This window comes from Sorex araneus, chromosome X (assembly GCF_027595985.1).
Source record: "Sorex araneus isolate mSorAra2 chromosome X, mSorAra2.pri, whole genome shotgun sequence".
Taxonomy (NCBI): Eukaryota; Metazoa; Chordata; class Mammalia; order Eulipotyphla; family Soricidae; genus Sorex; species Sorex araneus.
This window is the reverse complement of record NC_073313.1, coordinates 205210548-205498905: the sequence shown is the minus strand read 5'-3', so window position 1 is coordinate 205498905 and position 288358 is coordinate 205210548. Positions and strand designations below refer to the sequence as shown.

At 40.8% G+C, this 288358-nt stretch overlaps 3 protein-coding genes across 5 annotated transcripts; 1 reads left to right on the top strand and 2 right to left on the bottom strand.

Moving 5' to 3' along the window:
- Positions 1–20906: 20906 nt before the first annotated feature.
- LOC101542718 (plasma membrane ascorbate-dependent reductase CYBRD1) lies at positions 20907–55204 on the bottom strand. The gene is made up of 4 exons (XM_055122393.1): positions 54972–55204; positions 39269–39477; positions 27006–27160; positions 20907–25704 (listed from the first exon to the last, which is right to left on the bottom strand). Exons 1-4 carry the CDS (start codon positions 55156–55158, stop codon positions 25404–25406), a joined length of 852 nt encoding a protein of 283 aa, XP_054978368.1. The 5' UTR covers positions 55159–55204; the 3' UTR covers positions 20907–25403.
- Positions 55205–98407: 43203 nt separating this feature from the next.
- Positions 98408–132959, bottom strand: DCAF17 (DDB1 and CUL4 associated factor 17). Of its 2 annotated transcripts, none has more exons than XM_004601355.3 (14): positions 132552–132959; positions 131990–132093; positions 127293–127383; positions 122825–122961; positions 121862–121940; positions 120025–120114; positions 116598–116702; positions 116208–116313; positions 111520–111662; positions 108758–108867; positions 102945–103035; positions 102172–102255; positions 100597–100752; positions 98408–99850 (listed from the first exon to the last, which is right to left on the bottom strand). In XM_004601355.3, the coding sequence occupies exons 1-14, from the start codon at positions 132675–132677 to the stop codon at positions 99689–99691; spliced, it is 1584 nt and encodes a 527-aa protein (XP_004601412.2). In that variant the 5' UTR covers positions 132678–132959; the 3' UTR covers positions 98408–99688. The 2 variants fall into 2 exon arrangements, with proteins under 2 accessions (XP_004601412.2, XP_054978367.1); XM_055122392.1 differs by having other exon boundaries at positions 132483–132586.
- A 144-nt stretch (positions 132960–133103) lies between these two features.
- Positions 133104–236578, top strand: METTL8 (methyltransferase 8, methylcytidine). Of its 2 annotated transcripts, XM_055122037.1 has the most exons (10): positions 133104–133316; positions 184791–184945; positions 199020–199111; positions 210820–211190; positions 213746–213795; positions 222081–222144; positions 228510–228649; positions 233862–233968; positions 234484–234549; positions 235562–236578. In XM_055122037.1, exons 2-10 carry the CDS (start codon positions 184797–184799, stop codon positions 235714–235716), a joined length of 1194 nt encoding a protein of 397 aa, XP_054978012.1. In that variant the 5' UTR covers positions 133104–133316; positions 184791–184796; the 3' UTR covers positions 235717–236578. The 2 variants fall into 2 exon arrangements, 1 of the variants encoding a protein (XP_054978012.1); XR_008627331.1 differs by lacking the exon at positions 233862–233968 and having other exon boundaries at positions 235562–235634.
- Positions 236579–288358: the final 51780 nt, after the last annotated feature.

The window sequence follows — 288358 nt, the reverse complement described above, 5'->3', positions numbered from 1 at the left end:
TGTATCTGTCCCTCTCATTCTGACTGTCTTCATTCAGCATGATACCCTCAAGATCCATCCATGTAGTAGCAAATTGCCTGATTCTCTTTTTTCCCCTATAGGCAAATAATGTTACATATACATAGTATATATATTACATGCACATAGTTTGTATTACAGTTATTGGTTCTTGGACTGTTAGGTTATTTACAGAATTTTACTAGTGTGAATAGTATGGTATTCTCTGAATAGATTTTGAGGTAGATGACAAGCAATGAAAGTTGAATTCTAAGTTTTTAAAGAAGTGCCCATGTTGTTTTCCAAAAATGTTGAACTTACAGACTTTCCCACCAGTAGTGGGTAAGAGTTCCTTTTATCCACATCAACACCAGGACTGGTTGTTTTTGTACATTGTGATGTGTGCCAGTCTCACGATGTGAGGTAACATCTCATTGTTATTTTGATTTTTATCTTAATGATAAGGGATGCAGAGCATTTTTCATATACTATTGGCTATCTGTATTTCTTCTTTGAGGAAGTTTCTGTTCATCTCTTCCCCTGTTTTTGATGGGGTTGATTGTTTTTTATTGTTCAGTTTTACAAGTGCTTCATCTATTTGGCTATTTTAACCCTTTGTCAGGTGAGTAGCTGGCAAGTATTTTCTCCCAGTCTGTGGACTTTCTTTCTATTCTGTCATTATTTCTTTTGCAGCATAGAAGTTTCTTAATTTGATGTAGTTACATGTTTTTAAATTCTTATTCCATTTGCTTGGTCTGTGGCATTGAATCACTGAAGATTCTGCTTCTTCTTTTCTTTTCTTTTTTTTTTTTTGTTTTTTGGGTTACACCAGGTGATACTCAGGGGTTACTCTTGGCTTTGCACTCAGGAATTCTCCTGGAGGTGCTCCAGGGACCATATGGAATGCTGGGAATCAAACCCAGGTGCAAGGCAAATGCCCTACCTGTTGTACTATTGCTCCAGCCTTGAAGATGCTTCTTGATTCAAAAATTAAGTACCTGGAAATCAACTGAAGAAAATATGTGAAAGACATATAAAGAAAACTAAAAATCACTACTAAAAAAATAAAAGAAGACACAAGAAAATAAAAACATAACCCATGTTCATAAATTGAAAAATCTAATATTGTCCAAATGACAACCCTCTCCAAAGCACTATAGAGATTCAATGCAGTTCCTATAAAAATATGCATGATATCTTCGAAAGACATAGGTCAAATGATGTTGAAAAATTTTTTTGTTTTTCTTCTTTGTTGTTGAAATTTTTTTTTAATTTATTTTATTGAATCACCATGTGGAAGGTTACAAAGTTCTCAGGCTTATGTCTCAGTTATACAATACTCTAACACCCTTCCCTTCACCAGTGCCCATATTCCACCTCCAAAAAACCCTAGTATACCTCCCGCCTCCCGCCCCCGCCTGCATAACTGATAAATTTCACTTTGTTTTCTCTTTACCTTGATTACATTCCATATTTCAACACAAAACTCACTATTGTTGGGGCCGGAGCGATAGCACAGCGGGTAGGGCGTTTGCCTTGCATGCGGCCGACCCAGGTTCGATCCCCGGCATCCCATATGGTCCCCCCAAGCACTGGCAGAAGTAATTCCTGAGTGCAAAGCCAGGAGTAACCCCTGAGCATCGCTGGGTGTGACCCAAAAAGCAAAACAAAAAAAAACAACTCACTATTGTTGGAGCTTCCCCCCAAAAAAGACAGCCCTACTGCCAAAGAAGCTTTTGATAATTAGTTTTCCATTGCTGAGAATGAAGAGATATTAAGTCCCGCTGTTCCAACTACATAACTTTTTTCTTTTTTCTTTTTCTTCTCCTTCCCTCGCCACCAAGTTTGTCCCTGCTTAGTAATCCTCATAATATGACTGACGCCATGCCACTCGACAAAGGAAGAAAAAAACCGAGGAAGAGGGATATTTCCCGTCCTCAGCTGGCGTGGGGCTATGGCTTAGTTAACAGTCTAGCAGCATGTCTGCAAACAGTTTCTGGGACCAAAAGTGGTCTAGTTGGTTTCCGGATTCTGGTAGATCAGCAGCTAAGTGGTCGCATAAAAGTGTGGCTACCCGGGTGGAATTTAGGTGTAGCGTGCACTGGTATCGGCCCCGGCCCGAGACTGCCCAAGTGTCCCGCTGTTCCAAGTACATATTTTATTTTTTCCTTTTTTTCCCGTTCCCGAGCCACCAAGTTTGTCCCTGCTTAATAGACATCATAATATGGCTGATGCCACACCGCATTTCTTCCCGAAAAAGGAAGAGATACGAGAAAGATATTTCCTCTCCTCGGCCGGCATGGGTTTATGGCTTAGTTCACAGTCTAGAGAAATGGCTGCTATTTTGCTTACCTTCAACGTTTCAACAAAAGACTCACTATTATTGTTTGGATTTTCCCCCCAAAGTCTGACCTGCTAAAAGGGAACCATTTCATATTGCTGACAACTAGGAGATAGTAGGTCACATGGCCGAGGCAGCGGTCTCGCGGTTTTGGATTTCTGTATAAAGTCCAGGGAAAATTCTGCCAGAAATTACATCACTGCAAGCTTTTGCTCCCCTTTTGTGGTGTTCATAAGATGGAAAAGCCTGGAGAGAGAAACCCTTCCCTGCTGTCGCCGCCTGGGGTAGAGGCTCAGTTCACCGTCTGGAGGCATTTCAGTGGGCTGCTGGTGTCCAAAGTAGTTCATTTGGCCTCCGTCATCCTGCTCGTGCAGTAGCAGTGGCGGAAAGTTGTTGTTAAAATTTATATGGAGTAACACCCTCTACCCCTAAATAAATGAAGCAATCCTAGGGGAAAAGGAGATGGAAGGTTTCTCTTTCCCCAATTCAATTTATACTAATTTATAACTATGAAGTTATAATAAAACAATGCAGCATTGGAATAAAGACAGACTCTAAGACAAATATAATTGAATTATAAGGTAAGAGACAGATCCTCGGGGGCTGGAGTGATAGCACAGAGGGTAGGATGTTTGCCTTGCACACGGCCAACCCGGGTTCGAATCCCAGCATCCCATATGGTCCCGTGAGCACCGCCAGGGGTGATTCCTGAGTGCATGAGCCAGGAGTGACCCCTGTGCATCGCCGGGTGTGACCCAAAAAGCAAAAAAAAAAAAAAAAAAACAAAAAAAACAAAAAACAGGACAGATCCTCAGATATATGGGCTACTAATCTGGGCTACTAATCTTTGACAAAGGAGCAAAGAGTATAAAGTAGAGCAAGCAAACCCTCAAACCCTCTTCAACAAATGGTGCCGGGGAAACCGCTGAATCACTTGCAAAAAGCACAAAGAACAAACAAACAAAAATACCCCCAAAACCTTAGACTCTATCTTACACCTAGCACAAGCCAATATAAAATGAATTAGAGACTTTGATCTCAGACCTAAATCTGAAAATTATATTGAGGAAAACATAGTTTTCAGGAATTTTCTAAACTTTCCCAGAGTTAAGAACCACTGTTCAGTACAGATGGAAAGATAGAGATCTTTTTTCCCTAAAACCCATTACTATCTTTTTCATGTCAAAATCCTTTGGTTTTATGATGTTTACAAAAGTACATTTTTAAAGTTCTCTCCCATTTATTTAACTGTTGTATTAACTGAACACCTTGATTATTTATTAAACTTCATGAAAGCCCAGAAAGTCAGTAGGAGGGGTATTTTTAGGCTCATTGTGGAGAAGAAACAGCCCAAATCCCACAGCTCCTAAGAGTAAGGGTTCAACTTGTTGTTCTCCAGACTCCAAATTCTGTACTCTTTGTCTCTACAGTGTTCAGTGAAAGCCTCTCTCAGCTTATGGCTTTTTCTCTATAGGTCTCAGGCATGCTTAGCGTATTTACATCTGAGAACTGCAAGAGAATCTTCATTTATCTCGAAAGCTATGCAGCCTCAGCTCAGAAATGTCTGAGTATACGCTCTAATTATCATGTAGGGGCCCTGTGGTCCTCAAGGATTCAGAGCTTCCAAATCTGGCAGTGTTAGAGGATTCTGACTGGAGACTGTCTCTGAAACTTCCCAGCTGCACCTGGGTTTCAGCAATAATGACTCACAAGAAGAGATGACCAGAACCAGCTGGAACTAACCTACTGTCAAATGATTCTGCCCTTGTAAAATGCTGATTGTTTGCAAAACTCTTCTCTGACCATGTATTGATGATTTTCAGCAAATCTTTCCAATGTAATTGCATATCTTATTACTAAGAGTTAATTACATTTAACGCACTTTTGGGAAATCACTGTATCACTATCATAGATTGTGATTGTTGTTCATAGATTTGCTCAAGCGGGCATCTGTAACGTCTCCATTGTGAGACTTGTTATTACTGGTTTTGGCATATCATATACAGTACGGGTAGCTTGCCAGGCTCTGCCGTGCAGGTGGGATACTCTCAATAGCTTGCCTGGCTCTCCGAAAGGGATGGAGGAATCGAACCCGGGTTGGCCGTGTGCAAGGCGAACGCCCTATCCGCTGCGCTATCGCTCCAAACCCTTTGGAAGTAGACTCTTTAAAAAATACAATATAGGAGCACCCCGGGCTTCCCTCCCCTCCGGACTGCCGGCCGAGTGGCCGGCACGCCGACCCCAAGCGCCGCCGCCGTCCTGTCTTCCCGCAAAGGTCTGTGGGAAAGGGGCGTGGCCTAACCACCAGGGGGCGTGGCCTAAGAAAAGTGGGCGTGGCCTCATTGCCGGCGGCCAAAGCTCACGCGGCGGAAAGTAGTTTTCTCAACATCCTATCCAAGACTAACATCCTAGCTATTCGCAAGCAGTAGGACAATAAAACACAAGACTTCACATAAGAACATCTCAGTAGGAGACCAGGTTCTACACCGGCAAGTAAAAAGCCAACCACTATTAACTGAGCCTATCCACAATCCTTTTTCGCAACAAAAGGAAACAGGGACACTCATCATCAAGAGCCCTCTTTCATATCACCACAAACAACATGAAGAAACAGCGAAAATCCCCATTGCAACCAGAGGACGATCAAAGGAGTCCGGAAACCTCAATGGGCGCCTCCTACAAACTTGACCTCTCTGAGAAAGAATTCAGACTTGAAATCCTCAACATGTTCAATCAACTCAATGCAAAGATGGACAACTTCAAGGAAGACCTGGCGGAAACAATACAACAGACAGCCGACAAAATACGGGAAGAAATGAGAGCAGAAATAAAAAACCTTCAAAAAGAAATGAAGGATTCCGTACATGAAATCAAAAACTCTCTGACTGCCCTCAACAATAGGATGACTGCAGCCAAAGACAGAATCAGTATGCTTGAAGATGAGCTGCAAGAGGCCTACAGGCAACATCAAACCATGGCAAGAGACCTCAAAATAGCTCTAGCCAGAATCAGAGTCCTAGGGGATGAATTCAAGAGGAACAACATTAGAATCATTGGACTACCAGAACCACAGGGAACCAACCCCAACGAAAAAGACACAGTCAAACAAATCATTGCGGAAAACTTCCCACAGCTGGACAATGCAGGCATCCAGATTCAAGGCGCCCAGAGAGTGCCAGCTAAAAGAGATCCTAACAGAAAAACCCCAAGACATATCATAGTTACAATGATGGACATCTTCCAGAGAGACACAATACTCCAAGCAGCAAGGTCCAAGAAGGAAATCGCATACAAAGGAGCACCCCTTAGGCTCACAGCAGATCTATCAGAGGAAACCCTCCAAGCTCGAAGGCAATGGTGGGATATAGTGAAAAAACTCAATGAAATCAACGCTTCACCAAGAATACTTTATCCGGCTAAACTCTCATTCAAACTAGAAGGAATCATACACTACTTTGGGGATAAACAACAGCTCAGGAACTTCATAGACTCAAAACCAAACCTAAAAGAAGCACTAAAGGGGCTATTGTAAGACAAGAACAACCTCTACAAGCACAACAAACCCTTGCACAAAGACGGCACAAAATCCCATAACAATAATCTCCCTTAATGTCAATGGTCTGAATTCACCAATTAAGAGACACAGACTGGCAAAATGGATTCAGAGACTCAACCCAACCTTCTGTTGCCTGCAAGAAACACATCTGAATAGCCAGAACAAACACAGACTCAAAGTCAAAGGATGGAAAACAATCCTGCAAGCAAACAACTCCCTCAAGAAAGCCGGAGTGGCTTTACTAGTATCGGACAACATAGACTTCAGGTTGAAAAAGATTAGAAGGGATAGTGAAGGCCACTTTTTATTAATCAAGGGATGTGTACATCAGGAAGAAATCACACTCCTAAATGTCTACGCACCCAATGAGGGACCAGCTAAATACCTACAACAGCTGCTAAGAGACCTCGAGAAGGACATCTCGAGCAACACAATAGTAGTTGGAGACTTCAACACTGCACTGTCTCCTCTGGACAGATCTAGAAGATTAAAACTCACCAATGAAATACTGGCTTTGAAGGAAGAAATAGAAGAGAGAGGGCTAATAGATCTATACAGGGCTTTATATCCCCAAAAAAAGGAATACACATTCTTTTCCAGTGCACATGGAACATTTTCCAGAATAGACCATGTGCTGGGCCACACAACATACCTCAACAGAATCAACAAGATAGACATTGTACCAGCTATCTTTTCAGACCATGATGCACTGAAGATAAAACTTAACTGTGGACAGATGCAGAAAACCAAATCAAACACCTGGAAATTAAATAGCTCGATATTGAACAATGAGTGGGTCAGGAAGGAAATCAAGGAAGAAATCAAAAGGTACCTAGAAACAAATGAGAATGAAGACACGAGCTACCAGAACCTGTGGGACGCAGCTAAAGCCGTTTTAAGGGGAAAATTTATAGCTCTGCAAGCATATCTCAGGAAGGAAGAAAGGGCCCACATAAATAACTTGACTTCACAGCTCAAGACCTTAGAAAAGGACCAACAAAAGGAGCCAAAACCAGGCAGAAGGAAAGAGATAATAAAACTTAGAGCAGAAATTAATGACATGGAAACCCAAAAGACAATCCGGAAGATCAATGAAACCAAGAGCTGGTTCTTCGAGAAAATAAACAAGATTGATAAACCACTAGCAAGACTCACAAAGAAAGAGAGAGAGAGAACCCTTATAAGCCGAATCAGAAATGAAAAGGGGGACATCACGACAGAAACCAATGAAATTCAAAAGATCATCAGAGACTACTTTGAAAATCTCTATGCCACGAAACAAGAGAATCTAGAAGAAATGGATAAATTCCTCGACTCCTATAATCTCCCAAGGCTGAACCAAGAAGACCTGGAGTACCTGAATAGTCCAATTAACATCAAGGAAATTGAAATGGTAATCAAAAGTCTCCCCAAAAACAAAAGCCCAGGTCCAGACGGATTCACTAGTGAGTTCTTCCAAACATTTAAAGAGGACCTTTTGCCAGTCCTTCTCAAGCTCTTCCAGGAAATTGAAGAAACAGAAACCCTCCCTAACAGTTTCTATGAGGCTCATATCTCCCTAATACCAAAAGCAAACAAAGACACCACAAAAAAAGAAAACTACAGGCCAATATCCCTGATGAACACAGATGCAAAAATTCTCAACAAAATATTAGCAAATAGAATTCAACAACTTATCAAAAAGATCATACACCACGACCAAGTGGGATTCATCCCGGGGATGCAAGGATGGTTTAACATCCGGAAATCAATCAACATAATCCACCATATCAACAAAAGAAAAGATAAAAATCATATAATCATATCAATAGATGCAGAGAAAGCATTTGACAAGATCCAGCATCCGTTTATGATGAAAACACTAGCCAAAATAGGTATAGAAGGGACCTTCCTCAATATAGTCAAAGCCATTTATCACAAGCCTATGGCAAGCATTGTCCTCAATGGGGAAAAACTAAGAGCCTTCCCTCTGAGAACAGGGACGAGACAAGGATGCCCACTCTCTCCACTTCTGTTCAATATAGTACTGGAAGTACTTGCAATAGCGATTAGGCAAGAAAAAGACATTAAGGGCATTCAGGTAGGAAAGGAAGAAATCAAGCTCTCACTATTCGCAGATGATATGATACTATACTTAGAGAACCCTAAAACCTCTACCAAGAAACTCCTAGAAACAATAGACTCGTACAGTAAAGTTGCAGGCTATAGAATCAATACCCAAAAGTCCATGGCTTTCCTATATGCAAATAATGAGAGAGAAGAAAGTGACCTGAGAAAAGCAATCCCATTCACAATTGCGCCTCAAAAAATCAAATACCTCGGAATCAGCTTAACAAAGGAGGTAAAGGACTTGTATAATGAAAACTATAAAACACTACTTCAGGAAATAAAAGAGGACACGAGGAAATGGAAAGACATCCCCTGCTCATGGATTGGAAGAATTAATATTGTCAAAATGGCAATTCTCCCCAAAGCATTGTACAAATTCAATGCGATCCCTATAGGGATACCCTTGACATTCTTCAAAGAAATGGAGCAAGCGCTCCTGAAATTCATATGGAACAATAAGCCCCCACGAATAGCTAAAGCAATCCTTGGGAAAAAGAAAATGGGAGGAATCAACCTCCCCAACTTCCAACTCTACTACAAAGCGGTAGTCATTAAAACAGCATGGTACTGGAACAAAGGCAGAGCGGCAGACCAATGGAACAGGGTTGAATACTCTGACATACACCCCCAAATATATGATCATCTAATCTTTGATAAGGGAGCAAGAAATGTGAAGTGGAGCAAGGAAAGCATGTTTAACAAATTGTGCTGGCAAAACTGGACGGCTACATGCAAAAAAATGGGCTTAGACCTCCATCTATCACCATGTACAAAAATCAGATCAAAATGGATTAAAGACCTCAACATCAGACCAGAATCCCTAAGGTACATTGAAGATAAGGTCGGCAAAACCCTCCACGACATTGAAGCCAAAGGTATCTTCAAAGCTGACACGCCACTGGCTAAGCTAGTGAAAACAAAGATAAATAAATGGGACTATCTCAAACTAAGAAGCTTCTGCAACTCAAAAGAAACAGTGACCAAAATACAAAGACAGTCTACAGAATGGGAAAGGATATTTATGCAGTACCCATCCGATAAAGGGTTGATAACAAGGATATACAATGCACTGGTTGAACTCCACAAGAAGAAAACTGCCAACCCGATCAAAAAATGGGCTGATGAAATGAACAGAAACTTTTCCAAAGAAGAAATCCGAATGGCTAAGAGGCACATGAGAAAATGTTCAACATCACTAATCATCAGGGAAATGCAGATCAAAACAACAATGAGATATCATCTCACATCACAGAGACTGGCCCACATCCCCAAAAACAAAAGCAACCGGTGTTGGCGTGGATGTGGGGAGAAAGGGACTCTCCTTCACTGCTGGTGGGAATGCCGACTGGTTCAGCCCTTTTGGAAAACAATATGGTCGATTCTCAAAAAGTTAGAAATTGAGCTCCCATTTGACCCAGCAATACCACTCCTGGGAATATATCCCGGAGAGGCAAAAAGGTATAGTAGAGATGACATCTGCATTTCCATGTTCATTGCCGCTCTGTTCACAATAGCCACAATATGGAAAAAACCAGAGTGCCCGAAAACAGATGATTGGCTAAAGAAACTCTGGTATATTTACACAATGGAATACTATGTAGCTGTCAGGAAACATGAAGTCATGAAATTTGCATACAAGTGGATCAACATGGAAAGTATCATGTTGAGTGAAATGAGTCAGAAAGAAAGAGGCAGACATAGAAAGATTGCACTCATATGTGGAATATAATGTAACTGAGAAGTACAAGTTGGCAACGATGCAACTTCTGGCAGATATCTCTCTGGACTTAGTTACTAAAATACTAAATTACAGAAACCCAAAACTGAGAGGCCGCTAAGTGTGGTCACTCGACCTCACACTTCTTCATCCTCAGCAATGGAAAACAAATTACCTTATGCTTCCTTTTCAGCAGGTCTGACTTTAGGGGAGAGACTCTCCAAACAATAATAGTGAGTTTTGTTGAAATATTGTATGCAATCAAAGTGAAAGTAAAGTGAAATTTATTAGTTACACAGGCGGGGGGGGCTCAGGGTGGGGGGGCTAGGGGCGTGGGGGTGTTTGGGGTGTGAGGGGGCGGGGTGGAGCTATACTGGGATTCTTGGTGGTGGAATATGAGCACTGGTGAAGGGATGGGTATTCGAGCATTGTATAACTGAGATTTAAACCTGAAAACTTTGTAACTTTGTAACTTTCCACAATAAAAAATTAAAAAAAAAATAAAAAATAAAAAATACAATATATTTTTGTATTTAAAAAGAAAACAAAACTATCAGGGGTATTTTTTTTTTTTAAAAAAAGGGGCCAGGGGCTGGAGAGATAGCACAGCGGGTAGGGCGTTTGCCTTGCACGCGGCCGAACCGGGTTCAAATCCCAGTATCCCATATGGTCCCCTGAGCACGGTCAGGGGTAATTCCTGAGTGCAGAGCTAGGAGTAACCCCTGTGCATCGCCAGGTGTGACCCAAAAAGCCAAAAAAAAAAAAAAGGGGGGGCCAAACAAGAGGAGGGGTAAAGACTGCACACGCTTAAATCAGATATCAAGTTATTGTTGTATTGGCTGTGACTAAAGCTGAAAGACTTTCCATCAATCGCAGTCCCGATGTCTTTCTAAATCCTCGTTCGTAAAGGAACAGTCGAATCCGACTGCGTAAATATTACCAAGCTGTTGGGTGGGGATGAGATAGTCCAGGGCGGCGGAATCCAGTGGCTCCCTTGGAGGCCAGCGGTTGGCAGCTGTGGAGTTGCTGCCACCTGGTGGATATTCTAGATATCGCAGCCAGCGAGAGGGCAAATGCTGGACAGTCCAGCTAGTCAGTCTCACTGGCTAATGCTCCAACCGAACTCTCTTATTACGTGGGCAGAACAAGGGCTGGTGCGGTTTATTATGGGTTGTGGTGTTTATTAATCCACAACACTATTGTTTTTGATAGACAACCTAAGATTACGGCTAATAAAGGACTCTGGGAATGTGGACTCCATAATTTTGTTGGCTTGAGAACAAAGAAGAAAGTCTGTAAATAGTACCTGGATTCTCCAGTAATTACTCCATCTTATAAATTACTGTTTTCTCTTATTACAGCCCACAGTCTGTCATTCTGGAAAGTATGATATATTAATTTTTAGCCTAGCAATATCCACAGGGAGTAATCAGAGTTGGCACTGTACAGGTGTTTTCCCGATGAAAAAGGTTACTACTGGAATTATTTATAAATGACACCAGAGTACTGAATATTAACAAAATGATTTTTCACCTGCTTATTAAGTGTCAGCACCTATATATGCACCAGATTATGTTGTTCGGGCTGACATTTGAAAGCTCGTGGATTATTCAAAAAAGAAGTCCACACGTCAGAAAGGTTATCAGCCTTCTTTCTGTCTTGCTTAATGTTATCTCTTCTTGTTCTGCCCCTCGGCGGATGCTGCTGGGTGATGACCCCAGGTCACCCATGTGCCTGACCATGGAGCCTGCACAATTGGTGATGGTGCTCCCTGGGGGTCCCGCTCCTTTTCGTGGTGTTGCTTGCGCACCTGCTCTTGGGGAAGGAGACGCCCCAACACCTGGCTGCGCTTCGACCAGAAATCCATTGTAGCACTGGGGACCATGGACAGCAGAGGCATTCCTGGGGATCAAACCCGGGGCTCATGCCTGCCAACCAGGTGCTTTGGCCACTGAGCCTCTCCCAGACACTTCTTGTCCTTTAATTTTTTAATTTTTAATTTTATTTTTTTGGGGCTAGAGAGAGTAGTAGAGCAGGTAGAATGCTTGCCTTGCATGTGGCTGACCCAGGTTCGAAACCCAGCATCCATAGGGTCCCTGGAGCAGTACCAGGAGTAATTCCTAAGTGCAGAGCCAAGAGTAACCCCCGGGCATCATTAGATGTAGCTCAAACCCTTCCCCCTTCTCCTGCCAAATTAAAAAAAAAAATTTTGACCTGAGAGATGGTATAAAGGCTAAGGTACTTCCTGGGCATGAGCCTGTGGCTATGACCCCAGTTTGAATCCTGCCTCGCAAGCCCCACCAAGAGTAGCACCTGAGCACCACTGGGTGTAGCACAACAGCAAAACAAAAATCCTTTAAATTTAGAAGCGAGGGATGTAGCTCAATGGTAGAGTACCTGCCTTGCATGTACAAGGCTCCTGGACTAGATCCCAGCACAGAAAAAAATATTAAATTTTTAAATGTGATGATTAAGTAGTTGAGTCCTACACACTGGAATAAAATGTGATATTGATCTTGCTGACCCTACCACACAGCTTACAAGACAGTGAAATTATCAAACAAGGAATTACCAAACTATATTATCAATACAGTGGATGCTCTTTATACCCACAGTTTGTTCTTTTCCATCCATTACCTCATGGGGCTCACTCCCCTAACTTTGGTTGCTGTTATTCTCTTTTGCTTCTCTAGGCGTTTATTAATACATCTATATTCCTAAACAACACTAAATAGCAACATTTACATTTTCAAATGTTTAAAAAATTCAAATTCAGTATTAGGATTGTGGGATTGTGAGATTCAGCCATCATATTAGTTTCCTAGGGCTGCCATTAACCAATGACCAAAAATGTCATTGGCTTAAAACAGCAGGAAAGTAATCTCTGACAGTCTTGGGGGCTCAGAAGCCAAGATGCACACACGCACCACTGGCCCAAAAACAGAATCATTTTTCTCTCTTTCTCGTGTCTTCTGGTGGCTTCTAGCATGCCTTGATTTATGACTTCAGAACTCTAGTGTCTGCTTTGGTTTTCACGTATCTGTCTGTTCTTTGGGTCTCCTTCTTATACTGATACTCGCCTTTGGGGTCTGTAGGGCCCACCGTATACAGCGAATAGGAAATAGGTGGGGGCGGTTTCACCAGTTTCCCTGGATCTCCAGGCCTGAAAGCTCCCTGCTGGTTATTCAAATAACATGGAGGGGCTATAGGCTGAAAGAAAGGCACACAGGGCAGAAGCAGGAAATCTGGTATCAATCCTCAGCTGATCCCAAACTCCCTGGAACAGGATGTGCATTGGCCAAGCGCCCTCCTCTGAGTCTTGGGCAGGATCGTACCAACTGGAAGGTCAGTGGGAAGGAACCAACACCCAAACCCTTCTAGAGTCTGGGCTGGAAATGTGTCATGAATATTAAACCTTGTTCACTGTTTTTCATGACTAAAGTAAATAATGTTACGGGAATTTGGAACATGGAAGGAAAAATTACTTTTGAATCCATAATCTAGTCCATCTATTTCTCATCTGCACATCTTCACAGTTGTAATCATCTGAATCGAGGTTTTATAAACCACAATAGACCATCCTTTTCCTTGTTACTATATAATCTTCATAAATGATTTTCCAGAGGTAAGTGTTTTCATTTCCACTTTATAGTGGCAGAAACTGAAACTCAGACGACTGACTTATTGAAGGTCTCACAAGGTGATGATAAAGCAGGAAACCAAAGCTAAATTAAAATTTATAATGAAAAGAGTAGCGTCACTGTGACAAGGTTTTATTAAGATATGAAGTTATCTCTAGTAGATATTTATATATCAACACGTTTATCTGTTGCCATGAAACAATCTCCAATCTAGATGCCATAAACAAGTTATCACATTAATTTTTTTCTATGCATTTGGACTGGAGCAATATCACAGCGGGTAGGGTGTTTGCCTTCCATGTGGCTGGGTTCGATTCCTCTGTCCCTCTCAGAGAGCCTGGCAAACTACCAAGAATATCCCACCCACACAGCAGAGCCTGGCAAGCTACCCGTGGGCATATTCGATACGCCAAAAACAGTAACGAGTCTCACAATGGAGACTTACTGGTGCCCGCTCGAGCAAATTGATGAGCAACGGGATGACAGTGATACAGTGATAGTGTTTTATATGTGTGTGTGTGTATCACTTTATCACTATCATCCCATTGTTCGTCAATTTACTCAAACAGGCACCAGTAACGTCTCTATTCCTCCCAGCCCTGAGATTTTAGCAGCCTCTCCTTACTCGTCTTTCCCAATAATTGGAGGTTCTTTCAGGGTCAGGAGAATGAGACCTGTTATTGTTACTGGTTTTGGCATATTGAATACGCCATGGGTAGCTTGCCAGGCTCTGACCGTGTGGGCAGGATACTCTGGGTAGCATGCCGGGCTCTCTGAGAGGAGTGTGTGTGTATATATATATATATATATATATATATATATATATATGCATATATATATATATTACTCTCTAAGATTTGTTGCCTATTGTCTCAACTCCATCAAATATGGTGTGGTAATTATGGAAAATGGGTAGGAAGTGTCTTTATAATGTGTAGCAGGCAGAGGATCTCTGCTTCTGGGTCCCGTTGAGTCCAGAGTCTAAGGTCACAAAGTTCTGCATTATCTGGGTTCATGGGACTTCATTCATGCGTGAGGCTTGGCTGGAGTGTCTGGAAAGTGACCTGTAGCATGGTGGTGGTTGGGTAGTGGAGGTCGGATGCTGGGGCTGCATCCTTGGGGCAGGAAGGGTTCTCACCCGTCCCCCTGTAGGACACCCCGAGTGAGAAGAGCCTGGGGTGGAGTTATATAGTTATATAACATTATATAACTATATATACATAGTTAGGGGGCCACTCCTGGTACAGTGCTCATCGGTTCTTCCTGGCAGTGTGCAGGTACCCAGGCAGGGCTGAGGACCTAATTTGGGTCTCTCATATACAAAGAATGTGTTCCAGGCCTCGGAGCTATTTCTCCAGCCTTATTACCAGTTTTTGCTGCCTACAACAAATCATGAATTGTACATTAAGGAATACAGACACTGGACTACTGTGCCTTGGGCTTTTCCTCCATCATGTATACTTTCTCCTATTGTTCTGACTCATGGCTTCTTCCCTTGCCCCCTTCCTCTGAGCTGTTCTGAACCAGGTGGACTCTATTCTGATCCATAGCTAACTCTCTCTCTCTCTCTCTCTCTCTCTCTCTCTCTCTCTCTCTCTCTCTCTCTCTCTGTAGATTAAGAAAATCTTCTATTTGTTTTTTGGGGGCACAGGGCTTACTCCTGACTCTGTGCTCAGGGATCACTCCCAGAGGGGTTCAAGGGTACTTAGGGATCCAACCTGGGTCTGCTGCGTGCAATGCAAGCACCCACCCACTATAATATTGCTTTGGTCCTTAGGTTAAGAAAATCTTATTCATGCAGCTAAGTAACTGCAATGGGTAACAAGTCTTCAGTGAAATTCATCGAGCCATCCCAGAACCTTTTAAGGAAAGAAATTTAGAATATGTAAAGAGGGGAAGGAAGGACTTCTGGTTTCAAGACTGTAATCACTAAGGATCCCTTGTTCCATAGCTAACTCTTTACCCATTTTATTTTTGTTTTTATTTTGTGGAGAGAGGAGAGTTGGGGCCACACCCAGCACTGCTCAGGGTTTATTCCTGGCTCAGTGCTCTGATATCACCCTGCCTGGGCTCAAGGGATCATGTACAGAGCTAGAGATTGAACCCAGGTCAGCTAGTGAATGTAAGTGCCCTCCCCGCTGTCCCATCTCTCTGGCCCCCACTCCTGGCAATTCTCATACAACCAGGCAGGCAGTTCCATGGGACACCTGAGGATGTGGTGCTGCTTAGGTCCTGAAGAGCCACACCAGGGAGGCCATCTGATGCCAGGGCTGGGCACAGGCCGTGCAGCTTGCCCTGGTACCATATTCCTGGCCCTGAAGGGTGTTTAAATGCAGATCACAGCACCCACTGTTCCTTCTCCATTCTTACCTGATAAGGAAGGTCAAGGCTCACCTTTAATTGTAAGGTACTTAACACAAGTATGTCTGCTACTGCGTTTAATTAGGGAAGCAGTAAACCTAAGTGGATAATGAGTGAGGTCTGCTGGCGAGAAGTTGTAAAGACACCCGAGGACAGTAGACCCAAGAACCAGGAAGACTGCTCCACAGTTGGAAGCCTGCCTTGTGGTGGTGGTAGGGGAGGAGGGGGGAGAAGGCAGCTGGAATAGAGAAGGGACCACTAAGAAAATGATGGTTGGAGGGATAGGTCGGGATGGGAGATGTGTGCTGAAAGTAGATAAGGGACCAAACATGATAACCTCTCAGTATCTGCATTGCAAATCATAATGCCCCAAAGTAGAGAGAGAGTATCACTTCACTTGTATCATTTGTCATCCCATTGATCTTTGAGTTGCTTGAGCAGGCACCAGTAACGTCTCCATTTGTCCCTGTCACATGCACTGTAGCCCAGTGATATCAGCTCTCTCTAGGAACAGGAAGAGCCTCAAATCGTTCATTCAGGGTTTTCATGAAGAAGTCTGACCATCTCATTGGATGGTACGGGGAGAGAGAGTATGGGGAATATTGTCTGCCATGGAGGCAGGGGGAGGGTGGGAAGGGGGGTAGACTGGGGAGATTGGTGGTGGGGAATGTGCACTGGTGGAGGGATGGGTGTTTGGTCATTGTATGATTGTAACCCAAACATGAAATCTTGTAACTATATCTCATGGTGATTCAATTAAAAAAAAAAAGACAGCTCCAATAAAGTTTTCTTTGATTTGCTTTTCCCAAAGCCAAGCAGCTATCCTGCAGCTCTTTTAATAAAGACAAAACAAAAAACTACCACCACCACAACAACACTTCTTTGGCTCAAGTAAGTTAGTAAAATGCTCTATCCATGGTTTTCAGTTGCCATTCCAAAGACTAATACTTAGCCACAGAAATTAATGAAAAAAAAAAGAAAAAAAAATGTTGACACCATTAACTGCAGCCAGGTCTTTAGGTTTAAAAAGCAGAAAACTCCTGTTCTGTGTGATAGTCTGTGTTTTTCAGAGTCCCACTGCATGTGAGCAATTAAAAGAAAAAGGCCTGGTTTCTGGGATAGAGGTATAGATTCTATTGGACAAAACGTCCCACAAATAACAGCTGAAAATAATGGGAGAAAAAAATGTTAAAGTTCTCTGAGAGCTGGAGAGACAAGAAAGATAGCTCAAAGGCCAGGAGAGCATGTTTTACCTTTTGACTGGGCTCTAACTTCAATATTTAAGGTTAATTCATTAATCACTGGAATGTGTTTTGTTTTATATTTAGTTTTGGATCACACCCAGCTGTGCTCAGGGCTTCTTCCTGGCTCTGTGCTCAGGGGCCAGGGATTGTACTGTGTGCCAGGTACTCAGGTTGGACACTTTGATTGTTATTATTATTTGTTTAAATTATTATTATTCTGCAATGCCAGGAATTGAATCCAGGGCTCCCATATGAAAGGCAAATGCTCGGTCCCTGAGCCACCTCCCCAGCTTTCTGGGTCTTTTAGCCTTCAACCCTTGCTTGAAACCTTTTTTGTTTGTTTGTTTGTTTGTTTGTTTGTTTTATTTTGTTTTAGGGCCACATCTGGTGGTACTCAGGGGTTACTCCTTGATCTGCACTCAGGAATCACTCCTGGCAGTGGTCAGGGGTGCTGAAGATTGAACCCAGACTGACTACGTGCAAGGCAAGCACCTTACCTGTGATCTCTCCAGCCCTAGTGCTTGCAATTTTAACTCCTGTACTTTGTCTTCAGTCCTCGAGCTTTATTTTTACCACTCAAAAAAACCCTAAGAATGTGCAACAAGCCTTCAGAACGTACTCTGGAAAACGTTTTCTATTTTGATTTCATCTGCAACCAGGAATGGGCTGAGTTTGGCCTGTAGGTCAAATGTGGCTTGTCATCTATGTTTGTACATAGGGCTTTTGTGGAAAGGGGTCACACTCATTCATAATTGTCTGAGGCCTCCCTTAATTGCAGTGGCAGTGCCAAATAGTTACAACAGAAACAGTTACAACAGAAACTTGGTGCATACAAAGCCTCTTTCAGCTCGTGCCAGTTTTCTGATATCTGGTCTAGACAATCCCTCATGGCCCCTGTCTCTAGACAACCATTTTATTTTTAATTTTTATTTTTTTAATTGAACCACCATGAGAGACACTTACAAAGCTTTCATGCCTGAGTTTCAGTCATACAATGATCGAACATCCATCCCTCCACCAGTGCACATTTCCACCACTAATGTCCTCAGTATCCCTCCTGTCACCCCCACCCCCACCCCACCCAACCCCTGTCTCTGTGGCAGGCACTTTCCTTCTTACTCTCTCTCTAGTTTGGGGCATTATGGTTTGCAATACAGATACTGAGAGGCCATCATGTTTGGTTCTTTGTCTACTCTCAGCACACATCTCTCATCCCAAGCAATCCCTCCTACCATAATTGACTTAGTGGTCCCTTCTCCATCCCAACATCCCTTCTCCCTCAGCACATGAGACAGGCTTCCAACCATGGAGCAATCCTTCTGGCCCTTGTCTAGACAATCATTCAACATCATTTTTTTTTTCACTGATGTCTAAAGTATTCTCAGATCGAGTTCCCAGAAGAGGAGAATCCAAATTCTTTGAAATCATCAATTTTCAATCTGAAATGAAATGAAGGAGAACATCTTCTTTTCATGCCAGGCCACTGGCAGTGTGCTGGCCAGTCACGGGAAGGTCGGACTTAGGGGACAAGTTTTTCTCCATCTAACCAGCTGTGGCTCAAGAAATGTAGGTAATGAGGCTGGAGCAATAGCACAGCGGGTAGGGCATTTGCCTTGCATGTGGCCGACCCGGGTTCGATTCCCAGCATCCCATATGGTCCCCTGAGCACCGCCAGGGGTAATTCCTGAGTGCAGAGCCAGGAGTAACCCCTGTGCATTGCCAGGTGTGACCCAAAAAGAAAAAGAAATGTAGATAATAAGGTAGTCAGTGGAATAGCTTCTTGAGAACGGAGAAGCATGGTGGGTACTAGTACAAATCTAGTATGATTGAAAATTCAATCTACTAAAAAATGTGAAATCATTTGGTATGGGTTTGAGTCACACACAGTATCAAAATATTTTCCAATTCAAATCAATGAGAAATGAAATATACTGTATCTCTGAAATGAATCATTCAAATCAAGAATGGGGAGAGTTCACATGCTCAAACAAACAGCATGTGCAAGGCCCTGAGTCTGATCGCTAAGCATCACTAGATTTGGCCCTGGTGACCTCCCGGCGCTACCAGCTGTGATTCTTGAGCACTGTCACACAGCACTCTGCCTGGAGTGTGCCCCTCCACCATGAGACACATAAATTACTGATAAAATATGATGTTTAGGCGAACAGATTGATAGTCCTGTGGGTAGGGCACTTGCTTTGCCCATGACTGATGCAAGTCCTATTCCTGGCATCCCATGTGGCCCCCTGAGTCTAACCAGAAGTGATCCCTGATTCAGGAGTAAGCCCTGAGCACTGGGCGTGGCTCCAAACAAACAAATACTATGTCTGTCATATGATACTTATGTGAATATATAAAACTCAAAGAGCCAGAGCGATAGTACAGTGTGCATGACTCTTGCCTTGCATGCAGCTGATCCAGGTTCAATCCTCGGCACCCCATAGGGTGCCCTGAGCCCTGCCAGGAGTGATCTCTGAGCAAGGGCAAGTAGTAAGCCCTGAGCATTGCTGGGTGTGGTCCAAAACCAAACAAACCAAAAACATTCACACACAGTATTATAGCTTTACTGCATAACAGGAGGTAATATGGTGCTATTATAGCTATACAACATAAAATATAATTAATATTTCCAAGAAAGAAGACATAAAAGCAATACTGTAGCACTGTCTGTAGCACTGTTGTCCCATTGTTCATCAATTTGCTTGAGCGGGCACCAGTAACGTCTCCATTGTGAGACTTGTTACTATTTTTGGCATATTGGGTACGCCACGGGGAGCTTGCCAGGCTCTGCCATGCGGGCGGGATACTCTCAGTAGCTTGCCGGGCTCTCCGAGAGGGAAGGAGGAATCAAACCTGGGTCGGCCAAGTGCAAGGCAAACGCCCTACCTGCTGTGCTAACAAAAAATTTGAGTAAGTGACCAAACTGTAACTGGTTAAGTAAGATTAGGGATAACTCAGAGCTGGGTGCAGGCCTGCAGGAAGAGGCCGGGGTCTGCTTTCTGGCACTGCACGTCTCCCCAAGTCCCACCACTGCCAAGATGGCGTTGGTGGCCCCAGCACTGGGCTGAATATATGAAGAACTAGCCTCAGGGTCTCCTAGCACTGCTCGGGAAGACCTAACCCCTTATGACTTGATGTTTATGATCCTTTTTCTTATTTGGGTAAAAATCAAACAGCTCAGGCAGATGAATTAGCTACTTTCTCAAGGATGCCACAGAATTTTACAGTAGTTTGTGTTTTCAATAGGTTCATCTGTGCTTTGTCCTTTTAAACTGTATCAGTACTGGACGTCCACATCTACGTACTCCTTCAACGCTACAGGCTACAATTCTAGTTCAGTCCCATAACAGTTCCCAAATGACCCTCTGATCCTTGTGGATAAAAGCTGTAATAACCAGAGTACACTGAGAAATCTGACAGCTTTTCAATAAAGGAGGAAAAACACTTAAGTAAAGTTCCTTATTGGTCCAGGGAGAGGACTCCAAGGGCTGAACGCAATCTTAGCTTTGCATGTAGGAAGACTGGGTTTATCCCCAGGACTGAATGATCTCCTGAGCACCAAACTGGGAGTAGCCCCCACACACTGAGCCAGGAATAGCCCCAATAGTGCCAGGTGTCAAAGAAGAAAGGAAAGGGGAAAAAACAGAAGGAAGGAAGGAAAGAAATAAAAGAAGAAAGGAAAGAAGGGAAGGAAGGAAGGAAGGAAGGAAGGAAGGAAGGAAGGAAGGAAGGAAGGAAGGAAGGAAGGAAGGAAGGAAGGAAGGAAGGAAGGAAGGAAGGAAGATGTAGCTCAGTAATGGAGCATTTGCCTTGCATGTGTGAGGCCTTTGATTCAATACCTGGTACCAAAAGTAAAACAAATAAGTTAAAAAAAGAAAAAATCAAGGGAAATAAATTTTTGACATTACACCTTCTAGCCTGGAAAAATTGATAACATACACCAGTTTCCAAAATAACTTTTATTACTATATAAAAACAAGTTAGGAAAAAATAGATGCATAATTTCTACAAAATTATAACATATTCAAGCTATTTAATCCCCTCCCCCATAATTGTGTTGAGATAAAAAGACAAATTTTAACATAGAAATCTGTATGTTTTCAGGTACCTTGTAGGGAAAAAATAACAGTCTTCTTTCTTCTATACTTTTCTATGTGTGATTCTAAGATAAAGCGGTAACGGATTCTATTTATCTTGGAAAGGGACATACAAGGAGTAAAATCCCATCACGGGGCAACAAAGTTGAGCATAAAGCTTTACTTCTTCCTTTGAACTTTTAGACCTGGCAGTTGGGGTCAATCAGTATCTCAATGGAATTTCCAACTCAGGTTGGCAAAGTGCCTAATTAAAAACAAGACATTCCCTTTATTTAATCCTTTAAGAAAGTAGAAACCAGTTGTTTTTTAAAAATGCAAATCCCTTTTTTGTTCTTTGACTGTTTAGGTCTGAGGTGTGGTTACCAACCAGCATGGTTTAAATGAGACCACAGGAAAGAATTCTAGAATTCAGGGTGACTCAACAGCATAGGAAGCTGTGCTCTCCTAATACTATTAATTAAAAAAGTACATTCATTTGAGTTTCTCAATAAACCCTCTGAAAGTAAAGGTCTTAGTGTTGATTTTGATGACTGTTAAAATAAAGCACACCCCAACCCCCACCCCCTCCCTGAAATTAGATTATGGGGTAAACTGTGCCAGCCTCTCTCTTTCTCTCTCTCTCTCTCTGAAGATGTTATAAGCTATAATTATAATTATTTGGGAGAGATTTCAATCACTTGCTTGGAATTGATACTCTAGGCTTTCTTTTCCCTTTTCTTTTTGTGGGATTTTAATAAGATATTTTGGGGAGAGACACTTAAGGTAGGAAATATCCGCTTTTGAAAGATAAAGGTACAATTATCATTAGAATAAAAAGTCCATTAAAAGAAAGGTTTTCTAGATATACTTTACAATGCTCATAATGGTTGGGAAGAAAAGAATTTCCTCTAATATCTGTAAGATTACCCTCACAATAGTCCAGGAAAGACAGAAAATAAAAGAGCTAAGGGCTGCTCAAACACTTTGCAATGGAATAGAATATTCTAGTGCCGAATCCATAATTAACTTTTCATTAATATCCTCTTTCTTGGCTTCCACAAAACAGAATGACAGCTTCGATTCTTGGGGTTGTCACTGACCTGTCCTCCCCCCAAAAAATCTTGTGAAATTTTTGTGCGCCTTTATGCATTGAAACACCCATTTATCAAAATATGTTTGTATAACAACACAATTACTCCTTCCACTTAGCACTAAAATTGTAGCATGAGATACTCATATTGAATTTAATTGTGCCTACTATGTGTCAGGCATTAGACCAAGCACTGGAGACTCTTTTGAAACTATTGTCCAATTTTGGAAATAGAATTAAACAAGAAGAATGCAGTGTTACAGCAAGGGACCCTTTAAACGGTTATTCAAGAAGCTTAAAGGAAATCAATTCATTGAGCACCAACAACGTTTAGTATATTTGGCATAAAAAGTAGGTTGTGTACACATTAACACTCTTAATTTAAAATTGCAGGGAACCTCCCCCATTCTCAACCCTCCCCCCAATCAATCCCCAAAGTGAAAAGTATCATTTCAGCACAGGCATTGCTCTATATTTTAATTTCTGTCAGTTCAGAGCCTAAACAGAGGTTCCCATGTACACAAATTGTCACTACTGAGTTGAAAATCAATACTGGGAATCACAAATTCTAGAAATACCCCCAAATTTCCTCCCCCTACTATTGTCTCAGGAACAACAGGTCTTCAGACAGTGCTTTCCTTCCTCCAAACCCCAGCTATTCAACCACCATGGTTCTAAGAGCAAATATAATAACGGTTAACCTTGAAAGCTGCAAATCTTTCTCAGTCACTAAGGCATCATTTCAGAGCAAAGGTGCATCAAGGCGGGTCACAGCTTTTTGGCAGTGGTACAGGATACCCATGACCTTTGTACAGGTATGGACGAGTCTTTGGTTATGAGGGAACCTTGGAACAGAGAGCCAGGAAATACACTTGAACAATGATACTACAATCTAGCTGCTGAGGTTTACCCACGGGGAGGGTGAAAGAAGGTGCGAATTAATATAAACTGGGAGAAAAACCCAGCTGAGTGCAGTGGTCAAATGATTGAGGGAGGAGCCAGCCTGTTAGGTATGAATCTTTGCCCCCCACCAAGGAGCCTTGGTCATAGGGGGCAAGTTACTGACTTTGTCAAACTTCCAAACTCTTATTTGAAAAATGGGGCAGATAACAGTATCCAATCATCAGGTTCCTGGGGCAATGAGCTAATATTTGTAAAGTGCTTAGAATAATATTGGGTACATAGTAAGTGCATGTAAGTACTTTTAAAAATAAGAACATTAACTTGGAGAAAAGTGTTCTTTGAGGTTCATAAAACAATGTATGTTGCTCCAGCATCCAGGCATATAACCTGTCTATATAACCCCAAATCCAAGGGTTTTTTTGACGCCCTGGGACTAAGAGAAGTTTTAGACACTACTTTCCAGTCCTACCAGAGACAATCTCTTTGATCACCAGAGGCCCAGTCTCAGCACCAAAATGCTCTAACAGAAATCCTGGTTTCTCTGGCCAATCTGAGCTCAAACAATCTAAGCTCAAAGCAGCTGGAGAGAAGAGAGCAGCAGTAGTGGAAAGGGAGCCAGACATGTCCTAATTCTCCCCCTGCCCGCCCCCCCCCCCCCGTATGTTAATCTTGATATCTGTGCCGCATAAGCCTTGCCCTGACAGTCTCATTTGACAATGTTAGATTTTGCTTTCCCTACATACCAAATCACTGAGCTCCTACGTTAACAGGAAAGGGTTGTACACCAAGAGGGCTAGAAGTCGCTAGCTTATCCAACTGACCAACCAGAGCACATGTTTTGATCATCTGTCACAAAGCAACTGGGTTACATGCTTTGATTCTCAACAAGCCAAAAGTGATGGAGGGGCCGGAGCAATAGTACAGCACGCAGGGCGTTTGCTTTGCACACGCTGACCCAGGTTCGATCCTGGTATCCCATATAGGTCCCCTGAGCACTGCTAGGAGTAATTCTTGAGTACAGGGACAGAAGTAGCCTCTGAGCATCGCCAGGTGTGATCCCCTACACACACACACTCACACACACACACACACACACACACACACACACACACACAGAAATGATGGAGCCACCAGTAATATCTGCTCCTTTTTCTGATTTGGGCCTCAATCAATACAAACTTTTTCAAGAGGTTCATGCTTGCTCTTCAATCTCATGTTATCCCTTAAATACATACCTTGATTTTTTTTGTTTCTATGCTTGTTTGCAATTTTCTACTCTGAAGAAGCCTTATTTATTCTCTCTCTCTCTCTCTCTCTCTCTCTCTCTCTCTCTCTCTCTCTCTCTCTCTCTCTCTCTCTCTCTCTCTAATTGGTTCTCAGGGATTACTCCTGGTTCTTTGCTCAGAGATCACTCCTGGAGGTCTCAGGGAAACCATATGGGGATTGAACCCAGGTCAGTTGTGCACAAGGCAAGGGTCCTTTATTCCCTCTTTTGAATACACTTCTCTTTTTCTCTACACATCTTTCTAAGCAAGTTTCATTCCATAAAAACTACCTTGCTTCACTATTCACTATTTAGTGTCCTCCTGAAATTCTTTTCTCTAGGGGAAGGATGACAGACCACAATGCTGAGCTTAGGACTGACATGGTCAAGGCATTTTCCAGAGTGCTGGTTGCCAAGGTGAGTGTAGCAGAAAGGTACATAGAAACATTCTGATCCCTGGCAACATGAATATGCTCTTGAGCCTGTTGTGATTTAGAATACCATTCATGATATGGGGTCATGCATACAATGTTCCAGCACTACATATGTTTTCTCCACCAGGGACCCCTTTTCTACACAACCACCTCAGGATCCCCACCTATCTCCCTGCCTGGGGAAGAAAAGACCAGTTCTTAGGTTCTGTTGCCTTGGCCCGTTTGTTATTCCCTTACTCAGCTTCTTTAAATGCCACACCTAAGAGATCATTTCTTCTTCTGTCCCTCTTCTGGTTGATTTCACTCAGCATGATCCCCTCCAGTTCTATCCTCGTGGCAACAAACTGCATGATTGTGTCATTTCTTATAGCCTAGTGGTACTCCACTGAGTTTATGTATCACAGTTTATCTGTTCTTGGACCCTTGGGTTGTTTCCAGATTTGGGCTACTGCTGCAATGATTATAGGAGAGTACATGTCTTTTTGGAGTAGAGTTTTTGGGGAATACTGTCCTTTTTACTTTTTTTTTTTTCATAAATCTTGAATGTTACCAAATCGAACTAAATAAAACATAACAAAATAAAACAAACATTGACCTCTCCCAGTAGGAGGAGTTAAGCTGTAGAGTTAGTTTTTCTAGGCACCTTCTAGGCTTACATCTCTACAACACGTTACATGGTGGATCTCTGGCCAGCCTCATCCAGGGTGAAGTTTCTTTTCCGAGCTGCAGCTTCACTGTTTAACTCAGAATCTGCCCTATCAGTATTGCTGAGGTTGACTGCCAAGGAGCTGTCTGCTCCCTCTGCGGCGCCTCCGTTCGAACGAAGAAGGACTGAATTTGGTTCCTTGGGACGTTTCCATTGAGGCCTGGTGACGATCCAGAAAATGAGGGCACCAAACACCAGAACCAGAAGGCCAAGAACATTTGTGAAAACGCCTTCAGGTGGAAATGAACTGTATGCAGGTTTTTTCCTATTTAAAAAAAAAGAGGAAGAAGAAAAGAAGAGCAGGTGTCTAATCACAAATAAGGCAATACAACAACCTACCAAGCACTCTTGAATTTCATGCTCAAGATGCACAGTGAGATGGCATCAGTGTAAATTCCCTTAGAGCTTGACATCAGGGAAAAAGTGAAGTTATCTTATAAGTCAAGCAGTAGTAAGACCATACGGTACGGTGTAAAGGATGAAAATAATATAGCACCTAGAACTCCTGGGCTCACTAAGAAATGGAAAAACAGGAGGATACAGGTTGTATCTTCTCTCCTGGGGAGATGATTCACAGAGACGGAGCACAAGCTTTGCATGTGGGCTCCCCTACCCCACACACGAGTGTGGTTCCTCTGAAAAAGGAGGGAAAAAATGTATATGTATACTGAAATAACAATGAATACAAAAGCATGCACATCAAAAAGGAATGCATGACTTCAACAACTGTTGAAGTTGGGGGCTGGCATACCCCCCTGTACTGCACAGGACATCCATCCCCAAGTGTCACTAAGTCAATCCCAGAGGCCCCTGAATACATACGGCTCTGGTGGCTCCGCTAGTCCATCACCACAGGCTCTGAGCAGCTATTCACCCTCTAGCCTACCATTCATCCCCATCGGCAGAGAATCACCCAGAGAATCACCCAGAGTCCCCCAGGCCCCCTGAGTACTGCTTGAGAGTAATGGTCCCCCCCAGCTCCCCCCCCCCGCAAAAAAGACCACTACAGGGGGCTGGAGAGATAGCACAGCGGGTAGGGCGTTTGCCTTGAACGCAGCCGACCCGGGTTTGATTCCCAGCATCCCATATGGTCCCCTGAGCACCACCAGGGGTAATTCCTGAGTGCAGAGCCAGGAGTGGCCCCTGTGCATTGCCAAGTGTGACCCAAAAAAGCCAAAAAAAAAAAAAGACCACTACAATTTGTTCATTTTTACCCTTCTTCCAACATTAGAAATGCTATAGTGGCCAGAATGATAGCGCAGTGGGTAGGGTTTGCCTTGCATGCAGCTGATCTGGGTTTTATCCCTGGCATCCCATATGGTCTCCCAGTACAGCCAGGAGTAACTCCTGAGTGCAGTGCCAGGAGTTTCCCCTAAGCATTGTCGGGTGTTACCCAAAAACCAAAAAACAAAATCCAAAAGTGCTACTTTACATGTATACTACATTCTTTAAATAGTTCCTTTAAAACCTATGTTGACATCAAAAGTCATTACATTTCTAGGTACTTTCCCCAATGAACAAGTATTTAACATTTTATGGTTTAAGTCTATTAGGTGTACAACTTACAGGGAAAAAATCAGTTTCTCAGTCACTCCCATAAGCACTGTGGCAATCACTGTTCCAAAGATGACAAGTCCTGAATAGACGTGGATGGGCATGAAAAATTCTCGGAGCGATGGCGGGGCCCAGGGAAGCAGAAAGATGAGAAAACCTAAGAGAAGCTAAGCATAAAAGAGTACCAAGGTCATCCTCTAATTTTAAGTCTTAATGAATTTTAAAAACTATCCTTTAAAAAAATTGTATGTGCAAAACAAGGAAAACTTCTGTATAGAATCCAGGACAATAAAACAAAAAGTAAGTTTTCGTACTCTACTTCCACTAGTCAAAGCTTATACCTACTATCACTTTCTAAATGATCCTTCTAGAAAATTTCTGTCAATGTCACTGACATCCTGTTGTTCACTGATTTGCTCGAGCGGGCACCAGTAATGTCTCCATCGTGAGACTTGTTGTTACTGTTTTTGGCATATTGGATACGCCACGGGTAGCTTTCCAGGCTCTGCCATGAGGGCAGCATACTCTCAATAGCTTACCGGGTTCTCCAAAATGGATGGAGGAATCACACCCGGGTCAGCCTCGTGCAAGGCAAATACCCTACCTGCTTTGCTATCGCTACAGCCCAGGTCTAGAAAATTTCTATCTATACCAATATAAGTATCCATGAGAATGTGTGTATAATATATACGTGGACTATAAGTTATATCTACACACAAATGTATTGCCATAGGTCTTACATGTGGTCTTACAATAAATATATTTGTTCTGCATCATGTTTTTCCCTTTATAGTGTATCTCGAAGATCCTTTCCTAACAGTACATTTGTCTGGTTTTTTTTTTTTCCTTCTCTAATGGCTTATATTTTAACAAAATGACATAATTTATGTATGGAGTTCTCTGTGGATGATCTTCCTCCTAGTCTTCTCTGATCCTTAACAAGGCTACCCTGAACATTCTGGTGCTTGCTTTGTTTTTACTAATTTCCTAAAGGTTGCCAAGCAGGAAGTGAGGTACTTGAAGTTACTAAAGCAGACTTTAAATGACAAACACTAATCACCACAGCATTCATTATTAGCTCAGCCCTAAGAGAGAAAGAAAAAAAACCCAACTAGGTGGCAAGAAGTTAACAATTCTGGTTTATGGAAAAGAAACAGTTTTTCCATTCTCCAGTTTCTTGATAAGCAAATACCCCCTGGGATGTTTCTTAGCAGAGAGGACAATTTGGTTGTAGATTTCCCTCTCCCTTCCCTCCCTTGTTGTGTGCCTGGGAGTCATCTTTCCTTGTGGGGCTGGAGCACAAAGGGCTGTAGCTCCAGAAACTGCACAGTTGTGGCCCCAGGGATTCCCTAAGGGCAGAACTGCTGGGAACCAGGGTTACTGAATTATTAAGTTTAAAAGGGGGTAGTTTACTGGTACCTATTTAGGCCCTACCAGCCCAGCAAAACAGCTGAAAGACAAATGGAGAATAAGAAGAAAAAGAACCCAACATTATTATCATCACTTTTTATCTTTCCTAACTGACCTCAAAGGACTAATGGGGTGGGGGAGGGTACAAGAATACAGGCAGAGGGGAATCAAGGCCCAAACTCCTTCAGAAAGAGCTGGTAGGGAATGGTAATAAATGGGAAGAAATAACAATTAACAATTAACATTGGTTTGCGTTTTTCATTGTCCACTTCATACTGCAAATGCCTAACTATATTAGGGACATTTAAAGAATCCTATTGGAGATACAGAATTTTCCTAATTCTCCTGGAGTTAGAATTTGTGATTCTATTAGTATCGAAGGGGAGCTTTCTAGTGTACAAGTTTTTTGTTGTTGTTGTTGTTTGTTTTTTGGGCCACATCTGGTGCTGCTCAGAGGTTACTTCTGGCTCTGCACTCAGGAATCACTTCTAGTAGTACTTGGGGGACCATATGGAATACCAGGGATTGAACCCTGGTCAGCTGTGTACAAGGCAAGCACCGTACCAGCTATACTATCTCTCCCACCCCAAGTTGGGATTTCTAGACAAAAATTTCTAGACAAAAATGTGGCTCAGATATATGACTGTCAAAGATTTTGTATAAACACATTCTTGTAAGTCACCATATTTTTAGTTACTTACCCATAGAAATTTTAATATACTGTGTTCCTACCTCTCCCCCTCCCCTGATTTTTGTTTAAAACTTCTTTGGATTCTTAGCATTTTGTCTCATTTTTTTTTTCTTTTTGGGTCACACCTGGCAATGCACAGCGGTTACTCCTGGCTCTGCACTCAGGAAATCACCCCTGGCAGTGCTCAGAGGACCATATGGGATGCTGGGAATCGAACCTGCGTCAGCCGCGTGCAAGGCAAACGCCCTACCCGCTGTACTATTGCTTCAGCCCCCATTTTGTCTCATTTCTTTTAGGATTTATATGCGTCTCCAGAAATCTTATGTTTCAATGTTTTAAACATGTGGGACATTAGAAGTTTGTTTACTGAATCCAGGACAATTTAGCTGTCTAAAATCTCATTTTGACCACTAAGAATGCTTTCAATGAAGAAAACTTACATTTAAAAAATAAATAAATAAATAAAAGGAAAGGGGGAAAGGGAGCTGGAATCATAATGGACTGAGCGTATGCTATGGGAGCTGAGGTCCAGGTTTGATTCTCAGCACCAGATGGTCCCCCAAAGAACCCCAGGAAGCAGCAAGGAGCCAGGAGCGGCCACTGCCCTGCTAAGAGTAAACCCTGAGCACAGCTGTGTGTGACCCAAAACAAATGGAAGGAAGAGAAAGGAAGAGAGAAAGAGAGAAAAGGAGAAAGGAAGAGAGGAAGGAAGGAGGGAAGGAGGGAGGAAGAAAAGAAAGAGAGAAAGAAAGAAAGAAAGAAAGAAAGAAAGAAAGAAAGAAAGAAAGAAAGAAAGAAAGAAAGAAAGAAAGAAAGAAAGAAAGAAAGAAGGAAGGAAGGAAGGAAGGAAGGAAGGAAGGAAGGAAGGAAGGAAGAAAGAAAGAAAGAAAGAAAGAAAGAAAGAAAGAAAGAAAGAAAGAAAGAAAGAAAGAAAGAAAGAAAGAAAGAAAGAAAGAAAGAAAGAAAGAAAGAAAGAAGGAAAGAAAGAAAGACGAGCTGGAGCGATAGCACAGTACGTAGGGCTGACCCGGGTTGATCCCCAGCATTCCATATGGTCCCCCGAGCACTGCCAGGAATAATTCCTGAGTGCAGAGCCAGGAGTAACCCCTGTGCATCACCAGGTGTCACCCAAAAAGCAAAAAAAGGGAAGGAAGGAAGGAAGGAAGGAAGGAAGGAAGGAAGGAAGGAAGGAAGGAAGGAAGGAAGGAAGGAAGGAAGGAAGGAAGGAAGGAAGGAAGGAAGGAAGGAAGGAAGAAGGGGAAGAAAGGAAGGATAAAAGGGAAGGGAAGGGAAGGGAAGGGAAGGGAAGGGAAGGGAAGGGAAGGGAAGGAAAGAAAAGGAGAGAAAGACATTTTTGCTGACTTAACCATCTAAGTCTTTCTTTCAGCCTTTCACTGAACCCAAGTGACCTGAAATTACGAAATCTCTTTTTTGCTTTAAGTCAGTGGTTCTTGAAGTGCTGTTCTTAGAAGACATGCATCAAAACACTTGAGTTGTTTATCTAACGAGATCCCTGGACTACATCAGATCCACAAAACCAGAAATCCTGAAAGTCAGACCCAGGAATCTGCATTTTTGCCTAATTCTAGTAACTTGAAGAATACTGATTTTTCTTTGTTTTTCTTTTTATTGAGGTGATATTGGTTTACATGACAATTTATGTTTTATGGGTATAATTTTAGCCCTCTTATAAGTGTATCTTACCATACACCACACACCACCAATGTCCTGTTTCCCTCCACCACAGTCCATTAGGCCCTCCTGCCTCTCTCACTCTGATAACCTCAGTTCCTTTACTGCAGTACAATTGTTTGGCTCATTCTCATTCCCTGTTTTGCTTCTCTATTTGCCACAGATGAGTGAAATCACCTGTAGTATTTGTCTTTCTGCTTCTGAATGGTTATGCTTAATCTGACCCCTTACATTCTGTCACAAATGGCAAGATGTCATCTGCTGTTCAGTACTTGGGCTGCCTCCAAATCCAGCTACTGTTAATATAGCTGCAGCCAACATTGGTGTGCACAGCTTCTCAAATTGGTATTTTTGTGTACTTCAAATAGACCTGCAGGAGTGCAACAACTGGATCATAAATAAAGCTAAATCTATCCTTAATACCTTGAGAACTCACCATACTGTTTTCCACTGAGGCCTGATGGATTGACTTCCCCACCAAAGGTGGAGGAGGCCCCATTTCCTCCACACCCTGCCATCGCTGGTTGTTCTTGGCCTTCTGGAGATACGCCCTTCTCTCAGGAGTCAGGTGACAGCTCAGAGTTACTTTGCTTTGCCTTTCTCTGATAATCAGTGATAACAAACACATCTTCATATGCCCTTTGGCTCTTTGCATGTCTTCTTTCAGGCAGTGCCTGTTTAGTTATTCTCCCCAGTTTGGGGCCATTTTGTTTGTTTTATTATTGTTGTTGATGACTTTTATGAGTGTTTTATATTTCTCTGATATTAGTCTGTCAAATGTATGGTATGTAAAACTTTCATCCCACTTGGTAGGGTGTCTTTTTGTTTATTCTGTTTTGAGGCTGTACTCTGCGGTGCTTATACCTGTTTCTGTGCTCAGGGACCACTTCTGGAGGTGCTTGGGGGACCCTATGTGGCGTTGGGAACTGAACCTGGGTCAATTGCACGCGAGGCAAGCATTCTACTGCTGCACTATACTCCGGCACCTGTTCTTTTTTTTTGTATTAATGGTAGTTCTTTTCACTGTGAAGAAACTTTTTGGTTTTATATAATCCCCATTTTTTTGTTTTTGCTTTAGTTTCCCTTGCTGTGGGAGTAGAATTCCTAAAGACATCACTGAAGTCAGTTACATGGAGTGATGTGCTTGGGTTTTAGTCAAATGTATTTATGGTTTGGGATCTGATCTCTGTGAGAAGCAGAAGATTCCTCAGTATGATCATAGAAAAGGGGGGAATGTGAGAAGCAGTCAGCTCATCTCTTCTCACCCTGATCGTCAAGATTGTAGGGGGCAGCTCTGGCCAGGAAGGATATATGATTTAACTGAGCTAATTGGTTGACAGTACCACTTGGTGGGAAGCAGCCCTGGCCATAAAGGAAATATGACTGAGTTAATGGACTAAAAGAACTACCTGGTGTTTATACAGACAGGGAGCTGGAGAGCCAGGAGCCGGTACACCTGTGTCTTGTACCCTGTGTCTAACTGATAAGATGCTTTCTTGGTGTATGGGAATGTTTTGCTTTCTTGATGTATAGGAATGCCTTGCTTTCTCGATGTATGAGAATTGGGAATGTCTTCCTAACTGGGAATGCTTGCTTTTTTTTTTTTTCTTTTTCGGTCACACCCAGCGATGCACAGGGGTTACTCCTGGCTCTGCACTCAGGAATCACCCCTGGCAGTGCTCAGGGGACCATATGGGGTGCTGGGAATTGAACCTGGGTCGGCCACGTGCAAGACAAACGCCCTACCCGCTGTGCTATTGCTCCAGCCCCTGGGAATGCTTTCTTGACATATTGTTCTTGTATGCTTTTGTTCATTTATGAAATGTTTGAAGTTATTTCTGCCTTTGGAATTGTTGATCTTTGAGCTTGCTCCTGAGGCCTGTGTGCCCAGGATGGCTATATAAACCCCTGACTGTAAGCGCTCGGGGCCGAGCTCTGACCTCCTGCTTCAGCAGGACAGCTCGGGCCCCAGCTAGCTGGAGTAATAAAGTCTCGGTGTGTGTTTCGCAATCCTGATGGACTCTGTCTCTCTGAATACTGAGGGGTGGTCTCGATCCTAACAATACCCAAGTCTCTAACATTTTGAGCTAACTTTTATGCATGCCATGCAATACAATCCAGTTTTATTCTTTGGCATGTTCCTATCAAGTTTTTCCAACATGATTAGTTGAGGGGACTTTCTCCATTTTATTGCTCTTGGCCCCTTTGGTTGGATATTAACTGTCTATCTACATGAGGCTTTAATTCCAGACTCTCAATTCTATTTCACTGATAGAACTTTTTATTTCAGTACTGTAAAATTTATGATTACTACCTGTATGGTGTAGTTAGACATCAGGAAACATGATGCCTCTGTTTTTTTTTATTTCTTGAGATTAGTTTGGATATTTGAAGTCTCTTATGGTTCTATACAAATTTCAGTAATGCTTGCTCTATTTCCTTGAAGAATGCCACTGGAATTGTTTGGTTTGGTTTGGGGGCCACACCTGGCAGTGCTCAGGGTTTATGCCTGGTTCTGTGCTCAGGGATCACTTTTGGCACTGCTCAGCACCAGGCTCAGGTGCAGGTAAGGCAAATACCTTATTCCCTATCCTATCTGTAGGGTGTTCGCCATTGGCATTTTGACAGAGATTGCACTAAATCTACAGAATGCTCTGAATAGGATGGTTGTATTATCAACCATGCTCATTTTTCCAAAACTTGATCACATGCTATTCTCACAGTTCCTTGTGTCTTCTATTTCTTTTAATAGAGACAGAGTTGTCAACATAAAGTCTTTCACCTCCTCTCTTCAATGGATTCCAAGGTTTTTTAAAAATACAAATGCAGATGGGATTGTTTTCTTGTTTTCTTTTCTTTTTGGTTTTCTGTTTATAGTTAGACATGCAACAGATCTGGGGGAAAAAAACTTTTAAATTTTACTTATTTTAAAAAATGTAACGTTTTCTCCCCCCCTCTTTTCCTTGTCATTGTGATATGTAAGGGGGTGGTAGGGGGTATCCACACATCTGGTCCTGATGCTTGCTGAGGGTTATGGAACATCAGGTCGTAGTGCCCACACACTCAGCTGCGATGCCAGCCAGAAGCAGCATGCCTTTAAGCTGCATGGCTCACGCTGTCCAACTGGGGGGCTTGCTCACACAGGTGCTTCCCAGGAATTTTACCTCCTGGCCACAGTGTTCACACATCTTGTTCCTTTTTCAGTTGTGGTGCTCCCTGGGGATTGTGTCCCTTTGTGAGGTATGAGCACACCTGACTGCAGTGTGAACCCAAAGCATCTGAGGCCCTGAGGTCAGAGACAGCAGAGCTTCCAAGATTGCAGTTGGTGCACGTGGGCAGACTGGGAATGGAACTTAGACCATATAAGTGTAAGACAGGGGTTCGAAGCCTCTGAGCTATCGTCTGGGGTAGTTCCCTGAAACATATTCTTTTTGTTTGCGGACCACACTCAGTGTTGTTTAGATTTCATTCCTGATTCTGTGCTCAGGTGTCACTCCTGGAAATGCTAAGGGAACAATGTGCTAGCCACATGCAAGGCAATAAAATTAACCCCTGTACATATCTATGTGGACACTGCAATCAAATTTGGTATACTAATTTTGTAGCCTACCTTTGCTGGATTGTTTTATTATTCCTAATAGTTTTCAAGTGGAGATTTTTTTAATTTTTTTTTGCTTTTTGGGTCACACCCGGCGATGCACAGAGGTTACTCCTGGCTCATGCACTCAGGAATTACTCTTGGCAGTGCTCAGGGGACCATGTGGGGTGCTGGGGAATCGAACCCAGGTTGACTGCGTGCAAGGCAAATGCCCCTACCCGCTGGGCTATCGCTCCAGCCTGTCAAGTGGAGATTTTAAGATTTCCTGTGTATTATATCACCTGCAGAATGATAGTTTTATTTCTTTTTTTCAATTTGGATCACAGTATTTCCCTTATTGCCTGATAAATCAATTATTTAAAAATTACCCTTGTCAATAATCTGAACTGTTAAAATTCTTTCCCTTTCTGAAATGAGAGAGTTCAATTCCTCCCCCCACCCTCACCCCTCACTCCCAAATTACGTGTTTTGTGGCACAGTGGTAGAGATTTAAAGACCTCAGTTTTTGATTTATTTAAATTATTTCAAACACCTGGGTAACATAGTCTGGAATATTTTACCAAAGAGAAGGCAGTGGAATCTTTCATTATCTTCCATTTACACTTACTGAATGCTAACTCTATGTTAACTAAGTGTTTCTAAGTTTGGGAGCCATCACCTCCAGAAAGCTGTTTTTCCGCACAATGCATTTCTTTTCTTTTTTTCCTTCTTTTTTTTCTTTTCTGTTTTTGGACTACACCCAGCTGTGATCAAGGCTTACTCCTGACTGAGCTCAGGGATTACTCCTAGAGAGGTTTGGGGGACCCTAGGGGGTACTGGGACTCAAACCCAGGTTGGCCTTATGCAAGGCAAGTGCCCTACCTGTTGTACTATCTCTCTAGCACCACACAATGGATTTCTTAGGAAAGCTAAAGAAAACCCAGCCATGGCTTGGTCATCTTTAGGATAACCTTAGGATAATCTTTAGGAGGTACTACTGACTACTGGTATAAATTATTCAGTTGAAGACACTATCATCAAATTCAAGATTATGATGCTCATAATTATGATGACCCTTCTGTGATTGATCAACTTGTTCCCCATGGTCCCCATCTTTCTGGTGCTCTTTTATTTTTGCCAGATGATCTTACTACCACCTAATGGGAAAATAAACAGAGGTAACTTCAAGGAAGAGCCTAAATACTCAGCCATAAAACCAACCAAACTAATCAATGCTTAGTCAAAGGCTGCAAGCTATTGGGTCTGGAGTGACAATACAGTAGGTAGGGCATTTGCCTTGCAAGGGGCTGACCTGGGTTTGATTTCCGGCATTCCATATGGCCCCAGGAGTGAGCCCTGAGTGCAGAGTAACCCCTGAAAAAAGTGTGGCTCAAAACAAAACAAAACAAAAGAATCCTGCATGTTATGAGTCTTGGTGCTCCCTAGGATCTGTAGTGCTCATACATGACTTGCCAAGGCTTGCACTTCCTGGCTGGCTAGGGTTCCCCCATATCTCCTTTCTAGTTGCAGAGTTTGCTGGGATTTGTACTCCTCTGCGGTGCTCACTCTCAATCCTGGCTGCAGTGTGGCCAGAATTGTGGACGGTGCCAGGGATCCCAGACAGCAGAGCTCCCAAATAGTGCTCACTGATGTGGCTGCACTGGTCATTTGAACTTGTGACCATATGCAAAACAGGTCTCTGCCCTAATCTTAAGAAAATTAATCACTGTATCACTGTCATCCTGTTGTTCGTTGATTTACTCGAGAGGGCACCAGTAATGTCTCTATTAACTCAGTTCTGAGATTTTAGCAGCCTCTCTTTACTCGTCTTTACTATTAGAAAATTAATAGTAAGAAAAAAAAAAGAAATATTAGGGTTGGAGAGATAGTACAGAGGGCTAAGTGCATGCACTGCATGTGGATTGCCCAGGTTCCATCCCCAGCATTCATCCCATTTGGTTCCTGGAGCCTGCCAGGAGTGATTCCTGACTACAGAGCGGAGAGTGAGCCCTGATCACAGCTATGGCCCGAAAAACAAACAAACAAACAAACAAACAAACAAACAAAACAAACTAGGAATTAGTAGGAAAAAAAAAAGAGAGAATATTTATTCTGTGGTCTATGAGTCTTCGTGAAAATCGTTCTCAGAGGAATAAGAAGTTTAAATGCCTTTTTTTTCAAAAGGAAATATTTATATATATATATGTTTATATTTATATTTAGTAATATATATTTAGTATATATAAATATTTAATTTATATATATAAATATTTAATAATATACATATATTACTAAATATTTCCTTAGGAAGGTAAAAGAGGGCGTGAGAAGAAAGCCCAATGGGCTGAGTTCATGCTTTGCAGGGTGGAGATGTAGGTTTGATCCCCACCTCAGCAAGGTCCTCTGAGCACTGCCAGGAGCTACACTTCCAGGTGTGCCATTCTGTACCAATGATTTGTTTCCTATAGACTTGCCTTCCCACATTTTGCATTCGAGTAATTAGTCCTTTTTCCTTTGTCAAAAAAGTAAAGTAGAGCTGCTGGGGAGATAATTCAAAGGGGTGGGTAGGTGCCCTGAATTCAGTCCCGAGCTCTGCGTGGCCACATAGCCACCCCACCCCCACCCCACCCCTCCCCCTCCCCCCAACCCCCACACCCACCCCACTTTGCCAGGTATAAGTGTGGTGAGTGCTAGTCAGTCCCCATAACCCAAGTCCCTCTTCAAAAGAAATAACTGAATAGAGCCCAGGAGGTAACTCAGAGTGCTGGAATGTGTGCTCTGCATTTGCAAGCCCCAAGTTCAATCCCTGACACCACATGTACTCCCAAGCACCACTGAGTGGAGGCCTGGTAGCACTCCAGACATCACCGGGGATTGCCAGGGAGGCCCTGGTGGCCCCCAAACATCACTGAACACAAGCACTCAAGAGTCAGACCCTTATAATCAGGCTGAGTAATGAAGGGAGCAATCCCCTTCATTGTTCCTTGAGCACTGCCAGGGAAACCACGCTAACCAAAACAATTATAGGCATACAGAATGCCTGGAAAATAGGAGGGTGTTTCAACTCCACTGAAATTGGAACCGGGCAATTCAATGTCTGGGCCAGGTGGTGCAATGCTGCTGGGGTCCAGTAGAGCTGGACTATACCTGGCAGTGGCTATACCTGGCTATACCTGGCTATACCTGGCAGTGCTCTGGGTGCTGTGTGGTACTAGAGATCAAACTTGGGGCCTTAAGCATGCAATCAATGCATGCACCCCAGGCCTGGAGCTATCCCCCTGGCCCCAAAGTATTAATTACACAAGAAAAGTATGATTTGGTACAGAGCGTAGGGCATTTGCCTTGCAAGAAGACGACCATGGTTCAATCCCAAGCATCCTATATACTCCCCCCAGACCACCAGGAGTAATCTCCGAGTGCAGAGCCAGAAGTGAGCCCTGAGGACTCTGGAAGCACTTCTTTGAAAGGGGGGATGTGACCAACCCCCTCTCCAAAAAAAAAAAGAAGAAAAAAAAGAAATGTATGGTTGTCCAGAAATTACCAGAAGGAAAAGAGATCAATAATCAACTGGAATTCGTCCACCTAGGGATCATCATTTAGCATACTGGGTTTGCATTCTGGGCTGCACACAGATGAGGAGGCGGGGCAAAGCCTAGAGAATACACCTCTAAAAGTGAACCCAGAGCTGTGTAGAGTTCTCTAGGGTTTCCAGAAAGCCAGGAGGGTTCCCCCAGAGCAATGGCACTAACTCAACAGCTCCTGCTCTCACCACGCTCTTCTCTGAGGGGATGGGGTATACCAGCTGGCTGTATCTTTACATGTGGAGAACCTGGAGAGAAAATCAATTGTGAGGACAAGAGAGAGATCAGATCTCAGATCAGCCATCCAACTTGAGGTGTGTTCCTTGTGACTGATAGAAAATGTCACAAGAAAGAAATCTAGAGCTCCCGCCTTCTGTAAGTTCATGAAACTTACAGTTCAAACAAGAGCAACGTAAGGGTTAGGAGATGGCAATTTTCTTACACATGTAGTTAAGAGTTCATATACCCCAAGAATCCAGAAATGCTATTTTGAAAAGACACACACACACACACACACACACACACACACACACACACACACATACACACACGGAGAGAGGGGAAGTGGGGGAGACAGAGCGGAGGGACAAGCTATAAGAAAAGATTCAGGGGCTGGAGTGATAGCACAGCGGGTAGGGCATTTGCCTTGCACACGGCAGACCCGGATTCGATTCCCAGCATCCCATATGGCCCCCTGAGCACAGCCAGGGGTAATTCCTGAGTGCAGAGCCAGGAGTGAACCCCTGAGCATTGCTGGGTGTGACCCAAAAAAGCAAAAAAAAAAAAAAAAGAAAGAAAGAAAAGATTCAATCCACTGCTATCTGAATGGGTCTGGAGAATATCATGCTGAGCGAAGTTAGGAGGAAAGGGACAGGTGCAGAATATCTCTCTTATATGTGGCTATAATAAAACACTGTAAGGACCAATGCAATAGGTCCTAAGAATCAGCTTGTAGGACTGAGTCTGCTGAGGGGAGGTGGCAGTGGTGGGTGGAGGTGGGAACAATGAGGACTCTGTGACGTTTATGACAGCATATTGTCACTGGTGGGGAGACAGCCTGAAACTCTGTTATTAACAGTATCGTAAATCAAGGTGCCTACATAAAATTGAAAGAAAAAAATGGCTCACATTCTTATTTCTAAAAACTGATTTCTGCTGTTGTTCTGTCCCTCTCAGGGGGAAATTCCTTAAAAGAAAATGAACAAAATAAGGACGAGTAGAAAGGGGAAGAGGGCTCCCAAGAAACTTGAAGCACAGAAAACATTGATAGTATCTAAACTGTTCCATGTTTCATCTCTGATTTGTCATATGCTGAGACACTGACCTGTAGAATGTAGTACACAACAACGGTCAGTCCAACCCAGCTGTGCAGACTGTACATATTGGGTATCTTCATGGCATTGTGGAAATCAAACGCGGCCACCAGTGAGATAATGGCAAGAATGGCTGCAATGGCATTTAAGCCTGCGTGGATGGATTTCATCAGGAGCTTGCTGCATTTCCAGGTCCATGGCAATCTATACACGATGATGGCTGCAGAGAGACAGAGGGGACAGGAGGAACATTTACTTTCTCAGCACAGACAACAGTTTGACACACTGAGTACTCCCTTCTATAAAACACCTCTCTCTCTCTCTCTCTCTCTCTCTCTCTCTCTCTCACACACACACACACACACACACACACACACACACACACACACCCTCTCTCTCTCTGTTTTTTTTTTCTTTTTGGGTCACACCTGGTGATGCTCAGGGGCTACTCCTGGCTTTGCACTCAGGAATCACCCCTAGTGGTGCTCAGGCGACCATATGGGATGCTGGGAATCGAACCTGGGTGAGCCGCGTGCAAGGCAAACGCCCTACCTGCTGTGCTATTGCTCCAGCCCTCTCTCTCTTTCTCTGTTTTGACTTTAGGGCCACACCTGGTAATACTCAGAGGAAACTTTTGGCTCTTCACTTAGGAATAACTCCTGGTGGTGCTCAAGGAATGTGGAGAATCGAACCCAGGTTGACTGCATGCAAGATAAATGCCCTTCCCACTATACTATTGCTCCGGCCCCAAACCCTTTGCCCTTACCCTCTGCTTTTTCCCCCTTCCTTGACTCCTGGTGGTTCCTTCTAGACATTTTTTGTCGTTGTTCCAGCCACACCTTGGTAGTGCTCAGTGCTTACTCCTGGCTCTGAGCTCAGGGATCATTCCGGCAGTGCTTGCACCATATGGGGTACCGGAGATCTACTGAAGTAGGCCATGTGCAAGTCAAGCACCCGACCAACTGTACTACCGCTCCAGCCCCATCTTGGACTCTTGTTGGGATTATCTTTATTTTCAATTTGTGAATGAAAATTGGTTGGCCCTCAGCTTCAGTCCTGGGGCTTTTCCCTCCTCTCTCTCCCTTCCCCTGAAATGCTATCTATATAACATTTATAGAGCATCTACATAGTGAACGGCTGGAGCAATAATACATTGGGCAGGGTGTTTGCCTTAAATGCGGCTAACCCAGGTTTGATTCCTCCATCCCTCTCAGAGAGCTTGGCAAGCTACTGAGAGTATCCCACATGCACAGCAGAGCCTGGCAAGCTGCCCATGGTGTATTCGATATGCCTAAAAAGAGTAACAAGTCTCACAATGGAGATGTTACTGGTGCCCACTCGAGCAAATTGATGAACAATGGGAGGACAGTGCTACATAGTGAGATTTCCAAAACTTGCAGCAGCAGACCAGAAATTTCTAAACTCCAGACCACATAATCCAATACATTCATGATATCTCCTTCTAGAGGCCTCCCAAGTATGTCAAACTTAACATGCCCTAAGCTAAATTGTCAATCTTATAATATGATTTCTTTGTATAAGTATCATAGTTTACTTAAAGTGGAAAAGAAAGATAAGTCAGGATAAAGAAACTATGATTCATCTACACAATGGAATACTATGCAACTGTTAGGAAAAATGAAGTCATGAAAATTGTTTATAAATGGATGGACATGGAAAGTATCATGCTGAGTGCAATGAGTCAGAAGGAGAGGGACAGACATAGAATGACTGCATTCACTTGTGGGATATTTAAAAAAAAAAAGCCAGGAAAAAACAGGGGCCAGGAGGACTGGTCAGTGGTTGGAAGCTTGCCAAAAATGGGTGGGGAGGGGGTGGAGGGCAGTTAAGATAGAGAAGGGAACAATATCACAAGAACAGGTGAAAATGATCACTCTGGACAAGAACTGAGTGTTGAAAGTAGGTAAAGGGGTATACATGATGGACTTTCAGTATCTGTATTGGAAACCATAATGCCCAAAAGGCAAGAGAGAGAGAAAGAGAGAGAGACAGAGACAGAGACAGAGAGTGAGGGTTGGGGGAAGATAAGTGCCTGGTGCGTGCCATAGAGGCTGGGGTGGAGGGAAACTGGGATCATTGGTGGTGGGAAACATACACTGGTGAAGGGACAGGTGTTGGAACAATGTATGATGGAAACCCAATCACAAACAACTTTGTAACTGTATATCTTATGGTGATTCAATAAATTTTAAAAAGGGAGGGAGATAAATCAGGAAACAAAAAAAACATGCAAAAATTTAAAAAAACAAAGCAGAGAACATCCAAGAATTTCACAAGAGTATATCCAAATGACCGGTAACCATAAGAAAGATACCAACATCACAGTCAACAGAGAAAGGCAATTTAAAACCAAAGGAGATCACCTCTATCATATATTTAAAAACCTAAACAGAAAAAACGTTTAGTATTGGAGGGAATGTAAACCAAACAGGACTGTAAGGTTCTACTGCTCGAAGTCTAAATGAGAACACTCTTTGGAAAACGAGTGCTATCAAGGTAAGTGAAATTTATGCATACCTTATAACCCAGCAATTCCTGGGACCGAAAGAAACATGTACACATGTTCACCAAAGACAGGCACTGAGGGATGCAGGGATGTGGCTCCAAGGAACAGTGCACCTGCCTAGCATGCATGGCAGTGTCAGCGCTGCAACTGGGTTGGCACATTTGTTGCACACGTGGCTGTGGTGCCAGGATTTGTGCACACTCTGATGCTGTGATTCCACTTGGTGATGTGGGTCAGTGCCACACCTGGCAGTGATGAAAGATTACTCCTGGCTCATTGCTGGGTTGTGGGGGTCACTCCCAGTGGTGCTCTGGGGTAGAAGGATCATGTGGTACCAGAGACTGAACCTAGGCCCCCAGCATGCAAAGTATGTGTTACAGATAATTGAGCACTCTCAACAGCTTGACGTGTTTACATTTTGAGTCTCATTTCTGTGAGGAAAGTACGATTATACTACTATTACACAGAGAAGGAGGTGAAGCACAGAGAATTAATTTGCTCTGTCTCAACTGCATACAAGAGAATATTATTGTTATCATCATCCCCATGACCACCCTCATCCCCATGTCATCCAGGAACCTCTACAGGGGGAAGATCTTTGATCAGTAAATTTGAACATCAACCTAAGAAAAGCTTGGGGTATTTTGCTTGAAAGGCAAATTATGAATAATAAACCACAATAGCTTTTTTTATCCCCAACATGGATCATATGATACCAGAATTTTTCCAAAATACAAATGGCAGAAGTCAAACTTTATGACCCTTACTGAGAAGACTAAAGAGATCTGGTAGGGCCTGGTATGGGGGTAACCAGGAAGGCGGTTTCACGATCTGAGTACACAAGTGGTTCCTGTTACAATAACACATCACTTTAAATTTAGGTACTGCATGATCGGCTCTACTATAAAAAAGGACCTTGTAAAATTCCTGCCAAGACGTCAAAGATATTTTTGTTCCCAGTGAAGAATATTGATGCTTCTCAGCAAGAACATTATACAGAAACAGTTCAAATCTTCCATTAAAATCTCTCTCCTGTGAGTAGTAAAACTTGATTTTTGATTCAATTACATTCTCTCAACTGTGCTTTTAGACTGGTTGCCAACTAACAATCCCTCTCTAGCAGGAGCATAAACGAAATATAATGTAGTCTTTCATTGATGATTTAAGATTATCGATAAGGCAGACTGCTCCTGTCACTCTAGAAGTAAATCCATAGGCACTTCTAAAGCAGGAAAAGTGCTATCTTCAGATTCAAATAGACCGAATAATTATTATTTTTATTGATATTCTTAATGCCTGGGTCTAATTTCTAGTTTTTCCATTTCTTCTTTTAATTTCTTGCTCAGGTTGGGGTGCCTGCTACATTTTTTTTACAATGTTGCTTCCTTATTCTTATTCTAATATCTAGTTTATAATTTTTTATGATTAAAAGAATCTTAAATCTACTTAAACTGGTTGTGAGTGGGGGTCTGTTAAGTAGTTTTCTCTAGGGCTGACAGAGTTCACAACCATTTTCAGTTGTTTTAAGGTAAAATAATATTTCTATGAGCTAGAAAATCCAAAAGCCAATAAGTTCCAACTACTAAATCCAGCTGTGGAACTCAAAGGGGAATCTCACATGCGTGAGGCACAGAGTTTTCAGCAGCCACCGTGACTATCCAGGGCCTCTGCTGGCGAGTTGAATGCACTTCAACACACTCTCAGCTAAATACCAGTTAATTGCAAAATGGTGCATTTGCATGGGTGTTTACATGATTTTTTTTAAAAAAAGATAAATAAGCAAAATGTGGTGAACGTTGAGAGAAAAGGGCAAGCCTAATAACTCAAACCACATTTCTGAAACAAGAAGTTATTCTCAACAGTTGTAAAAACTGCCTGGAGGAAGGAATTGAAATATTTCTTATTTCGTTTGCTTGGCACATACCTACACACCATTCCTGAGGTTTAGTAAAAGGGAAGAAAAAGTTTCATAAGCCCATGAGGAGGGTAAATGCTATCAAACACCTATTTGTGATTTAAACAAGAGTTTTCTGTTAGAGGTTCTGGTTGGCAAGACCATATCCTCCCCAAAAAGAAGGGAAACATGGACACATGTACATGATAAATTCATTTTACATCATCTTAAAAGAAAAACATTCTGGTAGAGAAGCATACTTTCGTGATTTTTTTTTAAAGAAAGAAATCACTCAATCAATGGCTAAATTTAATTATTCTTTGGACAAAGAAGAGGAAAATACTGTGACTTGATTTGAATTTAGTTTTTAGGAGAAAAATTCAGTTCCTACGTACATAATCAACTCAGAAACACACGGGAAAATGTATTCTCTAAGATGTAATCTTGGGTGTGACACCAGCTTTCCAAAATGATCTATCCATATGTTTATCTTACAGCAGGTAAGACATTTAGAATGTATCAAAGTGAAAATGGGCTAAGAGAGAGCTACAAGGGCTAGTGAACTTGATTTTCTTGAAAGAGGCTGGGGTTCAATCCCAACCACCACATGATCTTCTGATCACCTCTGGGAGTGACTCCTGAGCAATGAACTAGGAGCAGAAATTTGGTACTCTCAGGTGTAGACCTCCCAAACCAAACAAACAACAACAAAAAAGGCGTATGTAGGAGTAAAGAACATCTGGAAGAAGATAAATGTCCCTAAACACAGAAACTAGTTTAACTCTAATTATTTCAATTTAATGATCTGTGAGGTAGAATCTCATCTAGCTTATTTATCATTTAACACAAAGCAGGGTATGTAGTAAGAATTAAGTTTATGTTGAACAAACATATCCTAATTAAGCACAATAATTCATTAAGTATTCCCCAGAAAAATGGGAATGTCCTCTTTTAAAACACAAAAATTTAAAAAGTCAGACAATTTGTACTGCTGATCCAAGTCAGCTCATGTAAGATCAAACAGTCTTTTTCATGAACTAAAAAAAAATTCTGCTCTTAGATTTGCTTAACAGTTTTAGGTATGCTTTAAGTGAATCTTGAAAGAAATAAATTCACATTAAGTTACTGAATTTACTGTATATTGGGATTTTAAAACATACCCAAAATACATTCAACTCAAATGTGGTATAACTGTTACATTTTTCTTAACTCTTGAATATTGCATTACTTTGCTCTCCTTATAAAATGTTCAGAGCAGAATTATCAAGATTAGTAACTAATTTCTCTGTGTACCCAGGGCCTACCAGAATCTACCCAAAGAGCATGAAGCTTAACGGTTAAAACAGTTAAACCAAGAACCCTCTTTAAACAAACTTCTTGGAAAGATTCTGGCAGTGACTGTCAAGGAGAATCGGCACAGTGAAACCTATCTGTGTATACAAGTTGTCTCACTGCATGAATATAAAAAACTGGAAAATCTTTGGAGAATCAAAATGAAGGAAATAGGATAATTTGGAAGATTTGTTGGAGCATCTTGGCACTAAAAGCATCTCTATAAAATGACTGAAATCCTTATAAAGGTGGCCACTTGGTAACATTCAGTGTATGAAGAAAGATCCCTTTCATGGTTAAACGTTTTCAAATATCCAGAAATGCCATGTTAGAAACACCAGCTCTCCGTATTTCGCCTTTGAGCAAACCTACACGTTTGAAGCTGCACCAGATCTGCTCTCCACCACTTGTCTGACCCTGGAGGTCACTGATCTCTCATGTCAGGAGTCAAACTTAAGGTCCCAGCAAAGTGTTGAGAACTCTGGTTTTCTTAAAGAAAATTACAACCTGGCCTTAATGAAATCAAGGAGAAACAGCCTTGTAGACATAGCTGTATCTTACACATTCATTTCACACAGTATCTAGGATGTACTAAGTGCCCAATAAATGTCTGCTAATTAAATAAACAGAATACTATATGATGGAACCGAGTGACTGGATTGACTTTTAAAAGATGGCCAAAGTTTGTGTAGTCATTTCTTTGAGCAGTAGGGGGGCTTAGGAAGGATGGTCACTCCTGGCGGTGCTCAGGGCTTACACCTGTCTCTGTGCTCAGGGATCACTCCTGGAGATAGAACCTGAGTCAGTCGTATGGTGCAAGGCAAAGCCTTTACCCACTGTTTCTCCAGCCCTAAAGTACAGTCATTTCAAAGCCTTCAAAACTTTTAGAAAAGTTTCTATAGGAAGAAAAGGGAAGCCTAAAAAATGACTTTTTACTGGAGCGATAGCACAGCGGGTAGGGTGTTTGCCTTGCACGCAGTCGACCTGGGTTCGATTCCCAGCATCCCATATGGTCCCCTGAGCACCACCAGGAGTGATTCCTGAGTGCATGAGCCAGGAGTAACTCCTGTGCATCGCCAGGTGTGACCCAAAAAGAAAAAAAAAGACTTTTTAAAACTAAACATTCTTTTAATAAAGCCTGTTTATAAAGAGAGAAAACTATTGTTTTTCATAAGACCCCACTATGTCAAGACGAAAAACACCAGCAAGGGTCATTTGTCAATGAAAAATATAAACTTGATTTGGTGCACACATGTGTTTCCTTTGCGCAGCACAAAGTTTTGAGAGTTTTGTTTTAGTATTAGGGTTTGTTTACTTTTAATTTGAGCCCCCACCTTTAAAAAAAAAAAAGAAACCTGAACTCTTTGGAAAATGGGAAGCTCAGGCAAGTGTGGGCTGGCATCTCATACAACCACAATGCACTGGAACCATGTAGAGGTTTCCGAGCACAGCAGGAGAAGGCATTCTCTAAGTCTCTACAGTCTTCACCTGCACACAAGGCCCACACCTCCATCCTCCGCACTCGGAGCCCGGCTTCAGTTCCTCTCCTAGTGGAAAGCTAACACAAATGTCACTCATGCTATTGGATAACACTGCTTATAAGAAAAACGATTTCTGGTTGTGCAAACTCACTGCACTGGGAGGTACAATGAAAAATCTATAAGCTCTGACAAGAATGCCATGCTTTGAGTTTCCCTGAGGGCAGTGATAATTATTATTTCCTGTATTAGCTTCTTAGGATTACTATAAGAAATTTTCAAAGAATTTAAGCCTATTCTCCTCAGACTTCCAGAAAACTCAAAAGAGGAAGGAGGGCTTCCAAATACATTTGGAGGAGGACAGCATTACCACAGAGACCAAAACCAGACAGAGAACTACAAAAAAGAAGACCAATGCCTGATATCTAGCAAGCCACAGACCATGATCTGGTGAGCATAGATGCAAAGGTTCTCAACATAGTGCTGGATATTAAAATCCAGTAAAGCCAAATCAATAATACTTCAAAGAGTTACATACCATGAATAAGTGAAATTCATTCCAGGTTTCAACATACAGAAAACAATTACGATAGGAGGTATGGTGCAGCCAGCAGGTCAACCTGTACCTGTGGGGCAAGTGCATCAGCAGCCTGATGGTGCCTTCAGTTTCCTGATGTCCCAAAATTGCCGCTGTGCCTTTGCCCAGACTCAACAACTTGGCACCACATTTACCAAGAAATTAAATGGCCAAAAGTATGTGGGAGCCATGCCCACAAATCACCTCCAGCTCAGCTATACAAGCTCCTCTATTGGACTTATTTCAGAGACCATAGATTAATCTTGAAAGAGATCAAAAGCCACAATTAATCTCAAACCCACACATGGCTGAACAGACTGGAGTAAATCAGAGGGGAGTGTGTCAGCCGGCAGTCATTTGTGTCAACAATCCAAAATCACCACCATACCCCCAGCCTGACTCCACCATCTCAGGACAGACCTCATCAAGATATAATCTGTTGAAAAGTTGGGTATGCGGGTTTTGTGACTGAAATCTCCAGGCTTTCACGGAGTTGGGATGGGCTACCTCTACTCACTTCCCAATACTTCTGGAAGTACTGGCAGTCACCCCACGAATCAACTTCAGTGCCACCATATAAGCTCTACGACCAGCCTTGCTTCAGAGACCCATAAATAAATCTCTCGAAGGAAGCCCATAAATAAATCTCTCTGGAAGCCTTGGCAGTCACATCCACGCCCCACAGCTGCCACCCAGTTAAAAAGTTACTCTAGCCTTATTGTCGCAATAAAAATACTGAATGCTCTGAACAAACACCATGACCTCTTAGTACCTGTATTGCAAACCATAATGCACAAAAAGAAGAAGAGAGAGAGCAAGAAGGAAAGTGCCTCCCATAGAAGGAAGCTGGAGTGGAGGGTGGGATATTAGGTGATGGAGGGAGGGAAACAGGGAACATTGGTAGTAGGAAATGCACACTGATGGAGGGATGAGTGTTGGATCATTGTATGACTGAAACCCAATTATGAACAGGTGTATAATGGTCTATCTTATGGATATTCAATTTAAAAATTTTTTAAAAAGCAATTTTAAAAAGCAATGCCCAATCCAATCAGTTTAATCAATGATTGAATAAACAGGAGTACTTCTACATTTAAAAAATAGAAAAACAGTTATTATAATCATTCTATCAATAAAAGGAAAGGCAGAAAATTATATATTAACAGATGCTGAGAAAGCTTTTGACAAGATTTGCCAACCCATTTGTGACAAAAATAAAATAAAATGGGTATTATAGAGACTGACCTCTGTAGAGAACTAGCTTCATAAGCCCTGATCTCACTGGTACAGATCTTGGTGCCTGAGATGTGATCTGGGGAGAGCATAGTTTATGGAGTATTAGATAGCCCAGTTGTACGTGGTTACAAAGACAGCTCTGTAACCCATGGCTACAAAGATGCCCATTGAGGAATAGAGCCTGACACTGCCCTGTCAGCACACTCCGCTCCCTGTCCTATATGCTAAAGCACTCCCAGTGTGATCTTCCTGATCTCACATGTCTGAATATTTAGTTAAACCTAAGATGGTAGCCTGGTGTGTAATGTGCTCACCTGAGTGCTGTAGGTATAACCATTGATTTAAAGAACCAGCCAAACTGTAATTTAGTAAGTATTTATTGAATACTTTTTGAATGCCTATTTGTGTGTCGTGTAATGTTCTACATGCCATGGACAGAAGGGAAAAAACCAGATTGTGCTCCACCCCAAGGAGTTACCATTTTGGGAGAAGATAATGAATGAATAAATAACACAGTCAGTAATCACAATTAGTATACTATTATCTTTTGAAGTTGGAGTCTATGATTTTTCTAATGAATGATGAGTGAGAAGAAAGAAGAAGAATCAAATATGCTTGTATAGTTTGGTCACGGACGTCTAGGAGTATGGGGTTGGCATTTCCTGAGATGGGGGAGTGTGGAGAAGTGTGAGGAAGATGGAGACTTGAGATTTCAATGCAATCGTCAAGTAGAATTTGAGTAGACAGAGGCATATTTGGGTTTGGAGTTCAGGGAAGAGATCTGTACTGAATAATTATTACAAAGGGGGTCAGTGAATAGATGACATTTAAAGCCACAACACTGGGCTGGAGCGATAGCACAGCGGGTAGGGCGTTTGCCTTGCACGCGGCCGACCCGAGTTCGAATCCCAGCATCCCATATGGTCCCCTGAGCACCGCCAGGGGTAATTCCTGAGTGCAGAGCCAGGAGTAACCCCTGTGCATCGCCAGGTGTGACCCAAAAAGCAAAAAAAAAAAAAAAAAAGCCACAACACTGGATAATATAGCCAAGGAAATGAGTATGTCAAGAAGGATAAGAGGTCAGAAGGTGAATCCTCAGATACTCTAACACTAGTAATGACAGACATGGGGAAGAACTAAAAAAGCTCATTGAAAGGAGTAGCTGGTAAGAAGAAAATGAGTTCTGGAAGCCAAGGGAAGAAAGTGTCTCCTGAAGAGTGGGGGTGGGGAATGTCAACTGTCAATTATGTTTAGTGCCACTTTCTGGTCAGGCAAGATGCAGACTGAAGATTGACTGCAGAACTTACAATGTCCATGCCACTAGGTCCTATGAAGTTTTGTTTTGTGAGGTGTTTTTTTTCTCGGTCTGTTTGGTTGGCTTTCTTTGGGGTTACACCCAGCTGTACTCAGCGCTTACTCCTGGCTCTTACTCCTTACTCCTTGAGTACTCCTAGCAGTGCTCAAGGGAACCATGTGGTGCTGGAGATTGAAACCAAGATGGCTACATGCAAGGGAAGAGCCTGAATCCCTGTATTCTCTCTCTGGTCCGAGTTCCTATGGTCATAGTAATTTGGGTGCTGCAGCAGAGTAAAAATCTGGCTGGAGTGGGTTCAAAAGACACAAGGAGAACAGGAGGCTGCAATTATTGACAAAAAGTTCTATGGTAAGGCAAGAAGAGAACTGACACAGCAGTTGAAGGGTAGATATGGAATCAAGAGTGTGGTGTGGGTTTTATAGATGGTAGAAATGATAATATGTTAGATATAATACAATTGGGAAGTAATAAATGATGCAGAAGGCAAAAGGCAAACAATAAAAAATTATGTCCTCAGGAAGGGAAGAGAAAAGAAGATAAGCACCTAAACATTAATATTCTTATGTACCTTTGAGGCCTTTAGAATAAAGATGCATTTCCAATGTAACAAGGTGACCATTATTTCCTAAGGTTGGCTAAACTGGTACTTTCAAAACTGGCTAAACAGGAATCGCTGAGGGGAAGGGAGGGAGGATAATTTTCCTTTAGATGCTACTATTAACATCTCAAATAAGTGACTATAAAATTGCACTCTGTTACTAACAATTTAATGATGGTATAGAAATCATCATGTGTTCATTCAACGAATATTTATTGGTTTACCATATGCCAGTCCTAGGTGCCATTCTAGGTGCTTGGAGGAAAAACTTCCCAAAAAAGGTTTCTTAGTTATTACAAAGAAGTTTAAGTAAAGTATAATTAAAATATGTTTATGGGTGTCTACAAAAAAAATTTTTTTTGCAGTATAAGGAATCAAACCTAAGTCTTCACATATGCAAGGCAAGTGTGTTTCCACTGAGTCACATTATAGGCTCTTAATTTGTTTCTTTATGCTTGTAAAAACTCTCTTTTCCCTTTGATCAGTGTTATTATCAATGGTGACCTCAAGTCTAGTTCAGAGCAATTTTGTCCAATACCTTTGCAAGATTTTTATGCTAGAGTCATTTCACATATATTCAAGTGGTCTTACAATGTGGTTACTTTTAGATGTATTAATAGAATACTCCAAATGCCTTAAGAACTATTCTTAATTTCCTTTTGTTAATCTTCTAAGTGTCATTTAAATATTATTACATTCTCTCACAAAACCAACTTGAGATCATTGCATTATTCAATTCCTCTTTCTTCAGTTTATACAATAAAGGAGTTTTAATGTGGAAAAAGAAGGAGTATAGAATTGCAGAGGTTTTTTTTTTTTCTAAATTTATATACTTGAGGTTTCTACTATTTACTAAAGGCTGCATTCCACCCTTGATGAACCTTTTAAAATATCAACTGCCACTTTGAGAGCATTTATTTATTTCAGTCTTCTGTGGCCTTCTTTCCAAGGTTTGTTTCTCTGATTTCCTGGCAGTATACCTATTTCATGGGAAACATTCCTTTCAGAGAAACACAAAGCCTCTTTAGTTTTTGAAATCCTTCCTCATTCATGTTTGCTAGATTTCCTACTCATTTACAATTATTTCAGGTTTGGAGATCTTATAGTGTGCTAGACTTTCTTTTAGAACACATACTATTTCCCCCAAATATACTTGATTCGTATATATACTCATGTACACACCATATAAACTATCTGCATACATACATAGAAATATAAATAGATACAGATGTAACTTTTATGTTAGTCTTGCTTCCTGCAGAACTTCTTAAAGGTGTTTCAAATGACTCATCCTTGTTATCACATGATTTTCAATGTCATCTGCATTGTTGGTGTAAAGCATACAGGTTCAGAAGGATAGCTATACTGTCACCTTCCCTTTCTCATCTCTAAGTATTGGTATATTACAGAAAAGGCTAACTACATCACGTTCATTATTAGAGATCTGAAGTAGCAAAGTCTAAAACTTTCCTTCTTGAAGCAGTTACCCAGCATAAAGGCCTACTGTAATAGGACTAGTCAGTTACTGCCTCCTCTTTAAAGTCAGTGGTTATCCCAGGCCCCCCACCAGAGCTATCCTACTGCTGAGTGTGACGGGTTGCAGGTGGGCCAAGCTTTGTAAATACCAGGGAGCAGGACGCTTCTACCAATATGTATGAAAAAATTTATGTTCATGGCAATTAAATGCATAAGTAACTAACATGCTTTGCAAATCTGGAGTCCAAATGGTAAACAGGATGGCAATGTTGACAGGACAAACATTCCAAAATTTACACAAATATAGAAACTAAGCTTAAGGAAAACAAAGTCTGCATAAAAGCAGCAGATGAACATTTCTCCGATGCCATTTCACATTTCACACATTTTTGCCCTAAAGTGAGTTTAAACAGATTAAGAAAAATCTTAAGTTTAGATAACTAGAGATTTTTTTAGGAAAACTGGAATGGATTCTAACATGAATGAAGAGTTTTAAAGTGTGTTTTAGATGATGGTTTTCTCTGCTGTGAAAACAAATATTTTACAGAAAATAAGCATATTGCCTTAAAGACATAAAGATGAACCTTGAAAATTAGGCCTCAGAGGGGTGAGGTAGAGAAATGGCTCAATGGGCTAGAGCAAATGCTTGCCTGGAGAAGATCTCAATGAACCCTAAGCACCACTAGATGTGACCCAAATATTTAAAAGAAAAGAAAGTAAGTCATATGTGCCATCTTGCTAGCAGAGCAATTGCCCAGATCCACAACTAATCTTGAAAAGAACATGATGCCACCAAATCTTCCCAGGCAGACTCATCAGGGCTGAAAACTCTGGGGCCTTCCTAGAATACGAACAGGTGGATTCCTCTTTTTGCCCAAAGGCACAGGTGCCTGAACCCATACCTGACACCCTCCAACACATCAAAGACCCAGCTTCACAACTGAGTCTCATCAAACTACCAAGCTACCAAAGAGTTCCAGCTCCCGGACTGCATAACTTGCATACATGGCTGCATGACAACTTCCAAATTCCATAGTACTGTCAGTCCAGTAGGACCACAGAAAATCTGACTGGAAAGTTGCATAGAAGCCCGGCAACCTCAATGAGCTTCAACAGTAACACAGAAGGCTCAACGAGCACCAACAAGCCTAGTAAATGCTTACACAATGACTTCAGTAATACCATTTGAGATATAACAATTACCACAACTTGACTTTTATTGATCTAAGTTTTGATAATTCATTTGCCTTTGTGTTATGACAGACAATATGAAGTAAGTTTGTTCCTGCAACAGGACAGGCTGGGGTGGTGGATGAGAAATGGCATACTGGCGCACTAGTGGGATTGGTGTTGGAGCATTTCATGTGTGACACAACTGTATTATGGACAACTCGATAAATCAAGGTGTTCTAATTTTTGTTGTTTGTTGTTGGAAGAGTGGCAGGTAGTGTTTGTTCCAAGCAGATAGAAGGTGTAGACAGCTCTGGCCAGACCGGGCACCGCGCCTCCACCAGGAAGGAAGGACACTTTGGATAACAGCAATTTTGGAACTGCAATGTTTTCTTCAGTTCAGTGGCAATATTAACTGGGACTTACACAGGAACCTAACTCTGCTGGTACTACAAGCCAGGAAAGTCCCAAACTAAGCACCAGAAAGGGAGAAGCAGGTTCTCCTTTGGGTGGGAGAATGTTTATGCACCTGCAAAGGGATGTAGCATAAGCCTTAAAGGAAAGCAAAATATCTCTTCTTTAGGAATGAGAAGTGAGCTCTCTGTTCTGTTTGTAGAGAACTAAATTCGGCTGGAGGTTTGGGGGTGAGGAGATCTGAAAGGGAAAACTCCTTTGGTCTCCCCTCCCCCCTATAACTTTTGTTTATTTTCTGGCACATAACGCAGGGCATGATTTTCTCCTTTTAAAAAAAATACTTTTTAATTTTTGTTTTTATTTAATATTGTTTAAGGGACACATCGGACTGTGCTCAGGATTAAGTGAACCAGGTTGTGTAGGTGGTCCAAAGGGACAAACCTCCATTGAGAAAATAAGCCTTGGGGGTGAGGAAATCTAGTTAACTGGACCTTGCTGCGTATTACAATAGGTAACAACGTATTACAAAAATTATAAGTTGCAACTATGTCGTGAGAGGGGGATCATTGTGTTCATTTCACAGCAAGCATTAACATCAAACCATTGTCACCTGCAAGACACAGCCAGTATCTTTTCGTTGGGTTTAATTTTTTGGGTGGGGAGAAGGACGGGGTTACACTCTACTGTGCTCGGGGCTTACTCCTACCCCCTAACCTGCACTTGGGGATCATGCCTGGCGATGCTTCGGGAATTCTATGTGGTGAGGGAACCAGAATGTGGTACCTGGGTTGGAACCCAAGTGAGCCGCAAGCACCTTACCCGCTCGATACTCTCTCTCCAGCCCACACAGTGTATTTTTAAAATACAAGGCACAATTGTCATAGATTTAGGCAACCTCGGGCAGCCCCAGCCCGCTAGGTTGCCCGCCAGGAACTGGCTCACAGCTTCCTGCACCACCTCCCGACACGCAGGGCAAAAGCATCTCTGCGCCCCAGCTGTCTGGCAGGTCGAGTTGGGGGGCCTGCGCCCCAGAAGAAAGCCCGCGGGGACACTCGGGCCACTACTCTGACACTGGACAAACAAGTTGCACTCCGGACCGGCAAGCTACACTATTCTATTGAGCGCTGGCTGCTTCCCAGACTTGATTCGTGAGTTAAACAAAACTCTCCCGAGGGAGCGAAATCCGGCAGGATGCCGCCCGAGTCTTCCCTTGACTTGGACTTGAAAACGAGTGGGTATCCCCAAAAGAGACCACTCCTCGCTCCTGCACCCCCCGCCCCCGCCGCCCCGTGGCCTTCCGTTCCCGGTCTGCAGCCTCCAAGCCTCGCCAGCCAAAGGCCTCACCCCAATACAGACTCCGCGCTCCTGACTGTGCAGGGGAGCGACCCTCGTCCCCATCCACAGGGGGACCGCTTTTCGGGGCGACGCTAAAAGGCACTCGGGCTGCTCGCCTGCGCTCCCCCCGCCACCCACTTAGGACGCCTCGACTGCCACCAAGTCCCTCCCTGCAAAGAGTTAAGCCCAGTGGGGCCGCCCTCCACCCCGAGCCTTGCGGCCACTCGGGCGAGCCCCCCACTTTCCCGCTGCCCGCTCCCCGTCACCCGGCACTCCTTCCCCGGACGCGGCCCCGGCGCTCCTCCTCCCGCCCCCCACCCTTGGATGCCGCCCTGGGTGCTCGCGCCCGCCGTGCCCAGTACCGATGCCCTGGATGAAGACGAAGCCGGTGACCAGGAGCACCGGGTGCCAGTTGAACTCGAGCGCGGTGCCGTCCCAGCCGAGTCCCTCGCGGAAATGCAGGACCCAGACGAGGGTGAAGAGTACGGCCAGGAAGCCCACGAGCAGCGCCGACACCAGCAGCGCCAGGAAGCCGTAGTAACCGTCCATGGCCCTCTGCACCCTGGGGAACGCGCCGGGGCTGCGGGCAGCGACTTGTGGCAGCGGTCCCCGCCCGGAGGAGGGGCCTTTGGGGCCGCCGGCCGGGGCGGGGCGGGGGCGGGACGGGGCTGAGCCTGCCTGGGCGCCCCCTCCGCAGGACTCCGGGCCGCTGTGCCCGGGCCCGCCGCTTTCTGCCAACTTTCCCCCTTCGCTTCGCTTGTCTGCCAGGGCGCAGTGGGGGTGCATGCTCGAGTCACAAGAGAGAGGGTTCTTTGGTGGTGGTGGTGGGGGGTGGGGTGGGGATGATTTTGGTGAAGGAAGCCTTCTGAGCACCCCTTCGCCCCCTATCTTCTCTCCGCCAAACAGTTGGCTTGTTTGTTTGTTGGGGTCCACACCCGGCTGTGCTTCAGGGCTTACTCCTGGCTCTGCACGCAGGGATTACTCCTGGCGGTGCTCCGGGAACGGTAGGGGGTACTGGGGGTAGAACCCCGGGTGGGCCGCGTGCTAGGTAAACGCCCTACCCGCTGTGCTATTGCTCTGGTCCCATCTGAATTGACTCTCTTTGATGTCAAGGACGCACCAAGGAGGAACCCATGGGATAGTCTGGGCTTGGCCTTACTGAACTAGGAAACTATTTAGTTTTCCTTCAAAGAACCAGCATAGACACCTCCTGAACCTTGGACTTGCCTCATTAATTAAAATGACTCTTAGAAGTGCTCGCCTAGGGCCAGAGTTATAGTCCAGCAGATAAGGCTTTTAATTTGCACAGAGATACCTGGGTTCGGGCCTCAGCACCCAATCTGTTCCTCTGAGCACTGCCAGGAGTGATTCCTGAGCACAGAGAGAGCCAGGAGTATGCCCAAACACTGCCAGTTGTAGCCCCAAAACCTTAAAAAACAATGTCCACCTGCCTACCTCTACTTGGACCAAAGTCTCATCTTGATGCCATAACACTCTCTCCTGGCCTCTTTCCAGCATTATTTGTCACTCTTCTCCCACAAATTGGAGAAGTGTTGGTGTCTCTACTGCTGAGAAAGAAAGAATGGCTCTGGTAAATGCTAGAAAAGCTAGGTCACCCTATGTGTGCACATGAAGTAAGGGTGGTTTTCAATGGAAAAGTCTGATTTTAGGAGCACCACATCTTGCTTGGTAGAGAGACGAAATTCAGGCTAAGAGTAAGAGACTTCACTCTTATTAGTGTTTCCCTCTGTGAAGGGACGAAGTGCCCTGACAAGTCTGTAGACAAGAAGCACGGGTCCCAATATACAAGGCTTTCAATGCTTAGGCTCAGCCTGGTCTCTCTCATTAATCCTTTCCTAGAACCCCTGGCCCTGAAGTTCATGACTGCAGGCTACTCTCTCAGTTCCTCATCACCACCCTCTTCGCCTGCTTCTCTTCTTCTAAATCGGCCAGACTCCAGCTCCAACTAGAAGTCTTCCTGGCCTGACGCTTTCGTCCACCACCCCTCCACCAATAACTCTGCATCAAGATGTGCCAGGACCAGCCGCTCCTGTGACTGTCTCCATATGCCAGCGACCTCCTCTGTGAGTCTGAATTACCCTCGGATTCTTTGCGTTGAGTAGTTGCTCACTAAACGTTTGCTGGGAGATGAATATGAGGACTGTGTGTGGCAGTCAGAGTCTTGGCAGGAAACAGATGGCACATTCCAATTAGATTATTTAAGAGCGAACGGGACTGTTTACAACATTGTGGGCAGGGTATACCACAAGGTCTCAGGAAAGACACACACACACACACACACACACACATACAGAGAGAGAGAGGGAGGGAGGGAGGGAGGGAGAGACAGAGGCAGAGGCAGAGACAGAGATTCTGTCATAAGGGTAAGCTGACTGAGGCAATGGTCGTGGCTTGAAGCCTGCAGGGATTCCACAGAAGGAAAAACAGAGGCAGGATACATAGTCCAACATTCCTCTCCTCCCTTCCAGTCTCCTTCCCAGGGTCCTTAAGATCCAAAGCTACTTCTAAGCCAAAGGGCAGAGTACATTAAATAATCTGCCAGGGTAGAGCAGAGAGAGGGTGAAAACTGAGCCATAATAATAAAGAGACCCTCTCATTTTATCTTCTCATCTTATTTGCTGTTATGCCATTTCTTTTCCTTTGCGCTTTTTAGCTTGTAATTGTGCAATGAGGATGTCACGTGTCTGCATTCTTTCCCCTGAAAGTAGTCGTCTTTGTCCCTAGTTAACTTCTTCATCCCCTCCCCTTCACCCTACACCTTCATTCTTACATTGTTTTGCTTTGTGGCAGAGGCAGATAAGATTAATCTCCAGAATTCTAGACCACATTTAACATAATGTCTCAGGAGAATGAAAACATATCCCATGGTATGAATGGCATTGAATCACCTTAAAATTGCAAGTCATTTTGAAAAAATTTCAATATTTTGGAGGGGGGGTGTATCACACCCAGCAGTGCTCAGAGGCCACTCCCTGTGCATTGCCCAGGACCCACGCCCTGTGTTGCTCAGGGATTACATAGCACTAGGAACCAAACTAGGGCTTCTGCTCCCAGCCTGTTGAGTTTTGTTTTTATTTTTCTTTAATTTTATTGAATTACTGTGAGATAGTTACAAGCTTTCATGTTTAGCTTTTTGAGTCTTTTTTTAATTTTTGCTTTTATGTAATTTTTTTTAATTGAATCACCATGAGATACAGTATTACAAAGCTGTTCATGGTTGGGTTTCAGTCACACAATGTTCCAACACCCATCTCTCCACCAGTGTAATTTCCCAGCACCAATGTCCAATTCCCCTCCTACCCACCCCCAACTTCTCCCCATCCCAGCCTGCCTCTATGGCAGGTACCTCTCTTCTGTCTCTCTCTCTCTCTCTCTCTCTCTCTCTCTGTCATCTTGGGCATTATAGTTTGAAATACAATTTTGAGATTTCTTTATCTACTTTCAACACTCAGTTCTTATTCAGAGTGATCATTTCCAACAATTGTCATACTGGACCCTCTATCTTAACTACCTTCTGCCCCCCGCACACTTGTGGTAATTTCCAACCATTGGCCTGTCCTGGCTGCTGTTTTTCCTGGCCGTGAATATTAGTCTCATACTATTTTTTTATAGCCCACAAATGAATGCAATCATTCTATACCTGTCTCTCTCCTTCTGACTCATTTCACTCATCATGATATTCTCCATGTCCATCCATTTATAGGCAAATTTCACGATTTCAGAATTTCAACTTTTGATTAGTTGTTTAAGGATCTAATTTGTGTAAAAACTTGTCACTTGAAAGAGAAAAATTTACACTATTCTTGTGATTTAGTGTAAACTTTAAAAAATGTTATTCAATAATAGAAGTTTCCCTCAGGAGATAATGAATAATTTTTCACTGAAATACTTACCAATACTAGAAAATATTTGGGGATGGAATGATATTATAGTGGGCAAAGCACTTGCCTGGTCTGTGCCTGGTTTGTAGCTAACCCAGGTTCAATCCCTGGCACCACATATAGTTCCCTGAGTGCCACCAGGAGTGATCCCTGAGCACAGAGCAAGGGGGAAGCCCTGAGTACTGCTGACATTGGCTCCAAAACAAAAACAAAGGGAAAAATGTCTAGAAAAAACTGTCAACAGTGATTGCAAAGGGATCTCTCTCTCTCCTCTCTCTCTCTCTTTTTCTCTCTTTCTGTGTGTGTGTGTGTGTGTGTGTGTGTGTGTGTAGAAGGGCAATGCTTAAACAACAGAACTTTCCTTAAAGGCTGTGATTCTAAAAAAAAAAAGTTGCATATATTTAATTTTCCCGGACATGGATGTGAACTGCACAGTAAGCAGATAGGGCTTGAAGTAAAAGTTCTAGAAAATCCAATACTCACCCTACCATGGGCTCCCCCATAAAGCAATATTCTTTCTTTGGATGTAGCTTGGAGTCCAGTGTTGTGGTGTAAAGTATGAGATTTGAACATACTAGCTTATATGAACTATATGAAGAAAAGAAAAAAAATCAAAAGCAGGAAAACTGAGTTCATGTATCTTGTCCTCTCTTCTGCCAGACATGAGAGAGATGAGGGGATCAGAAAGCTGTCTCAGATGACTAAGATTAAGCAACTCACTGCTAACACTATGACTCATGATGTGTAAGACAAGTCCTGTCAGTGGTCAAGATTTAGGAAAAGAAGTGGTGGAGGATTATGTTTTTGGGTTTTTTTTTTGTTTTTCTTTGAAAGAACACAAACTGTATTATGCAACAGTCTTTCATCCCACCAGTCTTAGTTTGATCCTTGGCGCCACATATGATCCTGTGAGTAACTTGAGAGGTCACCCTTGAACACAGAACCGGGAATAGCCTCTGAGCACTGCTTGATATAGCCACAAACCTTAAAATTTAATAATAAGAATAATTTGAAGGAACACAAACTGTGTGAATGAGAAGTCTAGACTTTTTACCTGTGTAGACTTCAACGGACAAAAATCAAAAATGTCTGTGTTCTCCTCTGAAGGAAATACTGAACAAAAAATTGCTTGTCAATGAAGCACTTCTGCACTGCTAACTCAGGAGGCTCTGAGAGTGACCTGCCCCATGATGGCGACAGGAGCAAGGAAAGATTTTATTTGGATCTGGCCACAATCCAGAGAAACTCAAAGAGGCAGGAAGTTACCTCTTCCCAGGGGAAACCAACAATTTACCAAAAGGGGAAGCCAACACAAGGAGAGGGAAGAGGTCTGTGTGGAGAGAACTCGGGAACTTGGCTCTATAGCGATGAGGAACAGGGTGCTGTCTTGGATGGTAGAGGTCTGGTCAAAGAAGAGGGTTCAAGGAATTGGAAGGTGTAGAGGAAAGATAAATCGGCCAGCAGCAAGCTGTTGGTCTTGGGAGGGCAGTTTCCAAATCCACAAGGCCCCAAATGCAAAAACACAAAAATACAGAAAAGATCAAAACATAGTTAATACAGCTTAGAACTGTTGTTGACAGTGAAAGGGCATTTAAAAACACATTCAAGGGACTGAAGAGATAGTATAGTAGATAGGATACCTACCTTACACATCACGAACGTAAGTTGGATTCCCTGAATCCAATTTGGTCTCCCCAAGTATTTTCAGGAGTAGTTTCTGAGTACAGACCCAGGAGTAACCCCTAAGCATTACTGGGTATTACTTAAAAACAAAAACCACATTCAGGGGCCAAGAGATAGTAGGGTGGGTCGGGTGCTTGCCTTGTATGCAGCTGACTTCGGCTCAATCCCTAGCATCCTATATGGTCCCTTGAGCCCTCCAGGAGTTATCCCTGAGTTATCCCTGAGTAAAGCTAGGAACAAATCCTGAAAATTGCTGGATGGGGGCAACCCCCCCAATTAATAAATATAAACATATTCATGAATTGGATGATGGGTTAGAAAGCCTAAAATCAAGTCAAAGAGTTGACAGGAAAGGGGTGCTCTGGAACCCTTTTCTTAGCTTCCTTCCACATAAATCAAATTTTATAAGTGCAGTGGACTATTTGGATGAGATGTTATAGTACATAGAAAACTGAGCTGTACTATTATTAACAAGTAGGCAAAAGCATCATTTTACTTTTGGAAGACTTTTTATTAGATGCCTCCTTGTTTGGCCTTGTAATGACAGTAATAAGTGCTTTAATTATAGTCCTGTCACTAATCCTTTAAGGCCATACCCATTGATGCTAGAAGGGCATCTTCCCAGCCCCACTGAGGCATTTTTGAAAGGGTATTCACAGGTTGAATGTCTCAGAAAGGTATTTCCAGAATTTGACTCTAAGACCTTATGAGAGTATAAATGAATTATGCTGGACCAGAGCAATAGAACATTGGGTAGGGTGCTTGCCTGGTCCCCTGAGCCTTGCCAGAAGTAATCCCGGAGCACAGAATCAGGAGTAAGGTCTTAAGCATTGCCAGGGATGAACAAATCACTGTCCCTCCTCCCCACCCCCCCCCCGGCTCCAATGCCTGGCCTAAAAAAAAACCTTGGAAATAGACCAGAGAAGCTCTCTAATTTGGCCAAATACTACACAAAATACATTTTATATACAAACAGCCTTAACCAACTTCACTAGGTTTCTAGAAGCTTGATTATAATAACATTCTAGTTAAAGAGAAACACAGATAGCATAAGTCCAAATTTTACTCTTGATCCAAAATAATTTAGCTTGATTTCTGTCACATATGTTGCTTCTAAGATGGATCCTTGAGATTGTAGTCAGCAAGAGGCAGCCTGGAATAGGGAAACACACATCATTCTTGAACTTCAATCGCTGTGTAATAGAATTTGCAAAGCACCAAATCTGGGCTGCTGTTTGCTCATCTGTGACAGGACAACTGTGAAACAGATCAGATCTTAACCCAGTATCTATGGATGGAGCCAGGATGGGAATAGATTTGTTTCTTTATTTTTTGTATTAACTTCTTAGTAAAATATAGCATTTTCTTTCATTATGAACACAGTGGGAAAATTGCACTAGTATTTTCAGTAGCTATGATTCTGTTACCAATAGAAATTTTTGGTATTTCTGTCCTGCTGAGTTACTGAATATCTTGACCACTCCAAATAATGCTGTGATGGAACACTGCTAAGCTATGAGAAAAGAGTTTTTTCAGTTTGTTGAAACTTAGATGGAATTGAAGATTGTCAGAAGTGAAGTGAGTCAGGAAGAAAGTGAAAAATGCCAGATGATTTTGCTCATCTTTGGAGTGTAAAGAAACAAAATGAAGGATTAGATAATCCCCAGTGGAAACCAACCCTGAGATAAGGTCAACAGAACCATTATTTAGGGATGCTATGGTGGGGTGGGGTAGTGGTGTTGGAGGGGGCTCACAGTTTGGGAAGAGATCACATACTCTGGTGGGGCATAGCAAGGTGAAGCAGCACTGCACATATATAGGATAGATCGGCACCATTGTAAAACATAAGTCATTATTAAAATTGCAGTTATTCAAAGATCAAGTAGTCATGCTTAGGGTCACAGCTAAAATGTTGGATTTTTTATAAACATTTTATAAACATTTATAAACATCATGTTTGGGCTAGATTGATAGTGTTGTGGGAAAGGTGCTTGTCTTGCATATTGCCTGTAGGAGAACATTGGGTTTTTCCTTTTAGCCTTGCTGCAGGGAACTTAGTTTACCTTAAAGCAATGTCCTTTCTGTATGGACACAGGAAGATAGTTAATATTATGCTTTTGTAACTTGGGAGTTGATTGACTCCAAGAATATTTACTCCTGAGCATCTGCTTTCTCACTCAGTTGCCCTTAGTTCCTAACACCCCAAAAGCAGGGTCCCGACGAGGAACAGAATGGACCCAAGGCAAGCTGTGAACTACCCTGGCATCGAAATGGGCCAGGCCAAGGAGCCACAATACTCAACTATAAGTTGAGAGCATGGTCATAGACAAATGCTGTCATGATCCAAAAGTGATGACAAGACTAGGACTCTGCTGGGTTTAGGAAGACTAACCTGGCCTGAGGACTGTGGTCTGGAAAATATAATGAATGTCCTCAGGAAGAACAAAACTTTAAGTTTGATACATCTCTTACTGTGCTTATACAGAATGACATTGCTAGAAATATTAGAAGTAGATTTACTACAACTATCTAAGTGGATTACTAGCTGAGGAAAGAAGAAAGCAACACACCCTAGGTGGAATCCCACCCCCCCTTAAGCAGATCTCCTAGTCATCTGGAGTAATCTCCTTAGATGAGATTTTGTTAATCTCCTGGAGGAATGGTCTTACCCCTTTTTGTTGATTTGTTAATGTTCAACCCACCTTTGTGTCACCACCCTATGTGATAGGTCTACTGTGATAGGTTTGCTGTGAATCTAAGGGGTGCTCCTTTGTATGTGATTTCCTTCTTTGATCTTGCTGCTTGCAGTATTGTGTCTCTATCCATGGCATCCATCATTCTGACTATGATATGCCTTGGGGATTTTTTATTTGGGTCCCTTTTAGCTGGCACCCTTCGGACTCCTTAGATCTGGATGCCCTCATTCTCTAGCTCTGGGAATTTCTTAGCAATGATGTCCTTAATTGTGTTTTTTTCATTGGGATTGGTTCCCTGTGCTTCTGGTACTCCAAGGATTCTTATGTTGTTTCTCTTGAGGTCATCCCCTAGGACTCTAATTTGCTCTAGAGCCATTTTTTTCTTTTTTTTTTTTTCCTTTTTGGGTCACACCCAGCGATGCTCAGGGGTTACTCCTGGCTTGCACTCAGGAGCCACTCCTGGTGGTGCTTGGGGGACCATATGGGATGCCAGGGATCGAACCCAGATCGGCCGCGTGTAAAGCAAAGGCCCTACCTGCTGTGCTATCGCTCCGGCCCCATCTAGAGGCATTTTGAGGTCTTTTGCCATTATTTATTGTTGCCTATATGCTTTCTGCAGCTCATCTTCAAGCTCACTGATTCTGTCTTCGGCTGTAGCCATTCTACTATTGAGGGCTCCTACTGAGTTTTTTTATTTCATCTACTGATTCTTTTAATTGTGTCACTTCTGTTCGTAACTTTGAAATTTCTGCTCTCATTTCTTCCTGGATTATCTTGGTGGACCGTTCCAATGCTGCATCCATATCCTCCCTTAATTTATTGGATGTTCATTCCATAGTTGCTTTGAGTTCGTCAACCATCTTCACGATTTCCTCTCTAAATTCTGTATCTGAGAGGAGGTTGTATTTTTGGGAAGTCCCTGTTGAGGTTTCTGAGATCCTCTCTTCCACCTCTCCTGGTGGTGGGGATTTTCAGTTTCTTCATGTTGTTATGGGCTTTACTGTCAGGTGCTCTTCCTTAGCTTGTGAGAGGCATCAGTTGAAGACATGGGGCTATGGTCTCTTTACAAAGGACCTTTTGTGCGGCTTGATGTGTTCACTGACAGTTTTTGTGAAATTAGGATAGGCTAGGCTAGTTGACTATTAGCATATAGTGACTAAGATGACCAGGGTATTCTTCAGAAGAATAGGTTGTACCGATTGTGACTAAAGCTTGATGCATGGAATGGAGAAATAACCGAGGCCCAGCAGTTCCAGAAGGAGGCCACGCCCCCTTATGAGACCACGCCCCCTAAAGTGAGGACACTCCCCCAACCACCTGGAGAAGAGGCGGGGTCAGGGCTTTGTGAGGCTTTAACTGAGAGCAGCAAGGCCGGGCTGGGAGCTTCAGAGCCCCAGACCGCGGGAGGGGGGGGCGGGGCGATAGCAGAGCTCCTCCAGGCTGGGAAGACCACCCTTTGTGATTGCTATATAAACTAAGACTAAGAGAAGCAGAGAGGAAGAAGACACAGAAGTGGGGAGAAGACAGAAGAGAGAAGACACAGAAGCAAGACATAAGACACAGAAAAGAGAAGACACAGAAGCAGAGCACAAGAATAGAGAGAAGACACAGAAGCAAGGAGAAGACACAAGCAGGGAGAAGACGCAGAAGCAGAGCACAGAGTGAAAGAGAATCATCAGAGCCAGAAGCAGGGGAAAGAAAGCACATAGCGAGTGAGAATCAGAGTCAGAGTCAGAAGTGAGAGCAAGTGGGGTTCCAGAGAAGCAGAAGGGCTCAAGAGAGAGAGAGAGAGAGAGAGAGATCAGAAGAAGAGAGATCGGAAGAGACCAGAGGAGAGAAGACAGACAGAGGTTGGAAGAGACCAGAGGTGAGACTACAGCGACAGAGACAGAGATAAAGAGACAGGTAGAAGAGAGCACAGTGGCACACACAGAAGTGGAGCACAAAGAGGAGCCATCCTGATCTGGTCCATACACAGCGGCTTGAGAGCACCGAACATGAGCGGGGAGAGAGAAGAAGAGAGAGAGAGAGAGAGAGAGAGAGAGAGAGAGAGAGAGAGAGAGAGAGAGCCGCCCTGAGAGCTCGCAAACAACACAACACACATCACATCATCCCCCTTCCGCGCGAACCTTTGTATTTTTTACAATTGCCAACCTGGGTTCCATCCCCAGTACCCCACATGGTCCCCTGAATACTGCCAGCAGTGATGCCTAAGTGTAGAACCAGGAGTAAGCCCTGAGTACTGTTGTGTGTGGCAAAAAAAAAAATTATGTTAAGTGAAGTCATTGTCACTGTCATCCCGTTGCTCATCGATTTGTTTGAGCGGGCACCAGTAACATCTCTCATTGTGAGAATTATTGTTACTGTCTTTGGCATATCCAATACGCCACGGGTAGCTTGCCCGGCTCTGCTGTGCGGGCTAGATACTCTCGGTAGCTTGCCAGGCTCTCCGAGAGATTAAGTTAAGTGAAGTAAGCCAGAATAAAAAGGACAAACACAGGATGAACTCATTTATATGTGGTGTTTAGAATAATTGGGTGAGGGGATGCAATGTTTGAAAGGGAGGATGCCTAGATCATCCTTGGCCCCAGAGTACAGGGAGAAGAAAGAAAGAAATCAAAGAGGGAAAAAAGATCAAAGGGGGAAGGAAAGGAGTTGTAGAGCTAAATATCCAAACCACAGACTCAACAACACTGAAAACTAGAGATCCAAACTTCAACAACCAAACTTAAAAATGTGCCTGTCAAGGTGGCAGGCTGGGGCTGTAGGGGTGGATGGGAGGGAACCTGAGAATCCTGGTGGAGGGAAGAAGACACTGGTGATGGGATTGGTGCTGAAACAGAGTATATCTAAAACCAATTATGAATAACTTTATAAATCATGGGGCTTTAATAAAATTTTTTAAAATACTATTCTTCCTCCTGTCTCTGTGTCACTCTCTTCCGGGAGTTTGGTTTTATGTCTCTGGATGTTGGCCATTGATGGGATTACACAGTGCTGGGGGCAGTTTCTGAGTCTCTTGCCCCTGTGCTTGGATGTCTTCACCAGGGCCCCTTGGAGGGGGGTGGGTTGAGTTTCCTTCCTTGCCCCGAGCAGAGCCCCTGCAGTCGAAGACCTCCGGAACCCAGCCACAGCCATGCTCAAGGCTCCTCTCCACACGTTCAGATGAGCTTCATGCATGAAGGAACCGGTAGAGGAACCCAGGTGTGCGGGACCCAGGGCTAAGATCTCCAGGCCTTCTCGGATCGGGACTGGGCCTCTTCCGCCCAGATTCGCCATTTTCCAGTAGCTAGGCAGTCACACCCAGAAACTGCCCCTGGCGCCATGTAATCCATCAATGGCCAACATCCAGAGACTATAAAACCAAGATTCCAGAAGCATCTTATAGCCTAGTTCTCCTTCTCAGAGAATTTCCTGTCCACATGGGAGAGCCTGGCAAGCTCCCCGTGGCGTATTCATATGCCAAAACAAGTAACAATAATGGGTCTCATTCCCCTGACCCTGAAAGAGCCTCCAATGCAGCACTGTTGGGAAGGATGAGTAAAGAGAGGCTTCTAAAATCTCAGGGCTAGACATGGATATTGGGCTAGACAATGGAGACGGTACTGAGACTGCTTGAGAAAATTGATGATCAATGGGATGATGATGATGATGATGATGATGATGGTTCTTCCTCCTGTAGATACATACCTTTAACAAGTAAAGAAATCTTTATTTTTCTTTACAAAAAAAAAGAAGTTGTTACATATAACTCACCTTATCATTTATGGCTAGCATGTCTTCAGAAAAAGTAGTAATCACAAACAATACAAAATATCTTATTTCAGTTCTGCTTTTGTGCAGGAATTGGGGTTTGGGATAGTAACATCTGAAATATGATGGGAAGGTGTAGTGGTGGTGGAATTGGTGTTTGAATATTAAATGTAATCAAATATTGTGAAGTACTTTATAAAATTAAAAATTATGTAAAAAAGTAGTTGTCAGAGCCTGCATCTAGGTGTTATTAATACATCAATAATCAAGTACACAAACTAACTCTGTTTCAGTGTAATTGATTGCCTTTGTAATTCTAAGTTAACTGAAGTAACCCAGAAGAAGGACAAATGTCTTCTTTGTGTCTTTTGTTTGATTGGTTTTGGTTTGGGGGCGACATTCAGCAGTGCTTAGGGATACTTGTGGCCCTGTGCTCAGGGATTGCTTATGTGGGTCTTTAGGAGACAGCATGGGGTACTGGGAATTGAATGTGGGTCAGCTGCATGCAATATAAGCACCTCACCCATGGTACTCCAGTCTTCACTATATGCTTTTCAAAATGTATTTAAAACAGTGTTCATAGAAAAGGTCCATAGACTTTAATAGCCCATGTAAGGCACATAAATATTGAGAATCCTTGGTGTAAAGAAGTGTAATTAGTATTTAGCAGAGCCAACTCAGACAAGAGGTCAAACAGATCATGCTCATGAAGGGTACCTCATTACTTCCTTTTCTGGTTTCTTCTCCTCTGTTCTGGTTCCTTTTCTGTTATTATTGTCTTGTTTGGGGGCCACACCTGACAGTTTCAGGGCTTTCTCCTAGCTCTGAGCTTAGGGATCACTTCCGGAGGATCTCGAGAAACTATATAGCATGCCGGAAAGCAAACCCAAGTTCGCTGTAGGCAAGGAAAATTGCCTTACCTTCTGCATTATTTCTTTGGCTCCTACCTTGGCTCTTTCCTCCAGCACCTGCATGTACTACAAGAACACCCCAACCAACACTCAGTTCTACCCACCATCACCAAAGTATCCAGATAGAGATTTAACTTCCTTCACCTTCTATCTCTGTGGTGATTGCAGCCTCTCTCGTGCTAAGTATGGATAGTCAACATTCATGCTGATAGTGAATATTACTCATGTTTATAAAAAATGAGTACACCTTAGTTTAAGCAGAGGAATTCTTTCTCTTTCTTTATCTTTAAGATTCTCAAGCTGCTTTTTTTTTCTGATTGTGATCCTATTGTTACCAGAAAACAGAAAATTCCTTGCTAAGCATGTTTTTCCTCTCGACCTCCTTTTTCTGTGGTTACTTTTTAGTGCCCATACTAAACATATTAGTCAGCTCACCTTACATCATTCTTTTCCATAGCTCTTAAAATTTGCTTACCACAATAGTCTATTTTTCTTATTTTCCAGAAATTACACACACACACACACACACATCTATCCACTTGCCAAGGAAAGTTTTCTAGCCTTATTAGTCTCTTCATCTGATCTAGGGGCATATTCTACCCCTTGGAATGCCACTCTTTTCTCTCTTTAATTCCATCAGTCTTCATATTAGGCCTAGATTTGCAAAAACTATTTAATTATGTGGGTTTTTTTTCTTCAGCCTCCCTTAACAGTGCATTTTCCACATTACTCCAAGAAAAAAACAACTAAAAATACCAAACCAAGCACATTCAACTGATTAAATCTTTTTTTTTTTTTGCTTTTTGGGTCATACCCGGCTATGCACAGGAGTTACTTCTTTTTTTTTTTTTTTTTTTGCTTTTTGGGTCACACCCAGGGATGCTCAGGGGTTACTCCTGGCTTTGCACTCAGGAATTGCTCCTGGCAGTGCTCGGGGGACCATATGGGATGCCGGGGATCGAACCCGGGTCGGCCGCGTGCAAGGCAAACGCCCTACCCGCTGTGCTATCGCTCCGGGCCCAACACAGGAGTTACTTCTGGTTCATGCACTCAGGAATCATTCCTGGTGGTGCTCGGGACCATACGGGATGCTGGGAATCGAACCCGGGTCGGCTGCGTGCAAGGCAAACGCCCTACCCGCTGTGCTATCACTCCAGCCCCTGATTAAATCTTTAAGTGGTACCATCTTGAAAAAAAACATCCTCAGCATCAGGGCTGGAGAGGTCGTATAGTAGGTAGGGCACTTGCCTTTCATGAGGACTACCCAGGTTTGATCCCTGGCACCACATATGGTCCCAAGCCCTGCCAGGAGTGATTCCTGAGTGCAGAACCAGAAGTAAGACCTGAACATAGCCAGCTGTGGCCCAAAAACAAGAAGGAAGAAGGAAGGAAGGAAGGAAGGAAGGAAGGAAGGAAGGAAGGAAGGAAGGAAGGAAGGAAGGAAGGAAGGAAGGAAGGAAGGAAGAAGGAAGGAAGGAAGGAAGGAAGGAAGGAAGGAAGGAAGGAAGGAAGGAAGGAAGGAAGGAAGGAAGGAAGGAAGGAAGGAAGGAAGGAAGGAAGGAAGGAAGGAAGGAAGGAAGGAAGGAATCCTTGGCATGATATATTAGGTCTGAATGATTCAGCCCTTGGTTATCATTGAGCCTCATTTTTCTCTTCTCTCTGCTGCTAGCATCCTAAATTATATGCAGTACCCCCCCCCCAAGTGCCATGTTCTCTTATGTCTTGGCTTTTTCTTTGCATACACTATTTATTATTTTTTGCCTTACACTTGGCGATGCACGGGGTTTACTCCTGGCTTTGCACTCAGGAATTGCTCCTTGAGGTGCTCAGGAGACCATATGGAGTGCTGGGAATTGAACCCGGGTAGGCTGCATGCCAGGCAAATACCCTACGCATTGTACTATTGCTCCAGCTCCTGCATACACTATTGCCACAGAATATAATTCAGTGGCTAGGTGATCCTTAACCTGATTTGTTCTAGCCTGATTTGTTTTGGTGTTTACAATTACTTTTGGCTCTTGGGTCACACCCAACGATGCCCAGGGGTTGCTCCTGACTCTGCACTCAGGAATTACTTCTGGCAGTCCTTGGGGAACCATATGGGATGTTTGGGATTGAACCTGGGTCAGGCATTTGCAAGGCAAATGCCCTACCCACTATACTATCACTCCAATGCTAGTGGATACAATTTTAAAAAAATTAATTTGAGGTAGATGCTATCATTTCATCTTAAATATAATAAAATGTTGAAAGTTGCCTAAAAAAGAAAGAGAAATTTTTCTGTGTGATTACATCTGTATAACTAGTGTATACATCAAGATATTTCATTATTCTTAAGACTATTTTGGGGGGGATATACCCACCCAATTAGATGGATCTTTAAAATAATTTTATTATGTCATTATTTAAGTTACAGACTTTGAATATTCCAATACCAATCCCACCCACATTGCACCTTCCCTCCATTATCATTTCCAATTTTTCCAACCACCCCTTGAGTCTACTCCAATAGCAGACCCTCAATAATTTATTTTACATTTATTGTTGTAAATAATTTTCTTAAAGGATGACCAAAAAATGTTTCCTTAGAAGAAAGTTAGTGAAGGGGCTGGAGTGATAGCACAGCGGGTAGGGCATTTGCCTTGCACGTGGCTGACCCGGGTTCTAATCCCAGCATCCCATATGGTCCCCTGAGCACCGCCAGGAGTAATTCCTGAGTGCAGAGCCAGGATTAACCCCTGTGCATCGCCGGGTGTGACCCAAAAAGCAAAAAAAAAAAAAAAAGAAGAAGAAGAAAGTTAGTGAAGATTGTTGCATCTCACCATGGAGCCATTAAGCCCTTGTATAAGAGATTCCTAAGGTGTTGTTATAGGTTAAGCCTTCTGTGTTTTTATTTTGTTAATTGGGCCCCCAGCACTGGAGGGTTCATTCCTGAACTCTAAGGCAGGAGGAGCTCCTTACACTGTGGTGTGTTGGCTCCCCTGCAAAGATGGAAAAGACTGAAATGAATTTTTGGTTTATTTGTCAAATAACAGTCAATTCAATAGCAAGAAGAAATAAAAATAATGAGATGCTGTCTCATTTAAAATTTAAAAAAATTGAATCACTGTGAGATAGACCATCGTGAAGCTATTCATGATTTGGTTTCAGTTGTACAATGATCCAAATCTATCTTTCCACCAGTGTACATTTCCTACCACCAATGGCCCCTGTTTCCTTCCTACCATTCCCCAACCCCTGCAGCCTGTCTCTATGGCAGGCCCCCCCCCCCCTCCTCCCTCCCCTCCCCTCTCCCCTCTTGTGCAATACAGTTACTAAGAGGTCATTGTGTGCATTCAGGGAGTTCAGTGTGTTTATTGGGAAAGTATAGCTGAAGTAGCTTTTTTAACTGGGTGGACGCTTTGAGGTGTGGACAGCCAGGGCTTCCGGAAGTACAGGGAGGTGGAGGGAGGTAGCCCATCGACCCTGAGAAAGCCTGGAGATTTCAATCACAAAACCTGCAAACCAAATTTTCAGCAGATTAATATCTTGGTGAAGTTCATCTCGAGACAGGGGAATCCAGGTGGGGGCATGGCATCAATTTTGGATTGTGGGAGCAAGCAGCACTAAGGGCTTTGTTTGGGTGGGTACTGGGCAAATCCACCCCACCTCTGGTGTGCCCCGGATTATTCAACCCTGTGTGGGTTCAATATTTACTGTGGCTTTGGATCTCTTTCAAAATTTATTTGTGGATATCGAGCAAGGCCAGTGGAATTGCTTACATGGTTGTGCTAGAGTTGGTTCATGGAGGTGACTGCCGGTGTCTCATTTTTTTAAGGAAAAAAAAGAGAGACTGAGATGCATGATGAAACAGTGTTGAAAGAAAGAGGTCTTTTAATTTCAGACTAGATTAATTCCTTAATATATAACATGTTTACCCCCAAATCACACTGGACATGCACAAAAATTAATTTCTACCTGTTCACAGGTTTGATCCTGTTCTGTAGACACTGGTTAAAATGTAGGATGCTTAAGTTGATGAAGATTTCCAGGTCCAGCATCTTTTGAAGAAGGGAGAGATGGTTCTTTTTAAATGACACTATTCTAGGGCAGAGGTTTTATTCATATCAACCATCTCTGAGTTCTAGCTGTTGGTCAGATTTTTGTCAGGCACGTGCATTCTATGAATATTTATATTCACAGAGGTGAATATAAATAGTTAAAGTCACGTTTTAGTAACATAGTGATAATTTTCATTAAAAATTGTGTTGTCTATGTAACGGGAGCCTGGTTAGTAGAGAATAAGCTACTGGGACATTTGGAAGTCTGGATTGGAGAAGTAGCTAAAAAAATTGAGTGCATACTTTGCATGTGGAAAATCTGGGTTTAGTTCCTGGAACCACATGGTCTATAAATCACTGCCAGGAGTGACCACTAAGCACAGAGTCCAGGACCAGACACTCGACACCATCAGGGTGGCCTCAAAAAACAAAAACAAAAGAAGATATTTAGGAAACATTTCTTTCTGAAGAAGTGAATTTTACCTGTAATATTATTTTCATAAAAATGTTAGTAAAGAGACACAGAATATTTATCTTGAGTATAGGGGTCATGCCTGGTGGTGCTCAGGGGCTACTCCTGGCTCTGTGCTCAGGGGGGATCACCCTTGGTGGTATCTGGGCTGATCTAGAACCAGTGTCAAGTTTGTCTGATTTTATCCCAGTGTCTGTCTCTGGGATAAAGAAAAGTTCCATCTCTCTAGCCCTGGAATAAAATAGGTATATTTTTCAAAAACCACTTTTTTCTCCACTAGCATGAGGTAAAAGTAGCTCCTTGTAACTAGGCCCCAAAGGAATTAAGAACTGGACTGAAAATTAAAACTGGCAAATTGCTCAGGACTGTGACTGCTGAGAATGTGAATAGTATTTCCCTCATCTTTCTTTGCTGCAAAAGCCTCTCTGAATTTTATCTTCTCTTAATTATTTTTTGGGGGAGCGGGGTGGGGTTAGGGAGCTCCCAAGCATACTCAGAAGGCCTGGGGACATCCCCTGAGGTTCTCAGTCAATCAGGCCAAGTGGTCCAATGCTTGGTCCTAGGGATGTGCTGCTGCTCAGCCTGTGCCATCCCAGCAGTGCTCAGCGGGCCACAAAGTGCTGGGGATTGGTGGAGTGGGGGAGGTCAGGGATCATGCAGATAGATCTGACTATACTTGAGTTTACCGAGCACCCACCAGTCTGATCCTGTCCATTCCTCAAAAAGACTTCCCCATCCTTTTCCTTTATAAGCTGCTTCTTGTGACTATGGAAGAGTTCTCTAGTATATTATCCACTGTCCTTTGGCCTGTTAGCATCTGTTTTTTTTTTTTTTTGTTGTTGTTGTTTTGCTATTTTTGGGTCATACCTAGCAATGCCCAGGGGTTACCTCCTGGTTTTGCACTCAGGAATTACTCCTTGCAGTGCTCTGGGGACCATATGGGATGCTGGGAATCGAACCTGGGTCAGCTGTGTGCAAGGCAAACGCCCTACCCACTGTGCTATTGCTCCAGTCCCCCTGTTAGCATCTTTCTTATTTGAAACTTTTTCTCTACCCATCACCTTGTCTGATCAGCCCTGCCATCCAGCCTTTGGAATTGGATCTTCAAGATTACATCCTGAACGTGAAAGAAGAGGGGATCCATGTTCTAAGTCCTTGCTTCAAACTGGAACCCACAGACTAGAACCGGACAGAGATGCAGCATGAGCTGCGCTGTCCTGAGGCAGAACTAACTTCACTGGCCTCTCATTGCTCCCATACACCCAACTGCAGGTATGGGGATGGTTTAAAGAAGATCTAGCTCACTTCCCCAATGGGACTGTACATGTCTATGGGCCAAGAGTTGGGTAATTTTAAGGAGAAGATCTCGTAGGAACTGGACCTATTGGGCCTTGATACTCTTTCATAAAGGTACAACTAGAATTCTACAGGCAAGCCTTTTGTTCTCTAATGAAATGAAGCAGCTGATCGTGACAGTATGAATGAACTGCCATAGTACCTGATCCTCTGCCAGTCTCCAGACATAAGCATGTCCACTACTTTACTTCTACTATCCAAACCTTATTAAAAAGATTTTGTTTTTCCTCCATTTTGGGGCCACACCCAGCTGTGCTCAGGGCTTACTCTTGGCTCTGCACTCAGGGGTCTCTTCTGGCAGGCTCAGGAACTCATATAGGGTGTCAAGGATCAAACCCACATTGACTGAATGCCAGGCAAGTGTCTTACCAGCTATACTATCTCTCCAGCTTCCCCCAAGATTTTTTGTCTGGATGAAAGTATAGAGAGAAAGGCATGTCCTTTTGGTTTCTTAGAGAAGCTTTAATGCATAGACATGATGGATTACATTGTTATCCACTGGCCTCATTCTAACTGTTGTTTGTGGATATTGCTTTCGAATGCTCTGTCTTTTACAGGAAGCCATCGTTAGGTTAGGTTCCTCAATGTATGCTCCAGTAGGCATCAACAACTTTAAGAATTCGTGCACCCCAGACCATTGTGATTAACCAGGCTATGTCCAGGGTCCAGCCTGTTCTAAACCCAACTTCTAAAAATTCCTCCAAATTCCTCTCCCCATACCTTAAGTAAGAAATGGGCATTTTGTATAAGTCAGGATGATTGCTTAAGCATGAAGCAGTAAAACAAGATTCTAGTGAATTCCTAGCTCCTGGACTACTGCATCATAAAAATTGACTTTTGCCTATGTGCAGGTCAGAAAAGCAGCAGGTTGAAGACCCTAATTTGGCTCAGAATTTCTGCTGCACTTGGCATAGATGTTAACTACCAACTATGGTCTCTCTTTCCCAAGCTTCAACTTTGCTCTGGTGCAGATTTTACCCATATCTGTTTGTGTGGCAAGAGTATTTATTTGGGGTAATCAGGAATTCATGATATTTTTAATCTTTAAGGTACATAAGTTAACTCAAGTTAAACACATGGGAATATCTTTCATAGAAATGCTGAATGATCCAGAAATTGAGCCTTAATTCTCTGGTTTGGCATAGACAAATGACGAATACATTCACATACTCTAACCTTAAAGAGTTTTCCAAGATTAAACTTTGAATACTTTACATTGATTCTTGAGTGTAACAGTTTTAGGAGAAAAGATATTCACCATCTTTATTTATTTATTTATTTGTTTGTTTGTTTATTTTGGGGGTTTTAGGCCACACCCAGCAGTACTCAGAGCTTATTCCTGACTCTGTCATTAGTGGTTACTCCTGTGTTGGGAACCATAACGTGGTACCAGGGATTGAAATGGAATTGGCTGTATATTATGAAAGAGCCTCAAACAAACAAGACTATATTTGAGTATAAAACGATTAAAAAATAAACTTAAAGAGTTATGTTTCAGAACCACATTAGAATATATCAAATACCTGTAATAAACCTAAATAAAGGTGTGCAGACAGGGGATGCTGCTGAGTGATAGAGTACCTGCCTTGTGTTTGTGAAGCCCTGAGTTTGATCCCCAGCACTACAAAGTCAATCACTATACAATATATATCACCCAAATAGATTTTTAGAGACATTAAAAATTATATAAATAAATGGAAGACTATATTATATCACTATATTAGAAGTCTCAAAAATTATAAATCATTTCTTTTTAAATTTGTATAGTCAAAGCAATACCAATAAAAATTACATTAATTTTCTGGAGTTAACCTGTAGATTCTAACATAAATATTTAGGACTAGGGATGTAGCTCAGAGGTAGGGCACATATGTGAGCTCTTGGATTTGATCCTAGCACTATAGGGGAAAATAAGCAGCTAAACTAAAATGTAAAGTCAAGAATCATCATGATACTGTGAGAAAGAATAACTATGACAATATACTTGACTAGACATTAAGATATAATACAGATGTTTAGGAATTAAGACACTACGACAGGACTGGAGAGACAGTATAGGTGCTACAGACACCTTGCATCTGGACAACCCTGATTTGATCCCAAGAACTGCATGTTATTCTTCAAGCACTTTCAGGGATCAGTCCTGAGCACAGATCCAGAAGTAGCCACTGAGTACTGCCAGGTATGACCCCAAAACCTAATGGGGGGAGACTTTATGACATTGAATTGATTTCATTGATATTATGAAAATATCAACAAAGGGACCACTGAAATGGAATAGAGCCCATATCTAAACATCTGATTTATAATGAAGTAGCACTAAAAAAGGTGGCACTTAGAGTGCTGAATTGGAATATTTTTATGAATAGGGAAAAATAAGAGTTAGTTCTCATCTTGTACCATAAGCAAAAATCAGTTCCACATGAATTGTAGCTCTGAACATAAAAGGATCAAAAAAGAATTCAAAAATAGATCCAGAGAGGGGCCGGAGTGATAGCACAGCGGGTAGGGCGTTCGCCTTGCACTCCGCCGACCCGGGTTTGATCCCCGTTATCCCATATGGTCCCCCAAGCACTGCCAGGAGTAATTCCTGAGTGCAAAGCCAGGAGTAACCCCTGAGCATCGCTGGGTGTGACCCAAAAAGCAAAAAAAAAAAAATAGATCCAGAGAGGGGATGAGATTTACTTTTCAAAACTGAATATTTTAAATTTAATAGAACTATGAGGGATCTTGCTACAGAAGAGAACTATACCCTGGCTTATGAAATGTAGCCCCCAAACATGGGAAAGACACTGTCAGAAACCAATCGAAATAGATTTCCTTCCTTCCTTCCTTCTGTAAGGCCAAGGGGGTTCACTGAGTCATGCTCCCAGTCGTCCTACTCCCTGTCATATTCTGACAGAGTCCAGTCTCAAATGGGATGTTTTGAGCTATTTCTACATCTTGGATTCTTGCTGCCTCATCATGAGTTTAGACTATTCTGCCAAGAAAAAGAATTTGCAAAGTTTTTTGAAAACTCCTCCCCCTTTTGATAAATCTATTGATTTTTTGGAATCACCTATATAAATTAAAAAAATCTCAACAATGAGTTTATGTCCTATGTATTAAGAACATAATAACTGTAAGGCTTGGGATGTAGCTTAGCAGTAATGAACATGTTTTGTGTTTACAAAGTCTTTTGGGTTCTATCCCTGTACCAAAAAAGGAAAACCATAGTCCTATCTTCTATATAACATTACTTATTTTAATAATTAGTGGTGACTATATAATTATGAGATCACCTAAATATAGGATTTCTTATAATAACTTTAGATTAGGCTCATCAAGCTGCCAAATCATTCCAGGTATATAAATCTCTGGGTTTAGAATACTGAGGCTTACTTGGAATGGGGGTGAGGGATTTCCCTTGCTGCCACATAGGGCCAGCAGCCCCCTACTCCCTGCCCACATCCTCCAACATATAAATAACACAGCAACACAGCTCCTGGAGTGCATGGCCATATCTGGGGCCATGTGACACCACCGAATTTCACAGTACTGACAACCCAGTAGGAGCACAGCAAATTTGATGGGAAAGTTGTGTAAAAACCCACTAAACCCAGACCTTGACCTGACACCATGCACAAAAGTCAGATCAAAATGGATTAAAGACCTCAACATTAGACCACAAACCATAAGGTACATTGAAGACAAGGTCGGCGAAACCCTCCACGATATTGAAGATAAAGGTATCTTCAAAGGTGACACGGAACTAAGCAATCTAGTAAAAACAGAGATCAACAAATGGGACTACATTAAACTAAAAAGCTTCTGCACCGCAAGAGATACAGTGACCAGAATACAAAGACTATCCACAGAATGGGAAAGGATATTTACACAATACCCATCAGATAAGGGGTTGATATCAATGGTATATAAAGCACTGGTTGAGCTCTACAAGAAGAAAACATCCAACCCCATCAAAAAATGGGGCGAAGAAATGAACAGAAACTTTACCAAGGAAGAAATACGAATGGCCAAAAGGCACATGAAAAAGTGCTCTACATCACTAATCATCAGAGAGATGCAGATCAAAACAACCATGAGATACCACCTCACACCACAGAGACTAGCACACATCCAAAAGAACAAAAGCAACCGCTGTTGGAGAGGATGTGGGGAGAAAGGGACCCTTCTTCACTGCTGGTGGGAATGCCGACTGGTTCAGCCCTTCTGGAAAACAATTTGGACGACTCTCAAAAAATTAGATATTGAATTCCCATTTGACCCAGCAATACCACTGCTGGGAATATATCCCAGAGAGGCAAAAAAGTACAATCGAAACAACATCTGCACATGTATGTTCATCGCAGCACTGTTTACAATAGCCAGAATCTGGAAAAAACCCGAATGCCCCAGAACGGATGACTGGTTGAGGAAACTTTGGTACATCTATACAATGGAATACTATGCAGCTGTTAGAAAAAAGGAGGTCAAGAATTTTGTAGTTAAGTGGATGGGCATGAAAAGTTTCATGCTGAGTGAAATGAGTCAGAAAGAGAGAGACAGACATAGAAAGATTGCACTCATCTATGGTATATAGAATAACAGAGTGGGAGACTAACACCCAAGAACTGTAGAAATAAGTACCAGGAGGTTGACTCCATGGCTTCGAGGCTGGCCTCACGTTCCGGGGAAAGGTCAACTCAGAGAAGCGATCACCAACTACATTGTAGTCGAAGGCCATGTGGGGGAAGGGAGTTGCGGGCTGAATGAGGGCTAGAGACTGAGCACAGCGGCCACTCAACACCTTTATTGCAAACCACAACAGCTAATTAGAGAGAGAAAACAGAAGGGAATGCCTTGCCACAGTGGCAGGGTGGGGTGGGGGGGAGATGGGATTGGGGAGGGTGGGAGGGACACTGGGTTTACGGGTGGTGGAGAATGGGCACTGGTGAAGGGATGGGTTCCCGAACTTTGTATGAGGGAAGTATAAGCACAAAAGTGTATAAATCTGTAACTGTACCCTCACGGTGATTCTCTAATTAAAAATAAATAAATTAAAAAAAAAAACCACTAAACCCAACACATGAAAACAGTAACACAGAAGAATCAACCAGAACTATCCAGCTCAGTGAAACCTTAAACAATGACTTTAGTAACATCATTGTGAGATATAATAATTATCACAAATGAAATTTTACTAGTCTATTTTCTGTTAACCCCACTTAACATTTTGTTGGAACAAGCAATATAAAATAAATTATTTTGTGCCTACTAAGGGGATAGGCTTTGGGGATGGCTGAGAAACTGAGTACACTGGAGGAGGGAAGGTCACACTGGTGATGGGATTGGTGCTGGAATGTTGAATGCCTGAAACAACTGTCTTATGAATAACTTTATAAATGGTGCTCAAATAAAGAATGTTAGCTTAAAATTGGCAGTCATTAAAATACCTTGTTTGAGTAATACAGTGAGAGTATTCACTAACATGGGCATTTTATTACTAGCTATAACTCTTTGCCTCACAATACATTTCTTCTAGCACGTATCAATAGTTATTAAGAGGCAAACTGTTTTATTCCCATGTCATTAAGAGAATAGTTGGCAATGTTGTTCTTTGTAGATAGAGCACCAAATGAGTTCAATGAGCAACTCGAGATAGCCACAGCCATTAGCTATGTCTAAATATTCGTTTTAGTGCCTGTAAGCAGGCCCATCCCCATGTTGACTCAAGGGAAATCTTCAACACTTCAGTGTATTCTATCATAACCCAGATATTTGAAATATTTATGATAGCACCTTATTGAAACTGTATGATATGGAAAAATTAATGATTTGCTTAGAGATTTGTGTAAATTTATAATAGTCACTATTTCGTTGTTGCATCTTGGCAATAATGCCTTTTTACTATAGCACTGTAGCACTGTCGTCCCATTGTTACTAGTGCTTCATCGGGCACTAGTAACATCTCCATTGTGAGACTTGTTACTGTTTTTGGCATATCGAATACGCCCCAGGGAGCTTGCCAGGCTTTGTTGTGCGGGCGGGAAACTCTCGGTAGCTTGCGGGACTCTTTAAGAGGGGCAGAGGAATCAAACTCCGGTCGGCCTTGTGCAAGGCAAACGCCCTCCCTACTGTGCTATCGATCCATAACTGCCAGTTAAAAGGTGAAGGCGAGGCATGCTTCGCCTTTTAACTAGCAGTTATTAATTACACAAAAGCACAGAATATATATTCACTTGCTGTAAAAACATGGAAACTATATCCACATGAAGACTGGGGAAACTTAAGAACAGTAGAATAGATAAGCTCTGAGGTAGGTTTGAACTAGTATGTTAAGGTTCTTTTACCTTCCTCTCAGGAGTGGATGAGCTCTTACAGCTTCAGCTCCAAGTGAGTCTAGTGTTTGTGGGTTTTTTTTTCTCTCACCAACTCCTATAGGAAATAGGTTCTCCGTACCCTCAGGCTTATTTCTCCAAGATGACAGGAGGGCAGTCTCTAGCCTCACAATGGTGAATATAGTTTGAACAAAACTGTTTTCCTGATAATAGGTATAAGGAATAAGAAAGTAAACAGTAAGAAGTGTTAACATTAAATCCCATATTCCAGGATTACACATTGATAATCAGCTTAAATATAGGAAGGAGCTAACCAAAACCTAGAAAAAAATACAGGAGTAAAATTTTATGACCATAGGTCAGGAATTTATTTTTATAAGACATGACTTTAAGAGCACAAGCAACAACAGAAAAAATGAACTTCATAAAAATTAAAGACTGTTGTGCTTCAAAGGAAAACATCAAAATAACAAAAAGGGGGGTAGGGAGAGAGTTCAAAGGGCTTGATTTCAATCCCTATTACCTTGTCCCTTGCCCTCATGCCCCAGCGCCATGGGGTGGATGGAAAATAAATGACAATATATAAATGTCTTTACATTTTAGTTTTAACTAGAAAAACCAAACTGAGAAGAGGCTTGGTTAGTGCCTGTTGTCCAGGCACAATGATGTCATATTTCCTGGCACTCTCAAAAGTGTCTTGTATTTGGACAATACATTATGAGATGACCCTAACCAAAGTGACAGAGGCACCCAAAACTTCCTAGCATAAATGGAAACAGAAACGACTGGACTAGGAGTTCCAGGTAATCCTGGGAATGAGGCATTTAGGATGTGACATTAGTTAGATGTGGTAGTGAGCCCAAGACTGCTTCAAGTTCATGTTAGGTTGCTGGCCAGCAGAAAATATTTAAGGAAATATTGTGTAATGACTGAGGTTCTAGAAAAGGGATTGGTGGTGGTGGGGTGGGGGGGCGGCTGGAGCGATAGCACAGTGGGTAGGGCGTTTTCCTTGCATGAAGCCGACCCGGGTTTGATTCCCAGCTCCCAGCATCCCATATGGTCCCCTGAGCACCGCCAGGAGTAATTCCTTAGTGCATGAGCCAGGATAACCCCTGTAAAATGCTGGGTGTGACCCAAAAAGCCAAAAAAAAAAAAAAGGGATGAGGCAGAGAGACAGACAGAACAGTGGGTAAGGCACTTGCCTTGCACACACCTCAAGGTGTATCTTAACTCTCCATCCTCCTGTCCCCACCACACCCCCCAAAGAACTGGGAAGGGCTGGGAAAAATATTCTTTTTTTTTGCTTTTTGGGTCACACCTGGTGATGCACAGGGGTTATTCCTGGCTCATGTACTCAGGAATTACTCCTGGCGGTGCTCAGGGAACCATATGGGATGCTGGGAATTGAACCCGGGTCAGCCGCATGGAAAGCAAACACCCTCCCCGCTGTGCTATCACTCCAGCCCCTGGGAAAAATATTCTTTCTCACTGACTTTGACCTGTGAAGAGAAAGATAAAGACAAGGAAATGGAATGTCAGGGTGGCTTTTTAAAACAATCCATCCTACCCCTGAGTGATAGTGCAGCAGGTAGGATCAGCATGTGGCTGACCTGGGTTGCTCCCCCAAGCACTGCAAGGGGTAACCAGGGTATTGCTGAGTGTGGCCCAACCCTCCTCACCCCCCCCAAAAAAAGCCCCAAACAAAACCAAACCAAAACAAACCTAAGCTACCTGTGTTTACATTTGTTAATGTTTACAGTTGTTTTAAAAACAATTCCTAAAACAAGCTTAACACATTGATGCTGGTGTGTACCACTGCTGGCTTACGCTGGTTGTGGCGTGATGTTGCAGCACTGGTGTCAGTGTTTTAAGCAGTCTGTTACTCTTACAAGTAAATTTTGAAAAGCTGTATCACAGGAATTGAGATTTTTTTCAAAGAAAAAAAGAAAGTATTTAAAATAGGACTCAAGGGCTGGGGATGTGGCTGCATGGTACAACATTTGTCTTGAATGTGTGAGACTCTGGGTTTAATTCCTGGCACTGCCCCCCAAATAGATTCAATATAAAATAGAAGGAATCAGACATGACTGTCTACTTGAGCAGATGCAAATTGTAAAAATATTAATTTTAGCCATGACTTTTATTGTTAAAATACCTAGTAGATAATTGTATTGGTAATAATTTTAAGAATCAATGAATGGACACATATTACCTGAAGTGGTAGAATCCTCAGATAAAATATTTTCACTGGTGATATCTTTATTATGACATTAGTTGACTAAAATTTTTGTCACCTCTGTGGTGGACCAATGTCTCAAAGCATATTGAACAAAACTGGGTTCATGACTGATATTAACTGATTTTTTTCTTTAGGTATAATTTTATTGAGTATATAAATTATCTGAATTGATAAAATGAGGAGACATTAGCAACAGCTTACATCTCCCTCAAGGTTTAAGTTATACCTTGTTAAATTCTTGTTTATATGAGAAAAGGGGGAAATAAAATATGTAGTAATTATAAACATAAATCATTTAAATGCAATAAACTTGAAACTATACACTATACATACACTGTACGTACACTATAGTACAAATGTGATGAAAAGTGGAACTACAGAAATTACCTGATTTTAAATATGGTTAGAGATTTGGAGGTCTCAGATGTGTTTATCCCAAGAATTCAGGTTGGGTTTAACATTTAAAAACCAATCAAAAAACTGCTTTTGATCATTCCAAATGATGCAACTATAAAAGGCATTTGACAGATTCCAATATTAATATTCAATAAAAAAACTAGAAAAACTGGGGAAAATTCCTCAAATTGATGAAGAGCTTAAATGAAAATAATAATATATCTACCAGTGAAAGACTGAATGCTATTTTTTTAGATATCCACATGCAAATTTTTGATCCAAACTTGTTTCATGTATCACTTGTATCACTTGTCGTCCCGTTGATCTTTGATTTGCTCGAGCAGGCACCAGTAATGATGCCATTTGTCCCTGATGCGTGCTAGTGCAGCCCAATGATATCTGCTTGCTCCAGGAACAGGAAGAGCCTCAAATTGTTCATTCAGTGACTTGATGAAGAAATCTGACCATCTAGTTGGTGGGTGGCCACGAGGTCTTCTGACGTCCCATGGAATCCAGTCAATAACAGCTCTAGTCCAGCAGTCGTCTCCGGCCCATCTGGTTGTTGATGTCTTGGCAAACATCAACAACCAGATGGGCAGCGTCCCTGATTCTTGATCATTGATGGAGGTTGGAACTCTGAATTTCTTCTCTCACTTGAGTGAGACGTGATACTCCTAGCATAGCTCTTTCGATTCCTCTTTGGGATACCCGAATAGCGTTCTCATCCTATTTTCGTAGAGCCCAGGTCTCTGAGGTGTATGTTAGTGCAGGAAGAATGGTGGAATCAAAAAATGTGCCTGAGTCGGAGGTTCTTCGTCCTCTTAACCACTTTTTTTTTTTTTTTTTTTTTTTTGCTTTTTGAGTCAGACCCAGCAATGCACAAGGGTCACTCCTGGCTCATGCACTCAGGAATCACCCCTGGCGGTGCTCAGGGGACCATATGGGATGCTGGGATTCGAACCTGGGTCGGCCGAGTGCAAGGCAAACGCCCTACCTGCTGTGCTATCACTCCAGCCCCCATTAACCACTTTTTTGACGCTCTTGAATGCATTCCACGCTGCTCTCTTCCTCTTGCGCAGTTCTGGCACCAACTCATTCCTCATGTTGATTTCTCGACCCAGGTACACATAGCTGCTGCATTTGGAGATGTTTGTTCCATTTAGAGCAAATGAAGCTTCAGGGACTAGTTCATTTTTCATGAGCATCGTCTTGTTGAGATTCAGCTGCAATCTGACCTTTCCACACTCATGGTCGAAGTCGATCAGCATTTGTGCCGCTTGGCTAATATTTGGTGTTATGAGAACGATGTCATCAGCAAAGCAGAGGTGGTATAATTGCCAACGGTCTATCTTAACTCCCATTTCTTCCCATTCCAGTCGTTGCATGATGTTCTCGAGGGTGGAACTGAAGAGTTTCAGTGAAATGGTATCACCCTGCTGCACCACTCTCTTTACATCAATGATCACTTCCTTGTAGAATGGTGAGATCCTGGTGGTGAATCCACAATACAGCTCGTGGAGGATTTTGATATACTGAGTTTGAACACCCTGTTTTGCTAGGGTTTCGATGACCACTTCAGTCTCAACAGAATCGAAGGCCTTCTTTAAGTTGATGAATGTTAGACAGAGTGACATCCTGAACTCTTGCGAAACTTCAATGAGTTTGGTCACTGTGTGGATATGGTCTATCATGCTGAATACCCTTTGGAACCCGGCTTGCTCGCATGGTTGTCCTTCGTCTAGTGTTCTGTCTATTCTATTCAGGATGACATGAGTGAACAACTTGTAGACAGACAGCAGGCAGATTGGGCGATAGTTCCATGACTGTGCGAAGAATGCTGAGAGTGAGAAAGCCACAAACAGACGCCTGTCTTCGGAAACTCTCGAGCTCATTCATCAATGTGGTTTGGCGCGAGTCTCAGGCAACCACAAGCTAACATCCGAGCTCGAAAAGCTGTGCAGAGATTTGATAAAGGAAGACCTCAAAGAGAGAAGAGCAGCAGTGTTGGCCAATGCGGCAGAAGCCGGGCAAAGTATTCGCAACACTCGCCTGTCCTTCGCCAACTACAAGACCAAGATGACTGCCCTCCGACGTCCTGATGGATCTTTCACATCTTCCAGAAAGGCAATGGAGAGGATTATTCACGACTTCTACTCGGATCTCTTTGACAGCCACGTCCACCTGCCCACATACCAAATTCCGCAGGATGGATATGTCGTTCTCAATGTCGTCCCTTCCGAAATCTGACACGCCATTTCATTGGTAAAGACGCGTACAGCACCTGGTCTGGACAAGGTGAGACCCGAACACCTGAAGAATCTGCTGCCAGTACTCATCAATACACTGGCTCGGCTCTTCACATGCTACCTGTCTGAATGCAAGGTTCCGTCTCAGTGGAAAACCAGTAGGACCCTTCTGTTGTACAAGAAGGGAGATGTCCACGACATCGAAAACTTGTTTCATGTACACAACTAAAAATTGGAATATATACATAAATATGGAGCCTAAATTACTCACCAAAAAGTTAAAGCCTTGCCATACCACGTGTTGGCTAAGATATGAAACAATTAAAGCCCTCACTTACTGATGGTGGGAATGTAAAATGGCACAACCATTGTATGTGTAAAGGCTTGGGAGCATCTCGAAAGTCAAACATTTACCTAACATATGATCAATCATTCCCTCCTTGGCATTTATCCTACTAAAATAAAGTACATGTCCATACAAGAAACCTGTACAATATGACTACATTAGATTTATAGTAGCCAAAAAATGGAAACAAAAGCAAAAGCCAAAAATGGAAACAAGTCAAATATAAGTCTATAAATAGAACTACAAGCAAACTGTGGTATATACATTTGATGGAGCATTATCACCAATAAAAAGGAATATATTACCAATACATATAATCAATAGATCTTAAAATATAGTCAGTGACAATAAGTGGGGTGAGATACCTACTATTCGATTCCATTTATATAAGATTCTAGAAAGTGGAAACCAAAATGATATTAACAAGTGGTTTTCCTAGAAATTGGAGAGACCCTGAAAATGGGAAGATTATGATGGAATAAGGAAATTTTTTACGCTAGAAACTGAAGCAGTAGCACAGCGGGTAGAGTGTTTTCCTTGTATGCAGCTGACCCAGTTCGATTCCTTTGTCCCTCTTGGAGAGCTCAGCAAGCTACCAAGAGTACCCTGCCCACACCGCAGAGCCTGGCAAGCTACCCATGCATATTCGATATGCCAAAAACAGTAACAAGTCTCACAATGTAGACTTTACTGGCGTCTGCTCGAGTAAATCGATGAACAATGGGAAGCCAGTGCTATAGCACTACAGTGCAGAGCTACAGAAAAATTTTAGGGTGATTGATGTTTATAATCTTGACTGTGGTGATGGTTCCATGGGTCTACACCTGTAAAATAATATCAAATTGCACACTTTAAATAGGTAGTTAATTTTATGACAATTGTACCTTATTCTATGTCAGGAAAATTGACACAAGGAAAATTAGCATTTAAAAATGTGCTTTTTTAATCATTGGTTTATAAGAAAACATAAGTTAAAGCTGCACTGGAGCAGGGGATATGTGGTAGCTTAAAACACCTGCCTTGCAAGTATGTGGTCATGAGTTCAAATTCTTGGTGTCCCAAATATGCAAGACATGGGCCTAGAAGCTCTGCTATTTGAGCCTAGCAGCTCTGCTGCCTGTGACGCCTAGTGCCATAAGTGATTTCAGGCTGTACCACAGCCCGGTGTCCACAGACACTGCAAAGGGAATGCTGACCCTGGTGGGCAGTGCATCTAACATGGCATGTGAGTTTAATGGCCAGGACATGTGACTCCTGGTGAGCACAAGTGTAAGCACTAACAGATGATCAATCATTCCATCCTTGGCATTTATCCTACTAAAATAAAGTACAAATAAAGTACAAAATGCCCCCAGGGGGCATTGTGTGCTGAAGAACTGTGAGTCCTGCAAGCACTGTGTGAGTCCTGTGAAGGACAGCAAGCCTCCGTAAGCACCACAGCCCAAGGGGCATCCCAACCCCAGGGAGAATCACTACTGAAAACATGTGCAAACACCAAAGGCAGGCAAGTGTGCAAACCCTTGTCATTGCAACAATATAATGAAGGGAAGGGGAAGTGGGAGGGAGATTTACAAAAAAACCCCACACACACACTGAAATCAATTATTGGAGAAAGGATAATGATAATTTAATATTATTTCACATTAAAGCAACAAGCTACCTAGAATATGAACTGTCATAAAGAAAAATATTGCTTTCTACTTGTATTATGTTCTAGTTCACCTCTTATCTGGGGACATCCATTCATCACCATATGACATGCACTCTTGGCAATCCAGTTTTCTTCTAAACAGAAAGACTGTCTTTAGCAATTTTCTGTGGGGAGTGTTGGGTAACACCAAGCTGTAGCTGGGGTTGCTCTCCCAGTACTAAAGGGGAACATATGGTGTTAGGGATTACACCTGGGCCCCTTGTAAGCAAAGCAAGTGTTCCAGCCCATTGACCTTTCTTTTTTTTTTTTGCTTTTTGGGTCACACCTGGCAATGCACAGGGGTTTTTCCTGGCTCTGCCCTCAGGAACCACTCCTGGCGGTGCTCAGGGGACCATATGGGATGCTGGGAATCAAACCCGGGTTGGCCTCGTGCAAGGCAGACACCCTACCTGCTGTGCTACCACTCCAGCCCCCAACTGACCTTTCTTTCCAGCTCCTGTTTTTAGCACTTTTTGGTGAGGTGGTGAGTACAGTGGTAGTAAATGGAGTAACAAGGCCAACCCTCCTTGGCACAAGCTACAACAATCTATTAACTAGAAATGATTCACACTTAACTGTAAAAGCTAAGGGAAAAAAATCACAATGGAGAAAACAGAGAGCATCTAGAGTCTCATACGCCATTACAGGCCTGTAAAATAGTACAATCCTTTTGGGAAAATGTCTGGCAGTTTTCACATGAAAGTAAACATACACCTACTCCACGCAAGGGGAATAAAAACAACAGACGTTCACACTCGGAAATTGTATAAGAATGTTAACAGCACCTTTATTTATAAGTTAAAAAAAATGCAGAAATAGGCCAGGTGCTTGATGAGCACTTGTTGATACAGGAAAATGGGAAAACTGGAACAAATTTATATGAAAGACTGCTGAGGGGGCTGGAGCTAACCCACTGGCAAACACCTGTTGTTTTTGTTGGTTTGTTTGTTTTTGCTTTTTGGGTCACACCCAGTGATGTTCAGGGGTGCCTCCTGGTTCTATATACAGGAATCACTCATGGTAGTGCTTGGGGGACCATATGGGATGCAGGAATCAAACCCAGGTCGGCTATGTGCAAGGAAAACGCCCTACTGCCCTACCCGCTGTACTGTCACTCCGGCCCCGCAAATAACTATTTTGAAAGCTTTAAGTCACAAGCTCATTTCTAGCACTACCCTCTATGGAACTAGCACAATCCCAGGAGCACCGCTACTTGGGATCCCCAGTGTCACAATAAAGTATGGTCTGGCAGACCATAACTGTGTGCAAGTACACCTGAAAGTGTGTAACTCCTGACAAGCACCACACTAACGTGCACAAGTGTAAAAAACTAAGTCACGCCGAGGGGCATGTGCACTCCGCGGGCTCTCCCTGCGGCTCTGTCTCACCGCCCACGTTCGGTGTCCTGGAACTGCTGTGTGGGCTGTCGGTCAAGGGCAGGCAACGGAAGGAAGAAGGCCAAACTGGTTGTCTTATCAGTTTATTTCGTTCTCTCTCTCTGCTTCTCTCCCAGCTCTGGATCTCTCTCAGGATCCGTGGATCTGGCCCCCAACCCACTCTTACAGCCTAGTTAAATCCCCCCAGCATGAGGGAGTTGAGGCGTACACATAGGTGTGGTCACAATCAATAGGGTAAGGTTCCTTTCCCTCAGGGGATGCTTCTCCTAGGACTTCTGTTTCAGCAGGAGGATCCACCCAAGGGCGGAGTCCCATGAGTGTGTTTCTCCTCTCCTCAGCCAGCAAACATATAAGAATTCATAATATTAATCATTTTGTATGGACACAATAAGAGATGCATTAAAGCTTATAGAATTGCTCTCTTGGGGCCATCTCAATCAGTGCTCAGGCCAGATAAGTCTTTCCTATCCCTAGCAGGGTCCTAGTCTCATCATTACTTTTGGATCATGACAGCATTTGTCCATGATCAAGCTCTTAACTTATAGTTAAGAATTAGGCACTTTGGCCGGGCCTATCTCAATGCCAGGGTAGCACATAACTCACCGCTTGCCCTGGATCCGTCCCTCCCTCGTTGGGACCCTGCTTTTGGTGTGCTAGGAACTGAGAGCAACTGAGGCTTAAGTGGAGAAAGCAGATGCCCAGGAATGAATAATATTCGAAGCCAATTAAGTCCCAAGTTACAAAAGCATAATATTTTCTTCTTGTGTCTATACTGCTTTAAAGTAAATTATTCAAAAGGCATAAGGGAAGGAGAAAGGCAATATTAACTTATAATATAAGTTCAGTATCCTAGGAAGGTCTGACCTTACAAATTAGCAGAGTCAAATTAAGGGAAAGCGGATTAACTGTTTTGGAGAAGAGAGCATAGAGAAGTTATTACAGCTAAACAAAGGGATGGGAGAGATTCGGGGAACACCTTGATGGGTGTGACTGGGGTAAGCCTAAACTCTGGGAAAAACCAGGATGAGCTCCTTGAGGCAAGGAGGGGGAAAGGACAAAGTAATGTCATCCTACACACAAGCACTAGACAAGTATGTGATCCTCAGTTATCAACAACAAAATGGGAGAGCAAAGGAAAGCAAATAAAAATAAATGCTGTTTAAAAATACTTGGCATTTGGGGGCTGGAGAGATAGTAAGAGCAGGTAGGGTGCTTACCCTGCATGCAGCCAACCCTGGTTCTAACCCGGCATCCCATAGGATCCCTCTGAGCACTGACAGGCATGCTTCCTGAGTGCAGAGCCAGGATTAAGCCCCGAGAACTGTCAGGTATGTCCCCCAAACAAAAAGACAAAAGTTCTCAGCATTAAAAAGAAATAAACCACAAATTAATGCAACATGAATTAATCTCAAAAACATGCTGAGTGAAGGAAGCACTATAATTTGTATGGACTTATTTATATAAAGTTTTAGAATAGGCAAATTTAATCTGTGAGGCAGAATGGTCAGACTAGATGTTAGAACTGAGATGGACTGAGAGTGATTAGGAAGGAACTTAAAGGGACTTTATAATTATAAAGCTCTGCATTTTGAAATGTGTTTGATTTATGCAGGTATATGCACTTGCAAAAACAGTACATTTATACGTAACATTTGTGCATTTAGGGACTAGAAAGAGAATTCAGTCGGTAAAGCATTTATTTGCCTTACACACAGCTGAACTGAGTTCAGTTTCTGGCACCACATACGGTCCCCTGGGCAATGCCTCTAGCAGTGAACTCTGAGCACCAGCCAAGTGTGGCCCTAAACCAAATAAACAAAACCTCCCTAAACAACAGCAACAACAAAAATTTGTGTATTTAATTGCAGGTAAAGGTACATATTATTAAAAACATTTTAATCGATTTCATTTGCATACGAAAGTAATATGGGGGACTGGAGCGATAGCACAGCAGGTAGGGCATTCGAATCCCAGCATCCCATATGGTCCCCTGAGCACTGCCAGGAGTAATTCCTGAGTGAAGAACCAGGAGTAACCCCTGTGCATCGCAGAGTGTGACCCAAAAAGAAAAACAAACAAACAAAAAAACCCAAACAAACAACAACAACAAAAAGGTAATATGGAAGTATAAACAGTAAAACATACAGTAAACGTAGAATCCCTGCGATCACTCTTTAGAAATTTATTGTACAGTTGTTTGCTATTTTCTTAATTATATAATAGAAAAGTTGTTAGTTGGTCTTATCCTTTTTTTTTATATATAGTTTTTGCTTTAAATAGATGATTCCTTCTATAAGTTTGGGAGAAAATAGTCTCACACCATACATCTGACAAGACTGTTCAAGATAAATAACTCACACAACTGAACCAAAAAACAAACAATTCTGTCCAAATATGGGGAGAAGAGCTGGACATTCTCCAGAGAAGATTTACAGATGGTCAATATGCTTATGAAATGAAATGATGGAAGATAAATGATGAGAATAATCACCCCTGATTATTAGGGAAAAGCATAGCAACCCAATGGGACATCTTTACACACCAGAAAAAATGGCCTATATGAGAAAGGCTGGACACACACAGTACCAGTGGCGATTTGGTGAACAGGGAGGCACACAAAATCATAAAGATATTTGCATACCTAAGTTTAGTGAAGTGCTATTGACAATAGCCAAGAACTGGAAACAATCCAAGTGCCTAAGGACAGATGAGTGGACAAAGAAGACTTGCTGTATGGAATAATTTCAATGGAGTAATTTCAGCTTCAGATGAAGTCTTGCCTTTTGCTATATGAATGCAGTTAAAGAGTGTCATGTTGAAACATTATGTCAGGAGAGAGACATACACTGGATGATCTCACTCCTATGTGATACACAGAGAAACAAAGGAAGGTAAGAGAAAGTGTCCACTGAAAACAATACCTTAGATTAACCAGAAAACTTTTCAAAAGTTGTGGGAAGTGAAAGGGAACGGTTTTCCTGGGGGGGGGGGGCATGGCATGGCAACATTGTACCCCTAAAGCATAAACACATTTACACTCTTATACACCATACTAATTCAACAAGCTAAAAAATATGCAAGCATGTGACAGACAGAAACTATACTAACACAGGGAAAAGACATTAGTCCCTAAATTTACCCTAGGTTTCTAACAGGCAGATGATTTAAATATGGAACACCACCATGATTAGGATAAAAGTTCCAAGCATTTTCTATTTAAAAGAAAAGCATTTGGGGACAGGGAAGTAACTTTATTTATTTTTGCTTTTTTTTTGGGGGGGGGGGTTGTCATACCTGGCGATGCACAGGGGTTTCTTCTGGCACATGCAACTCAGGAATTACTCCTGGCAGTGCCCAGGGGACGATATGGGATGCTGGGAATCAAACCCCGGTTGGCCTTGTGCAAGGCAAACGCCCTATCCACTGTGCTATCGCTCCAAACCGAGGGAAGTAATTTTAAAGGGTGGGGCACATGCCTATATGCTTGAAGCCCTTATATGTTTGGTCCCTAGCACCACACAGCACCCAGAACACTTGTGCATGAAACCCTGGTGAATTCTAGCCAGTATCACTGGAAATCCACTAGACTTCTAAGCATTGCTAGAGAAGTTCCCCCCACCAAACCCCAACTCAAAAAAAAATTTTTTTATTAGTGAATTACCGTGAGGTACAGTTACATACTTAACAAACTTTTGTGTCTGCGTTTCAGTCATACAATGATCGAGTACCCATCCCTCCACCAGTGCCCATTCTCCAACACCAATGTTCCCAGGATCCCTCCCACCGCCCCCACCCTACCCCGCCTCTGTGGCAGGGCATTCCCTTTTGTTCTCTCTCCTTTTGGGTGTTGTTATTTGCAATAGTGGTATTGAGTGGCCATCATGTTTGGTCTACAGTCTACTTTCGGTTAGCATCTCCCAACCTGAGCCGGTCCTCCAAACACCTTTACTTGGTGATTCCTTCTCTACCTGAGCTGCCTTTTCCCCCAGCATGTGAGGCCAGCTTCCAAGCTGTGGGGCAAACCTCCTGCACCTTATCTCTACTATTCTTGGGTGTTAGTCTCCTATTCTGTTGTTTTATATTCCACAGATGAGTGCAATCTTTCTATGTCTGTCCCTCTCTTTCTCACTCATTTCACTTAACACGATACCTTCCATGTTGATCCACTTATATGCAAATTTCATGACTTCATCTTTTCTAACAGCTGCAATAGTAGTCTATTGTGTAGATGTACCAAAGTTTCTTTAACCAGTCATCTGTTCTTGAGCACTCGGTTTTTTTCCAGATTTTGGCTGTTTCTTACGACCACCTGGCAGTGCTCAGGGCTTGATTCCTGGCTCTGACTCAAAGATTACTCCTGATGGGCTTGGGAACTTGGGATCAAATTCAGGTCAGCTACATGCCAGGCAAGTACCTTACCCTATCACTTTAGCCACAGAGGGGCTAATTTTTGAAAATTGATTTTTTAACCATTGAAAGAACCATTTCTATGTCAAGTCATTTATTTGTATGAATACGCCAATTGTAGCTCATCTAAACTCTAAAATTCAGATTTGATGGTGGTGGGGTGCAGTAACTTTGTATGTGAAAGTTTAACACTACTGTAGTCATATTATACAAACTGTAATTAATAAGTAAAAATAAACCAGAACAAGTTTCTGGGGCTGGGGAGATAGCTCCCAGAGTCAGGGTGTATGCTTTGCATATGGGAGGCCTACACTAGGTACCAGGGTCTTCTGAGCACCAAAATGGAAGCAGCTCTGAGGATGGCTGCATTGTGGCCCCCAACAAATAATAATGAAACAAAAAACCACTTTATTAAGCATTTTCTTATGCGCCCAATATTCTAATTGTCAGTATATTACATCTGAGATAAAATAATACTGTCCCTTGCCTTGTGAGAACTTTGAAGAAAATTAGGTGTTTCTATCAAACAAACATGAATGTATTTCCTACCTCTGTGTGCAACAACTGTGGGGCCTTAAGCAAATTAACTGGTCAGTCTTTCTTCATTTTTAAAGGTAATTCATTCCCCATATGATTATTTTCAATGTTGAGAGACAATTCATTTAATATACATCATAGTGAAGGACAAGAAGCACTAAATAAGTTATCATTTTGAATAGATATGTCTGAGACAAAAAACTTTCAATTGTTGAAAAATCTTATATCCTCACTGGGTATTTTAATAATAACTGTGGCAGTATTTGCCTTTAAAGAAATGTTTAGAAAGATCAAAAAAGCAATAATCTTGTGGCATTCACACTGTCAGAATACACAATCTTAGATCAAGAAGTAATACATAGAAATACAACTCTTTTTCTTCTTTTTGGGTCACACCTGGCGATGCACAGGGGTTACTCCTGGCTTTGTTCTCAGGAATTACTCCTGGTGGTGCTTGGGGGACCATATGGGATGCTGGGAATTGAACCCAGGCTTGCTGCATACAAGGCAAACAGCCTACCCGCTGTACTATTGCTCCAGCCCTGGCATACAACTTTTAAAATACATATATATATATATATAATCCAGTGCCTCACACATGCAAAAAGCATGTACTTCTATCACCAAGTCTCATCCCAAACTTCAAAGCAAACTTATTAGCTTAATATCTGGGACTCCTGAAAGGAGCTATTCTGCTTCCCCTAGCTTTGTGCGAAATCCTTAGGAATTAGGAATCCTGAGGATTGTCACTAGCACCTGTTAAGCAGATAGGTGAGAGTGGAGTAGGAGGGGAGGCTAAAGTAGGCAAGAGGGTCACTGTCACTGTCACTGCCATACCACAGCTCATCGATTTGCTTGAGCGGGCACCAGTAACATCTCCATTGTGAGACTTGTTACTGTTTTTGGCATATTATATACGCCATGGGTAGCTTGCCAGGCTCTGCCGTGTGGGCGGGATGCTCTCAGTAGTTTGCTGGGCTCTCCGAGAGGGATAGAGGAATCGAACTGGGTCGGCTGCATGCAAGGCAAATGCCCTACCCTCTGTGCTATCACTCTGGCAAGAGGGTATTAACCCCTTTCTTCCATTTTCAAGATCAGAGGTTTCCAAACTTATTGGCTGACTGCCCCCTTTCAGAAAAACAAATAATAACAATAACAAAAACCCAGGGCAACCCCTCCCCACACCCCCTCTCAACCCCACCAAAATTGACCTCCAGTGAGCAGGAAGCATTAGTCCAATATTGTAATGGTGTAACACTGATTGTTAGTACTGTGTCCCCTCCAGGGGAGGGTGGGTATCTCCCACTTAGGAGAAAACTTCTTAAAAAACGTAGATTAATAGGGGGCTGCTGAGTAAAAAAAAAAAAAATGTGTTTTTTTTTTTTTTTCTGAGAAAGGGGCAGTAGGCCAGTTAAGTTTGGGAAGTTTTATTCTGGAGAATGTCGGTGTAATGCCTACTAGCTGGCAGAATGAAGGGCTGCATGGCACTGTGAGAGGTTAGGAAGTCTACACTATTGGGGAAAGCAGCAGAATTGTCTCCTCCTAGTTATCTGCAAAGTTTGAACATATTGTTATCTTCAACATGTTTTTATTTCTGGGGAGGAGGGTGGTGGTGCTGGAGCTACAACCAGTTTTCTCCTGACTGGTTTGGGCAGTTTTTAATCCACCATCCAGTTAACTGTCATTCGCTCAATTCCCACATGATACACTGGCTGAAATGAAGTAGCAGCAGCTCATCCTTCTAGTTGGGGCACAGTCTTCCTATTTGTAACACTGCCCACACCTCCCTCCTGTCTTTTCACTCTAGCTCCATTTCCTGTCTGCTCCCATATGGCATCTGGATCCGGGTCTGATTTGATTTTGGTGGACCTGAGACAGTAGGAGTTTCTTTGTGTTCAATTCCTATTTGACTAATAGTATCCAACCTTATTGCCCTGTGGAAAAAGCCACCAGAAATCTGAGATCTAGATTTCTTGAGCAGATGAGTTTCTTTCAGTAATTTCTTTCTTTCTTTCATTTTTTCTAAGGGCAATGACTTCACCGAGAAGGGGAAACTCGATGAGCACCTTAAAAATATTACAGGGTTGAAGTTCAAAGACATTCTCTTTTGGAAACACTATTAGAAATGGAGAGAAAACCTGCTTTTACACAGCACTGTAAAACTGTGCTTCCTTTCTTTCGTCTAATATTTCAATTTATTTCTTCTTACCAGATTGTTTTCAAGAAGTAAATGCAATGAACAGTAAATTCTCTGTGTAGGTATGGATAGTGTCCAGTGGAAGTTTGGGGCAACCTAGCACATGAGAACTACTCAATTACTTTGTAACTATAATCATGCCTATGCATGTTCTGAAAATTTCAAATATTAAATAGTACTATTAGATATACGGGCTGGATCGATAGCACAGCGGTTGGGCATTCGCCTTTCACTCGGCTGGCTCCAGTTCGATTCCTCCGCCCCTCTCGGAGAGCCCGGCAAGCTACCGAGAGTATGGAGCCCTCGCAGCAGAGCCTGGGAGGCTACCCGTGTGTACTGGATATGCCAAAAACAGTAACAATAAGTCTCTCAATGAGAGACGTTACTTGTGCCCGCTCGAACAAATCGATGAGCAACGGGATGACAGTGATACAGTGATTAAATATACATAAAGTGAGAATAGATTTTCAACTAGAGCTAAGAGGATCAGAACTTAATATACAAAGATAATTTTTATCATCTTACTCCTAAGGTATTCACTTCTATTTCCCAAGATGGTTGTTATTCAGAAAGATTTATTTTTGGTTCATAGATACATATTTCTCCTTATTGTAAAATGCTAGCAACTTATTTCCCATTGTGCAAAATATAGTTTTAGGATTTTTTTATTTTAAATTTGTTGACTTATTAATTTCTTAACTCCTTGAATAATTAATATCTTTCTCACCTCCACCCTGATAATCAGTCTTGATGATGAACTTAAAATTTAGCTGCAAAGTTTAAGGGGAAAGCTGAGCAAAATTCTCATCATTCTCCTTTTGTTTTTGGACCTTACCTGGCAATGCTCAGGGCTTACTCCTGGCTGTGTGCTCAGAGATGCTTCCTGGCAGGGCTCAAGGGGCCATATGTGGTGTGGGGATTTAAACTGGGGTTGGCTAGCCGTGTGTAAAGCAAGTACCCTACTCTTGGTATTATCTCTTTTTTTTCCCCTGCTTTTTGGGTCACATCTGGTGATGCACAGGGCTTACTCCTGGCTCTGCACTCAGGAATTACTCCTGGCGGTGCTCAGGGGACCATATGGGATGCTGGGATTCAAACCCGGGTTGGCCGTGTGCAAGGCAAATGCCCTACCTCTGTGCTACTGCTCCAGTCTCTATATTATCTCTCTTATTCATGTAATTCTCAATGTGGATTCATGCTAAAAATGAGGGGAAATCCAAAGGATTTTAAGGCAAATCCTTCATGCTAAAATTACATATTTTAATATTCAATTTGAATCAGCAATGATTTTTACTGCGGTTTCGTGCCATTTATTTTTAAGAGTTATTCTTTTGAGGTGGACCAGAGAAATATACTAAATATGTGGATTGCAAATGTCTGAATATGTCAAATAGAATGCACAAAAGAACATTTGTGCACCATTAGTTAAGATGCCTGTTTGTTTGGTGTTTTCGGCCACATCCAGCTGTGTACAGAGCCCAGCCCTGTACTCAGGCTAGGCTCAAGGGATCATAACGGGGTGCTAAGAATTAAACTCAGGTCAGCTGCATGCAAGGCAAGCACGCACTTGCATCCACTATATATTCTCTAGTTATTTTTTTTTTTCTTTTTGGGTCACACCCAGCGATGCTCAGGGGTTACTCCTGGCTTTTGCACTCAGGAATTACTCCTGGCAGTGCTTGGGGGACCATATGGGATGCCGGGGATCGAACCCAGGTCAGCCGCATGCAAGGCAAACGCCCTACCCGCTGTGCTATCGCTCCGGCCCTCTAGTTAGTTCTTTTAACTTTTTGAAGATTGACTTCAAGCATCGTATTTTAGATTGGTTCTAACAAAGAAGAAAAATAATTACATATCGCAGCCATTAGCTGCTTCTAGCTAATCGGTCAGTTTCTAAACTACTAAGAACTCCTGAAACTTTTCAACTCTTCTACTGGGAGAACTGGTACAATACAGGATACATATCTGATTGCATAAGTAGAAAATGAATGCCGAGGAAGAACTGGAAGTCTTACCAAATATACAGAATAGTGGAATCTGAACATTCTTACTTACACACACACACACACACACACACACACACACACACACACACATCCATATATTTATGTAAAGCTATGAGAGAGAGAGAGAAGGCGAATGAGAGGGAGAGAGAGAGAGAGAGAGGGAGAGAGAGAGGGAGAGAGAGTGCTAAGCTGGGTATGTACTGTTAAAATTTTCACTTGAGGATGAACCAAGAGCCGCGGCACGAGAAGCAGAGCCTCCCGCCTACTGACTGTGATCCTGAGGTCTCCTAACCCATTTTGGCACCAGAGCAGACTCTTGCAGCCATGCATTTTGACTGCGAACTGAACTACAACCTCGTGCAGCCCGGGAAGGGATTTTTTTCCCTCTCCACCCCATTTTTCTGAGCGAAAATGGCGGCAGCGGCAGCAGCCACGCGGTGAGAGCCACCCTCTAAGACCCCTACACCAGGAGGTAGGACTTTCTTTAGTGACGTAGCCTGTAGGTGATCCTGGGAGGGGAGGTGTTCCCGGCGCGCCTTCCGCCCAGAGATGAACCAAGAGCCGCGGCACGAGAAGCAGAGCCTCCCGCCTACTGACTGTGATCCTGAGGTCTCCTAACCCATTTTGGCACCAGAGCAGACTCTTGCAGCCATCCATTTTGACTGTGAACTGAGCTAAAATATTAGAAACCCAAAACCGCGCGGCCGCTATCGCGGCCACGCGGACTCAAAGTCTTCACCTTTGCCAAGGAAGAGAAATTATTCGATGATGCTTATTCAGCAGGCCTGATTGTTGGGGAAGGTTTCCAATCAACAATAGTGAGTTCTGTATGGAAATATGAAATGTACTCAATATATAGAGAGAATAATGGGAATATCATCAGCTACTTAGATGGGGGGAGGGGTGGGAGGGGGTTGTATTGGGGTTCTTGGTGGCGGAACGGGTGCACTGTTGAAGGGATGGTGGTTTAATCAGTATTTGACTGTGACTTAAACCTGAAAGCCTTGTATTTTTTTTGTTTTCACGGTGGTTCAATAAAATATTTCTTTAAAAAAAAAAAAATTTTCACTTGAAATTTCCTAAAATCTCTTACATTTTTATATAGTAGAAACACAACTCGATGGAAACATCAAGCCAAGAGACTAAAACCATGGAAGAAAAGAAGATAGAAGAAAAACTGTGTGCAATAGAGGCTGGAGTCGGGGAGCTGGCAGGAGGGAACTGGGGACACTGGTGGTGGGAAATGTACACTGGTGAAGGATGGGTATTGGAACATTGTATGAACAAACCCAATCATGAATAGCTTTGTAACTGTGTATCACACAGCTATTCAATTTTTAAAAATGAGTTAATGGGTTTCTAACACTCAGTTAACATTTTTAGAATGTCTTTCTCCTTGAACTAGCCCACTAAATTCTCAATGACCTAGAAACACCATTGTGAGAGATAACAATCAATCATCATAAATTGACTTTTATTTATTTTTTGACAATTCCATTTGCCATTTTGTTTTGGCAAGCAATATAAAGTAAATTTGTCATGTGCTTGATAAGGGTGGAGGTTTGGGGGGTGGGAGGGAAACTAGGAACATGGGTGGAGGGAAGGTCACACTGGTGGTGGAATTAGTGTTGGAACACTGCATGCCTGGAACGACTGTACTGTGAATAATTTTGTAAATCATGATGTTGTAATAATAAAAACATGTTTTAAAAAATCACTGTATCATTGTCATCCCATTGCTCATCGATTTGCTTGAGCGGGCACCAGTAACGTCTCCACTGTGAGACTTGTTGTTACTATTTTTGGCATATCAAATACGCCACGGGGAGCTTGCCAGGCCCTGCAGTGAGAGCGAGATACTCTCGGTAGCTTGCCAGGCTCTCTCCGAGAGGGGTGGAGGACTCGAACCCGGGTCGGTCACTTGCAAGGCGAATGCCCTACCTGTTGTGCTATTGCTCCAGCCCATTTAAAAAAATAAAAAGAACAAAAGTCAATTACTAAACATATACACAAAAACAACACAGATATACAAATATAATTTTTCTTAAAAACCTTTCTAGCTTTCACATGAGAGATAACATTTCATATCCATAAACAAAAATTCAGTATTTTTTTTTCCTTTTTACCTTTCTTGGTCTTGGCAACCAACACTCCAGACCATATTTTAAGAACCAGGCTGAACACCTTCCCAGCAGTGTTCCTCTCTCCAGCAACTGGAATTAACTGGTTCTGACTTTTCTTCTCCCCAGCATTTCAGATTTGCACCACCACCTGGCTAAAAGTTCTGGAATCAAAGACTTCTTTTGTCACAACTTTCTTTAGCTAGAGTCTAAGAAAAGAAGTCACCGTCATCTGAAGCCAACACAATACCTCTACTGGAAAATATTGGAGAATTTAATATACAGAGGATTAAAAAAGACGACTCGACAAAATTGCCAGGGTGTTTGGCTAAAAGTCTTCTTAATTACATCTGAAAAATTTAAAATTAGTGAAATCTCATTTTTTTGTCACAGCTTCTGTTTGTGGTTTCTTCTTCTTCCCCAGGGTCACATACCATCTGGTAAACATAGCAGCTGAAGACTCTGCTGGGTTTCTGTTCTATGTGTAGTACCAAGTCTCTGTCAAAATAGACTTCATGGCTATATGTCTGTAATGAAAACACAGTCAAATGAAATCTCTTCTCAGATAATCCCTAGAATTTTAAATACCTATGATTGAGCATGCAAGCTCGCGCGCGCACACACACACACACACACACACACACACACACACACACACACACACACACACGTTACCGGAAAGCCTTTTTTGGGGATAGATATACAGACTACATCAAAAAAAGCATTTTGGAAAATACTGCGGGTGAAAAAAAACCCCGTAACTAAGGCATCTTAATAACCAGACTCTGTTGCCAGTACTGCTATCATTTCACTGGCTAAGCTGTGAAGTGGCTCAGACTTGCCACTGACAGAGCAAGGATGGGGTGAAATAATGTTTACTGTTCCTTTTAACTTTTATGTTCTACAATACTCAGAAAAATAGACAAAACTGTCTATGCAAAGTGCCAGGAATCCAGCATGCTTAGATATGGTATCTCTTCAAAATCTTGGAATTCATTATAGTGTAACTTTATTTTTAAAAACATTACCAAACATGAAACAGGAGAAAACAAGACTAGTAAGGAAATAGCATATCTCTGGGTAAAACTTAAAGCTTGGTCCTGAAGGATTGCTAGTGTGCATCCTCTTGACCCCACAGGAGCACGATTGTAGCAGGACTCATGCTGACCTGCCGCATGAAGGGGAGAACTCTTGTATTCGGTCTTTGTTATAGGCGAGCCCAGGCTGACATAAATGTCACCCAGGGAAAAATGCTTCCATGAATTCTACTCACCACATCCCATGACTCTACTAGTGGAATGCTTTTAAGTAAAGTTCCATATTCATTACAGTGGAAATCCAGATGAGCTTTCCCTTCAGTATCTATTTGAGTAACAGCTACCACAGAAAGCAAATCCAACTCATCTTCATAGTCCACAATTTTGAAAGTCTTGGTAGGTAGATGGATAAAAGCAGAGCAGGAGTGAGAACAAAATTCATTATTAGGATTATTTCTACACCTGTAATTTAATGATGCTATTAATCATAAAATTATGGAGAAAGAATGGATAGCAGCATAGTTACGACTCTATCTCTTATTCAATACATTTGTAAAATTTCAGTCCAAAGATTTTCAAGACCTAGTTTCCGACAGATTTTGAAAAGTGGAAATAAGTCTGTGTAGATCTCTACCCAAATAATAAATGCAATTCTCTACTATGAGAGCAAACCAGAGTTCTCCAAAATTCAACTGCTACCTTTGACATGATTTCCAAACAGAAATATACACACAAACCTCAATTCTTAAACCTGAAGACTACCCAACTATGCTTGGGAAGATTTTGAAAAACAAAAGTCAAGAACTGATATCCCATCTTACTACTTATGACTCTATTTACCTCCTTTAAGAGAAAGATAAAGTAAAAATGGCAGCTTCTCTGTGAGCATATATATTTTTTGGCACCCTTGGATGTTCAGGTCTTACTGCTGACTCTTCATTCAGGGATCACCTCTTGGTGGAGTTCAGAGGACCATATGTGGCTCGAGAGATAGACTCAGATCAGCCATGTGCAAAGCCATACCTACTGTAGTACTGCTCAAGCCCTTTATGAATAAAAATATGGATTCTATTCGCAGAACAGGACTAGAGTAAGAAGTGTTAGTTAAAAATAATAATGGTAAATATTCTTTCTTTTTTTTGGGGGGGCATCACACCCGGCAATGCTCAGGGATTACTCCTGACTCATGCATTCAGGAATTACTTCTGGCAGTGCTCGGGGGACCATATGGGATGTTGGGAATTGAACCCGGGTTGGTCGTGTGCAAGGCAAATGCCCTACCCACTGTGCTATCGCTACAGCCCCAATAGTGATAAATATTCTAAGAGGAAAAGAACCCTAGCTTCAAGGAACCCTGCTTGAACCCTGCTTCAAGGAGGAAAACTTTAATTCTAACATTCTTACAGAGGAAGTAGATCAGTGTTCAAATATTTCTTTCCCTGGCCCATGAACATTACTGTACACACCCATGTCTAGCAATAAAAAGGTAAAATTATAAAGTAATCAGGATATAACTTAAGAACTTTCTCTTAGGAGGGTTTCTGTCCTAAAAAATATATACACCATAAAACAGAACAATAACTTAATGGTGTCTTCACATTATTTTAATTCTATGACTCTTTCCATAAATAAAATCTCATAATTCTAATGTTTAAAGAGAGGCCCATCTGGGATGCATGGAATGAAATAGCAGCAATAGTCCTATTGACTAACCCTGTGTGAAGCTCCTCACTCAGTCTGGGAACCATAATTTTAAAATCATAGGGCCAGAACACACTAGTTTGGTTTGTTGTCTCTGCCTAAAGTAATACCTCTTGTTCTGGGTCATCATCAAGAAGGTTAAAATTCCTTTTTACCACCCGTCCAGAAGATGTAACAGTTACTAAGTTTTCATTCTGTTAGATAGGGAGAAATAAAAAGAGAATAAATTCTGTTATGAACAGTCAATGACAAAACTGTATTAACAAATTTGGTAAAAGAAATCAACTCTTCTCCAGTATCAATAACACTTTTCTCAACTGAGAAAATTCTAAGTCTCCAATTAATAAAAACTTTATTAATTTTTTTATTAGATAAAGTACCAAAATAGGAAAAAATAAGACAAAGGTTACTAGTTTGCTATTCCACTTGCTCTGCTGATTTTTGTCTTAATATTGTAAGACAAATGAAAAAGGAAATCTGCATTTGGCAACTTCCCTTTGCATGATTTCTTTATTTTCTTAATTTGTACACAAGAGGAAAAGGATCATCTGAGTTAAAATTTAATGTATAGTTTTTAAAGATTTATATGCATCTCAAATAACTAGTCTGTACAATTTATTAAAGCCAGAGATAGAAAATTTATCAATAAAAATGTAAAGGGAAATGCAGCAAGGAAATAAAAATTAGCAAAATTAAGCTCAATATATTTTAACTCTAAAATCTCTTACCTACATGGGACTAAGACCACCTAGCCAAGTAGAACAGATTTTTATAGGGCTGTATTGTGCCTTCCAGCAACACTAAAAGGCAAACACATTTGCCTATCACATTTTTGTAGAGAAAGACATTGACATAAAAAGATTTTAATGTATTCCTGACTTACTTTGTTATTCTCCCTGTTGGCCAAAATGACAAAATCTTCAGAGACTTGATGCTGGCCACTATTATTTTCCACTTCATTTAGCTTTAAAACTCTGAAAAGGGAAAAGAGATTCTAAAAACCCTTCAACACACCATCAAGGTGCCAAAGTTGAACTATTGAAATGAAACACAACAAATGAAAATTTTAAGTTTGCATCATATGTTATACAATTTTATATAGAACTTATAAAAACACTGAGTTAATTCTCTCTTCCTGATTATCCCATGCTATGAATGTCAGATCACTTAGTGTTCATAAATTCTCCACATTTGAGAGTATTGTTAAACAGAAAAAAACACAGGGAGCCTCAAAACAGGTGTTACTGACATAGGTCATGGAAGTTTCCACAATCCTAAACCACCTTCCAAACTTTATGAGTTAGTATTCGGAAGAGGCTCATTTCTGCCATCTTGAAACATGTTTCAATGTTCTGGTTTTAACATTGAGATAAGTAATTTAGTAACATTATAGTAGATATTTGCATTTTTTCCCCCTCTGAAAATGGGATTATCTATCAATAAACTTAACAGTTACTGATAAGACAGACTGGAAAGGCAACTAACCCTAAACTAAGAGTTTTCATAGTACAACTAATATTGAAAAACCACAATTACTTAACAGTTTTCTTCTTTTCTTAGGGTTATATTTTATGTTTTTTTCCCCCCAAGTGCAAATGGCCTTGGAGATCAAGCTTACTAAGCAAGAGAAAATAATTTGCTCACCACCCACACAAATCTGTTCACAACATTAATAAACTTCAAAAGCACAATGTTCTTAAAGTTTAGAGTCCAACGTGGACAAAAGGAACAGCAGGGAGAAGCAGTTTCTGTAGCCAGGAAAAACTGGCAGACTTTGCCAGAGACAAAGAAGTCAGATTACAATTTAAATTGCTTAGTTATCATAATTAGTGCCAATATTTAAAAGTGCCTATTTTTTAAAACTGGGTAAAAGGTCATACACCATTTGTGTAGCTTAAGGTGTCTTAAACTCAGACACCTATTCAAAGATAGCTGGAACAAGCATTAAAATGTAGGCTTACTAAAACTGAACCATAGATTTTAAGACTGCTTGTGAAAGTTCTTAATACATTTCACAAAATGCCTTCATTCTTACACTCAATCCAGAGAAGCAAACTAATTACCAGGAAGCATGAGGATGAAAGAAGGCAGACACCATCCCTTCTGTTTCAAACTGACACCTGCTCTGTGCTCAGTATCTGAGTATTCCTGACACTTTCTGCAAAACACTTTGCTTAATGCTCCTGATTCCCAAGCTAGTCGGTTAAGCAGATAATAAACACAAACAATTAAAATTTCTCAAAGTGCTATGAAAAGATGACATAGTGACAGGTACAGTGAAAACGTAATGAGGGAGGCTGATCTAATGAGGGGTACCAAGAAAGGACTCTGAAGAAGTGACAACTGAGTTGGGTATAAAATAAACAAAACTTAGGCAAACAATATGTGGAGAAAACAAACCCCAAATGGTTGGAAGGAGTCCTTGCCTTTCTAAGAATAAGAAGGCTTGACTGAAATAGCCTGCATAGGAGAAGGTTCTTTCAAATTATGCTAAATAAATTGGTCTTTTTTTTGGGGGGGGGGTGGTTGTGAATGAGGGGTGAGGGTTTTGGCCACATTCAGCAGTGCTCAAGGCTTAATCCTGGCTCTGTGCTCCGGGCTCACTCCTGGGGGCAACAGGAGAGTATATGGGGTACTGGGGATCAAAGGAGGGTCAGTCATGTGCAAAGTAAGCACCTTATTGGCTGCACTCTCTCTAGTCCTAAATAGGTCTTTAATTTAAAAGCATTAAGGAGGCATATGGCTGCCATGTGTCTCTTGAGCACTGCTGGGTGTGGTCCTCAAGCAACCAACCGATCAACCAAATAAACAAACAGGATAGCAAATTAAGGACAGACTAGAAGGAAATGCACCTATAGATTGCCTGATCTTGTCCTTAGTGGTGGAACTATGGTAGATTTTTATTTTTTAAAGTAAAGCACAATTTACTTGCTAAATTCTGTATTTGTTAAGGTTTCTAAAATCACCCTGGCTTCTGAAAAGAAAATATACTTACGGGGTACAAATGTGAATTCTTGGAATCCTCTAACTAGGTTTTTATGATTATTGTTCAGGTTAATAATGATAAGGGTCTGATCAGGATGGTCAGACCAAGGGTAGAAATAGGTATATTTCAAGAAACAGCAGCAAAATTAATTGGATCAGATATATGGGATGTATGGATGTATATGTGTGTGTGTATACGTGTATGTATATGTGTTTGTGATATATATGTGTATATATATGTGTGTATATATATGTGTGTATATATACACACATATATATACACACACAGAGAGAGAATATGTGAGTGTTTAAATGAAAGAAAAGCAAGAAGGCAAAAAGAGGGCAGATAGCACGAAGTGTTAAGGTGTTGGTGTTGCACAAGCTGACCCTGGGTTGACCCCCCTGCACAAGGTCTGTGCCAGCAGTGCCTAGAGGGACCTCCGAGCACAGAGCCAGGAGTAAACCCTGAGAACCACCAGGTGTGATCCAAACACCAAAAACAAAGACAGCAAGAATGTGTTAACGATTTGAGATTTCTGGCATGAGTTAAGATGGAGTATTTGTTCTAGGTTATATACATAGTGAAATTTTGGTGAATACCCGATCACTGAAGTCAAGGGGATAAGCAGAGCCAAGGAGAAAAGGAGTAAACATTGCAAAGAGAAGAGTCCCTACGGCCTGGGAATATCCAATAACTGGAGTAGAAGTGGAAGGGGAAGAACATGAGAGGAGACCAAGACAGATCAGAGCAGGAGAAAAATATTTCGGAGAACTATGGGAAGCCAAATGTACAGAGTTTCAAGGAAGGAGGGGAACGGACAGGATGGAGGTAAGAAGCTAGAAAGTGAAACATGGCCTACTTCACACAATGACCACTTCTCCTGTGCTACGGCATTCTTTCAGAACAAAGACAAGTTACTTCTTCATCTATTCTGAAGAATTAACTGAGACCTGATGAGGAAAAGCCAGTCTGTAATCTCCTTTCACTCACTTGTCGGACATCAAGGAAGTTACTCAAATATAAGTTTTACAAACAGACTTTGGACACCAGCAGCCCACTGAACAACTTGCAGTATGTGAACTGAGCGTTTCCGCCAGGCTGCCCCTGCGGGGGCCCGGCGTTCCTCTTTTTTTTTAATCTCTCTCTCTCTCTCTCAACCTATCCTGGGCACAGCACAGCCTCCACCCCACTTCTCTGAGCACAAAATGGAGACACAGACCCAAATGCACAGCGCGGCTTGCAGGAGATCGAGGGGCGGGGAAGTACCAGTCTCCGCCCACCGCGGACACTTAAGGACAGTGCAGCCACGTGGGCTTCCCATTCGCCGCTGCCGCCACTCCAGTATGACCGAGGAGGCCAAAAGAACTACTTTGGACACCAGCAGCCCATTGAACAACTTGCAGTATGTGAACTGAGCATTTCCACCAGGCTGCCCCTGCGGGGGCCCGGTATTTCTCTAGGTTTTCCCATCTTATGAGCACCATAAAAGGGTAAAAGATTGTAGCGATAGAATTTCAGGCAGAATTTTCCCTGGACTTTATACAGAAACCCAAAACCGCGCGGCCGCTGCTGTGGCCGCGCGACCTAATATCATCCAATCATCAGCAATATGAAATGATTCCTTTTCAACGGGTCGGACTTTGGTGGGAAACCCTAACAAGAATAGTAAGTTTTTTGTTGAAATATTGAAGGCAATCAAAGTGGTAGCCATCTCTCTAGATTGAACTAAGCCATATCCCCACGCCGGCTGAGAAGAAATATCCTTCTTTCTCGGGAAGAAACGCGGCGTGGCGTTAACCATAGTATGATGTCCATTAAGTTGACATGGACCTGGTGGCATGGGAATGGGATACAAGGGAATAAAGTATTATGTACTTGGAACAGCGGGACGCTGGTGGAATCTCGAGCCGGGGCTGATACCAGCGCACTACTTTTGGTTCCAGAAACTGCTTGCAGACTTTCTACCAGACTATCGACTAAGCCAGAGCCCCACGCCAGCCGATGACGGGAAATAACCATCTTTTTTGTTTTTTTTTTTCCCCTTTGTCAGGCAGCATGGTGACTACTAAACAGGCGTGAACTCGGTGGTGCGGGACGAGGGGGGGAAAAAATAGAAAAGTTATGTAACAAACAGCGGGACTTAATATCTCTATATTCTCAGCAATGGAGAACTATCAAATGCTTCCTTGACAGTAGGACTGTCTTTTTCTTTTTGGGGGGAAACCCCAGCAACAATAGCGAGTTATGTGTTGAAACATAGAATGTAACCAAGATAAAGCGTAAAACGAAGTGAAACTTATCACTTACAAGGGTGGGGACGGGGGGGGGGGGCGGGAGGGAGCGGGAAGTATACTGGGGTGGTTGGTGATGGAATAGGGGCACTGGTGAAGGGAAGGGTGTTTGAATATTGTATAACTGACATAATCCTGAGAACTATGTAACCCTCCACATGGTAATTCAATAAAATTAAAAAAAAATAAAATTAGCATATGAAAAGTTTGAAAAAAAATATAAGTTTTACAAACAGTAATAACTCTCTCTCTCTCTCCTCTTCTCTCTCTCTCTCTCTCTCTCTCTCTCTGTTGTGGTTTGCAATACAGGTATAAGTGGCCATCATGTTCAGTCTATAGTCTACTTTCAGCACACGTCTTCTATCCCGAGTGGGTCCTCCAAGCATCCTTTACTTGGTGGTCCCTTCTCTATCTGAGCTGCCTTTCCCCCAGCATTCGAGGCCGGCTTCTAAGCTGTTGAGTAATCCTCCTGGTCCTTATCTCTACTATTCTTGGGTGTTAGTCTCCCATTTTGTTACTTTATCTTCCACAAATGAGTGCAATCCTTCTATGTCTGTCCCTCTCTTTCTTTTTTTTTTTTTTCATTAAAAAATTTATCATTTATTTATTTTTAATTAGTGAATCACTGTGAGGGTACAGTTACAGATTTATACATTTTTGTGTTCATGTTTCCCTCATACAAAGTTCGAGAACTCATCCCTTCACCAGTGCCCATTCCCTACCACCAGTAAACCCAGCATCCCTCCCACCCTCCCCAGTCCTGTCTCCCCCCCCCCGACCCCACACTGCCACTATGGCAGGGTATTCCCTTTTGTTCTCTCTCTCTAATTAGGTGTTGTGGTTTGCAATAAAGGTGTTGCGTGGCCATTGTGTTCAGTCTCTAGTCTACATTTGGCATGCATCACCCTTCCCCTGCATGACCTCTGACCACATTTTACTTGGTGTTCCCTTCTCTAAGTTGCCCAGAATGAGAGACCAGCCTCCAAGCCATGGAGTCAACCTCCTGGTACTTATTTATACTATTCTTGTGTCCCTCTCTTCCTGACTCATTTCACTTAACATGATAGTCTCGATGTTGATCCACTTACATGCAAATTTCATGAAAAGTCAGATTTCTAGTCTCTGAGGAAGTATGCTACAACAAACTATTTCCACAATTGGCTCAATAGTTAGGTGGCAAAAATAAAGAAGCCAGTAAGTGCTATCAAAAACCATTTTAACTTTTTTGGGGGGACTGGGGCACACCCAGTGGTGCTCAGAGGTTACTTCTACCTTTACACATAGGAATCACTCCTGGCAGGCTCAGGGGATCATGTGGGATGTCAGGAATCGAACCTAGGTCAGCCATGTGCAAGGCAAGTACTCTGCCCACTGTATCATCACTCTAGCCCTAAAAGCTATTTTAATGAAAATACTCACTTGACCTGATTTGGGCCAACATGGATTATTCTACCAGATGCATCCGGATGGAAATAGATCCAGTCAGATTCCAGAGAGCAACAGTCCATTTCTTGAATCCCATTTTTTGCCTAAAGTTGGACAAAGTATCAAAAATAAGAATTGAGGAAAAAGCAATTTTTAAAATCAAACATCAGTGATCACTAATTCAAGGTTATAGAGAAGAAGTATTAACTAGTTGAACTGATGATTATAAGGATTGAATTAGGACATTCATACTTAAGAAAGCCAGAATAGGGGCCAGAGAGAGAGAGGCATGTCTTACATACAGCTTCCTGGAGTTCAACTCCCAGCATCTCATAAGGTCCCCTGAGCATGGCCAGGAGTGACCCCTAAGCCAAGAGTAAGTCTTCAGCACTGTCGGGTGTGACCCAAAACCCAATGAAATAAATTAATAAATAAAATGTAATCCTATGCACAGAATATTAAATTAAGCAACCAAATTAGGAAAGTAGAATTTCCTAATGAAAATCTTGCACTACACCTTAAAGAATGAGCAGAAGTTGGTTAGGAAGATGAGAGCAAGTGTTAAGTCCATCAAGTATGTATGTGTATAATGGTGAATAGCAACCACAATTAAATTGAGAAGTAAAGCAACCAAGCAACCACCATGAGACTGGAGAGAGAGACTGAGGTGTTGGTGCAAGTACTTTATAGGCTTCTGTTATCTACACTAATAATTTCTAACAGGAACGGTGGTATTACATTGTACATAAAGGTAATCAATGCAGTTAATCATGTTGGTGGCAACCATTGAAATTAATGTGTCCACAATGGCCTTCACTTCAGATGCTCCTTTACTATAAAAAAATGTACACTCTATCAATCTTGGCCATTCTAGGGCTGGGAAAATAGTATAGTCGTCAAGATGCTTGTTTGCTTATTCTGCATCCCAATTACTTCCTGGTTTGATCCCCAGCACCACATATGGTCTCCCCATATGTGATGACTCAGGTGTGATCCCTGTGTCAGGAATCAGCTCTGAGCATTACCAGGCATAGTGCCCAAACCAAAATGACAATAACAACAAGTTTAGACATTTCTTAGTATCTACTCTTCTTCTGACTGACAGCAGGGGAGGTGACAGGCATCTGCATTATTAAGGCGATGAAGTGCAACAGAGGCCTCCAGCAGCAGGAGTAAAAAAATGCCTGGAAGGGGTTAGAGGTAAGATTCAGTAGTACAGCACACACCACACATAGCTGAGGCCCTGGATTCAATCCTCAGCACAAAATTATTTAAAAACCAAAAAAATCCTGAATTTGACAATGACTTATTAATATACAGAAATACAGATCTGACAAAATGTAATAAAATTATTATAGGAGAATACTTGACAGGCAAGCTTGACAGATACTGAAGGAAGTTTTATACAAACACAGAAAGGAAAGAATAAGTATTGTAAATACTTAGAACATGAACAAATGTCCAGAATGTGAATTGTGTAAGATTTGTTTAATGGAGTAGAAAAGATAAATTGAAAAAAAATAAGTGCAGTAGAAGGCAGATTTTGCATAGTTCAACATACAGCATCTCCAAAACCAAAACAAAATATAACAAAGAAACAAAAATTGTGAATGATTTTGGGAGCTGAAGGACGCCCATATACTCTGGTAAAATGATCAAACCACAGACTTGTCATGGCAGGCCACCATCCCAAGAGAGCCACTGTAAAAGGTTATCACCAAATCAAACAGGAGGCACCACAGTGAGAAAGAGAAAATGGAGGGGACAAAGCTTCTATAAAACTGAAAGATGCTGTGTACAGTCTCTCCTGGTTGCTATGACATCAAGATAAACAGAGAAGTGGACCCAGGACTGTGCCGACTCAGTGATGAAAGGTAAGCTGTGTGTGTGTGTGTGGGGGGGGGGGTCCAAAGTGACAGCAAGACTCTGGAAGTGATGGGTGTGGAGTAAGTGGAGTCTGTCTCAGAAAACTTTCATTAGGTGTGTCAAGAGGGTCCAAAAATGGACAAAATCACCAAGACAGAAAAAAAGATGGAACCCCACTCCCATCTGCACTCTTCTGCAATTTTTCTCAAATACAGGGTTTAGTAACAGACTGCATCCCTTTCATTAATATGTTCCCTTTCTTCTGAAGGCAAAAGGAACTTGAGGAGAGGGAATAAACCTCAGCCATGGTTAACACATGATAGGCCCTCGATATTAGAATACTAAATCAATGTTTAAATAATTCAAAAAAATTAATTTGGGGGCACAGAAACTTCTATCGTCTTACCCTGCAACATTTCTTCCTAGTTTGCCATAAATAACCTAAGAACATCATTGAAAATCCAAAGTGTTTCACTGCTTACAGTGTGGCCATTAGAGCTCTCTCTGGTTCTGCTCTGGAAAGCAAAGAGCAACAGACCAAGGAGAAGTTGAATCAGTAACATGCTTCACAAGCAATTTCAGAGTTAGCCTTGACATTTTCACTGAGGACTCCCACCATGGAGCTTTAGAGATTCGCTAAACAGGATCCCTTCCCGGGATTCAAGTCAAACAAACCACCAAGATATCTGCAGTGCCCTAAGAATTTTAAAGATAAGGGATTTTTAAATTATGGATAATACACGCAAGTATATGCCATATTCTCTGTATTCTCCTTTACATTGTTCAACATTTTTACTACAGAAAAAAAATTCTTAGGAATGGGAATAAAGTAGAGAAAAAAAAGTAAGATACAAATTTAGTACTATAAAGTTTGATTACTCGTGATTTACCAAGGAATTATCTTTTAGGGCACAGATATGAAAAACTCCTTTCTGTTTCTTCTTATTAGGTGTGATGATATAGTGCCAAGGGTGGCCTCCGATCTGAAAAGCGTTCTCCAGGGAGGACACCTCAAAGAGCAGGGGTGGCAGGTCTGTAGAGATGGTTAAGAGATTTATTAGCATCTTTGTTTGACTAGTGCTAGAACACTCATTAACTGAATTCAACATTTTTCTTTGCATGCATCATCTGATGACTTTCCGTCAATAAAAAATTACTATATTCAAGAAAATAAAATACATTCAAAAAAGAGACTTATTACTAAGAAAAGGGAAAGCTGGTTGGAAACAAATGGTAGGCTATGTGTCAATTTTCTAGATACCTTTTTTAAAGGTACGCAGTTAAACAGAGTAGAAAAAGCGGGCTGAATGTGCAAATGATGGCAAATATTGACAAAATACACCTATTTAAAGCAGCTACCATTTATACAAAGCATCCGCAATGTGGAGGACTATGGGCTAGAAAATAGTCACACCACCTCTAGAATCCTATAGAGTAATAAGATCTAATCATTTCTTCAATTGTGAGGAAGAGCTCGTCCATATTTTAGGTCAGCAATCTTTACAGGAAGAGTCTTGCCTGTGATTTCCAGGGCAGAAGTGATAATAATCACATAAATGTATCCACTCAGGATAGGTCCTGCAACAATAGAGCTATTGAGGATAGCCACTTGTACTAGTTTTATCGTGAAAACAAGTCAATTTTAAGGTAGTTTAGGTATATCTGTAACTTGTGGCCCTTTGGAGATTGACACAATAAAAATATTTATTTGGGGTCAGGAGAAATAAGCCTAGGGTTCAAGGGTCTTGCATGCAGTTGATCTGGTTTTGATTGCTGGCACCTCGTATGGTCCCCTGAGCACTGCCAGGAATGATTCCAGAGTAATAAATAATAATAAATGATTTCAGGAGGTAAGTCTGGAGTACAGCTGGGTGTGGCCCTAGAATCCAAACCCCTCAAACTAACCCATCAACCAATCTATCTGTCTGGTTGTACTGGTACTTCTTAGTCTGCTTTGATACTAATTTCTGGTGGTGCATGACACTTACTCCCAGAGAGATGCCTCAGTAGGAGGCACTGCAGGTTTAGAAATGAGAATTCCTTTTGGGGAGCCCCTGGGGCATACTACATGACCTCTCTGGATAGTGACCAATATAGGACCCATTTGTTCGTGTACCACCTCCCCCTAAACTTGAGAGTCTAATTGGTGGGTTATAAGGTTACCACTTCTTGTACAGTGGCTTATTTTAGGGAGCTCAATCACTTGTGCATCACATACTATACTTAGAAGTGTGTGTTTTACTAGTCCTCCTCAGAAGGACAATTTACTTTTTGGAGCCATATACAGAAAAAAACTAATGAAAAGTGTGTTCAAAAACTGACAGCTTTGAGAAAGGATAGGTATAAACTTATCAGATTATACAAAATACATTTTTTAATTAAGAAAAAGGTAACGCTCTTTATTTTACAGGGGTCAGCCCAATGGAACTTTAGGTATATAGCTGCCAAAAGAACTACTGAGGGATGTTTGTGTGTGCTGAGGGGGCAGGTTATATAAGATGTTTGGGACTGAAACCAGGGCTTCTCTTGAGTTGCCTCTCCCTGGTTCCTACTAGTCTTAATAATAAAAGAAGTATAGTTTAAGGAGTAAACATATAAACCCTCCCATAGAAAAATAGGCAAAAATATCATAAGGAAAATTATGAAAGCAATACAAACAGCATATGTGATATGGTGGCTACAGACTGCTGGCAGATGAAAAAAATTATTACAGAGTTCGAATATGGAATTAATAATTTCAAGAAGATACATATAGCGAACATAAAATAGAAACTCAAAATAGAAAAATAACAATGCAAAATGGTGTATTCATTTTTAGTTGGTTTGAGGGCCACTTCAGGTGAATTATTTTCTTTTCAATTTTTTTTTTTTTTTTTTTTTGCTTTTTGGGTCACACACAGTGATGCTCAGGGGTTACACCTGGCACTGTGCTTAGGAATTACTCCTGGCAGTATTTGGGGGACCATGTGGGATGGTGGGGACTGAACCCAGGTTGGCCACATGCACAGCAAACGCCTTACCCACTGTACTATCGATCAAGCCCTGAATTATTTTTCTAATGGTTGCTGTTTCGCATTCCCATGTTTGAAACATTCTATTTGATAACTTTGTTAAAGACTAGAACTACGTTTTTAAATCCACAAAGCCTCTGCTTGCTTCCAGTTGCTTTAAATATGTGATTGGAGGGAGGCAGATCTTGCAGTGTTTTCCCGGGGAATAAGTGACAGCTGAGTAAACCTGGAATATGAAGATCATAGTTTCCCTGAGACCAACAAAGTCATACACAATGTGTGGTATAAAAATCATAATTATGTCTTAAATCTTTTCACATAAATGATAAAATGAAAAATTACCTAATGAATGTTTTTATGGAAAATTCCAGTTATTAAGGGTAAAAGAAATGACAGAAAATTTTGACACTTCTATTTGCAATGTACAATGACATTACTTAGTGAGGAAAAGTTCATTAATGGTTACAGAGATATTTTTATGCTATTATAAACACAGAAAATTAAAAACAACTTTAACGGTGCTCACTTCAGCAGCACATACACTAAAAAACAACTTAAATATCCAATGTAAACTGGTTAAAACATAATAGTTCACCTATAAAGCAGAATAAAAATCAAGTTTGTGTAATGTGTAAGGAACCCTGCATGCATATACATACAAATGGAATTATTATTTGGCAAACTGAAATACCCAAATATTGCCCACATAGAAAAAAAGCATTAGAAGGGCCGGAAGTAGTTCAGTGGTAGACTACTTTTCTTATATATGTATGAATCCTGGTTACATTTTCGTACTAGAAAATAAAATTATCAGAAGAATTAAAATAAAAACTAAATTTTTCTCTCACCTATATCCCTTAGATGGAACTATGATTTAACAGGATTTTTGAGTCTTTCTTCCAAGCAAACCTAAATACATGTGCTCAACTATACTTTTTAGGAATATCAAAACCTTACACAAATTAGGCTCAATAGAGTTTGGTACTTTTCATCATTCGTGTGTGTGTGTGTGTATATATGTGTGTGTATTATATAAATATAGTGTGTGTGTGTGTGTGTGTGTGTATATATATATATATACCTAGTTGATATATATCAACTAGACAGTGTCTTTCTTCTGAATAATTAAATTTGTGATAATCAATAAAATATATCAGTATTACTTACTTATCACTGTACAGATTGCCTGTCTGGTCCTTTTCTGGAAACGATATGTAATTAGATCATCACTTTGTACAAAGGTGAGTAAAAATTTGGGATAAATTAATAGAAGTGGAATTGCTCAAGCAGTATCTGAATTAAAAATTTTGAAATTAGAATTTATATTTTAATATAAATTAATAAAAATATGTGAAGTTAAAATTTTCAAAAGTTTTCTATGTTCACTTTTTTGTTTGTTTTGGGCTACACCTGGTGGGACTTGGCTGGGGGAGCTACTCTTGATTTGGTGTTTATGGTCAGTCCTGGCAATGCTTGGGGGAAACATATAGTACTAGGGATTGAACCCCAGGCTCCTACTTGCACCGCGTGCGCTTCAGTAAGTGAGCTATCTCCCAGGTTCAGATGATTTTTTTTGTGTGTGTGTGAGGTATAATGGCACACAGTTTTAATACAACCACCAATCTTCACAAAATAATTTAATACTTTGTGCCTGGGCTAGCAGCATCTTGCACTGTGACATTCCTATACATACATAAGCATTGTAACCAGATGATTTCTTAAAGTAACTAAAATATATTTATGTTTCTGAATGTTGGTAGAGAGTTAAATAATGACAATAGGAAAGTCTCATTTTATTCTACCTGTTTGAGAAAAAGCTTTGAAGTTTCAACAGGAAATAGTTTATTGTTTGAAAAGCAAAGGACATGTCTGCAACATGATTAGGAATTAATCTTAGTGAAGTGAGAATAAAAAATAAGATATAGGATAATAAAATATATTTCCTATAAAATTTTATTCATGTAGTTTTAAAAAATATGCTTGCAAACATTAAACTATCCTTGCATTCCTGAACTCTTAATTTTGTCTTATTTATTTTTTTCATTTTTGGTTTTTGGGTCCTTGAGAGCTTGTTTGGAGGACTGGAGCAATAGCACAGCAGGTAGGGCATTTGTCTTGCATGTGGCCGACCCGGGTTCAATTCCTCCATCCCTTTTGGAGACTCCGGCAAGCTACCAAACATGTGTTTTACTACTAAGATAAATTCCCAGCCCTCAAATCATCTCTCATGAAGGTGGATATATCTCACCAAATTATGAATTACTAAGTTAAAAGGGAACTAAGATCATATTATTTGCTGTAATTCATCATTCTACAAAGAAGGAAACCAGGATGAGAGGTAAGATTGGTCAAAGATCACTGATCTCTAGCTAAGTGGTTCCAGCATGCCTAGACCTTTAGTTCAATGAATAATTGATGGATTTTTTTTCTAGCTATTCAATAGCACAGGATATACTGTATAGGAGTGAAAACGAATTGTATTTTTAAATTATGAAAAAAACATTCCAGTAATTACAATGTATGAACACTTATTTAAGGTGAAAAAAAAAACTATATAGGAGCCATACCTGTGATTTTAATATTACAAGGAATGCCAAAAGGAGCCTCTCCTACAGTTCCAGTAGTCCCACCCCATCTGCATGCACACCCTAAGTCAAGTTTCTGTTGCATGAACTAAAAACAAAACAAAACAGAACAAAAATGGTGGCTTTAGCACCTACTTATTTGCTGTTGGGAAATCAAATTCACACGTATATGTATATGACAGAGATAATATCTTTATTCAAGGGCCTCTCTGCTTATCTTTCCACCTATTAAAGGTGACCGTCTTTCTGCATTTGTATATTATAGAGTTGAAATTGACACAAATTCCTTATTGCAAAAGAATTTCATTAAAGAACATAACTCAGTTCAACTGCCAATTGGAATCGGGAAAAACATTCATTTTTTTCTTCTACCTGTTCCATGATGACTTGGAAGCTATAGAGTCTGACCAGTCCCGAGCTGTACATCACGATCAGTATTCCATGAGACAAGGAAGCATCTGTCACATTCCCGAAAATCTGAGGGGAGAGGCAGATGTCACTGAAGAAAGGATCTGCGGGTCAATCCTCTGAGTGCTCACAGCTGTTCATGTATTTGCTCACTATCCAGGTCACCCTGCTACATAATATTATAATCTATAAATCTGAAGCTGAAGTGTTATTAAGGGTGAGAGCTAAGCCAGTAGAGCTTCAGAGTACAGCACCAATGGGATTGTAGCACACGCCATTCAAAATAATGCAGCAGGAATGATCTGTTCCAGCCATTTACTTCACAGTGTTATCTATCTATCTATCTATCTATCTATCTATCTATCTATCTATCTATCTATCTATCTATCTATTTTTTTCTTTTGTTTTTTTTGGTCATACCTGGAGATGCTCAGGGGTTTTTGGCCACATGCAAGGCAAAATCCCTACCCACTGTGCAATTGCTCCAGCCCCACGATATATATTAATAGTGAACCTGATTCCTCAAAGACATAGGCATAAACTGAACCCATTTAATTCTAAATGAACATTTATTTTACCATGCATATCCTTCCAAAGCCCAATTATTTATGGTATAATATTATTTAAAAATATTTTATTTGGAAAAAAATTATTTTATTTGGGGGGCTGGAGCGATAGCACAGCAGGTAGGGTGTTTGCCTTGCACACAGTCGAACTGGGTTCGATTCCCAGCATTCCATATGGTCCCCTGAGCACTGCCAGGAGTATTCCTGAGTGAATGTGCCAGGAGTAACCCCTGTACATTTCCAGGTGTGACCAAAAAAGAAAAAGAAGAAAAAAATATTTTATTTTTGCTAATTAGAAGTGGGAAGGACTGGGTCTAATAAAGCAATTCCAATGCAAAATAGCCAATTCTGGAATTTTATTACTATTTAAATCTCTAATACTACATTAATTTTTAGTCATGTAAAATCCTCCTAAATTAAAGACAAAACTCCTATGAAGTTATTGAGCCTAAATAACCCTGAATAAGATTGGTTTACTGTTCCCCTTCTGTTGCTATCCGACATACTGAATCCTATCATGATTCTCCATAGCACTCTGATTTGTTGGTTCTGCGTCTAAATATGTAACTTCAGCCAACACAGACAAAAACACTAACAAGTGGGGCTGGAGTAATAGCACAGCGGGTAGGGCGTTTGCCTTGCACTCGGCTGACCCAGGTTCGATTCCCAGCATCCCATATGGTCCCCTGAGCACCGCCAGGGGTAATTCCTGAGTGCAGAGTCAGGAGTAACCCCTGTACATTGCCGGGTGTGACCCAAAAAGCAAAAGCAAAAAAAAAACAAAACAAAACAAAACAAAACAAAACACTAACAAGGAAAAACCAACAAGAAACTAAGTGAAAAAGTTTCCATTTTAACTCAAGTCACATAATAATGTACTCAAGTACATTAATAATTTCATATGTAGTGAAAGGTATTTTCATAGCCTGGTGCCAAAATATAAAACTCTTATGCATGACATGTGAAAGATATACTTCAAGTAACTGCAATCAAAACCAAATCCCGGGGCTGAATCGATAGCACAGTGGGTTTGCGTTGCACGCAGCCGACCTGGATTCGATTCCTAGCATCCCATATGGTCCCCTGAACACCGCCAGAGGTAATTCCTGAGTGCAGAGCCAGGAATGACCCCTGTGCATTGCAGGGTGTGAACCAAAAAGCAAAAAACAAAACAAATCAAAAACAAAAACCAAAAAACCAAATCCCTCAAATGTCTATCCAGCAGCCAGGACATCTGAGAATAAACAGAGGCTGGGCTACAGAGCTCAAAGGGCAGGAGCAAATTTTATTTATTTATTTTTTGCTTTTTTGGGTCATATCCGGCGATGCACAGGGGTTACTCCTGGTCATATCCTCAGGAATTACTCCTGGTGGTGCTGGGTGACCACCATATGGGATGCTGGGAATCGAACCCGGGTTGACTGTGTGCAAGGTAAATGCCCTAACTGCTGTTCTATCACTCCAGCCTCATGAGCAAATTCTTGCATGCTCTAGACCCTAATCTCAATCCTTGGCATCACATGCCTCCCCACCAGCATGTCAGGTGTGGCCGTGGTGGCACCCGGCACTGCTGGGCTGGAGCTGCTCCATAACACCATGCCCAGGTAATGAGTCTTCACGCCCACACAGCCGTGTTAAGGTTCAGTGGGAGTGATCCCTGGGCCCCCTAAGCACTGTTGGGGAGGTCCTATATTCCATAAAGAGTAGGGAGAAGCACACTTCACTAAGTATGTAGTTCTACTGTAGAATGCAATAAGCACTCACAATTACTCAATCTACAAGCACAAAGAGAATTAATGACAAATTCGTGAACTGTGCTTTTTGTTTTCTCTTAAAAGAATTGTTTGTTTTGATCTGATTAGTGCATAACTATTTATTTACTTATCTTCAGTCATAGACCTTATTTAGAAACAAAAGATAAATTCAAATAATTGCTATAGTAAACTAGCAATTTTAAATTTTAGTTAGTACTTTGGTGTCAAATCTATGTTTCAATTCCATCTCTTCCATTGACTATAACTTCAGAATTTTGCTTGACTGTTTAAATATTTAATATTACAATGTCGCAAAATACTCAAACTACCTAGCACAAAATAATTACTAAATACCTAATATTATTCTTTAGCCCTTATTCAATTTATCATATTAAAATTGTGAAAGCTAAAAAATTAAATATTTTGCTAATGAATATAATTGAATTCTTAAGAGTTGTCCTCTGTAATACATCAGACACTTAAGAAGTCATAGAATTGTCAAAGAATGAATCACTTAACTAGAATACATTTTTAAAAGAAAGTAAGAGACTACTGATTCTTTCATTCAAAACAAATCTCTTTTCTTTCCCTTTATGTAACAACTCCACAAATCAAGAAGGCAACAAACAATACAATCCAAAACTGCAAGGACTGGAAAATTTATATACTAATTTGAGACATATATATGCATCTGTACTAAAACAAGTTTTAGATCTACACTTTGCATCTAAAATGAGGCATTTTGTTTCAGTTTTTCACCTTTCTTTACTAATAACTTTAATAAGCTCTGGACCTGAAAAAATTAACTTTATAGAGGCTTGTTAATGACCACAGTATTCAACACTCACCAAGTAAGAGTCACAAAAACATGCAAAAAGAAGAAGAAATATTAAGCTCCCTTCTCACATCAAATGTTCTCATGTATTTTGATATAAAATAAACTAGGTCAGCAAGTTTTTCAGTCAAGGGAACACTTCCAATCAAGATGTCTAATAAGAACATAATTAAATGATGACATAGCATCTTATTGTAAAAACTTAATATTGCAATTGAATCTGAAATGAGTCTTACTTTTTTGTTGATCTCCAGAATCCCTATAAGTGAAAAAGGAAGAACACGGAACACTGCAAGGTATAGCAAAACAGGCTGCTGAATTCCTGCCTGAAGGGAAAAACAAATATTACAGTCCGCTCTCATGAGTATTTCAGAAACATTCAGTTTTTCATGTTTTGAAAACATCCATTTATCCTTGCATGCAGTTACATAAATGTTTCCAGGAAATGTAAATATAGAATGAAACAAAAAGTCATGATCTAATCATGTTCTAAGCAAACCGTAATTATCCTAAATAAGATGTTTCATTTCATGAAAACACCTATCCATGGGTTGGAAGACAGTTCAAAAGGAGAGAGAGCACGTTTGACAAGCAGGAGCCCTGGGTTTGATTGCCAGCACCATGGGCACTGGCCCTGGAAAAAACCATCCACTGACTCCACAAAGTTACACAGGGCATACATACTCAAAATATGCCCGGGATTGGAGAGATAGCTCAAGTGGTAGAAAATACACCTAGCACGTGGAAGGCACCAAGTTTGATTCCTGGTCCTACAGGCTCCTGGAGGCTCCAGGCTCCTGTGAACCACAGGGTACAGCGCCCATATTTAAAAAATATACATGTATGTTTCCTAAACCAATAATCATTCTTTAGTTTCCTAAACTAATAATCTTAGAGTACAGAGAGTAAGGTGACAAAGATGACCTGGGCCTGATCCCTGGCACCACAAACAGTTCCCCAAGCACTACTAGGAGCGATTCCTAAACAGAGAGTCAGGAGCAAGCCCTGAGTATTACTGGGCAGAACCCCAAATCCAAAAATAAATAAAATAAGGGGTCAGAGTGATAGTACAGCAGGTATGGTATTTGCCTTACAGGTTCAATTCCTGGCACCCATATGGTCCCCTGAGCACTGCCAGGAGTAATTCCTGAGTGCAGAGTCAGGAGTAGCCCCTGAGCATCACTGGGTATGACCCAAAAATGTAAAATCCCAAAATACCATAAACAAAAAACAGACACACATATGCTTATTTGTAAAAATCATTATATGTAAACATTTTAGCAACAAAAGTAATTTATGGGGCTGGAGTGATAGCACAGCGTGTAGGGCATTTGCCTTGCACGTGGCAAACCCAGGTTCGACTCCCAGCATCCCATATGGTCCCCCGAGCACTGCCAGGAGTAATTCCTGAGCACAGAGCCAGGAGTAACCTTTGAGCATTTCCGGTGTGACCCAAAAGCAAAAAAAAAAAAAAAAGTAATTTATGTACTTCCAGTTTATATATAATGTAGGAAAATATATATACACTGAAGTTTACTATATCCTATCAAAATTTAATTTTAATTTGGAATGCTAACACTAAACGACCTAAAAAAAGAACACACAGTTATCAAAGTCTTATCATTTGGAAGTAGTGTTATATTGGAAAAATGGGAAAAAACATATACACAAAAGCTGAAGGGTGATTTTTCTGCTTGAAAATGATAGCCTTCTTACTATGAAGAACAAGTAAAGGATATCCTTTCCATTTCTTTTATTTTGGGAACTTAATCGTTTATTTTACTAACCTAGAGTGACTTAAGATTTTCTTAAGTTTGTGGCAAACAATCTTTATGGCATGTTTCAGAAAAGAAACACCTGTGGCTATTTCATGACATGTTAACAAATTCCTATAAAGAGAAATTTGTAATATTCTGGGTCACACCTGGAGATGCTTGAGAATAACTCCTCAAACAGTGCTCACAATGTTGGGTATCAAATTTGGGGCTCCTACATGCAAAGCATGCATTTCAGTCCTTTGAACTATCTCCCTGACACATGCTAACACATGCTACTAATGTTTAAAGGCATCACCTGCCGGGCCAGAGTTGAGTTTTTGTTCTGAGCTGATTTGACTGCAACGACTTCTTGAGGAGTGTCCCAGCTCAAGTACCTTTTCAAAGAATAAGAAGAAATTTATTCATAAGGGTCAGTTTTTTTAATTTAAAATTAAAAGAATAACTATTTTGTATGTAACTTTTTGCTGTTTAAATGATAAGCAAAGTAATTTATTTTAAAAACAAATTATATCATGTATTCCATCCAGGAATTTATTCATTTATAAATGAATAAATACCTAAAAATATATGAACACTTTTATAATTTTAGAATTTTTTGTTTGTTTTGGGGCCATAACTGGCAGTGCTTGAGGTTTACCCTGACTCTGTGCTCTGGGATCAATCCTGGTGGACTATATGGGCTGTCAGGGATCAAACTCAGGTTGGCTGTGTGCAAGGCTAGAGTCCTACCCACTATACCTTCACTCCAGCCCCACATTCTAGGATTTTGATGATTAAAAATTATTCCAACTAATGTATTTAAAACTTAAAATGCCAAACAACTATTTCTGCTCTCAATGAAAGTTATACAAAATATTTTAAATGTGATTTTCATATTTTTTATGTACATACTGACTCCAAAATTCTATTTCTAATTTATAAAATTAACAGTAAAAATAACAATTCTTGGCTTGTATGAGATAGATTATCTAACTGAAATATATTAGTTTGCAGGAAAATCTACCCTTATGTACCCACTACATATAAAATACTGGCAGAAGGGAAACATTGAAAATTATTTTTAAGTTTATTTACTACCTACCATATGTTATTTATGAGGGATATAAGGAACATTATAAAAGGTCTCTATTTTCAAATATAATCCTGAAGGGAGAAAACAAAAAGTTTTATAAATTGAGATTCAGGTATATAATGGGAAGCTTAAAAAACAGCTTGATTTCTATAACAAAACCTTGAATAATAAAATCACAGTTAATACCTGAATTTGCAATATGAAGCAAGGTATATTTTTTCAAGGACTTTTCCTGTGGTTGTTGATATACGAAGCAGCCAATTGTGGGCAGTCAGTGCTATGAGTGAGGATTTATAATCTGACGGATTAGGCAGTATGTCCCCCTAAAAAAATGACATGTGAAAATTAAACTGCTTTGCAATAAATCAATGTCTAGAGGAAGTAAACATTAATAACATAATCAAATAAATCAAGCAAAGACAAAATGAAATGTGCAAATAAAGAATTAAGAACAAGATTTAGAAAAGTGTAGGTAATTATTTTCATCATAAATGTACTGAATCTAGATATATAAAGCATTTAAATAGTACATGAGTCATTCTTATTATTTACCAATAAGATTTCAATAAATTTTAGCAAATAATCATAACAAAAGCAGTCTAATACTAATGATACTACTGGGATAACAACTAGCAGTTCTTAAAACAGGCATAACAGCTTAGTAATTCAGAGTCACGAGGTGGAACAGACATATCCTTAAGATTTGTTTTCCTTTTGAGAGAAGTCAAAATGGCAAAAGTGCAAATGAATCCTACTATTCACTGTGGTTCTTTTTCAACCCCCAATGAAACGCCAAAATCTAGAAACAAAATCCAGAAACAAGACATCAATGGAAGATGGAACCAGTCACCAATAAATTTTTCTCCCTCAGGGAGAAAATAAGAGTCGCTTCGGCACACCAACCATTAAGGATTTGCCACAAGGTGGGACTCTTCGGCAGGAAGAGAATGAGAAATGAAGTGTTCTACTTCGATTTGTGAGGGAAAAAAGGAAGTTCTAAGAGGAAAATTAATAGAGAAGTTGAAATTGCTATAGTATTTTTAACTTGGGCTGTTGATCAAGAGAAGAGAATGAAGAAATACCTATTTTATGTATACTGCAAAAGAGTTGTCTCACCTTTCACCTTTCAAATGTTATGGAAAAAAAAACATCTTTGGGGGAGATAGAAGTTGTTACTTGGTGTTTTTTTGTATACATGTGTTTTTAAAAACCTGTGGGAGTTGTGTACTAAATTCACAGGCAGGGATGCAAATGAGGGCCATATAAAGCATAAATTTCAAAAAAATTTAAAGTTTAAAAAAAGGAACTACTTATATCTTGCCTATTAGAAAATTAGCTCATCTGAGCTATTTTCCTAATCTGAATATTGGACTTCAGGTATTATTTAAGAAAAGAAGGGTACTACTATGAATGAAATTTCACATCAATATGTTAATACACTTCTTAGTTTTTCTTATTAAAAAAACCTTGTTTTACTTCAAAAACAAAACATTTAAAGAGAAGTGAGAATAGGAATTAGATTATTAGAAACATTACTCATGTAGGATTCCTCTAAGTTTTTGGTATCTTCAAAACTTTCCTTAGTTAAAAAATCTGTTATCCTCCTCTCTCTAACCAAAGAAAATAGCTATGTTAAGGGCACAACAAATACTTTTTGTTTTAAATAACAAATTTTGGGGAAAAAAATTAAAGCTCTTGGACAATCTGGAAAAGAGAGCAACAGCTTTAGAAAACTCCAAGGTAAAGATAACAGCTTTATGGGGCTGGAGCAATAGCACAGCGAGTAGGGCGTTTGCCTTGCACTCGGCCCGACCCAGGTTCGATTTCCAGTATCCCATATGGTCCCCCGAGCACCGCCAGGAGTGATTCCTGAGTGATTGAGCCAGGAGTAACCCCTGAGCATTGTCGGGTGTGACCCAAAAAGCAAAATAAATAAATAAATAAAATAAAATAAAGATAACAGCTTTATTTAAAAATATTTAATAATAAATTCATAGTATAGCTTACTTTTTAATTATTTTATTTTAGAGTTCTGGGCCATACCAGTGCTGAGTATATGAACCAAGGTTGTGGAGGTCACTGGCGCATGCAAAACAGGTTCCTTAACTCCTGCATTATCTCTCTATTACCACTTGAGCCACATTCTTGGTCCTTTGAGCTTTATTTCTCTGTATCATTTTCCCATAGAATTAATGTTCTAAAACTATACTGAGGATAGATTTCAACAAATTAATCATGTCTTTGAATCTTGCTAGTTACCCTTTAGGAAAAAATAAAACAGAACTCTATATTTTGCTCCCTAAAATAATGATTAAAAGGTTAAGATGTGGGGACCACATCTGGCAGTGTTAGGGCCTCCACCCAGGTTACTCCCTGTGGATCTGGGGTCCAGAAATCAAACTTAGGATTTTGAGTTTCATTAATCAATTAAAAAAATAAAGATCTTAAGAGGCAGCCCAGGAACGTAGCACTCCTGGAGGAGAAAGGCATGTGTGAGGCCTCAAGTTGGGTCCCTTTGATCCCCTGCACTGCCACTGGGATTCCAGGCACCACCACAAGCTTGTGCCTCTTGTGTACTGCAGCCAACTGTGAGCATCGGTTGTGCGAGTACCACAACCAAGAAGGTGACAAACTTCTCCCCCCAACTCTTCAAGCACAGCAATACAGTGTGTGTGTGTGTGTGTGAGCTCTGGCACACACTTTGTGTGACAATGACAACAGCAATTAAGAGGGAGGAGGAAAGACAAAAGAAACCCCCTCAAAAGGAAACTCTACAATCAAAAGAATTTGGGAAAATGCTTTGACAATTACTGTGTAATCACAAAATAAATGAGTGAGGGTGACAGGGGCTCTCTCTCCCGCCACGTGAGTTAGGTGGCCCTGAGCTGCTTCCCCACTCCAGGCCTGCTGCCGCTGCCAACAGATGCATGGAGAGTACATGGCCACCAGGCTGGCTGTTGATCAGTTGCCGTTTATTCCATTCTCCCCACGCGCCTGTTCCCGTCTCACTAAGCGCCCCATTCCAGTCTACACTGCCCCTCATTCCTGTCTCCAGCTGTCCCCCACGCTAGTCTCTCAGCACACTGTGTCTCACAGCCTGTCTAGAGCCCAGCCTCCAAGCACTGGAGGTAGCAACTACACCTAGGTCAGGTAGCACAATCAACATATGAAAGCCCTTCCTTCCCTCTTCTAAGATAAGTTTAAGGGCCGAAAACCATCTAGGGGTGTGTGTCTCCTTTCCTTAGATTTACTTCTAAATAATCTTTCTAGTCATTTTGTATGAACACAGTAAGAGATACATTAAGCTTGTCCAGTGGCCCTCCTGGGGCCATCTCACTATAGATCCCAGACTTCAGTGCTCAGGCCAGATTAGTCTTTTCTAACCCTAACAGGGTCCCAATGCAGTTGTTACTCTTTGGATCATGACAGAATTTGTCCATGACCATGCTCTTAACTTACAGTTATAAGTTATAGTTAAGTATTAGGGCACTTGGCCTGGCCTGTTTCGATGCCAGGGTAGCTTACCACTTGCCCTGGGTTCATCCAGTTCTTCATTGGGACCCTGCTTATGGGGGTGCTAGGAACTAAGGTCAACTGAAGCTTAAGTCAAGAACAAATGCCCAGGAGTGAATATTATTTAAAGCCAATTAACTCCCAACTTACAAAAGCATAGCATTAACTGTCTTTCTGTGTCTATACAAAAAGGACATTGCTCTGAATTAACTCTACAATGCAAAGGACATAAGGGAAAGAGAAAAGCAGTATTTCACTTATAAATACAAAATCAGAGATTTCTGAGGAATCTGACTTTACAAGTCACAGGTAAAATGGGTGAATTAGGGAAAATGAATGATCAACAGGTAGAGAAAGCAGATCATAGAGAAGTTTAAGATGAATACCGAGGAAACGGGAGTGCTTTGGGAGCACTGTGAATGGTTTAACCCAATAAACCTAAGTTCGCTGCAGCCAAGGAGAAACGACAAACCAATGTTATCCTACAAATTACCATGCAGAGCAATATTATTAAAGGCATTATTAATTTTAAAGACTCTGATAATACTTTGGAGAAATTGTGCAACCTTTTGAATGCAGGTATCTTAAAACTGACTACAATCCAACTTCTCCCAACTTCTTTAGGAACTAAAAGATGTTAATATGTATTAAAAACAGTACTTTTTTTTTTTTCCTTTTTGGGTCACATCCGGCATTGCACAGGGGTTACTCCTGGCTCATGCACTCAGAAATCACTCCTGGCGGCACTCAGGGGACAATATGGGATACTGGGAATTGAACCCGGGTTGGCTGAGTGCAAGGCAAACGCCCTACCTATTGTGCTATCACTCCAGCCCCCCAAACAGTACTTTTTCTTTTTTGCCTGTGAAAAATATGCTGGGGCAATGGTAGTCTGATGAAAAGCTTTTCCAATTTTTTTTAATCTTATTATTTTCCTAATATAGTTCACAGAGAAAACTAAAGAATGCATTTTTAGGGATCTATGTAACGTAACTATTGCCCTGAATAAATAGGTTCTTTATTCCTTTCAAGGTCTAGGAAATACTATGATACTTAAGTTCTATTACTTAATAACTATACGAATAATAGTTCTTATAGATCAAAAATGCTTTAGAAACAATTACTCTAAAACCAATCTTACCACTGGACATTCCCATAATAAAGCATCCTCTATTTTTTCTGAACTGGAACATTTTGGCATCTCATAAAGTTTTCTTGGCTCTGATGCAACGCTGAGAAAAAAGAAAAATAAACAATTACAACTAGTGTTTTCTCAGGTCTGATTTTCATTTTTGAAACTCGAAATACCAAAACATAATTCGTTACTTTGCTTTTACTTTTTAACAATTTAAATTTATCTTTTAAATTTATTTTTTAAAAATTGAATCATCATAGAACACAGTTACAAAGTTGATTATTATTGGGTTTCAGCAGTATAATGTTCCAACACCGGTCCCAAGTTGATTATTATTGGGTTTCAGCAGTATAATGTTCCAACACCGGTCCAGTCACCAGTGTACATTTCCCACCACCAGTGTCATGTCCCCCGTTTCCCTCCTACCCCTTGCTCCCACCTGCCTCGATGGCAGGCACTTTTCTTCTCTTTCTCTCTTTCCTTTTGGGCATTATGGTTGGCAATGCAGGTACCGAAAGGTTATCATGTATATCCCTTTACCTATTTTCAGCACTTAGTTCTTGTCCAGAGAAAACTTTGCTTTTCCTTGAAGATTATACAGCATCAAACTCAGGACCTCCTCACTCAATGCAAGGCATACTCTACCACTGAGCCATCTTCCCACATGGGCTTTTCTTACAGTATTTGAGTCTTATCTTTTTTTCCCCCTTATTCCTTATTAATTGATGCATAAAGAATATAATGGAAAAGGAGTAATTTCTCCAAGAAGACTCCCTAGGGACTAGAGAGACAAATTTAATTAGTTACATATGCCTTGTATGTATGAGTGTTCAATTCTGGATACCCCGAGGACCCTGAGCACTTTGAGGTAAAACCCTGGTGCCCTCAAGCACTGCTGGGTCTGAGTACCAAACCTGAATCAGACCTGTACAGCAAGGAGTGAACCTGGGCTCCCCAAATTCCCTATTAAAAAAATTCCTGGGGGACAGCAGCTAAGGTGCTTGCCTTGCATGCAGTTGACCCAGATTTATTCCCAGGCACCCCATATCATCCCTTGGGCCTCTCTAGGAGTGATTCTTGAGCACGGAGCAGTCAGGAATAAGCCCTGGGCACTGCCAGGATTGGTGTCCCCCCCCTGGTGCCCCCCGCACCCCCCAAAAAAGAGAAAATTCCTGGAGCCAGGAGCTGAGTGCATGCCTTGAATTCAGGAACCATAGATTTAATTCCCAGCGTTGTTTGGTCCCTGCTCCCTCAACTATTTTGCCAGGAGTGACCTCTGAGCACAGAAGAGCTGCAAGCAGACCATAGCATGTTAGCTTTCGCAAAAAAAAAAAAAAGGCAAAAGAGAAAGAATTTAATATGCAAGCACCTAACAAGAGAGTCCAAATATGTGACAAAAACTGATAGAATATAAGAAGAAATCAAGGAATCCTCCTTACAGTTGGACAATCCAAAACAAGCTGTCAGTAGTGACAGATCCAGCAAGTAGAGAGTCATATACATAAACTGAACAGTACCATCAATCCACTGAATTTAACTGACAAGTATTGAATATTTCTTTCAACAACCACTCTTCTCAAGTTCACATGAAACAGAGACAGATCATAATTTGGATCATTAAATATACCAACTAATTTAAAAAACAAATTTTTACAAAGTTCGTTCTCAGATCACAATGGAATTGAGTTAACCAATGCCACTAAGACTGCTAGAGGGAGCAGAGTGATAGTACAGCAGGTAGGGCATTTGCCTTCCACGCAGCCAACCCAGGTTCTATCCCCAGCACCGCATACGGTGCCCCTAGTCTGCCAGGAGTGATCCCTGAACACAAAGTTAAGAGTAAGCCCTGAGCACTGCCATGTGTGGCCCTAAAACAAAAACTAAAACAAAACAAAAAGACTGCTAGAGAATCCCCCAGTATTTAGAGATTAAACAATTCACTTCAAATTAATACTTGGGGGCCAGAGAGACAGTATAACAGGTAAGGTGCTTGCCTTGCCTCAGCTGACCCAAATCAATCCTCAGCACCACATATGGTCTCTCAAACACTGCTGGAAATAAGCCCTGAGCACAGCCAGGTGAGAACCCCCCACCCCTCCCACCCGGCACCATCCCACCAAAAACAGAAAACCAAATTAAGACCTGGGTCAAAGAAGTATCAAGATAAATTTAAAAGTGCAAAATAAAGGATAAATGAATGTAAGAACGAAGATTTACGGGATGCAGCTACAACAGTGCTTACAGGGAAATGTATAGCCTGAGCTCCATCTATGAGACAAAGAGAGGTTCTGGTTTTGGGAACACAGACAGACGCATGGACGGTGGCATGCTCTAGTTCTGTGACCCTTCACGAATACCTGGTTCTTTGCTTCTCTTTAATCTTGCTGTTTCTAAATTGTATTATTATTTTATAATTAACCAGTAACCTACTAAGAAACAGGTCACAAAGAAGCATATTATGTAATTCAACTTATTTGAAATGTCCAGAATAGGTGAATTTATAGTAAGTAGACTAGCAGTTGCTAAGGACTGAGGGCAATGCAGGAATTAGGTGACAGCTAAAGGGAATTAGGCCTGTTTTTCTTTATTCTTTGAATTGGTAGAGTTGTTGGGCCACATTGGGGGGGTATTCAATATTTAGTCCTGGCTATGTGCTCAGGAGTGATCTCTGGCACAACACAGGGCATAACAGGCAGTGCTGGGGATCTAACCAGGGTTAACTTAAGTAACTGCATACAAGCTAATGCTTTATCTCCTATACTAACTCTCCCACCCCAGGGTTTCTTTTTGATAATGAAACTATTCTAAAATCTAGTAATGGTTGCCTAATTTTGATGGTATATCAAATTTATTTTTAATGAACTAAAAATCACTAAATTATGCACTTTAAGTGGTAAAGTTATGTAGTAAAGTTGTATGGTTAAAAAACTTTACCTTAAGAGGGGCTGGAGTGATAGCACAGCGGGTAGGGCGTTTACCTTGCACGCGGCTGACCCGGGTTCGAATCCCAGCATCCCATATGGTCCCCTGAGCACCGCCAGGGGTAATTCCTGAGTGCATGAGCCAGGAATGACCCCTGTGCATTGCCGGGTGTGACCCAAAAAGCAAAAAAAAAAAAAAAAAAAAAAAAAAAAAAAAACTTTACCTTAAGAAAATAAGAAGGGAGGAAGAAGGAGAGAGAGAGAGAGAGAGAGAAAGAGAGAGAGAGGAGAGAGAGAGGGAGGAGATGGAGAGAGAGGAAAAGAGGAAAGGGAGAGAGGGCGAGAAGAAAGGAGGAAGGGAGGAGGGAGGGAGGGACAGAGAGGGAGAAGGGAGGGAATTGGAGGGAGAGAGGGAGAGAGGGAAAAGGGAGAAAAAGAAAGAGAGAGAGAGAGAGACAGAGAGAGAGAGAGAGAGAGAGAGAGAGAGGGAGGGAGGGAGAGAGAGAAGAAGCAACAACCAGAATACAGAGCCTAGAGTAGTCCCTGAACATGCAGAATGTGGTCACAAACGAAACAAAGTCAATGCCCAGCCCATACCTTGCTTCCTTCCTTCTGTGCTCAGGGCTTAATTCTGGCTCTGTGCTCAAAGATCACACCGTGTGGGTTAAGGGGATCCTATGGGGTGCCGAGGATCAAGACTCAGGGTCACTGTCCATACTTTTTAAAAAATACTTAAATATGGCACATTCTGGATGAATCTGGAGAGTATCATGCTAAGTGAAATATGTCAGAGGGAAAGGGACTCATATATGGGATATAGAGAAACTCACTCATATATGGGATATAAAGAAACACAATAAGGGAATAACTAAAGCCTCAAAATAATAAAAATGAAGGGCAGGAGAACTAGTCCTTAGTAGAAAGCTTGCCACTGGGGTGGAGGGGGGTGAGGTAGGTCGGGGAAGACACCACTATGCCAATGATAGAGGGAAGTGCTCATTCTGACCCAGGACTGCGTACTGAAAGACGGTAAAGTGATATGCATGATACCTTCTCAACATAATAGTATTGTAAACTACTGTCCCGAAAAGAAAAAAAGGAAGAAGTACCAGTCATAAAGGCAGGCTGGAGGGATGTAACAGACACTGGGGATGTGGCAGATGTGGATACTGTTGAAGGGATTGGTGTTGAAACATTGTATACATAAAATTCACTCATGAGTAACTTTATAATTTAATAAAAGTTTAAAAGAATGACATTATTGAATTCGTTTTTAAATATTTAGCAAAGATGTAAAGGAGACTGGGATAAAGCACATGTGATGAAATCTTGATAGCTTTTGAATGCAAGTAATGAGAATACTGGGGTTCACTACAATATTCTCTATGTTACCAAATTACTTTTTTTCTCTTCAACAAAAAAGACAAGTACTTCCCAAACACAGAAATTCTTTAAAGTACCATCTAATTATTAGACACCTCGCTCTCTTGACCTAGCCTTAAAATAGCCTTAAAGTAAAATAAAATTCTATATGGTCCTCCAAGCAATCATTTCCCCTGCAGTAAAACTTCACTTTAAATGGACATTTCCAAAGGGGAAAGCTACAACTTTAGATTTTACAAAATCTTAAGTTTTCACAAGTTTTACCACTTACTCTTATTTTGGATTCATTTTTCCATTCTTCCCTAGGTTCTGGCCTAGGGATGTCGCTATATAAAAATTAGAATTAACATTAAGATAGGTGAATAACCATTAAAAAAAAAAAGTTCTCCAAAAAGATACCTGCTGACACAGCACCGATAATTGTCAAAATATATTCTTCCTCTTTCATAGGCAATAGGTGATTTGGAATGAGTTGTCCAAACATTCTTAAATTTAGTACTTTCCTGAAAGAAACAAGGCATCTGTTTAGCAAATCACTAGTAAGCCTCTACTATCCACCCATTTTCAGTTGAGCAGTTCAATATACAACTTTCAAATAAATTTCTTGTACTTATATAAAAAACACAGTATCCAGATTCTTCCTCACTTTGCTCTCCAGCTTTAGTCTAAGTTGGGCAACCAACTTTCAAAAAGATCGCTTGCCCCTGAGCACAGAGCCAGCACTTGTGGGTGGACCTCCCCGTCCCCAAATAATAGTAATAATAATAATCATAATGATGATAATTGTTTGCAGATAGAACGAATCCGTTTTAAAACTAGAAGCACCTGGCAGCCCTACTAGTAGCTATTTATTAATGCCCGGGTTCAGGGCAGGGAACCCCCTCCCCATCACCTGGGACCTCATCTTATGCTTTCAGAGCATCAGGACTGCGCGCCGCCGTCCCGGCCGCCGGGCGGTCACCTGGCACACCAGCGCGCGCAGGATGCCCAGGTTCGTCCTCTGCACCACGCCTGCGTCGCGCGAGAAGAAGCCCAGCGCCCGCCGATTCAGCCGGTGGCACACGTTGGGCTTCCGGATTGGGCCCATGGAGGGAGTGGGGTTGGCGGAGGCCCAGAGGGGGTGCGCCCCTCACTCCCGCGTGGGGGGGGGGGGCGGCGGCAACGGCAGCTATCGCGAGGTTCCCAACTCTTTGGAAGGGCACCGAAAGCAGCTGATAGGAGCAGAGCGGGGTTATCAAATGCAAAGATCGGGGAAGAAAAACAGACGAGCCCTTCACGGCCGGCCCCTTAAACCTGCTCCGGCTCCGGCGCCGGCTGCGGCCACTCTGACGCTCCCGTCCGGCACGGCCGGCCGCAGCCACTTCCTCACCCCCGGGAAATGTAGTTCGCAGCGCGCAGCGTGGGCCGGTGGCCGGGTTCCCGGACTACATTTCCCAGCAGGCAGCGGGGCGGCATTCCTGTCGAGGCCACGCCCCCAGCCCCTCCCTTCCTCCGGCGTCCGGGCGGAGGCCGAGCCGTCGGGCTGACCCGCCTTTCCGGGTGTGCACGCGAGGAGACCCTGGGGGCGCTGTGCTGCCACTGAACCCACAGTGCTAAACTGCGGCGGTGCGTGCGCCCCGCGCTCAGGGTTCGGCGCTTTGCTTCCCCCGCAGCCCCTTCTTTCCCTCTCAAGGGTGCGGTGTCGAGTTTGACCTCACCCAAGCGAGCGTCCTGTGCTATTCTCAAGGTACGCCCCGCCGCTCTCTCCCCGCTGTCGCACGGTGGACGTGGTGAATGAAGCCAGGGTTTGAGACCTTTGGGATCCGAGGACACGATGCTTTCGATTTACTAGCTTGTGGGGGGATGATTGCTGGTTTCCCTCCAAACTAGGGGCGAATGACTCCTTTTCCCCGCTGTATGGCCGGAGAAAGACGCGGGCTGGTATTGATGGAATTGCTGCATTTTTCTTGCGTCGCCTCCTTTTCTCTCCCCACCTCCCCCCCACCCGACTCCCCTCCTTAGAGGGACAACATCGGCAGTGTTTCCATTCTTAGTGGACTGCCTAAGATAGCCCACGTCGATTCCTTTTAAGTGGAAGAGAAGTTTGTTAGCGGGCCCTGCTTGCAAAGGTGCAAGTTCCCAGCACGCCACGTTCTTGCACTCAAGCTCCAAGACAGGTGTCGTGGCCGGTTGTATGTCCGGTGAGGGTGGAGTCTGCGCTCCCACGTGCGCTCGGATTAGCTGCCTCTGCTCAGAGTTTATCTGGCAAAAAAAAAAATACACTGCAGGGTGGGTCAGAGCTTTGGGTGCACGATTGAAGTGTTCAGTGCAAGTTTGCCCTGTCTGTTTTGAACCCTGCTGAATTTCCTGCAGGGCTTGGGCTTTTGCTGATTTCTCAAGACTTTTATTTTCAGCGTAACTGTGCAACGCTTTGTGTATTTTTGGAGAGCACTACAGTGGTTAATTTGGTAATTCATGAATGCAGCTGACTCGGAGAAAACTGGGGCCCAGAAAAGATAACTGGATTTTCTTTGGCTGAAATGAAAATCAAATCACTGTGGAATTGTCTCTTCTTCCCCCTTTCCCATCCGCCCTCCTCCTCCCCCTTCTCCCCCACTTGTGGGGTCTTTTTCTCACCCAGTCACCAGAGAGACAGTTATCCCAGATGTTCATCCCCTTCTCCACAGCCAAGTCTTCCCGAGTCGAACTCTCTTACCCTTTTCCCGCTTCACGTTCATTCGCTCTGTGTCATTTAGCGCCTCGCCATTTTATCACCTTATCTCAAGTAGCCTCCATTTTGCCTGTCTTGAACACTTTCCTTTCCAACTCTCCACACGGCTGCCAGAGTAATATCTCTACAGCACAAAACTGTCGTTTCCGTATTAAAATCCTTCAGTGACTCCCCAAAGCAAGGTTTCTCAAGCAGAGTAGCTACCCCGCATTCCCCAGTGTTGGTTTATTGCAAGGCTGTAAAATAGAGGCAAATATAAAACGATACAACCTCTCTTGTCTCTTTTATCCGACTGTAACAACATTTATATGTTAAATGAAGCACATCTCTAAAACCAGTCGATTCGAATGAATATGCACAAATGAAGCAAAACTCAAACCATTGTAACCAACCAGAAGGGTTTTGCTAGACCTGGTCCTCTCCACAAGCCATGTGCATTGTCCTTGGTTTATCTATTACCTTTGGATCGAGAAGTTCCTCAATTTCTTACCCCTCCCTCACTTTTTATTTAAACTTCTGTAAAACCTTTTGTTTGGTGTCATGATTTATTTGCACTTCATTTGGCAATCTAAATTTGGCAATCTAAATCTAAATTTCTCATTAGTCTGTGTCCTAAACACAAACTTGAGAATTGTAACGAGGTAATAAAAGGTGGTCATATGTTGATTGAGCATCTCCTTTGGTTAGATTTGTTTAGATTTTTATGAAATAAAATATAAAATTTTCCCCAGAAAATCTTGATTCCTTTTTTTTAATTTATTTTATTCTTTAACTAGTGAATCCCCATGAGGGTACAGATACAGATTCACACATTTAAGAACTTGTTTTTCCCTCATACAATGTTCACAAACACATCCCTCCACCAGTGCCCATTCTCCACCACCAATAAACCCAGTATCCCTCCCCCCACAATCCCATCTCCCCCCTACCCCACCCTGCCTCTGTGGCAGGGTATTCCCTTTTGATCTCTCTCTCACTCCAATTGGGTGTTGTGGTTTGCAATAGGGGTATTGAGTGGCCATTGTGTTCAGTCTCTAGTCTACTTTCAGCACGCATCTCCCTTCCCGAGCGGGATCTCCAACCACATTTTACGTGGTGTTCCCTTCTCTATCTGAGCTACCTTTTTCCCCAGCAAATGAGACCAGCTTCCAAGCCATGGAGCCAACCTATTGGTACTTATTTCTACTATTCTGGGATATTAGTCTCCTATTCTGTTATTTTATATTCCACAGATGAGTGCAATCTTTCTATGTTTGTCTCTCTTTCTGACTCATTTCACTTAGCATGATACTTTCCATGTTGATCCACTTACATGCAAAGTTCATGACTTCATTTTTTCTAACAGCTGCATAGTATTCCACTGTATAGATGATGTCATTTCGACTATACCTTTTTATTTCTCCAAGATATATTCCCAGAAGTGGTATTGCTGGGTCAAATGGGAGCTCAATTTCTAATTTTTTGAGAAGCGTCCATATTGTTTTCCAGAAGGGCTGAACCAGTCGGCATTCCCACCAGCAGTGTAGAAGGGTCCCTTTCTCACCACATCCTCTCCAACAGCGGTTGCGTTTGTTCTTTTGGATGTGTGCTAGTCTCTGTGGTGTGAGGTGGTATCTCATGGTTGTTTTGATCTGCATCTCCCTGATGATTAGTGATGTAGAGCACTTTTTCATGTGCCTTTTGTCCATTCGTATCTCTTCCTTGGGAAAGTTTCTTTTCATTTCTTTGTCCCATTTTCTGATGGGGTTGGATATTTTCTTCTTGTAGACTTCAGCCAGTGCCATATATACCCTTGATATCAACCCCTTATCTGATGGGTATTGGGCGAATATCCTTTCCCATTCTGTAGACTGTCTTTGTATTCTGGTCACTGTATCTTTTGCGGTGCAGAAGCTTCTTAGTTTAATGTAGTCCCATTTGTTTATCTCTGTTTCCTCTTGGTTGATCAATTGCGTGACATCTTTGAAGAAACCGTTAGCTTCAATATCGTGGAGGGTTTTGCCGACCTTGTCTTCAATGTACCTTATGGTTTGTGGTCTGATGTTGAAGTCTTTAATCCATTTTGATCTGATTTTTGTGCATGGTGTCAGGTCGAGGTTTAAGCCCATTCTTTTGCATGTGGTTGTCCAGTTGTGCCAGCACCATTTGTTAAAGAGGCTTTCCTTGCTCCATTTCACATTTCTTGCTCCCTTATCAAAGATTAGATGGTCATATATTTAGGGGTTGTATGTAGAGATATTCCACCCTATTCCATTGGTCTACGGCTCTGCCTTTGTTCCAGTACCATGCTGTTTTGATTATTACCGCTTTGTAGTAAAGTTTGAGGTTGGGGAGGGTGATGCCTCCCATCATCTTTTCCCCAAGAATTGTTTTAGCAATCCGTGGGCTTTTATTGTTCCATATGGATTTCAGGATTCCTTGATCCATTTCTTGAAGAATATCATGGGTATCTTTATAGGGATCACGTTGAATCTGTACAATGCTTTTGGGAGTATTGCCATTTTGACAAAGTTGATTCTCCCTAACCATGAGCAGGGATTTGTTTCCATTTCCTCACGTCCTCTTTTATTTCATGGAGTAGCGTCTTGTAGTTTTCTTTGTAGAGATCTTTTATTTCCTTAGTTAAGCTGATTCCGAGGTACTTCATTTTCTCCCCAGAAAATCTTGTAGCCTTAATGTAGCATGGGGAAATCGCAAGGGGGCCTTACGAATCCTTTAGGGTAGAATACGGAGTTCTTTATCATCTACATCCTGCCCACATTTTTTCAGCCACATTTCTTTGTCCATCTTTCTCGTGGGTCTGAAATAATGCCCGCTGTTCAACTCAGTGAGTCTTCGCACTTCAAATTTTCATTGTCTGGAGCTTCCTTCTTCTTTTTTATCTCTTTATCTCAAGACTCTTCAGGTATCCCAGCTGCCTGAACACTTCATAACCACTCACCTTAGTCACAGATTTTCCTGGTCTGATTGGATACTTTATGTATGTTTGGTTCTGGCACCTTATAAAATTTTCATATGTCTATCTTCCCAACATAATGATTTTAGAGTAATTTTAGTTTGTTAGCTATATATGTGCATTAACCTCAGTTCAGTCAGTATACCAAGAATGCATATGTCTGCTGCATTGAGTGGACTACCCCAAAACAGGATGCTTACATAAAATCTATTACCAGCAACTAAAATATTAAATAGACAGATAATCTACCCTTATTAAAAAAACTAATAGACAACTAAAGTATTAATAAGAAACAGTAACTTAAAAATATTAGTCATCTAAATTACAAAGTTACAAAGCTATTCATGATTGAGTTTTAGGGATACAGTGTTCCAACACTGATCCCTTCACCAATGTCCACTTTCCTCCACCAGTGTCCCTAGTTTCCCTCCTTTCCCCAGCCTTCAACCCCCGCTCCTACTTCCACCCTCTGGCAGGCATTTTTTTCCCTTTTCTCTTTTTCTTTCAGGCACTGTGGTTTATATTAATGTTATTGATAGGGTATCATGGATATCATTTTACCTCCTTTCAGCGCACAGTCTTTATCCGGATGACCACTATCCTCTATCATTGTCCTGGTGGTCCCTTCCCTGATCTTTCCCTTCTCCCCTGACATTAACAACATTCATACTAAGAACCAGTTCTGCTCTTCATGCTGTTGTCTTTGGGTGTTAGTTATTCCCCCGTATTTCTTTCTTTTCTGCATATAAGTGAGATCATTCTGTGTCTAGTGTCCTCCCCGACTCATTTCACTCAGCCTCCCATCTTCTTTTCCCTGAGGATTGCTTTGGCTATTCAGAGGGTAGGTTTGGAGTGTGGTTATTGTTCCATGTGAATTTCGGGAGTTTTTGATCTATTTCTTCGAAAAATGTCATTTTTTAAAATAGGAACTGCACTGAATCTGTACAGTGCTTTGGGGGCGTATTGCCATTTTGACAATGTTAATCCTCCTCATCCATAAGCAGGGGATGGATGTGTTTGCATTTCCTTGTTGTCCTCTTTTATTTCTTGAAGTAGTGCTTCGTAGTTTTCATTGTATAGGTCTTTCACCTCTTTTGTTAGGTTGGTTCCTAGGTACTTGTTTTTATGGGGCAAAATTGTGAATGGGATTTTTTTTTTTAAAAAAAAAAGGTCTTCTATTTTATAATTTGCATGTACAAAACCCGTGGACTTTTGTGTGTTAATTCTGTAGCCTGTCACTTTACTGTACAAAACAGTTGTTTTTAGAAGGTTTTCTGTATAGTATTTAGTGTTTTTAAATATAGTAACATGTCACTGCAAATAGTGAAAACTTGACTTCTTTCTTCCCTATTTTGATGCCTTTAATATAATTAAAAAATAAATTTAATCCCTAACAATTCTGTGTATAGCAGAGTTATTTGCTATTTGCACAAGGTTAAATAGATGTGTGGATATGCCAATTTAAGATTTGGGAATGGCTTTTATAAAATTTGGAGCACAAAATAAGCATTGGTACTTTCTGTTTTTTTTGAATGTCACGTGTTCTTTAGATAATACTGAACTACCTTCACCATGACCTTTTAAAGACAAGGAAAAGGAGCTATGAATTTAGAAGTCAATGCTTTTTGATCATATAATCTGTTTTTAATTTCTTCCTTTTGGCTTTGCAGCCACGTGGTGCTGTGCTCGGGCTTACTCCTGGCTTTGTGCTCAAGTACCTCTCCAAGTGGTTCTTAGGGGACCATAGGGGTTCATGGGATTGCACCCAGGTCAGTTATAAGCAAGGCAAGCGCCTTACTTGCTGTACTATTGCTCTGCCCTCTATTCTGTTTTTAAAAGCATAGTATAGGGGGCCAGAGCAATAGTACAGCAGGTAGGGCATTTGCTTTCTACGTAGCTGGCTGGTTTGAATCCCAGCACCCCATATGGTCCCCCTAGCACCACCAGGAGTAATTCCTGAGTGCAGAGCCAGGATTAACTCTTGAGCACCACTGGGTATGATGCAAAAAGCCAAAAAATAAGTAATAAGCTATAGTACAGGACCAGAGAGATAGTTGAGGGGATAAGGCACTTGCCTTACATGTAGCTGTGGTGCCAACAGCCCTGGTTTAAATCCCAGTACAGTATGTGTCAACTGGCCACTGCCCTGAGTCACTCCTGACCACAGAGCCAGGATTAGTCTCTGATTACCACCAAGGTGGTTTAAGCCCCCACCTCCGAAAAGCATAATATAATTCAGAATGTAAAACATTTCAATTATTAAACTTGTACTATCAACAAAGAAATTAAACCAAAGACACCAGGAGGTAATTCATTCAACTGGCAATTTTTTTCATACTGGTTCTGCTAAGGACTATTTTGAATGAGGATCTAGCATTAAAGATGATAGTAAGATCTGCACATGTGGAAGGAGGTAGATAATAAGTAAATATACAGACTAGAGATATAAAGTGAGATTTCTATATAGTAAATGCCATGAAGAAGATAAAATAGACTAGATCTCTATTCTAGTTCTCTCCAGAGTTCTCTGGAAGGTATCTCTGAAGAGTGGGCTTTGGCGCTCTTCACTGACTGAGGAAGGTAAGGCATTCACAAGGAGTAGAGACTCGAATAACTCTAGCATGGGAATGCTTCAATGAAGGATCCCCAAAATAACACCCTGACTCTATTATAAGAAGGACAGTATGGCTTTTAAATTTGCGTGAGAGAAATAGACAAGAAGAGGATTAAATAATACTGGGTATGAATTTTTTGGATTTCATATTTTGTGTGTGATAGGTAAATTAGAGGAAAGTTTGAAGAAGGGAAATGAACATGCCCTGGTTTATATTATAATAGCTCAATGTGATATTGTGGAGAATGTATTACAGGGGCTAAGGAGGGACACAGCAAGACAGGTGACCATAAGCATGATAGTGCTTGAATTTCAGTGTAGTAGTAGGAGATAACAGTAACAGTAACAATGATGGGTCTCATTCCCCTGACCCTGAAGTGCCTCTAATGCGGCACCATTGGGAAGGACAAGTAAAAAGAGGCTGCTAAAATCTCAGGGCTAGGATGAATGGAGACATTACTGGGTTCACTCGAGCAAATCGTTGATCAACGGGATGACAGTATATATATATTTACCTTTTGGAGAGCCTGGCAAACTACCGAGAGTATCCTGTCCGCATGGGCAGAGCCTGGCAGCTGCCTGTGACATATTTGATATGCCAAAAACAGTAACGATAGGTCTCATTCCCCTGACCCTGAAAGAGTCTCCAATTGTTGGGAAAGATGAGTAAGGAAATGCAGCTAAAATCTCAGGGCTGAGAGGATTTTTTTTTCTTTTTGGGTCACACCTGGCGACGCACAGGGGTTACTCCTGGCTTTGCACTCAGGAATTACTCTTGGCGGTGCTCAGGGGGCCATATGGGATGCTGGAAATCGAACCCAGGTCGGCCATGTGTAAGGCAAACGCCCTACCCGCTGTGCTATCACTCCAGCCCCTCAGGGCTGAGAGGAATAGAGACATTACTGGTGCCTGCTCAAGTAAATCGACAAATAACAGGATGACAGTGATACAGTAGGAGATAAAGAAAGAATTGAATGGGTTCAGGCTATATTTTGGAAGTAGAGTTGACAGGATGTCTATTGTAGATATTAAGGATGAAGAAAAGATTCAAGTTGTAGCATAGTAAAGCAGAGTCATAAATAAGGCTCCATTTACTCCCTAGAACAACTGAAAGCTAAAGTATAACTTATAATGTGATGCCAATGAAGTAATGCCAATATTTTATTAAATGTATAATTAGGTCTGTCCTCTGACTGTTGATTGTGAGAAAAGGGAAATAAAATCAGGATTCAGAAGTAGATATTAGAGCCCCTGGGATCATGGTACTATGCTGGAAGCATTACTGAAGTGATAAAACATTCCTTTTAGAGATAGTTGGGTCTAGCAAAAGAAACAAGAGTGAAAGAGGCTGGTTAGTAGTTAGTTGTCATGATTCAACTGAGAGTCACTTTTTGGAAATTTGTTTTCAAATTAGTGAAATGTTTGACTACAAGTTTTATAGTTTACACTTTCACATACTTTTTTTGTTTGTTTGGGCCACACCTGGTCATGCTCAGGGCTTACTCCCATCTCTGTGCTCAGGGATCATTTCTGGTGGTTGGGATACTAGGGATCAAACTTTGGTCAGCCATGTGCAGGGCAAGATCCCAAAGCCACTGTACTATCTCTCTGGAACCTCACAAATATTTTAAAATTAGTTTGTTCTACCCCCCAAAATCTTATTAAAATGTTAATGGGCATGGCATTAAATCTATACGTCAATTCGAAGAGAACTGACATTTTTACCATATTACATTATCCTATCTTTGAAGGTAATGTTCCTCCAATTACTTCATTCTTCTTTAATGTCTTTCAGAGAAGTTTTACAATTTTTCTCCTTAAAGGATGTGCCTGTTTTGTAATTTACTAAGTATATTTTTGATCAGTTTTGTTTATGGTACATTTTTCTCTTTGAGGGGTACCTCCCAACTCTCATAGTTCTGGGGGCTAACAGGGCCATACCCAATTGTGCTGGCCAGGAGGAGCATGTGGTTCTGAGGATCAAACTTGGGTCCTCAAGTTTCGCAATACACATCAACCTTTTGTGCTATCTCATTAGCCCTTTCATGATAGATTTTTAAATTAGATTTTCTAACTATATTTTTAATAGTAACTAGTATACATAAAATTATAATTGTCTTTTTAGATATCAGACCTTTATTTAGTAAGCTGACCAAATTTATTTTTAATTATAACAAATAGCTATCTGTAGAGTTTCTGGGATTTTTCTAGTAGATATTATTACCCTGAGGGTACAGTGAAGTTTGTTGCTTCTTTCTCTGGATTTTTACCTTTCATTTCTCTTTCTTACTGGCTTGCTGTACTAAGGTAGTGTTGAATAGAGTTAGTTATTAATGACATACATGCCTTATTCATGTTTATAAACAATTTTTTGTAAAATGTTTTCGAGGATAACATTGTAGGTTTATCGAGTTCTCTTTATCAAGCTAGTGAAATTATCTTCTATTCCATCTTCCCTATTTACTGAGAGTTTTACTTGATTTGGGGTAGATTTTTTAAATTAAAGAACTATGATTTACGAAGTTACTGATAATTAAGTTTTTGGCATATAGTATTTCAACACCAATCCCACCATCTGTGTCAACTTCCTTCCACCAGTGTTCCCATGTGCCCTCCCCACTCAAACCCCCACCCTTTCTCTGTCAACTTGACAGACAGGCACATTAAATCTGTTTCAGCTTAGATCTCGTGTTTTCAGTATTGTTGAGTCTGTGTTTTAGATATATAGCTATACCAGTCATTCGCATCACTAGTATAACTGAAGTCCTGATGCTTGTTCACCCATTACTTCCCATTCTCTTCTTTTGCCCTTGATTTCTTTCCTTCTTTGTCCTTTTCTCTAAGCACTGGGTCAAGTGCACCTAGGCATCCCCCTTTTACCATTATACATTTCTTTATCCAATAGTCTTATCTGCCACAGATAAGTGAGATTACCCTGTGTTGTCTTCCTTTCTCTGGCTTACTTCACTTAATTTGATATCTTCCAGTTCCAATCAGGTTGCAGCAAATTGCATGATTTCACATGTTCCTTGCAGCTTTGTATGTCACATCTTCAAAATCATGGGGCTGGAGCAATAGCACAGCGGGTAGGGCATTTGCCTTGTACATGGACAACACGGGTTCGGTTCCCAGCATCCCATATGGTCCCCTGAACACAGCCAGGAGTAATTCCTGATTGCAGAGGCAGGAGTAACCCCTGTGCATCGCCAGGTGTAACCCAAAAAGAATAAAAAAAATCCATTCATTCTTGATTTTTAATCATGAATGGGGCAGCTCAATTTTACCACATACTTTATTTGCTGATATGATCATACATATTTTGAATTTTTCTGATGATGCGATGGATTGCATGCATCATAAATATATTTAAATAAATGTATAAAAATAAATTTTCTAATGTTAACCCAAGTGAGCTTATTTAGACAACATTTTGTGATTTTTATTTTTTTAACTCTCATATGTTATAGAATTTGGCTTCAGTGGTGACTAAGGCCAGCAGCTGGCCTCTGCACTCACTCAGGTTTCTGAACTTTTATTACCTTTTTGTCTCTGAGGATTTTGCTGGCTGGCTCAGTAATACATTTTTGTAAGTGTATTTATCCAGCCTTTGGGGAGTATTTTATAGCAGGAAGGTTTTGGGATATCAGGTTCACCAAATTACTGGAACTGTAATTATACTTCCCCATATTTTTAGCATAAAAGCTTCTGTTGAGATATAATCACCATCATTTTTGTCTTCTCCTGTTTCTGTGCAAAATCACCCCTTTCTGCCAAAAGCAAGAAGATAGAGCTGTTTACTAGAAAGAACATCACACCAGGAGTCAAAGGCGCTAGTTATAGTGCCAGCATCACCACTCAGTGAGTTCTTGACCATACCACTCATTCTCTCTGAGTTTCAGTCAATCATCCTCTAAGTGGAAACACTCAGGGTTGCAGTAAGAATCACATGAGGTTGTGAATGTAAACATACTGCTGTAAAAGGAAAGAATGAAAAGCAATGATGTAGAGTCCATTTTCTGCTAGGAAAATGTAACAGGAATAGGAAGTTGACAAAAAATTGGGAGGAGAGAGTTGATTAGGTAGTAAAAGAGGTTTGTGTTTTTGTAAGAGTGTTGAAACTGTGTTGTATGATATTGCATGGTAGAGACTCGACACTGTACGAAGAGTAAACATTTATGTTTGCAAATGCCTTTCTAAACATTAAGGAAAACTTGGAATTCTAGGTTGGAATGGAGACTCTGACAAAAGATTCTAATGGTAGAGATTTGTAGATGTGGCTCAGAGGTGGAATGCCTGGCTTATAGGCATGAGGCCATGAGATCGGAATGTAACCCCAGCCACACTTTCATTGTGGTCCTTTGTGTCATATAAGACAGTGCCCGTTCTCCAGTGCACCTCAGCCACTGTGTCCAAGCACGACAAAGAGTGGCTCGTGGTGAGCACTGCAATTAAGTATACTAGCACCACAGTGAAGATGGGGTCCTACATTGTTGACCCAACAACAAAGGAAAGGGAGGAGGGAAAATAATCTTGGATGTATGAAAGACACATGCAGTTGTAGCAGTTAGCAAAAGGACTTCCACCACTGACAAGGAATCGAGGTTCATAACCACAGACCTTAATGAGATAACTATCTCTGACCCATGAACTCGCAGAAAATTACCAACAGCTTCATTTAGTGCCGGCTAGGGAATTTTTCAGGGGCTTTCCAGTGCTACTGCCCTCAGGCCCAGCAAGTCCCTGCTTGCCCTCTTGCTTCATTATCATAATAAAATCTACACTTCTGGGAGGGAAGAAGATGCCATTTTCGGAACTTGGGGTGCATGAGGAAACCTGACAGTCATCCCTGCAGGTGCGAGAAGCAGACCGCCTCTGCATGCCCTCTTGTTAGCCGTTGCTCAGGACCTCCTTGACTCTTTTATGCTAGGAAAGACCCAAAGAAGTTTCCTCTGGGGAGCCTGCTTGTGTCTGTCTTTTGCCTGCCTCCTTTTTTGCTTGAGCACAGGTTCCCTTATAAGAATGGAGAGATAGTCAAGAGGTTAAGGCACTTGCCTTGCATGTGGCTGTGGCCACAATAGGTTTGAATCCCAGCACTGTGTTTGGTTCCCTGAGCACTGCCAGGTATGACCCCAAAAGGAAAAAAAAAAAGTTCCCTTTTAATAAAAGCTTAGTTCTTGCTCTGTGTTGCTGGTTTTTAATTTGCAATTCAAGAAGTGCATGAGGATCCTTGAATTGAAAATTAAAAATGGTCCTAAATGGGGCCTTCTTCCCTAGTGGCTCAGAGGAGAGAAGTGATGCCAGAAGTGGATCTGAAGTAACACCTGACTTATGGCTAACTGAACTACTGTTTAGGTATTCTTTTTTTTTTTTTTTTTAATAAAACTTTGGTTGTTGTTTTTGTTTGGGAGCCACACCCATCACTGTCAATGCTTAGGGAGGATTTAAAGTTTTATTTTTATAATTTTGGGGTGGAAGTTTGGGCCACACTGGGCTCTACACTCAGGAATTACTCCTGATAGTGCTTAGGGGACCATATGGGATGCCGGGGATCAAAGCTGGATCAGCCACGTGCAAGGCAAGTGTTCCGCCCACTGTACTATCTCTCTGGCCCCCGTCTGGACAGTTCTGAGGCAGTATCACCATCTGGTAGGTCTTGACATGCTCCTTTCCTTTTCCTTTTCTTTCTCTTCCTTTTCTTCCTTATCAAATTGTCTTGCCTTTGTCTTTGTTCGGTTGGAACCTCATATGTCCTAGTGGACTCCTGGTAGTCCACTAGTGTACAGGGCTCGGGCAACTTCACTTGAATGATTTAGGGTTCCAAGGAGGCTGTTTCTCATTTGACCCCATTGGATGTGCTAAGGACACAGAAGGTCCATGTGGTGAGATGAGCAGATGAACAGTCTTGTTCTCCCTTTCTGGTATGAGGTTACACTGTTTCTCCTTTGTCACTTTCTTCCACCCCGCCCCCCCCCCCCATATTTCTCTACAGTTGTGCCCATGTTGTGGGGACAGGTGTGAGCTTGTACCTCCTGCACGGAGCAGGTTGAATTCAGGTGGCTGTTGCTGCCGTGACTGCTGTTTTCTTCTCTTCTGATGCCAGTTCCTGTGTGGCTCTGAAACTCTTTCTTCTTGACCTATCTTGTGGGACATCTTGTTTCTTGTAATTTTGTCACCATAACCAAGTGCAGATGCCGGGTGAGATCATCCAGGCCACGCTTGAGGGGTACTCTGAGTGGAAGATGTCTAGCCTTGCCCTCTTTATCTGTACCAGACCGCCTCTCTCCTGACAACTCCTCGTATGGCAGTCTCCTCACCAACAATGGCTTCAAGAAAAAGGAAGTCATTTTCTGCTATAATGTTGCCTGGCTCCATTACAAAGTGGGACAAGGAGAGCAGTGGCCATTGAATGAGTCTCTGAATCATGGTGCCTTAATACTATCTTCCAACTAACCCTTTTCTGACAATGAGAAAAGAAATAAGCAGAACTCCCATTTGTCCAGGCTCTTCTGACCTTGTAACAGAACCCAGAAGGAAAAGATTCCTGCACATTTGCCTAGCCTCAGTGGCCAGACTCTGAAGAATACAGAAGCCTTCCATCAGTGTTTCTCAAAATGAGGGTAGAGTATTGAGTGCTGGTATGAGTAGGGGGTAATAGTGACTTTCTGTTCACTTAAAAAAGATAGATTGCCAGGGTGTCTGCTGAGTAATTTTTCTTTTTCTGCTAAGGGGGCAGTAGGTCAGATAAGTTTGTAAACCTTTGTGTTAGGTGATTACTGCCTAAAGTTAGGTGATTCCTGCCCTTATACAGCACCCATATAACTTCCTTGCCTCCATTGAAACTTTTCCTTATGTCATCGTCCATACCCCTCAATCCTTCACTTCTTATTCTCTCCCCTGAGACCAGACTGGCAATCTCATCTGTGGATTTAAGATTTGAAATTAGAGCACCAGCTAGTAGGGCAGGAAGTCTGTGACCTAGAGAGAAGTGACTGGGTGGCAGGAACCGTTGGAATTCATGTTCCTTCTCTACTTCCCACTTCACTCAAGGTGAGCTTTACCAAAGATCCTGACATGCCCAGGGATAAATTTATTGTGATTTAACCTCTTGACTTGGCAGAATGGGATTGTGGCCCTAACCCACTGTTGCACTCCAGACAACACTGAATGTGTCTGGAAAAGGCAAGGGGAAATGTGGACAGTCTGATGGCAAGCTTGCCTTGGGGGCAGTCTAATCAGAATGGGGAGGGAGGCGGTTTCCAAGCTGGAAGGCCAATGGTGAGGAGAGACAGAAGCACTCAGTGACCTGCATCCTGGAAAGAGGTATGATGAAGCCTGTCAACTGGAATAGTGGAGAGAAGGTAACCTGGGAGGACAAGGTAACCTGCTCTAGAGGCTCCCGAAACAGCTGACAAAAGTGTTCAGAAAATATGCAAATAGCGATCCTCCATCTATCCAGATTGATTGAGGTAGGTTGGTTGTGCGTTTCCTGTCTAGGGACCCCTGCCATTAGAAGGAAACTATGAAAGCTCGACAGGATGCCAGATGCCATCAGTAACCTTGGTGGAAGAGGGCTTTAAGGTATACTGTAAAAGGGACAAGACCCAGGAGGCAGAATAAATTGATCCTGCAGAACCTTCTCATTTGTTTTCTCACTGGGGCGGGGTGGGGGCATCTGGCAAGGAAAGGATTGCTTTCTTCCTGCCCACAATTAGGGTTCAGACAAGTCCCAAACACTATACTTTTCTGCAGGAACATGTGAGCTTTGTTGGGGGAGACCCCAGACCCTCATTCTGCTGGATCAGTGTTTATATGAGGCTCTAAAAGGGGAAGGGAGAGAACCTGTGTGCTAGAACCAGGAATACTGGCAGGCTTTTGACAGACTAAAGATAGAAGTAGGCTAGGTCTGACCTTGGAACTCCCAACTCAGAGAAGCCCTTTGTTCCATATGTATGTGTACGGGGGTCGCTCTAGGAGTGCTGGTTCAGGTTGGGACTAACTCAGACACGTGGCCTACTTTTCTCAACTGCAGGACTCGGTGATGTGGCATGCTCACACAGCTGTTTGGACAGGGAGGCCAATGACGGCAGCTAAAAATTCTCCCATAAAATATAAGTGGCTGACCTCATTCTTTGTAGAAGCAGTGCAACACCAGCCCCTCCAAGAGGCTATAATTCATTGCAAAGGGCACTGGTAGGATGGTTCCCATATCAGTCAAGGAAATAGCAAGGCTGGCAGGGCAGCTAAGCAAGCAGTCTGAACTTTGAGCACTGATAAACTCCTAGTCTTGTTCATAAATCCTTCTGCACTCCCCAGCCAGCTCCAGTTTTCGCCTCAGGAACCAGAGAAAGTGGGGAGGCAAAGATGTAAGTAACACAAAGCTGAATGGCTCACAAGTGACACAGGAGTTCTGATACTGGTAGCTGAGCAATGGAAGTACCTCCATTGAGGCTGTCCACTGTGAAAGAGATACATTATGGAACCTAGTTCAGTTTTTTTCCAGAAAAGGAATTATTAGGCAGTAAAACAGATGACATTGCCCTGTGAGACTTCCGTGTGACACAATCCTCAAAATTACCTGGATCTTTCTCCCTTATTCAAGCCAGTGCCCAGGATCCCATTCAGGGGAAGACTGTCAAGTAGATTTTATCCTAAGACTCTTATGCCAAAGGTACGAGTATCCTAATGTTTGTAGACACTTCTGCCAGTGGACTGAGCCTTCCTACTCAATCTGAGAACACTATGGGAGTCTACACACTTGTTGTTTAGTTAGGGGCCACACCTGGCGATGATCAGGGCTTACTCCTGGCTGTGCACGCAGGGATCACTCCTGATGATGCTCAGGGGATCATATGGAATGCTGGGGATCAAACCCAGGTTGGCTGCATGCAAGGCAAGTGCACATTACTTGCTGTACTATCTCTCTAGCCCCAAGTCTAGAAGTAATTTCAAAGAAAATAATTTTCCAGCAGGACATCTGAGAGTCTTACAAAGTGACAATGAATTGTCTTTTGTGACTAAAAATCACCTGGGCCTCAGAACAGTCTTGGGAATAGATCATAAGCTATACACTCCTTGACACTTTTAGTTGTTGAGAGAGGTTGAAAGACTGGACCAGTTTATAAGAAAAAGCCATAGTGAAGCTTTGCTGGTAGACACAGGATCCTTGGATAAGGATGCATTCCATTGTCAGAAAGCTGAAGTACTTACTAAACTTGTGGCAGCTTCAGAAAATTATTCTGAAATATAAGTGCTGTAAGACTCCATTGATGAAGCTGTTAACTCCTGAAGCCAGAAAAACAGATCTTACTTCAAACTAGAAAGAGGGCACCCAAGACTGGTGACACCAGAAATTAACCCTCTGGGAAGGACCCTACCTAGTAGTCTTGGCACTCCCAACAGCAGGTGGGCTACAAGAGGTCCTCATTGGATATGTAGAAAACGAGTCAGGAACTTCTGACCAACACATCCAAAATCATTTCAGGAGAACAATTAAGTAGACTTTGACTTTGTCACCAACACCCCTAACTGAGGCACTTTCTGTTACCTACCTTATGAACTTGTCCGCTACCCCCTTGGTCTCCAGCCCGACGACAGGAGAATTATGTCCCCTTCTTCTAGGCCTGACTCTGGGTCACCATTTTCATGTTTCAGTTTGACCTCATCAGTCTATATCACTAGGGAAGTTGAGACAGCACTTTTCAACTTCTCCCAGAATTTTTGCTTCCCTGCACAGTAACTGCCAAACACCAGAATGAAATATAACCATATTCCTTTCAAGGACAGGATTGCTCTGATAACTCCTCACATTGGTGTCCTCTTTAGCAAGACACTTCCTACTGTTACTCTAATAAGTCAACATCTGAAAGACCTAAAAACAGGCTGAATGACTCCACTCCTTTGAAAAGAGCCACATGGCCACAGTGGACTGCCACCAGAGCTGCCCTCCCCAGAGTGACTTGGTCCTTTTCCCAATTGGGCCCCTTGATCACCCTCTTACTCCTACTAATCTTGGGCCCCTGACTTTTCCAGTGAGGACTGGGAAAGATCACATTGCTGGACCACATATTTGACCAGTCAGGAATGTAAGACTAGCTACCAATGGCATGTCACACAGACCAAGGAAAAACATGGGGGCCTGACAACAGGTGAATAGCTCATGGAGTTCTATTGCCAATATTAATAGACTTCTGTACGCTATATGTCAGAATCTTTTTCAACTATCCCAAGATCTAACTAAGACTTTGCATGCCCTTTCCTATGTTGACAGATATCCAAGTTTGTACCCCTTGGGGTATGTATTTTTCTGGGGACATCCAGCATACCGCCCTACTTGATGAGTAGTACCCGCTTCAGCTCTTTCAAACGAACTAATCGTGTCTGACAGCAATAGCTTATTCTTACATAAATATAATATTCTAGGACAAATGTGTAGTGGCCACGTTGGGAATTAGGAGCATTTAAGTCCACAGTTATATCTGAGAAATTTACTAATTAAAAAGAAAAGCTTGAATGGTCTTGTCTCGAGTTAGGCAAGGAATAGGCCTAGCTGCTCCCTGGACTAGATTTGTATAGCAAAGGGTAGACCACAGAAGCTTCACTAAGCATCTAGACCACAGAATTCAAAAGACTGAAACAGACTTGGACCAAATGAGAGTATCCCAGAATCCTATGGCTACTGTGACTTTAGATCCTAGAAGAGCACTTGGCTGTCAATTCGTTATGAATAGGGTGAGGTGTGTACCACTACTAACAGCTCTTGCTGCAGTTCATAAACACCACAGAGCAAGTTGCAGTCAACATCTGAAAGACCTAAAAACAAGGCTGAAAGACTCCACCCCTTTGGAAAAAGCCACATGGCCACAGTGGACTGCCACTAGAGCTGCCCTCCCCAGCACGATTTGTTCCCTTTCCCAATTGGGCCCCTCAGTTGCCCTCTTATTCTTGCTAATCTTGGACAAAAAGATTAGCCCTCTTCTTAAGCAAAGAGTAGGATCTGTATCTGCTCGAGTCTAGCAGTTTCAAGCTAAACTGCTAACAGCCGAGGGTCTTTAACCCATCACACTCCAAGAGGCCTTCAGTTCCCACAGGCCTCAGGTGAAGTAGTGAGACATGACAAGACCAGCACTCATGATCTGCTTGAAGCAGTTACAGAAGAAAAGCCTTTGGCGCTTTTCCACTTTAGGAATAAGGAGAACATAGATGTCACTTCCAGAATATCCAATACACGAAGAAACGGGACAGTTGGTCTCACAGGTACAGGACAGGGCCTGGCACTGCATGCCCCAAAGCTGCCCTTCACCGAGGCCCCCCTTTATGCTTTTCTCTGAAAAAGGCCCAGAGACATTTCCTTTGCCGTGCCAGCATGGGTCTGCCCCTGGACTGCCTCCCTTTTGCTGGAGCCAAAGCCCCCTTGTAATGAAAGCATCATTATGCTATGCTATCTCTTTGCAATTGCAGTGTTAAAAAGAGCATAAGACCCCACAGTCTATAACACAGTAACCCTCACTGAAATGACTGGGGAAAAGGTACTGACCTAAATAACTTTGAAAATAAGACTAAAAAGACTAAAGACAGCAGGAACTGTACATAAGCACAGCACTCTGATAGTTTCCCTTTGAGGGATGGGTTAACGATTCTGAAACTCCTTTACATTTGTACTGGGATTGAACAATAGTTGGGTGGTGAATGTTGGGAACTAGATTTCTTACTGTAGGAATGCAAGGTTATAGACAAACAAGAGGGGAAGGCTAGAGGGATTGATTTGGTGATGACTCAGAGTTGGGGATGTTGAACTAGTTTTTAGCTTAACTAAATTTGCTGTGGAAACATACATATAAAACGTTTATAAAGATATGTGGGTATTGGGACTGGGCATATAACTCAGAGATAGAGCACTGTTTTTTTCATGTGTGAAGCCCTGGGTTAGATCCTCAACACTATGGTGTAATATCTTATACCCCATATATCCGTACTGCTTTGTCAATCAAAAAACCCTAGACCACCTGTTACAAGGAACACATCCAATGATCAGAAGAGTTTAAAATAAACTCTTGGGACTGGGGACATAGGTTAATGGGCTGGAGGTTCCATCGTGGACACTGCAGGGTTCCCCATATACTATGTCAGAAGTAGCCCCAAGCATAGCTGGGTATGGGCCAAGAAACAAAACACATCTATAGAAGTCCACTTTCTATACCCCCACCCTTTAGAGACAGCTTTAGTGCTTTGGATGGACTCAGGTACCGGAACCTCTTGGGTTCAGACCTCAGCCTCAGCTCCTGCACAGTAACAAGAATTTCTTAGTATATGTGCTGCCGAAGCAAGTACCAATAACTAGAATTTCTTAATTTCTCTATGCTTCAATATAGTCATCTGTTAAATCAGGACTTGGTATGACTAAGTGTAAGCAAAATTATTTCGACGTCCAGCACTAGTTAATTGTTTATTATTATTGCCTTAATCTGTAATTTGGGGGCTGCCTGTGATTGAAGCTGACTATTTCTCAATCCCTATTCTTCTCTGGCCTACTGATTTTAACTTTGCACTCCAACAAAGCAGTGTTGATAATGCTCTGTTCATAGTAGGGGATCATTAAGCTTGTAAAGTTTCAAGAGAAGGCAGATTTGGGCTGAAGAGATATCAGGTAGGGCACTTGCATTGCACACAGCTAAACTGGGTTTGATCCCTGGCATCCCGTGTGGTCTTCTAGGCACTGCCAGGAGTAATTCCTGACTTTTGAGCCAGAAGTAACCACTGAATATTGTGGGTGTGGTCCCAAAACAAATACAGAAAAATAAAAGTCAGAGCATGAGAACACACAACCCCAGTTCCATGCTGCATATGATTAGCATTGTCTAAGTGGGATACAAAAGTCACAAAGGTAATCTATTTTTTCTATGACCATTGACATGCCACATACAGGGCTTCTGAAATTAACTTTATTCACTTTTTCATAAATTCCTTATTAAAATTTTTTGTTCAATTTTGTCTTTTAGGACAAAGCAGTGCCTGCAGAACAAGGGCCAGATTTAGGATTCAGTTTTGTGTAAAATTTTGGTTATATATGAAACAAAAATGGAATATATTATAGAAACATATTTTAGTTCCTTCTCTACTGATAGTGTATAGCAAATTTTTAGAAAAATAACAGCATTTCGGGTGGAATAAGGTACTGAGATCAGCATAGAATTTGGAGTATGCACTCAGGACAGTGCATGGAATTTCCATGGATGATACATTCCTGCATTTTAAAAATTCTGTTAACAGAAATACTTGCTCTGCACTCTTACTCAGAGGATCTTGCTAAGGATAAGGTGTGTAATGAAGGATGTATACAAGTATATATGTTATAATGATTGTCAGGATTTTAGTCAGTAAAATTGTAATGTAAAGCTCTATAGTTATATTGTTAGTCATGTGCATATTTTTAATATTTGCTATGTAGTAGCACTGTAGCGCTGTTGTCCCATTGCTCATCTATTTGCTCGAGCGGGCATCAGTAACGTTGCCATTGTGAGACTTGTTGTTACTGTTTTTGGCATATTGAATATGCCATGGGGAGCTTGCCAGGCTCTGTTGTATGGACGTGATACTCTCGGTAGCTTGCCGGGCTCTCCGAGAGGGACGGAGGACGCTATGTAGTAAGGTGAAATAATTTTGATTTGAAATGCTTTCACAGGCATATTTTTCACAAGGCTGTAGGTTTTTGTTTAATTTTTTTTTTCTAAGGAGGTACACCCAGCAATGCTAGGATCAGACCCAGGGAGTCTGTTTCAGAGCATGCCTTCCAGCCCATTGAGCCATCTCCTGGGCCCAAGACTAGTTTTTATGATTTTTTTTTTGGTGTAACAACAAAAAAGATGTTTTAATATGAAATTATATCTATCAAAGTACAGGGTGGGAAAATGGTTTACATATTTTTTTCTCTGAAATTGCTTATAGAAAACACAAATTAATATTCTTGGATTTGGGGAAGTTGTTATCTTTGAAACTTGGACCCTCTTGTTCTCGTAGATCTCACCAGCAGAGGGGGCACAAGCTTTCCTAGGAACTAGGCTGGGCAGGCCGACCTGACTTGTGCCCCTGTGTTTGCTGCCTGATCCTTAGGAAATACTGTAAACGAAAAGGTCTGGCGTGTCAAAACCATCGTTCCTAAATGGAAAGAGAGCAACCATAATGTCAAATAGCAATGTAGTGAGGACCTGCCGGGTAACTACAATTTGGCATTCTTGTGTGGGTTATTTGTTTTCAGCCTCTTTCTGCTGTTCTTTGGCTTTTCCAGTAATTTCTTTTTCAGGCTTCTTTACTCCCACCTTTAGCACCTACATTGATCTGCTTGAATGCTCTAGCGACAGACATCTTTTAATTTAAGAGTCATCCTTCTCTAGACTTTGTTGGTGTTAGAGTTCTTTGGGTCCTGAATCCACCCGGTTGCAGCTCCCTGTCTGGGTTCCATACTCAAGCCCTCAGATTCTGCGTCATATTTTCCTCCACATACACAGGTGACCACCAGAAAAATTCAGAAATCTTTGTTGTTTTCACTGTCACTACTGCCCATACCATCTTTACCCTTTCCTTCCCAAGCATGGTTCTTTACTGTGAGTATCACAGAAAATTTGTTACTTAGTGATTTACTTTTCTTTCACTTTTTGAGTCATGCCTGGCTGAGCTCAGGGATGACTCCTGGCGGAGTACAGGGGACCGTATGTGGTGCTGGGGATCAACTGAGCCAGCCGTGTGCAAGGCAGGCACCCTGTCAACTGTGCTATCTCCCTAGCCCTATATACTTAGTGATTTAAAAGTGTTTTTATGCTTTTGATTATAAATATATTTAAGATCGAAAGAAATGACGTTTTTAGGAAGATAATATAAGGATATCCTCGAGCTTTTAATAAGGAACAATTACTGTAAATTCTTGCAGTTTTTCTTTTATTAGGAATCAATTTGTTGGTAGGTCTCATTTTTTAAAGCAAGTCATATGCTTTTTTGTAATTATTTTGGTTCCTCCTTCCCCCCATGAGTCATGGACTTCCTTCCATATCAATGTTTAGGTCTTTAGAAATATTTTAGAATATTTTAAATAGTTATAAATGTTATCTTTATATGAAGACAATCATTTCAGTTCTCTGGAAGATGTGTATTTAGATCATTTGCCATTTTTTAGTATAATATACCAACAATCCTGTGACAATTTCTTAATATATATTCTTCTGGTTATATTCTTCCAATGCATTTATCAAAATGGAATGTTTTATCCAGTTTCTTCTTTCAAAATTTTCTTCTGTGTTAGTCTCATCATATAAGATGTTGCAAAATTGCTACTCACAAGTTGTGGGCACTGGTTTTCCAGAATTCTAGTTTTTACTTGTAAGCTTGATTTTTATCAATGGTAACAAATGATTTCAGTTGTTTTCCTAATAGGCGTCTTTTGTTTTTGAGGAAATGGTAAAGTGAAAATGGCATCCCATGAAAACAATACTTACTGCTTGACTAAGGATAGGCTTAAGTGAAACCAGCTTTTTCTTTCTTTGTCCTTTTTCCCCTCTAATGCATAGCAGTTGAAGAACACAATTACCTCCAGTACAGTTTAGTGACACTAAGGTGCCTGCAGTGTTATCCCCCCGGTGGCCTTTGTACCATTAGTGCAAATATGCCCACGGTTGAAAAGGGGTGGGGTGGGGAAGCAGATAACATGTTGATAATATTGTGAAAATAATCGTGATCTCTGTGAACAGGCTCCAGGGACCGGGAACCTCTCAGGGTCTGAGAACCTCTAGTCTAAGGTAATAGGAGGAATGAACCCATTCTCTTCCCAGAAATTGGTTTAGGGAAGTGGATTCCGTTCTGGCCTGTGAAATCTGAAAGCAAGGATATCGAGCAGCTGATGAGAAAGTTTCCTCTGGCCTCAAAAGAGACACAAGAAAGAGCTGGTCCTTTTCTTCCTCGGGCTGTTGCCATGGCAGTCTGAAGCCTGCACTGTGGCAGCCATTTTGTACCTGGCAGAGGGAACCAGGCGTCAGTGAAGGTGAGGCTGTGAAGAGCAAGCTGGAGCCATGGCAGCATCCTGAGTTCTTGTCACGTTAGAGAATCACAGATGACAGAATCACAGTGATAATACAGAACTTACCCAGTCTCCGAACGTCTGGTCACGAGAGAGATTGTGCCTTTAATATTTAAACTAGTTTAAGTGGGGTTATAGTCTTATAGTAAAAGCATCCCCCAAAGACACTTTTTATTATTTGTGTGGTGAGCGTTTAAAAGTGTATTGTGGCTGTTTGCATTTCTTTTGAAAATGCTTGTTGATGGCATTAGTACATTTCCTACTGAGGTCATTTCAAAGTCTTTTTTTTTTTAAAGCATTCTTATATATTACTACAATTAATACATTGCAGGATTTCGCGTTTATAGCTGCCAGGATCTTTTTAAAAAATTATTCAGTGGCTGTGGATTGCAAAGTTATTTATGGTTGGGTTTCAGGCATACAGTGTTCCAACACCAGTTCTCTCACCAGTGTCTGTCTGCTCTCTTCCACCAGGGCCCCCTCCTTCCAGAGCCTATTTTTCCTTTTTTTTTTTTTTTTCATTTTTGAAGTAATTTTTTTCTGGCCTCTTTCTTCCTAAATTCGTTACATTTTCTTTTCCTTTAAAATTTATTATTTAATTGAATCGCAGTGAGAGACAGTTATAAGATTGTTCATGATTGGGTTTCAGTTAGATGATGTTCCAGTACCCAACCCTCACCAGTGTACCTTTCCCACCACCGGTGCTCCCAGTTTCCCGTCCACTCCCTCTCCAGGCACTCCCCTCCCTCCTCTCTCCCTCCCTCTTGGCATTATGGTTTGCAGTATGGATACTGAAAGGTTGTAATGTATATCCCTTCACCTACTTTCAACGTTCAGTTCTTATCTTAAGTGATCATTTCTGTTATGGTCCCTTCTCTGTCCTAACTGCCCTTTACCCCACTAACACTTGTGACAAGCTTCCAACCATTGACCACTGTTTTTCCTGGCCTTGGATATTAGTCTTTTACTATTTTTTACTTTTACTATTTACTTTTTACTATTTACTCAGCATGATACTGTCCATGTCCATTCATTTATAAGCACATTTCATGACTTCATTTTCCTTAACAGCTGTTTAGTATTCCATTGTCTTACCAGTATCTTTTATAAGGTTCTCTGCAGTAAGTTTGGAGGCCTGGGGCCACTCCTGGACCCAGAGGTGCTCTGAGGCCAGCAGGACCACACCTGACAGTACTAAGGGGCTCCTGTGTTTCTGGGAATCAAACTCAGATCCTTGCACCTGCTAGGCATCTATTCTACCACTTGAGCCATATCCTAGCCCTAAATATATATATATATATATACATATATATAAAACAATAATCAGTCTTTTACTTTCTATCCTTCGGTACAATGCTCAAAAGAGTTTTCTACCTTATTAGTAGGTGTTCATTTATATTATTTATAGGTCTTTTAAGGAAGACCTAGATGCATTCAAGAAAAAACAAAGGGCTTCTCCAGAGGGAAAAAAGCCTTTTATTTTATTTTTTCTTTTTGGGTCACACCCAGTGATGCTCAGGGGTTACTCCTGACCTTGCACTCAGGAATCACTCCTGGTGATGCTCAAGGGACCATATGGGATGCTGGGAATCGAACCCGGGTTGGCCTTGTGCAAGGCAAACGCCCTACCTGCTGTGCTATCACTCCAGCCCTGCCATTTTTTTTTTACAATAAAAAGTTTAATTTTGATATCTCTCTGGAATTCACAGAGATAGTATAAGAATTAAGGTCCATACCTTGGATGCAGTTAAGCCTGCTTTGATTCCTGGCACCACACAGTTTCCTAGCAGTGCTGAGTGTAGTTCTGGAGTCCTTGCCCCTCCCCGGGGTGAACCTAGTTCCCTTACGGCTCTTGTAGGACTCAGAAACCTCACAAAAACTTAATTTTTAAAGATAAGTAGCCCATGTCATTAATATTTACTTGAATAGACAGCTTTTTGTTCACTGATTTGCAATGATAACTTTTCTTAACAAGTATAATTCTTAAATATATTTTTACTAATTTGTAGTCGTTTTGTTCTTTCCACTGCTTTGACTGTATAACCTCGCCCTCGGGCCTGGACAGGATGTACTTGCTTTATAGTGCATTGTGATGTCTGGAAGGGAAAGCTTGCCCCCAGGCCCCTTAACCCTATCTCATCTCCTCCAACATCACTCACTTCCCCTCAGGATTTTCCTGGCACTTTTTGCGTGTTCATTCTTCCAGATGAACTTTCAGACTGTTTGTGTAAGTTCCAAAAAACATTTGGAATTTTGACCAGAATTACTCTTTAATTTTAGATTATTTTGGCAAGAATTTACATTTTTACAATATTGAATCTTCAGCTCCAGAAACCATGTACTTGTCCTTCTAGTTATAAAATTATCTTTATTTCTCCATAGAGTTACCTAGTTTTCCTCTTATCAGTCCTGTGCATTTCTAGCTTAGTTTATTTCTGGATATCTTGTGTTATTTATTGCACTTGTAAGAGAAATTTCTCCCCCAATATATTATTTTTGCTATTAAATTAAAAAAAATGTAAAACGGCTTAGCTCATATTTCCAGATGGTTTTGACTCCTAAAAAAGAATAAGCACAAAAGATACCATCATTTTTGCTAGTACAGTGTGTTCTGTGTGAATTTGATTTATGAGATCTGACTGTGGAGACTCTATGGAGGCAGAGTATACCAGCTTTATCTCAGTGACTACACCTCTTCCAAGCTGGTCATATTGGGACTATACACACTTATGTTGTCAAGAACAATGTACTCTAAATAAAAAAAAAAATCCATAAGCAAACACTATTGTTGATATTATACTAAAACAAAGAGTTTGGTACTCTTGGGGATATGAAAAAGAATCAACAAACTTGTTTGAGAGCATAATCTGAAAATTATATTTTCAGTATGTTTATTATTGGAAAAAATAATAATGTCTTTTTTTTCTTTTTGGGTCACACCTGGTGATGCACAGGGGTTACTCCTGGCTCTGCACTGAGGAATTACTCCTGGCGGTGCTCAGGGAACCATATGGGATGCTGGGAATCAAACCCGGGTCGGCCGTGTGCAAGACAAACGCCCTACCCGCTGTACTATCTCTCCAGCCCTCCAAATAGTAATGTCTTAAGGTGACTTATTTGAAGGACCAACACTAATTTTGAAATGTAGATTTAGATGCACCTCATGTTTCCATGTGACAGAAAGATGGGATGATAGGTTTGATGTGCTACTTATTGTTTTAAAAGCTTTATCTCTTTTGGTTAGGAAAGATAGCTCAGAGGGCTGAGCACATGCTTTGCGTTTAGGAGGCCTGGGTTAGATCCCCAGCAGTGTATGGTCCCTCACATACCAAGCTGAGAGTATTCCCTAAACACTGAGCCCAGAGTAGCCCCTATGCACTACCAGGTGTGCTCAAAATTAAAAAAAAAAAGACAACCAACCCAACATTTGATCTCATCTTTTTGTATTAATTTTGTTGTTGTTGTTGTTGGGCCACACTCAGGGTTGCTCAGACTCTGCACTCAAGGGTTACTCCTGGCAAGGCTCTGGGGACCATATGTGGGTCTGCTATGTGCCAGGCAAACACCTTACTGGCTATACGATCTCTCTGGTGCCTATATTAAATAAGATTAAATCGCCCCAGGTAAAATGGATTGGCAGTGTTTTACCTGTTTGGGAAAAGAGAATTTGCCAGTCTTCTAACAACCATTTAAAATAAACAAATTCATTGATCTTATGGATTTAGAAAACATGTGTGAACCAGCTCGGGTTAGTGTCTTAGTCACCACTTAAAATATTCACATAGGAAATGTTGTTCTGTGTTCTGAAGAACTGACTTTCCAATGATCTTAGAACACAGCCTTTTATAGGCTAACATTGACTAAATTCTTTACGTGATGTGGTCTTTAGAGTTAGGAGTTAATTATATTTGCAATTATTCTTTTTAAACTTTAAAATTTTCTTTTACTGAATCAAAATGATGTGCAGTTACAGACTTACTAACTTTCGTGATTACGTTTCAGTCATAAAATGATTGAGTACCCATCCCTCCGCCAGTGCACATTTTCCACCACCAATGTTCCTGGTATCCCTCCCCCCACCCCCACCCCATCCCCCCACCTGCCTCTGTGGCGGGCACATTCCCTTTTACTTTCTCTCTCTCTCTCTCTCTCTCTCTCTCTCTCTGTCTCTGTCTCTCTGTCTCTCTGTCTCTCTCTCTCTCTCGGGTGTTATGGTTTTATTTGCAACTATTCTTAAGCAACTCACTGTGGTGTTATTATTCATGTTTGTCTTTTCAGTCATTCTTATATTACTGATTATTATTGTTTGTTTATGTACTTTCTTGGACTCGGTTGCATTCTTTTCTTCTCAGACCTGTGCACGGGCATTAAAAGACTTTCCCTATTGCTCAGACATAGCACAGGGGTTTGGATGGATGTCGGTACCACATGGCTGCCTGAGCACCCTCCAGTGTACCTCCAGAGGTCCTCAAGTGCTATTGGGGTGACCTTCGTGGTCCTTGGTACCACAGGGCCCAGGTAGCACCACATCCTTAACCTCTGGCATTAAACCCTTGACCATTTGTCCAAGTATTGCCGAGAGTGGCCCTCTGATCCCCCAAGTGCCAGTTACTTTGACTCAAAGAAAGCAACAACAAAAGACTTTGCCTAGACAATCTCACTGGGAGAAGCTGCAGCCCACACTGTAAAGGGACACTGTGCATTGCAGTCTTCTAGAGGCATCACCTATGCATCTACATTTATCTATCTGCCTTCCTAGCTCAGCTGCTCTTGTTCCAGGGACAGTGGATGGGTCCCTGCCAAGTCACTTTCTCTACCTCACTGATTACCATTCTGCTTTAATCTCTACCTCCCACTCACCCCATTCACTCTTGGGCCTTCCATAGGCCAGAAAGCTTTTTTTTTTTTTTTAAAGGACTCCTTTCACTGGACCCTTACCCAGGGCTCTGCCACAGAGGACACAGAGGAAAAAGAACACTGGGAACTGACGCCTCCTTTTTCCTCTTGCTTGTACAGTTACAATAAGTAAAAGACTTGATTGTTCCTTTCAGTTTGACTTGTTGTCCTCTCGGACCACTTTAGACCTGATTGCCAGGCAATGAGAGGTGGAAATGATGTTTCTAATGACTTCATTTTATTGTGTGCTATTTTCCCCCATTTCAGGCTTTCAGGGGTGCCCTTAAAAAATGTTCCTGGAATCCACTGTGTCATAATTTGATGTTACATTTATGAAGCACTGTATCATTTATCATATTCATTGTAAGAACTTTGTAACTTAGCAATTACCTCCATTTTACAAATGACTCCGTAGGCTTAAACAAGGTAAGTAACTTTCTCTAAAATCATGATTAATAGGTGACTGGACCAGGACTTCAACTTAAAGCTTATTCTCTTCTCAGTCCAGCACTTTCTACACTTCCTACACCCCCTCCAATTGGTAAAATTAGTCTTTCAAGCTTCTTGGGAAGTTAGAACTAGATTAGGGCTATTTAAGAAGCATGGCAAAAAACTCGATCCTGCAATTTTTTTGAAGCTTCTTGGAAATTTTAAGAAGAGCCAGATTAATTACACCAATAATGTCAACTAAATTTTTTTTTATTTTGAGTGCTTACCATGCTTACTATGTATCCAGCACTATGCTATATACTATCCATAGATCTCCTCCTATTTATATTTTGAAATAGTCTTATTAAGATATCTATATTTTATTGTGAGAATTGAGATTAACAGTTAAATATGCCAGAGGTTATATTGTCGCAGCATCTGCATTCATCCTAACCCATATGCTCTGCCTTTTCAACTCAAGTTGATTTCAAGTGGGAATTGAGGTGATTCTGCCCTACCTGGGGTATTTAAGTGAATATAGTTCATATTAAAATCCTCTGGAATAGAATCTTCTAAAGTATTTCTCAAGGTTGAGAAATACGTAAATCTATTTTTTAAAGGGAAAAACGTTTTCAGATTCCTGGGTTGACTTAAGGATATTTTTTTGCTATATTGTCACACAAATCCATGTATAGCCCCTTGTGCCTAGAACTCTTAAAGGACCATAAAATCAAGCCACAAACTCAGTGTATTTTAGATGAATATGATTATAATTACTGGTATTTTTACCAAATCTAAATCGTGGTTCTCTTAAAAAAATATATTGTCTTTCTCCCCATGTCAGGAATCAAAGACAGGACCTCACATGTGAGACATGCTCTTTCCTACTGTGCCACATCCTGGGGCTTCAGCTCTCACTTCTCAGCAAGGTAGTGCCCACCACTGCCCACAGGGTTTTTTTTTTTTGGCTTAACTTAAGCCCATCTCTGTTATTGTATGCTGTGTGTCTCCTCAATTTCCTTATCATTTTTCTCAATTCAGAAAGCTGCAGAACTTTTTTTTTTAATAGTGTGCTGTAGACTCAAATCATCATTTCCGTATTCTGTCTAGAGTGTTGCTTTTTGCCAACCAGGCACTGAAACCAAGTTGGAGTTATATGTGTGCAGCTCATTTTATTTTTAGATTATAAACATAATAAAACCTTAACCTGGATTTTTTTCCATGTGGCTTTAGGTTTGACAAGCCCTATTTTAATAGATGTGTCCAGTAGGGGACTGTGCCTAAAGAACAAGGGATGGAGATGCAGTAATGGTGACCTTCAGAAGGTGAATGTGAGATGACGGGGCGGAAGTCTATATTTTAGCTTTTGTTCATGCTGAAATATTTTTCTTTCACCAGTGTTCTTGGCTGTGTGATTCTCTCACACTGTAAAAGTCTTTTATTCAATGCAGGATTTTATTCTTGTTACGGTATTACTGTTTTTGTTACTAAGGACCTGGGTTAACCAATGCAGAAGGCCTAATTACTGACCAGTACACTTTGTCTTCCATTCTTGTTTCTCTTGGACCTGGGCTTCAGCCACAAGTCCATCCTCAATACCACCCTCTCCCTCTCTCCTCTCCTCTTTATTTCATCTGGATTCACTTCACCATCATCAGTTATATACTCCTTTAACTCCTAAATCACCACTACTTCTCTACTACCAGGCTGAACCAGGCCTAATTTCGATAAAACTAAAATTTTTTTGCCCCCCAGATTGCCAGATTATAGAGGAAATCATATATATCATATAACAGCTCTGTTTGTTAAGTTACTTTCGGTTGCAGATAATAGGAAACTCAGACTGGGCTTTATTAAATGATAAGGAAATGTGTTGGCTCAGTAACTGAAAAAGCCAGGGTTGGGTCTGGCTTCAAATGAAAATTTAACCCAACTGCTTAAAATGGGAACTAATTTTTTTTTTTAATCTTTCCAAATTTCCTTCCTTAGAGTTGACTTCATCCTGAAGTGGAATTGTGCCACCATAAGGCCATAGCTCCATTGTAGTGACCTGAACTCTGTCAACACCCCCCAAGTTCATATACTGCAGCCCCAGGTCCCAGTGTTACTCTGTTTGCAGATGGGCCTTTATGGAGATAAAAGAAACAAAGTCAGTTTATAGAAGGGGGGGCCTGGTCCTTTAGAACTGTGTTCTTATCATAACAGGAAGAGCCTCAGAGATCTTTCTTTCCACTACTGGGAGGAAAGGCCACATCAGGTCTTAGTGAGATGACAGCATCCACACACCAGTGGAGCTGTTAGCAGGAAACAACCCTGATACCACCTTGATTTTGAACTTCTAGATACTAGAACTGGGAGAAAAGAAATTTAGTTGTTTAAGCTGTCAAGTCTGTGAGCACTTGTTAGGGCCGTCAGAGCTAATACAGATTTCAGCTGTATTAGCTGGGGATTCAAACTATCATTCCTAGGTAACAAGTACGAGAAATCATCTTGTCTCAAAAATCCCTACCAGTAAGTCTCAGAAACACTGTGAAACAGGTTTGGGCTCATGTTGACCTCTGACCAATCGGTATGCCCAAAGGTTTGGAATATGCCCTTTGGCTTAGCATGGGTTTTGCAATTGTCTTCTGGCATCTAGCCAGATCCACTCTGGCCTCTCTACACATTCATAAGTACAAGATTTGTGAGCTGTTTGGAGTGGTTAGTAAGTGCTCAAGAAGCAGCCAATAAGTGATTGCTAATTTGACTTGTAACGTCAGTTGCAACATAACTCTTTGTTGTCTGATGGTCCTTGACTCAAACTGTGATTAGTTTCATTTTGCTGCTTTTCTCTTCCTCCTTCTCTCCAGTTTTCTCTGCAGACTCTTCATAAAGGAGCACTGGAAAAGGGCACTCGACATTCTTGCTTTTACTACAAGCATGTCTGTTCTCACCCAGTAGAGGATGAGATTCTTTGTGACACCACAGCTAGATTATTCCCTGTGTACTGTTTTCCCTACCTTTACTTCTTTTTACTTGCCCCTTCCTTCCCCTTGTGGTTCTTGTCATTGTTTTAGCATCTGAGTTTTGCATCATTGATCTGTGTTTCCGAAAACAATGATTTATTTTTAGTGTCTTTTACTGTTCCTTTAAAAAACTGGATCCTCTTCCCCTCTATCTGCCTCTTGCATTTGTGTGTTCATGAGTTCTGTCTCATTTTCCCCCCTTGATCAGTTCATCATGATGGAAACGTCCACTGATAAACCAGTTACTTGTTTTCCTAAATCTTTAAAAATATTTCCCTTCCTCTTCCTACTTCCTTGCATGGTTGTTGATATTGTGATAACCAGGGTCTCCCACTTACCTGGCACACATTTTTATCTGTGGCACTCCCCAGAGGTCACACATTAAGTTGTGACTCTCACAGAGTTGGCCAAAGTGCTCACCAAGGTTTGTATCCTCTCAGTTGTGGTGCTTGTACGTGTATCTCCTGGGGGTTGTACTCCTTAGCAGAGGCACACAAGTTCTGGCCGGGTAGGGATGATGGTGGTGCTCACACTTGGGCTCTCCAGGGGTCACCTTCCTAACTCTGGGTTTTTAATAGCAGTGCTTACATAGGCTTGCTCCCTCTTTTGTGGTACTCACACCACTGTCTACACCAGGTAGCTAGAAATTGCTTGCGATGCCAGGAATTGTAGACAGCAGAACTGTTAAACTCAGAAAAGCAGAGTTGCTGGTATTGCACTTGGTGCATATGGTGACACTAGCAACAAAGTCACCCCCTATATTGGCACGATGGCTTTCTAAGCCACTGTACCATTTCTCTGAGCCCTTGTCTTTCAAATCTGTGTCTCTAGCATAGACCTGTTACCTGAACTCATTTCCTAGTGTCTATTGAGTATTTCCTTTAGATTATATTTTGTAAGCCTTATGATTTGTCTTAAGACAAAAATAAGAGACACAGTGTCTCTTTCCCGCATGCCTGGCTGTCTTCCCCGGGGCCCCTCGGAGGAGATGGGCTCCAGCTTCCCTCCCTGCACCAAGCAGAGCTCCCGGCAGCCGAAGACCACCGGAACCTAGCCACAGCCATGCTCAAGGCCCCTCTCTACACATTCGGATAGCCTCACGCATGAAGGTACCGGCAGAGAAACCCAGGTGTGTGTAATCCCATCAATGGCCAACATCCAGAGACTTAAAATCAAGCTCCCAGAAGTGATATCTTATAATCTATTTTTCCCTCTGGGAGAAACTTGCAAGCAACTGAGAGTTTCCTGCCCACATGGGACAGCCTCGAAAGCTTCCCATGGTGTATCTATATGCCAAAGCCAGTAACCACCTGAATCTCATTCCCCTGACCCTGAAGCCTTTAGAGGCTTCTAAAATCTCAGAGGTAGGATGAATGTAGAAGGTTACTGAGACCGCTCGAGCCACTTGACGATCAACGGGATTTTGTGATTTTCGTGATTCGTGAAGATTTGTTGTTTGCAAACTGAACTTAGTTTCTTTCTTACTTTGGTCCCAACATTATTTACCTTTTTTATTTTTCCCCGCCCAAACTCTCCCTTGAATATCCAAGCAGAAATCTTGTTGCTTAAATGCAACTACATTAAGTTAAGCTTTTGTCCTATGAAAGAAACAATGACTAGAATAAAGACACCTGATAGACTAGGAAAAAATAGTTGCTTGTCACACATCTGAAAAAAGGACAAATACCTAAGATATATAAACACTCACAAAACTAAACAATAAAAGAACAACAACAACAAAACCCTTAAAAATGGGGGAATAGCAGAACAGACATTTCCTTAAAGAAGATATACAGATGGCCAGTGAGTTGATGAAAAGTGCTTTTCATCACTTATCATCAGGGAATTCAAAGCAGCAATGATATGGTGTGGTATCACCTCACACCAGTGAGACTGGCACACATCAAACAGAAGGGCTGGAGAGATAGTATAGCAAGTACGGCACTTGCCTTGCATGCAGCTGACCTGGGTTCAATCTCTGGGACCCATATTGTTCTCTGAACTCCACCAGGAGTGATTCCTGAATGTAGAGCTAGGAGTAATCCCTGAGAATCACCAGACGTGGCCCTAAAACAAAATAAAACACCCCAACTTCAAACTCTACTATAAAGCAGTAATAATTAAAACAGCATGATATTGGGATAAAAACAGACCTGCAGACCAATGGAACAGAGTTAAATATCCTGTCACAGACCCCCAAATATATGGCCACTTAATCTTTGACAAAGGAGCAAGAAATGCAAAGTGGAACAAGAAAAGCCTCTTCAACAAGTTGTGTTGGGAAAACTGGATAGCTACCTGCAAAAAAAAATGAACTCTGACCTCTGTCTAGTGCCAGGCACAAAAGTCAGATCAAAGTGGATTAAAGACCTTAATATCAGACATAAATCTATAAGGTTCATAGAAGAAAATGTAAGCAGAACTCTCCATGACATTGAAGCTAAAAGCGTCTTTATGGACGAAACAGTACTGACCATGCAAGTGAAAGCAAACAAACAAATGGGACTACATCAAACTAAGAAGCTTCTGCACTTCAAAAGAAACAGTGACCAAAATACAGAAAGAGCCCACAGAATGGGAAAGAGTATTTACTGAATACCCATCTGATAAGGGATTAATATCCAGGATATACAAGAATTGTATAAGAAAAAAACCTCCAACCCCATCAAAAAATGGGGAAAAGAAATGAACAGAAGTTTCCTCAAAAAAGAAATGCTCTGGGGCTGGAGCGATAGCACAGTGGGTAGGGCATTTGCCTTGCATGCGGCCGACCCGGGTTCAAATCCCAGCATCCCATATGGTCCCCTGAGCACCGCCAGGGGTAATTCCTGAGTGAAGAGCCAGGAGTAACCCCTGTGCATCGCCAGGTGTGACCCAAAAACCAAAAAAAAAAAAAAAAAAAAGAAATGCTCCACATCACTAGTCATCAGGGAGATGCAAATCAAAACAGCAAGGAGATATCATCTCACACCACAGAGACTGGCACACATTCAAAAGAACAAAAGCAACCAATGCTGGCATGGATGTGGGGAAAAAGGGATGCTCCTTGACTGTTGGTGGGAATGCTGACTGGTCCAGCCTTTCTGGAAAACAATATGGACAGTCCTTCAAAAACTAGAAATTGAGCTTCCATATGACCCCGTAATACCACTTCTGGAATATATCTCGAGGATGCAAAAGAGCACAGTAGAAATGACATCTGTACCTATATATTCATTGCAGCACTGTTCACAATAGCCAAAATATGGAAACAACCCAAGTGCCCTAAAACAGATGACTGGTTAAAGAAACTCTGGTGCATCTACACAATGGAATACTATGCAGCTGTTAGGATAGATGAAGTCATGAAATTTGCTTATAAATGGATAAACATGGAGAGTATCATACTAAGTGAAATGAGTCAGAAAGAGAGGGACAGACATAGAAGGACTGCACTCATTTGTGGAGTGTAGGGTAGCATCACATGAGGCTGACACCCAAGGATGGTAGATACAAGGGTCAGGGGGATTGCCCCATAGCTGGAAGACTGCTTCATGAGTGGAGGGGAGAAGGCAGATGGAATAGAGAAGGGATCACTAAGAAAATGATGGCTAGAGGAACCAGTTGGGATGGGAGATGCATGCTGAAAGTAGATAATGGACCAAACATGATGACCTCTCAGTGTCTGTGTTGCAAGCTATAATGCCCAAAAGTAGAGAGAGAGAGAGTATAGGGAATATTGTCTGCCTTAGAGACAGGGGGAGGGTGGGAAAGGGGGGGTATACCTGGGATATTGGTGGTGGGGAATGTGAACTGGTGGAGGGATGGGTGTTTGATCATTGTGAGATTGTAACCCAAACATGAAAGCTTGTAACTATCTCACGGTGATTCAATAAAATTTAAAAAATGAAATAAAAAAATGAAACAAACAAACAAAACCAGAAACAACCAATGCTAGCATGATGTGGGAAAACTAGGAACCCTCATCCATTGTCGGTGGGAATGTTATCTGGTTCAACCACATGGAGTTGATTCAACCACTCTATAGTTAGAGTCTTCTTGAAAATTAAGATTTGAACTTCCAGTTGACTTAGCAATTTTACTTTCTGGCATCTACCCCAACTGGCATATATACACAGTGGATAATAGGAATACTTATAAGAGAAGTATTATAAAGTATTCTTTTTTTATAAAGTATTCTTTAAGTGGACTATTTGTAAGAAAAGATGAAATATGCAACATGGATAGAATGTGAATTCAATTCATTCAGAACAATATCTGGCTGCATGAAGTTCCAAAGGGAGAGGGACAAATATAAAAATGATCTCTCTCATTTGTAAAATATTAAAAAATATAGTAAGCCAATAAATGGCCAATAGTAACAGACTCTAAAAGTGAACCTAACAATACTGAGTTTGACAAATGGGTGGTTGAGCATCAACCTTGTAACATGAGAGGATTGCTGCCTCTTTGGTGGTGAATATGGTGTTCAAACATGGTATGCCTGGAACCCTGTCATTAACATTATGGTAGATCATGATGCCTAAATAAAATTTGAGAAAAAAATAAAAAGAAATCTTGACTCACATTTGGTTTAATATTGTTCTCACCTTTGGTTATTACAAAAGTTTATTGATTTTACTTCTACAATGTGTCTTATGTCTATCTTCTGAATTCTTAGGACCACTGTCTTCTTTGACTTTGCTGTTCTTTGACAAACTCTTATTGTGTGCAGCCCTCTTCTGATCATTTCTTAATAGTACTGGTTCTCATTCATTTCTGGTACTAGCATCATCGATTAAGATGTAAGAAGTGATAAATCACAAAGCTTTGGTGTTCCCTGTTCTGGTGTAGAGCCGAGAGAGTGGTTGTATACAAGAGTGGATTTCAACCTTCTTACGCTAAGAAATAAATTAAATGCCTTCAAAAATATCCTCCTTTGTGGCTCTTTGAGATAGCAGCATACAGAAGAAAGATATGGAAATGTGTTCTGGTGAAAACAGGAGAAATAGTTCATGGCAGAAATGAAAACTATTACTTAAAAGGTTGCAGTGATCATTAACTATTAGATCTAATACTCTAAGGTGAAAATTCCATGGTTATTTAAAATAACCTGAAACTGAGCAGTAAACAAAAATACTAGTAGGACATCTTCAACTTTTGAAAAAAGCAGTATTCAAATAATGGTGGTGTGAAATCTGCTGCTTGTTCCTTAGAATATTTTATTGCCGTGGTTGTTTGGACTGTTTCAGAGAGGCAGTGCTACAGTGACATCTATTTAGTTTTTTGAATTTTTATCAAAGAGAGGGCTAGAAAAGTCTCATGTAAATAGTAAAAAATATGAATGTTTTGATCATGTGTATTAATTGCTTTTTAACTGAGAAATGGATATTTTTCCAGTGATACCCAGAATTGAGACAATGATTGCATTTTATGTTTGGAACTGGAGTAACATCAGAAGACGACTCAATCCAGTTTCCTTTTTTAACGAGAATTAAGTGCGCATGAGTGAACTTCTTCCATGAAGGGAATATTAATCTGGAGTTATTTTCACAAAGATTCTAATTTTCATGGTAATAATGGTGTAAACTTTTGAGCTACCACCTTTAAAATATTGACTTATTACATTGACTATGACTTCCCAGTTGATGCCAGCAGCTAGCAAATATTCCTTGCTTTTTTTGCGCCGGGCGGGAGGGGCACACCTGGTTGTGCTCAGGGCTTACTTTCAGCTCTGTGTTCAGGGTGCTGAGGAGACCCTGTGGGGTGCCAGGGATAGAACCTAATTGGGTATAAGTAAGGCAGGTGCCCTACCTGCTGTACTATCTCTCCTGACCTCAAATATTCTGGCAAATGAAGAAACCTTTCTTTATCTTCTTTTTATACATTGCTATCCCAAGGTGCCATCAAAGAGGATTGGTTTTGAAGGCATTCATCTTATTTCTCAGTGTACAAATATTTTTGCTGACCTTCTAAAGGAAATGTTAAGTTCATTGAGATAGCTAGATATGCATGCTTGGCAATCCATTCATTACTGATCCAACAAAAGGCTCTGCTAGGCCAGAGTTTTGCTGTCACTGAAATTGCTTTCCTTCCTTCAGTTTTAGAAGACAGTGAAAGAACCTTTCTTCTTTTTCTGGTGATAGTGGGGGCAGGGTAGTGCATGGGGGGGATTGGGCCACACCTGGCTGTTCTCAGGGCTTACTCCTGACTCTGTTCTCAGGGATCACTCCTGGGTGGTCTTGAGGAATCATGTGGGGTGCCCAGGATTGAACCTACATCAGCTGTGTGCAAAGTAAGTGCCCTGCCTGCTGTGCTATCTTTCTGGCCTCTAAATCCTAATTCTTTTATTTATCTTTAATTGTTTTATTGAATCACTGTGAGATACACAGTTACAAAGCTGTTCATGGTTGGTTGGGTTTCAGTCATACAATTTTCATTCACCTATCCCTCTACCAGTGTACATTTCCCACCACCAGTGTCCCCAGTTTCCTTCCAGCCACTCCCAGCTCCCCCATCCCCCTCACCTGCCTCTGGCAGGCACTTTATTCTTTTTCTCTCGATTTTCTTTTGAGCATATGGTTTGCAATACAGGTACCGAAAAGTTATCCTGTTCCTTTACCTACTTTCAGCATGCAGTTCTTATCTAGAATGATCATTTACAACTATCGTTGCCATAGTGGTCCCTTCTCTATCCAAACTGCCTTCTTCCTCAGCACTTGAGAGAAGCTTCCAACTGTGGACCAATCCTTGTTTTATCGTCTATGGGTATTGGTCTCATACTATGTTTTTTTTATATTCTAAAAATGAGTCCAATCATTCTATGTCTATTCCTCTTCTCCTGACTCATTTTACTCAGCATGACACTCTTCATGTCCATCCATTTATAAGCAAATTTCATTACTTTATTTTTCCTGGTGGCTGCACAATATTGCATTGTATATAGATGTACCATAGTTTCTTTAACCAATTGTGTGTTCTTGGGCACTTGGTTTATTTCCAGATTCTGGGTATTGTGAATAGTGCTGCAGTGAACATAGGAGGGCAGATGGCTGTGACGTGACATGCCATGACTGTGCAATACTTAGATCTCTGAGTGGTGGATCATACTGTGAGTGGACAAAATTTGTGGTTGAACTATAATCTTCACTTTTGCAATTCCACCCGAACAATGTCTAGTCCCGCTTGTAGCACTGTCTTCACATGCTCTGAATGCATTTCCTCCATTCTAAGCTCACTTCCTCATAATACACATCAAGAGTACTAAATATTTCCAAAATAATAGTCCTTACAGGTAGAGTCAAGGTAATAATGAATTCTTCCTGAAATCTTCATCCTCACAAGGCAAATCGAATAACTAGTTACTTGTATCAGGTGGCTTGTCAAGTTAAAATGAACAGTTCCTTATCCCTCTATTACTTGCTCTTCTTTGTCAGTGGCAGTGTCAATAGTTCTCTGGATGATGGTGCTCCAACATGGTATAACCTCTAGTTTGTTGAGCGAATTGATCTAAAATTTCCTGGAAGAGATTAAAGATGTCCTCCAAGGCTCTAATCTAACCCTTCACCAGTCATGAATGGCTTTATTGTTTTAGATATTTAAAGAATAACTAAATCAGCTGCTTGAATCAGAAGTCATCATCTTCCTGCGACTTTTCTAACATTTCATCTGGTGATATGATCTTTCAATAGTACATACATTAGATCACTGTACTTTGAATGCAAATGCTAATCAGGTTTGGAAGATTTCATCGTGTCAGTTTTAGAATTTTAGGATCATTCGGTATAAAAGCACAGTGAAACCAAGCTTCAAGTACTCTTTAGCATAATGCCTAACAGAATTCTGTTTTCTTTTTTAAATTGCATGTTCCAAAATTTCAGATTTTTTCCCCCTTGGATAATGCATAGAGGAGAGGAGTTTGGGCTACACCTGGTGATGTTCAAGGGCTGTTCCTGGTTCTGTGCTCAGGGGACACTCTTGACAATGGTAGGGGACCATATGCAGAGCCAGGGATCAAATGTTGGCTATATACAAGGCAAGTGTCTTAACTCCTGTACTATCTCTCTGATCCTTCAGTTTTTACCCCTTCTCATGTGTTAAATTATTGTTTTACCTTTTTTCTTCTCTGGATCCTTTGTTGACTGTTGTGCCTCCAGAGGATTGGCAGTTGAAAATTAACCTGATATTTGCCTTGCTTTAAAAAAATTATATAGTTCTTTAAAATAGAATTTACACAGTGCTATAATCTCTGCCTACCTGAACCCCATATTCTTATGAAATTATGAAAATACATTCATCTGGACACTTTCATTCACTTCTGTTATAGCTCAAAAAGTTTTATATCTATTATCTACTTATTAAGTGATTTTTAAAAATAAAATTATGTTTTGTACTATATATTAGTCAAAAAATGATTGGGTAAACCCTGCATGCAAGTACAAACATCTCCTATCATCCACTATGAAAAGCTATTGAGAACTTTGCAATGAGAAATTAAGCAGAAATATGATTAAGGGCAAAACTCCATTTTGTTCACATGAGGGGTTTTATGAAATGTGTGTATGAGTGTGTGTCTGTTGCATGGGGTGGTTGTTGGGCCAAACACAGCTTTGCTCAGTACTTACTCCTCACTCTGTGTCCAAGCATCTCTCCTGTAGTGCTGGGAGTACCATATGTGGGACCAAGGATCAAACTGGACTTGACTGAGTATGAGACAAGTGCCTTAATCCCTGTACTATTCCTCCAGCTCCCATGTGAGTTTTATTCACTTATTTATTTTTACTTTTGGTGCACAGGGGTTACTCCTGGCTCATGTACCCAGGGATTACTCCTGGCGGTGCTCAGGGGACCATATGGATGCTGGGAATCGAACTTGGGTTGGCTGTGTGCAAGGCAAATGCCCTATCCGCTGTGCTATCGCTCCTTACTTGAAAGGACTGATAGCATCTAAAGTATGAATGTCATTTAGTGCCCACTACTAGTCTACCAAATCTGTTTAATGTTTCCAGGAGCTACTTTGGCACACATAGGAAATGCCAAGTTAGTACGTGAAGATGGATTTCAGTCTATTCGAGCATGTTTTGGAGACCACTTCCAGAGTAATCAGAATAGTGTCCCCTTCAGATATTTTGGGCTAAGTTTTAAATGACGTTATATGAAACTTTTAAATGACGTTATATGAAATTTCTTAAGGACATAACTTCTGAGTCCCAGTCATCTCTGTTTGTGAGGCCACCTTGAAGGCTGGTTCTGGAGAGCCAGTTCAGAGCATGAGATTCTCATTTTGAAGCTGCATAGTGACTTGACGTCATAGTGTGATCAAAGTGTTCTGCAAATACTTACTGTAATTATTGTTGTTGTTTTCTTCTTGCTAATAATCTTATTTATGCTCTTAAATTATAATCATCGAAAGAAAGAGTAAAACAAGATGCATGAGTTTGCCTTGCAGATGGTCACCCTCAGAGTTCTCTGAAATTGCCAGGGTTAATTGAAGCTTCCCTTTCATGGCAGTATAGTTGATACTTAGGTGTTTCTTACCTGCCTGTGTTCACTCTCCAAAGCACTACAACAATAGCACTTTAATTTGCTCTCATTAATGCTATCCTCTCAGGTAAGGTTTAGTGCAGCTTTATCTAGATGGTGTTTCTGCCTCTGAATGAAATCTTTATGCTGGCTTCCCAGCTGCAAAGGAAAGCTAAACAGTTAGAAAGATAAAGACAGGAGTATCTCACTAATTTATTTAAAGGATGCTCAAAACCCAGAAAACATGGAAAAGGGATTAGTGTATGATTTAGTATATGATTATCAGCCGTTTCTTTCCCTGAGAGATTTCAGTGATGTAGGACAACTGGGAATCATTCTTAGAGAGCTTTACAAATAGTCTTTGCTCAGAACCCGCTAAGTGCTCCAAGAATAGTCATTATAGATTCACATAAACAGCAGTACTGTTTGCTCTAGTTCTTTGGTTCTCCTCTAGCAGTATTAAATGTGAGAAAGCAATCTTAGGATCCAGCTTAAAAAGTAAGAGAAACAAGAAGGCCTTTGCCGGTACTGCTCAGCTGCAAAAAAATAGTAGAGTAAAGCAAAGATCTGAATGTGAAAATGTTAGAGTATTTAGGTGAAGCAAAGTACTTGAGACTTAAGTACTAGAAAGAGAATAACCATGTTATCCTAAATCTGGGGGACTCACATCTCTGGTGGCATTGCTTGTTATTTGATTACGATACAAGAGAAGTGGGGCCAGAGCAATAGAACAGAAGCTAACGAGCTTGCTTTGCATGTGGCCAACTGGGTTCGATCCCCCATATAGTTTTCCCCAAGCCTCACCAGGAGTCATCTCTGAGTGCAGCATAGGAAGTAAGCCCTAACCACTTCTGAGTGTGGTTCAATAGCAAACAAAAATGAGGTCCAAGAGAAGAGAGAGAATTGAGAGAGATGAAGGGGTGGGGGTCGAGGAGAGAATTCCTCGTTCCTCACATCAGTTACAAGTTAGCAAAATGTCAACTAAACTGTTTTTGCATTTTGTATAAAAGGAAAACTTTTTGCTGTTTTAAAAGCCCTGAGGAAGTTATGCAGAGTCTTTCCTTTCCCCATCAGTTAAACTGACTTCAGTTTTATGTACTTATTTATTTTTTTTAAGGCACCATGATTTTTGATACTAGTAGCAATTGGGTTTCATTCATACACTGTTCCAACACCCCAAACAACACAATGTGTCCCCCTCCACATCCATGTACTTTCTTTTTTGTTTCTCTTTTTGTTTGTTTGGGGCTCATACCTGTGATGCCAGGACTGAGTCCTGAGCAGGACTCACTCAGGACTCACTCCTGGCTGGCTCTGCCTCAGGGATCACTCCTTGTAGTGCTCAGGAGACCAGATAGGGGCCAGGTATCCAACTGGGATTAGCCACATGCAAGGTAAGCACCTTATTCACTGTACTGTCTCTCTGACCCCTGAATATACTTTTGACATGCTCGATCCCCTCACCAAGAGGAGAAATACATGGTTGAAACAAGTTAGGACTGGACAAAACATTTATCTTTTGGAGAGATCCTTGTAATTTCCTAAATCTGGGCTAAGGCTACGTTTACTTTATGGAGGTCTGAAGTGGGATCTACTCTACACATGATCAAATGCAGTCCTTAACTACATTTTGGTTTTTTTTTTTTTTTTTTTTTTAATTTTCTTAGAGTTCGTTATTTCATGTCTAGGATTTTTAACTCATGAAACAATCAGACATATTCAAAGATATATACAATGTAGTAACATACAGAATACTTAAAAATAAAAAGACCTTAAAATTCAAAGATCAGACAAATATGATCTGTTTAAATCCACATGTAAACACATAAACATCCATAATATAAGACTTAAATAATATATAACAAAGTAGCATACCTATACTTTTATAGTTTACCCATTTCTTACAATAAATAGAAACTCCTTTTGCAACTGGTAAAAGAAATCTGATAAAAGCTACTTTTTAAAATGAGCGTTAAAAGTGACTATATAATATTTGACTACTTTTTTAAAAAAGTTAAATATTAGCCACAGAAAAATAACAAAATTCATTAGGAAAGGCAATATACATTTCATATAACTATTTAGAATTGCAACAGGTAGTCAAATCTAGAGTAATTCTTCACATTTGGTTTTTGCATAAGAAATCACCCAAATGGGGCCAGAGCAATAGCACAGTGAGTTAGGGCATCTGCCTTACACATGGTCTACCCGGGTTGAATCCCCCAGCATCCCATATGGTCCCCCAAGCACTGCCAGGAGTAATTCCTGAGTGCAGAGTCAGGACCAACCCCTGAACATTACTGGGTGTGACCGAAGAAGACCCCCCAAAAAGAAATAATCCAAAGTATGTTTGCTAACATTACTTATCAATCTTAACTACATTTTGAAATAATATGTACTTGCATGAGGCCCTGAGTTTGATTCCCAGCATGCACGCGCGCACGCACACACACACACACACACACACACACACAGAACTTGAAACTTTAATCCTTGTATGTATAGTATACAAAAGTAGAAAATGAGGACTGGGGAGATGGCCCAAAGGACTGGAGTATATACGTTGCCTGAAGGGCCCCCAGGTTTGAATCCCGGCATCACAGGGTTCCTAAGCACTGCCAAAAGTGACCCCAAGCGCTGATCCAGAATCATCCCCAGCAATGTCAGATGTGGCCCTGATTTTTTTTTCCAGTTTTAAATGTTTCAATTGACACATATAAAAGAACATAAATGGGTGACTTGTTTGTAAATGAATAACAAACCTGCTTTGGAGGGTACCAGGTGGGGAGTGTGAACTCTCCATACTTGGGCTCATATGGAATGCCCATCAGTTACTGGATGGATGACCTCAAGTATGTTACTTTACTGCTTCCTGTATAAACTTTCATCTGCGATGAGGGTATAAAAATAATGCCCTTGCCAGGGAAATAAAATGTAATATATTGATGCTGGCACATAATCACCAATAGCTCACACTTGAATCTAGCTTACTTAGGACAAATTGAGATAGCAGCATCAGTGTGTTAGATAATATATGTAAGATGCTGGGATTAGGTCAGTACTTCTAAATTCTGTTATTTCAAAATTATAAAAACGTTTCTCTATTAAAAAGGTGCCACACATAGTGGTGTCAGGTCACTGTGGCCTACAGATAGGGAGACAGGTAGTGCCAGGGATCAAGCTCAGAGCCTGGTACAAGCAAGGCATGTCACTACTACTTTAGCTATCTCCCTGGCTCTACATTTTAACTGGGCAGGAAGTGCATCAAAGCCATGCTTAGGGGGCTCAGGGACCCTCCTGGCATTCAGCCAGCCAGTCCTGATGGTTTGGGAGCCTCCAGGGCTGTACCCAGTACAGGGAGAGGAGAGAGGAGACACATGTGGTGCTGGGATCAAGCTTAGGTTCTCAAGAAGGCATTCCAGCCCTCGGAGCCTTCTCCTCACTCCCACTCAATTTAAACTATTTCATTTTATTTAAAAATTTTGGAATTAGAAAATTATTTTTCTTAATCATCTGTTGCTATTACATTCCCAATGGATGACTTATGGCCACCAATAAGAAGCATCTTGGGGAAAAAAAAACTCCTGAGATTTTGTTTATCTGTGTGTGCCAAGTAAAGCTGTCATACTCAGCCTAGTCATAGCTAGTAGTGCAATATTTTCATCAGTCCTGCAGTTCATTCCCTTCGCCAACTACTGATAATATTCCTGGGTCACTCACAGGAGAAAAACTGTCAGCATCAATATTAAGCCGCATTTTCAAAAATTTTTTTGTCTGGAATAAAAAGTGCAACTGTTTCTTTAGTTCAGTAATTTTATTGCTTCTTTGCATGAGATATGATTTTTAAACACTTATGTAGGTGACTATTTCTAATTTCTTCTGAGGATTACTAAAAGGCTTTAAGAATTTCAGTTTTCCACAACAAAATAAACAATGAGAGAAAGGAGTAGAGTTGATCGATGAGATTGAGCCAGCAGTTTTGTTCAGAACCTTTTGGGGTGCATGAAGAGATTGGAGATCATTCTTTATGTCTCAGCTCTTTCTGTAGTAACTATCTTTATTATTATTATTATTATTATTAGAATCACTGTGCGATACAGTTACAAGCTTTCATGTTTGAGCTACAATCATACAATGATCAAACACCCGTCCCTCCACCAGTGCACATTCCCCACCACCAGGTCCCCAGTATACCCCCCTTTCCCACCCTCCCCCTGCCTCCATGGCAGACAATTTTCCCCATAACTCAAACTATCTGTTATTAACAGCTTGGAAGGGAGAAAACAGGTGAAACACAGTCTAATAAAAACAATTGAAGCCAAATTTTTTTTATTCTAGGATATCAGAAAGGGAGGAATTCTCTGGAACATGAATATAAAAAGAAGGTATCACTGCTGTTAACTTAAAATCATAGCAAAAACTGGTTAGGAAAAAAATGGAGAAAATTACTTGTACATATTGGGCATCATATATGAACTGAACAGGCTATAGAGCAAGCTTCAAAGAGAGGAATAGTGGGGGTCTGTTATATGCCCAATAGAGTTAGGGTGAGTCTAGGGGCTGGAGCGATAGTACAGCAAATACAGTCCTTGCCTTGCACGTGAATGACCTGGGTTCGATCCCCAGCATCCCTATGGTCCCCTGAGCACCAGCAGGAGTAATTCCTGAGTGCAGAGCCAGGTAGGGTGAGTCTATACTTACATAGTGAAAACTGTTTTCAGTAGTTTTTCAGGAAATTCATCATGCATATTTATGCGGCGGAATGCACATTTGAAGACCATACAATGGACATATGTGCAGAAAATGGAGAAGGGCTTCATTATTGAATGATCAGTATTCAATAATTCAATAATGATGAGTATTGCCCTGCCAGAAGTCTGGGGTCCTCATCAGTGTGAAGGTTTTCTTATGACTCTGTCTTGACCCAAAGTCAAGACAAAGTCATATATATAATGTTGTATATAATTATGTATAACATTATAGCCCTTTTCTCAGAGGGGTTATCATGGCCTACAACCTACAAGCCTTACTCAGGTCTTTCTGTTATAGTTTTCTTAATTCCATAGTTTATAAATTTGAGGAAGAAAAGAGAAAAAGAGGAGACACATAGCTACAAAAAGCTTTGATTGATTATCTGGAAACCTTTCATTTGCAGCCAGTCATCAGAAGCATAGATGTTGATCTGGACTTGTGATTGGTGGGAAAGTCTTGACTGTAGACAATTGGTCAAAAGTCCTGGTGGAAACATGGCATGTGTAGTACTTGGAAGCAGCCATCAAAAGTGGAAGGTGGTCTTGGGACACTGAGTGACATACCTGTGCAACCTGGTGCAATCTTTGGGTAGACAGTTGTCAGAATTGATTTAGACTCTTGATACCCTGCTGGTATCCAAGAATTTTTTCACTGTGGAGAAACTTTCATACTCTCTTTGGGATTGTGTTCAGGAGCCCATAAGGTAGCATTTTATTTAAAAAAATTGATATGTGAGTTAATTTAGAGATATTTAGATTGTACTGTATAAGTCATTGTTTCTAAGTTATTCTCAAAGGCACTTACCTAATAAATGGGGTGACATTGTCATAACCTACCTACCTCGTGGTGTCTCTTCTTTAGTTCCTTTTAAAATACAAATTCTTGAGTAAAGCAGGCCTAAAGCTGAGAGTTCAGTCCCCCACACCTCTCCACACATGGATTGCCACCTCCCAGATGCTGCAACTGGAGATCTCAGGTGCACCCTAATCGAGTATGTGAGTCCTGGACATAGCAGCAACAGCAGAGAGATGGAAAGGGATTGAAAAAGAAAGGAATTCATAATAAACTTAACAAGCAAGGTGAATAAAATGCATGTTGAAAGCTCTAATTCACTGTTAAGAGAAATAGAAACACAAGAAAATAGATACTGAGCTCCTAGATTGGAACTAACATGTTAAAATGATCATCCTGCCAGACACTATATGGATTCAGTTTATGCACTATCAAAATTCCATGTCAGGGGCTGGAGTAATAGTATGGGGGGTAGGGAGTTTACCTTGCACATGGAGGACCCAGAGTCAATTCCCAGCATCCCGCATGGTCCTTCAAGCACCACCAGGAGCAACTCCTGAGTGTTGAGCCTGGAGTTACCCCTCAGCATCACTGGGTATGACCCATTCCCACCCCTCAAAATTCCATGTCATTCTTCAAGGAAATAGAATAAACATGACTGAAATTCATAAATTTTTATATTTTAATATTTCATTATTATTCACTTTAACATATTTTCTAATTTGTTTTGAGATTTACAAATCTGGGACCTGAGAGATAGTACCAGGTTTAAGGCACTTGCCTTGCAGTGGCTGACCAATTTATCCCTAACACCACGTTATGATCCCCCAAGCACCACCAGGGATGATCTTTGATCAATGTGTGGCCCAAACAACCAAAACAAAGAAACAAAACACAAGATCTACTAACTTAAGGAAACCTTTTGTTCATAGGTTGGAAGTGTATTGTTTATAGATATTTGAAATTTTTCCTAAATAATATTTGATAAGTTGGAGTAAGAAAATAAAAATGAGCAGTGTACTGCCTATCAGAAGACCTTTTCTCAGTATCTCTTTTTTTTTTTTTTTTGCTTTTTGGGTCACACCCGGCCATGCTCAGGGGTTACTCCTGGCTCTGCACTCAGGAATCACCCCTGGCAGTGCTCAGGAGACCATATGGGATGCTGGGAATTGAACCCGGGTTGGCCGCGTGCAAGGCAAACACCCTACCCGCTGTGCTATCGCTCCAGCCCCTTTTCTCAGTATCTCTATTGCAAACTACAATACCAAAAGGAGAGAGAACAAAAGGGAATGCCCTGCCACGGAGGCAGGGTGGGGCAGTGGGGGTGGGGTGGGGGTGATGGGAGGGATACTGGGAACATTGATGGAGGAGAATGGGCACTGTGGAAGGATATAAACAATCACTGTATGACTGAAATACAAACACAAAGTTCATAAGCTTGTAACTGTACCTCACAGTGATTCACTAATAAAAATTAAAAAAAAAACAAACCCTTTTCTAAAAAGTTTTTTCCTCCTGACCAGACCTGTGTGCATGGTACTCTAGGTGCATCAGGTTGCAGTCCCCAGACATTCAGCCAGGGGGACTCCCCAAAGGTCACACTTTTTCAGCTGTGCTTGCACACATGCTTTCCAGGGATCAGACTTTCTCACCGGGGTGCCTTCATGTTTTTGGTGACACTGTTCACAGTGAGTTGCACCCCTTTTTGTGGTCCTTATTCATACCTCGCTGCCATGGAGCTGGAAATTGCTTGCATCACACCCACTGATGCTAGACTGAAACTGCCTAGCTGCTGAGATTGCTTTCATCATGCATGGGACACGGAGTATGTGAACTTGACAATTATGCTTGCCAGACTGGCACTAGACACCACTGCATGTTTCCCCTGCTGCACACTTGTGGCACTGGGGGTCACTGCAGTAGTGCCATGGATTATTCTTGGTGATATGGAGCGGTGCTGGGGATCTACTTTGCAGATTCACTTTCACAAGTGTCCACTGCTGAGCCACATACATCCTAAGACCCTGATATTGTTGCCTTTATGTCAATATGCCACCTTGGTTTTCCAGTTGTTCCTCTGTTCTTCCTTTTCTACATTCTTTGGGGGTGAATGAAAATTTTTATACTGCTTTGTGTTATTTCAGGTAAAAATGCTAATTACCCATATATTATTTGCACAAATAGTATTTCAGTTAACCTTTTGTTCAAAGTAGGGTTTGAAGAAGGGATTAAAGGGGCCAGCGCAATAGTAGAGTGAGTGGGTTGCTTGCCTTGCACATGGCTAAACTGGGTTCAATTCTGGCACCCTGTATGGTCACCTGAGCCCTGCCAGGAGTGATCCCTAAGCACAGAACCAGGTAGTAAAACCTGAACACCACTAAAATAATTTTTTTTTTGCTTTTTGGGTCACACCTGGCGATGCACAGGGGTCACTCCTGGCTCTGCACTCAAGAATAACCCCTGGTGGTGCTCAGGGGACAATATGGGAATCGAACCCGGGTCAGCCACGTGCAAGGCAAATGCCCTACTTGCTATGCTGTCACTCTAGCCCCAAAATAAAAAAAATTTAAAAAGAAAACTGGAGTTAAGATTACACCTAGAGATGGTGGGATCAGCACCATCTCTGCTGCCCACATCATAGCCTGCGATATGCACTTCCTCTCTCCATTCATTTCTTGAAAGAAAGAAAGGAAGGAAGGAAAGAAAGGAAGAGAAAGAGAGAAAGGAAGAAAGAAAGGAGAGAAAGAAAAGGAAAGATAGAAAAAAGAGAGAGAAAGAAAGAGAGAAAGAAAAGACAATAGAAGGTAGGATATTCTGGTAACAGAAACCTTCTCTACCAGATTTCTTTTAGAGCTAACCCTGCTTTTCATTTTTTGTCCTATCATAAAACCAAACCATGACCTGATGTTCAGCTAACATTAATAATCATGACACAAGCACATCTTTGTTAGTCATTGTAATCAGTATAACTGGATTGCATTGTACACTATGACTTCCTTCCTCTAGTTAAAAAAAAAAAACCTTTCACGTGGCAAAAATCTTAGGATCCACCCTGGAAAATATGAAATAACTTCCTTCCAATTAAATTTATATGCCAGACAAGTATGATTTTTTGTACTGTCAGTTAATAAACTTATAAGTAGCATGGTGCTGCCCCACAAGCTTATAATTTAGTTGAGAAGACATTTATGCGATATATATGATATATATTTTTATAGCAATGATAAAGAACAATGCAAATCCATAGGCGATTGTTAGAGATCACTAATAATGAAATAGAGTATATAAAAACGTTTTGTGTGACTAACAAGGACACCTAAGCAGGACATATTGTCACATGTTTGGGCACTGACCACACCAGATTCTCTCTACATCCAGCGGCTTGCAGTGCACAGACATCTCTGACATTTCCCTGAACTGCCTGATATCCAGTCTGGTTATGATTTTTTGTCTTCAACTCTCTTTGAGGTTGTCCATCATTTATAGTGAAAAAAAAAAAACCCTCTTATCTTCTTCCCCCTCTCTCTTCCTCTTCTATATAGAAATAGAGATAAGTATCACATGATTATTTGAAGAATTGGAATTTCATTTTGATTTGACTTTCCTGGGTGGAAAACGTTTACATCATTTTATACTTCAAGCATGAATTGCCTCTTTCTAGGTGTAATCGGTTTCTACTCTTCAGCATACAGATTTTATGAATAATATTCCGTGCAGAAAGATTTCTAAAAATAATTGTGCAGTAAGGTTTTGTTAGTCTTCTGTGGAACACTGGCAGTAGAAAAGAACAAAGGCACATCAGAGGAAAAGTAGGAGTAGGCGGAGCATTTAATTCCATTTGCCTCCAAGGAGCTTGCATTTAGTGGGGAAGGAAAAACAAACAAGAAACTGGAGCGCAGTGCTAGCTGTTGAATGTTTCATTTCTTATCCCCAATAGTCACATTTAAATGGAAGCATTAGAATTGGGTGGTGGAGGGTGTGTATATAACTAAGTCGTCTTTAAGGTTATCATTTCCAAACGAAAAACCTTGAATTTTATGTTGAAGAACAATGAGATGTTTTTGATGCCTGCAGTTCTTTTTGGAATTCAGCCTTAAAACCCAGCGACTTTCTGTAAGGTGATAAAGCATGTACAATACCTGTCATTTTTATGCCTAATAGCACTTTGGCTAGTCTTTAATGCATATTATGTACACACACCTTTTAGCATCACTTTTTACCTGACAGCTCGCATCATTATCGGACTGAGTGTTTTATGGAGAATAACGAATGGGGCTGAAATGCTGGGCAGTTTTCCTCTGGGTTCTTACTGGGAAAAGTAAATTTGTTAGAGGTTGTTTTGGGGAGTTAAAGATTTTAAGCCAACATATCCACCAGTTCGTAATGCATAATTAAATAACAATTAAGTGCATAATTAAATTAAATTTTAAGTTATTCTTCCATAAATGGGGGTAGATTTGGTTACCAGCTGATGATTCTCTTCTGTAATAAAGCTTAAGCATGCTCTTTATACAAGAAAATATTTTTTGCAAATGTGTTATCGACTATTTTTCAAAACATGTTTATACAGGGTTGTTTGAGCTAAGAATGCTGGATTGGTGTAATCCTATATAACCACAAAATATTGACTTCAGTACTATTGTAAACCCTGATACCACAAATTTAGGGGGGAAAAGATTCCTAGTATGATATCTTAATACAGTGATTAATTGATGAATTTTCATATTATTCAGTTTAGGAATAAGATTGAATACATTTGTTTCCTTATTCTGCTCCTTTTATATTTGATATTTTGGTCTCGTGGTCATGAATTATTCCCTAGAACTGTATTTTCTCAGAATTTCCTCTCCCCCTCAGGTAATAAAATCACTTTTAAAAAACTTTTTAAAAAATGGGCTGTAAATGTAGTTCCAGTGATAGAGCATATACCTTTCACCTGTGAGGTTCTGGTTTCTTCCCTGATATTTTGCATGGTGCCCTCCTCATATCCACTAGAAATGGCTCCAGACCCCTGAGCACTGCTAGGAATGTCCCCAGCCCCCTAAACCTTTTGTAATACCTAATGTCTATATGTTCGGTTTACATTTTATAACCATGTTAAATTTGCGGGAACCAAATAAAGCAGTTTGGTCAAGATTATAATTTACAAAGAATGCCAGGAATATTACACACTCCTTATCTGATATCAGTCCTGATCTGAAATTACTCCAGGAGAGAAGTTATCACGACCCCCTTTTGTTAAAAAAAAAAAAAATTTTTAATTTCCAAGGCCAGGGATGTGTAGGTCAATAGTAGAGCATTGTGTGCCTCACGAGTGTGGGACCCTAGCTTCCATGCCAGCACCACAAAATTAAATAAATGAAAATCTATTTAAAAATAGAGGCTTTTGTTCTGAGTCCTTTCTCAGGCTATTAACCTTTTTGTACCAGTTTTTGCCTATTAGGCAAACAATATACCACTTAATTCGTTATTTGTAACTTCACAGGCACGGATGAGGATGAACGTGGTTTGGAGAAACTCTATTTCCTGTCTAAGGATAAGAGAGGTACCGCACAGATATCAAAGTGGTTGTCATCCCGTGGCCCCTCTGGGATCAAGGATTTTAACAGACCCAGCCAAAGTTTTTGAACACAACATGTGGTGAGTGATCTTTATATCTCGGACATTTTGCATATATATATATATTAATTTTTTCCATGATATTGTTTTCATTTAGTGCCAAGAAAGGATTTTTTAGAGCTGACCGTTTATCTTAGGTGGTAGCGGTTCAGAAGGTAGTGTAACAGATCCTAATTTAAGTGTTACCAGTTCAGATCTTGTCTGTTTCCCAAGTGGTGCTCAGGCGAGCTCCGGTCCCGGGACCCTGCCAGCAATACTCAGACAACTTGGAGGTTATGCTCAGGTTCATCTATGCTGAACCAGGGTCACAGCTGGTGATACTTGGGAAGCCTGGCTGTTATGGGGGATTGAACTGTGGCCCTACTCATACAAGGCATGTGCCCTCAACCCCTGTACTGTCTCCCAAGTTCCAATTCTGAATTGGTTTGCATATGAATAATGAAACTTTTCAAGTGTTTTTCTCTGTTTTGGAATTCTTATAAGTGCTTCCTGGTCACTTCTGTTTCTTATTGCCATAATATTTCTGGGGAGTGGGTGTGTGGGAAGGGTGGCATGGGGGATATTCTCTTTTTGGGGTTAGAGCCCTCTTGTGCCACAGACTCTTTTGTTCTCTAGACTTGTCAGCAAACATGAATTTGTTATTTACTGCACACCAGGGAAAACACACTAGTAGAACTCTTGTCCACACTTTTAGGAAATCCACGTTCTATTTGGGAAAATAGTGTGATATGAATAGAAAAAATAGGCCACAGATTGTAAAGTCTATGTGACTTAGAACAGCTGGGGCTGGGCAGATGATTCAAAGGCTGGATCACATGCTTTGCATTTGGGAGCCCTAGGTTGGATCCCCTGCAATTCATGAGGTCCCCCCTGCCCTTCCCCGCACACCTACCCAAGCTCTACACTGGGATTAGCTCCCAAGTACCTGCAGGTATGCCTACCCCCACAATACAAAAACAAAGCACAGTTTAGCATAGCAACTCACTTCTAATTTTTCAAAGTCAGCAAGGTTTTTTTTTTAATTAAATTTCAGTTTATTTAGGATGCTCTTGACATCTAAAGGATTATTTCTAAAAATGGGGAACCTGAGATTAGGCTTATATATTCCATCTCCTGTACTGAGTACAGTGCTAAACACATAAGTATTTGTGACTTGAATAGGTAAAGTTGGAGTAAGTGCATTCTCTGTTGGTAGAAAATCATAAAATGAAAAGAAGAAAAAACAAAAGAAACATTCAGGAGACAGTTAAAAAGGATAGTTTGCTTAACTAAAATCTTTTCTCTGAGACTGGTAAATGTTGAGATTAGAATGAGGTAGGTGATAAGTGGGGATGGGAGCAAGACTACACATGGTCCTGAATTCAAACCTAAGTGTAAGACATTGCAGAAAGAAGAGAAGTGACACAGTGAGGAGTATCTGTAAAAATCTGTACTTGATGACAGTATACTGGACATAGCAGGTCGGGGTAGAAGCAGGAAAGGGCCAGTGAGAGAGATTGTGAAGGGACAATACATAGAACTTGGTGCTATTAGGGAAGAAAGGAAAAAGGAAGCATTTGTGTCTACAGTTTTGATTTTAGATGACTGTCATAGGAAAATCAAGAGGTTGGGCCACAGTGATAGTGCAGTCCATAAGGCTCTTACATTTTATGTGACTGACCTAGGTTCGATCCCTGGCATACGATATGGTCTCCCGAGCCTGCCAGGAATAATTTCTGAGTACAGAGTCAGCAGTAACCATTGGTGTGGCCTTCCCTAAAAAGAAAGAGATACTTTTTTTTTTTAATTTGGGAAGATAGTGAATTAGTTTGGGATATTTTGAGTAGGCTAAGAGAGTGGGATGTTATGATAAAAATGTTCAAAATAGGCACAGTAGGGGCTGGAGCGATAGCACAGCGGGTAGGGCATTTGCCTTGCACACGGTCGACATGGGTTCGATTCCCAGCATCCCATGTAGTCTCCACAGCACCGCCAGGGGTAATTCCCGAGTGCAAAGCCGGCAGTAACCCCTGTGTATCGTGGGTGTGACCAAAAAAGCAAAAAATAAATAAATAAATAAAAATTAAAAAACATAGGCACAGTAGTTGGGAAAAAGGAGTAGGAACAGGGCTGAAGATATGAAGTCAGATATGATATCTTCAGACAAAACTATTATCTGACTAGCCACTGTAGCAAGGTCTCCATGACTAAGAAAATGATTCATAAACTGTTGCCTTTATAGCAATAAAATATTGTTTTAAGAACAAAATAGTGTGATCCCTTATTAATTAGTTCCATGCTATATGGTAAGAACCGCTAGCCACATTCGGTTGTTGAGCTCTAGAAACCTGGTTGTCAGAATCTAGTTGTGCTGTAATGTTTTGAAAAATTAATGCCAAAATATAAAGTACATAAATTATTGATAATTCTTACCTTGAATTGTTTGTTAAAATATTATTTTCATTCTATTATTAAATAAAATATTCTTGAAATTAATTTTACCTCCTCTTACTCTTTTGTTTGATTAGTTTTGGGGAACTACACCCAAAAAAGCAGTGCTCATGGTTTGCACCCAACTCTGCACTCAAGAATCACTCCTTGGGAGTGATGGCATGTGGCGCCAGGGATGGAACCCAGGTCAGCTGTATGCAGGGCAAATGCCCTGCCACTGTATTATCACGCTAGCCCCCTCATTTTACTATTTTGAAGTGGTTACTAGAAACATAAATTACACAGGCAGTAATAAATGTTTTGGAAAGTACCAGAGTTAAGTCACTTTTGACTCCCATTACCAATGACAGGTACAGTAGACTATGAGATAATTTCCAGGCTGTTAAACCTCTAAAGGAGCTTCTGGTCCTAAACAAGCCCCCTGTTTACTGATTTTTGTTTCTTCATTAGACCTTAGTGATTTAGCATTCGCATTCTTTTCTTCCATCTGCTACCACCTGCTCTTTTGTCTAAGACTGCTGCTCACCCATTTAATGTCTCTTTCGTCATAAACTCTCAGGACAGTGAAGGCCACTTGATTTGGTGCTTCCGAAACACTCTGGGCTAGCATGGATGAGATTTTCTTGGGGCAGTTATTTTTTTTTATAGGACCTAGGAATTTGTTATTTGGAAAGCTCTTCAGTATTGAGCGTCCAAGTTAAGGAATCTTTCATTTTTAAAGGAGTCTTAGCATGGTGCTCCATTATTTGAAAGTTAAGAGGCAAACGTGCTCTGAATGAAGCAGGGATAGAGGACAGGTGTATCAACATTTCTTTGTCCCTTTTCTTCGAATCTTCCCTCCCTCCAGCAACCTTCAGGACTGTTAGAGGTCTATTGATTAAAGTTTGAAAAGCTTTGATCTTTTCTCTATAGCAAATTCTTCCACATGGCATTAACCCCCACCCCCCAGCCCCACCCTCACCACACACACACACACACACACACACACACACACACACACATACACATACACACACACACACACACACACACACACACACACACACACACAGCTCTTTGGATTATCCAACGTGTGTCAGAAAACCTCTGGTGAGTTCTCTCCAGAGGCAGATACAGTGTAATGACAATAAAAACCATTTCCTCCAATGGAAGGGGAAAGTGGTCATTTCATATCTCTCTGTGTACTCCTCCCCGTTATTTCTTAAAGAGATTTGTAAGCCAGACAACCAGAAGACTGGTTAACTTCCCTTTTCTTTCAAATTCAAAGTTCTCTTCAAATGTTCTACTTTCTTGTTTTCCCCCTTTATTTATGAGAATAATGTTCCTGATTTTGCTGAATTTTTTTAAATGTAGGAATACTGCTATTTATTGCTTTTGCTGAATTTTTATTACTGTGTGATGTTTCTAGAAAATGAACATGCCTAGTTTTCACTCAGAGGTTTCTGTCAGAATTGTCTAACCTAATTTTTTTCCATTAGCTCTTAGTTCAGTAAGCACTGTTTACTCTCTGTATGATCCTTTATTTTTATTTTTTGAGAAAAAGTTTAAATACCCATTTTTTCCATTTCTAATGTCTTGAGAAAGATTTACCTTTCAGATTTTGAATATTTGTTTTACTGATATTTACATCTGTCCATCATATTGTTTTAAATTTACTTTAGTAAAATGAAATTGATAAAATAGTTAACCATTCAGTGGCATGAATACATTCACAGTTTTGTATAATAAGACCCTCTAACTTCCTGTAAAACATTTCTGTCACTCCAAAGTAAATTCCCTACCCATTAAGCAGCTTACCTTCACCCTCTTTCTGTAAACCACCAATCCTCTTCTGTCTCTGTGGAATTGCCTATTCTGGATGTTTCCTATCAGTGAAATCACACTATGTGTTACCTTCTGGTATGATTTATTTAGTGTAACTTCTTGGAAGTTGGTCTATATTGTGGCATATGCCATATTTCTTTTTGTGGGTGAATATTTCTTTTTGGTGGAGGGTGTACACCCAGTGGTGTTGAGGACATACTCCTGGAGTTGGTGGGTCTTAGTGGACAATACAGGGTGCATGGGATCAAACCAAGGTCAGCAATGTACAAGACAAATGACCTACCTGCTGTATTATTGCTCTTTCCCCTACTGGCTGAATATTTCACTGTACATGTATATATATACCAGAACTTATTCATTCACTGTCAAATGGACATGTAGGTTATTTTCACCTTTTGATTCTTGTGAATAAATTTTTATATAAATGCGAGTTTTATGTACTTGCTTGAATCCTTGTTTTCAATTTATTTCAATTTAACTGCAGTGGAATTGTGAGATGGTATGGTAATTTTATGTTTAAATTTTTGTGCAACTGGCAAATGATTTTCACTGTACCATTTTAATTTTGCTTATTGTTTTAAAATTTTCTATCAATAAATTAATACTAAAATTGTTACTATTAATAAATCAATATTAAAATTGACACTAAAATTAATTATGTTTTGCTTTGTTTTGTTTTGTTTTTTTGGGTCACTCCTGGCTCTGCACTAAGGAATTACTCCTGGTGGTGCTCAGGGGACCATATGGGATGCTGGGAATCAAACCCAGGTCAGCCTCATGCAAGGCAAATGCCCTACCTGCTGTGCTATCACTCCAGCCCCTAAAATAAGTTAGTTTATTTACAAAATTTAAAAGGTACTGACTTAAAACTAAATCTGTAATGCTTTTGAGACATCTGTCTCTGTTACACAATTATGTGGGAAAAAGTTTCCTTATTTTATTTTGTTCCTAGTCCAAGTGCGCAGTACTTTTCAGGGGATCCCCAAATTTATAAGAATGTAGTTAACCCTTGTATAATCTTTGACTAAATCAGTTTGATCAGGCCAGAGAGACAGTACAGGAAGTGGGATATTTGCTGTGACTGTGGTGGCCGTGACCCTGGTTCAGATCCCTGGTGCACAGATGGTTCCTCTGCACCACCCAGGGTCACTCATGAGCACAAAGCCAGGCATTGTCCTTGAGCAATTCTAGTTATGGCTTCAAAACAAAATAAAATAAATCAGTTATCAATGACGTTCAAGCTTTTTGGCATGATCCACAGTAAGAAATTTAGCTAACATCATGGATTGAAATATGCATGTATAACATATACACATACACTAAATAGGAAATAGGTATGAAATTTCCTGTGCAGTATTACCATTTGAGATACATATCAGTATTTCATATTTCTTTGTACTCTGCCATATGTAATCACAAATAAGTGATTGGCTGTGGTGGCATTTTTCTCTGGCCCGCCACTTGCATTCGGTGGCCATGAGCTGCTGCCCCCACCCCAACCTGTGGCCTCTGTGTGAAGGAGAGAACAGGGCTGCCAGGCTGGTTGCTGATCAATTGCCATTTATTCCATTCTCCCCATACGCCTATTTCAGTCTCACTCAGCTCCCCATTCCAGTCTCACACTGCCCCTCATTCCCATCTCCTTCTGACCCCCATGCTAGTCTCTCTGCACTCTGTTTTGCACCTTTGGTCAGCACCCAACCTCCAAGTCTTGGGGTAGCAACCACACCTAGGTCAGTAGCACAGTCAACATATGAAAGCCCTTCGAATCTGCACTTAGGAGATCCACTCAAGGGCAAAACACCCAGGGGTGTTTCTCCTTTCCTTAGTCCAATAACCATCTAAACATTCATCTTCATTCTACTTCTTAATATTAGTCAGTTTGTATGGACACAGTAAGAGATACATTAAGCTTATAGAGTGACTCTTCTAGGGACATCTTACTATAGATCTCAGAATACAGTGTTCAGGCCAGATTACTCTTTTCTAACCCTTAGCAGGGTCCTTATCCAGTTGTTGTTCTTTGGATCATGACAGAATTTATCAATGACGGTGCTCTTAACTTATAGTTAAATATAATGGCTCTTGACCTGGCCTGTTTCGATGCCAGGGTTTGCCCTGGGTCCATCCAGTCCCTCATTGGGACTCTGCTTTTGTGGTACTAGGAAGTAAGGGCAACTGAGGCTTAAGTCGAGAGAACAGATGCCCACAGGTGAATATTATTCAGAGTCAATTAACTCCCAAGTTACAAAAGCATAGCATTAACTGTCTTCCTGTATTTGTACAACAGGGACATTGCTTTGAAGTACACTGTGCAAAAGGACATAAGAGAAGGAGAAAAGCAGTATTTCACTTACAAATACAAATCAACAGAGTCTGATTTGGGGATGTAGGTGGGGAAGCAGAGCACAGAGAAGAGGTTAAAAATAAACACAAAGGAATGGGAGTGCCATGGGAGCACTGTGATGTGTATAACCCAGTAAACCTAAGCTCCCTGTGGCCAAGGAGAAAGGACAAACCAATGTTATCTTACACGCTGCTGTTGTTTGTTTTTATCTTTTTGTTGTTGTTGTTGTTGGGTTCAGTTTCTGAATCCATTTTGTCACTCTCTGTCTCTTAATTGGTGCATTTAGACCATTGACTTTTTTGTTTTTGTTTTTTCGGTCACACCTGGTAATGCACAGGGGTTACTCCTGGCTCTGCACTCAGGAATCACCCCTGGTGATGCTCAGGGGACAATATGGGATGCTGGAAATTGAACCCCGAGTCGGCAGTGTGCAAGGCAAATACCCTACCCACTGTGCTATTGCTCCAGCCCCGCACTGGCATTTTTTAAAAACAATTTTTAATGAAGCACCATGAGATAAAAGCAACTCATTGAAGATCCAACATAAGACCTGCCCATTGCAGCATTGTTTTCTATTATATAAACTATATAAATAATAAACTATTTCCATAATCCCAATAGTTCTTATACCAATAATTATTATTACATAACATGAGTGTTTCTTAAATAATCATTGTACATGAAATTTGATCTTTACCCTATTACATTCAGTAAAGTTAATTAGTAATTTCTTTGCATATTTTTATTATGCTATTTTTCAAGAAAGTTAACCTAGTTCAGATGATGAGAGCACAGAATGACCACTTTTTTTTCAGTTACAAAGTCTCTCTGAATCTTAGTTTCTTCATATATAAAGAATAGTAATATGCACTTCATAGGGTTGTTGTAAGGTTTAAATTATTATATGGATTGTAACTTGCATACGGATAGTAAATAAACAATACTAGGAATTAACTTTCTGGCTAAAGACAGAGTATAGGAGTCAAGGCACTTGCCTTGCATGCAACCAACCCGGCTTGGAATCTAGCACTAGGTATGTTTTCTCGAGCACAGAGCCAGGAGTACCATTAGCTATGACTTCAAAGCATAACAAATTAGATATCTCATTAGTACCATTTTCTGATACATATTAGTTACTAGTGTATCTGTTTAGAAATTACTAGATTCTATCATTCTTCAGAAATGAGCGTAGCTTATAGTCCTTTCATAGCTATTTTCACTATAGAATAGGCATCCAGTGAGTATTTGAGTACATGGATCAGTATGGAGAAATTTGAGGTATAATTCATGCCAACTAGAAGTTTACTGCTGAGAATCAATATTAAACAGACTTCAGATTTGAAAATTCTGAATTTAATTCTGACCCTAGCCTTTTCCAGCTAGATGAACTTGAGCAAGGTCTACATAGGGCATTGTGAGTAATAAAAGGAGATAAACATGTAAAACCCTATTAGTAGACAGTGCTAATTAAAAAGTCTTATTATCACTAGTAGATGGAGAATTCAGATATAAAAATGAATGAATAATAAACAATATAGAGAAGTATAAAGACCATACAGTGAAGACTAGGACTTCAGAGTACAAACAGACTGAGAATACATAAGGTATACTTAAAAGCAAGTAAAAACACCAGTCCTAATAAAAGAAAGATTCATAAGTTCGAAACCAGGTGATATGACATAGAGGTATTTTAGGAAAAGTAACCTGACTCTGTGTCAGAATGGAGTTGAGAATTATTGTATATGAATTTATTTTTTTGACACAACAGTGTTATTTATATGTCAACATTTACCCCACACAGTGATAAGTTCTGTGTAATACTCCAGAAATAAGAGATGATAACTGCTTTAAGGAATACTCTTCTATTATTACAGATAAGTCTAACTTTTACAGGAAAGGAGGTGGGATGAATATGAAAAAACAAACATTCTTTCTCTACGAAATGAATAGGAGGTTGTTAAAAACAAGCAAAAACTGTGCTAAAAGAAGACCATACATATGAAAAGTTTGTGATTAAGGTAATAAACCATGGTCTCTCATGTGGCACACAGATGCCAAACTATGACATAAACCTGAAAGGTATACAATGTTATAAACCAATGAATAAAGTTTTATTTAAAAATATATAGAAAGGGGATGCTCTATGGCTTAGAGCACCTATTTTGCAAACAAAAGACCACAAGTCTTTTATTTAACTTGTGCATGGTGTTAGAAAGGGCCAAGCTGTTTTTTCATAATTGGTTAAATCTATACCATGGAAAATGGAAGTTACTAAAAATAAGAGAGATCTATGTATACTGATGTCAAGAATGGCCTTGCTGTGTCGTTGAACAAAAAAGAGCAAGTTGCTGAAAAGGATTTCTAATATGGTCTTTTTTAAAAAATAAAATTCTTGTAATATATATATACACACATATACATATATGTGTTTGTGTATTTTATAAGCACAGAAATTTCCACATATACTGAAAACTGGGTTTATCTCAGAATTGATATGAGGATGAAAAGTAGAGAAGAAACTGTATTTTATATGTAGTAACACTGCACTGTAGCACTGTCATTCCATTGTTCATCAATTTGCTTGAGTGGGCACCAGTAACATCTCCATTGTGAGATTTGTTGTTACTGTTTTTGGCATATTGAAAACGCCACGGGGAGCTTTCCAGGCTCTACCTGTGGGCAAGATACTCTAGGTAGCTTGCTGGGCTCTCTGAGAGGGACAGAGGAATCGAACTCAGGTTGGCCGAATGCAAGGCAAATGCCCTACCCACTGTGCTGTGACTCTAGTTCTTATATGTACTACTGTTTGAATTTCTGTTTTTGTTTCTTTTTTTTTAAATACTTTTGGATACTTTTTCTCATCTGATAAATTCTTTATTCTTTGACTAATTATGACTCCTTCTCTTAAAAAATTTTTGAATTCTACCCAATCTTCATCTTTATGTCCTCAATTTACAGCTCAGTATCTGGTAGACTTAGTTTTTCAATAAATGTTTAAGTGGGTTTTGGTTACTGGAACCATCTCTGACCTCTATTCCATTGTATGCAGAAGTAGGAAAGCATGAGTTCTTTCTGTTTTTCCACCTTTTAAGGTCACGTATTTTAAATAAGAAAGCAATTTGGGCCGGACACTTGCCTTGTATGCAGTGACACACAGTACTGGCTCTTTGGCCCTAAATTGCTATTCCCGGCACCATATTTGGTCCTCTGAGCCTTGCCTGGAGTGATCCTTAAGCATAGAGCCAGGAGTAAGCCTGAGCACTGCTGGATGTGGCTCTAAAACCAAAAAACAAGCATAAAAAAACCAATTGACTTACTAATACAAACAATCAGCTGTAGCATTTGTTATATCCTGAAAGAGAAGTGAGCAGCTAGTAGTCAGAAGTATAAATTAGTACTAGCAGTAGAAAAGATGCTATTGAAGTTAGTTCAATTATTAGCTATTATATGTATAACAACTATATTTCATCCATTCTGATGACATAATTCACTAACATCTGAAATTATGGTTTTTCTTATAATTGCTGGCATCTCATAATACTAATTAGAAGTGCTTTTCATTACTATTTCTTGTCGAGAAAACCATATCATAGCCTTGATGAAATAGGATAATTATAATTTCAAAATAATTTTTTAATTCCCTTCTAACTGAGGTTATTTTCAAATTGCTACTAGCATATTTAAAATTCCAGTGAATATCATTAAACTGATACTTCTGTACAAACAATTCTTGCTTTGGGGGATTACTGTGTTATAGTTAATTTGCAGGCAAATAATTCATAGGTCAAACAATACGAATCATTTCCCTCTCCTTGTGATAGTGACCATTAAGTACTTCACTATAAAGTTTGTAATCTATCTCTCTCCTTAAAGTCTTTTGAAATTGTGTTTATTGCTTACAAACCCAAGTGATTCTTGTTGCTGCCTTTTGGGTTTGGCTCTATGCGAATCCAGCCCTTCTAATATAAAGATCTGGCATAAAGCAGTGGGTCTGGTAGAAGTACCCATAATATGGTAGGAACATTTTATAGGTTTCTGTGGGGATTCTGTAACTGTACAATGGAAAAATCTGTAGGTTGTAAATATTCCCTTCACTTAGTAGTTAAGAAAATGAAGTAACGTGAAGGACAGTGTGAGAAAGTTAGAGCAATTTAAGAAGTAATGAAGACTATTAAATACTCAGGAAGAAACTAGTTAAACTAACACTTTAAACAAATGCTTAAACCTAAAGACCACATATATTCTCATTGTCTCACAGCTTGATACTTAACAAAATATAGATTGTTCTGTTTTTTTCTTAGATGTTATAGGAATTCATAGCTTCAGTAATATTTTTTAAATAAATGACTGTTGGGCACCTTTACTATCATAACTGTCATGTAATAACATGCGCTGTATTGCTGTATAGAATATGAACTATAGTTCCCAGTTCCAAGTTAGAAAATATACCAAAACAATAATTTGTTCTAACCTCGTTCATTAAAGTGACAAAGCTGTTGAATGGATAGTTGGGCTTTAAACATCTGGTTTTATTTGAAATAAGGGTTGTTACATCTTTATCTGCAAAACACCTTTACATGCCATTTGCTTTTCCTAGGGACTTCAGGATATTAGTTTTAATCCTTCTTATAAGAAGAAAGTAGTTTCTCACCTTTCAGTGGTATATTTATAGCCAAGTCACTGGAATATACCCTCTCATCTGATTGCATAAACATGACTTAAAATAGTTCCGGGGAGACAGCTCAAGGGACTGGAACTCATGCTTTGCATGAGGGATACCCAGATTTGATCCCCAGCACCTCTTGGTCCCCTGAGCACCTCCTGGAGCAACCTCCAAGCAGCGAGCCAGGATTTGACCTAGTGCCTACGTACCCAAGGCAGTCACCCAAGCCCTCTCCTCCAAGTTAGAACAGAATTTAGCATTAGTCCACGCAAAACAACTCCTTATTCTGTCATTGTTACATGTTTGATATTAACAACAAGTGTTTGAGGCTTTTTCAGTGAATTACCCCTTTTCTCCCCCTAGAGGAGCTTACAGTGCTCTTACAAGCACTCCTAATGCCCCGACTTTATCCTAACCCACAAATAGTTACCTCTGCTTTCTTTTCTCAATACGTTATGCTACACACTTAACCCTTTTTTTCCCCGCTAGGTTCCAATTAATCTCTTAAATTCAGGTCATACATACAGTTATATTTTATGGTGTTTCTCCTTGTACTCTTCCTTTCTTTTTTCCATTGTCAACACCTTAGTCCTGGGACTCATTACTCCTAGGCCACTCTAACAGTTTTTAATTCATCCCCTTCCCTCTGTTCCTCAGCACTTTGCTCATCTTGCACACTTAACTGTTCACATTTAATTTCCTTTAAAATCTGACCTGGGAAAACAGGACCCAGAAGGACTGGTCAATAGTTGGAAGCTCGCCACAAGTGTGTGTGGGGCAAAGGGCAGTTAGGCTAGAGAAGGGACCAGTATGACAACGATAATTGAAAAGATCACTTAGGACAGGAACTGAGTGTTGAAATTAGGTAAATCAATGTGCCTGATAACCTTTTAGTATCTGTATTACAAACCATGATGCCTAAAAGGTAAGAGAGAGAGAGAGAGAGAGAGAGAGAGAGAGAGAGAGAGAGAGAGAGAGAGAGAAGTGCCTGCCATATGGTAGAGGGATAGGTATTGAAACATTATACAACAGTCAGTCACAAAGTTTTGTAATTATCTTATGATGATTTGATTTAAAAAATATTTTAAAAAGAAATAAAGAAGAAAAGAAAAGTGCTTGCCATAGAGGCAGGCAGTAGGGTGGGGAGTGGAGGCAGAGGGAAACTGGGGACATTGGTGGTAGGAAATGTACAATGATGAAGGGACAGGTATTGGAACATTATATGACTGAAATTATATGACTGAAATCCAGTCATGAACAACTTTGTAACTGTGTGTCTTATTGTGATTCAATTAAAAACAAAGAAAAGAAAAAAAATTTTACCATTACTCACTCCTAACATCACCGACATTTAACCAAGAAAGCCAACTGTAATGGACTTTTCCCATTATTTTGTGTTTCTGCTTTCCACATTCCCACTTTCATGCACACCTTGGTTAATGTTTGTCAGAATCATCATGAAACACATCAAGAGTAAGTAATGTACTCCCTTTGTCGTGAGTGAGGAGCTACAAATGTCATATGATAATAATGTTTGAGTTCTTTTTACTTCTCAATAAGCTGCAAGGGCTTAGATTTTGTGTATGAGTTCCTGTTGTTTAGAAAAATACTTTATTCCAGGACATTACATCACTTGCCAGTTTCCCTATTGCAAAAAAATGTAAAGACAATCTTAATAGTGCTAGAGAGATAGCTCAACGGCTTGAGCATATGTCTTGCATGCTGGAGGCTCACTTTTAATTTCTAGCACTGCATGCCCCCTTGAGCACTGTTGTGAGTTACCCTTGAGCATCACTGGAGGTGACTCCTGAGCACTCCTGGATATGGTCTCTGAAAAGAAATGTAACCTTTATAAAAACAAAACAAATCCTGTTTTGTATAAATATGTTGCTTCTATTCTATTTCTGTAGCAGAAAATAATAAAATATGGAGAGTAAATTCTAAAGCTAAAAATAGAGAAATTGCTAAATCTTAGAAACATGACCCTTTGCATGTTCTATGAGTGTTTTGTCATTTAAATATAAATGAATCCATTAAAGGAATTGGTGCGACAAACAATGGGTAAGACACCTAGTCCCCTGTACCCTATATGGTCCCCAAGCCTGTTAGGACTGATCTGAGCACAAAACCAGGAGTAAGCCCTTAGTACCACCAGGTGAATGTCACAAAACAAAAAAAAACCCCAAACCTGAATCCATTTACAGAAATTAAGGCAATTAAAAAGGACAATCAAATATTATTTAAGAAACTGAGAATGGGTACAAAAGTTGTAAATGTTTTTTTATAGCAGCATATTATAATAAAACTATAATAAAAAACAGCAATTTTAAAACCATCGTACGGGCTGAAGAGATAGTAAGGCACCTGGTTTGCATGCGACCAATCCTAATTTGATCCCCAGCACTAAGTATGGCCCCCTGAGCACTGCCAGGAGTCACTCCGGAGTACCACGGGTGACCCAGAATGCTCCCTCCACCTCAAAATAAGGGGGAAATATTTTTTTAATTTTCTGTTTATAAGTTAACAAAAAAAGTAAATAAATCTGTCTTAGAGTAAACATATCAGGTCATACCAACCTCACATTATCATGCACCATAGTATTTCTGGACATTGTTGCAAGTTATTTCCAAAAAATGGGTACATGCAACATAACCAGATTTAAGCAGGAGAGCTAGAAGAGTTACTGGGTTGTACCAGCCCCATCAGAAGCAATATGTGACACAAAACGTCCACATTGGACCTGGGGTTCGTTTCTTGTATTTTTGATTCTATCCCTTCTTCCCATTTTTCTGCCTTCTTCCATCACAAAGCATGTTTGTGGTTTTTGCTAGGGATCACATGCAGTGGTCAAAAGAAGAAGCAGCTGCAGCCCAAAAAGAAGTGGCGAAAAACTCAGCAGTGCGAATTCTTCCGGAAGAGCAAGGTAGGCAACGGTGCCATAGCTCCTGAAACTGGAATCTTTTATTTGACCTTCCACTCACACCTTAGTTTCTTTTCATCCTAATCGTGTCATTACTTTGAAGGATTTTTTTAACTTCTACTTAATGTCAGCCTATTTGTGCCATTTGGGGGATCCCAGTTGTTTCAGTGCAGTGGGACCAAAGTTTATTAAATAAATTAATTTATTAACTATACTTCCCTTTTGACAGTCAAGAGAATGTCTTTTCTGGGAGATTCAATAGAGTGGCATTTCACATAGGATATGAAAACATAACTTTAAAATTTTCAGAGTGTGATACATTTTCTAGTTGAACATTGCTGATTTCGCTTAGAAATATTCAACAAATCCAAGAACTTTGAGGGAAAATTGTAAAATGTTGCTGGTATTTTATGAAAAACATAAATTCAATAAATATTTAAAGTACTTTTTCTTTATGGGGGTGGGAATGGGGGCTATGAATGTGGTATGTATGTGGCCCAATCCCCAGCACTACTATCAGTCATTGTCACTTGGAGACCTTTTGAGAAATGGCTTCTGAAAATAGGGCCTGTGATATCTGAAACTTAATATTATTTTGCAACATTGCTTCAATTAAAAAAAAAAAGAAATGTACCAGTGCTATCATAAAAATAGAAATAAACAAGCGCTGCTAAGAATATGGATCTCTCGTGGCACTGTCGAAATTAAAAAGTCCTGCAACCTCTATGGAAAATAGTATGTAGTTTCCTTTAAAAAAATTAATAATGGTATTACCCTGTGATCTAGCAAGTTCATTCTGTATATGCAGTCAAAAGAACTGAAAGCAGGGTCTTCAAGAGATATTTGCATATGCATATTCATAATTGGCCAGAGGGGCAGAACCAAATGAAAGTCCATTGAAGGGTAAATGAGTGGATAAATGGATAATAAAGTGTGATATATACATGAAATGGAGTATTTATTACTTAGCTGTAAAATGGAAACACTATGCTCTCCTGTCTTGTGGTATAACCTTGATAGAGCTTTGAAGACATACTGAAATTGGCTAATCACAAAAAAACAAATGCTGTATTATTCCACTTCTATGAGTTATCTAAAGGTGTCAAACTCATAGAAACAGAAAGTAGAATTGTGGTTACCAGGAACTGGGGGGAGGGGCCGGGGAGGGGAAACATGGACTTGTTTAATGGTTAGAGAGTTTCATATTTGGATGAAAAAGTATAGAGCATTGTTGTGAACTACTTTACTGTTGGACTGTGTATTTAAAATAATTAAGCTGGCATTTTTATTGGTAATATCTTAAATATAGCTTTTAAAAAGAGAAATTGTGGTTTGAATTTTTTTTGCTGATGTCCTTCTTACCACAAAGCTAAGAATCTACAGGCACTTTGTCCAGCCCCTATACCCTCTAAGATAGATTTTCTACCTAAATTTCTTGAAAACAATTTCTCCTTTAAAACATGATTGTTCTTTTAAAAAGCAAAACAAAACAATAAAACCAGTTTGTTGCAGTACCAAGTATTCACTAAAATTTACACAACTTCAAAATGAATTCTTACACAACTCAGTGAATTTTCCCAGCACCTACATCAAGAAAAAGAACATTACCAGTAACCCGGAAGCTTATTCATGTTCCATCTCAAATATATTTCCCCAAACCCACAAACACAAAGAGCAGCCACCATTCTCTGTGTAATGCCATGGGTTAGTTTTGCCCAAATAATGTGGTGATCATCATTTCTCAGTTTTCCTTGTAGCAATGCTAGCATATTTGTTACATAGAGCATCAACAAACCACGACTGTCAGCCTAATCCAGCTAACTATAGGCCTTTAGAAATAAAGTTTTATTGGCACACAAATATGCTCATATGTTTACACATTATCCAATGGCTACTTTTGAGCTGGATCTGCTGAGATGAATAATTGGAGCAGAGACCACCTGTGTCCATTAGCTTGGGTGGTTGTTTGTTTGTTTTTTAATTTGATTTGTTTATTTGTTGCACTTTAGAAAAATTGTCAACCTTTAAAATAGAATTTTGTTTCTAGATTGATCAGCTGTCCTGAAATTCCTCAGAGAAAGATATATTTCTCCATGCAGGCCAAACATAATGAAAACCACTCACTATTGTTCTCAGGGCTTGCGTCTACAATCAAGGCTAAAGTTTGAAGCAAGGAAGTGTGAAAACTGAGCTATTTATTGAATAAGGGCACCTCATTAATAGAGTACCACCTATTTTAATAGAGTACCACCCTATTTTACTCTCTGGCACCCTTTGCTGTTCCTTAGACCTAGTTAGTTTTCCGTTCCAACCATGGAGCCCTTTGGGGCAGAATGGAAAGAAGACCACCTGATCTACAAAGGAGCCATTCTATTTTTCATGCACCCCCCACCATATAGTGCCAGAGTAGGAGGCAGTGAGTGTTGGGTTGGATTTGATGGTGCATACCAGTGGCGATTTTGCTTCCGAATAAGCCAGCGCTGCATTCCTTTGCACAGGCTCTGTCATACTGTTTCTGAGGAAGTACAGTTTTGCTTCTTTGCCAGCAGCTGCACAGACATATTTTCCACATTACTCAAGCTTCTTCCAGTGGCCACCTGAATGTGACAAAGACCGTCAAACTTAAACTGAATTAAAAGTTATCAGTCACCTTAATTCATTTCCAGGAAGTTAAAAATTATCCACAGTATATTTCCCGAGAATAAGGAAAACCAAGGCTTTCTGTCATGTTCTTCCGAATATATGTTTGGAACACAAATAGATGAGCAGAGCTGATAGTGTTCCCTTACAGCGCCCTCTATGTCGCTGCCTGTTTTGGCCTATTTATGTTAACAATGAACTTGAGTGAAGCTAATGAGAAGGTTATTTTAGGGACTTGGAAACCGCAGTAAAGGAAAATGACAGTTCCCACAGAACCATAGTGTGACTGAAATAGAAAGGTGGTGACTGGCCTCTCTCTATAGAAGCAGGAAAAGCAGGCTGGGGAGGACTGATGATACTGCTTTGAAGCATTTGGTTTGCTTATTAGCATGTCCAGTCTCTTTCTGAGCAAGTTTTCCGGCTGCCGTGGAGACACAACAAAAGATTCCATTTAAAAATGACTCAGAATGGTCAAGGTTTGTGCTGAGTGGCCCCCTCCACACACATCCTTCTAACACCCGCCCCGGTGCACTGAACTTAAGCATGTTAAGGGACTGGCACGAGGAGAGGTGAGGGCGCCTATTTATTTCACATTTTAGCAAGGTTGCACAGAGCAGTAAATGCGGCTGCTGCAAGGGTGGCGAAGAAAGAAAACTTTTGTTCCGAGCAACTTCGTTGAGTGACAGGACATGATAGTGAGAGTAAACACTGTCCCAACCACCCTCGTCCAGTCTCTGCCAAGGGATCACTGACCTACTAATCTGCAGAAGCCTTCGGCTGAGACTTGAGATTTGATATTTCATGACTCCGGTGTATATGGGTCAAGGTGAATAGATCCACTTAAAAGCTTTACTCCCAAACCTTGTAAAAACCCCAAGGAAGCTCTGACCTGGTTCTTTGCCCAGTGCCTATTAACCATCAGCTCTTCTGGAGGTGATCCGAAATCTTTGACAGAGCCACTTTTCTCTCATCACAAAGTGCTCCCTATGCAGTTTGTTACACAGCCTGTGCATTGTGTAGCGATCTTATCACGCTTGTTTTATTGCCCAGGGGAGGAAATACTGGTTGTTCTCCCATGCTGGCCAAGTCTCCCTCTTTTGGTCTCTGTGTGTCAGTCTCCCTGTCACTCCCTTTTCCCATTTCTTAATTATTGTCTTGACTGTTGGTGAGAACTCAAGTCAGGAAGCAGCGTAGAATTCTGAAAAGAAGAGCTTAACCGTCACAAAATAATGGAGACTCTGGCGGTGGGATGGTTGACATTTCACTTCTGTGATTAAAATGAATCACAGCATTGAGGGTCTCATTAGCAATATTTCTTTCAATTAGATGCCCAGATTAATTAGTTTTAATTCCAAATTTCCTTTTGGTAATTTATTTTAAATTTTATTATAGTTCGTATTTCTTTTAAAGGCAACTTAATTCAGAGAAATGAGAGATACATTTGGCAGTTTTTTAGTTAACATGATTATATTTTGTAATTTCCTAAAAACATCTCCAGTGTTATATCTCAGCTGGTTATTAGGCAAATGTAATGGGTTTCAAAAATTTATGACAAAAGCAACTGCTATTTGTATTTCAACATGTCCTTGTAAATAGCTATCTTCTTGGGTAAAGTATCTATATCAAACAAATTATTTTTTAAAATTAAACAAAAAGAGAAAAGAAACACTGTAATTTACCTTGTAAAATTATATTATCACTTGGGAATGTCCTGCATGGAAGAAAAAAATAGTAAAGTTTGTATGCCAATAAATTTAGGAAACTTATTTATAAGTTGATTTTGCTTAAAATTTTATGCAGTTCTCTTTGCAATATACTTTTCATAATCTTGAATTTTCTTTATTAAACAATGAACTTTATCAATTTCCAACTTTAAGAGCTCATGTATTTGCTTAATTGATGTACAGAAATAACTTTAATTTGCTATTTGTTACATTGCAATTTAGAATAAATTTTCATAATTCATATTAATCATCATATATGACAGTGCCTAAATGTTTTAATTCAGTTTCTTAGTTGTGATATTCAGTGTGATTCAGAGTGAATTCTGAATATTTAATGGTAAGGTTGTGTGTCATATTCCTTCTTCCCTTCAGCAGTATTGAATTTAATAAGTGAATAATTGCAAAGATGCTTCATCTGGCTGTGGTTAAACAGATCACTACATTCCTTTTACTGCCATTGGCATAGAGCAATTAACTCTGAATCGGCAGCCTAGGAAAGCGAACGAAAAAACACCTCCAGAAAAGAAGTGATCATTAGTGTACCTGTTTAGAAGGTCAGTTGGATCAAGATGAAGACTGCACATTTCTCCACACTGTATTCTTTTTATCATGATTAGCCTGACATTGAGATGAATTAATAACAGGTTGGAATAAAATTTTTCACTGCTGGTCAGAAAGTGACTCTTCCAATTCTCTTGTTAGCAAAGATACTCTTGCAGTCCAGGAAATTAAATCATAAGCTGAACTTGTTTACCTTGACTCATAATCATAATTAGGAGTTTGATTGAGCTTCCCATGGGGTCGAAGAAGTTGTCACACATTACTCGGAACCATAGAATTGCTAGCATTGGTTGGAGACATGGTTGAAAGCACAACTTTCAAAAAGAAAATATAAAAGTTCCTCTCCATTATCCTTTACCCCAACCCATCCAGGTTGCTGTCTCTGTTTTCTTTTTCTCCCACAAACCCATCTTTTCCCACAGAGCATTTTAGGACCCCACTGCTCATTGTAACTTCATCATATCAAGATGTGTAGATGTATTTTATGTAATCCTGCATAGATGTACTTTATGTAATCCAAGGGATGGGATTAATTTTTTCTATGTTTCTGAAGTTTTTAGAAAAGTTCTCTGTATATACAGGTTTGGGATTATAAATCACACTGATGTTTGATTTTCAACTTAATGCTTTATAATGAGAGAAAACAGACTCAGAAAAATGGAGGTTCTTTACAGAGATATTTGGGGGCTTAATATTGATTTTGTGTTAGGAAGGCAATCAAGTGTAATGGTTAAAAAGAATATGAACTGTAAAGTTAATAGATTTGGTCCAGATGCTCTGATTCTTCTAACTAGGTAGAAATTTCCCTTCTAATTCAAGGAAATTTAAATCCTTCTGGCCTTGAATTTCTTTGCATACAAATTAGAAAGTAGTGCATCTGTCTGAAAGAGTTTATTTGGGTTAAAGAAGAAAAATATTCAAGAATGGCATTTTACATAAAATATTTGACATGGCTTAGCACATATTTAAAATCAAATAATTTTTAATGCTGATGTTTTTGATGTAATGATAAATGTAATTTGTTTGGAATTTTTTTCCCTCCAAACTCTACAAGATAATTGGAAAGGCTTGAAAGTGTTTGTGCTTGCAGATCTTCATCATTGTCTTACGATAATAATTTGATTTTTTTAATTTGGGAAATTAAATTTAATACAATTTCTAATTGACATTTTTAACTTCACCACTCCCAGCAGTGCTGTGGGAACTGTGTAGTGTGACAAGTGACTCCAGCTCATGAACCGCCTTCCAGTTCCCTAGATCCTTTTAAAAGATTACAGATATAAAGGTTGAATTAGATACTTCTGATATATTTGTTATCTGAACCAGATTCTATTGTCCTCACTGAAGATTCATTTTTTAAATTTATAGAAACAGCATTACAGGCTCTTATTTATGACAACAATCTGATACAACGTTTTGTAGTTTGTAGAATTGATAATGTTTAATATTCTCTATAAATTTATGTACTTTAATTTGAGTAGCCTTTTAAAACTTAAAATGACATTAGAGATACTCCTCATCAATAGAGGAAACTGCAGGCAAGTTGGATGAAGAATTCAGTCAAGAGTCTGTATCTTTCTGTAAAGTGTAGCTAAAACTTAACAAAAGATTGAACTGCCTAATTGTCATTAAATTTATACATCATTCTAAATTTTCATCTTATAAATGAAGATAAAATAAACCTTAAAGTTGAAGTTTGTCACCATTTGTTGCGAATGTTTTAGTATCATTATCCCCTACATTTTGTTTTATTCCCTGAAGTTTAACTGCTGTATAATATTACTATTTAGACCGACCTCGTTTACTTTTTTGTTGTTGTTGCTGTTATTGGATATTTGAGTTATTTTCCACTTTTTTCTCATTAATAGTTGCTGCTGTTAATCTTTTCTTAGGTGTTTTCCTTTGTCCTCGCCAACGAATTCCTAGGAGAATAGCCCCCCAAAGTAATCAAGACATCCATCACATTTTCCATTCTACTTTACATTTTAGTTACTGATAATTAGACACAAACTTCCTTCAAGTGGTTTAGTGATATTGAAAACTTAGATACCAGCAATTTGACTAGTATAAATCTTTTAAGGTAGTCACTTTTTGTTAGGAAGAAAAATCCTTAACTAGCAAAGCATATTACGAATAGTTTTTAAGATAAAGGTAGACGAAAGACCCTGGGGAAATTTGACAGGTTCCTAATTCCTGAAAATCACTCCCAAGTGTGATTTTTCAGAATATTGTTTTGTTTTCTTACACTGTGTATCAGGTCTCCTTCAATTTTTAAAAATAGAGACAACTGCTTTGAGGATAAAAATACAACAATGTTTACATTAACCATAAACAGGCTTTCTTCCATTAGGGCAGATATGACCATATTTTGGGCGTCAAATTAACATCTCATAACTCTTTTGTTACCAAGGCCTACTTTTATTTCTCAAGCCTGAATTACAGATGGGAGTTTCTGTCTTTTTAGCAGCCGTTTTGCCAAATACAGTTTAGCCTCAATGGGGAGGAAGTCTTGTGACCAAATGGGTGGAGGTCAGTGGTACAGGGCCATAAAGTTACAAATGCAAGGAAAAGAGAAACTATGTGACTTTTAAGAAAAGCCTCTGAAACAAAAATGAGCCTGAATTCAGGCAACAACTTATTCTAGATTAGGTTCTTTTTAAAATTTGAGAGGCGTTAGCCCCTTGTTTTAGTTTTGTTTCGTTTGTTGTTTTGTTTGTTTTGAGATAAGACAGTAGGTTGACACAGATCCAGACTGGAATGGAAATTTTTCCTCCAACCTTGGTCTCCCAGCCATTCAGTTCCCCTCCTGAGAAGCATACAATGATTATTAATACTTGAGTGATTATCCTTCCAGGAATATTCTCTACATAAACAAATATGGATATTCTCTACATAAACAAATATGCACACACACACACACACACACACACACACACAGAGCTGGGTGAATCCCTGAGTACTGCTGGGTGTGACCCAAGAAAGAAATGAACAGAAAAGGTCACATGTCTACATTGCATGAAGGAAATGCTAAACCCAGAGATTAGGTTTATGAATTAGATTTCAGGGGCTGGAGCGATAGCACAGCGGGTAGGTCATTTGCCTTGCATGCGGTCGACCCGGGTTCGATTCCCAGCATCCCATATGGTCTCCTGAGCACAACCAGGAGTAGTTCCTGTGTGCATAAGGCAGGAGTAATCCCTGTGCATCGCCGGGTGTGACCCAAAAAGAAAATAAAATAGCATTAGATTTCATATGTAACAGTATTCAAGAAATGTTTTATGAATGAATGGGATAGGGGAGGGAGTTAGTCATGGGGAGAGGGGTCATACTAGGCAGTGCTGCCTGGGGATACTCTCAGAATTGTGCTCAGGAGTAACTCCTGGCAGTGATCTGAGAGCCCCAGAGTGTTAGAAATTGAACCCGGAGTTCCCACACTCAAAGCATGTACTCCAGCCTTTTGAGCCATCTCCCTGATGCTTCATTATTGTACTCATTTAAATTTTGAAGTAGAAGAGGCAGAAAGCTAAGAATTTCCAGTCAGGTGTAGGACTGGAATACTCAGCTGACCTTGCACACAGCTGACCTTGGTCAGATCCCCAGCATTGCCAGGAATAATTACTGAATGCAAAGCCAGGAGCACCCCTGAATGTCACTGGGTGTGTCCTTGTAAACAAAAACAAACAAAAAAGATTTGCCAGAGTTCTGAAACTGTTGACCTAACCCTGACCCTGAGCCCCAGGAAATGCTGCTAAGGAATGACGTCACAAAGCGCTTATGCTTTTTTAAAAGGCTTGGAAATGCCAGGGATGTAGTACTGGACACAGGTTCAATCCTGGGCCCACAGGGTCACCCTAGGCCTCTGAGCACCACTAGGGTGGTTCCCGGCATCCTCATTTTCTAGCACTAAGCTGCCAGTTGGGTTGAATGAGTATTGCTGGTAGTCCTTTGGCTCCTGAGTGTGTAATCTCCAGGCGGCTTCTCTCTCCTCTATCTCTCTCTCTCTCTCTCTCTCTCTCTCTCTCTCTCTCTCTCTCTCTCCCCCTCCCTCCCTCTCTCCTTCCCTCTCTCTCTCTGTCTCTCCCTCCCTCTCTCCTTCCCTCTCTCCCTCCCTCCCTCCCTCTCTCTCCTTCCTTCCCTCCCTCCCTCCCTCCCTCCCTCCCTCTCTCTCTCTCTCTCTCTCTCTCTCTCTCTCTCTCTCTCTCTCTCTCTCTCTCTCCATTCAGTGGACTCAGGAAGCATGCCAACAGGCAGACGAAGGAAGAAACAAGGCCACCAGGCTGGTTGATGATCAGTTGCCGTTCATTCCATTCTCCCCACACGCCTGTTCCAGTCTCCCTAAACTCCCCATTCCAGTGTCACATTGCCCCTCATTCCCATCTCCTCCTGTCTCTCCCGCTCATCTCTCTGCACTCCCTCTCACAGCTGCGTCTCTCCACGTGCTTACTCCTGCATTCTTCCTCTACATTCTTCTCCCTTGCTAGTCCCCCTTGCTAGTCTCTCCCCGCTCCATCTTGCTTAGTCCAATAACTTAATTAACATCTTAATTAACATCTTAATTCTACTTCTTAATATTCGTTATTTTGTATGGACACAGGAAGAGATACATTGAGCTTGTAGGGTGGCTCTCCTAGGGTATCTTGCTATAGATCTCAGACTACAGTGCTCAGGCCAAGTTAATCTTTCCTAACCCTAGCAGAGTCCTTTCTAAGTGTGCTTTTTTATTCATGACAGAATGTGTCTATGACCATGCTCTTAACTTATAGCTAAGTATTATGGCACTTTGGCCTGGACCATTTCAATACCAGGGTAGCTCACTGCTTGCCCTGGGTCCATCCAGTCTTTCATCAGGACCATGCTTTTGGGGTGCTAATAAGTAAGGGCAACTGAGGCTTAAGTCAAAAGAACAGATGCCCAGGAGTGAATATCATTCAGAGTCAATTAACTCCCAACTTACAAGAGCATAGCATTAATTGTCTTCCTGTGTCTATACAAAAAGGACATTGTTCTGAATTAACTATGCAAAGGACTTAAGGGGAAAAGAAAAGCATTATTTACAAGCTAACAGAGCACAAAGAAAGAGGTTACAAATAAACACAGAGGGATGGGAGCACTGTGAAGGGAGTAACTCATTAAACCTAAGCTCCCTGTGGTAAGGTGGAAAGGACAAACCAATACCTGAGCACTGTTTAGAGGGGACAAAAAATTTTTAAGATAATTAAGAAATAAGCTTTAGAAGTTTTCTGTAGTATATCATATTGGGAAATGTCACTAGATAAAGATGCTTCTGGAAGTGGCAGAAGATTGAAAATACTAATGGCTCCTAGATTGCAAGAGTCAGGAGATGTGGTTCTGGTTCTGCTGGACTGGACAGTGGGCTCTGGAGCCTGGGAGGCTTGATGGAGATTTCAGTGGACAGTTCTAACTCTCAACTGACATAATTGATAAGCCCAAATTTCCTGTCTCATTACCAATTTGCACCAATTTTGTCCCATAAAATTATGAATGGATTTTTTGGGACATAAAATCCTTTTTCTATTAAAGAGCCTTACCTGTTATTGGTAAAATATTATTATTAACCTTACAGTAGTAGACTGGGCTGGAGTGACAGCACAGCGGCAGGGCGTTTGCCTTGCACGTGGCCCACCCGGGTTCGATTCCTCCGCCCTTCTTGGTGAGCCGGCAAGCTACCGAGACAATCTTGCCCCCACGGCAGAGCCTGGAAAGCTACCCGTGGCATATTCGATATGCTAAAAATGGTAACAACAAGTCTCAAAATGGAGACGTTACTCTCCATTTTGGTGTTCGCTTGAGCAAATCGATGAGCAACAGGATGACAGTGACAGTGACAATGACAATATTAGACTATAAAAGGTAGTTTTCAGTGAATGTATTCCTCACAAAAATTATTTGCCAAATTATTAAAAAACATGCAGATTTGTGGAGTTAGGACTGACTACCTAGCATTTTGAGAGAATCAATACTTATTTTAGTTTTGACCTTTTAAGAGATTAAAAGATATATAGAACTGTGTCCTATACCAGATTCTTCCCTGACTGGGAAGTTTCTTCCCCTTTGACATCCCAATAAACTTTTCAGTTTTCTAGAACAAAGTATCAAAAGTTAAAAAAAAATAGGCGAAGGGGCCAAAGAGATAGTACAATGGGAAGCATGTTTGCCTTGGATCTAGATGACCTGGTTTCTGTCTCCAGCATCCCATATGGTTCCTTGAGCACTGCCTGGAGTGATCCCTGGTATGGCTCAAAACAAAACAAATCAGATGAATAACAATTATAATATTAAAGTTATTCAGTAGTACTATTATAAATGATAAAGCATATAATATTTACAAGCATTTAATTTTGAAATATATTTAGTTATTAAACTACAGTTAGTAGCACTGTAGCACTGTAGCACTGTCATCCCATTATTCATAGGTTTGCTCGAGCAAGCACCAGTAACGTCTCCATTGTGAGACTCATTGTTACTGTTTTTGGCATATTGAATACGCCATGGGTAGCTTGCCAGGCTCTGCTACGTGGGCAGGCTACTCTCGGTAGCTTGCCACGCTCTCCAAGAGGGATGTAGAAATCGAACCCGGGTCGGCCTTGCGCAAGGCAAACACCCTACCCACTGTGCTATTGCTCCAGTCCAAACTGCAGTTAGTAACCTACAATAAGCAGTAAATATAATAAATACAACTATAGTAAGTATAATTTACTATAAATATTATTTACGTAAATAGTAAATATAATTCTGGTAAAATTAACCTTTTCCTTTTCCTTTTAGTTAAATATGAGCATGAAGCTAGTAAATATTGGAATGCATTTTATAAGATTCACAAGAATAAATTTTTCAAGGATCGCAACTGGCTTTTGAGGGAGTTTCCTGAAATTCTTCCATTTGGTCAAAAAACTGAAGAGAAGACAAGAGAAGTGACATGCGAGCATGTGAAAATTAATACTGCAGATTGTTTCTCAAGAATGCACTGCCTTACTATACCCGAAGGAAAAAATCACTGTAAGAACAGTCCCAACACTTCAGGTGTTCAAAGCAAAGTGGGATCTGATTTTCCCAGCCAAGGCTCTAGAGAACAGAGAACAGGATCTCTGAAGACAGCATTGTTTCCTGGCAGCATGGCCACGTTTAGAATCCTAGAGGTATTGTACTACGGGGGTAAAGATGGGCTCTAACCTACCATTCAAAAGTGTACATTCCTCTTTATTAACAATCCAGGCTTTTTTTTTAGGAGGGAAATGGTCATATCTAAACAAGTGTCTGGTACGGTTTCATACATTATTGAATACATTTTATTGAATCACTGTGAGATAGTTACAAGCTTTCGTGTTTGGGTTACAATCACACAATGATCAAATACCCATCCCTCCACCAGTGCACATTCCCCACCACCAATATCCCCGGTATACCCCCCCCTTTCCCACCCTCCCCCTGCCTCCTTGGCAGACAATATTCCCCATACACTCTCTCTCCATACACTCTCTCTGCTTTGGGGCATTATGGCTTGCAACACAGACACTGAGAGGTCATCGTGTTTGGTCCATTATCTACTTTCAGCATGCATCTCCCATCCCAACTGGTTCCTCTAGCCATCATTTTCTTAGTGATCCCTCTCTATTTCATCTGCCTTCTCCCCTTCACTCATGAAGCAATCTTCCAGGTATGGGGCAGTCCTCCTGGCCCTTGTATCTATTGCCCTCGATATTTAAGGCACTCAAATCTTTAATTGGGTTATTAGTTTGTGGTTTTAATTTTTTTTAACTTGTCTTAATTTCTGACTTGCCAGTGATCTTCTTTTTGTTTTGGGGTTTTTTATTTTGAGTGGAATAGGCATTGGGCCACACCTGGTGGTGCTCAATGGTTATTCTTGGGTCTTGCACTCAGGAATTACTCTTTTTGTGCTTGGGGCACCATATGGGATGCCAGGGATTGAACCTGGGTCAGCTGTATGTAAAGCAAACACCCAACCTGCTGGACTATCACTCTGCTCCCAATAATGGTTTTAAATACTGCTAAAGTTCTGGTTTTCATTTCTCCATTGCAATTTTTCATGTGAGATAGAAATAAGTGAAATACACCATTTGCTATGATCTAGTGGAGGTCTTAGTTTTCTACTTTAAATTTTTTTCTAATTATAAAGGTAACATATATTGATTATAGAGAATTTCCTAAAATGAAAATAAGTCAAGTGAAATTATGTACAGTCAAAGAAGTGAACTAACTACTATTGACATTTTACATTTTTTTCTCCTTTAGCTTATATTAATTTTATAAGTGGGCATGCTAAATTTGTTTTTGAGGTTTTTACTTTGTTCCAGTTTAGCATTATATAATAAGCAATTTTTCTGTCTTTAAAAATTATAAGTATTTTCATAGTTCAAATATTCATGTGAAGTACTACAATTTTACTTATCTACTTCGCGCAGCTGGGTGAAATTATTTCAGATTTTCTGCAACAGACATCTTTTAATATAGATTACAGTACTTTAAAAATTATTATGGGTAAGATTTACTATTTTATAATTTTCTAAAAATAATTTTCTTGTTTTTGAGCCATACCTGGCAGTGCTCAGGACTTATTCTCTGTGGTCAGGGGTCACTCCTTGCAGGCTCAGGGGGTGTGTGTGCTGGAGATAGAACCACTGCCAATCACTGTACTCTCTGATCCTACTAAAAATTTTTTTAAAGGAAGTCAGGTAGGGAGACAGAGAGTCACGTATTCAAAAGAGAACATAGACTTTCAGGTTGAAATGTGGGTAACACCAGGATGGAGAATGCACCTAAATATTTAATACTCTTAAGATATATCACCAAATTGCTTTCTAAGAAGTTATAACTGATCCTACTTAACAGCAGTATATTTGTTTCATCAGTACATTTGTTGACTGGTATATTCTTATTTTGGTACTTTCTACTTTGTTACATAACAATTATAGCTTGGGCTTGGAGCAATAGCACAGTGGGTAGGAGTTCGCTTTGCGACTGACTCGGCCGACCCGGGTTTGATTCCCAGCTTCCCATATGGTCTCTTGAGCACCTCCAGGGTTAATTCCTGAGTGCAGAATCAGGAGTAACCTCTGTGCATCGCCAAGTGTAACCCAAAAAGGAAAAAAAATTATAGCTTGTTTTGATTTGCATATCTTTGATTATTAAGCAGGTCAGATAGTTTTTTCAAATAGTATAAAATCATTTGCATTTAGTATTCTATTTTCTTTGCTTATCTGTTTTTCACATAGTTCTGCCATTTATATTTATTGCAGGTTTTCTTAAGTATGGTGACTGTCTTTTAATTTGATTTATTCTGTGTTTGGGAGTATAACATTTTAAATGTTTTCAGTTATTATTTAAAAATATTCTTGTTATTAATTTTATTGTTTTCGGTTTGAAAAACTCTTCAGTTCAAAGATCCAGTAAATGTCTTCTGGTTTGTTTTTGTTTTTGTTTTATTTTCAGGTCACACCCGGCAATGCAGAGGGGTTATTCCTGGCTCATGCACTCAGGAATTACACTCCTGTTGGTGCTCAGGGGATATATGGGATGCTGGGAATCAAACATGGGTCAGCCGTGTGCAAGGCAAATGACCTACCCGCTGTGCTATCACTCTAGCCCCTGTCTTCTAGTTTTAAAAAATAAAATATCTGACACTGTTGAGGAAATTTAGCCTTATTCTTATATATGTTTGTTCTTTTGGTTTTAGGTTGGCTGTGGTGCTGGAAATAGTGTCTTTCCAATTCTGAATACTTTGCAGTGAGTTTTTGTGTCCTTTTCTTACAAAATTTTACATATGTACAGAATGTTGAGAAATTCTGGGAAAATGTTGGCTATATTTGCCAGTAGTGTTCTTGATCCCATATAAACAGTGGCTAAAGCAAATTACAAAAGAAGTCTTAGTATCTGATTTCATATAATATGGAATTACTCTGAACATAGTATTTCCTAGCCCTGGATTGTCTAACTGTCGGTCGAAGTAATTGTTTAAGCTTGTGATTATGTGGCTAAGAGAATAAGAAAAGAGCAAGAGAAATGATCCTTCCACTAAGCAGTGAATTGTTCAATGTCTGGGATTTTACTTTCCTCTTCCAGTATACATAGTTGTCATGTTATGCAAAGAAAATTTAATTTAAAACTTATACTTTAGCATTCATTTTATTTTGTCATCACATCTGGAGTTACACAGTATTAAAAAAAGTTAGGGGTTGAAGCAATAGTACAGCAGGTCCGTGCCTTGCATGAAGCCAACTGGGGTTCAAGCCTTGGCACCCATTATGTTCCCCCATGTATCGTCTGGAGTAATTCCTGAGTGTAGAGCCAGGAGTAAGCCCTGAGCACCACTGAGTGTAGCCCTAAAACAAAAACAAAACAAAACAAAAGCTTAAATTTGAATGATTGTCTCCATGGGGGCTAGAGAGATAGTACAGTGGGTATTGCACTTGCCTTGCACATGGCCAACTCAGATTCATTCACCAGTACCCCGTGTGGTCCTTGAGCACAGAGTCAAGAGTAAGCTTTGAACACCACTGAATGTGGTCCCAAAAGCAAGCTCTCCCCCCAAAAAGGAGAAAATGATTGTTTCCAGAACTTGAAATTATTTTGGAGGTAACGACAGAAACCCCTAAGATTCAACAAAGCAGAAGTAGTTGATAGAGACACAGTTCTTCCGAAACACCTTTCCTTTTCACGTGCTCACCTGTGTGATATAGAATAGTTATGACAGCAAGACAAATCTGACAAAATTCCAGCGGTTTCAAACCTATAGCTGATCTGTCAAATTTGACTCTTCTTTTTTTTTCTTACACACACAGTTACCCTCATATGAAGGGCCAGAGATGGATCTCAAAGGTCTAGAACACATGCTTTGTATGCAGGAGTCTGTTGTTCAGTCCCCAACACCACAGGGTCCTCTGAGCAGCTCTGGATGTAACTTCACCCCACTCAAAAGAGTTTTCATATCATTTTTTCACTATAAATCAAAAGGAGCACACTGTAGAACATTTCCATTAGAGGAAGAAGAGAATTATCATCTACCCTTCCCATTATCCTTACATAGCTGATGAGAGGCGGAGTGGGGTGGGGGGATGGGACTGGGGTGGGTGGGAGGGATACTGGGTTCATTGGTGGTGGAGAATGGACACTGGTGGAGGGATGGGCTCTTAAACATTGCATGAAGGAAAAACAAGCATGAAAATGTGTGAATCTGTAACTGTACCCTCACTGTGACCCACTAATTAAAAATAATAATAATAAAATTTAAAAAAAAGAAATTGAAGAAAAAAAAAAGAAATTAAACTCAGGGCTTCATGTGTAGAGCATATCCCTTCCGCATACGTCAAATATCCTGGTTTCAAATGTTACACTTTTAACATCAATAAAGTTTAAAGATATGTAAGTAAAAAAAAATTTTTTTGTTCTAATTCCTTTCAGTTTTTCTCTATGCATATTTTGGTTTTTTTGAGGGAGGGTGGAACCATATTCAGTGTTACTCAGGGATCTCTTCTGGTGGAACTTAAAGTACCATATGCAGTGCCAGATATCAACTTGGGTTCAGCCATTTGCAAGGCAAATATTTTAACCCCTGTACTACCTCTATACACCTCTCTTTATAGTTTTAAACTCGATAATGTTATTTTCTTACTTTTGCATTGTGAAGGTATAAAATTGTTTCCCTAAAATAGATAATGCCATGAATTCCCATATATCCACCTCCTCAATCCTCCTCAATCCGTTCGTATTACCTTAATTTTATCTTTAAGATATGCTGTACTGGACTAATCATCAGGGAGATGCAGATCAAAACAACCATGAGGTACCACCTCACACCACAGAGACTGGCCCACATTCAAAAGAACAAAAGCAACCGCTGTTGGAGAGGATGTGGGGAGAAAGGGACACTTCTACACTGCTGGTGGGAATGCCGACTGGTTCAGCCCTTTTGGAAAACAATATGGACGATTCTCAAAAAATTAGAAATTGAGCTCCCATTTGACCCAGCAATACCACTGCTGGGAATATATCCCAGAGAAGCAAAAAAGTATAGTCGAAATGACATCTGCACTTATATGTTCATCGCAGCACTGTTTACAATAGCCAGAATCTGGAAAAAACCCTAGAACAGATGACTGGTTGAAGAAACTTTGGTACATCTACACAATGGAATACTATGCAGCTGTTAGAAAAAAGGAGGTCATGAAATTTGCATATAAGTGGATCAGCATGGAAAGTATCATGCTAAGTGAAATGAGTCAGAAAGAGAGAGACAGACATAGAAAGATTGCACTCATATGTGGAATATAGAATAACAGAGCAGGAGACTAACACCCAAGAATAGTAGAAATAAGTACCAGGAGGTTGACTCCATGGCTTGGAGGCTGGCCTCACATTCTGGAGAGAGGGTAACGCAGAGAAGGGATCACCAAGTATAATATGGTCAGAGGCCATGCGGGGGAAGGGTGATGTGGGCCGAATGTAGATTAGAGACTGAACACAGTGGCCACTCAACACCTTTATTGCAAACCACAACACCTAATTAGAGAGAGAGAACAAAAGGGAATACCCTGCCACAGTGGCAGGGTGGGGCGGGGTGGGGGGGAGATGGGATTAGGGAGGGTAGAAGGGATGCTAGGTTTACTGGTGGTGGAGAATGGGCACTGGTGAAGGGATGGGTTCTCAAACTTTGTAAGAGAGAAACATGAGCACAAAATTGTATAAATCTGTAACTGTACCCTCACGGTGATTCACTAATTAAAAATAAATAAATTAAAAAAAAAAGATATGTTGTACTGGGTCATAGGTATAGCTAAGCAATAGAGCACTTGCTTACATGTATGAGGTCCAAAGTTTGGTCCTGGGTACCAGACATGAATACACACAAAGATACAATGTATTTGCAAAAAAGGTTGGTTGTTCTCCAATATTATCACAAACCTAACATAATAAATACTAGGTAATTCCCAAATATCATTCCCAGTTAAAGGGACCATGTAGAAATGATTCCAACAGATTTGCGACTCTAAAACTACATCCTGTGTTTGTAATAAACAAATACTATTTGTTTATTTTCCTTTTCCAATTTCTGGGTGAATATTTCTTATTCAGTTATACCTATATATTCAGGTTCCTTCACCCCAGGAATCTCTGAACTTATCATCATCATCACCATCATCATCCCATTTGATCATCAAATTTCTCGAGTGGTCTCAGTAACGTCTCCATTAGTCCTAGTCCTGAGATTTTAGAATCTCTTTACATGTCCTTTCCCATGGTGCCGCACTGGAGGCTCTTTCAGGGTCAGGGGAATGAGACCCATCATTGTTACTGGTTTTGGCATATGAATACACCACGGGGAGTTTGCGAGGCTCTCCCATGTGGGCAGGAAACTCTCGGTAGCTTGCCAGGTTCTCCCAGAGGAAGAACTAGACTAAAAGATGTGAAGGTATTAAGCATATCATTTTTTAGTGTCTTGTTTTTCCTGTTACTGCTTATTTTTCTTGATATACAGAATATATTTAGCCTACTTGATTTTTCAGGTATCCTAATAATGCCATATAAGTAGTCATAGCTCAGTACATACTGACTGACTTATATTTTGATTCATATTTGTATTTTCCCCTTCTCTGTCCAACTAATAGTATGAGAGCTCTTGCTTCCCTTCTCCCTGACTCTTTTTTCTTTTTTGCCTCATTTTAGAAAACTTTGTAGCTCAATAACCTGAGATAATTCACTTTTAAAAGGCAAACCAGTCAGTGATTAGCCTTCCAAAGGGAGGATTAGACTTCTTCCTCTGCCTAAGAAATTATGTTTTATTATTTTTTGAGGGCATGGGATTAATGTTTTACATTTTCAGAATATTTTACCATAATTAGACCCTTGGAATTGAGAGGTGGTATCATTCTCCAAGGATCATTTAGTTCTTAAACCACCTGCCAAGAAAGTGCTTGGTGATGCGGTGGTAGTGGTGATATTTACACCTGCTTTCTGGGAGAAAGGCCAAGGCAGTCACCTGATTTTATAGAAACACTCTGGGAAGTCATTGGGTGATCACAAGACTTTTCAACTTGATCTGCTGATGCAGTGGGAATTCAGTGTCAGAGGTCACACTGCTGCTCTGTGGTTCCATGACACATGGCACATGCTTGCTTTTCTTTCGCTTCTAATCTGTTTTGTATCTTGTGGGTGTATAATAAGTACTGCCTTCATGATGAGTTAGATATGCCATGCTCAGAAAAGTGTTCTGGGTGATATGGAGATTTATAGAGAACCATAAGAAATTCTTACTGTCCAAGTTTCCTGAAAGGCAGAGGTCATCGATCTTCTTTTGATGATGATAGTAATAGTGAGGTTGATATTCACAAAAGCAGTAATAACAATGTCTACCATTTATTGGTGCTTATTCTGAGATAGGCACCTTTCTGGATGCTATATGAAATCATGCATTCCTCACAACCACCTTTTACGTCATTTTTCTCTCTTTGTTAAAGATGAGGAGACAGTCACAGAGAGATTACATGACTATTTCAAGGTCACACATCTGAGTGGTAGAGCCAAGATTCAAGACTCTGGCACTGTGATTGCAGCCCTACCTTTAGCCATCTTTGTTTGTTTGTTTTTGTTTGGGGGCCACACCCAGTGCTGCGGATGCTCAGGGCTACTCTGACTCTGTGCTCTGGGATCACTCCTGATGGTGTTGCTGGGGGTGGTACCCAGTTGGCTGCATACAAGGCAGATGATTTACCCACTGTAATATCGCTCCAACCCCACCCTTAGCCATCTTAGGGCATAGTACTCTGTATCAGAGTGTTTGCTAAGCACATTTCAAACATAAGGGGCCACTAGCAAATTACAGAGTCGCCAACATTCAGCTTTCTTAGGAAAGAATAGGAGTAATGCACCATTTTTATTTGGAATGGATAAGAAAAGATTTGCGTGCAAGTTTTACTTTCGTGTGTTGTTTGGGCCTACCCAGCAGTGACATGGCTGAACAGCATTAGTCCCTGGCTGTGTGAAGGCCATCAAGTGCTAGAGACGGAACCCAGGGCTCTGAGTATGCCAGGCACGTGCTCCAGCCTATTGAGTTACTTTCCTGAGCAGTGACAATTTCGACTTTGATTCCGTTCTGGCTAAGTTTTCATAACTAAATCCTGTTCATCACACTTTAAACTATTTGGATGGATTGTAAATGAAATGCAAATCCCTGGTATCAAAGTTACATGTGAACATGGTCTTTATCAATGAGTAGCATTCAAGTGTAAATGGAGACCAGGTGAGATATTTGTGCCAGTATTAATGTATTTATTTAGAAGATTTTCTTGCTCGAAATGCCTCCTAAATCAAATCAGGAATTCTAGTTGTGTTCTTGAGGGCTTAAATATCCTGCCACATACCTGTGAGTGCCCTCAGAAGCAACTGTGCTTCTTATACTTGGCATTTAACTCTCACTTCCGAATGCTACTACCATTCCCCCACTCACAGCAATTCCAACCCCCTCCTTCAAAATCGTAAGATTTGCACCTGAGGTTCCCCACCATGGCTACTCTTCCATAAAAGCTGTACTAAACTGATCAGGTTTCCAAGTGGACCCTAAAGTAATCTCTTAGAATTACTATTTAATTATATAATAATCTTTCTTACTCACTTGCTACCTGATAGATGGATTCTTTGACAACAGTATAGAGGGTAAGGATCAGACTAAGTGTGACACAAAAAGAATGTGTGTTCCAAAATTAGGGTCCATAATTGTGCTGACTACAGAATTCATAGCAAACACCAGTCTGTGAATGACAGTGTTCCAGCTATTGTCACTGAATTTCAGTAAAGATTGATTAAAGCTGTCTAAGTTTAGTAGAAGATAAATAAAATTAATCAATATTTTTATGAATAAATAGCAGCCTCCCGCCCCCCAAATCGGAGGCACTTCTTGAGTGACAAGTCCAGGATTTAAACAGTATTTGGTTCCAAAATCCATCTTCTTGGGGCCAGGTAGCTAACTCAAAGAGTTAAAATGTGTGCTTCACATGGGGGAGAGCCTAAGTTTAATCTTGGTCCTCTGAGCACCGCTAGATGTGACCCCCCAAAACAAAAATCCATACTCTTAGTGTTTCATTACTTTATTAATTTGTTTTGTAATATTTGGTACATGAGATGTAACAAATGTTTGACTATTATAAGATGAAAAAAGAGCAAAGAATGAGCATTTTTGTGTTTTGTTCTTTTTTAAATATTGTGTTTCAACCTGATAGCTACTGCACCTCATCAAGGCATTTGAGCCTCTGTAATAATCCCAAGACACAAATGAATGGTATACGTAGGAAGGAGGGGGATGAAGCACCAAGGGACACCAAGGGTGGAATTTGAGTAAGCTTATAAGAACTATAAGACACAGGAGTTGGAGACAGAAGAAAGAGTGCCTGCTAGGGCAAGAAGGAACAGAAAAAAAAATTTTTTTGTTCGTTTTGTTTTGGGGTCATACCTGGCAATACTTAGAGGGACCATATGGGGTGCTAGGGATTGAATTTGGGTCAGCCATGTGCAAGGCAGACACCCTGCCTGCTGTACAATTGCTATGGCCTCAGAATGGAACAGTTCTGATATATAACCTCAGAGGCATTCTATGTGAGAGTATGATTGGATGAAAGTCAAGTAAACCTAAATAATGGAGGTCCAGTAAAAACAGGTCAGGAAATTGAAAGTTACTCTGTAATTAATGAAAAGTGTTTGAAACAGTGCTGGTACAGAAGCAACATAATGATACCCTTATACCACTGTAGAAATCAATGTCTGAAAAGACTCAAGAAGCTGTTATCCCATTGAAGCTAAAGGTATCTTCAAAGATGGCACCCCACTAACCAAGCAAGTGGAAAGAGATAACCATATGGGACTATCTTAAACTAAGAAGCTTCTGCACCTCAAAAGAAAGAGTGACCAGAATACAAAGACAATCTACAGAGTGGGAAAGGATATTCACCCAATACCCATCTGATAAGAGATTGATATCAAGGATATACAAGGGACTTGTTGAACCATACAAGAAGAACTCTCCTTCACTGCTGGTGGGAATGCCGAATGGTTAAACCCTTTGGGAAAACAGTATGGACACTTCTCAAAAAATTAAAAATTAAGCTCCCATTTGACCCAGCAATACCACTTCTGGGAATATATCCCAGAGATGCAAAACAGTGTAGTAGAAATGACATCTACACTTGTATGTTCATTGCAGCATTGTTTACAATAACCAGTATCTGGAAAAAACCCAAATGCCTGAGAATAGATGACTGGTTAAAGAAACTTTGGTACATCTACACAATGAAATATTATGCAGCTGTTAGAAAAGATGAAGTCATGAAATTTGCATATAGGTGGATCAACATGGAAAGTATCATGTTATGTGAAATGAGTCAGAAAGAGAAGGACAGACATAGAAAGATTGCACTCATTTGTGGAATATAAAGTAACAGAATGGGAGACTTACACCCAAGAATAGTAGAGATGAATACCAGGAGGATTGCCTCACAGCTTGGAAGGCAGCCTCACATGCTGGGGGAAAAGGCAGCTCAGATAGAGAAGGGACCACCAAGTATGGGGTGTGTGGAGGGCCCACTCAGGATGGGAGATGCATGCTGAAAGTAGACTACAGACCAAATGATGGCCACTCAATACCTCTATTGCAAACCACAACACCCATAAGGAGAGAGAGAGCGAAAGGGAATGCCCTGCCACAGAGGCAGGGTGGGGTGCGGGATGGGGTGGGGGTAATGGGAGGGATACCAGGATCATTGGTGGTGGAGAATGGGCACTGGTGAAGAGATGGATACTTGATCATTGTATGACTGAAAGGTAAGCACGAAAGTTTGTAAGTCTGTAACTACCCCATGTTGATTCATTAAAAATAAATAAATAAAAATTTTCAAGCATAAGAAGCTGTCATCCAAAATTCTGCTGAAGAAATACTTACTAGAAGGTTCAAATGTGCTCTGATTTTTTTCTTCTGTAGTTTGAGCATTTCTGTATGCTAGATGTTAATATTTATTTTGTTTTCATAGGAATGTTTCAGGATGTTTTCTTTATTGTTGTGATTTTGCTTCTGGAGCTGTGGAGCTAGTAAAGGTATGCCTTTATTTTCTTTATAGAGATCTATGCAATTTAATTGATGCTGTAATGATATTTGGGGGGAAGGGCAGGTCTTTGGGCTGTGCTTAGGGCTTACTCCTGGCTCTGTGCTCACAAATTACTCCTGGCGGGGTTCAGGGTATCATATGGGGTTTTGTGCTTTGAATCCAGGTTGGCCAAGGGTAAGACAAGTGTCCCAAGTGTCCTACCTGCTGTACTATCACTCCAAACTCAGTAATGATTTTTTTCTTTTTGCTTTTTTGGGTCACACCCGGCGATGCACAGAGGTTATTCCTGGCTCTGAACTCAGGAATTAACCCTGGCGGTGCTCAGGGGACCATATGGGATGCTGGGAATCGAACTCGGGTTGGCTGAGTGCAAGGCAAACGCCCTACCCACTGTGCTATCACTCCAGCTCCAATGATTTTTTTGAAGTTAGTTCCATTTACAAAATAAAAGGGAGAAGGAAAACTCATAAAGTAAAACATGGAATTATACACTCCATGTTGGTTTGTGGGTAATTCCATGTGGAATGCCCCTGATTTATTTTTAACATTTGTGTATCAACTGTTATCTAATGTATATAATTTTGGGTTTTGGACCATACCTGGTCCTGCTCTGGGGATACACCTAGTGGTATTTTGGGTCCATGTGATAGAGATCAAATCAAAATTTCTTCATGCAAAGTGTGAGCTCCAGTTTGCTGATCCCTTTTTAGGTGGGGATGTGCACATGTGGCACGGCTCATGTTTGACCCAGCTCGGTGCTTGGGGGCCACTCCTGGAGATGCTTAGGGGACCATGTGATACTGGGGACCAAACCTGACTTTCCTGCATGCAAAGAATTACTTCAGCCTTTTAAGCTGTCTCCCTGGTTCCTGTGACAATTTTTAACTATGTTTTTGTTTTAATTTTTAAAATTCAGGGACTCATATAGTCTAGATGTCTATAGTCTAGAGACTAAGACTATAGTCTCTACAGTCTTAGATATTACACTAAAAACAATAGACGTTGTTTTGAATTTAAAATAAAGTTATTGGGGGCTGGAGCGATAGCACAGCGGGTAGGGCGTTTGCCTTGCATGCAGCCGACCCAGGTTCGATCCCCGGCATTCCATATGGTCCCCCAAGCACTGCCAGGAGTAATTCCTGAGTGAAAAGCCAGGAGTAACCCCTGAGCATCGCTGGGTGTGACCCAAAAAGCAAAAAAGTAAATAAATAAAATAAAATAAAATAAAATAAAGTTATTGGTACATGTAAGCAAAGCCAACAGGTCATACTAGGTGATATCTCTATGTCCCCAGAGTAAATATATAATCTGCACAGAATAGGCACTCATATATTAAAGCTTTTGAAATAAAAAATAAAAATTGAATTTATTTGGCTAATCCGCAACAACTAGTGAACACATCTTTAGCTAGAAGAGATCGTTTTAAGAGATAGAAATGAAGAAGGAAATTCTGCAAACAAGCAGGTATAGGAAACACAGCATTTAATTTCTGATAATAAAAGTAATAGTTATTAATAGCATATACTTTCTAAAACACTAGAAAATGAAAGGCAAAGATAAAATTCACCCATACTCTCACTTCCTCAGGACTTAAAGTGAATCAGTGCTAATGTTTTTCTATATGTCCATTTTATATTTTGGTAGGAAAATTCTGTCCATTTATGTGTGCATAGTTAGAAGCAGGGGGGGACGGGGCGAGGGGAGGGATACTGGGGACATTGGTGATGGAAAATGTACACTGGTAGAGGAACGGGTGTTCAATCATTATATAACTGAAACTCAAACATGAAAGCTTTATAAATGTAGCTCACGGTGATTCAATAAAAAAAATTTCAAGAAATTTAAAATTAAATAAATAAATAACAGCTTTACTGAATTGCAGTTCACACACCATAAAATAAACCATTTTAAAGCACTCAGTTGAAGGCCAGAGAGATAGTTCAAAGGACTGGAGCAACCATTGAGCAGATAACTGGAAATAGCCCCTGGGTGGTTAAAGCAAACAAAAAGTAAACAACTAAGTGATTTTCAGTATATTTACAGAGTTGTACAATCATTACCATTATCCAGTAGTAGATTGCGCAGTTATAGGATATTTATATTTTAAGCCAATGGATATAGAAAACAGGCCATAGGAGAGAAAGTGGGTACCATCTCAGTGACTCTGAAATCATATAGGAAGAATAACAATCTGGAAAATATTGGCACAACAAATATACATTCTACTAATATAGAGAAAATATTAATATACATAATTATATCATGTGAAGAACTTTAAAAGCTTAGCAATTTAAAAATGATGAAATTAAAAAGAAACATTCCCATTAAAAATGGGCAGAAGATTTAAAAAATAGAAACTGGCCAGCTCCAGCTGCATCTGCAGCTGACGGGACCATCAGGACAAGGTGATGTGTGAAAAGTGTGAAAAGAGACTTGCTAGAGTCTTCACACCAAATACATGAAAGGTTGATGCTAAGAGTACCACAGAACTACATCTCCAGAGTCACACCCATGAACCATCTCCAGTGCCATGTAAGCTCATCTATTGACCTTGCTCCAGAGACCCATAAATAAATCTCGAAAGAGATCAACTAGCCACCCAAAATCCTTTGGACTCCCATGGATGGCTGAGATGTCTGGAGCACTCAGAGGAGAGCCCAAACAAGATCCCAGAGTGGCAGCTCTGACACTCCCAAATCGCCCCCATGCCTGAATTGGAAGGTTGATGCTAAGAATACCACAGTGGGCTAAGAATGCCCCACTTGAGTCTGGGGTCAGACTCCACTGTGTCAGAACTGCTCCCCACCCAGAAATTTACCTGCTGAAAAAAATTTTTTTTAATTTATTTTATTGAATCACCATGTGGAAAGTTACAAAGTTCTCAGGCTTATGTCTCAGTTATACAATGCTCAAACACCCGTCCCTTCACCAGTGCCCATATTCCACCACCAATAAAAAAAAAAAACAGTATACATCCCACCCCTCACCCCCCAAACCCCCTCACTGCGTAACTGATAAATTTCACTTCCTTTTCTCTTTACCTTGATTACATTCCATATTTCAACACAAAACTCACTATTGTTGTTGGAGTTTCAACACAGACTCACTATTTTTGTTGGAATTTATCCCCCAAGAATACAGCCCTATTGACAAGGAAATATTTGATAATTAGTTTTCCACTGATGAGAATGAAGAGATAAAAAGTTTACAATTTCTGTATTTTAGTAATTAAGTCCAGGGAGATTTAAGTTGGAAATTGAATCATTTCCCTTCCTGGAGCAGTATGGAGCAAAAGCTTAGTTCACAGTCTGGATACATGGTTGCAACCCCAAGTCATATAGCTGTCTCTGGCTCCTGCTCCTTCCGCAGCCACTTGGCTGTGCAAAGGCATAGCCACCCGGGTCGAATCTCGGCCAGAGCCCGAGCTCCGGCCCCGGCCCAAGACTGCCCAAGCGTCCCGCTGTTTCAAGTTCAAAGCACTTTTTTTTTCCATGCCACAAAGTTCATACCTGCTCAAAGGTCCCATAAAATGTCGGACACCACGCCTCCTCCTCCCGGAGGGAAGAGAGACCAAGGAAGAAGGATATTTCCTCCATTAGCCGGCGTGGGGCAAAAGCTTAGTCTGGATACATGGTTGCAAGCACTCGCTGGAACCCCAAGTTATATAGCTGGCTCTGGCTCCTGCTCGTTCTGCAGCCACTCGGCTGTGCAAAGGCATGGCCACCCGGGTCGAATCTCGGCCGGAGCCCAAGCTCCGGCCCCGGCCCCTACCTGCTGAAAATTTAGATATGCAGGTCTTTTGACTGAAATCTCCAGGCTTCCCCGGAGTCAGAATGGGCTACCTCTTCCTACCTCCCTGTATTTCTGGGAACCGGGAAGTCATGTCCACACCCCAAAGCCACCACCAGTTGATAATTTAACTCTAGCTATACCACCCAGTTAAAAATTCTGGACTTCCTGGAAAGAAGGCCTCAAAGGCGGCTTTGTGATAGCTCCAAACTCTACAATACTGAAAATCCAGAAATAGCAGTCCAGTTTGGGTGGGATATAACATAGACTGCAACCAATCTCTATTAACAAAACATAAATACAGAAGGCTTAACCTGTAACATCGTCTTAGTTATCCTTTATACAAGGACTTAATGTCTCCATAATGAGATACAACAACTCACACTAATTTTCTTATAAGGAAATACTTTCTGATCATTGTAATAGTAATTTATTGGCAAGTAATATAAAATAACTTATTTTATATTAATTTGTTTATATATATTATAAATTTATTTATTATAATTATTAGATATAAAATAAATTATTTTATATTGGGGGTAGGTTTGAGGGATGTTTGGGAAAATTGGAGACTGTAGTGGAAGAAAGGTGATAATAGTGGTGAGATTGGTGTTGGAATACTGAATGCCTGTAACAAATCATCACAAACAAATTTACAAATTATGGTGTTTATATAAATTGTAGGGGGGAAACTTACATAAGTAAACCATACTGTAACTCCGAAACATATTAGCACAGAATTTCTTTAAAAGTTTTATTAGTTACAAGTAAGTCATGATTATTACCATAATGAGATCCAAATCTAAAATAAAATTTAATGCAATATATTTTAGATTCCAGAGTTGAAAACTACTTCTGTAAACAAGAACAAGCATTTTATTATATTGTATTCTATTTTACTATATTGTAATAGATATACAGTAGTTATTATATTGTATTTTATTATATTGTGTTATTTTCCTTATTTACATAGTTAAAATCTTATAGCAATAACAAATTGGCTCTTACTGATTTATTTTCTGATCATTCTATTTGCCATTTCTTAAAGTTTCATTGGAACAAGTAATATAAAGTAAATTTGTTATGTGACTAAGGGAGCTGGTTGGGGATGGGAGAGAAACTGGGGACATTGGTGGAGGGAAGGTCACACTGGTGGTGTTGGAACACTAAATGCCTGAAACAACTGTATTGTGAACAACTTTGTAAATCACAGTGTTTTTAATAAAAATAAAATAAAAAGAAATTTTTAAAAAATAATACATACTTCTCCAAGGGACATAGAGATGGGCAACAGACATAAGAAAAGTTGCTCAGTGTCATTTACTGGGAAAATGGAATTAAAACCATATTAAGATACCACCTCACACTCATGAGGATTGTTTACATGAAAGCAAATACAACCAGTACTAATGAGGATATGGAGAAAAAGGAACTTTTTATTGGGAGTGTAATGTGGTGTGGCCATTTTGGAAAATGGTATGGGCCTCAGCCCAAAGCTAAAAGAATTGTCATATTGTGACCCAACAGTCATACTTCTGAAGAATGTGAAAACATAAACTTGAAAACTTGTATCTACCCTAATGTTTAATACAGTGATATTTTCAATAGTTTAAACATGGAAACAGTCAAGGTGCCCATTGATAGATGATTGGATAAGGGAAATGTGTGTGTGTATGGGCTGGAATGATAGCATAGTGAGTAGGGCGTTTGCCTTGCATGCAGCCAACCCAGGTTCAATTCCTCCACCCCTCTCGGAGAGCCTGGCAAGCTACCCATGGTGTATTCGATATGCCAAAAACAGTAACAAGTCTTACACTGGAGATGCTACTGGTGCCCACTCTAACAAATCGATGAGCAATGGGATGACAGTGATACAGTGACAGTGTGTGTGTATATGCACACACATTTGCACACATGTATATATATATATATATACATGTGTGTATATATACAACAGACTACTGTTTAGCTATTTATAAAAAAGGTGAAACTTGCCAGTTATAACAAAATAGAAGGAATTTGAGTGGATGACATACCAGACATACCAGATACTGCCTATGTGTAATATAATTACATAAATTTAAAGAAAGGACATAGTGAAATAAAAACAAACTATTCAATACAACTAACAGGTTATCAAAGAGAAGAGGGTGATAGATGGGAGAAAGGGTGGGGGGGTCTAAAGGAAGTTATTTTTTACAACCAGTACAATGTTATTTTTTTGTGTTCTCTTACAAATAAATAAAAAAAATAATTAATAATACTAGGCAGGCTTCCAAAAATACTGCTTACTGACTCAAGTCTTGCCTACTCAACTTTTAAAATTAAAATGGGATTGCAACAAATATTTGTTCTCAAGTCCAAGGGCTAGACTTAACTATTTTATGGCAGCTCAAAATCAGTGAACAGAATACTGAATTGGAAATAAAGTGCATTTAAATCACAGAAGCAGGCATTTGGGGGGGAGTAAAAAAAATAAAGGAGGCGCTTCTATTTCTTATTTTAAAAATATACTAGAAGTCTGCTAATTACTTTTCCCACCCTTTTGTTTTTACATCATGACAGACTCACTCTTCCTTCAGAGCAGCACAGTGCCATGCCTTCGTTCATGATGTCTGTGATGATGGCTTACCCTACCCTTTTCCAGACGGGATCCTGGATGTCATCCTCCTTGTCTTTGTGCTCTCTTCTATTCATCCTGACAGGTAAATGCAGATGAAAGGGCACGGAAACCTTGTAAAGCTCTTTTATCGGTAGTGCTTTCCAGAACTATCAAAGCACAAATGACAATTCTTGAATTTCTTGTTTAGCGAACGACATTATATTTAATATGCAGCCTTTTAAATGCAGTGTTTCCTTTCTTCAGACTTTTAGAAAGGAGCTGGTCAAACTACTTCATTAGTGAGCTTTCTGTCACTGTCAAAATGAAGTGAACATATCCTGGCAAGGCACATACCTATTAAAAATGACAGCATTCGAGGAAATTACAAATTCAGAACAGCCTAATCGACTCCCAAGAGGGAAATTGTACTTGGCGATCAGAAACAAACATATTTGATTTAGCCTCTTCCTGGATGTTCATGAAGTGGTAGGCTCTAGCTGTTTGGCTTCATACTGGTCTGTTGACAGGCTTTAAAAAATTGTTGTAGTGGGACCAGAGAGATAGTACAGCAGGTAGAGCACTTGCCTTGCATGGCCAACCCTGGTTCAATCCCCAGCATCCTGTAAGTTCTCCCAAGTCCCTCCAAGGAGTGATCCCTGAGCTCAGAGCCAGAAGTAAGTCCTGAGCACCTCCAGGTTTAGCCCAAAAAGGCAAAATTGTTTTAAAGAAGCCCACTAGGAAATTAAGAATTATTTAGTATTTTCCAGGTTAACCTGGGATTTTTATAATCTAAGATTAACCGAGTATCATTATTTAAATACTTATGGCCAACTTTTTTCCCACACAATGTATTTTGTAACAGTAGCCATAGCTCTCTCCAATGAGAACGTATAAATAATAGTATGCACTAACATAATGGCCACTTTTCTTACACTTTTGCCACATCATATGTATTAAGGCATATGTGGCAAGTGGCAAGGCTTGTCTGGGACTTTGCCTTCACAAGTTTCCTAACGTGGTGTTTTCCTGATCCTCGAGTAACAGACACAGATTTGGCATCATCTGCCTATCGTTTGTTAAGTGTGACCCTTTCCCAAAAAACCCTGCAATTGCAAACTCACTAAGACCCTTTATAGTTCTGGTATGTCTCTTTTAGAGAGTACCAGTTTGATAACTTATTGAAAAAAAATTAGATTTCTAAATCTAAACAAAAGCTGTATATGTACCTGGTAAGATATCTCAGGTTCCATGAAACTACTTTTTTTCCCACTTTCTATAACCTGTTCCTCTCTACTAATCTGTTTAGACTATTGCATTATTCAGGTACTGGTAGAAAGATTTAATTATGTATTTTGTTTCATAGTTAAAAGGAAGAATAGTTAAAAGGTTGGAGTAGGAGGATAGAGAACAAGATTTTCTATTTGACACCCATAACAGGAAATGTTTAAATTCCAAAAAAGACCACAAAAAGACTATTTGAAATTCGTTTAGATCATGTATTTTCTCATGATTTGAATTGAATGTTAAAGAGAAGGGGAAGCAGATGTCTTGGGAAGATTGCTTTTATAGTACAGTATGTTCATTCTATTTATTTATTATAAAATAAATTCAGATGATCAGCTCAGTAGCCACTTTACCTTAAATGGAAATGATCTAAAAATAAGGTAATCAAGTAGAAGTCATACAACAGTAAGTGAAAAAACAAGGTATTTCTCTTTAGGTTTTTTAATACTATGGTAATAGATTCAGCTCCAGGAAAGTTCTGGAAAAGTGGCTTCTTCCCAGCTTTTAAAATCCATGCACAAATGAACAACAAGCAATTCAGCTAGACCTCGAATGTGGGGGTTTCAGCTTAAATGGGAATAAACCGTAGAGCACCACAAAAGAAAAGTCAACTGTTCTTCTAGTCCAAGAAATAAAAGAATGTTTACCACAGATCAAAGCATAGAGATGAAATCAATAAATATTCATTTTTTTTTAATCTACTCTGTTTCCTTCTCCTTTTCTTCTATCCAGAGTTAGATGAGGTTAACAGAGTTGGTTAGGGGGGAAAAACGAAGACACTTTCTTCCATTCTTGCCTTAGTCATTTCACCACAGCTCATCTCAGGAGCTGACTCTGGAACTACCCAGGGGCCAAAATGGAAGGATCAAAAGCAGCAGCTCCTCACTGCTGTTCTTATCCCCCTCCCCTCCCAACCCCACACTGGTCTCCATTCACAACTATAGACCTTAAAGGATAGTTACGAAGAAGGGATTTGCTGGAGGAGGTATATATATTTTGAAGTATTTGGCTCTTTGTTTTTTCTGTATTTTCCTTCATGCATATTTTACTAATAATTGCAGAGACAAATTTTTCTCTGTACATGAACTCTTTATCCTGAAACCAGGTATTTTAAGATTCAGGCATGATCTTCTTTAATTGCTTAAGTCTAAAGCTACAAACACAGTATGAAAATAACCTGTAAAATATAAACAAGAAAAATACTTTTCTTTTTCTCCTTCATGTTATGTTCCATTTTTATTTCTGTTTTTAATTTTTAAATTTTTTTTTTAAACTTTAAACACTGTGCTTTACAAAGATGTTTATAATATAGCCGTTTTGGACATTCAGTGTTCCAACACCCATCACGTCCCCATTTTCCCAGCCATCCCCTATGCCTACCCCCTTAGCAGGCATCAAATAATTTATTTTATATTGCTTGTAAATAGATAATGGAATTTTAAGACATAGAGTAAAAGAAAACTTGTGAAAATTGTTATATCTCACCATGGGGTCATTCAGTCTTTGTCTGAGAGTTTGCTATGGTTTTTGTTATTAATTGAGCCTTCTGTGTTCATTGAACTCAGTTGGTTTCTATGTTACTTCCTCATCTAAGTTGGTGTGTTCCTACTAGAATGTCAGTATTGTGAAATTTGAAGGTGTTGCAGGACCACATATGCAGCCGTATGCTCCAGAAACACTGTTGAACTGAGCTGATGAGTTGCCGTGGCTGCCAGGGTTTCCGGAGCTGCCAGAGTATGGAGGGAAGAGGAGGCTGCCTGCTCCTGCTCTGAGAATACCCCAGAGTTCCCAGCCTGAAAACTGACGTACCTGGAATTTTTGTCAGTTTGAGGTTTCCTCAGAGATGTGTCAAGAAGCAGTGGAGTTGAGGCCATGGCGTGCGGGCAGCTGTGGGATGTGGGTGCAGCTGCCAGAGCTTTAGCATAGTGGGGACTCAGCCCACCTCCCTCCCAAGGATGCCCCAGAGTTTACAGCCCAGAGACTGGTGTACCCATAAATTTCAGGTGGCTTGGCTTGGATCTCTTCCAAGATTTAATCATGAATCTGTAAAGCTTCATGGGTTGACGGATGAGTTTTCATGACAACAGATGTGGGATGTGGGGTATGGCTGCCTATGTTCCATTTGTAAAAGAGATTATCTAGTCATGTTTCCTGTTTCTATCATACTTCACTCATTTGTACTTTATTTTCTTGCTCTCTCTTTCATATATGCCTGATATAATCAATCTTACACACACACGCACATAAAAGCACATATTCACACATACATACCCATTATTCTAATTAATGAGAAATTTGCAGATTATCTGATCCAAATTCCTCATTTTTAAAAAAACAGGATATTCAGAGGCTGTACATTGCTTAGATAAAGCAAAAGTTGCGGGGCTAGAGCAATAGTACAGCGGGTAGGGGCGTTTGCCTTGCACGCAGCCAACCCGGGTTCAATTCCCACCATCCCATATGGTCCCCTGAGCACCGCCAGGAGTTATTCCTGAATATAAAGCCAGGAATAAACCTGTACATTGCCGGGTGTGACCCCAAAAAGAAAAAAAAAGTTGCAGGGAGTCTACAAACATGCTCCCCTTTACTGCTGTCTTCCAAAGGCAGATACTGAGGGCTGATTTTGTACTTTGATGGTCATTCCTGCTGAGCTTTTCTCAGCAGAGCTCCTTAGACAGCCACTCTCAGCCCACCCCCCAGAATTACTAAAACATTTTAAATTTTTGCCATGTATCATCCATAATTACACGTAAAGGCCATGAACACTTAACCAAAAGAACATTAAACCAGGATCTGTCAGGAGGTGTTGTAGTCTTTGACTGGGAACTGCATCAGTAAAGTAAACAAAGAAACTAAATAAAGGCTTGCCATGCAAATATAATTTAAATAGTAAGGAGAATAGAATTCTCTGAGGGGAAATCACATGAGTGAAAGCATCTACTGCTCAGAGCCAAGCTTGTAACATATGACTGGAGGAGATGCTTAAAATTAGGAATTAGTTGAAAAATAGTAGAGAGATTAATTGAGGTCATTTGTAGCTCTTAAGGTGTCTCAATGCAAGAAATTAAGATGTTTATTCTGTGGATTAAAATCATGAAAATTTTTGAGCAAAGGGACAATTTGACAAAACCATCATTTTGGGGTAGTTTTTTTTTTTTTTGGAGGGGGGAGTGACACCCTGAAGCTTCTCCCAGCTGGGGCTGCCTGGGAGATCATTTGTGGCGCTAGGGATTGAACTTTTTCCTAGGTGCTAGGAAAGTGCCTTCCCTTCGGTACTATCTCTCTTGCCCAACAAAACCATGTTAAACAAAATCTGTAACATGCAGGAAGAAATGACAGGGAGAATAATCAAACATGTTAAGAAGCTCTTCTGTTTCCATCCCTGAGAAGGTAGGAGTTTACAAGAAGGCAGTACGAATGGGAAACAAAAGAGAAAATATCAAAGATGTCATTTAAAAAAAGAAGTACAATTTGATGATCAAATGATTGTGGAGAGAATAGCAGAAGAAGAGAAAAGTGAAAGGGATAAAAGATTTCTCTGAGGTTCTATACTTCGGTGAATGATGCTATCTTTAAACTAAATAATCAGGAGGAAAAGGGACTCATTTTGGAGGGAAAATGATCCATTTGATGGTGTACAATTTGGCCTGGCTCTATCTTTTATCTATCTTGCAAAGAATATAAAGTGACTTTAGTTTTTGTCTGGCTCACTGGTTACCTTAATTTGCTGTACATATCAGGAAATGTCTGTGGTTTTGCATTTTGGTGTTGTCAACCTCCATGAACCTTGTGAAGTTAGCACTGGTCATTTGGGTGCTTTCTATATACCACCCTGGACCTTTTGAATTTAATAATTTAGCAAATTTGTATTCTTTTCTGTTCTATGTAAAATATTTGTTTTTATGGCCCTCATGCTTGTATTTAGAGTAACTTGGGTTTATTCAGCTTTTCTTATATCATCTTTAAGAAGGTTAAGTGTAGCATGGGAAACAAGTTTTTAGTAAGAGAGTAATCTTGCTTTGTTTTCAAAGGATGCAAAGTGTTATAAACCGACTGAGCAAGTTACTGAAACCTGGGGGAATGCTATTATTTCGGGACTATGGAAGATATGATAAGACTCAACTTCGTTTTAAAAGTGGTAATAGTATATTCTGTTGGAAGTTTTTTTGTTTTTTTATTGTGAGGTGGGATGGGTCTTTGAGCCATACCTGGGATTACATAGGGATCACTCCTGGCTCTGTGCTCAGGGATTAGTCCTGATGCTGCTTAGGAAACCATGGGCAATGCTGGGGATCAAACTGGGTTGACCTCATGCAAGGCCTTAACCCCTGTAGTTATTTTCATGTGTTATAAAGCCTAGTTTCTTAAATTGTGGGTCACAGATCTGGTAACATAACGGATGTTGGGCTCACTAAACATTTTGCAGCAATGAAAGATTTCTGAATTCACAGCACCCGAAAATTATTTCAAAATCAGACACATAATGAATTTGAGGTGTTTCTCTCAGCACTCACCCTTGTTACCTATAACAGGTGAAAAGAGATTAAATGGAAAAGATTTAAGCATTGTTATAAGGAATGCTTTGCATATATTTTTGTCAAGTTTTTTGTTCTTGTTTTTGTTTTAATAAATACTAAATTGCTTTTTTTTTAGGACATTGTTTATCTGAAAATTTTTACGTTCGAGGAGATGGCACCAGAGCATATTTCTTTACAGAAGGTATGCTTACCTGTAAGAAGAAATTATTAGTTATAAAAACTCTGTGGTTATTATTTCAGGGAGAAGCTCAAAAGCTCTAAAAATGAGGCTACAGTAGTTGATTAAATATTGGATATCTTCGTACTTTGCTGACTGTGTTCTATGTAAAAATTTGAAAATGGCCTTTTTGCCTTTTAATATTTTTCCAGTGGAAACTGCTTTAAAGAATCACTTGTTTCATCCTTAGACCCAAATGAAGGTATTCTCTGTTCCATTTTGGAGGTAGTATTAGCCCTAAGATGAAAAAAAAAATGATGACATGTCATAGCCAAAGGAAAAAATTTGATTCTAAGAATCTATAGAAAATAATTTATCTCTTGTCAGTTTCTCATTTTAAAAAAACATCTAAAATGAATCCTGTAATTCAAGGACTTTCCCCAAACTTATATAAGGATGTTTAAAATGTGCCATTGAGGTCTCTTCAAGTCAACAAATTTAGAGAAGGGGCACCTTTCAAAATATTGAAAACTTCAACCAGCGGTGCTGTGTATCTATTTCTGTCAGCTGTTTTAGTCTGTTCATACTTAATATTTCTTTCATTTTGTGCAATATCGAATTTTTTTAAGCTTAGAAAAACCATAAATCTTACATAAGGAAGGAAAGTGTTGCCTAGATCTTATGCCCTGATCAATGGTTGCAGGTCCCTTTAGGGCTCTTGAGGCACTCCCTCATTTACCAGAGGTCTGTAATTGACAGGAGCTCAAGTTCATGAACTCTAGAGGTAGTAGTCTGCTCTGAGAAGGGTACTTCTTCATTCTGTGAACTCTTTTGGACCTGCAACTTCAAGAAAATTGGCACACTAATGTGAAGAAGATTTCACTTGGTTTCAGAGTCTTCCTTTACTAATTTGTACTAGAGAATGTTTCTTGGTATAAATGAAATTTAGTTGCTTAATGCTTCCATTCATGTTCCATTGTTTATGACTGCTTTACAGTAATATGTCATACATTTGGTTACCATTTTTTACTTACAGGAGAAGTCCATGATATGTTCTGCAAGGCTGGTTTAGAAGAGAAGCAAAATCTGGTTGATCGTCGATTACAAGTTAATAGAAAGAAACAAGTGAAAATGCACCGAGTGTGGGTTCAAGGCAAATTCCAGAAACCATTATATGTACGGACAAGTTAATACAAGGGGGGGAAATAAAGTGAAAATAACACCAAGTGTGGGTTCAAGGCAAGCTCCTTAACCACTAACCCTTGACTCAGAAAAGCTTCAAATCAGCATTTTCTCTTCTTTATCATGGTTTGTTTGAACTTATGTATCATGTTAAGAAGAAGAGAAGAGGACTTCATTACTTGAAGATTTCTGTAAACTTTACAGTTTTGGAAAATCATAAGAAAAGGAGGGACTTTATATACCCTGCTATTCATCATAGGTGAGCTTCGTTGTGCATACTAAGCCCGTGTAAGTGATCTGAAGAGTGTACCTTATTCTGGTTCTCAGAACTTAAAATAGTCAAAGCGTCTTTGAACTTACTGTGTCTAAACTTTTGTTGTTGTTGTTGTTCTTTGAATTTTTGTTTTGGTTTGGTTTTTTGGATCATACCCAGCAGTAAGCCTAGGGCTTACTTCTGACTCTGCTCCGTGTTCACCCCTAGTGGAACTCAGGGGACTATATGGGGTGTCAGTGATCAAACTCAGATTAGCTGTTCATAAGGCAAGCTCCCTGCCCACTGTACTGTCTCTCCAGCTCCTGTCCTTTGAATTTTTTAAAACAATTTGATTAAATCACGAAGTCAAATCATTCTGCAGACCCATACCTGCCATTTTTTAGAAGTAAAAGGAAACCGTCTGTTTTATTTAAGTGTGTTCGTCAAACACAGTTGACTTCCTTCTGTAGCTCTCTGATAGCGCTTGCCAACTCTCCTTGTTTCCAGGCAGGTCACATGACCAAGATGAATGTGTGTTGTTTTTTATTTATTTTTTGGTCTATTTTCCCTCAGACTTTTCATTTTAATTCAAAAACTGATGATTAAAATAAAATTTTGTTTCTCTTTCCTAAGTGTGACCCAGGGTAATATTATTTTCAGTGTATTTGATATATAACTTGTTACAAGTTCTCTTTATTTGTTTATTTATTTTAGTTTGGGGGCCACACACCTGTGGAGACTCAGGTTTACTCCTGCCTTGGCACTCAGGTACCATTTCTGGCAGGACTCGGTAACTATACGGAGTGCCCAAGATTGAACCTAGTTCTGTTGCATGCAAGGCAAACACCCTACCCCCTGTACTGTTACTCTGGCCCTATGAGTTCCCTTTAAGTAATTACTCTGTCATCCCATTGCTCATCAATTGCTCGAGCGGGTGCCAGTAAAGTCTCCATTCATCCCTGTCGCATGCTAGTGTAGCCCAATGGTGTCTTCTCACTCCAGGAACATGAAGAGCACGTTATTGTTAGTGTTTTTGGCAAATCAAATGCGTCACGGGTAGCTTGCCAGGCTCTGCCGTGCAAGCGGGATATCCTTGGTAGCTTGCCAGGCTCTCCAAAAGGTATGGAAAAATGAGTACAGAGTGTCTTATGATGTGTCCTGCGGCCATGTGGTCCAGGAATATATTCACTCTGTATGTGACGCTTGGCCCAAGCATGTGGTAAGCGGCCTGGAGCATGGTGGCGGTTGGGTTGTGGAGGTCGGTTGCTGAGGCTGGGTTTCTTGGGACGGGGAGGGCTCTCAACCACCCCTTTGGGATGCCCCAAGTGAAAACAGCCTTGTGTGGAGTCCAGTGGCATGGTTATGGGGCCTCATCTTATGCTCTTTTCCAGGAAAAGCAACCGTGAGTTCTGGATGGTGGCCGATGACGAGATTATCTGGCACCGGCAGGAGGTGGCATATGGTTGTGACCCCTGGGTCACTGGAGACTGGGGGAAGCAGGCAGAGGACCTCTGCTTCCGGGTCCTGTTGAGCCCAGAGTCCAAGGTCACAGAGTAATTACTATTGTAATTACTATTGTAGAAAATTCTTAAATTACAGCAATTAAAAATTTACTTATCAGGCCAAGGATATAATGCCAAAAGCTAGACCCTATGCATTGCATGCAAGAGTCCTGGTCTGATCCCAAGCATTACTGGTCTGATCCCAAGCATTACATGGTCTCCTGAGTACCATCAGGAGTGACCCTCCAAGCACTGTGTCTGCAGTAGCCACCAGGCATAGCTGTGTGTGGCCCCAAAACAAAACAGCAACAAAAAAAATTTTATAATTTGCCACATTGCATCAAAAGGATTATAAATTGGTGTGTAAATTTCACTTCATAAAAATAGAATATCTGACATTGGCCTTTAACTTGTTACACAACATTGAGTATTTATATTGTACTGAATTGATAAGTAATACAGGAATTAAAGACCCAGTCATTTCTTTAGAAAGTATAAATGGAAGGTAACTGGTAAAATAAAGCATGAAAATCCCTAGCAGTCAAGTAAGGACTTATTTGGCTAGTGAATTTTCTTTATTATGAGCCACAGAAATTTTGGAAGAAGTGAACAATCTCTTGAAAAGGATCAACTTGGAAAGAACTCATTTCCAATCACACTCCTCTTTGAATTCACTTAAAATTCAGTTTCCTAGAAGATGTGATTGGCCCAGCGTAGGTCAATAACTTCATCTCTTGACAAGCAAGTACAGGGTGACTTACCAGACTTACCAGCACTGCAATTTGTGTTAATTGAACCACACTTAGCCACCAGTGATATGTGAAAGTTGTGTGTGCCAACTTCAATGTGTCCATAGGCAGTACCACCATAATGAGTGGAAGGGAGGAAAATTCCTCAAAGGAAAGTCAAGAAAAGAGGGGGATGGATGCCCCCAGTAACATAAAGATGTTCTTTGCAGACACAAACGGCACTTCAGGGACTGGAGAGGTAATGGATACAGCACAGGCTTTACATGCAGGAAGCCCAGTTTCAATCCTTGGCACCACATCATCCCCTGAGCACCTATAGGAATGACCCCCCCAAGCACTAAGGCAGGAGTAATGCCCAAGCGCTGCTGGGTGTGGCCCAGATAAACAAAAGATAAAGTAAACAAATAATACTTCATGGAGTGGCAATAGCAGTCAATAGTACTAACGGTTCTGAAGAAAGGGAAAGATCAGCTTTGGGGAGGAATGGGAAAGAGCCTGGGTTCTGATTGGAAGTGGGTATTGAGCTAAATCTTGACTGTAAATTCTCATGAAATGACAAGTCTCTTTAGTGTAGGATATTCATGATGAAGAGTAGTGGAGCAAAGATGGGTTAGGGATTGGTCTTAAATAGATGGCATGTCGGTTGTAATCTCTGAGCCAGAACCATATAAGGCTAGTTTGTTTTACTTTTCATCTTATCCTAGCCAAGGCATGTTTTAAATGTATTTAGAGAGAGGTTTGAAGTTGGAATGAAATTCAGTGAGGTCAAAGACCAGGGGCAAAGAAGATCACATTAGTTTTTCGCTTATGATTTCTTAGTTGTAAGTCCTCAGACATAAGGTATCAAGGTTCCTGTTTACACGTGCATCAATCAGTAAATGAAAGGCTAAAATTTGCCAGAGTCTCAGTTCAGTCACGCTTCCTAATTAGAGTATACATTTAAAAGCCAAGCTAGTAATGAAAGTTTTACATACAGCAAGGGCAGTTAGATAAGTTAATGTTGCTATGGGAACCCCAGCAGATCTTCTTGTGTCTCAATTTAAAAATCATGGCCCAAGGTGGTTTTAAAAACAACAGAAGGTAAAATTATTCTCACATTCTCACACATGTAAATTGTACTGTCTCTCTCAGTCCTAAATAGCAGATCCAAGCCAACCTCTTGACTGGCACAGTGAAATTCAGGCTTCGTGTCTTTCTGTAATGTATTACAGCATATAGTTAACCTTTAGAAACTTCAAAAATACATCAACCAAATTTGGACTGTGAGACAAAAAAATGAATGCTCTTTAGGGTGCTGTCTAGCATCGTCCTCCTCTGCCTGGCCCCAGGAGGCCTGCTCCCAGCAGTGTCCTCTGCTAGCCTTGTCCTTCTTGCTCTTAGCTGACCTGCCTAAACCAACCCCCAACTCAGAGTTTGTGGTAGTCACAAATGTAGACCTGGGCAAAGGGGGAAAAGCCAAAAAAAAAAAAAAGTGTGAAATATTGCCTCTAGATAATTAGAAAGCAGAAAGCAATACAGATGTTTCTGGGTATTCATTTGAACTATTTGATAACTGCAAGAAATCCAAATGTTCCCCTCACATTCATAAAGCGAGAGCCAGTTAGATAGCTAGTTTGCTGTTTAAAAATTTATCTTCTGAGAGAGGTGAATTTCAAAAAGACCATTCTCTTTCTTTACCAGAAAGTGTGTTCTTTCATCTTCTTACAGTACGGAAACAATGAAATACATGGTATTGAAAATGCACCCTCCATTCTTCTCCCTGGCTAAAAATTCACTTTTGAGCATTTTTCGAATGTAAAACTTCTCACACACATGAAGAACTGTTTTAGAAGATTGTGAAGATGCCAACCTAACAGCTTCTATTATTAAAAGTTTTGCATTCAGTATGACACATATGTTGTATTGAAACGCAAGTTAATACTGATTTCTGAGAACTTAACCTGTTTGGCTTGTCTCAGTTCCATATGCTTTGTGTTTCAGTTATGACCACATCAAGTTTTCTGTCATCCTGTAATCAAATTCATTACTCTAGACTGAACATGAAAATAGGCAAAGAGCCTTCCTCCTGGTCATCTAAACCATTTCAGCTGTTAAGCTTCAGGTGATTCAAATCCGCCCCCCCCCCCCAAACTTCTCCGTTCTGTCCTTTGGTTTTTCAACTAATTAAAGCCAAGTTCTGAAGCCTGAATATATCACACATTGTTACTTCTAATTGGTTTTAATGTTTATTATGTTCCTCACAAGTGCAGATAACTTACATTTGCATCACTAATAGACCCCTTTCAGAGCAGAAGCTCCTTCTGCTTCCTGCCACTGTTAGTCATCAGAAGCTGACATGTCGGTGTGGGTATTTTTCCACACTTGTGAAAGCGCATTGTAAATTCCAAAGCACTGAATATATGTGAGGTGTTGTTATTAATAACAGAATTTACAGTCAACGGGGCTGTGTACAGAGTAACAGAAACTTTTTCAATGGTTTTATGATATCTTGTAAGAAAAACAGTAAGATGCTTTGGAAAATTTTGCTTCTGCGAGTCAGACAGGAAGCACGGGTCCTAAGTCCTGTGAAACTAGTTAGCGACTCTGTATTTAGCCAAACGCTCAGTTGTTTATTATATACCATAGTATGATGTACTTCGTTGTTTCTCCATTTCTCCCTCTGTCGAGGAGTTAGGTTTTCCTTATAGCATTAGACTGGGACTCTATGATGTTGGGTAAGTTGCCCAGAATATCACTGCTAAACCAATAGGAGAACCACAATTTGGGCCCGAATTGGACCTCCACTCTTATCAGGTGCATTTTTGAGGGCTGGAGAGAGTGTGTGGAATTGAAACACATGCTTTGCATGCAGCTGACTCTTGTTCAATTCCTGGCACTATATGATTCCCCAAGCATCACCCTGGAGGCCCTTGAGCACTGCTGCAGTGTCCCAGGTAATCCCCAGCACCACAGGGCCAGAGCAGTACCCCATCCTCAGACCCTTGCATTGAGCCATGAGCCAAAGAATCACCAGGATGAGCCTCCCAGCTTCCTTGAGCACCATTTGGGAGGCCCCCAAAAGGAACAGTGCATTTTGGTGGCAAGGAGAGTGATGCACAGGGAGCTCAGAGGTCATTTGCAATGATGGCCTTGTGGTTCAGTGCCAAGATCTGAGGATGTGGAGCTTGCTATGGCCCTGTGGTGCTAGGTGCCCTCCAGGACCAGACCCAGTCGTATTCAGGGAGCAATGTGGTGCTGGAGTTCAAATTGCAGTCCTCTTGGCCCCTATCTGCTGAGCCATCTCCGAAACCCTTCAGCAGTGCCCTGTTCTCGTCATTGGCTCCATGTTGCTCAGCAAAAATGCCGAAGAAAGACAGACACAGCCTGAGTGAAGTGGGGTTAGTGTTGCACAGAGACTGGGGTTAGGGTCACAGGACCTTCAAGGTTAAGGCGGATTCTAGACCTGGTGATTCTCTGAAGTAAGTAGGTTGTACTTGTCCCCCACTTACAAACTGGCAAGGAAAGGAACTGAGAGGAATGACAAAGCAAAAGCTTTCAGATCTGTTCTTTTCAGCATTCTGCATAGGCTTCCTTCTGCTCGAGCCCCTCCCACCCCAGCCTTCCATTTGGCTCCCCGCCAGCAGGCATCACTTGCGTACTCCTCACTTCAAGGGGAAAAAAATCAGTCTGCGCTGCAAGGGGAGAGAAAGCCCTTAAAATGTCTTCGAAGGGATTCAGCTGTGGCATGATCTAAACTCTGTGAATTCAGGGAATGTCAATAATAAAATATGAAAGAAAGCACCTTTATTTAAAACATTGTCTATACATTAACACCACATTAATGACAATTCAAGCATGAAATGTTGAGCACTTCTTGGAATAGGGTTTGGGATTTGAGAGGCACAAAGGTACCTGCAAGATGGCTTTGGTGTAGTTATAAATATAAATAGAAGTAAAATAACAGTTGTGTCTTCATTTATAATGAATCTATATTGTGGCCTGGAAATTACAGAGGAGAGTGGATGCCAAAATCTGTCTTTCATTAACATATGCCTTAAATGACAGGGAAGAGGTGTTGAAGACAAAATTACTTTTTCCTCTGAGTATGAATCAGCAACATGCAGTAACAAGCAAGTAATAATAGTTCTGCTTGTGAGCGCCTGCAGAGGCTAAGAAAAATAGCATCAAATTGAAAAGGCAACTGCACCTGCCGGAGTTGCCCAGGAGGCTGCAAAGTACAGCTCCCCTGAGCAGCACTCCGAAGTGTCTCGGGGCACAATGACCCTAACTCGCACAAGCCACGTTCGCATGAGACGGATGGAACGTATTAAAACCTCCAGATGGTCAAAGGCAACCCACCTTCAGCTGCCCCTGAGACAAACTGTACGGTCCTCCAACTTGTCCAAGAGTTTAAAGCAGTGACTTGGGCTTCTCTGGTGGATGTCCTTCCACACCCACTTGACCTTTAGTGAGGAACAGCTGGAGTCAGGTGAATGAGTAAATACACATGGTCAATACATAAAGAAAAGAAAATTAATGCTTAGGAGGCTCCTGAACAGAAGAGTCACAAAGAGTGTTCAGATAGCTGTGTCCTTAAGATTTCGGTGATATGCAGGTTTGATTTTTCTCCACCAGATAGATACTAGGTAAAACCTGGAACCCAGAAGATGCATGCTTTTCTGACAGATGTTAAGTGAGCTGTGTTAAGTGAACCACAAGTGAGCCATTGATTGCCTCCTACAATGCCCCAAGAATCCACTCTCCTCCTTGGCTGATTAGAGTTTGGTCCAGAAAAACTCTGAATTTTGTTATGCCTATACAAATTCATCAGCACAGTATTTAACTCATTGCTCCCACTGTGGCACTTCCTAGATCATTGCAAAAAAAGGCAAAACTAATCTTTAATCTGAGCTAATTTTGTTAAATCAAAACCCACACTGTAATAGGCATCATATTTAGGGTCTTTGAGTCTTTTGCATTGGGAAAAGGGGTAAAACTGCATGATGTCTAAAATTAATAAGACGCTGTTGATTTCAATTGCATTCATTTTTCCCCCTTCATACTAGTTACTTAACATAAGCAACACTATGCAATTGCTGCCTCATTTCTTCTCTCACCTCCTGCCTCCCAAGAGTAACTTGTCTTCTCTCCTGAGGCTGTCCTGCTGAACAGAATGTTTGGCATAAAGAATGTGATAGCTCTTCATACATCTTTAGTTATGCCCCTCTCCCTCAGGTGAGCTGAGACAGTCCCCTCAAGCAGCATTTGAAACTCACTGGAAATCACCTAAAAGAGAATGGCTGAAATTACCAGCTTCACATGCCACATGGAGCAAGGAAATTTCTTTCTCCAAGGATAATTGCTTTTCTCATTGCTCATACTTCTTTTTTTTCAGCCCTCATTTATTTTAATGCACATATTCCATTTGGACTCTCTAAAAGATATTTTTAAGTTTTTTATTTTAATCCAATGACAGATAACATGCAAGATCCAGAAATGTATTTGTTCTGTTTATCCTTTGCACAAATGCATCCTTAATCAACCAGTCCTTCTGCACATTTCTTCATGTGTAGCTTTGTTCCCTAATAGAACTCTTGGGCTCTGGAGATTAGTGAGACAAAGCTTCATTATAACCACCCGTGTTTTACTCCCATTTCTTATATGTTTTCTCTTCCTAACTCACTCTCCAGGTGCTTCTTTCTCTTGCCAAATAGTGCAAGGAAATACTTCTGCAGATCTTTTGTTTACTTTAGAAAACACAGAGATCCAGGCTTTCCCATTCGGGAGTGCTGCTCATTTCCTGACTGGCCTTTAAGTTTGGCTCAGTAGCAACTTGGGGATTTGTTTTCTACCCAGAGTGAAAGGAGCTGGGTGCCCAGCAGCCCCATGCTGGAATGACAATTAAGTCTGCTCATTCCCTGGATAAACTAGAGAATGCCACCCTCCACCCCCCCGCCCCATTTCTTTAATGTTTGGTCATTAGCTTTCAACTTTTCAAAGACATTTTAATAGGGTTGTTTCTTCTCCAAGTACATGCAGAAGCTGGTCATGTGCACAGAAAAATGCTCAAGAATAATGAATTCCCTCTTTGCTGATTTTCACCTCCCTTACAAGGCGCTGCACAGCACATGAGTGGCTTAACCCTGCTCCAGTGCCAGTAGCCTGGCAGGTATAGGAAGAACTGTAACACCAAAGGAATTTGTATTGGGCTGCATCTCTTTCTCAGTGTCCAAGACTGCTGAGTTGATCAAGTGGCTTATTACTCAATTGACTATTTTCTTATTTTGTATTAAGTTTTTTGAATGTGTGTGTGTGTTTGGGTGTTTGGGCCACACCTGGTGATGCTCAGGGTTTACACCTAAAACCTACACTCAGGGATCAGTCCTGGCAGGTTCAGGGGACCATATGGGATAGATTGAAGCCAGGTCAGATGCGTGTAAGGCAAGCTCCTTACCTCCTGGATTATCTCTCTGACTGCAAGTTTTGCAAATCTCACATTAATATTACATTTTAGTCTAGCTCTACAATTGCTATAATTATGTTTATACATGAATATGTTACTCTTGGTTCATCCTACCTCGGGCAATTTATTCATAGTTTATGAGGTCAGTGATTTTCTAAACCTAGAACCTATAATTTTATCTATGAATGCTTCTTTGTTTTGGTTTTTGATTCACATTTAGTAGTGGATTAGAGATGACTGCTAGCCAGTGCTCAGGAACTTCTTTGAACGGTGCTCAGGGAACATATAGCCAGGCATAAAACCCAGGCTCCCACATGCAAGGCATGCCCTCCAATCCTTTGAGCTATCTCCCAACCTTATCGTTGCACTTTTTACATTTAATGATGTTTGGACTAGAAAAGTTTGACAAAAATAGAAAATGCTGACAATCAACAATATCAAAGGACTTAAGGGTTTCTTCTGTAATATAAAGTAATATGTTAAAATACCATATGGAGGGTGGTACAAAGATAGTGTAGTTGGCATGAGCAAGGGCCTGTGAGGAAGCATACCATGGCATCGTGGTGACAAGAAATAAGCAAGCCAGACTCTGGCTGAGAGCAAGTAGATAGTGATCACAGGCAGATTAGTCACTGCTCCAGTGACCCAAAGGAAAAAATAAGGTCGTAGAAGATTGTAACAAGAGTGACATGTAACTGAATCTTCAGAGCAGTGAACTGGAAGCGTCAATGCCCTTCCTGTGTTCATAGAGGGAAAGAACCCTCTCTGAGCAGGGTTAGGCTTTTTCCCTTCTTACCTGAATTTGCCAGAGAAACAGCAAGACATTACGTTCTTGGTACTTTTTATAAGAGTAAAAAAACCTTAACTTTCTTCTTCCTTTTGCTTCCAAAGTCTTTGTATTTGTTTTTCACAATGGCATGTCACAAAGTATGAGTTTAATTGATCTTCAAATACCTGGAAAGATGGATTCTAGTTTAGGTGGGATTCAGTTTGAGAAGAAACACGCCAAGAGTTAGGCAGGCAGAATCACGAATCACGAAATCCCCATTAATCGTCGATTTCTTGAGCAGGCTCAGTAACCTCTCCATTCGTCCTTTCCCTGAGATCTTAGAAATCTCACTCGGCTTGGCCCTCTCAAAGATGTCGCAATGGAGGCTCTTTCAGGGTCAGGAGAATGAGATCCAGCTAGTTACTGAATTTAGCATATGAATACACCACGGGAAGCTTGCAAGGCTGTCCCATGTGGGCAGGAAACTCTCAGAAGATTGCCATTTTCTCCCAGAGGGAGAAGTAGGCTACAAGATATCTTCTGGGAGCTTGCTTTTAAGTCTCTGGGTGCTGACCGTTGATGGGATTACACACACCTGGGTTCCTCTGCCAGTATCTTCATGCATGAGGCCTGTCCGAACGTGTAGAGAGAGGCCTCCAGCTAGGTTCCGGTGGTCTTCGGCCGCCGGGAGCTCTGCTCAAGGTGGGGAGGGAAGCTGGAGCCTATCCCCTCCGAGGAGCCCCGGGGAAGATAGCCAGGTGGGCAGAAATGGACATAAACTGAAACTAGTTCCAGCTTGGCAGAAGGGAACAGATTAGGTATCAGAATAATCAGTCACCAAGTGATTCAAAATCTGCTGACCCTGTGTGAGGAATTGAATGCAGGGAACTGAAAATGTAGGTGGGAATAGGCTGCCAGACAAGACAACAATGTGCAGCCATAACCATGTGGGGATGTGTTAGAGCCCAATAAATAGTACTCCTTTGCTCCCCAAAGCATTCCATGTGTTCCTATAAGGATATCCATGACATTTTTCAAAGAAATAGATCAAGCATTCCTGAAATTTATATGGAACAATAGCCCCACCTCCACCCCCAAATAGCTAAAGCAGTTCTTCAGGAAAAAGAAGATAGTGGCATCACTTTTCCCAACTTCAAACTGAACTATAAAGCAGTAGAAACGACAACAGTGCAGTGCTGGAATAAGAACAGACCTTCAGGGGCTGGAGCGATAGCACAGCGTGCGTTGGCCTTGCACTCGGCCGACACGGGTTTGATTCCCAGCATCCCATATGGTCCCCTGAGCACTGCCATGAGTAATTCCTGAGTGAAGAGCCAGAAGTAACCTCTGTGTATTGCCAGGTGTGAGCCAAAAAGCAAAACAATAAAAAGAACAGACCTTCAGACCAGTGAAATAGAATAGAAAACCCAGAGATAAGCCCTCAGGCATATGGTCAGTTAATCTTCAATAAAGAAGAAAAAATATATAAAATGGAGCAAGGAAAGCCTCTTTTATGAGTGATGCTGGGAAAACTGATCGGCTATATGCAACAAAAAAGAACTCAATCTCTTCTTAATGCCATATACAAAAGTTAAAATGGATTAAAGACTTCTATATCAGACCTGAATCCTTAAGGAAACTATAGGCATAAATTTTCATGACATTAAAGCTAGAGGCATCTTTAAGGATAAAACACCACTGACCAGGATAGTAGAAGATAAATAAATGTGACTAAATTAACTAAGAAGCTTCTGCATCTCAAAAGAAACAATGACTAGAATACAAAGAGAGCACATAGACTGGGAGAAATTATTTCCCACCACTCATTCAACAAAGAATTAATACCCAGGATATATAATGTAGTGGTAGAACTCTACAAGAAAAAATAATTGAAGCCTATCAAAACGTGGAGAAGAGATGAACAGGACCTTCAAAGAAGAAATACAAATAGCACAAAAGCATATGAAAAAAATGCTCGATATCATTAACTATCAGAGAAAATGCAAATCAAAACAACAATGAGATATTACCTCAGAACACTGGTACTAATCAAAAAGAATAACAAAAAAGAAAAAGAAAAGAAAAAAAGAATAACAACAACCAGTATTGGCAAAGATGTGGGGGGTAAAGTGGAAATATCAACTGGTCCAGCTTTTCAGGAAGACGATAAGGACATTCATCAAAACACTAAAAATTGATCTTTCATATGACCCGGCAAATCCACTTCTTTTAATGTATCCCAAGGACCCAAAAACATACTGCGGGAAAAAAACATCTGCACTCCTATGTTTATTAAGCACTATGCACAGTAGCCAAAATACAGGAACAACCCAAATGCCCACGAGCAGATCAATGGATAAGGAAATTATGGTACATATGCACAATGGAATGCTACTCAGCTGTAAGAAGAAGTAAATGCAATTTGCATGCAAAAAGTCATGCAATTTGCTGCAACGTGGATGGATCTGAAGAGTATCATGTTGAGTGAAATCAGCCAGAGAGAGATAAACAGACTCAGGGCCCAGGTCTCTGAGGCATATGTTAGTGCAGGAAGAACAGTGGAATCGAAAAGATGTGCCTGGAGTCGGAGGTTTTTTGTTCCCTTAACCACCTCTTCGACGCTCTTGAATGCATTCCACGCTGCTCTCTTCCTCCTGCGCAGTTCTGGCACCAAGTCATTCCTCATGTTGATTTCTCGACCCAGGTACACATAGCTGCTGCATTCGGAGATGTTCGTTCCATTGAGAGCAAATGGAGCTCCAGGGACCAGTTCGTTTTTCATGAACATCGTCTTGTTGAGATTCAGCTGCAGTCTGACCTTTCCACACTCGTGGTCGAAGTCGGCCAGCATTTGTGCCACTTGGCTAATGTTTGGTGTTATGAGAACGATGTCATCAGTGAAGCGGAGGTGGTGTAATTGCCAACCGTCTATCTTCACTCCCATTCCTTCCCAATCCAGTCGTCGCATGATGTTCTCGAGGGCTGCACTGAAGAGTTTCGGTGAAATGGTATCACCTTGCCGCACCCCTCTCTTTACATCAGTGATCACTTCCCTGTAGAACGGTGAGATCCTGGTGGTGAATCCACAATACAGCTCGAGGAAGATTTTGATATACTGAATTTGAATGCTCTGTTTGGCCAGGGCTTTGATAACCGCCTCAGTCTCAAGAGAATTGAAGGCCTTCTTTAAGTCGATGAACTTTAGACAGAGTGGCATCTTGAACTCTCTCGAAACTTCAGTGAGTTTGGTCACTGTGTGGATATGGTCTATTGAGCTGAATCCTCTTCGGAACTCGGCTTGCTCACATGGTTGTCCTTTGTCTAGTGTTCTGCCTGTTCTATTCAGGATGACACGAGTGAACAACTTGTAGACGGCAGACAACAGGCAGATTGGGTGATAGTTGCAGACGTCGTGGATGTCTCCCTTCTTGTACAACAGAACAGTCCTACTGGTTTTCCACTGGGACGGAACCTTGCATTCAGACAGGTAGCATGTGAAGAATCGGGCCAGTGTATTGATGAGTACTGGCGGCAGATTCTTCAGGTGTTCGGGTCTGACCTTGTCCAGACCAGGTACTGTTCACGTCTTTACCAGCAAAATGGCGAAATGGCATGTCGGACTTCAGAAGGGAGAACGTTGGGAACGACATATCCATCCTTCGGAATTTGGTATGTGGCAGGTGGAAGTGGCTGTCAAAGAGATCTGAGTAGAAGTCATGAATAATTTTCTCCATTGCCTTTCTGGAGGATGTGATAGATCCATCGGGACGTCGGAGGGCAGTCATCTTGGTCTTGTAGTTGGCGAAGGACAGGCGAGCGTTGAGAATACTTTTCCTGGCTTCTGCTGCACTGGCCAACACTGCTGCTCTTCTCTCTTTGAGGTCTTCCTTTATCGCATCTCTGCACAGCTTTGTGAGCTCGGAAGTTAGCTTGTGGTTGCCTGAGGCTTGCACCAAACCACGTTGACGAATGAGTTCGAGAGTTTCCGAAGACAGGCATCTGTGGCTTTCTCACTCTCGGCATTCTTTGCACAGACATGGAGGTGCTGAACCAGTCGATCGTATTCCTTGTCGATGTTGTCAAGGACGGCATCTTCCCACGTTGCTGCAATAGTGCCAAAGAGCTCCAGTTGGTGGTCATTCTGGGAGTTGTCTTCTTCGACTTAAATTTTGCAGACTTTTCTCCCTGCTATGTCATATGGGGGAAGTAAAGAAAGGTCATAGGGAAATAAATGCCCAAAGGCAATAGAAAAAAAGACCAGAACTGGTCTTGCAGAGGCAGGGGTGATTAGTTAGGGAAGGAGATACTAGGACAGTGGGGGAGGAGAAAAATACCTGCCACAGAGATAGGCTGGAGGCAGGAGGGAGACTGGGGACATTAGTGGAGGAGGGTAGTGGGCATTGGTGAAGGGATTGGTGTTGGAACAATATGCTCTGAAACTCAATCATAAACATCTTTGTAACATGGTGATTCAATAAAAATAAGTATATAATATCCCTTTATTCACTGCCCAAAACTTAAACCAATTGAGAGCGACTACAGTATCAACTAATGAAGACGAGAAAACGTCAGTTCATGCTCTGATGGAGCTGATACTGGACTAATAGCTCACGGTGCATGAAAACAATCGCTTTCCTACTCCTGAACCCTAGGATTAAGGTCCATACTAGAAAATAGCAACTTGGGATTGCTCTACTCCTGGGGGTCTGACCCTATCAAATCTTTAATGTAATAGCTAATTCTCAAGTAAAGGAAGTAGGTTAAATACATCTAATTCATCTCCCAAATTCACTTAGATAAATTACCTAACCTCCCCCAGGAATGGAAACAGAAGTGAAGAGACCAGGAGATCTCTCATTTGCTGCCTCTCATGGCAAGAAATAACAGGAGTAAGAACTACAGAGAGTCTCTTGCCCACACGGCTGGCTGTCTTCTCCGGGGCCCCTTGGAGGGGATGGGCTCCGGCTTCCCTCCCCACCCTGAGCAGAGATCCCGGCGGCTGAAGACCACCGGAACCTAGCTACAGCCATGCTGGAGGCCCCTCTCTACACGTTTGAACAGGCCTCATGCATGAAGGTACCGGCAGAGGAACCCAGGTGTGTGTAATCCCATCAACAGCCAACATCCAGAGAGAGACTTAAAAGCAAGCTCTCAGAAGCGCGCAGCCACTTTGCAGCCGCGCGATATCATGTAGCCTGCTTCTCTGGGAGAAACTGGCAATCTTCTGAGAGTTTCCTGCCCACATGGGACAGCCTTGCAAGCTTCCCATGGTGTATTCATATGCTAAAGCCAGTAATAAGCTGGATCTCATTCCCCTGACCCTGAAAGAGCCCCCAGTGCGACATCGTTGGGAGGGCCGAGTCAAGAGAGACTTCTAAGATCTTAGGGAAAGGATGAAATGAGAGGTTACTGAGCCCGCCCGAAAAATCGGTGATTAACGGGATTTTCGTGATTTTGTGATTCATGAAGAACTACATAGGGGCTGGATCCATAGAACAGCAGGTAGGGCGTTTGCCTTGCACGTGGCCCACCCAGGTTCGATTCCTCCATCCCTCTCAGAGAACCTGGCAAGCTACCGAGAGTATCCCGCCCACACAGCAGAACCTGGCAAGCTACCCATGGCATATTCGATATACCAAAAACAGTAACAAGTCTCACAATGGAGACGTTACTGGTGCCTGCTCGAGCAAATTGATGAGCAATGGAATGACAGTGATACAGTGAAGAACTTCATGAATCTGTTCTAAGAGCTGGGTAAAGCATACTGAAGAAAGGTCTGTGTGCACTGACTCAGTATTGTGCACTTACCCTTGAGTAGTTATCTCTTCGGAGAGGTACACCTATGATGATTCTTCAGCATATCCCTATAAGCCTCTAGCAGCTAACCTGGTTTATTAGTATCTGCCTTCCTGTGCATGTGCTGATTTGCATATGGTTGGAATCCTAGGAACTGCAAACACAGTGAATATCCAAAGTTAAAAAACGCATACACTTATACAGACTACTGAATAAATGGCCAAGAAGTCTACTGTCACTGCTGAACATCATTTGTATATTGATTTCCCCAAAGCTGGCTCTGGACCAGCACTTCTCTAACTATCCGGGATAGAGGGGCACTTACTTTGTTTTACCCAATGCAGCCTGTCACCATTTCTTTTCTTTTCTTTTCCTTTCTTTTCTTTTTTTTTTTTTTGGTTTTTGGGTCACACCCGGCAATGCACAAGGGTTACTCCTGGCTCTTCAGTCAGGAATTACCCCTGGCGGTGCTCAGGGGACCATATGGGATGCTGGGATTAGAACCCGGGTCGGCCGCGTGCAAGGCAAACGCCCTACCCGCTGTGCTATCGCTCCAGCCCCTTTCTTTTCTTTTCTTTTCTCTTCTTTTCTTTTCTCTTCTTTTCTTTTCTTTTCTTTTCTTTTCTTTTCTTTTCTTTTCTTTTCTTTTTTTCTTTTCTTTTCTTCTTTTCTTTGTAAAGCATAATACAGATGAAGTACTAGAGATACATATTTGGGCTTTTCGGAGGGATGATGAGGCCATACCTGTGGAACACATGGCTCATTCCTGATGGGGTTTGGGGGACCCTATGTGATGCCAGGGATTGAACTCAGGTTGGCTGCATGCGAGACAAGTGCCTCAGCACTGTACAGTTTCCCCAGCCCATTTATCTTATGTATATATGTATATATTTTTTTAACTTGCTAAGCCCAAGGATCTTATTAGATTTAACAGCCACAAACTCACTCCATTTCTTTATCACAGAGAAAACAAAACAGATAAGATCTACTGTACCAGAATCTGGGTTAATGTACCTAGAAAATGTTTGGCCCAGATGTTGTTGCTCCCCTGCATTCTCTTCATGCAAATGTGTTAACCACACAAACCACATTTCACCACCTAGCTCTCCTCCAGGGTATCTAGAGGTTATTACTTCTTTGTTTATTGATGAATTTTCTTTGACTTCTTGTGAATGTGTGAACAGGTGTGAAATAATTTCTACACTGAGTTAAATGACAGAGAGATGATTCTATTATTTTACTGAAGTCAAAACTTATGTCTTTTCTTCCCATTGAATATTTTAAAGACTGGATTGAGGCCAGACTTGAACATGGAGAACTTGGGGCAAGGCCAGATACCAGTAGAAGATTATTATTATTATTATTATTGTTGTTGTTGTTGTTATTAGTTTGTTTTGAAGAGGTATGATTAAAGACTGAAGAAAATGTGTTTATTGAAGCCAGGAGAAGAGTATGCTGGAAATAAGAATGATGACTGCCAGGTAGAAAGAGAGTAAGGGGATTTTCAGAGACAAAACATGGGACCCATTTGGGTGTCAGTCTTAGCTACTGCTGTTTGTGTAACTTCAACCAGACACTTACCATTTCTGAGCCTCGGTGCCCTTAACTATAAATTTAAGATGATAATGCTTACTTAGTGATTGTTTCAAGGACTAAATCTACATCAAGTGTAAAGCATAATGCCTGGAGATGATTAGTGCTTATTAAGTTATGATGAATATTATTTATATTAATTTTGTTCCTAAAGGATTATGATCAAGTCTCCATTTCTTTTGAGGAGTAATGAACTCTGACTATAATAAAATTAAATTGGTCATATAAAACAGTTTCTAGAGGCTAGAGCCACAGTACAGGGATTAAGTCACTTGCCTTGCATGTGGGCAACCCAGTTCGATCCCAAGCATCACATATGGCCCCCGAGCACCACTAAGAGTAATCCCTGAGCACGGTGGTATGGCCCACTACCTCTGGACCCCATAAAAAAAAAACCCGCAGTAATCATTCCTAACTATAAATAATTGATATTTATTATTGAGAAAGTCATTGTTGTTTCCTTAACTCATGTTTATTTCAGACTGTTATTAAGCACCTATTGTGTGCCAGAAACTGCATATGGTGCTGAAAATTCTGGAATGAGTAAAATCTACTCCTTTGATGCCTATAGTTTATGATGGATGCCTGTTTGAGATGTGGGAAGCACTTCCCTTTGCCCTCCACTATTTGACCACCATAGTGACCCCGTGGTATCACTTGGCATCTTCAATTTTGAGACACTGTTCTTTTTAGCAAGAAGACTTCTCAAGCAGTGATTGAGGGGCCTGGGGGCCGCTCTGCAATACTCAGCCAGCAGGAGAGTTCAGAGTTTGAGCTGCTCAGACCCTGTGGTATGGTGAACCACCAAGGCCACACTAGGCTGTACTCAGAGCTATGTGTGCCAGAGTTCAAACTCGGGTCCTAGCGTGTGTGAAGAATATACCCCTAACCAACTAAGCTGTCTCCCCAGCTCCTTTGAGACACTTCAGAGTAGCCCCATGAACAAGTCTTGTTTGTATTCACCACCAAAGGCCAGAGTGCATGTGAAAGAAATCCTCAAGGTTTAGCTCCTGTTTCTTCTGCCCACTAGTATCCACGGTTGCTTTTAATAATGTCTATACCTATACACACATAACCTCCTGTCCTGGCATTTAGGGCTTCTGCCCACACTTCCTCTCAACACATTTAGAATCAGCATAGTCCAGTCAGCTCATTCTCACTGTTGAGATGAGATCTGAGCAGCCTTCCCTTCAAGAAATCATCCATATTCTGCCTGCTGCAGAACCCCACCCCACACACCACTGACCTGAGATGGTCATTCTCACAGGAAACCTGGCAGCGCATCCACTTATTGCTTACCGCTATCCTGATGGGATTCTCATTTAAATTCAGGTAGGAGCCTCTGTGGAGACCAGAAATAACCCTGACACATATAGTCCAATAATTTTTGATGTGTCTACATTCCAGAAAGGAACATCTTTTCAAGATAGTTATGTTAGAAAAACAGAATATCCACTCACTCACAAAGCATGAAGTTGAACCCTTACTTTACACCTGTAGAAAACTTAACTCAGGATCTAGTGATAGTACTGTAGATAGGGTTGCTTTCTTGCACACAGATGACCCAAGTTCGATTCCCAGCACCTCATATGGACCACAGAGCCAGCCAGGAGTGATCCCTTGAGTGCAGAGCTAGAAATAAACCTTAAGTAACACCAAGTGTGTCCCCAAAAGAAAATAAAACGAAAAATAAAATAATAGCATGTTGGGGCCAGAGAAATAATCCAGTGGGTAAAGTGCTGCCCTTGCATGAGTCTGACCTGGGTTCGGGCCCAGTGCCCCATATGGTCTCCTGAGATCTTCCAGGGTGATCCCTGTGTGCAGAGCCAGGAGTAAGCCCTGAGCACCACTGGGTATAGCCCACCCAAACCCACCCTCAAAAAGAAATCCAAAAAAACATATTGCTTAGCAATCCCATTTCTGTGTACATATATGTATATATACATACATATTCATATATATTCATTTGTACATATACTCATATATATGTATATTATATATTAATCCAGGGCCAGAGAGATAATAACCAGGTGTTTGCTTTGTGTGGCACCAGCTTCTTAAGTTCAGGGATCACTCCTGGTGGTGCTCAGGAATCAAACTGCTAGGGATAAAAACCCAGATCAGCCATGTGCAAGTCAAGTGCCTCAACCTCTATACTACCTCTTTGGCCCTGAGGAAGGAAGGAAGGAAGGAAGGAAGGAAGGAAGGAAGGAAGGAAGGAAGGAAGGAAGGAAGGAAGGAAGGAAGGAAGGAAGGAAGGAAGGAAGGAAGGAAGGAAGGAAGGAAGGAAGGAAGGGAGAGAGGGAGGAATGGAGGGACTTCATAGCATTATTAACAATAACGAGAAGTGTTGTGTTTGTCCATATATATCTGTATTTATACAAATAGACATACAGATATAGAAAAACATTGTGTATATTGTGTGTATGTATCAAAGAATTACTCCTGGCAGTGCTCAGGGGACCATGGGATGCTGGGAATCGAACCCGGGTTAGCTGCATGCAAGGCAAAATTGCCCTACCCACTGTACTATCGCTCCAGCCCCATGGGGAAATTTGAAGCCTCTACAAAATAGCTGAAATTAAGGATATTAGCTAAATAAAATGAGACTCAAAAAAAAAAAAAGGAAAGACAAATATGGTCTGATTCACTTATATTGTGAACCTAGAATAGTCAAATCCAGGGAGATAGTAGAATGGTAGCCAGAGATTAAAAGACAGGGTTAACGGAGTTGCTGTTTGAAGAGTACACAACTTTACTTTTAAAGATGAAATGAATTCTGTCAGTGGTTAGTAATGGTAGCACAACACTGTGACTGTAACTAAGGTCTCTAAGCTATATGCGGAAGATTGCAAATATTCTTCCAGTTTTATAGAAATATAAATGATATGTAACTTTATACTAGCTTAATGTATCTAACATAATGATTGATGCATATGTTACAAAATAACCATAAGAAATGATCAGAAACAGTTGTTTCATTATGTGTATTACATCACAATTCAAAAATAAAATGAACAAAAATCAACCTGAATTTCCAAAATCATGAATTTGCCTTCTATCTCTAGTTCTCTGCCCTTCCCATTTCTTTGCATACACCCACCCAGCCTCCACCAATTCTCAGGAGAGCCAGGCCCCTCAGATTCGATAGTTGACACACACTCATTGCCCAGTCCCAAGTGAGAGGGATTGAAGTGCTGGTCCTTCTCTGCATTCCTCTCCCCTAAATACAGATCAGCACAGCACTTCAGGCAAGCTTGTGAAAAAGTTCCAACCCTGTCATGATTGTGAATAGTGGGTAAGCAGAGAGGTCCTGGGGCAGAGCTGACTTGTGCTAGCATTTGCAGAGTACCTCAAGTTGGAATTTTATGTCTCCATGTCTCCCAGCTCTTCACCTTCTTGCCTTCTAACTCATTTTCCTTTCCCTTCTTCGATCTTGCTTCCCTCTTCAAAGTTTACACTCATTATCTGAACTGGTTTGCCTCAGCTTCCCTGCTGTTTCAATCCAGATATCCCCTCACCCAAGAGGTCCTAAGGAGAGAACTTCCAGTAGGCACTTTGCGACAAACAGGACACATTTACAAGTCTCGTGTGGGAAACATGGGATATGGGGGAACTGTTCGTGTATCTAATTTCAGTATCTTCTTAACTTCAAAGATAGTGTAGATTAGGTGACCAACTATAAAAAAGGAGGGGCACATCCATTAGTTTAGCTCCTTTAATTTATCACTTCATTGTATTATTAGTTGCTTATCTGCTCACTCAACTCTGGAATTAACTACTTGTCTAATCTTTCTAGGTCCCTTTTCTACTAAAAGGTAGTTTACAGATAGAGGCATCAGTATCACCAAGAAGTGCTTTTAGGAAATCAGATCCTCAGCCTCCCATCCCTGAACTAACAGAATAGTGTCTTAACAGGCTCCACTGCATCTTAAATGTATATGCACGTTCAAATGAGAACTGTTGTAAAAAGTTTGTAAGTGCTCGCATTGGAACACTACATTTCCACTTGGATGTTCCTTAGAAGCATCCAGGAAGCTTGTAAACATCCCCGATACCTGAATTATACTGCCAGATTCTTTATTTGCTTATGGGCGGGGCAGGGGGAGGACCCTGGGCTGTACTATCTCCCCATCTCCTGTCCTTGGTGCGTTGTGTCCAGCACAATGAGACAGCTGTACTCCCAGTGCCTAAACCTGGTGCTGCTTCCTGCCAAAGGCTCGGCTATAGGGCACTGACAGGAGCAGCCACTGATATCACCTTGGTGCTGAGGTTGTAAAGGCTCGGCTATAGGGCACTGACAGGAGCAGCCACTGATATCACCTTGGTGCTGAGGTTGTTTGGTTGAGCCCCCAGAGAATCACAGTGGTCAAGGCACCTTGCCAAGGCCTGTATGACTGAATCCCAGTGGGCAGTGTGTTGTGGCTTCAAGTTGTTCTTTCCATGCTTTTTGCTAATCAATCTTACAGACTTGCTATGGTTGTCCCTCCACGCTGGAACAAATTTGTATCCTCTCACCTCACCTGCAATTTCCAGAATGTTGTTAGCCTCTTCCCATGGCTTGTTCCATTTTGTATTTGTCTATCCTTTCAGAGACCCCCAGATAAAACTGAGCAACACCTAAGCAGACTGAGGAGTGGAGAACTCTCCCACCCCAGATGGATCCCAAAGAAGTGCTCTCCTTTGGGGTGCTAGGTGAGTAGATGAGGGTCACTCTGATAAGATTGTAGAAGCATTTCTGCTTTCATCCATAGCTTTCATTTGTGTTCAAGTAACTGGTTTTTAAGAGACTTAAATAGATTTTTAAAGTCAGTGTTAGAAAACATTTTAAAATGCTTTGAAGTGAAATGAAGTTTAATTGATTTATTAAATCTTAATTGAATTCCTGCTGTTACTATCACAGGAAAATGACTAGCAGCTTTCCCATTGTTATTGAAATACTCATCTTCTTTATAAATATTTTGACTTTTTTTTTGAGATGTCAAAAATATGTGTGATGTGTATTATACAATCAAGAATTAAACAGGGCTCTTGCTTTAGTATCAGACTTAATTCAGGTAGGGAAAGAGGCAAGTGATAGCTCATATAAGGAAGTAGAGTTAGGCTAAGTAGACATTTTTACCCACATAATATATTTCAGATAGGATCCCAAGAACTTAACTTTTTCTTCAAGAAATGTACCTTAAATGATTGTGAGTCATTTGGGGGGTTGTAAGTTCTAGCTCATAATTAAATATGGGTCATGGAGTGGATCAACCTTTTTCTGCTTCAGAATATTTATCTGTAAGGTTAGAAAGTTAGACAGAGTCTGAAAGTAATATAGAGTCTGATAACATAAAAGTCAATGAGTCTATGACTTCTCAGCCAAATTTTGTTTTACCAAAGGCAAAACAGCATCTTCTTTTCCTGCAATTCTGGTTTTGCTATCATATATAAAAGAGCAAAAAACAGGCAATGAAAAACTTAAAAAATATCTTTTTTTTTTGCTTTTATTTTTTGGGGGGGTGTCACACCCAGCGATACTCAGGGATTACTCCTGGCTTTGCACTCAAGAATTACTCCTGGCGGTGCTTGGGGGACCATATGGGATGCCGGGGATCGAACCCTGGTCGACCGCGTGCAAGGCAAACGCCCTACCCGCTGTGCTATCGCTCCAGCCCCTAAAAAATATCTTTTATATGACCAGATAAATAATACAGAGGTTAAGGCACTTGCTTTGCATGTAGTCTACTTAGGTTTAATATCTAGAATTCTAAATGGTCTGAACACTTTCAAGGGTCACTCCTAAACAATAGAACCAGGACTAACTCCTAAGCACTTTAGGGTGTGGTTCAACCCTCCTTCCACCCCCACCCCCAAAAATGTACCTTTAAGTTGTTACATCCTAATATCTCAAATATTTTCATTGTATGTTCACTTTTGATTCTTGAACACATGTATACATAATTTTACTTACTTGCAACGTAAAATAGATATATTTTGTATTTGACTTCATCTGATATTATAGAGCATGTTTACTATTATTGTTACCACTCTGTTATGGCTTAAATAACTACATTCCATTGTATTTCATTGATGTACCATAGCATTTTTGTTTCCTTATTTAAAAATATTTTATGCATATTTCTCATTTAAATTTCCATTATTTCCAATACTGTTAATAATTGGGATTCATGCAATCAACGTTACAATACCACACCTTGAACCAAAATGTCCTCTTCCCTCTTCAAGTGTCTCCGGTGTCCCTTGCAACCATCCCTCACCTTATGCCCTTAGTACACTCAGTTCTATAAATCAGTTATTAGGTCCTATTATTTTTGACCATATGTTATTATCTCATCGCTAGAAGTCCAATGCGCTATCCATTGCACCACAGAGGGCTGGAGCAATAGCACAGCGGTTGGGTGTTCGCCTTTCACGTGGCCGACCTGAGTTTGATTCCTCTGTCCCTCTCGGAGAGCCTGGCAAGCTACCGAGAGTATCGAGCCTGCGCGGGAGAGCCTGGCAAGCTACCCGTGCATATTGGATATGCCAAAGACAGTAACAATAAATCTCTCAGTGAGAGACATTACTGGTGCCCGCTCGAACAAATCGATGAGCAATGGGACGACAGTGATGTTATTATCATACTATGTTTCTTTATATTCCACATATTCAAGAGACTATGTTGTATCTGTCCCTCTCCTTCTGGCTGACTTTATCAACTTGATACTCTCTAGTTCCATCTATTTAGCTGCAATTTGTATGATTTTATTTCTTCTTCTTATAACCAAGTAGTATTATATTATGTATATATATATGTATATATATATATATATATAATAGTTTCTCTATCAAGCCAACTGTTCTTAAATACTTGGATTGTTTCCAGATTTTGCCAAATGTGAATAGAGCTGCAATAAATACAGGAGTGCAGTTGTCTTTTTGAAGTAGTATTTTTGGGCCTTTGGGGGTAGATACTGAGAAGTAAAGTTGCTGGGTCAAAAGCTCAAAGTCTTGGTTTTTTGAAAAATATTTACATTGTTTTCCAAAGAGTCTGAACCATTAGATGTTCATCAATTGTGGACGAGAGTTCTTTTCCCCCCACATCTTCAGCAGTACTGCTTTTCTTCTTTATCTTTAATGTGCCCATCTCACTGGTGTGAAGTGGTATCTGTTGTTTTGATTTGCATTTCCCTGATGATGGATGATGTACTGTAGCTTAATTAAACATTCCTCATGTTTGGAAATGTCTAATGTTTCGAATATTTGATAACTTAAAGAATGCTAAGGCAACCTTTTTGTTCATGAAATTCTTCTGAAAATTTTTCTGAGAATAAATTTCTGGGGCTGTGATTATTGAGTTCAGAGGAGCCTCAGTCAGGGAGATCCCCTAAATGACTGGATTACATGCATTGGTCCCTGGCGCCTATAGTCCTGTGAACACTGCTGGGAGTGATCCCCAAACACTCCACTGAGAACAGCGCCCCCCCTTAACCACCACCACTGGCCAGGTGATGACCCAAGAGGTGGGAAAAGAGCCTTGTTTTGTTGTTGTTGTTGTTGTTTTAAAGTATTATTCCTGAAGACTTGTTCTATAGTGATTTACATTTTGCTAAATGAAAGTGACTGGTTAATCATGGACTCTAAAGATACAGTACTAAATGATACTTAATGTCTTAATATTCCTTTCTTTAATTACTTCAAATAGTGGAGAATTTTTTGTCATACATGATATCTTTTATGAATTGTCTCATTGTGTTCTTTCCCATCTCTCAGGCTATACAGCCATGGGTGAGTCACCTAACTGTTGTTGTGTGGCTTTGTTTTCTCATCATAAACAGGATGTTAATAGTATCTAGAGAGACTTGCTGAGAGTTGCTGTAAGGATTAAATACATTTCTAAATGTTAAGCATATAGAACAGTATCTGATACATGGAGAATCTTAAAAATACTACTACTAGTCCTGGTAGTAGCATTGATACCAGTAATTTAATAGGACAGTCATGATTTTCCTTAAAAAGTATTATGACTTATTTCATTTCTTATATTAGTGCATGCATATATGATTAATTTGTAAGAGAGATTTTTAATATAGGTATGACTGCTTTGGTGTGCTGGTTTGGTAGTTATATTCCCTTGTTCTCTTAATGTCTGCGTTAACTTTCATGTGTTGGGGGAGAGGGCTGTGCACATAAGCATATGAGAACATATTTTTTCATAATTCAGAATCATAGTGCCTATACAAAGAGGCAGCTCACTAAAATATGGTGGCCACTGGACAGTGCTTAGAATGGCATGCCTAGCTCTGTTGAAGAGTTCTTCAGTTAAGTCATTGGGAAAAAATAATAAACAAAACAAAAGCAAAAGTAAACCACATACATACTCACATTCATAACCAAACTATGTACACACATACAAATTGCAAGCAAACCAAAGTATGGGTGGTTAAGCCAGAAAAGAAAGCAAGCCAGATGTAAACCATGGAAATTTCTCTTTAAGAGTCATTGGTTCTTTGTGGCCAACCACTGCCTGATTCCTGGCATTCTGAAGACCACTGTTGTCCAACCACTCAAAGGAAAAGGTGTGTGTGTGGGAGGGGGGAGGAAATAGTAACATCGATAAATTGCCTTTGTACACAACAGCATGGATGGAAGAGATTTTTAGTAAAGAAATGAAGCACAGCTCAGCATGACAAAGCTAGCAACGTTCAAAACCATTCGTCACGTGTAAAAGTGAATGAATTGAAAGAACAGAATAAAGAACAACAACAAAAAGCCAACATGATTAGTGGGAAGAGCTGAAGAAGCCCACTGCCCAGAGGAGGATTGCAAACTATTTAAACTGGATAACACAGTATGTGTTTTGGCTCTGAGAAAACAGAAGTTGAACTTTTGAGTAGTAATCAAGGACTTGGTCTGAAAGTATTTGCAAATAGTGCCGGTATGGAGAACAGATGCTGACATTATTGCCAATGGGAATCGCAATGTGATAGTTAGAGTGAGAGACCCACAAAACCACAGGGAATTTTTTGTAGAAAGCTCTGCATTGAAAAATGATTTATGGTTGATTTAAGGAGGAGACAAGGAAAATAAGGCTACAGTGTATACCATCTGACTGCCGCAGACAAAGGGTGTAAACAGCCTCAGCTCTCCAACCTCCTGGAAATCAGAGCTCTGCTCATACAGAGAGGCGCCAGAATGTTTGTCTGAGTTAAGAGTGTACTTCTTTTTTAGTGTCTAAGAATAGTTATCCTCCTTTCCTCTCCCATCACTGTTTGTGTATCCTTAAAAATCCTCACCAGTTATTAAGTGCTATGTAGTCACCCAAAAAGATCTGTCGGGTACTTTCTTACTTCCTAAAGAGGATCAGAGGAACCCTGCGTGAGGCCCTCGCTTGAAAAGTGGGCAGCTCTATTTATGTATTAATAGATGTGTGACGTATTTTTATGCTAAAAGGCTGAGTTGGGGGATTCGGTAGGATCAAGTGAGTCTCCCCCAAAAAAATGGCTAAGCAAGAGGCCAAAGATACAGTACAAGGATTAAGGTGTAAGACTTACATGAGGCCGCCAGTAGCTCGATCCCTGGCATTACATGATTCCCAGTGCAGCCCTGGAAGTCCCACCCCTAGCCCCATCAGGGTGGCCCCTGTGATACCTGGCACCACAGGGTCCAGGTAGCACCCCCTTCTCAACCCCTGGCATTGAGCTGCAGACTCAGCAGAGAATTGCTGGGAGTGCCCCCCCCAAACCCTCCTGAGCACTGCTGCACTGCTTGGGATGAGCACCCTTACCTTGCAAAAAAACGAACTAAGCAAATATGCTGAAAAGGTAAATTGAGACAAGAAATATGTGACCTAATAGCAATCTTTAAGGTCACTTTTTTGGGAGGTAGGAGGTGGGCCTCACCCGGCAGTGCTTGGGACTTATTCCTGCCTTTATGCCCAGGGATCACTCCTGGTGGGTTCAGGAGTGCCAAGGATTGAACCAGGACTGACCAGGTGCAAGGTAAGTTCCCTACCCATTTCTACCAGCCCTTCCTTTTTTTGGGGGGTCACACCTGGCGATGCTCAGTGGTTACTCCTGGTTCATACACTCAAGATTTACTCCTGGCGGTGCTCAGGGGACCATATGGGATGCTGGGAACCGAATGCAAGGTGAACGCCCTACCTGTTGTGCTATTGCTCCAGCCCTGCAGCCCTTCCTTAAGATCACTTTTATTATAATCTTTCTTTGAATCAACATTGCCTCTCAGACAGGAACTGAACTTCATGAGCTCAGGCTCTGTATTTTGAGATGGTAAAAGAGGGATACAAACCAGGCTAATGCTGGTAGAATTTTTGTAGGAGGCATTGCCTTCTGATATGTTGATTTTAACCATTTGCTTCAGAGAAGAACAAGAAAACAACAACAAAAGAAGCAGTTTTCAAGGGACAGGAGCAGTGAGTTTTGATATCTGTCCAGTGGCAACGCTCATTGAAAAGCAAAGGAAACAGATGAGATGAGGAAAATAAAGCCGGGCTTTTTGCCCAGGGAGCTGAGCCAACTAAGCCAATCAGTGGCCAGATTTACATCACTTTAGGAAAATGGATCCCAGCTCTCCCAATGGGTCTGTTTATAGGCATCTCCTTACCCGCATTTTTTCCCAGAACCCTCCTCGTTATTTTCTAGTTGAGTTTTCTTTGAAAGGTTCCTATTCCAAACCCTGTACTGAGGTGGCAGAGAGCGCTTCGAACCCAGACCAGAATAACCAGGGAGCTCCAAATGTACACAGGAGGGCAGAAGTTCCTTCTCAGAAGCAGAGGTAGCAAAGGTAGCTTGGGCAGATAGAAAGGTGCTTGCATTGCCCTCTCCACTCAATTATTTTTCTTGGCAGAATCCTAGTCAGCATTCAAATGTTAATCATTATCTGTCTCTCCTCTTTAAACCACATGGGTGGAAAGAGCTCTAGTTCTATAGCACAAATCATGAATCTCTTGCAGTGTGTAATGGCTTCCTTGTACATTTGTCTTACTGGACTATCAGCTCTGATGGAAGGATCGGGGTCTTTCATCTCAGTACCTCCAGCCCTAACGGTGTCTAGATCTGGATTGTCTAATACAGGAGCCACCAGCTACATGTGGCTGTGGGACATCTGAAATATGACTGGTTTGAACTGAAATGTAATATATAATGCATGTATAAAATACACATCAGATTTTGATATATGAATAGGATAATACAAAACATCTCAAATGTTATGTTATACATTAAAATAATATTTTGGTTATGTTGAATTAATATATTATCAAGATGAATTTGGGTTTTTTTGTGGGTATAGGGGGGGGTGTTCTTTTGGATGGAAGGAGGCACCTGGCTTTGCTTAGGGCTTACTCCTGACTCTGTGCACAGGATCACTCCTGGCAGGGCTCAGGGGACCATATGCAGCATCAGAGATTGAACCAGGGCCAACCACATGCCATGCTATAACTATCATTCTGACCCCCTGTTTCTTTCTTTTCTTTTTTAACAACTAGACAATTTTATTTAAGTACCAGGAATCAAGGGCTGGAGCGATAGCACAGCGATTGGGCTTTCGCCTTTCACTCGGCCAACCCGAGTTCGATTCCTCCGCCCTGCAAGATACTGAAAGTATGGAGCCCACACAGCAGAGCCTGGCAAGCTACCCGTGCATATTGGATATGCCAAAAACAGTAACAATAAGTCTCTCAATGAGAGACATTACTGGTGCCCGCTCGAACAAATCGATGAGCAACGGGATGACAGTGAAAGTGACAGTGACCAGGAATCAAACCCAGGTCTCATGCATGCACTTTACCCTGAACCACTTTTTCCTACACTACTAGAAGGTTTTAGCATTTGAGAAGTCATGTTCAAGAATAGTTCTTCATTCTTGTATAAGCAAAAGCATAAGGGGTAGAAGAAAGAAAGTGCTAAGAAATTATTATTAAAGTAAAAGCAAGAAGGTGTGCTCAATTTTGCATTATTTTTGAACTTCTCAAAATGCTCAGATTCTCCTGTGTTTAAAGGAGGCACATTGTTTTGCCTCCTTTAAACACCCAGTTCTCACAGATGCAAATGCAACCAATGACACCATTAAACTATTGCCCAGTTAGTTCATTTCTAGTGGGCACATATCTCCAATTCCTTTTCCTTATCACGGTGGGTAGGGTATTTGCTTTGCACGAGGCCGACCCAGGTCCTATTCCTCCCTCTCTCTCGGAGAGCCCGACAAGGTACCGAGAGTATCCCACGGCAGAGCCTGGCAAGCTACCCATGGTGTATTTGATATGCCAAAAAACAGTAACAACAAGTCTCACAATGGAGTTGTTACTGGTGCCCGCTCGAGCAAATCAATGAACAACGGGACTACAGTGACAGTGTAGTGCTATATATGTATATACATGCTAATATGTAATATAAAACTCTCATTACATTTTCTTTGCAGTCTGGAGTTATTTCAGGTTAGGCAGGGTCCTGGTACAAAAAGAAGATGCACTGTGTGTTGGAAAGAGAGCTCCAAGGACTAGAGTACATGCATTGCGATCGTGAGTTCCCTGGTTTGCTCCCTTGCTCTGAGTGGCCTTCCTGAGCACATCCTTCAGGCTCATATCTGCCAGGTTGAGTAACTCAGAGAGTGACTCTTGGGCCCCCCAAGCATCACTGAGGAGGTTCCCCCTCCTCAAAAACTACAAAGACTCCTCCTAAACAGCTGTATACTCAGTTTGGATTCTGAAAGAATGTTAATGAAAGGCAGTTTACAGAGGTCTGGACCAGCTACAGAATCCCCTCAGGGATTTTGTGAAGGAAGCCACAATAGAATCACAACTTACAGGAGCAATCAACACCCTAGTCTAAAAGACAAGGAGTGTTACTAGAGTCATCAGAACTGGAGATCACTCGAGGGCCAGCGAGCAGGAGTTGTGCTTAAAGAGAGCCTCAGTCACTGTCAGGCCAGAGGGCGTCCATGCTGGGAGAAAACCCTTCTCTTCTTAAGAAAATTTTTAAATTGAATCACTGTGCATTAAAAAGTTACAGTTACTCATGATTGAGTTCCATGCATACAATGTTTCAACACCAATTTCTTCATCATTGTCCACTTCTCTCCATCATTGTTCCCAGTTTCCCTCTTGCCCCCTCCCCCCCCCCCACTGCCTCTCTGGCAGTCACTTTTTCTTTTAAGTGACATGGTTTACAAAGTAGTGTTACTGAGAGGGTATTATGCACATTGTTTTGCCTCCTTTAAACACCCAGTTCCCATCCAGAATGACCACTTCCCTCTGTCATTGTCCTAGTGTCCCTTTTCTGTCCTGTTCCCCACTACCCCCACAGTGGCAAGCTTCCTACTAACGACCAGTTCTCCATCTCTGGTCCAGTTCTCCAGTTCTCAGAAAAACTCTTCCTACTGCCACTGTCTACTCCTGTCTCCTACTGCCACTGGCCGAAGTTTTTAGGGGGAGGGAGATGAATGCACTGGTGATGAGTGTGGTGTTGGAATTATGTGCCTAGGAAACCATCATTAACAGTGTAAATCACAGAACCTCAAACAATAAAAATAAATAAATATTTTTAAAAAATAATTAAAGGAAAGGGTCAAATAAATGGAGTAAAACTTTTGCTCAACTAAAGATTTATATTTTATATGAAGTTCTAGAGGGAATATTTTAGCCCAGATGTTTTCAACCCATGTTATCAAATAAAAATAATAATGTGCTCACAGTGTCAAAATTTTTTAAAATGCTAGAGGCCATGGGGAAGCCCAAAAAGGTCACCGCACTTCTCAGATCGCGGGGACAGAATAGGGCTGAAAAGTGCAGAGAATTAATTAGCAGGAATGGGGCAGAGGATGGAGAATAACAAGAACAGAGATCAATAGATAGGTTAAATGAGTGAATTAATAAACTAACATATAGGGAAGAAAAAAAATGATAATAATAAAATTTTTTCCAACTGTAATCTTTATCCAGCAGTGCTTTTCAAACTTTCTATAACATTTAAGATTTTGGTGAAATTGTTTTACATCATTTTTTTCCTGTCCTGTCACACATATTCAATAATATTATAATTATTACATAAATGTATTTTTATTTCTACTTAGAGTAATCTTCTAGCACATGGCATTCACATCCAAACATATATATAAAAAAAAATTAACACACTGGAAATAAGTCACCTTCAACTTGTGCTGCCAGGCTTTGTGCAAGCCTGAAAATTAATCCTTCTGCCTTGTTTATATTTTCATAATGAAAATCCTTAAGAATCATAAAGTAGGAAGGTCTGCATCTATATCAGTCTAGTTGTATCTGTATCATAAAAAATCCAGTTGGCTCATGTCCATTTATTAAAATTGTACACATCAGCATCCCACTATAGTATGTGGTATGCCTCAAACACCAGGCAAAGCTCAGAAATGTGTTCTTGGTGTGTGTGTCTCATGTCTGATCATGTCATGCCATTTTTTAAATCATGTTTATGTAAACACAACATACTTATGTCAAGAAATGTTCTAGTCACAAATGTTAGAAATTGAATGTAAAATGCTCCTTTAAACATTTGTATCTCTTGTTTCCAGTGCCTGAGGAGAGGTTTTTTCCTTCAGTTATTGGCAAGGTCCATAAATGAGTTTTTCATTTTTTCCTCCTTTAACTTTCAGCTCAAATGCTCCTTCCTTAGACCAGGCCTCTCTAGCACCTTAAAAGTCTCTATTTCAGAGTTTTCTTAAACTCTCTCTTCTCTATTTCATCTTGCTTTATTACCTTTCTATCATATATCACAATTTGTAACTGGTTTGTTTCATTGTCTCATTGCTTTTTATCTATTTCCTTAACTTAATTTTATATTTCTTTGTTGGAGGGATTGGTTCCTTAGCAGAATGGGGACACTACTATAAGAAGTTTACTTACATTCATTCATCTACAAACAGTAATAAGAAATCTCACAATGGAGACAGTTACTGGTGCCCGCTTGAGCAAATCGATGAACAACAGGATGACAGTGCATCTACTCATGGTAACCTTGTAAGGGTCTTTCTAATTCACCTTCTACAGATGATGACACTGATAGAGAAGTTGTAGCTATTATATGCAAGAGCTAGGATTGAACCCCAGAAAATGTGGCTCCAGTTCTTTAACTTAGTGGGGATCCGGAAGTATAACATTAAAAATTTCAGATTCTAGGTGCATATGCTGCCTGAGCCCATGTGCTACCCGTGCATGTGGTACCTGAGCACGCGTGTCGCCTGCATCTCCCCTCTTGAGATGTGTACTTTCGTGTTTTCATGTCTAATGCTGGGGTGTGTGTAGGGGCTCTCTCTCTTGAGCAGGTTACTCCCCATTCTCTCCCACTTTCTCTCCCTCCTCCCCTTCAAAACCTCCAAATAAAAACTGTAATTTTTTTTTTAAAATTCAGATTCCAGGATAAGGTAGGTAATGCAAACGGTTGGAACATATACTTGGCATGTGGCAGGCCCTGATTCAATCCCAGCATTGCCAGATGTTGGCACCAGTTATTTTTATTTTTTAAAATAAAATGATATTACCTGCCATTTACGGAAAGCTTTGATGGCTCTGTGGGATTTTGTGTGTGAGTTATTATTGCCACATAAGATACGTACTACTTTCATCCCATTCTTACAGATGAGGAAGTTGAAACAAAGAAATTAAGCATCTTTCTCCAGATTATACAGCAAAATAATTGGCAAAAGAAGGTTTAGAACTAACACTCCTAACCATGCCACTCTGCCTAAAATGCTGGTAGACTTTGGTGCCCATTTTATCACATCTGGGACCATGTGTATATTTTCCAGCTATAATTTGGGAGAATATTTACTGATGGGTACATATGTATTAATATATATGTATGTATGTATTGTTGGGCTGGAGCGATAACACAGCGGGTAGGGCATTTGCCTTGCATGTGGCTGACGTGGGTTTGATTCCTCCATCCCTCTCAGAGAGCCCAGCAAGCTACCGAGAGTATCTCGCCTGCACGACAGAGCCTGACAAGCTACCCGTGGCATATTCGGTATGCCAAAAACAGTAACAAGTCTCACAATGGAGATGTTACTGGTGCCTGCTTGAGCAAACGGGATGACAGTGACAGTATTTACTGTTTAGCATATGTGTGTGTGTGTGTGTGTGTGTGTGTTATACATGTGAGTTCTGAGCAAAGGTCACCAGGAAATTTTATGGTTACTTTAATCTGTGTCCTCTCCTTCCTATCCTCTCCAAATTGTGTTTATCTTGGGCCTCCCAGTTTGAGGCAATTTAACATTATCTGTTCCTTATTGGAAGACATTATCATTCCCTATATTTCTAGGAAACTCACAAATAGATGGAAATGCAACAACATATACCTAAATAGCTACCGGGTCAAAACAATTCAGAAATCACTTTTAGTTAAAATGAAGATGCAGCCTATCAAAACATATGGGAAGCACTTAAAGTCTTCTATGTATAGGATATAGAGCTGTTTGTTTCTAACTCTCCATAACTTTCTTATCGATTTAATCAACACTTATTAAAGAGCAGCTCTGGGCCAGGCACTGTGCTAAGGTTTGGAGATAGGAAAGCCAGAACCCCAGAACTGGGTCATTGTTCCCTAGGAGTTAGGATGGTCAATGGAGCACATAAACAGATCGCACCAGTTGGTTAAGTGCTCACACCAGGTTTCTATTCAGAAAGCCCAGAAGGGTGTCAGTCTTTTGATTGGTCATTATTTAATTCTGCCTTCTGTTCTCTCCCCCAGCTGTTCTTCTCTCATTCAGACTCCTTTTCTGGTTATCTTATGCACCTAGCCCTCCCCTCCTTCTTTCCCTACTTTTTGGTTACTTATGCAGTCAATTTCAGATGATCCCTTTTGTGGATTTCATGCAATTAAAGTTTGAACCCCAAATACTGGAGTCTGGATTTAATCTTCCATACCAGTTCCCTTACCCCCTGCTGATGAATGACCAGGGAATGGAGATTAGCTGTAACATTAGCCTAAAGAAAGTTGAATTAAACAGTCATTACTTTTTCACCATTCCTATTCCCCTGTTCTCCACAAAATTTAGGATCTCTTCCAAAGCCACACAGAAATGATTTTTTTTCCAGTATTTTCTGAATTCTCTGCTTCCCCGCCATTGGCACAGATATTGCAAATGTCTTCTGACTTTCTTTTCTGCTGTCCCTAGAATTGTGGAATGTTGTTTTGAAATTCTTCTTTGGAGTTTGTGTATCCAAATTTATAGCCTCATTTCCTAGCATATTGCCTGGCAAAAAATAGATGTCCAATAAATATATGTAAAAATAAATCCAAAGTGAAAAGAGAGAAAAAAAATCATTAGATCATTTTTGCATGAACAAGGCTGCTCTAATTAAATATAGGGGTTTATGTGTCAATTTCATCCCTAAATAATGTGCTCCTCAAGGGACCAGTCTTTGCTCCTCTTTGCTTCCACCTCTCCCATGTGCTTAACACAATATCTCGAACAGAAAACAAAATCTTAATCCATAATTGATAAATAAAGAAAATTATCATATTAATGCCAGTACATACTGGTGATTGTTGTGGATGAGCATACATATGTATATGTGTATAAGGACTGGAGCGCACAGTGGGTAGGGCATTTGCCTTGCACGTGGCTGACCCAGGTTCGATTCCTCCGTCCCTCTCAGAGAGCCCGGCAAGCTACCAAGAGCATCCCACCTGCACGGCAGAGCCTGGCAAGCTACCTGTGGCATGTTCGATATGCCAAAAACAGTAACAACAAATCTCACAATGAAGACGTTACTAGTGCCTGCTCGAGCAAATGGACGAACAACGGGAGACGACAGTGTTAAAACAGTGCTCTCTCCCTATATATATATATATAGAGAGAGAGAGAAAAATATATATATATATTTTCTATATATATATATATAGAGAGAGAAAATGGATTATATATATATACATATATATATATATATATAAAATGGAGAAGTAGCTGGGGAGATAACTCAAAGGGCTGGAGTGCTTTGCATACAGGAGCTTGAGGGTTTTTGTTTGTTTTTTTTTTTTTGGGCCACACCCAGGGGTTACTTCTGGCTCTGCACTCAGGAATCATCCTTGGGGGCTTGGGTTACCATATGGGATGCGAGGAATCAAATCTGGGTCAGTCACATGCAAGGCAAGTGCCCTACCCAAGGTACTACCACTTCACCCTTGAGTGTGAGTTTTGATCTATACGGTCCCTCAGCACTGCTGGGTGGGACTCCTATGCACTACAGCAGGGAGTGGCTCCCAAATACTGCTGGTGCAGCCTCCCTTAAAAAATTATATATATATATTTTTTCTTTTTTGGGTCACACCCATCGATGCACAGGGGTTACTCCTGGCTCTGCACTCAGGAATTACTCCTGGCAGTGCTCGGGGGACCATATGGGACACTGGGAATTGAACCCGGGTCGGCCGCGTGCAAGGCAAACGCCCTCCCCGCTGTGCTATCGCTCCAGCCCCTCCCTTAAAAAATTATAAAGCAACAATAAAAGAAACAAAGTGTGTGGAAAAGAGACTGCATTAGTTTAACTTTCATCTTGGGAACCTATCCCTTAAAATGGGCCTTCCTGCCTCTGTTTTATTCCACTTGAAAGAAGTTGGAGCTGACCTCTGGAGATGGTTTTGCACATGAAATGGAAATACAGGAGTGTGAACATGTGGCTGAGGGTTGTTAATGTAGTCGTTTCTTCCAAACACTTGAAAAATATTTTCCTTTATATTTTCCATTCGATTTCCATTGCCTCTGTGCTTTCTCCTCATGTCACATTTAAATTCTTTAGACCAACCCATTAATGCAGACTTGCATAATAAGTGGGTCCAGATCTTATGCTAAATGGAAGCCAGAGTCAGTATTCAGACCCTAGGAAAACATAATTACCTTGAGAACAGAGTTGTGTTTTCTGGAAGGGTCTGTGGAACCCTCGATGTATGTTTTAGTATTAGACAAGGGAAAAGATTTATGAACATGTCTTTCCTCTTTCTGGGGCTAGGGGAATTTTGCAAAAGACATTGTATGAGTATACCCCAACCCTTAAGGGAAAGGAAGAAAATTGTATCTGAAATCCATGCAAGCTAAAATAATATTCCAAATGGGGAGTGATTGATTCTCTCCATATGTTCTTATCTTATTTCAACTGAAATTAATTTTGCAAGAATCATTAACCATCACCACAAAATTTGCTGGGTTTGTTCCTGATGCTGGCTTTGACACACCTGCAGTCAGTGCATGTCTTCATAGTTAATCTGTAGGAACTGAAATTAATTTCAATGAAAGAGCCAAATGGTCCTCAAGAGCCCTTGCTCATATGTCTGGTTAGTGTTCACTAGGGGCAGAAAACACCTCCTGACAAGGGTGAGAGAAGTGTTTCAAAGGATCGTCTCAAAGTTCTCTCGTTTCTTTCACTTTTTTCTTTTTTCAATTTGCAGGTGCAAAAATTCCATTTGTAATTCTTTAATTCCAAGGGCAATTGGCATCTTGGGGCCCCAGAATTCAGGACAAGTGGCCAGTTGGGACACAACGCTATGCTTGCAAAGTCATAGCAGGTGCAGAAGGAGGGCAAGCAGTTAAGTTTGGCCTGCTCTCCTTTTATTTTCTTTCTTTCTTTTTTTTTTTGTGCTTCCTTTTGCTCTTTTGGATGGGTATACAATTACATGAACTGAATTTGTTATCTCCCAAAGCTGTGCTGTTGTACATCCAGGAAAAGGACTTGATTACTCAACCCATGTTTCCAGGAGCCTTATTTGGGTTCTTTTGTGCAGCAGAAGCAAAAGTGCTGAGTGCACCCTCTATTTGTTTTGCGATTTGCCTGCTGGGCACATTACTTGCTATCACTCTGGTTTCAATAGATGGTCTTTCTACTGAGGATTTAGCATGTCTATATTTAGAAAACAATAAAAGATGTGTACGATAGAAAATTACGGGCAAGCAAACATGCACTGAAGAGGAGCAAGAAGGGCAAGAGACAATCACAGATCTTTTCCAGTTCTGGGCACCGCCCCTGACATCTTGAATTCTTTCTTACCTTGTCAAGGATTTCACTGTGGAGTCGATACACAATGGAACACTACATGGCTTTTAGGAAAAAGGAAGTCATGAAATTTGCTTATACACGGATGAACATGGACAATAGCATGCTGAGTGAGTTCAGTCAGAGAGAGGGATAAACATAGAATGATTGCACTCACTTGTAGGATATGGAAAAAAATACAGTGTGTGAATAATACCCAAAGACAGAAGAAATAAGGACCAGGAGGACTGGTCCATGGTAAGAAGCATGCCACAAGGGGGAGGGGGAGTGCAGTTAGGACAGATAAGGGACCACAATGAAAGTGCTAGTTAGAAATGATCATACTGGACAAGATCTGAGTGCTGAAAGGAGTAAAGTGATATGCATGATACCCTTTACCCTTTCAGCAACAGTATTGCAAACCACAGTGCCTAAAAGGAAAATGAAAGGACTGGGGGTTTGCGGGGGGAGAGTTGTCTGTCATAGAGAAAGATTGCAGGGATGAAGAGTAGGGGAGATGGGCTGGAGGGAAACTGGGGACATTGGTGGTGGCGAATGTGCACTGTGGAAGGGATGGGTGTTGGAATAGGGTATGACTGAGACTTAGTCATGAACAATTTTGTAACTGTCTATCTCACGGTGATTCAATCTTTTTCAAAAAAAGAAAGCTCAAAAAAGTTTTTTTAGAAAGTGGAGTTGAGAAAGGGAACAATAGCCAAGGAAAACATGGCACCAAAACTCCATGGCATCCTCAGAGTGAGCTTTGCCAGGGCATGCACCAGACATGTGGTGAGAATCCAGGGGCTGATATGGTCAGTTGTAAAAGGCATGTCTGCATGGCTATTATGAGCACATATAATCTCTTTTGTCGGTGTTTTGTCAGCACATAACCTGCCGGTGAGATCGATGGTTTCCTTCTCCATCAGGAATGGTTTGCAAGGCTTGTCTGCAGCCTGTTGCCAAAAACTGAGGTTAGGGGATTTCTGGGGTGGATGTAACCATGATAGTCTCTAGGTTGTCACTGATTTTCGATGCACTGTTAAGATTAACACACACAATACTCAGAAATTAGAATGTGTGTGTGGAGAGGGTAGGGGTAGGGATAGAACATGTAGTCTAAAAGCCCAGAAGGAATGACTTTGAGATGGGCTATTTCCTTGACCTCTATACCACAGAAGTATAAGTACTTCATTGTTTGTTATGTCAAATATTAATAGGTTTATTTGGTTGTCTATGAGTTTAATATGTGTTTTATACATCATCTCAAATGACACATGAAATGTTGTAAACTCTTATTTATATGTTATTTTTTAATTTTATTTTTTGCTTTTAGGGCCACATCTGGCTAGGAGCGTACTCCCAGCACAGTGCTAGCACATCACTTCCAACAGTGTCAGGGCAACCTGTATTGCTGGAGATCAAACTCAGCCAGCATCTCACATATGCAAGGCTAGTACTCCATCACTGAGCCATATCCCAGACACATTTATTTATTTTATAGTGTATCTTAAATATAGGGACATATTCAGCAGGGTACTCAAAAAATAAATATAGGAGTTGCCATAGCTACTAACTTACATTAGCAATAAGATATGCATAGACATTTGCATTGGTATTAAATACAAAATGAAAAAAGAAAAAACTATTTATCCACAACATATGTAAGATGTCTAGATCATCATGAAATGTGTAACTGAGCATTTATCTCCTTCTTGAACAGTCCAAAGCTGGTGACCATTTGGAGCACTATAATTAGGAGGCCAACAATTTATGATGAAGAAATGACTTTCAGTTTGCAACTGCCTGATAAGATTTCACCGTAAAACCGGTTCTAAGGGCCAGAGCAATAGTATAGTGGGTAGGGCACTTGCCTTGCATGTGGCCAACACTGGATTCAACACCTAGCACCATATATGGTCCCCCATGTGATTCAGGAATGATCCGTGAATACAGAGCCAGGAGTAATCCCTGGGCACTGCCAAGTGTGGTCCCAAGACCAAAAACAACAACAACAAAGCGAACAGGTTTTTAAAAATGATTCTAATTCAAAACATCAGATTCTGATGTTGTAAGTAATAAAAAAAAATACCCCACAATTGTAATAAAGTAAGCCCAACTCATCTATTGGAGAGCCATAACCTTGTTCCAGTATCAAGTTGCCTTTTGGATTCTAAGCAGAAAGTCATGGAACTCTCCTTCCTAACGTTTTCTCACCTGAGCTTTCATCTGGAAAGGAAAGAGGCCACAGTTGTCTCTGCCTCTACATCTCCTTGCAGACTAGCACAAAGAAACTGCTGCTGCGAATCCTAAACCTCGGCTTCTAGCCCTTCTAGCCCAGCAACTCATGTTAGTTGTCAGTAAATTGGCTTTCTCTCCCCCGGCCTCATTTCCTCCTGGGTATAAAGAAGTAAGTATACCGTTTTTCTCTGGGTAAGCTAAAAGACCATTCACAGAGTAGCAAGTGATGTCATGGAAAGAACCAAGGTTTTGAAGTCAGCCAACCTGGTTAATTAATTCTTCCCCAAATATTTATTTAGTATCTCCTGCATGCCAGGTACTATTCTACGTGCCAGAGATGCCGCCCTTGAGAAGCTCACATTTTAACGTGGAGGGGTACAATCAATATTAGCCTTTGGCCTTGGCAAATCATTTGGCCTCCATAAGTTTGCTTTTTTCAGCTCTAAGATGGGCAGTATTGTACAAGATTTCAAGATTTGTTGAATATCAGATAAATCGTGTTTAAATGACCGATTATACAGTCAGCCTTGATTAATGCTATGTAAATAATACTATGTAACATGTTGAAAAATCATTTTAAAATTATGTAACACTATCCAGGTATGTGAATTATTGATTTTTTCCTCTCTCCTTGATACTGTATTGTCTTTAAGTCAGAAACCATCACAAAACTACCCTGTAACACTGTAGAGTTGATCTCTTCCCTTCTATATTTACTTACAAGGGATTTCACGTGTTAAGAAGATACTTCTTCAGTGCCTAGCCTGATAAAATGCTTGACTGGCAGAGGGGATATGGGAATAAATGGGACTTTCAATGCTTTACTTAGGATCATGACAGTTAATACTTGGCTTGAACCAGGATTTCTTCTTCTAGAGTTTATGTTGGTTATTAGATGTGAACAAAGAAAGGAAAAAAGTGGAAGATAGGGGAGGAAAAGAAGAAAGAAGGATGGGAGGGATGCAAGCAAAGCTAAAGCATTGGTTACTAGGGAGGTTGAATACTTTGTGTATAACAATCTTGGAAGACTCTCTCCTCAAGATGAAAAATACAGTAGTAGATATGTTTCCAAGAGCTGCCCAGAGATGGATTTCAGTCTATCAATATGCTTTGCAACAAGAAAAAGTCACTTACTATACCCAGTTGTGTGACCAATGTGGTTACAGATATTTCAGAGGATATAAACAAAAGAAATAAAATATTCTAGGAGAAAAATATCAGTATGAGATGAAATGTCTGTTTGCTGGTAGCAATGCATTTGTTAATTTACTCCATTCATTCAAGAAAAAAATGCACGTGATAACTATGGCTTGTGAAGGAACTGAGTACTGAATCTAGAAGTGGGAGAATGAAATAAGTGGGAGAACAATTATCACGCACCTTTATTGATTAGACACTACCACATTATAAAAGAAAGTTGTAATCTTCCACTGCCATAGGTTCACTGGTGACAGGAAAGAGAGCAACAATACACAGTATGAGAAGCAGCAGTCTGAGGGAATTGACCAAGAGTTTGTGAACTCAATAGCTGGTTCTCTGTCCCCAGAGAGGCGGATCAGGCTTCACTGAGGTAAAGCTCTAGATTCAAGGGGAAACAAAGTGTGTGAAAGAACACTAGAGAGAGTCAGAGACAGATGACAGACAGAGACTGATGGCATAGACTCGGTGTGGTAGAAGCCAGGGGGTTCACCAGGCTCTTGGAGCACCAGTTCACCGAAAGTCCCTAAGCATTCACCTAGGATTGTTGCACTGAGATTGATTTCCCTATGAGTCACATGAGGACACAGATTGCTAGCCCAATTTATGGTACACATGGGGCCTCTTTTATAGCTCATTTTCAATTTTATGGGAAAAAGCTGGTCTCTTCTGCTTTCTGCTCTTTGTGATTCAAGAGTTGATGCTTTGCTGGATCTGGATTTCTTTTATGCTCATGAGATTTAGGAATGATTTGTTGCAAATGGGAAGCAAACTGACTCTGTCGCACTATCATTATTTTGATGGCTCCAGTAAGCATCTTGAAGTTTTGCTTCTTTCTTCAATATTGAACTTATTAAAAGATCTTAGTAAAGCACTCAAGGATGGAGCATGATAAATGTGAGTTCAAATCCCAGGTCTGTCCCTTCATAGTTTGCTGTCTTAGGCATGGACTCACTCTATCTCTCCAAATGTGGACAGCAGCATTGAACCAAATGCCGAGAGGTGAAGATGCAACTCTACGTTCTCACCAAGGAATGGAATTAAAGAAGTTTTCCTTACTCTTCCATTCTTGGAATAATCGGGTATAACTTAGGATCACACCTACAGCATTGAAACCAGAGAGAAAGGCCAAAAGTAGTCACAAGCTGATAGTCTGGTATTCATTGCCTAACTCAGCAATACTTGATTCCTCAGAAAATTCTTAGGGATTTTTGTATTAAAGTGTGTATGGAAGCCCCAGTGAGCCTTAGAGGCATATGATTACATTCAGAAAATAACATTTATAGAAATAGCTCAACTTGAAAACAGATGAGAGCACAGCACAGAAATTTCAAGCTATAGCACTAATAAAAGTAACATTAGATTCATTTGAAGGTTCTTTCTATTTTTCAGGCACTATGTTAAATACTTTATTATTAATGAACATATTTAATCTTATAACCCTTCTTTGTTGTGTGCTAATACTGTAGGTGCTATAATAACTTTAGCTTAAAATAAGGAATTGAGACAAAGCAAGGGACAGTGGCTTCTAGGCCTGGCAAAATCAGAATTCACACCCAGCCTCATTGCTTCAGAGTATGTGCAGAAAGCAATTCTCCAGTTCTATAAGGCAACTTTCTTAAAAAATAATTATAATAATAACATTGTGTATATTCTAATTATAAAAGTTAGTCATAGTAGGAATTTTTGAAAATAGAGAAAGGGGGGTAATGAAGCCAAAATGATTTATATTTTTATCACCCAGTGATAATGTTTATTAATATTTGGATGTATTTCCTCTTAGAAATTAAATTACATGTATAATTCTCTTTTCAAAGAGCAAGCATAATATTGGATCTAACTTTTTAAATTTAATGTTAAACTTTAAGTGTTTTCCCATGTTATTGAATATCCTTATAAACTATAGATTTTAATGGCTAAAATAGTCCAATTATCTAGAGGTACCATAATTTACTTTAAAAATTTCATAACATTGGAGTATTAGGTTGCTTCCAATGTTCTTGAGATTGCTGTATTGGTTCCTTGAGGATTCCTTCGCCTTGTTCTTTCAAGAGTTGCCTGGGCTGTTTAAAACCCCAGAAACTCTTCTGCCGGGAATGGACCCACAATTCTTGCTTCATGTAAGAGTCATTAAAGACTCTTGAGTGTTCACATTCTCAAAGAGGGTCAAGAATTTCATCCAATTAAAATATGCATATAAAATTGTTCTCTAGCTCTGTGAAGAAGGAATGTAGCTTATAAAGAAAGTAGAAATAAGAAAACAAGAAAAAAAATCTAAAATCACATCACTTACCTTGAGAAACATTGGCATTGTTGTGCTATGGAGCAGGGTGGACGTTGCACCTTGTGATATTCAGGGTCAAACTCGGCAATGGGTGTTGTGCTGTGGATCAAACCCAGAGCCTAAATAAGCAAGCTTGTGCTCTACCACCACAAAGACACATCCCCCAGATTTCTAATGATTATTTATTTCTCCACTTACTATCTTTATTTATTATTTACCATATCTATTTCTCGATTTCCTAACTTATTCTACTCAACAACATATCTCATTCTTTTACAATGAGCACATATATCAATTATATCAAACCATCACAGTATAAAAATCGGATATCCCAAAACATTACCAAGTATGCCTCAGTAAAGCTGAGATCAGGGAATCCAACCAAATAAAAAAGCTGTTATTCACATGTTCTTGTTGATAAAATTAAGTCATCATAGCAAAGGTAAGGCTTCCCACCCCCTAGACCTGAATCCTATAACTGATCACTTTTAACTCATACTTTTACTTGAATATGAAACACTTTTCTTCCTAATTCATTTTGCCACACTTACAATGGAATAGACAGCTGCTGTGCTTTCAGAGGGTGCCTGCCATCACGGAGTCTGCCTTCTCAACTTGAGGAAACGAGACTCATATTCTTGGGAAGAAGACAGATGAGATAAAACTGTAAAATGGTGGCCCAAAGCAGTGCTTCCAAATTGGGCATATGTAAGGAAAGATCCAGATCATCTTTATAAACTCAAGCCCTTTATCCTATTATTTTCATTTTTTCCTTCTTTCCCTTAAGTTGACTGTGAAAGAATGTAGAATTAGCTTGACCTATATGAAATCCACCCATCACAGTGCTCCCGAGTCACTCATTCCTTTGTGCTTATCTGTAACTTCTCTGTGCTCTCTTCACCAACCAGTTAATCACCTTTTTCCCCTAATCAGACTCTGTTAACTTATAAGGTCTGATCCTTCTAAGGACACTGAACTTCTATTGTAAGTTAATATTGCCTTTCTCCTCTCCTTACATCTCTTGAATAGTTTACTTTAAAGCAATGTCCTGGACAAGGGAAGACAGATATTATGCTTTGTAACTTGGGAGTTAATGGACGCCGAATAATCTTCACTCCCGGGCATCTGCTTTCTCCACTTAAGCCTCAGTTGCCCTTAGTTCCTAGGACCCCAAAAGCAGGGTCCCAATGAGGGACTAAATGGGCCCAAGGCAAACTGTGAGCTACCCTGACATCGAAATGGGCCACATCAAAGCACCACAATACTCAACTATAAGTTAAGAGCATGGTCATGGACAAATGCTGTCATGATCCAAAAGTAATGATATATTAGGACCCTGCTCATAATAGGAAAGACTAATCTGGCCTGAGCACTGTAGTCTGAGATCGAGATGGGCCCAGGAGAGCAATTCTATAAGCTTAATGTATCTCTTACTGTGTCCATACAAAATGACTAATATTATGAATGTATGTTTGTTGGACTAAGGAAAGGAGATACACACCCTTAATTGGAATTTTAGTCTTGGGTGGGTCATCCTGCTGGATGAGAATCTGTCCTAGAAGGAACTTCCCCTGAGGGAAGGACTTTACCCCTACTGATTGTGACCACACCTATGTGTAAGCCCCAACCCTTCATGCTTTGGGATTTAATTAGGCTGTAAGAGGGGGCTTGGGAATCCAGAGCCAGAAGGAGAATGAAGTAGGATCCAGAAGAAGAATGAAGTAGCATGGGGGAGAGGGGGAGAAGCAGGAGGAGAGTCAGAGGAGAATGGAAAGGAGATTGGAATAAACGGCAACTGACACCAACCAGCCTGGCCCTCCTTCCTTCCTTCGTTCGCCCATCACCATCGGCCTCTCCAGGATGGCAGCCCAAAACCACTGAACACATGCGGCGAGAGAGATAGAGCACCGCGGCCATTTAGTAAATACACACATCCTTCTCAGTCTTTATGAAAACTGAAGGGTGAGGAGCTGTCTCAGAAGCCTAGAGCACCTGGTTTGCTTGTGGAAGGCCCGTATCCAAGCCCCAGTACCTGGTGGTACCCAGGCACCTGGAGCACCATGCCTAGAGTAGTCCCTGGACATTGCTGGATGTTCCCCCACTTCTACCAATCAAAAGAGCTTTATTCTCAAAGAAATGATGAACCTAGAAAAGATCAGACAAATTCTACTCTATTATGAACTGAGTTGTGTCCCCCATCAGTTTAACATATTAAAGTTATAACCCACAATGTAGTTGTATTTGTTCTTTTTTTTTTTCAGGGGTGGGGGCGGTGAGAGGTTGCTCTCAGTTGTGCAGGGGACATGTGGGTCTCCCACATGTGACTGCAATTAAAGTTAGGACTAGGGAGGTAAACAAGTTTAAAGAGATAACAAGAGTAGGATCCTTATCCCAGTGAGTTGGAGTCCTTAGAGTCTTCCTTCAGAAGGCACCAGATACCAGTCTCTCTCCCGCTGAACGCAGAGGAAAGGTTGCGTGAGGACACTGAAAAGGCAGCGAGAAAAGGGCGCCTCACCGGAAATCCACAAGCACCGCCTTTTGAACTTGAACTTCTCGATTCCAGAGCTGTGGGAAGTGAATTTCTGGTGGGAGTGGAGGGTGGGAGGAGATCTAGAACCAGTGGAGGGATGCAGATACTGTGATGGTAGGTTTGGGATAATAACCCTGTATACCTGAAATAGTAATGTTTTCAGTATGGTAAATCACAGGGCCTAAACTAAAATGTGTTTTAAGTCATACAGTTTATGCTACTGTAATATGGCAAGCCAAGATGAATTAGACAGTATACAAATATCTCGTTAAGGCACCTCCTTTAGATTGTTTTGGATCTATACTCAAAAGCTAAATTGCTGATAATTTCATGCTTCATTTTGATTTTTATTATTTTTTAAGATATGTCTTCATGTAACTTTTTAAATTTTTTTTAATGAATCACCATGAGATACAGTTACAAAGCTTTTATGATCTGTTTCAGTCATACAATGGTCCAACACTCATCCCTCCACCAGTGTACACTTCCCACCACCAGTATCCTCCATATCCCTCCTGCCAATTTTCTCTCTCTCTCTCTCTCTCTCTCTCTCTCTTTCTCCCTCTCTTCCTCTCTCTCTCTCTCTCTATCTATCTCCATCTATCTATCTCTCCCTCTCTCTCTCTCACTCCCCCCACCTCTCCCTTCTGGGCATTATAGTCTGCAGTACAGACACTGAGAGTCCATTATAGTTTGCAACACAGATACTGAGAAACCGTCATGTTTGATCCTTTCAACACACATCTCCCACCAAAAGCAATTCCTACTAACCACCATCATTGTCATAATGGTCCTTTCTCTTCTCTATCCCAACTACCCTCGCCCCCCAGCCCTTGAGGTAGGTTTCCAACAGTGAACCAATCCTCCTAGCCCTTGTTTCTACTGTCCTTGGGTGTTAGTCTCATCCTATGTACTTTTTATATCTCACAAATGAGTGCAGTCATTCTGGGGGTGTGGTGCTGTGATAAAGTGTTATGTAGGAAACCCTATCAGTAACAGTACTACAAACCACAATGCAAAAACATTATATATATATGACACATATATAAATATCACACACATATACATATTATTATTATTAATTTTTTTTTTATTGAATCACCGTGAGTACAGTTACAAAGCTTTCCAGTCTAAGTCTTGGTCATATAATGATCAAACACACATCCCCTCATTAGTGCACACCCTCCACCACTAAGAACCCCAGTAGACCCCTCTTCCCAACCCTCCCCCCACCTATGTGGCAAATGATTTCCACCTTACTCTCTCTCCACTTTGATCACATTCAATATTTTGACAAAAGATCCACCATTATTATTTGGAATTTTCCCCAACATTCAGACCTGCTAAAAAGGCATCATTAGATAATTTGCTTTCGATTGCTGATATGAAGAGCATTTTGGATTTCTAATATTTCAGTAATAAGTCTGGAGGAATTTCTGCCAAAAGCCACTGGGTTCTGAGATTGTTCTGTGTGCCTCTGGGATCATGGCCATTCAGGAGCCAGGAGTCGTTTGTGGACAGCAACTTGGGGCCTCCTTGGGCGGGGGGAAGGGGCCGGTTTCACCTCCCCTCCCCGGCCCCCTGTCTCCGTTTCATGAAGCCCTGTGTATCATGTTACTGCAGTCTCAGAGCTGGCTGTCCAATAGACTCTGAAAAGGTGGCGGCCACCTCACTGCTGGGGAGAATAGGCGGAAGGGACAAACACCTTTCCCCATCCGGAGTTTAATGCTCAGTCCAGATAGATGCATTTCTGCCAGAAGCCGCTGGGTTCTGAGGTTGGTCTGTGTGCCTCTGGGATCATGGCCATTCAGGAGCCAGGAACTATTTGTGGGTGGCAACTAGGAGCCTCGTTGGGGCAGGGAGAAGGGTCGGTTCCACCCCCCATGCTGTGAGGCTCCGCGTGTGGCCGCTCTCTCTAGTTTTGGGCAGGGGCAGATGCTAGATCATTTATTTTCCATTGCTCACTTTGTATATCAGGAAAGGTCATGTGGCCACTTACAGAGGAATAGTCCTGTAGCCACATACCAGAGCCATGCTTGTAGAAGCTCATAGTCGCTGGGATTCCATCTGGAGAAGGCAGGGAGATTGCACCTGCTCCATCTGGGGGTGCTAGAGATATCGGCTCGGTACAAAGCCCAGAGAATTCTCTGGTATTGTGGTGCCTGCCAGTTTTCTTCACTGTTGAGTGTGGCAAGATGGCACCGGGGGCTATATATTATTTTTTTAAGATGGAGAGTTAGTCAGAAGTCAGAAGCACAGAGGAGCTTACCCTCTGCGCTAATACCCAAGTGTTATTATTTGCTTTGCTTCTTAAAATGCACTCTACTTCTCTAAGCATTTGAGTTACCATCATTTAAATTCATTTCAATTGTAGTGATAGAATATTGACTTCATTCTGGAAATAGTTCATATGGAAAATTTACCTATAGGTCCTTTAGAATTGATCCAAATCATTTTATGATAGAGATCTTTTGACATTGTCCCCAAGGCTACATCAAAATAATACCAACTATTTGGTATTACTTTTTAAAGAATGGGAAGAGGATCTGAATAAACATTTTCCTAAATGTCAACTAATAGATACATGAAAATGTGCTCAATAAATATCACAACAGTATGGAATGCAAATCAAAGTCACAATGGCACTTCACACCATAATAGAATATCTATCATCATAAAGGTAACAAAATAGCAAGTATTGGGGCTGGAAGATAATATACAGGTGTATATAAAGGTATATACATGCCTTACAGGGTTTGGAAGGCTGGGAACCCTTAACCCTGGGTTTGATCCCCAGTACCACATCTTGCCCTGTGAGTACCATCAGGAATGATTCTTGAAAACAGAGCCAGGAGTAAGCTCTCAGCACTGATGTTGACCCAAAATTAAACAAGCAAAAATAAATAACAAGTGCAGGTAAGGATGTGGAGAACAGGGAAGTCTTGTGTTCTGCTGGTGGGAATGTAAACTGCTGTAGCCACTTTGGAAAATAATGATAAATTTCAAAATCTTAAGAATAGAAGTACCATTTGACCCATAATTTCTATTTCTGAGTATTTATTTGAAGAAAACAAAGATCACTCTCATAAAAAAGTATCTAAACCCCATATTCATTTTAGCATTATTTACAACAGCCAAGATATGAAGGCAACCTAAGTGTCCATTAATGGATGAATGGATAAAGGAACTATAGTAAATATTGACATAAGAAAAAGAAGAAAACTATCATTTTTTTATAACCCAGGATATCAACCCAAAGATTGGTCTTGGGGATGTTAAATAAAGTTAAGCTAGATGTGAAGACAAACACTCTATGCTCTCAATTGTATGTGGAATCTTCAAAAATTTATAAACTTTTAGCTACAGAGAATGGATTGGCAATTGCCAAGGTAGACATTGGAAAAATTGGTAAAGGTGATCCAAAGGTACAAAATATGCTGGGGTAGTGCTTAATGGTAGAGCACTTGGGTGCATATATGAAGCCTTGGATTCAATCCTTGAAACCAGAAAAAAATTAGTACAAATTTCTAGTTATAAGGCCCAAGAGATGTACATATAGCATGTTTCTGACAGTAAAACTGTGTTGTATAGTTTAAAGATGCTAAGAGTAGCCTTAAAAATCCTCATAAAAAACATCTAAGGCTGGAGAAATAGTATAGGGATTAAGTCACTTGCCTTGCATGCCATCAACCCCAGGTTGATCCCTGGCATCACGTATGGTCCACCAAGTATCACCAGTTGTGATTCCTGAGCACTGCCAAGTGTGGGCCCAAAACTCCAAAACAGAACAAGCAGTGAATGGAGAGACAATGTGCTGTATCTATATAACAGATACTACACATTAATACAAATGAACACAATCCTGATGGCTACAACAGTGTTAGTGAACTTCTAAGGTGTCAGGTCAATTGAATGAAAGCAGATATGAAAGACTACCCCATGTGATTCCAATTATATAATATTCTAGAAAATTTAAAACAAGTTACTATAGCATAGTAACTATGTAGCTGATTATTAGCAATGATAAGGAGAAAATCGATTAAAATGCCTAAGAGGGAACCACTGGGGCTGACGGAAGTGTTCTTTGCCATAATTGTGGAAGTAGTTGAACAAATGTATGCACTGAGGAAAATGTACTGCTGCATACTTAATTTAGTGATTATATACTTAAAGTTTGTTAATCTCATTCTTAATGATTCCTCAATAATATTTATTTTAATTTTGGGTATTTTTCAGGGGGGTGGGCACATCTGGCAGTGTTCAGAGGCCACACCTACTGGTGCTCTGGGAACCATTTGCAGTAAACCAGGGTCATGGCCAAAATCACATACTTGACAAGCGTCTTAACCCTTTATTATCTATCCAACGCTATATTTTGTTTCTGTTTTCAGGAATACAACTGGAAATGTTGGAGGACTTCTCCTGGTTCTGTGCTTTGGGATCACTCCCATAGTGCTTAGGGAACCACCCAGTGCTGGGGAGCAAATCCAGGCCTCCCAGACATGCAAAACATAATCACTCTGGTCCCAATATTTATTTATAAAAACAAAAAAATCTTTTTTATTGCTCAATATTTTTATCCCTGTGGATATTTGGTGTTATCCTAATAGTATGTGCTATTATTGGAACCACAGAAATTGCTGTTGGAAATGTGTAAATTGATAAATGTTCATCCTAAGATACTTAGAATGACCTAAATAGCCAACTTTACTTTTTTCAGAATAAATTAAAAATAAGAGTGAGAGGGCCGTTGACAAATGGAGTTTGACAGAAGGTTGCTATGGTATTTTATTTGATCTGAAATGGAAAGGTGACAAATAGGAGGATCATTTTAGTTCCCATGTATCAAGTTTTCTTATGATTCTAGAGCAAATATTAGTGGATTGAATGAATCGCAAGCTGTAGACATTTCTCAGATCTATTTTTAAACTCAAACTGGCTTTTGCCCAGAGAAGAGAAACAAAAATTTACTGGCAGTAAAACCTTTACCTTTTTTCATTGAATTTCCTAAGTTTTTTTCTTTTGGTTTAAAAAAACCCTCTGAAAAAATTCAGAACAGATGGAATATTATGAAAAGCATGGTAAAATAAAATAGTTTTTCAGACTACTTTGGAGAAAATAAAATGCTAGATAAGACCTTGTCTTTAAAAAAAAAATCAGATGACTAGAGACAAAGCATCAGAGGTAGTAAATATTTGCCTTTCTTTAAAGGAAAACTTAAAACAATAAAAGCCCAGACACATTAAATTTTTCTCAAGGTTAGTCTGTGAGACATCAGCCCAAAGGATTTCCATGTGAAGAGTTCAGAGTATTATTTGTAACGTTAATATAGTTGAATGGTTTGGGTAGAGCTATAGTGAACTGATCTGGAGGGCCGGGAGTAGGAGAGTGGCATGGGACTTCGGGGATTTGGTGGAAGGATGCTGACACCAAGGGTAGGTTTGGAGCTGGAACAGCAGATGCCTGGAACTCTATTATTATAGCACTGTAAGTCACAGTGCCTAAATTTAATGTTTAAAACAGAAAATTGATTCGAACATCGCCTTTAACTTTTTCCTAATCAGAAAATAATCCTTTAGGTATCAGCGTATTTAAATTTTAAACAATGTGAACTAACCAGGGGGAAAGAGGTAACAGAGAGTATAATGACCCTGGTTTACATACTCAAAGTTGTTTTCTTTTTTTTTTTTATCTCATTTTGTAGACAGATGAGTAAGTAATAAGCTGCTGAGATTTTTTAATGTTTTAAAATTTTATTAAAGCATTATGACATACAAAGTTATTCATAGTTGACTTTTAGGCATACTATGTTCCAGCACTAATCCCACCACCAGTGTCTTCCCTCCATCAAAGATCCCAGGTTCCCTCTCATACTCTCTCCTGCCATTCCCAGTTTGCCACCTTGACAGTTTGTTTTAAAGTTTAGTTGTTGAAGCTTGGATCTCTTGTTTTCATTAGCTGTTGAGTCTGTAGTTTGGGTATTTAGCTTGCCACTTCTTCACAACACCAATGTACAAAGATCCCTTTCACTCCTGCTCCCATTGCTTCCTTCTATCTCTTATTTTTCTTTTTCCCCCTTCTATTTCTTTACTTTTCTGTTCTCCTTCCTATACTCTGGGGTCAAGAGTGATCTAGGCATCCCCTCTTTCAAACATCGCATTCCCTCAACTAGTTATTCTATATACCCCATATAAGTGAGATCATGCTGTATTTATCCTTCTTCTGGCCAGCTTCATTTAATGTATATTCCAGTTCCATACATGTTGCAGCAAATGGCATGATTCCATCGTTCTGTACAGCTACATAGTGTTCCACTGTGTGTATATATCACATTTTCATGATCCACTTATCTGTCATTAGACACCTAGGTTGACTCCACATCTTATCTATTGTACTAAGTGCTGCAATGGTGTGCATATTTTAGAATGTCTTTTTGAATGAACATTTTTGTGTCCTGGAGGTAGATACCCAGAAGAACAATTGCTGAGTCATGAGGCAGCTCAATTCTTAGTTTACTGAGATTTATTCATTCTGTTTTCCATAAATGTTGAACCAGGCAATGTTCCCAACAGCAATGTATGAGAGTTCCTCTTTCACCAAGGCACTGCCAACACAGATTGTTCCCAGTATTTTCGATAAGTGCCATTCTCACTGGTGTGAGATGGTATGTCACTGTCATCTTGATTTGGATACCATAATAATAAATGATGATGAACATTTTTTATGTACCTATTGGCCATCTGTTCATCTTCCTCAAAGAAGTGCCTTTTCACTTCCACCACACATTTTTGATGGGGTTTGGGGTTTTTGTTTTCGATCTTTTTGAGTATTTTTATATATCCTGGATATTAACCCTGGGATGTGTTTAATGCAAATATTTTCTTCTGAGTTTCAAATGGAAGGAGCAAATGAGCTTCCATTTTGATACCAGGTTGTAAAAGACTTAAATGCCATTCTAATAATATAAAAAAAGAAGGAACATGGCAAGCTATCATAAAGGTAAGAAAAGAATAAAGTGTAGTGAAACAATAAAAGCAAAATCTTCCTTGGAGGGGAGCTGATAGCACATTTCCTTGGCTGGAGAACGAGAATAAATAAAAAATGGAAAAAAATAACATTTTAATAAGACCAAATGAGATGGTAAACCAAACTTCAGTACTAATGAGATTTTCAAAACCCTTATATGTGGGCAATTTAGAGTGCTGTTATTTTGATACCTGAGGCTGTTTACCAGGCTTTCTGAAATTGGGGAAAGTCTAAAAAAATGCTTTTGAAATCAGGTCATTGTGGTTCTCT

Coding starts and splice junctions, on each gene's coding strand:
- METTL8 (XM_055122037.1), top strand. CDS start 184,797: ATGAGGATGAACGTGGTTTGGAGAAACTCTATTTCCTGTCTAAGGATA. Junction 199,112..210,819: donor AATTCTTCCGGAAGAGCAAG/GTAGGCAACGGT, acceptor TTTTCCTTTTAG/TTAAATATGAGCATGAAGCT. Junction 233,969..234,483: donor TCAACTTCGTTTTAAAAGTG/GTAATAGTATAT, acceptor CTTTTTTTTTAG/GACATTGTTTATCTGAAAAT.
- LOC101542718 (XM_055122393.1), bottom strand. CDS start 55,158: ATGGACGGTTACTACGGCTTCCTGGCGCTGCTGGTGTCGGCGCTGCTC. Junction 39,478..54,971: donor CGTCTTCATCCAGGGCATCG/GTACTGGGCACG, acceptor GTCTCTCTGCAG/CCATCATCGTGTATAGATTG. Junction 25,705..27,005: donor GAGAAACTGATTTTTTCCCT/GTAAGTTGTACA, acceptor TTTTTTAAATAG/GAAAAAACCTGCATACAGTT.
- DCAF17 (XM_004601355.3), bottom strand. CDS start 132,677: ATGGGCCCAATCCGGAAGCCCAACGTGTGCCACCGGCTGAATCGGCGG. Junction 116,703..120,024: donor TTCTGGAGATCAACAAAAAA/GTAAGACTCATT, acceptor CTCTCCCCTCAG/ATTTTCGGGAATGTGACAGA. Junction 108,868..111,519: donor CCCTAAAAGATAATTCCTTG/GTAAATCACGAG, acceptor GTCCAACTTTAG/GCAAAAAATGGGATTCAAGA.